Source organism: Pelodiscus sinensis, chromosome 28, assembly GCF_052426305.1.
Source record: "Pelodiscus sinensis isolate ZL-2025 chromosome 28, ASM5242630v1, whole genome shotgun sequence".
In the NCBI taxonomy this organism is placed as follows: Eukaryota; Metazoa; Chordata; order Testudines; family Trionychidae; genus Pelodiscus; species Pelodiscus sinensis.
In genome coordinates this window covers 16,782,644-17,026,436 of record NC_143079.1, presented here as the reverse complement: position 1 = coordinate 17,026,436, position 243,793 = coordinate 16,782,644, and the positions used below count along the sequence as shown (strand labels likewise).

The 243,793-nt window shown below is 47.1% G+C and overlaps 3 protein-coding genes across 5 annotated transcripts; 2 read left to right on the top strand and 1 right to left on the bottom strand.

Annotated features, from left to right (window-relative positions):
• The first annotated feature begins 1,598 nt into the window (after window positions 1-1,598).
• CDS2 (CDP-diacylglycerol synthase 2) lies at window positions 1,599-59,280 on the top strand. Of its 2 annotated transcripts, none has more exons than XM_075911025.2 (13): window positions 1,599-1,787; window positions 33,046-33,188; window positions 34,021-34,117; window positions 36,485-36,582; window positions 38,669-38,808; window positions 41,545-41,603; window positions 45,886-45,968; window positions 46,761-46,848; window positions 47,950-48,018; window positions 49,890-50,042; window positions 50,937-51,056; window positions 51,693-51,796; window positions 52,424-59,280. In XM_075911025.2, exons 1-13 carry the CDS (start codon window positions 1,725-1,727, stop codon window positions 52,551-52,553), a joined length of 1,347 nt encoding a protein of 448 aa, XP_075767140.1. In that variant the 5' UTR covers window positions 1,599-1,724; the 3' UTR covers window positions 52,554-59,280. The 2 variants fall into 2 exon arrangements, with proteins under 2 accessions (XP_075767140.1, XP_075767139.1); XM_075911024.2 differs by lacking the exon at window positions 1,599-1,787 and adding an exon at window positions 1,877-1,998.
• Window positions 59,281-79,368: 20,088 nt separating this feature from the next.
• On the top strand, window positions 79,369-134,170 carry ARHGAP25 (Rho GTPase activating protein 25). 2 transcript variants are annotated; one of them, XM_006110791.5, is made up of 11 exons: window positions 79,369-79,861; window positions 96,603-96,802; window positions 102,813-102,900; window positions 109,535-109,654; window positions 116,153-116,360; window positions 119,056-119,188; window positions 123,289-123,362; window positions 125,413-125,534; window positions 126,336-126,538; window positions 128,535-129,133; window positions 130,199-134,170. In XM_006110791.5, exons 1-11 carry the CDS (start codon window positions 79,561-79,563, stop codon window positions 130,407-130,409), a joined length of 2,259 nt encoding a protein of 752 aa, XP_006110853.2. In that variant the 5' UTR covers window positions 79,369-79,560; the 3' UTR covers window positions 130,410-134,170. The 2 variants fall into 2 exon arrangements, with proteins under 2 accessions (XP_006110853.2, XP_006110854.2); XM_006110792.5 differs by lacking the exon at window positions 109,535-109,654.
• Window positions 134,171-188,012: 53,842 nt separating this feature from the next.
• BMP10 (bone morphogenetic protein 10) lies at window positions 188,013-198,344 on the bottom strand. Its single transcript, XM_006110793.5, has 2 exons — window positions 197,733-198,344; window positions 188,013-193,329 (listed from the first exon to the last, which is right to left on the bottom strand). The coding sequence occupies exons 1-2, from the start codon at window positions 198,064-198,066 to the stop codon at window positions 192,383-192,385; spliced, it is 1,281 nt and encodes a 426-aa protein (XP_006110855.1). The 5' UTR covers window positions 198,067-198,344; the 3' UTR covers window positions 188,013-192,382.
• Between the last annotated feature and the right edge of the window lie 45,449 nt (window positions 198,345-243,793).

Sequence of the window (243,793 nt, the reverse complement as noted above, 5' to 3'; positions counted from 1 at the left end):
AAGCCCCCATCTGGCCACAGCATCATAACACTCCTGCACTCCCCCAAACTCAACATCTGAGCCTGTCATACACTTCTTTTAGTGGAAGAGCAAACATGATCTTTCGGTCACCCCTATATTCTTCTTTCCACAAGGAATAAGGGGGCTTCCAAAAGAAGGAGGTTTTCTGACCTTTGGTCCAGTCTAGACAGGCCAAATGTTGGAAAAACTTCTCCCTACAGAAGAATTGGGGAAAAAAACCAGCAGTATAAGGGTTGAGGATAGCAAGTGATGGAGAGGAGGAGAATAGAGAGGACGGGGCTTCAAGGAAGGGGTGGGGCAGTAGATCTTGGCTTGTTCTGTCATTTAAAAAGTGATCTTGGGTGTAAAAAGGTTGGAGACCACTGTCCTAGGAGTTCTGGGCATAGGTGATTGCTGTCTGTAGGAACAGGGAGAGAGCACGTGGGGCCATGCAATCACCCATGCTCCTGGGAGCATGCACACAAAGGCTTCATCTACACTGGCATGATTTTGCGCAAATACTTTTAACGCAAGAGTTTTTGTGTTAAAGCATTTGCACAAGAGAGCATCTACACTGGCATGTGCTTTTGCGCAAAAGCATCCGTGCCAGTGTAGACGCTCTCTTGTGCAAGAAAGCTCTGATGGCCATTTTAGCCATCGGGCTTTCTTGCGCAAGAAATTAACTTTGCCTGTCTACACTGGCCTCTTGCGCAAGAACAGTAGCGCAAGAGGGCTTATCCCTGAGTGGGAGCATCAGAGTATTTGCGCAAGAAGCACTGATTTTATACATTAGAACGTCAGTGTTCTTGTGCAAATACTCGTGACCAGTGTAGACACAGTGAAATTGTAAACTCTGTGGCTGCATCTAGACTGGCAAGTTTTTCCACAAAAGCGTTTGCTTTTGCGCAAAAACTTGCCAGCTGTCTACACTGGCTGCTTGATTTTGCGCAAAAGCACTGACGCTCTACTGTCCGAAATCAGTGCTTCTTGCGCAAATGCTTTGACGTTCCCATTCAGGCAAAAGCCCTTTTCCGGAAACGTTTTTGCGCAAGAGGGCCAGTGTAGACAGCTAAAAACTGTTTTGCGCAAAAAAGCCCAGATGGTGAAAATGGCGATTGGGGCTTTCTTGCGCAAAACCGTGTCTAGATTGGCACGGATGCTTTTCCGCAGAAAGTGCTTTTGTGGAAAAGCGTCCGTGCCAATCTAGATGCTCTTTTCCACAAATGCTTTTAATGGAAAAACTTTTCCGTGAAAAGCATTTGCAGAAAATCATGCCAGTCTAGACGCAGCCTGTCTGTACTGGGAACCACTTCCAGCCACGGTGCAGCAGCAGCAGCCCTTCCAGCACTGCCCCGCCGCCGGCATGGCCCCTGTGCCCAGGCCTCCGTTGGGCTGTGGTGCGGGAAGCGAGAGCCCGGCTGGGGGCAGCATGGACGCCTCTGCGTACACCCATCATGGCGGCCGATAGCGGCCGCCGCCGGAGAACTGCCCAGGTACAGATGGGCGGGGCGAAAGAGCTAGCGCTTCCGCATTGAGAATGAGGCTGGTGGACAAAGCTCTTTGGTCACGCCCATTTCTGCTCTCCTACGCCTGCTATTGGCTCGGCTTTTCGCCCCCTCCCCCGTGCAAGCCTGGGGCTGCTCGCGCCGCTGCTGCCTGCTCAGAGCTGCTGCCCCGGGAGTCGCTGCAGGTGGGGACGCGGCGCTCAAGGAGCCTGGGGCGAGATGAGCGAGCTGCGGCAGAGGCTCGGCCGGGAGCCCGACGGGGCCCAGGAACCCGAGGAGAAGGTAGCGGGGCGGGGCGGGCGAAGGCTGCCCCGGGTCAAGACGCCTCCTTCTGTGGGATGGTGCTTGCAGACGGGCCCTGGGTGTGTTTGTGTGGGCGGGGTGCACAACGGAAGGTGGGGTGAAGAGCGGGGGGGCCTGCAGCGGGGGTGATCCTGGGGTGCAGCGGGGAAGCGCTTCGCGCAGCGGCCTGCAGAAGAGCGTCATGAGCTCGGTAGGAAATGGGGCGGAGTTAGTACAGAGGGGGTGCAAAACTTGGGGCTGCATAAGGAATTAGGGGTGCAGTGTTGTGCATCGGTTGGGGAGAGTAGAGTGTGCGTGGGTTGCACTCTGGATGGGATCAGCAGCATGAACCGGAACATAGATATTTTCAGCCTTCCCTAAGGAATAGGGTTACAGCGAATGGTTGGCCTGATGCAGTTCCATCCACTTGCAAGAGCTGTGTAGTCTACATGTGTTTTGGTATAAGTAGAAGGGTGGTTTTTGATAGGGGGTGAGTCTTCCATCAGAGGTGTAAGCTTATTTGTCACCTTTCTGAATGGTGCTAGGTCAAAATCTCAGGCAGGCTAAAATCTCTCAAAACAAGTAGCAGAGGTGCACTAGGTTGTTTTTAATCTGTTACAACACATCTCAGTCTCAAGAGGACTTAATATTTATTTGCAACCCAGAGCTGGGCTTTGAGATCTTTGAAGAGAGCCCCAAATAAACAAGACCTACCTGCCATTCTTTATTTCTGTACAATTATGAAAATGTCTACCTCTCCTAATCAGAACATTTTAAACATTTCTAAGAATTGTAATGGGAATGAAAATAGAAGCTTTTTACACCCTGTTTTCTTTATCTCAAACAACACTCGGATATGTAAGGGGGGAAATGGTCAAGTTGTCTTCACTCCTGGTACTAAGCAATTCTAAAAAAGGGATGTGCTGTCAAGATAAAAATCATATTTAAAAAATCTTTTTGGCATTGAGGTTAGTCATGTTAAGGACATTGAAAATAAACCCTGACAAGTTATATTTACTTTTTACCTTCTTGTGCTGTTAGTTTAATTTTTCCATCTTGCTCAACTTGAAGGCTACAGTAGCATGTCAGTTTCCTTTTGGCTCATGTTCATTGGCTCGTTAATTAGAGCAATGTTGTTGGGCATGTGCTTCTGACACTATAGTGTAATGTTTGAACTACCTAAAATAAAGATGTTACAATCATGACAGTATGTTTGTGTGTTCAAGTAAAGATCAAATGGTTATATAAAATCCTTTCTTGATTTGACAGATTACATTTTGTTTCTGCAGTTGCTGCAGTGTCCCTTTAACATGTCACATGACTGTTCACATATTCAGCTCCCCCCCCCCCCACACTTTGGTTCTAATTATCTATACTTTTTATATATAAATATAAAAAAACTATAGAGCTGAAACTGAAGGGAGAAAATTATCCTTTCAAATGGGGTTGCTAAAAGCTTGCCTGGATGTAGGTCCAAGGTTCTGATAACTTTATACAAGTTATGAAGCAATGTGCTCTCAGATGAATGACTACCACTTGTTCAGTGGTGGTAGCATCTTCATTTTCTGAATTCAACAAAAGAGGGTTAAGCCATCGTCTGCTAGGTAACTGCATTTGTTTCAGTTGCAATTTATTTAGCAGCAAGGAAATTTCTCATACGTAAGTGTGCAAGTATTAGATTTTTATTCATAAAAGTTGATAAACATAAATTTCAATCTACAGACTGTACAATCTTATATTAATTGAAATATTTGTAAATAGGCAAAGTAAGAATGCCTCTTGAGAACTTATAACCATTTGTTTCAGGGATATTTACTTTGTATTGACATGTGATGACTGTGATTTAACTGTTCTGAAGCTTCAACTTTTTGACTCTCAGCATGTACTCTTAAATGTCTTTTCCCCAGTGATTGCTGGACTCTCCCATCATTTCCTCTAACTTTGAAATTTTAAACAGGTTACAAATAAAAAAGCTTATGTCCCATAATTTTGCACAACTGTAAAATGTAAATTGATAAAAATAGAAAAAAGATTAAAATAAACTAATTTATTGCAGTAATTGGAAAAGAGTTTTGCCAAGCTTGTTCTACAGTAATACTTGTGTAAGACTTGGAATTCTTCCCTGGAAATTTGGAGATACTGGTGTTGCTTGACTGAGATGAAAACATTCTCTCAGCCAAGCAAGCAGAACTTGTCTTAGCTATTTGGGATCTCTTCTTCTTTAAGAAGGTCAAAGGGCTGTTGTTTAGAATGTAATCTCTTTTATAATCTTACAACAAACAAAGCTTTTTTTACATACAATGAGTTTAATGACTCCTCCACTTAAAAGTCAATAATTAGAGATCCAACCCTTTCGGTAAAGATGTGGGACTTGGAGGTATGCTTATCCTAAAATAACCAAAACCAGAAAACAAAATGCAAAAGACAAGAATTAGTGCAGCCACTTCTTATGGCAGCTGTTCAACAATACAATGCAATTTAAGATGGACAGCACATATTATCTTGTCACTTAAGGGGAGAGATTGAGATTGTCAGAATATGATTACCTAACTTGGGTTTTTGGCTAGATCATCTCTTAATATTTTCCCCAAGGCCTTGTTTGTGCACCACACTCACTGCAAGACCAGGGTCTGAGAGGGTAAATCTGATCAGGACAAAGGTCATCTTCCTCAGTGTTTTGGAAGGTGGTATGTCAGATTAGAAAGAATAGCAATTGAGTGGAGCTTGTGTTCATGCTGTAATATACGTGCAGGTCTTTTTGCTGAATCTTGTGCATCATGTTTGAGCTACGTTGTATGGAAGGGACTATTTTAGGGTTGTTAAATTGCGAGTATTTGACTAATTGACTAGTCAATGCATAGGACTGTTGCTACACTTCGAAGGCGAAAATGCCAGTTGGAGCCTGGGGTCTGGGAGTCCCCAGTTGCTCCTGGAGTCCACCAGGTGCTGCTGCTTTGAAGTACCCTCTCCTCTCCCCCGCTTGCTGCCTCTTCTGATAGAGGGAGGAAGTGATACTGACTAGTCCTTCACATCCCTAGACTATTTATCCAACTTCTTATTGGCAAGACTACAACTAGAATTCAAAAGGGTTCACTATGTTTTATAGAAACAATTTAGCTTTGAAAAGAATAGAAGCCTAGAAGCTTCCTATGATGCTTACAAATTTTCTTCTTTTCATAATTTTTTCAACTTAAAATTCTACATTATCAGCTAGCATTTCAAATTTCTATTCTCCCCCTCCCACAACACCTCTATGGTGTTTTGCACTTCAGTTAGTTTTGATAATGAAAACAAATGGTTAGTTTCACTTTCTCCTCTTCATTCAGGAACATAACACTACAGCTGCTACATTTATCTTTCCATTAGTCCAAGGGAACATTTAAATGTGCAGCCTCTCACTGAAATGAGAACGTATTCCATTAGAAACATTTCTCTGAATGTTGGATTTTACAAGACTTTAGATTCTGAGCCTCAAAGATAGGATCCTTTTAATTCTTCCCAGACCACAGTGAACTGCAACAATTAGGGAAACTTACACCGTTAATTGTTCTGTCCCTGATTTGTGGATTCTTTTTAATCAGTAAAGGATGTGCTTGAAAAATAACTGTCAATGGATGTTTATTAGGTGACTACAACAAGCTGCTACAGTACCATTCAAGGCTCTTGTTCTCCCTTTTCATAAGCGTATTCATTTACTTGCTGAGACAGGTGGACCAGACCCTGGGGGCCCCCTGCTGGAGACCCTGTGGCCTTGCCACATCCCACCCCAGAAAAAAATACAGGACTATGTAGCACTTTAAAGACTAACAAGATGGTTTATTAGGTGATGAGCTTTCGTAAGCCAGACCCACTTCCTCACGAAAAGCTCATCACCTAATAAACCACCTTGTTAGTCTTTAAAGTGCTACATAGTCCTGTATTTTGTTTCAGCTACACCAGACTAACACGGCTACATTTCTATCACTATCCCGGAAAAAAAGGCCATAGACAATTCTCCAGGAAGCTAGAGTGGCGGTGGAGGAGTCGGCCAATCAGGGACCAGAAAGGCCCTGTAAAAGATGCTGCAGGCCCAGAGTCAGCCCCTGAGTGGCTGTCTGGTTAAGGGAGCAGCAGCACCACGGCATAGCTCTGTGTAGGGAGCTGGTGTGCGACTATGATGAACCAAGTTAAAGCGCTGAGCGGGGCCAAGGAGCTGTCTCCAGGAGGAGAGGCCCTGGAGGCACTGCTCTCTCCTGAGTGGGAAAACAGAGAGACTTGCAGAGGGCGCCAGGATGGGTCCCGTTAGATATGTATCCCAGCAGAGGTTTGTGATGCACGGGGTGTGACTTGGCTGGGGGGCTAAGTTGCCAAAGAGGCTTTCGGCAGCAGGCAGTGCAGGAACCCGCACTCGGCCAGAGGCGAGACACTTGTATGCGGTGCCATCCCATTACACTTGCTATTGAATTGCAGATGGGTGTCTTCTCTACAATTGAAATGAGGAATCACTTCAATGTGAGAGAGAGAAAATTCTATCTCCTGTTTACAAGCATCCTGGTGAATTGCATTTCCCTTCCTAAATTGCAATTTTACATTTTGCAATGCACAGATCTCATGTGGTGTTCTTTTCTGTTGCACGTGAGATCCGGGTTTTTCAAGAGTCTCAGGGGCGAGTAATGTGTTCAGCTAGGGCATGTGGAGGAGAGGAAGGAAAGACCGTTCCATTTAGAGCAGGGGGTGGGAAACGAAGGCCCCAGGGCTGGATGTGGTCCCTACCTTGCCTGGATCTGGCCCACCAAGGCTTGGGGCTCCTCCCAGCATTGGGGAACCTGAGCTGGTGCTTTAGCCTCCCTGATCTCATGGTGCTGGAGGACACAAAATCTACTAGCTTGGGTCCACCAAGGCTTTGGTGCGGTGGGGAATATCTTTCTCCTTCTCAATGAGGGGCCACATAGGTGAGCGTTTTTTTTGTTTGCTTTGCTTCTCACTTGAGTGCAGCCCCTGACTAGGGTTGCCAGATGGTTTAACAAAAAATACCGAACCCAATTCGACCAAATTCTATTGAGCGCGCCCCCCCCCCCCCCAAAAAAAAAGTTGTTGAGCAAAAACAAGTCCTATACTACACTTCAAAGGCAGAGGCACTCTTCCATCGGGCGCCCGAGCCAGGCCTCCGGTAAAACAGAAAATACCGGACATTTTAGACGTACAGTATTTTCTGAATTTTTTTTTTACCCAGGGGAAGGCGCCAGGCAAATACCAGAAACCTGGCAACCCTGCCCCTGACTGATTTTGTGGGTGTTTTTTGTTGTTGTTGTGGGTCAGCAGTCCTTGACCCAAAAAAGGTCTCCCACCCATGATTTAGAGACATGATCTTTGAACGAACACACACACACATAAAACCCCTGTTGCGTGACTTACAGCTTTCTTTGCATATCCTTAGTGACTTGCATCCTACATCTTGGTGGACAAAAGTATATCTCTTAACATGCAGGCAGCTGCAGGAGCAAATAGTAGCAGCACACTTAGCAGCTCTGCTGCAAGGCATACTTGTGTAGCGGGCTGTACAGGTGAATTTTTCCATTGCAGTGTCCAGGGCCTTTTACTGAGCATGCACAAACCAAGAACGCTTATTTCTAAAAGGGATGGGATGGAGTTAAAAATGAAATGAAAACAGAGAGAAATGTACAGTAGATGAAAGGGCCAGAATTCTATTCTTGGTTTGAGGATGGGAGTGTGGTAACTTTTGGTGCTTGAGGAGGAGTTCAGTGGGGAGGACTTGTGAGTCTGACTATGGTGTGCTCACTCATTGAGCTTTTTGTCTAGCTATCTGTGTGCTTTATGAAACACCCATCAGAGTAGTGTCTTGATAACCAGTGCTTTCACTTGACATTTTTTGCCTCTATTGTCCACCTGTATAATGAGTGTAATACTTGCCTGCTTCACCGGGGTTTTGAGAGGTGTCACTAATTAGCGTGAAGAGCTTTGGTGGTATCAAGTCCCACCTGTTGTAATGCATGGCAGAGCTTAGCTCTTGAATTCAGTCTTTCTGCTTGGGTGTATATATGCACTTCCTCGGTTGGGCAGCTGGAGGACAGACGATAGAAGCTGAAGACTGACACTGAGGATAGGGGAGAAAAAATGTAAGTTGCGACTTGAACATTGAAGCAATTCTGAGCCCTCAGATTGTCCTTTGGAGGAGCTCCAGACTTGTGTATGGATCACTAAGCCTGAATTATGGAGCGATGACCGCACCTCGAGGGTCTTCTGGTGAGACTGCAACTTGATCAACCACAAACATGGTGCTTCTCTGGTTTGATATAATTCTAGGGGGAAGCAGCATAACTTCCCTTTGTTCAGGTTGTTGCTATGTCTTCATAAAGGGATTTAGAACTGATGAAAAGCGCCAGTTTGTTTGATTTTTGACAAGAGACTGACAAGTCTGGTTTACTTTCTAGAGAGGCAGGATGTAGGTGGCAGCAGCCACACCCCTGGCCCAAGAGGTCTTTTTGGTTCTCTTGCCCATTTCATATTTGGCCTTTCTGAAACTGCCATCAACAGGTGCCAGTTAGTGTGTTACAGTGGAGCCAGTTAGTGTGAAGACAGACTGCAACTAAGAATTGATTTGAGATCACTCTAACATACTCCAAGCTGGTTGGACATCAGATGGTAGCAACTTTTACCACTGCTAATCTGTCCTTCAGCTAGAGCAAATGTCGCCAGCTGGGCCTGGTTTCCATCAGTCACTACATATCACGAAGGATTTGTTTTTACAAGGTAAGGAGTACACTGCAGTCAATGGTAGCTGAGGTCATTCAGCACTTTGGCAAACTGAAATTATGTGTGCAACTGTCCTATTTGCTTCCCTCTTCTTTCCAGATTCATATCAATGCTGAAGTGCGTTTGGAATCTAACTTAAGGATCTAATTCCAGGATTCTTCAGTGACAGTGTTTTGTGTAAATGAAAAGTATTGCAAGGTTCTCAGTTTCTACTAACCCATTTGTTATGGACGTAAAACTGCCGTGAGTTTCCCCATATAATGAAGGCCAGGTATGACACAGCAGGAATTGAAATGCTGAAACTAGTGTTTTCTATTGGTAGCAAATCTCAAACAGGAACGGTGGTGGTGGTGGTGGGGGGCAAACGCTGGTTTGTTGACAAAATCTTCCTGATGGGGATGTTGCCAGTGCTACCTTCACACTAGCCACTTACTTCTGTCTCTTTGGCTCAGTATTTCATTTTCTAAGACAGCTGTGCTAGAAGATCAGCTGTGTTCTTCAGGCAGACACTGGCCAGTTTGGCTGAACTCTAGTCTATTTGCATCTTGCTTCTTAACAGCTGTTTACCTAGGTCCCTCTTGCTGTCTTTGGCCTTGTCTACGTTACCCTCACCATTGTTTTACTTCAGCTAGGCAAGTAGCATGGCTAAAGTCGACATATTCACCGTGGTGTCTTGCAAGGTTGACTCTGGCTACTCCTCTCGTTTTGGTGGGGTACTGGCATCAGCGGGAGCATGCTGGCGATGGTGAATTGATGGCTGGTGGATCGATTGCTGCAGGGTCGATTCTCCGTGTAGTGTAGACAGGGCCTCAAGCTCTGCAGTGCATATATCTATTTACTGTGTATAATCAGGCCATTCTAGCCCATTGTGATGGAGACTGGCATTTCCACTTGCCAAAGTGCTGAGTTCCTTCAACTGCCATTGACTGCTGTGTACTCAGCACCTTGCAAGAATGAACCCTTCTTCGTACATAAATCATATCCTCCTTTCTATTGCTGACGCACATGGTTATGGAAAGACAGCTGAAGCTGAGGTGGAGGGGATGCTGGTCAGAGGCTTTATCTCCTGCTCCCATGTCCATGCTAGCAATTGGGCAGCAAAACTTTTGTTGTTCATAGGTGCTAGAACTCCACTCCCTCAAATGACAAAAGTTTTGCTATGGCAAGTGTTCGTGTAGATAGTGCACTGTGGACCGGAATGGTCTTGTCAACAATGAAAACCCTGCTGGTAGAAGATGGAGATATTTTGTTGACAGTGTTTAAGCTGCCCAACTTTTGGTGACGTTGCTGTGTTTCTAAAAGATGTGTAGTGTAGACAAAGCGTAGCAGTCATAGCTCTGATCTTCTATTTCTACTCTGCCTCTCTCTGTACCCTTCTTAAATCTACATATTAATTACCTGGTCTGTAAACAGCATCTATCTGTGTCTCAGGGGTATTGCCAGGCTTAACAGACTTGCATGAGGGATGAACTTGGCTTTGTTTATGAAGAGACTAGAACTTCTTGGATGAAAAGTGCTAGATGTACAGAGTGCAGATGATAACCACAAATAAAGAAGACAAGTCCATGTATGTACATGCTTTGCCAACCATCACATGTCCTGATTCAGGGATGCAAGGATAGGGTTGGCTGCCTAATTCTTTAACATAACAAAGCTGCAGGAATTTTGAGTAGAAACTTCACAGTGCTTGCTATCATTTGATCCAAAGATCCAGTCTGGTGTAGTATGTGTCCGTCTCACTCTGTCATCTGCTTCACATTGTAAAATTGTCTTGAACTTTTCTTTACATTAAAAAAACCTTGAGTCCGTGAAGGACAGTGAAGAGCAATGGATTTCACATTGGAAATGAACTATAAATCAGTGGTTAGGTTTATAAAGATAGCTGTGGCTTCATGAAATTGGCAACACAAGATCATAAGGATTGTCTGTTTGTCCATAGAAGGGCAAACGCTGCTTGCCTTAATTACATGGGCAGTCCAGTGGAACGGATTGGCAGCGGAAGCTGAGCAAGGTTTTTCAGAGTTCTTAACAGCAAATGAATGTAATTAGCTAGATTTTTCTTATATTAGGACCGAAAATATTTCCCATCAGGGAATAAAGAGCCATAATATAACTTACGGCAAATATAACTTAGATAGGGTCACGATAAGGTGAGTGCATAATTGGCTGGATAACCGTAGTCAGAGGGTTGTTGTTAACGGTGCGAAATCCTGCTGGAAAGGGATAACAAGTGGAGTTCCGCAAGGGTCTGTTTTGGGACCCGTACTGTTCAATATCTTCATCAATGATGTAGACATTGGGATAGAGAGTACGCTTATTAAGTTTGCAGATGATACCAAACTGGGTGGGGTTGCAACTTCTTTGGAGGATAGGGACATAATTCAAAATGACCTTAGCAAGTTAGAGAAATGGTCAGAGGTAAACAGGATGAAGTTTAATAAAGAGAAATGCAAAGTGCTCCATTTAGGAAGGAACAATCAGTTCCATACATACAAGATGGGAAGCGACTGTCTAGGAAGGAGCATGGCGGAAAGGGATCTAGGGGTCATAGTGGACCACAAGTTGATATGAGTCAACAGTGTGATGCTGTTGCAAAAAAAGCAAATATGATTCTAGGTTGTATCAACAGGTGTGTTGTAAGCAAAACTCGTGAAGTCATTCTGTCGCTCTACTCTGCACTAGTTAGGCCTCAGCTGGAGTCCAGTTCTGGGCGCCACATTTCAAGAAAGATGTGGAGAAATTGGAAAGGGTACAGAGAAGAGCGACAAGAATGATTAAAGGTTTAGAGAACATGACCTATGAAGCCAGGTTGCATGAACTGGGCTTGTTTAGTTTGGAAAAAAGAAGATTAAGGGGGGACATGATAGCGGTTTTTAAATATCTAAAAGGGTGTCACAAGGAGGAAGGAGAAAATTTGTTCCTCTTGGTTTCTGAGGACAGGACAAGGAGTAATGGGCTTAAAGTGCAGCAAGGGAGGTTTAGATTGGACATTAGGAAAAATTCCTAACTGTCAGGTTGGTCAAATATTGGAATAAATTTCCAAGGGAGGTGGTGGAATCTCCCTCTCTGGAGATGTCTATCTAACCTGTTCTTAAATATCTGTCAGGGATGGTGTAGACGGAGCTTGGTCCTGCCTTGAGGGCGGGGGGCTGGACTCGATGACCTCTCAAGGTCCCTTCCAGTCCTATGATTCTATGATAATCCATCAGTTGTGATGGTCTCTATTTTGCGATGGCAAAAATAGCTTTCCAGACATGAGTAGAGTGTAAATTGTTGATCTATCCCTTCTTTTTGTCTGCAAAGGACTCCAGAGCTGCCCTGTTGCTTATAGCTTTCCCAGTCAGCAACAGATTAAAATGGCTATTCAGAAATTTGTAGGCAGCAGTGATGCTGTCAGCATTGCTAGCCCACTTTGCTGACGTTTGAACCTCTCTGCAGCACTGGAACTGCTGCCCTTGGACTATGTGGGTAGGTCCTCAAACACTCAGTTATCTGCCTCTAGCTGGCCATCTTAGTTATTTGTAGGGATGTCAATTAATGCACATTAACACCTGCAATTCACGCAGGGCAGAATTAATGAATTAAAAAAATCAACAGGCATTAATTGCAGTTGTTTTGCATGGAGCCCGGAATCAGCTATGTGGTGCTGCCCCTTTGAAAAGCCACCGGAGTAACATGGAGCCCGGGGTCAGCTGATAGAATTCGCATTCCAATACTTCAGTGAGATGAACTGAAGAGGTTTTTTTATAGTGTAACTGTTTTATAATAAAAAATAAAGTGAGCATTATACACTTTGTATTCTGTGTTGTAATTAAAATCAATATATTTGAAGATGTAAAAAACATCCACAAATATTTAGATAGTATTCTTATTGTTTAACAGTGCGACTAATCGCAATTAATTTTTGTAATCACTTGACAGCCCATGTTATTTGGCTAAGAGAGCTTGCTTTCCCCCCCAGCTTTACATACTTCTTCAGCCCTACCTAGCTCTTCTGCCTGGCGATATGAGGTCAAGTTCCACACTTCCTTCTCTGTAACAGCTTGTGACTTGCGTGAAAGGAAAGCTGAAGGAGGGTAGGGAGAGAACAAGGTTGTTCTTAATGCAAGACAACAAGGGCTCTTGACCCAGCAATGATGTGAGATGATCTGGAGGGGTAGACACTAGATGATCCTAGGGAGCAGAGAAGAAAGCAGACCTAGAATGAGACCTGTTGCTTTAAGTGGGAACCAGCCACTCCAGTGAAGGGAGTGGCATTTTACCTATTTTTAAGGATGTTAATAGGTGGGTAATTGGGTAATCGTGTAGTTGATTATAATTTAGTTGATGAGGGAAGGTGCTCAGAAGGAGCTAACCGTGCTGAAGTTTAAATGTAGTAAGTGCTGGGCACGCAGGCAGTCCGGCTCCTACTATATTTAAACAGCAGAGCCGCAGTGGGAGTAGCTCCTGGACTCGGTGCCAGTTGGGCTTGCTCAGTCCTGGCTCTCATGGGGTCCCATCAGGGAATTGGGGACCCTCAGAGGACAGGGTCTGCTGCCGGAGCAGCCTCCCCTGACCCCCCCGACTTTTCTTTTATATCCCTAGCCTTTTTGTGATATTGAGGACTCTGGTGTGAATTTAACTGCTTGCTCTTTGGTGAGGGCACTAGACAAGAAGATGCTGTACAATAGCTTCAGAAGTATCAGGGTTTGTTCCTTGTGTGGCTCTTGAAACTTGTTCGCAATGACGGGTGGGATTTTGGATGGTTAGTTACACAACCTCGGACACGCTGGAAACAATAGTCAAAGGTCTTTAGGATATCAGGTAGCTCAGAGGTCATTGCACATATGTTACTGATAAGATAGTAAGAAAAAAATTTTTGACCTGTAGTTTGGCTTAGCTGACATTTGGCTAAATTTCACATTTTTAAGTGTATTCTATCCTGGATATGACCACTTAGATTTTTAGGGCTCTTTTGCAATAAGAGAATACTTTAATTTTATAGCAGTGATTCCTTACATGTAGATACACGTATTCTGATTGGTTCATGAGTGGACAAGACTGTTTCCCCAAAGCACGGCTGAATACGGATCATCCTTTGAGGTTGGTCTTCTCATAGAACTCTGCAAAAAGACTGACCATCCCCTCTGTGACCATGCACCAAGTAGTCTTTGTAGTGATATTATTATGATCTGATTGTAGCACAAATGTGATGTATTGTGTTGGGCCATTTAAGGTGTCATTGGAACAATTATTTGCTGAATATGATTCAGATTTGCCTGCAGGTATGATTTTTTTGTATCTGAAGTTATGAATATTGACCATATATCTGTTTCACATGTTGTCAGATGTGGATGACTCCAGTAGGCAAGGTGTTTTCAGTCTAAATAGCTGGTTGAGAAGGACCTGTTGATGATAGTGGGCCATAAGGAAGAAGAATAGGTCTTAGGAGAAGCTTAACCTCCACCAGGTGAGCCTTCCTGAGAACACTCCAAACCACCCAGGGGGCTGGATCTGGCCCACCATGATCCTCCTATCCTCAGCATTCATTTAATTGTTTAGCCATCCTATTCTTGGTGGGACACATCAGTGTCCCAAGAAAACGCCCCTTCCTGTTTCACAAAGCTTTATACCCAAGGTGAAAAAAGGCCAAGGTGAAAAAAGACATAATCCTCCTTTCTTTGTTCATTGACCATATACATGAGTGGTTTTCAACCTGTGGTCCTCAGAACCCAGGGGGTTTGCCCACTGTGTCTAAGATTTCTAAAGAAGTCTGCACCAAATCCTGACGTTGCTTTAAGGCATAAGAGGAAACTGCAAACCAACTTTGGTGGTCCTAGCTCTTACTGTTTAAGGCAGGGTGGGCAATAATTTTTGATGGGAGAACACTCCAAGATTCTGGAACATGGTCAAGGGCTGCACCCTTCCATGATATTAATGGAGGCAGCGTGGGGTCTGGGATGGAGGTTGAGTGCAGAAGAAATCTTGGGGTAAGGGATTGGGATGCAGGGGGGCATGTAGCATCTGAGAGGGAGTTCGATTGAAGGAGGCAGTTATGACCTGGGGCACGGGACTATGGTACAGGGGTTTGGGTTGTGACCAGGGGCGTGGGGGATTGAGGTTCAGGATCTGGGACGGGGTGTAGGCTCAGGAGGGGGGCAGAGGGTTTGGGTTTGGGCTGTGAACTAGGGCAGAGATTTGGGGTGCAGGATGTGGGAGGGGGTATGGGTGCAGGAGGGGGGCAGAGGGTTTGCATTATGTGGGGTGGCAGTGGCCTGGGGGAGGGAGGGGCTAAGGTGTCAGAGGCAGGTTCTGATTGGGAGACTGACCTCCCAGCCAGCAGCTCAGTAGGATTCTCAGGCAGGCTCTATGCCTGCCCTGCCCCCCCCCAGACTGCAGGGGCCATGTAGGAGTGTGAATAAGAGCCTGAGGAGAGGGGGGAGTGGTGCTTCATGTGCTGCCAGGTCTTCAAACAGGCAGTTTCCATTAGCCAGAAGTTGGCCAATGGGCTTGTGCTAGGTGTGGGGACAGTGAATGAAGCCCCTCCTTCCCCACAGCTGTGAAACACAAACAGCCCAGCAGCTGCTTTTCTCAGTGATGGGGAAGGGTGCGGCAAGTAGGGAGTCTGCCTGAGGCTCCCTGCTGTGTTCATGGGTCTGATTCTACACAAGAGTAGAATGCTCCAGAGGCAACTAGGATATATGCCATACAACCAACAGTCCATCCACCCCTAGAGCCATTCTACGATGACAGGCAGTTAAAGTTACCTCATGCAAGTATCCTCACCAATCTGGCATCTAATGAAGTCTGTAAGATTATTTCATTTTTGAAACAATTGAAGGATTGTCAGATATTTGACACAGCCATTTCCCCCATGTATTCCAGTTGAATGAGCATCCAGGAATTAGGACTAGGGATGTCAACATGTAGTCAACTATACGATTAACCAATTAGTTTAGGCTTATCGGTTCATCTTGAGGATGACATGCATGTTCCTATTCTCCTCCCCCTTCCCCCCCTGCTGCCTCTGTATTAGAGGCAGCAAGGGGGGGAGCAGGAGCCAGTGCTCTGGGGAGCTGGCTTAAAAGCAGGAGCCCCCCACTTGCAGAGGCTGCTTCACGGCAACAGCCCCTGTCTGCGGGGTGTCCATGCTCCTGCACCTGGGGATTATTGAATAACTTCATGCAGTTACATGACTATTCAGTTACCCAATGTCTAACATCTCTAATCAGGACATGTCTGTAAATGGGGAGCAACTGCATATAACACCACAAAACTGCATTCATTTGCCTACTGACTGAAGCATTACTTTCCCTCTTCTTCCCCGCCCCCCCCATTACTGATCCCTGTAGCTTTGTTTTGAACATGGTCAGATTATCTGACCAGAGATGCGCAGTCTGTTTTCAGCCCAGCAACAGCCAGATAAATGCTTGCTATTGGTGTCAGCAAGTGTGATTCATTCAGAACAACGGACTTTGTGACTCAATTAGTCAGCACAGCATGATGTTTAGTTGGGAAAATGGATGCACTCTCTCCTCCCCTCCTATTCTGAAAAAAGAAAAAAAAATCCAAATTGGAGTTGGCTAATTCTGAGAGGTAAATGTACTGACTTCAGAAGGTTTACCTGGCATTGCTCAGGTCCTTAACTCAGTTTTGCTTTTTGGAAAATAAAATGAAAATGTCCAGGTTTCATTTAAATCATTGCTGTGAAGTGGGTCTGAGGTAGAGGGGTTCAGGATGCAGGCTGCCTCGGCAGGAGAGAGACTACCCTAGCCCTCTCTTACCACAGCAGCGTGGGGCCACGAAGAAGCACCTCTCCGTGGCTGATGCAGTGGGCATAGCTGGGGGAGGGATGCATGTCACCCAGCTGGGGCAGGTCCAGGTAAGTCTGCTCCCTGTGGTTCCGAGCCAGTGTGAGAAATGCAGCAAACTGTGTACTTTCCTCTTCGCCAAGAAGCGAGGGGAGCAGCCAGCAATGTTCCTGTGCGAATCGGGGGGGGGGGGCAGGGGGAGCTTGAGACTGCTCCTCCCCCCCTTTCCCTAAAGTGCACTTGTGGGGTGGGCATCTCGGTACTGGGGCAGTCCCCAGCAAGAGGTGGGATGGAGGGGGAGGATGCGCTCCCAGGCAGCCCCATTCACCTGTCTGGTGATTCTGTGTCTCTTCTGTATGGTTTTGAGAAGCAATCCCATGCCAGGCACATTCCATTGTCCTGGCACAGCCAAACCCTGACCTTGCTTTAAGTTATAAGAAGCTACATACCAAATTTGGTAGTCCTAGCTCTTACATCTACTGTATATTTGAGAGTTTGTTCAAGAGCTCCTCCTAAACGGTATTACAACAGACAATAGCTGAAAGACTCTATCAGCTTAGTATTGGGCTAATGTTTACACTTGTTTGAGAGAACTTTTACTAGGTCTGATTGTGACGACTTCTCACTAGAACCATTTTTCAGAATGGTCCGGGACTAGGTCGACATGGACTGCAAGGAGCATTTTAGAGACATCCGAGACAGGTAGCACCTCTTGGCTATTTAGTGCCAGCATCTGTCTGGCATGCTTTGTCATTGTCACATAGATCATGGAGACACACGCACAGAGGAGATTGAGTATCCTAAGTAGCTATGTACGTTCTTGATCAGAGGGGTTGTCTTGGTGTCTTCCCAATAAGCCTCAGGTGTCATGTGACTGGGATTAATCACTGAATTTGGTCCTCTGGTTAGATCATTAGCGTTCTCCACTTGGGCCAGGTGCTGAGGAAGAGTCTGATGTGAATGTTGATCCATACCCCCTCTCCCTCACTTGGAGGGCGGCGGGGCAGAGAGCAGGCTCCTGTGTCACTCTGGCTCCTGCAGCCACTGTGCGTGTGTGCGTGGGGATGGTCCCTGCTGCTGTTCTGTGCTGGGTTCCTATCCCATGTGATCCACCAGGCAGCCCTGGGACCTGTACATGGGATAATTGAGATAGCTGGCATGAGGCTTGGGGTGGCCACCCAGAGCTGTTCTATGGACAAAACTACTCTCATTAGGGGAATTAGCCGCCTCCTTGTCCAGAGCTGAGCAAGCGCCGCCGCCTCCCTTGTTTCACTGGTCCCACAGACATGTTCAAGTAAATGGGCTGCTTAATGTCCAGGGAGTTGGTCTTTATGCTTTCTCATGAATGCACGTCAGTGAGAAATGCACCCAAGCTCAGGCCCCCAGTGCACGCAGCCAAGAAGTTCGCTTGAAGAGCGCTGTTCTCCTCACCGGGAAACAGACCGTGTTCCTGGAAGTGAAGAGAGCAGTCTGGTTTGTTCCTGACACAAAGGATGCTGCTATACATGTTTGATCTCCATGGTCCTCTAGCTTTGCATAGTCTGCCAGCTTCTGTGGTCTGACCTCTCTGTGGATGCTCCCTCGCCTGGCCCTGCATTGAGCAACACTTCTCCACTCATTTCGCTCAAATAGCTCATTTGCCATGTTCAGGCTCAGGGAGGGTGGGGGGATGTTTGGGGGAAGAGGCAGGATGACTAGAACCGTATGGAGCTTCACTCCTTTGGCCCCCAGCCACAGGGCTTTGCAGCCACCTTGCCCCTTCCCTGAACCCCCCCCCCCCCAAAGGCTCTACACTATCAATGCTGGCCTCTCTGGTACCACTGTTGTGGCAGGTTTCCTGGTTTGGGGCCAGTCGGATCCTGAGGCTGCCAGGGAGGGACAACCTGTACTGCAGACTCTTCCCCACCCTCTACATTTAGTCTCGTCGCCAGGTTCCTAGATTTTCACCCTTGGCTTAATTAGTTGCCTCCGTTTCTGGAAGATGTTGCACACCAGCAGATCAAGCAGCTAGGATAAGCTGTTTCTGAGCTTAGATCTAGCAGAGCGGCTAAGGACTTGGTATCATGACACGCAGTTGACAAACCACAGCGTTTAAATCCTTCCTAAGAACCGTTGAATCTGCAAGACACGCAAAGGGGAGCAAAGCTTTTGTAGTAGCTATAAATTAGGTTACTAAATGAGAGGGAGTGTATATGGCTAACACTGCTCATGAAAAGCACTTTGGGATAATGAATGATCACAGTTGGTCAAGACCCAAGCTTTGTTTTTCATTGGACTAATTCCTTAGGCCTTCCACATGAGATGCTGCTGAAACACTGGGGTCCTGTCACATTTGTATAGTTTGGGACCTTACTGAGTTCCCAGTTCTTTGTCAGTTCTATTGTCCCGAAAGCCCAATTCCTTTCTGAGCAATAATTAGTATTGTTTCTCTCTGCTTCTTTTTAGATTCTTGCTAAAAGAGCAAATGTCTCTTTTCTATTTAGACAAGGTGAGCGCACAGGCAAAAGGACTTCTTGAATTAATACAAATCTAACACTGTTAACTGCATGGGTCAGCTTCCCTATCTGATAGTGAAGTTTTTGGCATAGGAATACTGCCACTTGTTTCCATGACAACAGGGATTTTGTCACAGATTCTCAGGCAAATAGCTGATGCTCAGTGTTCATGTGGGTTTAAAACTGTGCTAAATGGCCACAAGTATGGTCACAAGTATTTACTGATACTCATTCAACAAGAGGAGTCCAAAAAGCTATGAAAGAGAAAGATCATATTGTTTTACACTTAATTGATTTTCTTAATTCCAGGACTCCTTTGTCAAAAATCCTGGTTTATAACATGTTCTAGTACAAATTGTGCTCTTAGGCTGCCAAGAACTAATAGTTCAACCTGGAAAATAGAAGAATAGGGCTGTTCTTTGAAGAGATGATGCTAGAGGATGTACAATTACATGGAATCAGGAAAGATGGTTTTTGTGCTGCTTTGTACCCTTTTTGCTAATGCAGTGCTCAGTGATACGGAGACGAGTGAAAACGAAAAATGCATTTTAAAACTGATGCTAAAGAAGCAGTTGTAAAGCTCTGGTGAGGGCGGTGTTTTTGTTCTGGGTGTGCAGTGCCTAGCACCCTCAGGCCCTGATCCATGACAGATTATACCACAATAAAAAGAAATAGATAATTTTATACAATCCACTTAACCTGTGGAGTTTGCTGCCTATTGACTGTCTCTCACCAGCATAGGATTTGGTTGAAAAATAGGTATTGGTAGATGTTTTAGATGAATACAAGTGTTTATTTCTAAGTTGCTCCAGTAAAGTCCAAGACTCTTATTCTCCTTTGCCGTTTATAAACTCATTCTTTTGCTTGAGACTAGTAGTGATGAGGTTATGAATTTAGTTAGGTTCACACAGGGGTTAGAGATGACCATGTGGCTAAAAGGAACATCCACAGTTGAATGAAATGAGATTAATAGATTCCAGAAGGGACCATTATGATCCCCTAGGCTGACCTATATGTCACAGGCCATAGAATGTCCCCACCTTAGCTTCTTGATATAAAAATATAAGTGGTGTAACCCTTATCCGTCATGCCTGTCTTGTATTATGTGTGCAAGAGATTGCTAAGATTAATGGCTTTGTGTAAAAGAAAATGGGTTTTCACACAACAGGTGGCACTCGTTGCTGGACGAGGTCAGGTGCCTGAAATTTTTTCAAAAGCTTCATAACTTGATCATCCTTATTTGTGGCTCCCTAAGAGAAGGGACACTGGCTAGGACCCCAGAGTCACACAACAAGCTCTGTTGCCATTTGGAGAGCCCAGGGAATGCTGGCTCGCAGCCCGCTCCTTGTGGTCTCTCCTCATCCTCCACAACCCTTGAGAGAGGCTAGTAGGGATGGGCAGAAATTATTTGTCAAAAAGCATCTTCCAGTGGAAAAACTAACTTGTTGTGTCAAACTTTTTGAGGAAATGGATCTATTTTGACAGGTCTCATTGGGTAGGTTTCACAGGCCTAAAATGCTGAGACTCACCCCAGAATAACCAATAGCCCAGAGGTTAAAGCACTCATATGGGACATCCAAAGGCTTGCTCTGAATCAGGTACAGCAGGCACTTGCCTAAGGCTCTCTCAGATGAGTGCCCTAACCTATAGACTATTGGCTCTCCTGGGGTGGGTCTCCTGCTTTATTTCATGAAAAATTTCAAAAGGTTTTTGTTCTAGAGTGGAATGAAAACAAATGATGAAATAGCTAGGGGTTTTTGAGAGAGAATTCTTGTTTTCCTGCCAGCACTCATGGCAGGATATCAGGCTTTTCTTGGATCAATGACCTAATCGTGGTAAATCATGTGTTGCTATACAGATGTAACACTACATGCACACTACCGGAGTCCTGCCCTGAGGGCAGGGGACTGTATTCAATGACGTCTCGAGGTCCCTTACAGTTCTAGTGTTCTATAATTCTACTCTCTAGTAGTCTTGCTAAAACACTGAATGAAGTTAAAGATTGGCATTTTTTTCCTCCCCAACATGAGTGAGAATCAGGCCCATACACTGGAACACCACTTTTATTCCTCTCTGGCCATGGAAACAAAGTTTAAATGTGTAGATTTAACTCCCTTCCATTGTCAGTTATGTAAAGTGGCCTTAATTGGGCTGTAAATAGTTTAGAAATATCAAAATGTGTCTTTTATTTTTCAGATCTTCCTTATCTGACAAACACCTTTCTACTTCCCCTTTTGTATCCCCATAAATATTTTTTAAACTTGCAAAGCTTGACTTGTTTCAAACAGAGCACAATTATATCTTTGCCCTTTATCTTCAACAGACTTGTTCATCCTTTATCTTCCATCTGCAAGGAATTGAGGATTCATTTTGTTATAGGGGCTTGAAATTGTACTCATAAAGATCAGTAAAGTGTGGTAGTGGTCTTGTATAAACTTCAAACAAAACCAGAATGGATGCACTGTTTTAATTACTGTCTTTTCTAGTAAAAACAAAGGGGAGTTGGTGACCGTGTAAACAATGTTCTTAAACAGAGGTGACAAACGTGTGTGTGGGGGGGCGGGGCGGGGAAGCTAGCAATATAGGATATGAATTACAAGCAATTTTCATAGAATCATAGAACACTAGAACTGGAAGGGACCTCGAAGTCATCGAGTCCAGTCCCCTGCCCTCATGGCAGGACCCAGTACTGTCTAGACCATCCCTGATAGATGTCTATCTAACCTGCTCTTAAATATCTCCAGAGATGGAGATTCCATAACCTCCCTAGGCAGCTTATTCTAGTGTTTAGGAAAAACTTTCTAACTGTCAGGGTGGTTAATGTCCAACCTAAACCTCCCTTCCTGCAGTTTAAGCCCACTGCTTCTTGTCCTATCCTCAGAGGCCAAGGAGAACAACTTTTCTCCCTCCTCCTTGTGATACCCTTTTAGATACCTGAAAACCGCTATCATGTCCCTTCTCAGTCTTCTCCTTTCCAAACTAAAGAAGCCCAGTTCTTTCAGTCTTCCTTCATAGGTCATGTTCTCTAGACCTTTAATCATTCTTGTTGCTCTTCTCTGGACCTTCTCCAAATCTTTCTTGAAATGTGGTACCCAAAACTGGACACACTACTCCAGTTGAGGCCTAATCAGCACAGAGTACAGCACAGTAAAAGAATGACTTCTCATGTCTTGCTCACAACACTCCTGTTAACGCATACCAGAATCATGCTTGCTTTTTTTTTTTTTTTTTTTTTTTTTCCCAACAGCATCACACTGTTTACTCATATTTAGTTTGTGGTCCACTATGACTCCAAGATCCCTTTCTGCAGTACTCCTTCCTAGACAGTCACTTCCCATTCTGTAAATGTGAGATTTATTGATTGTTTCTTAAGTGAAGCACTTTGCATTTGTCCTTATTAAATAGGATGAAATTTAACTCAGACCATTTCTCCAGTTTGTCCAGATCATTGAATTATGACCCTGTCCTCCAAAGCAGTTGCAACCCCTCCCAGCTTCGTATCGTCTGAAAACTTAATAAGCATACCCTCTATGCCAATATCTAAATAATCGATGAAGATATTGAACGGAACCGGTCCCAAAACAGACCCCTGTAGATCCCCACTTGTTATGCCCTTCCAGCAGGACTGTGAACCATTAATAACTACTCTCTCAGAAGGGTTATCCAGCCAGTTATGCACCCACCTTATAGTAGCCCCATCTAAGTTGTATTTGCTTAGTTTATTGATAAGAATGTAATGTGAGACAGTATCAAATGCCTTACTAAAGTTTAGGTACGTCCACCACTTTTCTCTTATCCACAAGACTCATTATCCTATCAAAGAAAGCTATCAGATTTGCTTGACATGATTTGTTCTTTACAAATCCATGCTGGCTGTTGCCTATCACCTTATTATCTTCCAAGTGTTTGCAGATGAACTCCTTAATTACTTGCTCCATTATCTTTCCTGGCACAGAATGTAAACTGACTGGTCTGTAGTTTCCTGGGTTGCTCTTATTTCCCTTTTATAGATGTGCACTATATTTGCCCTCTTCCAGTCTTCTGGAAACTCTCCTGTCTCCCATGACTTTTCAAAGATGATAGCTAAAGGATCAGATACCTTCTAGGATTCTAGGATGCATTTCATCAGGTCCTGGTGACTTGCAGACATCTAACTTTTCTAGGTGATTTTTAACTTGTTCTTTTTTACTTTGTTCTAAACCTACCCCCTTCCCACTAGCATTCACTATGTTAGGCATTCCTTCATCATCAGACTTCTTGGTTGAAGACTGAAACAAAGAAGTCATTAAGCACCACTGCCACTTCCAAGTTTCCTGTTACTGTTTCTCCCTTCTCACTGAGCAGTGAGCCTACCCTGTCCTAGGTCTTCCTCTTGCTTCTAATATATTTATAGAAAGTCTTATTTCCCTTTGTAGCTAGTTTGAGCTCCTTTTGTGCCTTTGCCTTTCTAATCTTGCCCCTGTATACCTGTATTATTTGCTTATATAGAAATTTGTCTCTAGTTTCCACTTTTTATGAGACTCCTTTTTTAATTTTAGATCATGTAAGATTTTGTGTGTGTGAGAGAATGAGTCTTTGTAGTACAGGGATTATAAACAGACCTCCTGGTATCTGATTCAGTATGTGCTACTATTTTAGCAGGACTGAGACTTTTCATATAGAAACCCATTGTTTCTGACTTCTCATGTAGAAACCCGGGAAGAATAGGCAGGGAAGAAAAGGAGGAGGAGTTGCACTGTATATAAGAGAGCCGTATGATTGCTCAGAGCTTCAGTATATAGAGGGAGAAAAGCCTGTTGAGAGTCTACGGGTTAAGTTTAGAGGTGGAAGCAACAGGGGTGATGATGTGGTTGGTGTCTGCTAGAGACCTCCAGATCAGGTGGATGGGGTAGACGAGGCTTTCTTCAGACAACTGAGAGATGCTTCCAGATCACAGGCCCTGGTGCTCATGGGGGACTTCAATCACCCTGTCATGTGTTGGGAGACCAATACAGCAGTACACAGACAATGCAGGAAGTTTTTGGAGAATGTTGGGGATAACTTATTGGTACAAGTGCTGAAGGAACTGACTAGGAGCCATGTGCAACTTGACCTGCTGCTCGCAAACAGGGATGAACGAGTAGGGGAAGTAGATGTGGGTGGCAACCTGGGAAGCAGTGATCATGAGATGGTAGATTTCAGGATCCTGACAAAAGGAAGAAGCAAAATGCACACCTTGGACTTGAAAAAAGCAGACTTTGACTACCTCAGAGAACTGATGGGCAGGATTCCCTGGGATGCTAACATGAAGGGGAAAGGAGTCCAGGAGAGCTGGCAGTATTTTAAAGAAGCCTTATTAAAGGCACAGGAAGAAACCATCCCTATGCTCAGTAAGAAAAGCAAATGTGGTAGGCCACCAGATTGGCTTACAGGGGAAATCCTTGGTGAGCTTAACACACAAAAAGGAAGCTTATAAGAAGTAGAAACTTGGACAGATGACTGGGAAGGAGTCTAAATATATTGCTCGAGAATGCAGGGGAGTTATCAGGAAGGCCAAAGCACAGTTGGAATTGCAGCTAGCAAAGGATGTGTAGGGTAAAAGAGGTTTCTACAGGCATGGTAGCAATAAGAGGGTGATCAGAGAGGGAGTGGGGCCCTTGCTGGATGAGGGAGGTTACCTAGTGACAGATGATGTGGGAAGTACTCAATGCTTTCTTTGCCTCTGTCTTCACAGACAAGGTCAGCTCCCAGACAAATGCACTAGGCAAATCCGTATGGGAAGGAGGTGGGCAGCCCTTGGTGGAGAAAGAATAGTTTAAGAACTATAGAGGAAAACTAGATATACATAAATCCATGGATCCGGATTTAATGCATCCGAGGGTGCTGAGGGAGTTGGCAAATATTATTGCAGGTCCTTTGGTCATTCTTTGAAAACTCATGGAGATTGGGAGAGACCCCAGATGATAGGAAAAAGGCAAATGTAATGCCCATCTTTTAAAAAGGGAAGAAGGACAATCTAGGGTACTCTAAACCAGTCAGTCTTACCTCAGTCCCTGGAAAAATCATGGAGGGGATCCTCAAGGAATCCATTTTGAAGCACTTGGAAGAGGGGAAAGCGATCAGGAATAGTCAACATGGATTCATGAAGGGCAAGTCATGCCTGACCAACTTATTAGCTTCTGTGATGAGGTAACTGGCTTTGTGGATATGGGAAAGTCAGTGGATGTGATATACCTTGACTTTAGCAAGGCTTTTGATACGGTCTCCCACAATATTCTTGCCAGCAAGTTATGGAAGTATGGATTGGATAAATGGACTGTAAGATGGATAGAAAGATGGCTAGACTGTCGGGCTCAACTGGCAGTGATCAATGACTCAATGTCAGATTGGTGGTCAGTTTCTAGTTGAGTGCCCCAAGGATCTGTTCTAGGACCGGTTTTGTTCAACATCTTTATTAATGAGCTGGATGAGGGGATGATTGCACCTTCAGCAAGTTTGTGGATTATACTAATCTAGGGGGGAGGTAGATACACTGGAGGGCAGGGGTAGGGTCCAGAGTGACCTAGACAGATTAGTGGATTGTGCTGAAAGAAATCTGATGAGGTTCAGCAAGGACAAGTGTAGAGTCCTGCACTTGGGACGGAAGAATCCCAAGTATTGTTACAGGCTGGGGACCAAATGGCTAAGTAGCAGTTCTGTAGAAAAGGACCTGAGGATTACAGTGGATGAGAAGCTGGATATGAGTCAACAGTGTGCCCTTGTAGCCAAGAGGGCTAATGGAATATTAGGTGGCATTAGGAGGAGCATTGCCAGCAGATCTAGAGAAGTGATTATTCCCCTTTATTTGGCACTGGTGAGGCCACATCTGGACTGTTGCGTCCACTTCTGGGCCCCCCGCTATAGAAAGGATGTGGACGCAAAGGAGAGTGTCCAGCAGAGGGCAACAAAAATGATTAGGAGGCTGGAGCACAAGACCTATGAGGAGAGGCTGAGGGATTTGGGCTTATTTAATCTGCAGAAGAGAAGAGTGAGGGGGGATTTGATAGCAGCCTTCAGCTTCCTGAAGGGAGGTTCCAAAGACGATGGAGAGAGGCTGTTCTGCCATCTGTCACTACTGAGAACAAGGCGCAATGGTCTCAAGTTACAGTGGGAAAGATCTAGCTTGGATATTAGGAAAAACTATTTACCTAGGATGGTGGGGAAGCACTGGGATGGGTTCCCTAAGGAGTTGGTGGAATCTCCATCCCTAGAGTGTTCTTTAAATCTCGGCTTCACAAAGTCCTGGCTGGGATGATTTAGTTGGGATTGGTCCTGGTTTGGGGAGGGGGCTGGACTTGATGACTCCTTAGGTCTCTTCCAACCCTAGGATTCTATGATTGTTATATGAGGTAATATAATTGTGGAACATGGGCCATGATAAGCTGCTAGTGGGAGAGAATCTAGACTTCGAGGCAGTGAGAAGGAACCTGGCAGCTCTTCTGTACTGATACGTTTATGCCAGCTGCTCATGGTCCTATTCCCTCAGAATGACTGGACTTCTAGGATTGGCTTCAAGTTTAGGGTGGCCTGTGCCACCAAGGAGGTAAGTAGGTAGTCAATTCACTGGTAAGTCTAGGCGCTTGCGTTTCAAGGGTAGGGAGAAGCAGGAGCTATGCTGGGCGGCGGTGACTTAAAAGCCAGTTTCCCCCTAGGACCATCTCTGCGGTGCTGCCTACCCCCTTCCTGCACTGCTGCCTCTTAGGTGAATACAAGTTGGGAGGCTGCCATGAAGGAACTCAAAATAGGAAAATGAAGGGAGAAGACATTTTTTGGGGTGGCTTCCCCTGCTACAAGCTCTTTGGTTTTGGGTTTCCATGACCAGCTGTTTGAAGTGCAGGGAAGCGGCATAGTGTATGCTCATATGCAGGAAGGAATTGGTCAGTTGCCGGTAAAGGATCTGACACAGCATCCTGATGCCTATTGTTCCTGACTTACACTCACTGTGTGATATGGGGGCGAGTCTCAGCCTCTCTGAGCTTCAGCATCCACAACCAGAAGGGGATGAGACACATGTGGGGGATATTTTAGAAGCATGAACTCATCTCTGCAGAAGAGCAGAGAGTGATACCCCATTTTATTGATCTTCCACTGCTGAAGAAACCTTTTACACGGAGATGATTGCGGCGGTGAGTGCAACTGGGCAAACTGGTGGAAACCGTGTTAGAGAACTCGGACTGTATGTTACAACAGAGTCTTGTAGAAAAAGTAAATTGGGTTTATTTACTCTATTTAAAAAAGGTTTATTTACCCTTTCCAATAGTACAATAGGTCACCAGGAGAAACAAATAGCAACAAATTTACTATAAACAAGAGGAAACACTTTCACACATGCATAAATAATCTGTAGAACTCCTTGTTGTAGCATGATGTGAAGGCCAAAAGTATAGCTAGGTGTAAAAGATAACTGGGTAAGTTGATGGAAGAAAGCTCTTTGCCAGGATGGTCATCAGAGGTGCAACCCCATGCTCAAGGCAGCCCTAAACCTCTGATGACCAGAAGCTGGGAGGGGAAGACAGGGAAGGATTACTTTATCTGCCCTGGTACTGGCTGGTGTTGGTGATAGGAAATGTGCTAGAGGGGGACTGCTGGTCTGACCCACTATTGCAGTTCTAATGTCCTAAGACAGAGGGTGGTGTTACTCCAGTGGAGTTGAACTAAAAGGATACCACGAGATTCAATAGCCAGAGTGATTCTCAGGGGAGCAGCGGGGGAAGGAGGGATCTGAGAGATGCAGAGACTGTAGCCAGAGTGAGTAGGGTTGCCAGGTGTCCGGTATTCACCCAGACAGTCTGGTATTTTTGGCTCCTGCCTGATTAAAAAATTCAGAGAATACTGGACACCTGAGATGTCTGGTATTCTCTGAATCTTTTTTTTCCCTGGCCCGGAGGAGAAAATGCCGGGTACCTGGCAACCCTACAAACATTCAGCACCCGGCCTCCCTCCCCAACCCTCCTTTGGCCCCCAACACCCTCAGTCCCCCAACCCCAGCCCTCATGCTTACCTGGTTCGCAAGGCTGCTGGCACAAAATGGCTGCTGGCCAAAAGACCTCTGTTAGGGTATGTCTACACTACAACGTTAATTTGAACTAACGCGTCTAGAACTAAAAACTAGTTCGAATTAGCGTTTTGCTTAAGGATGGCCGGAAGCAGTGCCGGCAGGGCATCAGAGGAGGACTTAGAGCGTGGAGATGCTGTCTCAGGCTAGCCGAGGGCTGCGCTTAAAGGGTCCCGACCCCCACCCCGGACAGACAGTTCTAAGGGGTGCCCCACTTGCAAAGCAGTCCTGGCTTGGAGTGCCGGAGTACCCACACTGGGCACATCACACCACTCGGCCATCAGACCAGCTGCACTTGCCGCAGGCTGCCATCTGGGGAGAGGGGGCAATCAGGGGGCTGCAGGAAAGCTTCCACCCCCAGAAGCCCGCAGAGCCAGCCCAGTCCTCCCCATCGGGGGCTCGTACCCCATTCCTCCCTCACCTCCTTCCACTTACCCTTCCTTAGCCCCCCTTCTTATTGATGTACAAAATAAAGATAACGTTTCTTCCAACATTGACTCTGTCTTTATTGAACAAAACTGGGGGAGACTGGGAAAAGGAGGTGGGAGAGGGGAAGAGAAAGGCTGGGAGAGGGGAGGGCAACTAACATGATCAGGGGTTGGGAACAGGTCCCAGATGAAGAGAGGCTACAGAGACTGGGACTGTTCAGCTTAGAAAAGAGGAGATGGAGTGGGGACAGGATAGAGGTCTCTAAAAGCAGGGGTTGGGTGGAGAGGGTGCATTCAGAAAAGTTCTTCATGAGTTCCCATAATAGAAGGACTAGAGGACACCAAAGGAAAGGAATGGGTAGCAGGCTTGAAACTAGTAAGAGAAAGTTGTTGTTGTTGACAAAGCAAATAGTTAACCTGTGGAACTCCTTGCTGCAGGAGGCTGTGAAGGCTACAACTAGAACAGAGTTTAAAGGGAAGTGAGATCAAGTCATGGAGGTTGGGTCCATGGAGTGGTATTAGCCAGGGGGTAGGAGTGGTGTCCCTGCCCAAGGTTTGTGGAAGGCTGGAGAGGGATGGCACGAGACAAATGGCTTGGTCACTGTCTTCGGTCCATCCCCTCCAGGGTCCCTAGGGTTGGCCGCTGTCGGCAGACAGGCTACTGGGCTAGATGGACCTTTGGTCTGATCCAGGACGGCCATTGTAAGCTCAGGGTCGGGGGTCTCAGTGGACCCCCTTGATTTTCATGCACACCTGCTCCTGGGTGGCCAGGCTGGCAGCTCTCCTGCCCTAGACGGCCACTTTCCTGTGCCTAGTGCGGAGATCGTGGACAAGGTCCACGATCTCCGCACTAGCCCAGGAAGGTGCCCGCCTTTTGCGGTCCCGGGCAAGCTCCCAGGAGCCGCCAGCCTGGTCCCGGGAAGAGGGGGAGGGCTGGGGGACATCGGGTGGGTGGCTCAAGCCGTGCCAGGTGCAGGGTCTGCTGGCTGGGTGCTGGCAGGCTTGCACCTGGCACGGGCACCATAGCCAGCCCGTGCCCCTTTAAGGGCTCCGGGGCCGGGAGGGGGGCATAGAGTTTCCCTGGTGTTGGCCAGAGTGGCCACCAGGGAAACCTGGGGAGGGCTAGCCTCCCACTAGTTCGAATTAAGGGGCTACACACCCCTTAATTCGAACTAGTAAGTTCGAACTAGGCTTAATCCTTGTAAAATGAGGTTTTCTTAGTTCGAACTAAGCGCTCCGCTAGTTCGATTCAAATTCGAACTAGCGGAGCGCTAGTGTAGCGGCTATGAATGTTAGTTCGAAATAACGTCCGTTAGTTCGAACTAACATTGTAGTGTAGACATACCCTTAGTGCTTAACTGCTCCCGTTCCTATCCCTGCATTTAAAGGGGCATGCTATTTTAATGCTTTCTCCTCTCCCCCCCCCCCCCGTAACAGAATTCCGCCCCCTCCCAACAGAATTTTTTCTTAGTGGTTTTTTTTTTGGGGGGGGGGGGGAGGTCGGGGTGTTTGGTATTTTTGTCTCAACCATCTGGCAACCCTAAGAGTGAGGAGGTTCAAGAAGTATTTTTAGGCCTCAGACTTGCTATATAGGCCAGATCCTTCAAGCCTCTCTTACAAGCAGCTGCAGTGAAACCAGTGAGGCATGAAATGTTGAAGCCTCTCGCTAAATCCAGAGCCCATTAAACTAGCTTGTATACCATCCACTCGAAAGATGAGACTATGGGTGTGAGAAGAATCATAGAAAAGATAGGACTGGAAGGGACAGGCAAGGAACTTAAGTTACGTGAGATTAAATGACTTGCGCAAGGGCACAGAAGACTGGCTCATCTAGGAAAAGAAGCCAGCACCTCAACTGCAAGAGCAGTGCTAATCTTGCAGGAAGAAGAGCCAGCAAGATTTGGCCCAGGATGTTTTTAAACATAAATACCTGATGGAAAACGATAGGTCCTCAGTGGAACGGTCCCGTGTGCTGTGTTCACCTTTCGAATTGCTTGAGTGTGATACGTGGTAGTCTGTCTTGCAAGCAGAAAACAAAGAGCACAGATAGTAAAAAGGGCATTGGCCACCTTTAAATCTTTTGCGATTCCAAGCTGGAACAGATTGCCTGTATTTATTCCGAAGAAAGTTAAGCCCACACTTTTACAGAATGCCCTCTGAGGGTGCCCAAAATGGGATGCTTTGGGGAACTTTTTTTTTAAAATTTTCTCCAGAGGTGTTGAGCTTATGCTGATGTAAGCAGGAATTGTGCTCGTTTTGTTTTTAACTTGGTCACAAAACCCAACACAATCACAGGCTATTTTTTTTTAAATGTTGATGGCCACATCCTTCTACCTACCGTTTTCCTTTGTATCATTTAACATAATCTGTGCTACTTGTAGATTGTTTTGCCTGCTGAGACCAGCCAGTTTTATGCAAGATGTATTAATATCTGATTAATTAATGTATTAATATCTGATAGACGGTTTGGTAAAGGATGATTAAGGATCTGGCTACTTTTTTCTGCCTGTCAAGAAAGTAACTGTAATGCATGAGGTTGTTACCATGGAAATGCCACAGCTGGATTAAGATCACCAGCTGAACAGCAAGTTATTAAGCACCCTGGTCAGCTGCTTTAAACTAGTGTTTTGCTGAGAGGTGGCTGCAATTTACATAAGGTATAAAAATAGTGGAATATTATTGAGTCTCTAACCACCCCAATCTAGGTTATGAAGCAACATCACAGCCTCTATAATCCAGTTGCATTTCAGAGAGGAATTAGCCTAGGAGCTGGGCTTCATTGACATGGTGGCTTTAAAAAGAAAACCTCACTTCCAATGTCTGTCAACTTGACTGGTGACTTTACCAGCAGGGAAACTTCTTTTCTTCCATTGATTGTTCCATTTGAGTCTAAAAGTCAACACACATTGTAGGAATTGCTCCTAATTTAGCAATGTATTTTCAGTGTCCTTTGAAATTCAGGATTCTGTTGATTGCCTTTTGGGGGGAGAAGGGGGCGCTCTTCTGATAAGATGTTAGAAGCAGAGGTGATCTGTGTCTTGAAAAATGAGGCCTGTGTGGGCCCATAATCAGTCATTGCCTCGGCAAGATTCTCCAGATTGTTTTGTCTGCAGGCAGCAGAACTCCCTCCTCCTCTTGCTACCTTCTCCCCATATCCTGACCCTGACTTGGTGGGAGGGAACACTGCTTGACTGGTGTCAGCTGGAGATTGTGTGGCAAATAGATTGCAAGATCCAGATGGAGAAGTCTGTGGAAAGGTCTCATGCGGAGGATAGGAAAATGCAGAATCGCCACAATCTAATCTCCTGTTTTGAATAACTGTCCAGTAATCTGGGTGAGAGTTAAATCTGTACCCTCGAGACTGAAGATGTTGTGTGAGCCATGCAGTCAGCCCTCGCCCTTTCTCCTAACCCATGCCCAGAAAATAAAGCATAAAAGTGTTACTTTGTGCTTCTGTGGTGCATGTTCTCTGAACCTCAGAGCCCTCTGCAAACATTAAACCTCCCCTCCCCCGCTGGGGAGTTTGCATTTTGGAAAACTGAAGCTCATCAGGGCTAAGTGGCAGAGTTTGGGAATAGTATGCAGACAGAGCCTTGAATCCCAGACTCCTGCGTTAACCACGAAACGTTCAGTCCTACAGAGCACAGCCTGCAGCACAGGCTCTGAGATGGAGCTGGCCGTGTGGAATGCACAATAAATAAGACCATATGGTTAAGGTTTCTGCACGCTAACAGGTTTGTCCTCTGTAGCTTGGTGGTGTTCATGTCAACCTGCTGTGCTTCAGTAGAGCAGATCAGAGTGTCTGGAGTGAAGTAGTAGATTCAAGACTCATGAGTATTGATGTGGAAAGGCCATTTTTCTGGGTTAGTGCATCTGTACTTCCATCACTGGCACAAGAACAAAGTTGCCTATTGCTGTAAGGGGCATAAAGTTTAGTTACCTTGTGAGTCCCCAGATATGACCAGACAGTCGGAAACCAGCACTTTTCCAGAGAATACAGAGTTCTATACTTGAGCTACAGTGAAACTTTTTTTAAAATCTTGTTTGTGCAGCAAAGCTGATTTCTGTCCAGAGACATCTCTCAAATAAAGATAACTTTGATTAGTGGTGGAAGGATTCAATTCAAGTCTAGATTTGGCACCATTTCTCTGTGTGTCCACTCTCCACTTGCACTTTGGCTATTGACATTGTGGTTCTAGAATGATTTGGGATCAATTTTAATGCAGGTGAGTTCAGCCATTGCATAGAAACATACAAAGAACAATCTCCAAAAAGTACAAGTCTTTCCCATTTGTCTGGAGACCTTTCACTTGAATTCTGTGCATTATTGTGTACTCTCGGGATTCCTCAACACCTTAGGGACAGCCCTATGTCTTGACAACCCTGTGTTCCCATGACCTTTGGTGCACCTTACAGGCCTTTAACAACTTCAGAGCACCTCTGGTGAGTCTGTAGTAAAACCTCCATTGGTGTTAGTGGCAGGAGAGTCTGCCCGCCCCAGAGGTCGTATCACTTAAATGTTTGGCTCTCAAACTAGAACTGGGTCACTGAAGGAATCCAGTCAGTGCCCAGAATATCGGGCCCTCTTTTCTTTATTGCTACCAGCTGTGTTGGGAGGGGGTAAGAGTCGATTGACTTGATCTAGTGAATTTTTAAATTCAGCTCAAAAGAGCCATCACTGGTATCTAATACACCTGCTTATCTGTGTTTGTCATGCAGGAGTCCGAGTCAGAAAACAAGCTGGACGGAGAGACAGCGTCAGACAGTGAAAGCAAGTCAGAGTTTGGAGGGGCCCCTCCTGCACCCACCTCAGATGACACCCCCGAGGTCCTAAACAGGGCCCTCTCCAACTTGTCTTCAAGGTAGCATTGAATAAAACTCCGCTGCTTCCGGGGCTCCCAGCAAATTGGTAGCACTTCCCCCTCTTTACTGACCCAACCAAGGCTGGGTGGGTGTTCTGTCCTGTCAGTAGATGGTGAGAGCAGCAACAGATTCATGGGTAACTGGTCGGGCTGCTGTTGGTGTGTCCTTCTCTCTGCCTCTGGAGAGAGGTTTGGGCAGCAGGCTGAGGTAGTGTGCTGTTGAGCTTGCTTTCTTTTGGCAGGATTTTCATGTGGTCCTGTTTCAGCAGATTGAGGGAGCACTGGTTGACAGATTTTTTTGGTGTGGGTGGGTGGGTGGGGAAAGGGGGGGCATGGCCTAGTAGACTGAGGGAGTTTGAACCCCAGCTTTGCCATTCCTGTGAGATCTGGGGCTACCTACATTTGTGTCTATAAAATGGGCATCGTACTCATACATGGGCTTGCCTGGTCTGAGCTCGTTTTATAGCACTGTGTATTCCTGCTTGCTATCTGCCACCTTCATCTAGCGCTTCCTCGCGCAAACAAATCTTCAGCGCTTTCCGATTTGTCCCCCGGCATGGAACTCCCTTCCTGAGCTTACCCACGTGGCCCTAGCTAACCCTGTCTGCATTCGAGTCTGCATTCTTCTCCGCACCAGATCGGGGTTAATGGAAGGGCATGAAATTCTCCCCCAGCCCTTCCCCCCCAGGATAAACTGCAGTTTCCTGCCTCCGCCTCTCACCAGCAGGCTGTGCAGAAGAGATAAGTGCATCTCTCCTGGCTTTCCTGATAGCCCCCTTGTTTTCATTGCCTTGTCTGACACTGCCTTTTTTTCCCTCCCCCTGTGATCTAGATGGAAGAACTGGTGGGTGAGAGGCATCCTCACACTGGCCATGATTGCATTCTTCTTCATCATCATCTACTTGGGACCCATGGTTTTAATGATGATTGTAAGTGCTGTTTTAAACCACTTCATTCAAGGGCCGTTATGGGTGAATGGTCGTCAGAAACCTAGACAGCTGAGAGAGTTAATGGGCAGAGTTCCCTCTAAGATTTTCCATCCATGAGCAAAGTGACTTTTGTCTTGTGCACCAGTATAGAGGTCATGTGTGCTTGTTTGGACGTGCCACCAGGCACTCAAGTTATTAACAAATATCTTATAAACCTCTCTTTTCCCTTTGCTGCCATGTCTCCCACCCTCCCCTCGCCCAACCTGCTCCTCTGGTGCCTGCTGCCCCCCGCCCTTCCCCCTCCTCTGCTGTCCTGGCTCCTGCCCTTCTCACTCCCCTCAGCCCTTTGGGACCTGCCCCTCCCTGTCCTCTCTGACCCCTGCACCCACCCTTCTCTTCCCCTGTGCCTACCCCTTCTCTAGCCCCTTCCCCATCTCCTCTCCTATTGTCTGCCTCTACTCACCTGCCCTGCCGCTCTCCTCTGCCCTCTGGTGCCCGTCCCTCCCTCCAGTCCCTTCCCCGTGTCTGCCCGTCTGCTTCGCCCCCACAATCCCGCCTTCCTGGTGCCCACCCCTCTTTCCCTGACACCCACTCCTCCCCTTCCTTCTCAGCAACAGCTTGTCCCCTTCCTTCTCTCACCTCCACTGTGCCTTCCCCCTCCTCTCCCCCTTTCCCCTTACTTTCTCCTCTTGGCCCCCTGGCATTTGTCTCTTTTTTTCCAACCTGCCCCTTGGTGCCTTCCTCTTTCTTCTTCTGCCCTGACTCCCTCCTCTCCCCTTCCTTTCCTCTCTCCCACCTTCCTCTTAGTTTTCCCCCTGCCCCTTCCCTCACTTTCTGCCTTCCTGACACCTGCACTCTCTCTAGCCCCCTGGTGCCAGGGCCAGAAGCCACCATGCAGCCCTGGCTCCAGCTGCTCCCGGGCAGGACCGCGTAGCAGGCAGCTATTCCATGTGCTGGAGCCGGGGCTGCAGTGCTATTTTTAGTGCCCAGGCCCTGGCCCAGGAGCAGCTGCACTGTGGCCCGGCTCCCATCCTGGCACACAGGGCAGCTGCCCACCCCATGGCCCTATCCCGGGAGCAGTATGAAAAACAGCATTGCGGCCCCAGCTCCTGTCCCAGCACGTGGGATGCGGCTGCATGGTGGGCGGCTGCCCCATGTGCCAGGACTGGAGCCGGGACCGCAGTACAGCTGCTCCTGGGCTGGGGCCGTGATGCTATTTTTAGTATCGTGGCCCAGGTTCCAGTTCCGGCAGCCACCATGTGGTCCACCCTGGCCATAGGTCCAACGCTGGCACAGGGTTGAAGCTGTTCCTGGGGTGAGGCAGCTGCCCCCCATGCAGCCCCTCCCTGGAGTAGCTGAGCAGCCACTGCATGGCTCTGTTAAGGAGGTGGGTGGGACTCAGATTGCTGGTGCGTTCCCGCACTGGTGAGCACTGTAGAGGGAACTATGTTAGTGGGTGATGGAGCCTTTTGCCTCTTGGCTCCCAGTGCTCATCTAGCCCTGCTCAGCCATAGCCGAAAGCTGCCAGATTGCTCAATGGACCTACTGGGAATAAGGTTCCTTGTCACAATTACTATTTAATTGGTGCCTTCTTGGAGGAATCCTTCCGTTTCCTTTGCTGCTGTTACAGCTCAGGCGTGTGGGTGGAGACCGAATCTACCTGAGTGATTGTCTGCCATTGAGCACCCACACTGTGTGTCATGCAGGTTGGCTCTGCCTCAGGAATCACTCTGTTTAGAGCCAGTATGTGTCCAGGATTTTCAGCTCATGCTATAGAGGTGCATGCTTCTAGATCCAGAGGTTCCAGGTCCAGTCCCTGCTGTGGGCAGCCCTCCCGTCAGCCTCATTGTGTTTGGAAAGCCTGTACCAACTACAGTGTAGCTGCGCCCTGCTGTGCATGTTCCCTACCACGGGTGGTGAAGGGCCAGTTCTCTAGAACACGTGGGATTGACAGGGACTGTTGTTACTCAGTGCCAGGGAGGAGGGGGTTGTCTCTCCAGAACAAACCTGAACTCTTGATAGAAAACCCAGTTTCTTGAAGTGTTTGTCCACTTTTGAGGAGTCCAACCCCGGGCGGTGCAGGGAGTAGAGCTAGAAATGTGCTTTGCCTGGCCGGGAAATCTGCTAGTTCTGGTTGTAAGCAGGTTGAATGAGTGAACAACTTCTCAGCTGAAGAGAGATCCCCTAATGTGAGCGTTGAGCAGGGTGAGGTCATTTGCAAGACAGGAGAAGTTTTCTCCTGGGGCTCCTTTAAGGGTCATTCGAGGGCTCCCACTCTTGATATGCACTTAGCATCTCACTGCAGATTATCTGGTCCAGGTTTAGTTTGTTTATGAATGACACTGCTGCTTCATGTGTGTTTTGCAGGTGATGTGTGTCCAGATCAAGTGTTTCCATGAGATTATCGATATTGGCTACAAAGTCTATCACTCCTATGAACTGCCCTGGTTCAGGACACTCAGTTGGTAAGCAGAACAGCTGCTGCATTCTTCATTGTTCTCCTTAACACTAATGTGATCCTTCACAATGCGCAAGCTGCCTTTCAGTGAGTGCTTCTGAATCACTGGGCGCCTTGCTGATGGGCTGCCTGCTGACAATGGGCGTGTTTTGCAATAATTCGAAATGTTCCATTGCTTCCCTGTTGCGAGCCAGGTCTGACTTGCAGTGTGCAGGCCGGGTGGTGGTGTAGGCTGTTTCCGATTGACACTGCGAATAAACATTTGATGTGTGGTTCCAGTCACATTGCTCATGCTAAGGGTGTAAGGAGCCACTTGGCTATCTACCCCTGAAATGTATTTGTGCATGGGGATAAAACTGAATTGGCGGCACCCATCATCTTTTGATGTAAGATCTGGCCTGCCACAGTGAAGAGTGGGGGGGGGGGGGGGGTTGCTCTCTCCAGTAGCTAGGAACTGGAGTAAACTGTTAAGCAGTGCCCCCTAAAGGCAAGAGTTCCTAAGCACCATAATACTAACCAAAACTGCACAGGGCTAATACCACAGCATAGGCACTTGCAGAGTGGAGCAATGGTTTCTACTAGGGCAGTCAGGCGATTCAAAAATTTAACCGTGATTAATCGCATGCAACTCCCCTTTGAATTGCTGCTACGGTGTTTCAAAGGGGAAGCACTTCATGGACCCCGGGATCAGCTGGGAACTCCAGCTGATCCTGGACTTCATGCAGTGCTGCCCCTTGGAAGCACCAGGACAGCATTTCCAAGGGGCAGTGCAAGGTGGAGCCTGGGGTCAGCTGGAGTTCCCGGCTGACCCCGGGCTCAATGCAGAGCTGCCCCTTTAAGGCACTGGAGCAGCACTTCAAAGAAGCTCCTCCTTGCAAAGCTTTGCAACAGGGGAGCCAGGGATCAGCTGGAGTCTCCAGCTGATCCCTGGCTCCGCTTGTGCTGCCCCTTTGAAGTGTCGTTTTGGTGCTTTAAAGGGTCATAGAATCATTGAGCTGGAAGAGACCTCAGGAGGTCATCGAGTCCAGCCTCCTGCCCAAGGCAGGACCAATCCCAACTAAATCAACCCAGCCAGGGCTTTGTCAAGCCGAGACTTAAAAACCTCTAGGGATGGAGACTCCACCCTGTCCCTAGGGAACCCATCCCAGTGCTTCACCGCCCTTCTAATATCCACCCTAGACCTCCCCCACTGCAACTTGAGACCTTTGCTCCTTGTTCTGCCATCCGTCACTACTGTGAACAGCCTTTCTCCATCCTCTTTGGAACCCCCCTTCAGGAAGCTGAAGGCTGCTATCAAATCCCCCCTCACTTCTCTTGTGCAGACTAAACAAACCAAAATCCCTCATTCTCTCCTCATAGGTCATGTGCTCCAGCCCCCTAATCATTTTGGTTGCCCTCAGCTGAACCCTCTCCAGTACGTCCACATCCTTTCTATAGTGGGGGGCCCAGAACTGGGCGCAATACTCCAGATGTGGCCTCACCAGAGCCAAATAAAGGGGAGTAATCACGTCTCTAGATCTGCTGGCCATGCTCCTCCAAATGCACCCTAACATGCCATTAGTCATCTTGGCTACAAGGGCACCCTGTTGACTCATATCCAGCTCGTTAGGAGCCAGGAATCGGCTGGAAACTCCAGCTGATCCCCGGCTCTGTGTTGCAAAGCCCCTTTGAAGTGCCAGAGCAGCATTAATGCCTGCGGTTAATGCATTAATTTTTTTAACCGTGAATCCTGTCCTGTGTTAATCGCAAGCGTTAACGCAGGTCAGTTGACAGTCCTAGTATCTACATAAAGTTGTAGTGGTTTGATCCAAAGAGATGTGAATACTTGATTTATCTTCCCCACTTGCAGTAAGGTTCCTTCACTCTGCCTGTGCCATCTTAGTGTAGATCTGAAGCAGGCCCTCCCCCTCTCCTTGTGTTGTGAATGGGGGTGAATTGTCTGCAGATTTGAGTAGAAATCATCATTCTATAGCCCAGTATGTGAACCCCAGCACACAGTGTAGCTATTGCGATCTGATAATTACTCTTACAGGCTTCTCTACCGTCACAGTGTCTGTAGATTCCTATTAAAGGGAATGTGCCTCTGTTCGCAGGTACTTTCTGCTGTGCGTAAACTACTTTTTCTATGGCGAGACAGTAACGGATTACTTTTTCACCCTGGTTCAGAGAGAGGAGCCCTTGAGAATTCTCAGCAAATACCATCGCTTCATTTCCTTCGCCCTCTACTTAACAGGTAACTTTACTTTGGTTCCACCCATTAACACTTCTGCTGTTGCAGGATTTTAGCATGGGATATGTCATCAGCCTCTTGATATAGAACTTTTTTCCCCTGCAGGCACATAGGGATCCAATATATGAAATGTTCAGTGTTCCCTGTATGCTGAGCACTTGGGTGGCCACCCAGGAGAGATTCAGATGCTGCCCAGCTGCTTAGCGGAGTGCCCACAGCTGGCAACGTGTGTCTACTGGTGGTGCATGTCTGCACGTGCCTTGGTGCACATAAGACAATTTATTTTGCACATGGATGGGGGAAAAAAAATTGAACATTGGAAGTGTGTCCTTAGTGGATTCAGAGTACAAATGAGGGACTGCTTGATCTTGGGCCTCTTAGTGCCTCTGCTCCTCGCCAGTAGAAGGGCGATACTAGCAATTTGCCCTCTCATAGCTTGTGAGCTGCTTGGTTCTATAGGGGTGGGGAGCCTTGTATCTAAGGTGGAAGTGGCTATAGCCTGGCCATGAAAGACAGCCTACAAAATAGGGAGTAAGTGGTTTGAGAGCAGCAGTGTTGTTGCCAGCTGTGGGCGCTCTGCTAATCAGCTGGGTGGCATTTGAATCTCTCCTGGATGGCCGCCCAGGCACTTAGTGTTTTTTGTTTTCTCATCTGATTTACTGAGGGAAAGTCATATCCTCCTTTCTTTTGCTGAAGATTGACTGAGGGTCCCTCCATTCCAGCAAATAGGATCTGGTGTAGGTCAGGTGTTAGTTTAAATAACTGACACACTCCGGAGATTCAGTTTACATTAACATGATGCTTGCTTTTGAGCTTTCCTCTCCTCCTTTCCTTTTGCCTCCCCTAGAGTCCTCTTTCCCCTCCCCCCCCAGTCCTAGCATTCCCATGCTTCATGAATGTGGTGGTGATAGGGCAAGAGACTCTGTCCTGAAGCAATATTCCTCTTTCTGTCGGCGTGGGATAGTTGTTAGTCAATATCTTCATGAACAACAAGGAATTCTGTAGCACCCTGTTACTCCTCATTTGCCTACCTAGCTCGAATTAATGAGCCAGTGGAGACATACCCTAACAGAAAGCATAAGCTTTCATGGGCAAAACCCACTAATGCATCTGATGAAGTAGGTTTTTGCCCTTGAAAGCTTATACCTAAATAAACCTGTTAGGGTATGTCTACACTAGCTCGTTAATTCGAGCTAGGTAGGCAAATGAGCAGTAACAGTTAATTTGAATTAAGGACTTAGTTCGAATTAACATTTCACTGCTGTGTGTAGCCACGCAACAGTGAGTTCGGGCTAGTGAAATTTCAAAAAGGCGATCGGATGGGAACATGCAAATAAAGCCTGGGATATTTAAATCCCGGGCTTCATTTGCCACTCGGGTCGCCTCATTTGCCTACCTAGCTTGAATTAACGAGCTAGTGTAAACATACCCTTCGTCTTTAAGGTGCCACAGGGCTCCTTGTTGCTATTCCCCTTTCTGTTGACCTGCTACATGCAGCCTTAACCCAGGCTTCCTTCATAGTTCTAGGCCAGATGTGACACTCACCTGCCTTGAAACAAGTCAAAAGTGAAGCAGCAGAGCTCTCGTTGGCTTTCAGTTTTTTCAGTGGTTGCTGCAGTGATTCCTTTTGAGGTTCAGACATGTCTGTTGTGAACTGGATCAACACCTGCCTAATTGTGTGGTCGCTTCAGAGGGTAGCCGAGTTAGTCTGTACAGGATAAACTTAAGAAACAACAAATGGTCTGGTAGCACTTTATAAACTAACAACACATGGAGATGGTATCATGAGCCTCTGATGCAAAGCTACAGTCCTCTTTGATGCTACTTTCTTTGGCCAGTGACTGGCAGAATAATTGAAACTTCCACCCTTTCCCCTCTGTACTAGCCTTGCAAAGTTGTATTTGACCAGTTATTATATTTAGATGTGTGTACATATGATCCTTTGTCTTTCATTCTGGCGAGGGTGAGTAAACTTGTCTTCGCTAGTACATTTTCATGGAAATTCTGCAACACTGCTCCAAACCTAGGGTAACTCTGCTGTCAGTGTAAACTATGCAGTGGCAAATTCTGAATAAACTGAAGATCTATTTTTAACTGCTCCTTTCTGATGATTAAATGGAGGTGTTCTCTCCCTGCTAGCTAGCTCACTGAGTCATGAATCCTTAGGATGGCATTCCAGCTAGAAATGGAGAGGCATGTGTTAAGTGTGGTGCTCTGGTTTCTAGTGGTCTTTGCCACATGGTATCTCCAGTGGGTATCATTTTGTGATGTCTGGAGGCTGGTGAAAATGGGGAAAGGGAGGGTAGGAGCTAAGCAGGGTTATCCAGAGACCATAAAACACTTACAAATTTAACCGGCAAACAAACTATCTAAAGAGCTCTCCTCTCACTGTAGAAATGCAGCCAGCTCTGGGTGGAGGGGGAACGCAGCAGCTAATTAAGAGTTCAGTGCCATTGAAGAGGTAAGTGCAGAATCCTCTGTAGTTGATACTACATTGGAAGGAGCTAAACAGTCTAACTTTCCTAGGGGGGAATCATGGTTAGTTGGGTACAAGACCCTGGTTCTGTTCTGTTTTAGAATTTCCCTTGTGCATGTGCCGTGCACATCACCCTCATGTTGCTGCCTCTTCTGTAGCAGAAACGATAAGGAGATGCTGCAGTGATATGGCAGACGTAATGGAAAATTGGGGCATTTCCTACTAGTGCAAGATCTGATCATCTTCTCTTCTCTTCCCACAAGGCTTCTGCATGTTTGTCCTGAGTCTGGTGAAGAAGCATTACCGTCTTCAGTTCTACATGGTAAGTGTCAATACACGCCTCTGCTGCTCCAGAGCTATTCGCACTGGGAGACAGAGGGCATTTGCATACGTGGGTTAGAAGAACACAAGCCTGTAAATGCGCCTGTGCCCCCTGGGCATTGCAATGCTGCTTAATGGGAAAGCTATTCCTGGCCGCTTACAGCATTTGGCATAAGGCTCTCAAATGGACTCACTTCCTTAGACGTGTGAATTCCATTGTCTGCATTTGCAGTGTGTTTCATAGTAACCCTTTCAGGTGTGGGAGCGAAAATGATTGTACAAGGCTGTTCAGACTTTGCCTTGAGAGTGTTGATAGACTAACTCCTCCAGGCAATCTGCCCAACTACAATACAGCAATGCATGGACTGGCCACGTGTGTCCTTTAAGGGGATGTTTTTGCTTCCTCGTGGATGCAGGTTCTGAGATAGATCGGGGGTTCTCAAGTGGAGGGTCATGACCAGTATTCCCTCTCAGATTTTTCCATCCTTGGGTGGGTTGAAATTTCTTATGTGCACCACCAATACTGAGGTAGTGTGTGGATGTGCACCCACCAGTACAAACAGAAACCACAGATCTAAAGATATATTTAAATAGTCAATAGGTGTGTGTTACGGGGTCCACAGGCCCACCCCGCCCAGGGCAGCCACACTACCACGGTTGCCGCCCCGGAAGGTCCCAGTCTCCGTGACGCTGCGCCGGGTCGACCCTCCCGGCGGTTGCCCAGAAGGTCCCACGAGCGAGGAGGTGAGGGGGGTCCGGGCCCTCCCTCTCTCCAGACCCCAGCCCAGGGCCCTAAGGCGGGGGAGATGCTCTTCTCTCCCCCGACCTGGCTGATGGGGCACAGAGCCGCAACGCATCAACCCTCGGGCTCCAGTACACCCGCCCTGGGCTGCTTCCTCACGCCCTCGCTCGTCCGCTCACCAGCCGGCTTGTCCCGCTGCCTCCTCGTGTCTCTCAATCTCTTCCTCCAGCGTCGTCCTCCTCGTCCTCCCCTCTGCTTCTGCTCCTACTGACTTTATACCTGGGGAAGGTGCCGCCCCCGCCCCTCCAGAGCACCCACACCTGTGTTCGTCCACGCTCCAGCTTCTCCTCCCCAGCTGTTTCCCCTCACCCCCAGCGTCCTCCCTGTCTCCCGCAGCTGTGGGGCATAGGGCTGGCTGGGGGCGTCCGCGGGGCTGCCCGCCCCGAGGCTGGTGGGGTGTCGTTCCTTCCCTGTTGTCCCTGCTAACCTTGCCGTGGGGGGTCCTTCCCCCGCGATGTCCCGGGCTGCGTCCCTGGAGCCGCCAGCCAGGCGGCGTGTCCCGGCTGTCCCACTGCCTGCGTCCCCGGCGGCGGTGGGTCCAGCCGCGGCGCTTCCTTCTGCCCCGCTGGGGGGGGCACCCTCGGTGCAGGGTTGCCTCACCCCGTCACCACCCTCCCCCATGCTGCTCGGGGTCCCGCCAGCTCAACCGCCTGCCGAGCGGCGCGTCCCGGTTACCCCACCGGACGCGTCCTCGGCAGCGGCGAGACAAGCCGCGCCGCTTTCCCCTGCCTCGCTGGGGGGGGCCCCTTTAGTGCGGGGTTGCCTCACTCCGTCACAGTGTGGAAGTAAATATATTATAACAAAGGATAATTTAAAAAGGAGCGATGCTTATGATTTTTTAATGGGAAATCAAATAAAGAAAATTTACGCTACCCTTGTCTGAAGAAGTGGGTTGTGCCCACAAGAACTCATGATACAGTTCGGCAGAAAAGGACCCGGGGATTACAGTGGCTGAGAAGCTGGATACGAGTCAACATGTGGACACATTGGAGAGGGTCCAGCGGAGGGCAACCAAAATAAGGGGGCTGGAGCACATGACCTCTGAGTAGAAGCTGAAGGATTTGGGCTTATGTAGTCTGCAGAAGAGAAGGCCGAGGGGGGATTTGAGAGCAGCCTTCAACTACCTGAAGGGAGGTTCCAAAGAGGATGGAGAGAGGCTGTTCTCAGTAGTGGCAGATGGCAGAACAAGGAGCAATGGGCTCAAGTTACAGTGGGGGAGGTCTAGGTCGGATATTAGGAAAAACTATTTCCCTAGGAGGGTGGGGAAGCACTGGAATGGGTCACCGAGGGAGGTGGTGGAATCTCCATCCCTAGAGGTTTTTAAGTCCCCACTTTCAAAGCCCTGGCTGGGATGATTTAGTTGGGATTGGTCCTGTTTTGGGCAGGGGGCTGGACTTGATGACTCATGAGGTCTCTTCCAGCCCTGGGATTCTAGGATTCTCTGTTCTTGTTCGTCTAAGATGCTATAGGACCATTGTTGTTTTTGAAGATTTTGTTTGTTTGGGTTTTTTTAAGTTACCAACTAACATGGCTTCCCCTCTGAGATCTTGGAAAACAAGTATCCTCAACCTTTCTAACAGACAGATGCGTGTTTCAAAGATCTTGCAAATAAGGTTTCATCCTATAAAACAGCTAGTGTCACACCTAGTCCTTGCTGCTTCTGACTCATAAGAGCTAGAACTCTACCAGATAGCAAAAAACTGGCCTTAATGCAATACAGATTACCACGTATTAATTAATAACACGGGATTTAAAAAAATCTTTAAGATCTGAGTTTGATACCTGCAACACTAAAAAAAAATTCTGTTAAAAGAATCTCTCTCTTTCTTACCTTAAACCATTAACACCAGGATGGGCAATAATTTTTGATGGGGGGGCCACTCCAAGAATTTGGTAAGCAGTCGAGGGCTGCACTCTTTCATGATATTAATGGAGGAAGTGCGGGTAAGGGATTGGGGTGTGGAATCTGGGAGGGAGTTTGGGTGAAGTAGGGGATTGTAACCTGGGGCAACAGAGTGGGGTGCACGGTCTGGGAGGGGGGGTTGTGATCTAGCGCAGGAGGGGGTGCAGGGATTTGGGCTGTGACCAGGAATAGTGGATTGGGGTGCAAGGTCTGGGAGGGGGTTGTGACCTGAGGTGGGATATAGGAGGGGATCCAGTATCTGGGAGCTGGAGCAGGGGTACAGAAGGTTTGGGTTACATAGGATAGGGGGGCAGATGGGCTGGGGTGTCAGAGGCAGGCTCTAGCTGGGAGACTTTACCAGGGTGACGTGCCTCTGACGAAGTGGGTCTTTGCCCATGAAAGCTTATGCTCCAACACTTCAGTTAGTCTGTAAGGTGCCACAGGACTCCTCGCTGCTTTCGCAGATTCAGACTAACACGGCTACCCCTCTGATACTTTACCAGGCTGACAGCTAGCAACCCAGCAGGCTCCTTAGCCAGGATCCCTGCCTTCTAGCCCCTGGCTCATGGGAGCTGCAGGAGCCATGTTTATTGTTCTAAAAACTGAATGCTGAGAGCCCAGGGGATGAGGGAGGAGGGGCACTTCACATGCTTCCATTGGCCGGTTTCAGGCAGCTACTGGGGGTAGGGGCAGCATGAGAAGCCTGTCTCCCCTCCCGCCAGGCTCTCAGCATTCAGAAACACACAGGAGGCCCTGCACCCAGCTTTCTTGAGTGCTGAGCTGGTGCGGGGCAGGCAGGGAGCCAGCTGAGGCTCTCATGTCTGGATCCGGCCCACAGATCAGCTTTTGCCCAGCCCTAGAGTAGAGGCTGGAGTCAGCTTCTCCAATTATAGCAGGCAGCAGCTACTGCTGCTGCTCCTCTGAGAGGGTGAAGTGCTCCGCCCCCCCTTCTCACCCGATCAGCTGAGCTCCCTGCCTGCATGGGGACACTGAACCTCTGCGCGGGGCTCAGAAAGGGCTGTGCGCCCATACAGGCATGCAGCTTACAGGGACCTCAGTCATGATCCCCCAGGGGTTGGAAAGTTATTACATGGGGAAGTTGCAAGCTGTTGGCCCAACCCCAGGCCTTGCTTTGCCTCAAGCATTTCTAGTAGTGTTAGATATTTAAAAAGTGTTTTTCACTGTATAAGGTGGAGGGGTCGCCCTCCTAGGCTTGCTGTTCTAAACCGAGCATCACTGGACTAGATGGTCCATCATCCAATTGGGCATTTTTTAGTTCCCTTTCTTTAGTCAATGCAGACTAAGACCTGGCATAGGCATGGGCTAAAGGACGGCCGTGGATGTTGCACATCCTCCCACTCAGATTCCAAACTGTAATGAAGATGTTGCTCTACTTATTCCCAAGTGAAGGTGCACGCTGCCTTCCAGCTTTGTGTTTACATGCTCTTCCCATGCGGGATCGGGGTGCATGAGTTGCAACCTGCCCTAAGCAGTATTTGTCGCTGTCGGGTTTCTGTCGCGGGCTGGGATGAGAAATGACTCTTGGCAAACTGGGCTGCACGCTGTTTTCTCTTCCAGTTCGGCTGGACCCACGTGACCTTGCTCATTGTTGTTACCCAGTCGCACCTCATCATTCACAACTTGTTTGAAGGAATGATCTGGTGAGTGGGTGCCTGTTCTGCGTTATGCTGATTCGTGTTGCATAGTACGTGCTGTGGCTATCTCCCTGCTATGGTGGTTTCAACTAAAACTTTTAACCAGCTAGGTTAAGATGTGCTGCCCAGAAGCGACTACCTCGTGCCTTGCATAAGAGAGCCAAACCATGGGGCCCTTTTTATATTTGCGCCGCTCCGTGCAGGTAGAGCCGCCAGGAAGCTGTTCTAAAGGGACAGCTGGCCAGGCCTCTGGCACTGAGGCATCAAGCAAGTGTAGCTGCCTTTGTCATCCTCACTCAGAGGGGGTGAGTGTGGAGAGTTGGAGGGGATCCCTGTGAGGCAGCTGCAGTCAGTGTAACTTAAAGCAGCCACCAGTTAGAAAGGGGAGAGATGGGGAAGGGTAAAAAGATGACTTCATAACCAGCCACTCCTTGGCTTCTTTGTTTCTCACAGCAGCAATAATGAAAGTACTTTACAGTGCTGATAAAACACTGTAGAGTGTGCATTCTGAGGCATTCTCACTTGCTTATCACTGAAATGCAGCTACTTCTGGGGTGGATCGCGGTGACTGTTCTAACAGCCCGCTGTGTGTTAGAGTGAGCATGGAACACCACAAAGTAGAGCTCTGAGAGGGCCGTGGGGTGTGTACGTTAGCATAGTGAGTGTCTGATTCAGTGTAGCCATATCAAACTTTCTGCTGGTCAGGTGGTGTCCAGTTCTGTCACATATTGCGGTTAAGGTTGAAATGACTGCTGTGGGTGTGCTACTTGTGAATGGTTTCTCCCTCCTTCCTTCCAGGTTCATTGTCCCGATTTCATGTGTGATCTGCAATGACATCATGGCCTATATGTTTGGGTTTTTCTTTGGCCGCACGCCACTCATCAAGGTTTGTCAAATGTACAAAGCCCTGCCATCAAGCTCTGTTGTTGTGGAGACTTGACCCAAGACTGGGCCAGCCTGAGATAGTGGTGTTAACTGCTATGAGTTAAGGATGAGATTTTTCAAAAGGAACTTGAGGGAATTAGGAGCCCTTTGCATTTGGATCCCAGCCTGACAGCTTGCCACCCATCAGCCACAGTTTGCAAAGACTACTGGTGGAAACTCTGAAGGAAACTTCAGGGCTTGCGTGTCATTTGGGCTGTAATGCTCTCCTTGCAGTCCTGATCCAACATCTGTTGATCCAGCCCTTGTTTAAGTTCTGTCCCCATCCCCAGCGCTGCATGCTAGTGTCAAAATACACTGTTTCCTACAAAGGTTGAGGTTAGTTGTCTGGTGAGGTTCTCTGGGAGTGTGGCCCTGTCCAGTGCAGTGTGCGCTGGCTGACTACATAAATAGAGGATGAGATTTGGAAGTGGCTCTTCTGTATCACAACAGATGCAAGCTGGAAGACTTTTTTCCTTGAAAAAGTAGGTAGAATAATTATGCTCAGTCTGCATTGAGAACAGCTTTGCATTGTGATGAGAAAATGTCAAACTAATGGTACTGAATATTGTATTATAGAAAAACATCCTTTGTATTTCTTGCACTCTGGGCTAAGCCATAAAATGCTTAGGCAAATCTTTTCCAGGAATACTCTTAAGTGGGTTGAGTATCTCGCAGGCTACCAGACATTTCCTTTCTGGGCGGAGGGCGTGTATAGTTCTGTATCTGACAGCCCAAAGTTGTAATATTTCAAATACGTGCCTTGCCAAGATTCTGTTCAAGGTAGTTCTGTTGCAGTGCCTGGCCTCTGCACTTCCTGGTGGCTGCGAGGCAGGTGATGTGCCTGCCCTCCCTTTCCCGGTCAGCAAGAGTGTCAGGGTCAGAGGGAGGGAGTGAGGCTGTGCCCCGCCATCTGTATGTACTGGCTTAGCCTGGGCTGGAAGTCACGGTCTGGGGGTATTGACTGATGTGTGAGTTCTGTGGTGGAGGTGGGCATTGGATTTGCGGAGCTTTTGGGGTGGGTTTTTAGGATAGCTTTGAATATATTTTCTTTTTGTATCTGCAGCTTTCCCCAAAGAAGACCTGGGAGGGTTTTATTGGCGGCTTCTTTGCCACTGTTCTGTTCGGACTGCTGGTAAGTAGATTGCAATGGCATTTAATTGGCTTTCTCTACAGAATAAAGACAGACAGTGCTGTCTGTTTGCTGAGCCTAAGGGGAGAGCGTTGTGCTCTCTTCGTCCCAGTTTGTCCTGTGAAGTTTTTACAGGGGGCTTTAAACCAACTTCTTCTGCCTTCCAGGGATGAAGACTCAAACCCACTGCTGAGAAATCGCTTTGTAGCTTGCAGCCGTTGATGTTCATAGACCTATAACACCCAGACTCCATAGGATCCCCCAGTGCCACCCTGTGTGTCTATACAACACTGTGGAAATGCAGCTACCTCTGGGGTGGCAGCACACAGGCTACATGATAAGCAAGGCCACAAGCAGATGGGCAGTCATGGCAGTTGGTGCAAGAGACGCTTCAGTCTCTGTGTGGAGCAGATGAGACCTGTGTTTTCAGGGTCTCCTCTGGAAGAACTACAGTGGGAGCTCCATTGCATGCCATGTTTCCTGTCTAATGTTGATGGGAGGAGTGTGGGTCTGTCAGGATCTGAACACACTCTAAGGGGGATAGGCTGAGTTCTGTGAACTTTACCCTGTCTGAAGGGGGAGGGGGATTTGTAGCTAGACGCCACGGTGGCTCTGCTTGGACACTAGTGATGCACCAGGTCGCTTTGACACACAGTAGTTTGGCCCTTGTCTAGGCTGAGGCTTTGTCTTTTCATGTGGCTGCTGGTCATGCAGGAGGCCACAGTGTTTTGGTGGGTGCTGAGGTGTCAGCAGAAATGTTTGGGCTCCTCTACAATGATGGCTTTGCAGGCATCTGATGGGGGAGGCAGAGGGAGCAATTTCCCTGGGGCCCGGCAATTCAAAGAGGCCCGGGGCTCTGACCATTCCACAGTTAGTGGTGGCTGCCAGAGCCCAGACCCTTGAAATTGCTGCTGCTGCTGCACTGTGCGTTCCAGAACCCCGTGCTGTACACTCCAGGCAACGTTGCGGGGGGAGGGGAGCACACTCCAGGCAACGCTGCGGGGGGGGAAGGGGGGGAGAGCATGCTCCAGGCAGTGCGAAGGGCCAGCTGCTCTTGGCCTTTCCCCTTTCAGGACCACAGAGGTGCACCCCCTTTGCTCAGGGCTTGCTGAGGCTGTTGACTCTGCTACTGTTCTGTAGTACCTGCCTCAAGGTTGCATGGGGAACTCAGTGCTCTGTCCCCCAGGAGGGCACGTTCAATAGCTGTGCAGTTGCTCAGAGGCCTGAGGGAGCTGAAGACAAGTTCCAGGATTGTCCCAGTTTGCTAGGGTGTGTTAAAGGATTCTCTGCCTTGATCATGTAATGATTCTGATCGCTGCCTTCTGAGCTGATGTATATGAAGAGAAGCTGCTTATCATGCCGCCAGCTAATTTAGTGCTTTGCAAGAGTAAGCTTCTTAATGAACCAAGGATGTGCTGACTCACAGCCCTGAAATCTCAGCTATCTCACTTACGGGGTGTCTTGTATCTGAACCATCCTGATGAGGCTCAGATGCCCCAATCTGTATTTTCTGTTATAGTGTGCTGCAGGATTTTAGCACATTGCAACACACACAAATATATTCTAGATTGTTACTTTTCTTCCCCAAGAGATTCAGAAATGATGGGAAGGAGAAAAACAAGGATGCTTAGGAAGGGAGCAATCCAAGATGAGAGGCAGGGACATCAATAAACATGGGGCCACAGGAAAAACCCTTTTGGTAGCTGGGTGCATAAGGAAAAATTACCAGAGCTGGTAAGGGAGTCCCACAGCTAATTCCCATCATCCCTGTAGCCAGCCAAGCTATGCTGTGAATTTTAAGTTGTCTGAATCCATTGAGGTTTTCTTTTACTTGCCTTTTCTGCTTCCCACCCTCTTCCCCTCTCACAATCAAGCTGTCGTATGTGATGTCTGGATACCGGTGCTTCATCTGTCCAGTGGAATTCAATAACGACTCCAACAGCTTCACTGTGGATTGCGAGCCATCTGAGCTGTTCCAGCTGCAAGAATATAACATCCCCCTGGTGATGCAGCCTGTCACCGGCTGGGTAGGACTCTGAATGGGTGTTCTCAATTATGGATCGCTTTGCAATAGCCACTAAAAAGGGACAGGTTAACTGGCAATGCCCAGGAAAGAGGAGATTAACATAAGGTTCTACAAAGGAATGCAGCAGGGGGTAACTGGATGAAACTGAACAAGGAAAATGTAGGCTTCCGATCCAGAGATGTTCCCCTAACAGTGAGAGTAGGTGAAAGCTAGATTTCTTAAGTTAGGTAAGACTAAGTTGGACAGAGCCCAGGAGAACATATTGCAGGGAGCAGTCTTAAGCTGAGAGAGGTGGGCAGGCTGACTTGAAAGAAACCTTTCAGCTGTGTATTTGTGAACCAAGAAGGTGCCCAGCAGAATAGACAATTACAGGAGTACCTGGGACCTTCAGTCATAGAACAGGACCCTGTTGCGTAAGGTGCTGTACAAACACAGAACAAATGCAATCCATGACACCAAGAAGCTTACAACCTCAGCACGAGACCAGAGGCAACAGATAGACAGACAGGAGGGGGAATATAAGGAAATGGTGACAAAATTGGCCAGATATATTCTTGGCTTTGCTCTGATGTCAAGCAGGGATGAATTGAGGTACAGTAGAAGTGAGAGATTTGTCTTCATAGGTTTGTGTTTCAATAGAGAGAAATCAACACCGAGGTCAAGTTTTCTAAAAGCAACTACAGACTTTGTGTGCCTGACTTTAAGGGTCTGAGTTTGAGGGTAGATGCACGGCATGTTCTGAAAATCTGACACCTCAACCTTTGGTCTTCCAAAGTCACTAGTTATGCCAAAATCTTGAAGTTGGATCTTAGAAAGGCAGGATAAAGCTAGATTGCAAATGAAGCACAATGCCTTTCTCTGATCCTTCTCCCACTTTAACCCTCCTTGTCTGCAGAAAACAGTCCGGATGTATCCCTTCCAGATCCACAGCATTGCTCTCTCCACGTTTGCTTCCCTCATTGGGCCCTTTGGAGGATTCTTCGCTAGTGGGTTTAAGAGAGCCTTCAAAATCAAGGTAGGCTATGGGTAGCCCCCTCCTGGAAAGTCAGGTATCGCACAAGAGCTAACATGCTTGATTGTCACCCCCATAAACTGTATTGCAGGTAAGAGGGTGGTGAGTTTGGAGGGGGTTTCCTGACCCTGTTGTGGGGAAAGAGGAGGGCAGTTCTCGTGGGGTCATAAAACACAATAGTGAAAGCATTAGCATTGATGCAACGTCCAGGCAGAGAAACTGAGTTTCTGGACTTGCAGATACGCCACGAGCTGAAGCTTTCTCCAGCATATTGTGCACCCCTAGGGTTTTTTATATGTAAATATTAACTGCTTATGCCATAACATACAGGCTGCTCAGGGTGTGGATCTATTTTAGCTGATAGAATATTAACCCCTTTGGAATTTCCTGCTCTCTAGGTGCTTGGCTCCCCTCACCCCGATGTTGCTCTAATGCTACTTTGCAAGCAGCATTGCTGGGTGAAAAAGTACCACGGGGGAGGGGAATGCACAGCATCCTTAGTCCGGCTGGTTTAGTGCTATCAGCAGATGCTCTGGAAAGAGCACAGTCACGCCATGCAGGGTGTACATGCTGCATTGGGCAGTAAATGTAGATAATAAGCATTTGGCCCAGCTCAGTGCCACTTTTACAATTGCACAGGACTTCGCCAACACAATCCCGGGGCATGGCGGAATCATGGATCGCTTTGACTGTCAGTATCTGATGGCGACTTTCGTCAACGTGTACATTGCGAGTTTTATCAGGTATTCTTTGTTGCTTCATGCCAAGACTTAGCAGTCCCAAAGAGCATAACGTCTAAATACACAAGGACAAAAGGTGGGTGGGGAAAGAGACTGTCTTGCCCAAGCTCATGTGGCAGAGCCAGCAGTAGCATCTGTTTCCTGCACTCCTATCCTGTGTCCAACCCCCTGACCCATGCTGCCGCCTTGCCTCCTCAGAGCAGGTACTGAGGAATAACTCTTGCCCATTAGTCGGCTGATGCTGAGTGTAGGAGCATTGGGCCTTGGCAGGCAGCTTTATAATGCACTGGAAAGGAAAACCATTGGCACGGAGGGAGGGTTTGCTGTTTTATTTGAATTGATATATATTTTTTTGGATTTTAGGGGACCTTCTAATGGGATGGAGGGAGAGGGAGGGATAGTTTCTTCCAGTGACTTGAAACTGAAGACTCTATACATGTCCCTTCTTTGGGTGTCTCTTTCCTCACCTGGAAAATGGAGTCCAGAGAATGAGGCTTGCCTTTTTTTTAAAATGCCGAGGGATGGGGATTGTGTTTAAGGATGTTTAAAGCCAGGCATTTGCTAGACAACCAGATTCTTAGGGCCTAGAATTAAGACGTGTTGCAAACGTTCTTTCTTTGGTTGTTGCAGGGGTCCTAACCCAAGCAAACTGATCCAGCAGCTTTTAACTCTGCGGCCCGACCAGCAGGTCTACATTTTCAACACATTAAAGGCGCACCTTGTTGATAAGGGTATGTTGGCCAGTTCCGAGGATGCATAGGCATCCAGGCAGTTGGAACAGGACTGAAAAAAAGGGCAAGTCTCCCAAGGAAATCCCAGCTCACCTGACTTAAGACAATAATAAGGCCTCATTTCACTGTTGGCTTTTTTTCCTTGTAAATGTTTGCATTTGTGGGGTCCTGGGTATTTTTATAATATGTATTTATATGGCTTTGGTTAAAATAAGCAAATGGGGGTTTGTAGCTAGAAAGGAATCAAGAACTGAAGGGATCGTAGTGCAAAGATGTCGTCTTGGATCTGCATTTCAGCTCTTGTCTTCACGTTCCAAGAGATGTGTCTACACTGGGATATGTGTGTGTTTGTCTGCCTAGGTGCGGCTTCGTGAGTGTAAACTCTAGTGAAGATGACACAGGCACTTGTGCATCAGTATCTCTGACCCTGCCAGGCTGTGACTATACTAAGAAAATTGGAAGCCATGCAGCTGTCAGTGTTATCGATGTAGAATAGAGAGTGGACTGTTTTTTATAATGTTGTGTATCACTGACTGTAGGCTAGAGGAATGGGGGACCTGTAATTATCCACTGGTGGTAGCTGTACTGGGAATGAATTTGAGTCTTCTTTTCCCTAGTATAGTCATATCCTAGGTATGCACAGACCTTCTTGGAGATTTCTCTGCAGAAAGCTCAACAAATCTGAAGAAGATATTTGCTCTTAACCTGCTATATCAGATCCACACAAGGAGAGATATGCATCCACTTTGACTTGCCATATTTGTAGTACCTCACACATTTCCCCCACTCCAGCAAATATTTAAATAAAGTAGATTTTAAACCTTTTTTTTTTTTTTTTTTTACTGTGCCATTTAAGCAAAAATAGATCCAACTAATTTCTAACATCAGGGACAAGAATACAGAAAGGGGAATACGTGAGGTACAAGTTGTGTCAAAGTTGAATCAAATAACTTGAATGCTTTTTAAAAACAAATTTTATTTAAGAAATCCTGCTGAGGAAGAACAATTTTTTTTAAAGTGTTCACTTTTTCATAGCTTCTTTTTCACCCAGAGCAAAATATATAGAGATGTTTTAAAGCATGGAAGCATGAAAATGTCTCTTGAGAGTAGGAAACACCTCACCCTGATATTTTAGCCGTTTGAAGAGTTATCGCTGAATTTTATTTTCCTATTTGGAAGTCCAGTGTGGCATAGCAACCAGCTGGCTCCGCTGTTTTTTGAGGAGGGGGCGGGTTTCTGGTTGGGCGAGGGTTGTTTGGATTCTTTTGTTTGTTTTTTTTGTTTTCAGGGATCATGTCTGCCAATGACGTATTACTTGAGTTCTAGACATCATGCTGCTGAGGTTGCATATTAGTCTAGGGTTTTCAGCTTCTAGGTTTTTCTCCCTTCTCTGTTACTGACTGTCTTGTTTTTTGTATGTTGCACTTGCTGTTTGGAAACATGAAATGTTTTCCTGGTATTGCCCTCTATTTCTTGACTTCAAACATACCATATTTTTTAAAATAAATAAATGGAAACTCCCATCGGAGGTTTCCAAGCTTCAGGAATGATAACTTGTGACCTAATAGCACAAAATTTCATTTTAGTAGTGGGTTGTATCAACATTGTCATGTACTAGGGACTCTTTATTTTACTGTGACTTCTCTCTGTTGTTTGAGTGCGATCCAGGCTGTTATGAGAAATACATTTTTACATACTTGTTGAATCTGGGGAACAATTGACAGGGCAAGACAGATGATGCTGTTGGTGTCTTGAAAGCAAGTCACTATCCTAAATCTTCAGCACAGATCTATATTTGAAGCTACCAAACATAGCAACTGAAAATAAAGTACCCCGTATGCTTTATTTCCTAGTCTACTGCTTCCACTTACCTCTAGTGTCTTTTTATCTTGATAGCAGCACTTCCACCTCTCCCTGGGCTGGAGTTGTGGAGGGCAGAGATTTGCCTCCCCAGTGCTACACAAACTAATATTTGATCAAACTCAAAATCCCCAGTGAAATGCAATTTAAGGGTCTGATTCTGCACTGTGTAAGGCATCCTCAGCTAAAATCAAAGATGCTCCGCAAATTGCAAGACTTGGCACTTTTGCTCTGGTCCCAATTCAGGGTAATATTGAATCATTTTTGGTTAATTTTTAAGCTTATGCTTTCCCGAGCTCGAAGCTTAGAACCCAGTACCATGTCCACTGAAATCCATGGGAGTCTTGGTTTTTGACATAAGGGGCATTGAGTTCAGGCCCTCTGGTTTCAGAGGAGATTTAGGAGGTTGTCAAACCTTTCTTCCCGTAGCTGATTCAGTTTCCTTCTTTGGGGGTTTCATCTGGCATAACAAAAGTTTCTTCTCTTTTGGGTACTTCTTGTCTGATACCAATATCTGCCCAAATTCTTGCCTATTAACATCTGCTCCGACAGGTCCATTATCAAGTGGACCTACAATACCATCTATTAAATATGATTACAATGTATTGCTGTATAGAAAAAACATTTTCACCTGTTTTCATGTGAGAATTTGGTCTCCTGCCTTCATCTGTTCTACATCTTCACACTTTTTTTTAACACTTATTAAGTGTAAATGTTGTTTTTGAGGATGTGTATGACTTTCAACTATAGGATTTGGGTTTTCTTGTGGCTTTTTTTAAAATGCTTATTGTGAACACTGGAGGGCATAATGTGTTCATGAGAGTCTCCAAACTCATATGAGATGGATGTAGCCATCCCCATATCTAATTAAACCTTGCTTAACTAGAGGTTTTTTTCATACATTTCCTCTACTTATGTCATCGCCTCAGCCGTGCAGTGAAGTTGATACTAACCTTCAAACCCATAAGGAATCCTGATGAATTAATTCTATCCGTCAAGGCACTAATAAGCACTGTTACCTGGTAACTTGCTGTGATGAAGACCGCTTTTACTAATTCTCATGGGGCAGGAAGTGTGCAGCATGAGTGTACAAGAACTACAGTGGTTAACATCCAAGGGACTATGGGCAAACACCCTGTGTATGCTAAACAGAAGTTGAGAAATACCTGAAGGTAGAATTTGCCTCCCTTTTGCATAGCTCTGTGGTGAAGCCTTTCCTCATTACACAAATCCCATTGCTTTATTAAAAGTCCTATATTTCTTCCCCAACCCCCATACACAGCAGAGTTTGGATCATAGTGGAAATTGGCTCTGAAACAGGTTTACAAACCAGATAATTTCAGCCTGTGCATAGTCACTGCATGGCGACACAGTGAGTGCAGGTAATCCCATTGTCTAGCTTCTGAGCAATAACATTCTTAACCCCCTATGTGCTGGTAGTTTGCCCTAAGGGGCTTCAATTAGTCATTCCAAAATCAGGCCACTCTTGGAAACTTGCGGACTAAGTGACTTACCTGAGGCCACAGAGGAGATGGTAGTTAGTGTGGGCCAGAGATTAAAAACCTTGGAGTTGTACGGTTTGGGTTCTGGCCTGCACAAGAAGGATTTGAGCCAAAAACTTTTTGTTGACATGAGGCAAAATTAGTCAGGGTGGAAATCGGAATATTAAGAGTGTGCTTTGGAGTCCAGCAACTTTAACATATGTATCTTTGTATATTGTGCAGATAACTAGGTTGTCGGTCTTAATACAGCTCTTGTGAGGCCTTAGATTTAGTAACCCTGAACAATTAGTGTGTAGTCGTGTGCTCATGAGCCACACTGCTAACAGCAGAGCTGCCTTGGCAAGATTTTCATAGAGGAGTTTTTCATCACAGCTGAAATGTACAAAATCAAGACCCTCTGCAGGTTACCTGAATGGTAGCTGCTTTGTGAGCACAATTAGGTTAAAGGAAAGGCTTGCTGTACAGTGAGAGAAACTGCAAAAGCAAGTTCTGATGCATAAGAACAATTGGTTGAAGGGCGGATTCCACAGATCTGGGGCTGTCTGAGCTAGGAGGAAGGAGATGTTCCTCCTTGCCAGTCTCGGAATTAACCCAAAAGCGTAGAGCTTCCTTACTTTCTGTTTAGGGCTCTACACGTGAGCTGGCTCTGAAACCACCTGCTAGCAAGGCTGGCAGAGTAGAAAGGGGCAGGAAATGTTTGAAGGGATTTTTTCGACTGCTCTACTAAGTGAGGAGACTGCTGGAATCTGAAGCCCTTATGTGGGAACTGGTCACATCCATAAGCAGAACAAGGGGTCCTAAAACATTCTGCTTGGAGAGAGGTGTCTCCAGAGCCGGTGGTGATGGTAGGTAGATCATATGGCCGTGCTAGAAGCTAAGGATGTGAATGGTTAACTGGTAAGCATCACCCTTACTGCCTTACCAGTTATGGTTAACCGGCAGCCTGGCTGGGCTGGAGCAGCATCCCTGCTTGCCCGTGGTGTGACCTGTTGGCCTAGCCAGAGAAGCTCGCCATCCACTCCTGTTTAAGTGGCTAATCAGTTAAAAATAAGGTTTAACTGATTAAATGGGATTCTGCACCCCTACTAGAAGCGGCTAAGTGATGTGAAGGTTAGAAGGTGCCTTGAGAGCAGCGATGGTGAGTAGGGGATGAGAAGGCAGGCAGGGACTGGAGCTGAAATGGGCTGGTAACAGGGGATGGCGAGTCATTCTGAAGGCAGACTGTGCTTTTACAAATCCCTTGAGATGCTTTCTGAGCTAAGTGGACATGTAAGCAAGCAGTGGATGGGCACAGCAGCTGGAACTTGTGGGAATCCAGTGTCTTCAGGTGTCTTGATCCACCCAGTGTCCAGTCATCTGTCCTGCTTAAATCCATTTAATTCCCAATAAGTGCCCTTTGCTAGGGTGATATGTGAAAGGCTGTTAGTGTGTTTGGTGACTCTGTGTGTCAGGACAATTGCTCTTTCCTTTGAGACTTCATCGTTAGCAAACCTCCGTCCTTCACAGAAGCTAGAATCCCACTGCTGCCTGTGTATGTGCTGAGTTCTCCTCACACCTGAGGTGAAAACCGGACTGCAGGAGTGAGGGAATGGCATGTGTTGTCTACTCAGAATAAAGCCAGGGAGCTGGACTTCAGTTTGCAGTCAGGAGATGTGATTGGCTGAATACTGAATGGTGGTTTCTCTCCTTGCCTGCGAAATGAAGAATAAGGCAGTTCAGGGGTCTGCATGGGCCAGCTGGAAAAACAGACAAGCTGAGGCTTTTCAAACGGCCAGCCCTTTCCAAGAAGGCCCTTGTTTTCAAATGCAGGCAGCCTGCTTGCAGTGTGTATCTTCTTACAGCTGCACTTCTAGAGGAGATGTGGCCTAGCAATGGTTCCAGAGATGCTCTGTCAGGCCCTTCAGAGCCCACCCCTCCTGCCATTCTGTGGCTGTCTCCTGCATCTCTTAGAATCACTCAGCTGGGCCCTACCAGAGCCATTCCAAATCTGCACCTCCTCATGCATGCACAAGATACGAGAGACAGGGTGGGTGAGGTTGGTCCAATAAAAGAGATCAACGCATCCACTTTTCTTATCTTATTCTTACATCAAATGGCAGCTTAGACCCAGCGCTCGGGAAAGCAGTAGCAGACTGAAGGCTTGTCATGTACTGTGGGTGGAATGGAACAGTAGCCTTTCAGTTAGGGGTTTGAAGAGAAAACAAGGCAAGTTTGATAAATGTGAGCAATGTTTAAAATGCCGGAATGCCAATTGGAGCACTGCCTACAGGCAGGAGCAGTCTGAGGCCGGCTGCAGCAGCTGGCGCCCCAGGCAGGTGGTGTAATTGGCGCCTCCGCCTGTACGGCCGTCAGTGACCATGATGTCATCATCGGGCACCTGGGCCAGTGGCGCTCTAGGCAACTGCCTAGTTCGCCTAGGCTCACGGGCTGCCCTTGCCTACAGGCAGGCTGGTTTTGGTTCTAAGCAGCTACACGCCGGTCGCCAATTGCTTCTGAAGCTTGGAGCAATTTAGCTGGTGTTTCCAACTTGACACTGGCTTCTCCAGCCTCAGCTGCTTCCCAAGTCATGCTGTGGATTAGACACAGCTTGAATAGCGGTGGCCCAGAATGCACAGCACAATCTCATTACGGCCCAGGTTCTGCTAGGGTTACTCCGGTTGAGTGGTTTCTTAGTCCACAGTGGTATCTTCCCTGTGTGCACTCCCATGGTCCTAATGAGGCCTACTCAGCGAGAGTATAAATCTGCAGAACCTAGCCTGCAGAATCTGCTCCCATTGGATTGAACAGGGGATTTTGCTACTGACTTCAGTGGGAAATCCTACAATACCACAGAAGCTCCAGTAAGTGCACTGCAGAGATTTTTGAGAACTGTTGATTTCACATGGATAAGGGTGGGTCTCCTAGTTTGCTGCATTCATCGGACTCCTGCAATATCAAATGCCAAGGCAGTCACTGCGTGTGATGAGGGGAGAACTCTCCACCTGCTTGCAAAAATCTTTTCCTGCTCGTTCTGTACATTTGGAAAGTAGATGTAACCATGAAACACCCATCCGTGGTGGTCATCAACACCTATTGGGGGAGACAACTTTTAAAATTGGAGTCAGCATGCATCTGCCATCATAAGCTGTAGTGTACCTCTTGACACAGTAGTTAACCCCCGAGTTACATTTTTGTACTACAGTAATTTTCACCCGAGTTACTGTATCTCAGCTCTGACGTGTCCTCTGCCATCCATTTACTTCTCCGTGCATTGTTTTTGATCAATGTTTTAGCAAAACATGTAGACTTGCCTTTATTTGGTTGAATGTCAGAATGTGATATATTGTATATTTTAAAGCATTTACCATATTTATATACTGTATGTTACTGTTAAATAAATATGTAAGTTCCATTATTTGTGGCAAAGTTATTGATGCTGGTGGGGAAGGAGCTGTTTGATGTTGCCTAAATTGGCATTGGTCTCTCACTTTTTTCTTTGACTGCTAATAGCGACGCCTTGGAGGGGTTGGATAACCTCTTCTTTGTTCTGGTAACTAAGATTCCACCTGTTTCAAACCTTCTGTCATTTTTAAGAGGGAACCAAGTTTCTCATCCCGAAATGTCCTCAGTTATTGGAAACTTAAATGGCTAAGAGCATTTTTGGAAGGACTATTAAGCCTCTTACAACGGGATCTCCAAGGATTAGAGACCTGCATTGAGGTTCTTGCACCTGCCTCTTGAGACAGCTCGTACTGGCAACTGTGATGCTCCATCCATGGACCGTGGGTTTGGTCAGTTTGCTGAGCTGTTTCTGACCCCAGACTCCTGACGTTGGTTTTCCTTTCCAGAAGCACTGAGCTCCTGCCCCGCCCCCTGCCCTCCCCCCTCCAACTTCAATGACTGAGAATGGGTGACGGGGGATGTATCACTTGATTCCCTGCTCTGTTCCTTGCCTCTGGGGCACCTGGCTGCTGTCAGAAGACAGGATACTGGGCTAGATGGACCTTTGGTACAAGCCATTCTTATGTTGCAAAGGATTTGGAGAATGAGTCATCACTAGCTTCCCTGACAGGGCTTGTATTTTCCCACTCGGCTGTGGCTTGCGTTGCTCCGCAGCCTGACTCATTGCTTAACTTAAGGTTTTTTCAGGGGTTTCATGCAAGCCCATTGCAAACTCTCCCCTAAAACGAGTGGGCAATAATTTTTTGCCTGGGGACACTTCAAAAATTTCTGAAGTGGCCCTGGGCGGCTCCGAAAGGGGCGGGGCCTCTAGCCGAAGGGATGGGGGCGGGATACTTCCGAGTTTCCCTACCTTCAGACCATCTGGGGTTAGAGGAGCACCTTTGCTGGCCTGCCCCTCCTTTCCCCTAGGTGCCCATGCCCCTGGCTGGGGAGGAGACTTCATGCTCCCCTGCCCCCAGACCAATCAGGGCCTGGGGGCAGGGGAGCACACAGCACCTCTAAGTGCCGCATGCTCCTCACAGAGCGGGACTAGGGCGGAGGAAACTTTGTTCGCTCCTCTGCCCTCAGGCCCTGATTGGCCAGGGGGTGGGGGAATGCGTGAAGCCTTCTCCAGCCCTGTTAGGAGTGCCTGGCGCTTCCAAGAGCCACATGCTCCTGGTAGGGCAGAGGAAACTTCACACCCTCCCCCTGACCCTAATTGGCCTGGAGGCAGGGGAGTGGCAGGGCCTTGGCGGGCCGGTTGTGGCCCACAGAGGCCCTTTTGCCCACTCCTGCCCTAAAAGCAACCTATTGTGGCAGGAGCTGCCGGGGGTCAAAGGCAGAAAACCAGCACTTTCCACTTGGGGAATGTTGGTTTCCCTCAAGCGCACTATTAGAGAAGCCTAAAGTCTTTTCCTGCTTCCTATCCATTCATGCCAACCATGGGTAGCCGTGTTTGGTGCTGGAAGGCTCCTGCAGGGGCTGGTATTAGATTTTTCCTTGTATTCCAGGGGCATCAACTAAGGTCTGGGAGTCCCTACCCAGATTGCGGAGGCACATCTAGATCTCCAAATGTACCTAACGCTTGTTGAAAACTATGGCAGTTAGGAGCCTAAATAGCATTTGAGACTGTTTTAACTCCGCAATAAGCAGCCTAGGCTAGTGAGTGGGTGGCACGAGGGGCCCTCCTTCATCTCAGTGAGCAGCAAGATTGTAACCAAGCCGGTCTCCTGGGATAGGATAGTTTTGCTAACTCTGCTTGAGTCCCTAACACTTGTGGGGGGTGCTGATTGACCCACAGCAGTGCTTTGACTGGCTGCAGAGGGAGCACACAGCTCTGACAATGCTGTGTGCACTCAGCACACACTTGGCTTCATGTGCCCTTGCTGTACATGTGTCACTTTAGTAACACTGGTAGGAACAAAACCACAGATGGAAACCAGTGGAATCTGGCAACCCTGTGCTATGCAAAACACTTTGTAGGCTGCTCATAGAACTAGGGATGCAAAATCCCATTCAGTTACTTTATGGGTGGGCCACATACAGCCTGCAGGCTACAGGGTGCCCACCCCTGGTTTAACTACATCAGACAAATGAACAGAGATCTCCACCCCCACTACATAGAGTAGGGGTTCGCAAACTTTTTGGCATCATGCCCCCTTTTTGATTTGTGAGACCCTCACACCCTCCCCCCAGTAGCAGCAAAACTTGAGGGGAAAAAAAAATTGACCAGGGCTGAAACAAAAACAGCAGCAAAACTTAAAGGGGGGGTGGGAGGGAAGAGTGCTGGGTTGTCTTGGGGGGGGGGGCCCAGGAATTGCTTCATGCCCCCCAGTTTGGGAACCCATGACATAGAGGAACTGAGCACAGAGATTATCATAGAGCTGGGAACAACTCCTGTCTCTTGAAAGCCAGTATCTTAACCACAGAACTATTAGGGTTGCTAGATGGTTTAACCAAAAATACCAAACATGCCCCTCCTCCCCCCCCCCAAAAAAACCCAGTGGGGGGGAGAAATATTTTTTGGGGGGGAAGGGGGAGACCAAAGTTGTTTGTGGGGGAAGGGACCCCTGACAGTTATTAAGCAAAAAAAAAAAAAGAAAACCCCCAAAAAACAGCATGGCCCCTTTAAGAAATGCCTTTGAGGTTTTTTGGCCCTAACAGGCTGCAGGCAGCTGTCTACCATCTTGTCTAGCTGCTCTAGCCCGGACAGCTCACCTGTGGAACCAGGTAAACACCTGGGATTTTTGCTTCCTGGCCGGGAAAGAATCAGAAAATACCGGACATTTTAGGTGTCTGGTATTTTCTGAATTTTTTACCAGACCGGAGGTGAAACTACCGGACTGTCTGGGTCAATACCGGACACCTGGCAGCCCTAGCAACCACCCTCCCTGAAAGCAATTCTATTGCCCCAGCTCCCAGCTCTCCCTGTCTCAGCTGTAACAGCCCGTCCCCTGGCCTGCTGCACAAAGTGCTTCTTGCTGAGCGTGGATTTGGCTCTCTGGACCCAGGCTCCAGGTTTGTGGGCTGCTGCACGGTGCAGGAGACAGGTCATGTCCCTTTTTTCCTATCTTTGTACTCCTCCCAAAAAATGGCAGGTTTTTTATAAAAACAATGCTTTTTTTAACCAGTTTCCACCTGAATTTTGTACCATTCCTGTATGTGAAAAGAGTGATTGTGGCAAAATTCATTAGGTAGCTGTTTACTAAGTACCTGTAACTGGCAGGCTGGGTCCTCCCCCCTTTAACTACTGTACCCCTTTCCCCCAAGATGCTATCAAAGTGTCATGGCCCACCTAGGCCGCAAGAACTGTCTTTTTGCAGATCTAGTAGACTAAAAGCCACTGACGTTCGGGGTAGCTGGCAGGGCAAAGGTTCCTTTTGAAAACAGGATGCTGGGAGCCATGAGAAGTTAAGTTGCTTTGGGCTTCTGCTTCAGGTAATGGGGCTCAGGTTTTGATTTTCTGACCTGGAACCCAGCAAGTCTACGGCTAAACCCTCTCTGGTTTAGTCTGGTTTCTGAAACCTGCTAATGACCTCCCAGGGGACCTGGACCCCTGGCTGAGAACCATGGTAGTGGAAGACATTTCATGAATGTATGCTGACAGGCTAAATCCCAGCATTAAGCAGCTTTTATTGTCTGGATGTTCATTTCTTTTGCCCTTTCCGTCCTCCCATCTCCCTCTGATCTTTATTCAGAAATCTGTGCATTTTTTTGCACAATTTTCTTCCATTTGTAATATTTGAAATAAACTGTGACATACCTGGGAACCAGTAAAATAAAACCAAAAAGGATGGACTTTGAGTATTCTGCAGGCCATGCATCTCAGGTGGGAAAGCAAATATCTGCATAGCCAGTAAATAAACAGACCTCATAGAGGGTCTGAGTTACCTTATCTGATTTCACAAGCTGTCACCACTTCCCTCTTTTTTGGGATGAGGGAAGTTAACGCCAGCCCTCTCCCTACCAATTAACACATTTTAGAAATCTTTTGCCTAGTAAAAAGAGGCTTCATGCTAGGGATGTAATAGTGTAGTAAAAGCTTATAGGTTAATGCTATAGATTACAGGCATTTCCCCCACCCCTTTTCCAGTAACTTTTTTAGCAGGATGACCAGCAGTCCAGCTCAGTCCTGATTCGGGGGGGGGGGGGGTCTAGGGCCTACCCCCATAGTGGCTGTGTGCTTAAAGTGTATTGGGAGCCAGGCATGCAGGCAGCCCTGCTCAGTTCCAGTATCAGAGGCAGCAGTGTGGGGCGACAGGCAGCCAGTCTGCGAGGGGAACTGGTTTTTAAACAGGCTCCCCTCATGGATCAGCTCCCACCTAGGGTTGCCAGGTGGTTTAACAAAAAATACCCCCCCCCCCCCCCAAAAAAAAAACATTGGGGAAAAAATGTCAAGGGGGGGGGAAGGGGGAGACCAAAGTTGTTTTAAAAAAAAAGTGGGGGGAGCCGAAGTTAAGCAAAAGTTGCACCACTCCCTCCAGTTTGGGACCACACACTAAGCACCAATGCACCCACCTCTTGCCCTGAGCTGCCCCCCCCCCCCCAGTCTCCCCATCCCAATGCACTCACCCTTCTCAGACCCAGGACTCCCTAGTGCGCCCCCCCCCCCAATCCCAATGCATTCATAGAATCATAGAACCATAGAGCTGGAAGAGACCTCAGAAGGTCATCAAGTCCGGCCCCCTGCTCTAGGCAGGACCAATCCCAACTAAATCAACCCGGCCAGGGCTTTGTCAAGCCGAGACTTAAACACCTCTAGGGGTGGAGACTCCACTATTTCCCTAGGTAACCCATTCCAGTGCTTCACCACTCTCCTAGGGAAATAGTTTTTCCTAATATCCAAGCTGGACCTCTCCCACTACAACTTGAGACCATTGCTCCTTGTTCTGCCATCTGTCACTACTGAGAACAGCCTCTCTCCAGCCTCTTTGGAACCTCCCTTCAGGAAGCTGAAGGCTGCTATCAAATCCCCTCTCATTCAGCTCTTCTGCAGACTAAACAGACCCAACTCCCTCAGCCTTTCCTCATAAGTCATATGCTCCAGCTCCCTAATCATTTTGGTTGCCGTCCGCTGGACCCTCTCCAATGCGTCCACATCCTTTTTGTAGTGGGGGGCCCAGAACTGGACACAATACTCCAGATGTGAACTCACCAGAACCGAATAAAGGGGGATAATGACATCTCTGGATCTGCTGGCAATGCTCCTCTTAATGCAACCTAATATGCCATTAGCCTTTTTGGCTACAAGGGCACACTGTTGACTAATATCCAGCTTCTCATCCTCTGTAACCCCCAGGTCCTTTTCTGCAGAAATACTGCATAACTGGTTGGTCCCCAGCCTGTAACTATGCTTGGGATTCTTTTGTCCCAAGTGCAGGACTCTGCACTTGTCCTTGTTGAACCTCATCAGATTTCTTGTGGTCCAATCCTCCAATTTGTCTAAGTCACTCTGGACCCTATCTCTGCCCTCCAGCGTATCTACCTCTCCCCCCAGCTTAGTGTCATCCTCAAACTTGCTGAGGGTGCAATCCATCCCCTCATCCAGGTCATTAATAAAGATATTGAACTAAACCGGTCCTAGACCCGAACCTTGGGGCACTCTGCTAGAAACTGACCCCCATCCTGACATCGAGCCGTTGATCACTACCCGCTGGGCCCGGCCTTCTAGCCAGCTTTCTATCCATCTTACCGTCCATTTATCCAATCCACATTCCCTTAACTTGCTGGCAAGAATATTGTGGGAGACCATATCAAAAACCTTGCTAAAGTCAAGACTGACCGGCCTATAGTTCCCTGGATTGTCCTTCTTCCCTTTTTTGAAGATGGTCACTGCATTTGCCTTTTTCCAATCATCCGGGATTTCTCCCGATCTCCACAACTTTTCAAAGATAATGGCCAAAGGCTCCTCAATGACATTTGCCAACTCCCTCAGTACCCTCGGATGCACTAAGTCCGGACCTATGGATTTATGTACGTTTAGCTTTTCTAAATAGTTCCCTGCCTCGGACCTAGGCCTCCCTAGTGCGCCCCCCCCCCCAAAGCACTCACCCCTGCCTTGGACTCAGGCCCCCCTAATGCTCCCCATCCCAATGCACTCACCCCTGCCTCAGAGCCAGGCTCCCCTAACGTTCCCCCATCCCAGTGCACTCCCCCCTCTCCCTGAGGCAGGCATCCCTAGTGTCGGGAACCCCCACTCCAATCAAATCCCCCCCTTCCCCCCTGCAGAGCCAGGCACAGAAGAACAATCTGACTTTTAAAGTGGCTGCTCCGGGCCCAGCTGTCTCTGCTCGCATTGTAGAGAGAGGGAGGTAGCACGTGGCCAGCTCCCAGTCTCTGCTGGTCACATGGGCCAGAGCAGCATGCACGCCGCTCCCCTAACGTGGCGCCTGGCAACTGCTCCCTCCTGCCCCCCTTCACTAGACTCTGCTGTGCTCTCGCTCCCCCACTCCCGCCAGACATGGCAGGGGAAAATTGTCCCCACTGGGCTTCCATCCCATGGAAACAGGGCTCGTGAGCATAGGCAGACTTGGCGGTCACCTAGGGTGCCGCTGGCCCATGGCGCCAAAGAGCCCGATGATTACGTCATGGCCATTGACGGCCGTGCAGGCGGGGGCGCCGATTGCGCCTTCCGCCTGGGGTGCCAGCTGCTGCAGCCGGCCTCAAGCCGCTCCTGCAGGGAAACGGGAAATACCAGACATTGCACATGTCTGGTGGATTTCCTGGGTTTTTTACCGGACTGAGCCCGCAAATAACGGACTATCTGGGTGAAAACCGGAAACCTGGCAACCCTACTCCCACCTGGCACTCTGCAGATACAGAGGCAGCAGTGTGGAGTGGCGGGGGAGAGGGGGCCCTCGTTGGTAGGCTGGCTCCTCATTGGCTGTTGGCCCCACCTGGTTACTCGACTAATCAATTAAATGATATTTAACATCCCTACTTCATACAGGCCTTGGCCTGTCTCAGAGGTTGGGGATTTATCTACAGGGAAAATTATTGACTTAGCATAATTAACACTGGTCTTTCAATTTAAAATATGGAGAGATATATATCGCAGCTTTTGCTGTTATATATGTCCTGGATTCTGTGATTTCCACTCCAACACATCTGATGAAGGGGGTTTTAGCCACGAAAACTCATGATCTAATGTATTTTTTAGTATCTCAGGTACCACAGGACTCCTTGTTATTTTTCAATAAGTATGTTGACACAGGCAGTTAGTCTGGAAAAGTTGTAGCTCTTCAAATGCACCTCCTACCTTTATTCCAGGTTATCTCCTGCACACAAGTCCTATTGGTTTGTCAGTGCTTTCAGTACAGTGTCATCCTCCAGGTGTAGGTGGCCAACCTAAAGCCCTTAAGCCATAGCTGAACCCAGCTCATCTCCCGCTGGTCCCTTATCCTGTCTCCAGGCTCTTTCTGGGTGAGTAGGGCTCAAACCCACCACACAGCACTCTCCTGGCAAATATTCTGGCCCCTAAGCCATGCCAGAACTCACTCCCCTACTGTGTCTCCAGCAGCTCCCAAATCCCGCCTTCCTAATGCATGAGTTGGCTCCATCCTTGGGGCAGCCTGTGTGGGCTGGCATTACCATAGTAACATAGCCCCAGCCTGAGGTATTTTATAAACTTCAGAGGCGTAGTGGAGTTAGTTTGTAACAGGAAAAACTTAAAAAACAACAAATAGACTAGTAGCACCTTAAAGACTAACTACACATGTAGATGGAATCATGAGCTTTCATGGGTGCAACCCACTTCTTCAGGTGACTGGAGTATTAGAAGTCCAGATACAAGAATAAATGGGGGGAGGGGGAAAGAGAGGAAAAAAAGGGGGGAAAGGAGGGGGCAAGAAAAAAGAGAGAGACAGTGAGTAGATGGTTCAAGTAGTTACAAGAGTTTTATAAGAACAATTAGCACCTCCATTCTCCAGTTGGTTGGTTAAGTCCTTTAGGATGTGGAAGGTAGTATGCGATTAATCTTTAAAGTGTCTTTAATCTGCCTGGACACTCTTTAATGGATCTCCAAGTCACCATATCGTTTCAAACCAGTTCCACAAGCCAAATACATAGAGAAGGGTTGGAACTTAACTTCATTTACAAGTTTAATTCTTATGCAAATGGTATGAACAGGGATATCAGCTGGCTTGCACACTACCTTCTACCTCCTAATGACTTAGCACCTCCATTGTTGGGTTGGTTGGTTGGTTAATTGTTCTTATCAGCCTCTTGTAAGTATTTGAACCATCTATTCATTGTGTCTCTCTTTTTTCTTTTTCCCTTCCCCCCCACCGCTCTTTTTCCCCCTCTTCCCCTCCCTTCCCTTATTTAGTCTTAGATCTGGACTTTTAATACTCCTGTCATCCTGAAGAAGTGGGTTGTACCCACGAAAGCTCATTATACCATCTACGGCTGCGTCTAGACTGACATGATTTTGCGGAAATACTTTTCACGGAAAAATTTTTCCGTGAAAAGTATTTCCGAAAAAGAGCATCTAGATTGGCACGGATGCTTTTGTGCAAAAAGTGCTTTGCGCAAGAAAGCTCCGATGGCCATTTAAGGTGCCTGTCTACACTGGCCCTCTTGCGCAAGTATTCTTGTGCAAGAGGGCTTAGCCCTGAGCAGGAGCATCAAAGTATTTGCGCAAGAAGCACTGATTTCCTACATTAGAATGTCAGTGCTCTTGCGCAAATTCAAGTGGCCAGTGTAGACAGGTGGAAAGTTTTTACGCAAAAGCACCCGCTTTTGTGCAAAATCTTGCCAGTCTAGACGCAGCCTACATGTTTTGTTAGTCTTTAACGTGTTACTAGTCTATTTGGTATTTTTATAAAGGTAGCTTTATTAGGTTGGGTATCTCCATGTTAGGTTGGGGGAAACCTGAGGCACAGGGCAAGAAAGCAACTTGTCCAGGGCTCATAGCAGGCCAGTGGCAGAGAGAGGACTAGAACCTAATATTTTAGCCCAGTTCTGTACCACAACTGCTTCTAGGCCAGTGTGAGTGCTGGGGTTTAACCACTATAAATGGACTCTCACAAAAAAGTCTCTGATTTTGCCGTACTTACCCAAGGGTGTTGCTCCTGCTTTGCCCCAGTTGTAAGCAAGCAGAATTGGCCTCACTATTAAGTCCTAAATTATTTAGTTCATACCAAGAAAGGCAATTTGCACCCTCAAACCCCCTCATCTGCTCCCCCTGACCCCCTGTATGTTGTTTATGGGCCATTCAACTTGCCTCATTAAATTAGACTGGACTGTCTCATAGGATTTTTGTGCTATTGTCCATCACTGTACTGTCTGTGACCCTTCCTAATGTGCTAACAGTTTTGTCACCCTCAGGTTGCATGTTCAAATCATGGTGGAATCCCTCCCTTTGCACAGTGAAATTAATGACCAATTAATGACTCCTTTCACCAGGGTGATTTTGCAAGATGGATTAGAAACAAACGTCTGGCCCATGCTTTTGTGATAGCTCTTCCCCAAAAAAGGGAAGTTGGTTCATCTGCTAAAAATGGTTGTGTTGTGTAATACAATATTTATCAGTTCTCTGAAGTTATTGCATTTCATTAACTCTGAAATTTACAAAACAAGTTCATGATAATTGGCTGCACTTGGCATAAAGAATTTTCTCTCTCACACAGTGCAGCTATTCAATTGTACTGATTTAGAACAGGTTAATTAACCACTAAACTAAATCTTATACATGGGCCTTGATTTATGATGTATGAAGCCATTCTGTCTGAAATACCTTTAAAGCTGTGCTCACATAATATCCCATACTGTAATGTGTTTAACCTTACCCTGTGAGGTTAAATATACCCCCTGGGCAGTAGTGTAGTGCTATGATCCCTATATATGTGGAAATGTAGACACAGAGAGACTTAAGGGGTATGCCCAGGGTCACACAGGAAGTCTGTGGCAGAAGAAGGAATTGAATGTAGGTCTATTGAATCCTATCCTAACGTTCCCTGTCTCCTCCCCCTCCCCCACTTTTTTCTGCTGTCAAATGAATAATAACACTGAATGAGGGACTTTTTCTTTTCCTCTAAATAAGTCTTTAATAAAGCAAGTACAAGTTAATGTCTGTGTACTTGTCTGGTTACTCATAACATCGTAAGAACAGCAATACTGGGTCAGACCAAAGGTCTATCTAGTCAGTGTCCTGTCTTCCAAAAGTGACCAATGCCAGATGCCCCAGAGGGAATGAACAGAACAGGCAATCAGCAAGTGATCACCCATTCCTAGCTTCTGACAAACAGGCTAGATGGACCTAACCTCCATGAATTTATCTAGTTCTTTTTTGAACGCTGTTATAGTCTTGGACTTCACAACATCCTCTGGCAAGGAGTTCCACAGGCTGACTGTGCATTGTGAGATGAAGTATTTCCTTTTGTTTGCTTTTAAACCCGCTGCCTATTAATTTCATATGGTGACCCTCAATTCTTGTGTTACGAGAAGGAGTAACACTTCCTTAACTACTTTCTCTATTCTAGTCATGATTTCATAGACCTCCATCATATCCCCCCTTAGTCATCTTTTTTCCAAGCTGAAAAGTCCCAGTCTTATTAATCTCTCCTCAAATGGAAGCTGTTCCACATCCCTAATAATTTTTGTTGCTCTTTTTCAATTTCAGTATGTCATTTTTGAGATAGGGCAACCACATCTGCATGCAGTTTTCAAGATGTGAGTGTACCATGGATTTATAAAGAGGCAATATGATATTTTTTGTCTCATCTACCCCTTCCATAATAATTCTGTTTGCTTATTTGACTGCTGCTGCTGCTGCACATAGAGTGGCTGTTTTGAGAGAACTATCCACAATGACTCCAAGATCTTTTTCTTGTGTGGTAACTCTCATCATTTTATATGGATAGTTGGAATAATGTTTTCCAATGTGCATTTTACTTTGCATTTTTCAACTTTGAATTTCATCTGCCATTTTGATGCCCTATCACCTAGTTTTGTGGGATCCTTTTGAAGCTTTTTGCAGTCTGCTTTGGTAGTCTTGTATCAGCTGTGGGTGTCACAGTTCCTTTTGAAAACAGGACCTGGTCTTCAGTGATGCCTGATCTTGACAGCTGGAGCAATATGCCTCCCTGGCCAGCACCTTGGGAGTTAGGGGTTACCAGGTTCAGACTCGCACATTGACTGTTGGAGCCCTGGGACTTTGAGACACCAGTAATGAGCCAGAGTTGAGAGTTAGTCAGCGCTGGGCCAGGCTGATGTGGCAACTCATGGTGTTAGACACCACTAGCGGGTGGAGGGACATCTGCCTAGAATGCATTGCTAGACATTGGCAATACCACGAGAGACTAGAAAGGAATTGAAATACTTCTCTGGGTTATATCTCTGAAGGAACAACTTACCCTAAAGACTCAATTGCTGAGGGACAATCTACACTTGTTCCTATTTTTATTTTCTACAACCAGTTGTTACTCTTAATTTGTACAGCGTGCTTTTCATCTTTGAGGAGTGGTGCCAATTAAACCTGCCAGCCAGGAAGTGGGTGCATGGGAGCACCACAATGAGTCAGTGGTGGCAGACGTGCTATCGGAAAGGCCTGATCTCAGCTGTCGTAAATCAGCATAACTTCCTAGCTTTCAAGGTAACTGAGCTGCAGCTAGCAAGCTCTGGCATGTTTGAGAGCAGTGAGTGCTAGGAGCAGGCATAGTTTGACTTCTGTATGTACTGGGACAGCTGCAATCAGGCCAAAGAGGCCACACATATGGGCAAAATCCCATACCGTCCAAAATATGCTGGCTTTGTCTAGACTGGCCACTTTTTCTGGAAAAGCAGCCGCTTTTTTAGAAAAACTTAGCAGCTGTCTACACTGGCCGCTGAATTTCCGCAAAAGCACTGACGATCTCATGTAAGATTGTCAGTGTTTTTGCAGAAATACTATGCTGCTCTCGTTCGAGCAAAAGTCTTTTTTCGAAAAACTTTTGTGCAAAAGGGCCAGTGTAGACAGCAGAGTAGACAGTTTTCCGCAAAAAAGCCCCGATTGCGAAAATGGCGATCGGGGCCTTTTTGCGGAAAAGCGCATCTAGATTGGCCACGGACGCTTTTCCGCAAAAAGTGCTTTTGCAGAAAAGCGTCCTGCCAATCTAGACGCGCTTTTCCGAAAATGCTTTTAACGGAAAACTTTTCCGTTAAAAGCATTTCCGGAAAATCATGCCAGTGTAGACATAGTCGCTGTGTGTGTGTGTGTGTGTGTGTGTGTGTGTGTGTGTGTGTGTGCATGTGCGCGCGAGTGGGGGGGAGAAGTGGGGGGAGGAAGAAGGCAACAACTCTGAGTCCCAAACTGTGCCCATGGTTAGGAGCTGGGACTACAACTCAACTTTGGCTCTTGTTTCAGGGCTGCACGTAAAGAACGCTCTCCCAGTACAGTTTTAATGGAGACAGTCACTGTCATTCTCACTTCATTGTAGTTGTAGGTTGGTTTGGGGCAGCCGCCCCAGGCCCCGCACTTTGGGAGATCCTGTGGCAGCTGCCTCAACCTTCCTATTGATAGGGCCCAGGGCAGCCTAGAGCATTGCCGGGGGGCCTGGCGTGAGGCGGCAGCAGGGGTCACTCCTCTCCTGCATTCAATGCGGGAACGGGAGCTGGAGTGACCTGGTAGCTTGCTGTGCTCTGCCCTGCCCCGCTGATCTCTCCTAGCCCACTGCAGTCTGGGGGTTCTGCTTCCCACTGCCATGGAGACGCAGAGCGTGGAAGGCTACGAGCGGGCAGCAGGGAGAGCAGAGCAAGCTGCTGGGTCACTGTGGCTTCTGCCGCTGCAGTGATTGCAGGGGAAGGCCCAGTCCTGCTGCCACCCTCTGCTAGGCCCCTCAGTAATCCCCCAGCTCACGGTGCTGGGGCTTTGGGCAAGGGAGTAGATCTGGGATGGGACGGGGACGGGGCCTGCCGCAAGGAAGTTGGAAAAGGGAAGATTAAGGAAGGATTAATTAATTAATTAGGAAGATTAATAGAGGTCTATAATATCTGACTGGTATGGAAAAAGTGAATAAAGAAGATGTATATACTTCTCCCCATAACACAAGAAGTAGGGGTATCCAAATGAAATTATTAGGTAGCAGGTTTAAAAACAAACAAAAGGAAATACTTCATCTCACAATGCATGGTCAACCTGTGGAACTCCTTGCCAGAAGATGTTGTGAAGTCCAAGACAATAACAGGGTTCAAAAAAGAACTAGAGAAATTCATGGAATTAGGTTCATCAATGGCTATTAGCCATGTTGGGTAGGAATGATGTCCCTAGCCTCTGTTTGTCAGAGGTGGGAAATGGGCAATGGGAGATGGATTACTTGATTGCCTATTCTGTTCTTTCCATCTGGGGCCCCTGTGACATTGGCCTCTGTGGGCAGACAGGATTCTGGGCTAGGTGGGTCTTTGGTCTGACCCAGTATGGTTGCTCTTATGCACCATTGTAACGCTTTGGTGACGATGCTCTACGCCAACGGGAGAGAACTCTCCCATGGGCTTAGTTATTCCACCTCTGAAAGAGGTGGTACCTATGTCACCAGGGTACTCCCACAGTGCTGTCCACATGAGCAGTATAACTAAGGTCCATATAACTCTGTTGCTCAGTGTCATGGCTCCTTCCCCACTCTGGCATGATAAATGCAGAAGTGGGGCCCGCTTAAGTACCCCAAAACCTTATCTTCCCAGGCTTTGGTATAAAACTTCCCCTCCCAAAATCTTAAAAACCTAGGTTTTGTGGATAAAATCCGCTGCCACCACCCAAGTAATGATAAGAAAATCAGGGGAGAGATCACTTGGGAAATCTCACCCCCTAAAGTAAAAACCAGGGGACACAAATTAACCAATACCAGGTTAATAAAAGAAAAGAGAGAGAACTTTTATTATCACAACAATATTCCTGTTGCAAGCATGACTAGATGGAAAAGTCATAAAGTAATATTCTCATGGGGGAACCCCACCATGGGCCTAGAACTTAGTTACAAAGGAGAGCAAAAAGACATTTTTAAATGCACAGACATCAGATCCCATTTCCCAAACCATAAAACAATAAAACCTAACAGATTTATCTAAACTTTACCCTACTTACATTTAGTGAAGAAAGAGTCTTTTCTTGGAGGGAGACATAGGCTGTGTCTAGACTGGCATGATTTTGTGCAAAAGCGATTGCCGCCTGTCTACACTGGCCGTGAGTATTTGCGCAAGAACACTGACTTTGTAATGTACAAAATCAGTGGTTCTTGTGCAAATACTCTGACGCTCCCGCTCAGGGATAAGCCCTCTTGCGCAAGTATTCTTTGCAAGAGGGCCAGTGTAGACAGCCACGTTAATTTCTTGTGCAAGAAAGCCCGGTGGCTAAAATGGCCATTGGAGCTTTCTCGCGCAAGAGAGCGTCTACACTGGCACGGATGCTTTTGCGCAAAAGCACATCTTTTGCACAAAGGCACATGCCAGTATAGATGCTCTCTTGCGCAAATACTTTTAATGGAAAAACTTTTCCGTTAAAAGTATTTGCGCAAAATCATGCCAGTCTAAATGCAGCCATGCCAGTCTAAATGCAGCCAATAGCTGGAGAGAAAACTAGCCAGGACAAAGGAGAGGGAAGAAAATACCAAAAATTCCTTTGTCCCAGTTTGAAATTCCTACCTAAATTCCTATTGGCTGAATCTACCTGACTTAGGTAAGGTTAACCCCTTAGTTCCCAGGCTGCTGGCTAACCCTCATGATCATGACACTCAGGGATGTGGCTTTTGCACACTCCTGCGTCACACAGTTATCCCGCAGTAAGTGTGTTGCATAGGCCTGGCCTATGTTAGAGTAGGGAATTGAACTAGATCTCCTAGACTAGTGCCCTAAGCACTTCCCCATTCTTCTCATTGAGTGAGCTAATTCAGTGCAAGAAACCCCTGATTGTTGCAGCAGTGACACACCAGTGCTTTCCAGGCCCCTGCTCTGGCAGCTGTGTAAATGAACAAATCACCAGCCAGCTGTTCGAACATTTGCAATGGAACCCCAGGGGTGCCTGCACTGCTTGGCCCTTGTAGGTCCATGTGGGATTTGCACATTGGCGGCGAATGAGACACATTGCTCAAGAAGATCTCGCTTTTTAGCCTCTTGAAAGCAGTTTTCTAATGCAGGCCTATTTGCCACCATTCTCACATCCTTCTGCAGTGACAAGCTGAAAGCAAGATGGCTGCTACTTTTGTGTTTACTGGATTATTCTCTGCAGTTCTGAGGTGTCTCTAGGATTAGTCTATTGGCCTGGAAGCCACAATGGAAGCAGACCGTACCCCATAGCTGTGCCAGTTCTTCAGAATAAGTCTTGCTGGGTAACCTGCTTGGCTATCTCTGTGACATCAGTTTTAGTGGTTGTCAGTGCTGTTTCGTCAGGAGCTGGAATGCTGTACCGTCTGTCTTGAAAAATACAGGCCTCTGACGCTTGACCTAATAAGAGCCACTGGTTTAGTGTCTCTCTTACGTGGGATTGCCTACCCTGATTGGCTTCACTATGGCTACGTCTAGACTGGCATGATTTTCCGCAAATGCTTTTAACGGAAAATTTTTTGCGGAAAAGAGTCCGTGCCAATCTAGACGCGCTTTTCTGCAAAAAAAAGCCCCGATCGCCATTTTCGCGATCAGGGCTTTTTTGTGCAAAACAAATCTGAGCTGTCTACACTGGCCCTTTTGCGCAAAAGCTCTGCGCAAAAGGACTTTTGCCCGAACGGAAGCCGCATAGTATTTCTGCAAGAAGCACTGATTTCAGACAGTACGAAGTCAGTGTTCTTGCAGAAATTCAAGCGGCCAGTGTAGACAGCTGGCAAGTTTTTCCGCAAAAGCAGCTGCTTTTGTGGAAAAACTTCCCAGTCTAGACACAGCCTATGACTGTATCAGCAAGCCTGAACCTCTTGCAAGGAAAACACCACTGCTGCCCGCCTTTGTAAAACAGCCCTCTCAAATGTTATGCTGAAGGAGAGCCTTACTATTCCGTGTTTAAATCAGCCTTTAGAATCCTATGGTTGAGATCCAAGTCCATATTAATTGCCACAGGGTGGTTTAAATATTTCTATAGGAAGGAACTCATATCCTATTAAACTTTTTTATAGAGCAATTTCTTCAAAACAAAACAAAAACAAAAAAACCACACACCCTACAGGAGGATTTAACACCTACTGCACAACAAGCAGTAATATTATAAAGACTTTATGCAACCATGGCATTCTATGAGTTGGTATTTTCAGATTTCCCTTGCTGAAATGCTCTTTTGCAATTGTTGTGGTGAATCTAATTAAGCTGTAACAAGTACATGGACTCTGCCAAAAGCCCCAGGATAGTTGTTTTGTTTGAATTTTCAGCAGAATACATGAAAATGCACATTTCAATTTCCTTTCTTTAAACAAAATAATTGTTCACCGTGACAGACTGTCCACACAAGAAGCTGATGCAAGAGCTCCAGAGCTGCAGTGACAGAACAAAATGAGTTTTCCATGAGGAAAGAAACTTGTGAAAATAAAAAGCTATTAACATGGTATCTGAGATGTGACCCAGAGCTCTTTTCCTTTCCATTGAGTTTTATATAAATGTCAGAAAATGATGCTAGATTCTAAGATTGGTACTGTTGGTACTCTGGTTTGGGACACAGGCTTACAAAATCTTGACGTTCATAAACTCTGCAAAACTGTAAAGCATGTCCACAATCCCGTCGGCCACATACCCCTTTCTCCGAACACGCTTTGCAAACTGAATCAAAGAGCCTAACTCAGGGCCGCTGCTGAGGGTAGGGGGCAATTTCTCTGGGGCCTGCTGATTGCCTCTGGGGTGCTGTGTGGCTGGCTGCCCCAGGCCGGCTTTTTCGGGGAGCACCGAGCCATTCACCCCTTACTTTGCCAGGGCCCCAGGGAGGTTGTCAGTCCTACTAGCCAAACTCCAGAGAGGGGTCCGTTCTCTCCTCCACTGAAATGCAGTTACCTCTGGGGTGGGCCTGGGGAAGCAATAAGAGCGCTAGGCCGGCCTGCCCCCGAGTTCCGGATCGGACGCTATCCTATCTGTCTGCAGCCTAAGGGGGAATTTGCACCATCTGAATGCAAAGCTGGAGTTTGGCCAAGACTCCAGCGTTAATGAAGACTCAGTAACTAAGGCTGAGCTGCTGCGATTGCTGCTTTGGAGTGGTGACTGAACTTTCCATAACTGCCTCATGTTGTCATTTATTAGAAGTTTTGACAATGGAATAGTTGAGACTGGGGAGCACTTGTCTCTCTGGCTACATCCTGGGGCGTCGATGGCCTGTCCATAGAAAAGGGCTTGCCCTTTATAGAATTCCATTTATTTTTAATATAACCTTTCTTGTACATGCTGAGTGCATTTAAATGACAGGAAAACTAAACACCCAGCAGCAGCCAGCGTTTATCTGGCTTTATTGTTTTGGTGAAGCATGTAGATCCCTTAGAAGGGAAGTGGATGCAGAGGGGGTTGCTGATGAGTAATAAGCCATGCTGCTTTCACCTCTACATTATCTTTTACATCCCCACACCCAGTTCAGCTGTGATGCTTGCTAGTACGATGGCCTGTGGGGCTTACAGAGAGTTATTCTGCAGCAGCTATTCCTGACTGGGTGATTAACTCCATATCTGGATGCTCTTATTCCAGATTATTTTAATCCACTTCCTGTTCTGAATGATCATAATCTGCTTTGGAAGTGGATTAAGGTAACTCGGAGTGTGTCCGCATGCGGAGTTAATTGGGAATAGTTAATCCACTTTCAATTCACATTTTACCTTATTCCTGATTGTCTTTCATGTGTAACAAACCCTCAGAATCTTCAGGTCAAGGAGAGCAAGATTTACATCACAAAACCCAGCAACTGTGGCACCTTCCTTGGATTTCCCCAAGGACTGCAAATAAACGTCTTTTCTCACAGATGCCTGCTCTGTCCACCACCTCGCTCTGTACTTTTTGTATAGTTCATTTGATAGCCTGTACGTGGGGTTCTCAGTGAGACAGTCCCTTATGGGCCTGCCCTACACAGAGTAGTCAGAGCAGAACCACTCCTGGTAGATAGATGCTGGTATTTCCTTGCTGTGATGCCTGAAGTTATGGTAACGTACTGCAATGTCACCTACCACATGCTCGCTGCACCCCAGTGAGTGTGGTACATGCTTCTGAAATGCATTGCACTTGAACAATAAGTTAGGTTGTAACAGGAAACACAGACCATGCCTGCTTTCACTGCATTGCACTCATCGCCTGGTTGTTCCTTCCATTCAAGCTTATCTGGAGAAGTGGGTTTTGCCTATGAAAACTCATGACACTATCTATGTATTTGTTAGTCTCTAATGTGCCACATGACTATTCGTTGTTCCTTCTGTCAAAGACAGCTTCCCTCTGCCCCGCCCAGGAAAGTCCCACTAAGTTCACTGTTCTTTGTCCATGAACTGATCTATCTAGTCTATATTATCATGTTTGACAAGCTGTGGCTTAATTTACAGGACTAGAGAATGGTGAATTTGCAATGGATCTCTTTTCACGGAGGTGATGCACACTGCTTAAGGGAGGCTGGGTGAGTCTTGCAAAATGAACAGTCTCCTACTCCCCATGCAAAGAATAATGCTTTGCTTTGCAGTTAAGTACTGATATGAATTTGCTAATGCACATCACTGCCCTCTGCTGGATGGAATTAGATTGGCACAGCTGTGTGTCAGAGACCCTGCAGTTTAGATTTAACTGATTACGCAGGATCCTCCTACCCCAGTGTGAGGGCAGTTAGACCCATATAAAAGGTGCTTATATCTCAACAGGAAGAGGAATAAGCTATATAAGTACAAGGCACCTTCATACCCATATAATTGCACCCCCTGCTAGCAGTAACATAAGAATAGAAGAGCGGCCATTGAGCCCAGTATCTTGTCTTCCACCAGTGGCCAATGCCAGATTCCCCAGAGGGAATGAACAGAACAGGGAATCATCAAGTGATCCCTCTACTGTCATCCATTCCCACCCTCTGACAAATAGAGGCCAGGGACACCATTCCTATCCATCCTGGCTAAGAAGTATTGATGGACCTCACCTCCATGAATGTATCTACATCTTTTTTTAACTCTGTTAAAATCCTGGTCTTCACAACATCCTCTGGCAAGGAGTTCCACAGGTGTGAAACAATGTCCACTGTGTGAAAAAATACTTCCTTTTGTTTGTTTTAAACATGCTACCTATTAAGTAAAATCACATCCTTAACCATACCAAAATGGCATAGCAGACAGTGCTTAATTTGTAACAAATGAGATACCAGGGCTCAAGCCATTTTTTTACACTACTAACTACTGAAGCAGGTGCCAGGGCTGTGAATTGACAAACCTAGAGGTTCCAGGGATCAAAAGTTAAGCTCCGGGAGCAGGCCTTAGGCTGTGTCCAGACTCAGGGGTTTTTTCGAAAAAAGTAGCCTTTTTTCGAAAAAACTTCACCTGCGTCTAGACTGCAGCCGCGTTCTTTCGAAATTAAATCGAAAGAATGCAGCTTTTCTTTCGACGGTGGTAAACCTAATTCCACGAGGAAGAACGCCTTCTTTCGAAAGTGCTCTTTCGAAAGAAGGCGTTCTTGAAAGCAAACAGGCTTTTTAGAAAGAGAGCATCCAGACTCACTGGGTGCTTTCTTTCGAAAAAGCGGCTTGCTTTTTCGAAATTCCGCGTGCAGTCTAGATATAGCCTTAGTGTGCTGCAGAATGCATGAGAGCTGGGTGAGTTTGCCCAGATTTACCAGTGCCCTACACCTTGTGCATTGGTTTGCACTAGTGCAAAGTGTATGCAAGCACTGCTGTTCTGACCTGGCACCATTCTTGCATGTAGGTCTAGGATGACACCAGGTGCCAAACAACAGTAAATTGACTCTCGTGTCTTTGGGGGAAAAAAAGCAGTTTTCTGTGTCAGGCACAGATATTACCTGCATACTTGCCTAGCCACGCAGGCCTGCCTGTGTGTTCCTTTTTAGTGGTTTAATTGATAAAGCTGCAGCAGCTCACCAAAGCAAGTAGTTGAACATTTCCCGAAACTGAATGCTGGGCTATACCCCTCAGCCACGCAGCAAACACTCAGTCTTTTTGAGCACATCAACTGCACAGAAAGGACACCCACTTCCTCAAACGCAAAGAAAACAAACCCAGAAGCAGTGCTTGTTATCAGTGCTTTTCAGTGAAGCAGAGGCTGGGATAAAACGTGGCCGTTACTTCAGTGTCTCTGTATTGGAGTGTGACTAAGGCATTATCAAACGGGGACCGGCAAAAGGGCCAACTAAGAAGTCTATGGTACATCTGGAAAACAAAAGAGAAAGCTTAGCAGAAAAGAAGAAAGGTGGAAAAGGACTTGTATGGGGTTGCTTACAGACAAGCGCAAGAGGAAGTGCATTGGCAAATCAACCTCATTTTTCAAGTGAGCCCAGGAGGGAGTCAAAACAGGTCCCAGGGTTAGAAGACAAGTGTCACAGTTCAGACACGCTTGGAAAAATACCCCTGTTAAAAAGCAGAACAAAACCCTGGTGCAAAATGTCCCTCAAGTTGCCGCGGAATTGGGATTTCAACCTGAAGATGGATGCTGGAAAAATAGGTACTGTTATCATTTCTTTACCCCCTTAAATTCCTGCCCGAGTCAGTGTCCTGTCTGGCCAATAGATCTGGTGAAGTCACTTCAGCCTCTGGGCCTCCAGTAGGCCCAATCCTCAGGTAGAGCATATCAGCATAGCTCGGTGGATGTTAATTCACACTGATTCACACTAGCTGGGATCTGGAGGCCTAAGCGATGCAGTAGCATGGGATCTGAGAAGCTTGAGAGTGTTTCTCAAAGTTGCCTTTGCTTGGGTTCAGAGAGGCTGACAACACAGCGTTGTGCTGTCATTCTCTAAAGCCTGGTGCTGTCTAGACTGCTGAAAAAATGAAGGCTTACAATGATGATCTGGTTATTACAGGAATGTGAATGAGGAAATCTGACCTCTGACACTGACTCAATTGATTGGTGACCTTGGGCAAGTCACTTAGACCAACCTTTTCAGGTGGGTCCCACATTCAATGCTAAACACTCAAAAATCTGTCCTTGAGTTCTTTTAAAAATCTAGCTCTTTATTTCTGTGGCTTATCTCCCTGTCTATAAAATGGGGTTAATGATATCTTTGGAAAACACATTGAGAGCCTTGGATGTTGTGAATCTCTGAGGTCTGCCAGTGAAATAAGATTTGGGTATTGTATTAGTTTTATTCTGCCCTAAATGTGGGTGCTCTGTATAGTCATGTGCAGCTATGAAAAGTAGAAGGTTAGGTCCCAAGGTCGGGGCAGAGCCTACACTGGGATTTGAAACCTTCAAAAAATTGGGGTGTGGTTAGCTCACAGTATTCCGTTTGGCCTCTGAAAGTACAGAGGTTGCTACAAATTCTGTCTGGCTCAGATTCTGGTTTGGATACAGCTGCTCAGATGCCACAGTTTGGGCACGGTGGTATAAAGCCTTAGAATAGGGAACATCTCCTGCTGCTAGAGCTAAAGCCTGAGTTGTCTGGATTCTGGGGTTAGGGTCAGCCCCTTCCCTATATTGTTGGCGAGGTCATTTCTCCTTGATCTGCAATAAAATCATTTGATCACTGAGTTTGAGGCTGTGATATCTTAGACACCCTTTATACATGCAAACCTGAAAAGAAACCAGCGTGACACATTTCATGTTCTTTTCACTGATTGCAAAGCTGAGTGCTCTATTGGAAGGCAGAGCTGGCTAGTGGGGCCAAATAGCATTGTCTTGTGGCATTGGCCCTCTCCAGTTAGGGGGATCTCCTTGGGGATGCTCTGCCTTGTGGAAGGGGCTTTTGGGGGCGTATCCCCTCAGCTGTCTGTACAAGGCAGAGTGAGAACGAAAGCAAGAGAGAAAAAAGGGCCCCACGCCCAGAGGAAACAGTGACTCTGAGTCAGGTCTGCTGACCCACTTGCTTACATCGCCAGCCGCCTCCGATCAATGATCAAAGATTTCCTTTGTACCGAGAGGCTGTGCAATCGGCCACCTTTATTAGGCAAGATCCTGTCTTAAGGGACCTCCCCAAATCTCACATCTGTAAGCACAGTTTGGCGTCCCCTACATGAGGAGGCCCCTCCCTTAAGGAGCCAGTTTTCCCAGTCCCACTGAGAGTTTGTACTAAGGGACTCACCTGCCATGGGCTCTGATGCTAGGAGTCTGACTAATAAGATGGGTGAACTAGAGTACCTCGTATTAAATGAGGAGATTGACATAATAGGCATCACTGAAACCTGGTGGAATGAGGAAAATCTGTGGGACACAATCATACCGGGATATAAAATATATAGAAAGGATAGAGCAGGCCGGGTGGGTGGCGGAGTGGCACTGTATGTGAAAGATAATGTAGAATCAAATGAAATAAAAATATTAAGTGAATCAACATGTTCCATAGAATCGCTATGGATAGAAATTCCATGCTCCAATAATAAGAAATTAGCAGTAGGGATATATTACCGACCACCTGACCAGGACAGCGATACTGACATAGAAATGCTGAGGGAAATTAATGGGTAGCAGGTTTAAAACTAATAAAAGGAAGTTCTTCTTCACACAGCGTGTTGTCAACCTGTGGAACTCCTTGCCAGAGGAGGCTGTGAAGGCTAGGACTATAATAGAGTTTAAAGAGAAGCTGGATAAATTCATGGAGGTTAGGTCCATAAAAGGCTATTAGCCAGGGGATAAAATGGTGTCCTTGGCCTCTGTTTGTCAGAGGCTGGAGAGGTATGGCAGGAGACAAATCACTTGATCATGGTCTTCGGTCCACCCTCTCTGGGGCACCTGGTGCTGGCCACTGTCGGCAGACAGGCTACTGGGCTAGATGGACCTTTGGTCTGACCCAGTACGGCCGTTCTTATGTTCTTATGATAACTGCCACCAGGCTGTGGCAGTGACAGCCACACTGGCTCTTTAGCAGGGTCACGGTGTGCAGCTACTGCTGTGAACGAACCGACACAGCTGTGCTCTCCTGACTCCACTAGGGATCTGGGAACATAAGACTGGAAGGGACCTCCTGGGTATTTGAATTGCAACAGGGTCCTATATAGCCCACAAACTTATGCTCCTTCTTGAAACTGACCCCCGCTGCTCCTCTTCGAAGGCTTGGGCCTGGGCCCTCTGAAAGGGAGGATTGTTATTTATTGTTGGCACCGCCACAGCACCTTGGAGCAAACCCAGAACAAGAGACATGAATTGCTGTTGGACTCTGCCAGGGATAAAAATCTACTTTGCCCTAACCTGGCAGCCCCAAGGAGAGGCAGCATGTTGATGGAACAGGCTTTTTGGAGAGCCAGCTGATCCAGCGTGTTGACAGCTCCTGTTTCATTACACTATTTACCTGCTCTGGTCAGTATACACAGCAGCGCTGGTTGAGCCATAGTGGCACGTAGTACATATGGTATCGTGATTTCAGCACAAGACTCAGATGCCTGTTACTCCTGAAGTCCATTCCCAGCTCTGACACTGACTCCATTTGTGAACTTGGTCTCAGTCACGCTGCCTTTTGGTGCCTCAGTTTCCCTGTCTGCAAAGTGATAAACTCCTTTTCTCCTGGGATGGAGTGAGGGGAAATGCCATGTAGAGTTCTTTGAGCAATGGGTGTGCACAAGATCATGTGGTAGGTGCACAGGTGGGGTACTGGCTCCCTGACAAAGGGGTAAATTCCACACAGTGGTTGTTACATTACTCCCTTGATTTCCCCTGAGCTGATGGAACCTCATAAATGATGATCTGGTCTCTGCCGTTCTAGGCTTGAATCTGAAAGCTTCTCCACCCTGCTCCCACCTGGGTCTCTTGCACATTCGGTGGGGTCTGTGTCTGCTGCACAGGCTCCTCTGCCCTCTTACTCTTTCATCTGAGTTTAGTAGCGATGGCTGGTACAGGCTAGAACCCTGGTGCCTTATTCATTTGGGCTGGAACTTGCCACTTTGCAGTGAGGACACTGCCTAATCCATGGAAATGCTCATAGTTCCCTACTGGCTCTCAGCCTTTCTGGAGTACTTCCCCTTTGAGGAGTTGAATTTGTCTTTCCGCGGGGATCAATTTAATGGGTCTAGTAAAGACCTGCTAAATCAAATGCTGATGGCATCCCCATGGACTCCGGTACTCCAAAACTATTTGTTTACAAAATCAGACATTAAAATACAAAATGTCATAGCAAATTGTTATTGAAAAATTGCTTCCTTTCTTATTTTTACCATATAATTACAAAATTACTCTATTGGAAGATAGTGTATTTACATAACAGTGAATAATATAAACTAGTCACTGTATGAAATTGTAGTTTGTACTGACTTTGCTGTGTAGCCTGTTGTAAAACTAGGCAAATATCTAGATGAGTTGATGTAGTAGTTGGAAGGCCTCTGTCTACCCCCTAGAGTACATGTACTACAGTTGAGAACCACTGTCCTAAGCCTTCCCAAAATTCTCCCCATGTGGCCAGAAGGACAGACAAGTTTTTCTACAATTCACTGGGAAAGAGCCACTGAGCGACTCAGCTCACTGCAGTGCAAAGACCCATGTGATATGGCCCCCAAAGTCCTTAGTGACACTCACAGAGGATTGCAACAGCAGGGAAGGTGCAATGACTTAGGCCTTGGCTACACTTATGCTGAGATCCATACTCCAGAGATCGCTCTTCGGGGGTTGATTTAGCACAGGGGTCTCCAGTCTTTTTAACCACAAGATGACTTTTTCAATATAAGTGCAATGTAAGATCTACCCCCAACCCAAATACCCTTACCCCAATTCTACTGGCCACGGTTCCCCATTACTAATCAATGGGAGCCACAGGAGCAGTGTCCGCAAGCAAAGGCACATGTGGAGATCCCCTGCTCTGCCTTTCTCGGGCTGCAGGGCCATGCCAGCCAGTTCCAGTAACTGTATCCATGGGGATAATGACTTCAACCACACCAGGTTAGGCATGTTAAAACTCACTGCTCGAAGAATTAAATGTAAGCATTAGAGACAAATGAAAGGATGAAATGCACAGACCAGTCACAAACGAAACATAACACACTTTGCAATCAGTAAAAGAAGTAGCAACAACCCCCCATGTACGTGTGGGGTCAGGGGATGAGAGGGAAGGACAGTGTGTGTTTGTGAGAGTGACAGAGATTTGCATTGCCAAGCTCCCTCCATCCCCCCCTCTCTGTGTGGCTAGAAGGTACAGAAGTGGGGGGAGGAGGGCACCCTGACATCAGCACCCTTCCTTTTCTCCCTCCCACACTCTGCACAGCAAGCAGGAGGCTCCCAAGGGGCAGTCCAAGGCAGAGGGCAGGAGCAGCATGACAGTGGGGGGAAGGGCAACTGAAGTGCCAGCACTTGGTAGTTTCCCAGCCAAACCCGTCAGGATCCCCTGTCTGCGGCTCCAAGATCTACTGGTAGATCCCGATCTACTGGCTGGTGACCCCTGATCTAGTGGGTCTAGTAAAGACGCACTAAATCAAATACTGATGGCATCCCCATTAACTCTGGTACTCCACAGGGTTGCAACGAATAAGGGAAGTCAATGGGAGAGTTTCTACAGTGGGGGATGATGGAGAAATTCGATTTAAGTTACTTTGAATCCAGCTACACAATTCTCATAGCTGGAGTTGTGGATCTTAAATTGAATTTCTGGCTAGTATAGACCTGGCCTCAGCCAATGCTTTGCAGTGCAGCTGCACACATCCTGGCTGGACTGATCTGAGCCCTGAGGACTCATCACCTGGGCTAACTCTGCAGTGCAGATGCACTCTCCTGAGGGCTGGGTCGCATACTTGCTGTGTGCATCTGAAGCAACAGGAAATGATTTCATAACTTGTAGCTGTTTCTCTGCCCACAGCATGAGCCGATGGAGGGATGGTACAGAAAGTATAGTTAGGACAGTATGGGTTAGTTAGTTGGGGTTGGTCCTGCTTTGGACAGGGGCTGGACTCAATGACTCCTGAGGTTTCTGCCAGCCCTGGGATTCTAGGATTCTAAGCCTTGTGAAACTGGCTTCTAGCAGAGTTAGCTGCTGGTGGTGCAACTCTGCTTCTGTTCTCCAGTGTTATTCCTTCAGTATCCCTACCTCCCACCTCAGCCAATTGCTGCACTCGCCTTCAGGAACAACTGACACCTTCTGGGGTAGAAACTGGGGGCTGATATTTACAAATGCATTTCCTTCAGCAAGACAAAGCCCCATAGACTGCAGTGGGATCAGGGTTTGGCTCTATTTCTGGTTATCAGTGACCATCAAAATAGAAGGTCTGGGCAGATTGACCTGGTGGCCCTCGGGTTCTTAATTATGTTTTTTTTTGGAAAATGAAAGGCAAATGTACATGCTTTATTTAAATGATTGTATTTTTCCCAAATACAGTATTATTTTTATGAAGCTAATTTTTATTTCAGATTTCTTTAAAAAGAGATGGTTAAAATTCCTTTGTTTAATATTTCTTAGTACATTTTTAACATGGGAATTTCATCCAGTATATTTTCTTCTTCATCCCTATAAACTCTTATCATTCCCTATTGTAACTCACACACCCATGGGTGTGGGTCACTGTCCCATGTAGTGGCACTGAGACCACTTATAGGGAGGGTCAAACTTTAGACAAGTAGGACTGTTCAGTTTAAAGTTGGACAGATGACTTGCTAATGATTTACCTGCCCATTGGTGTAAAAGTAGCAAACAGAAGTGGGTAAATATCTGAAACTAAACTCCATTATTTTGCAAATGAGAGATGGACAAACTCCACTTACCCCCAAAACCCACAAGCAGTCTCATGGCACCAACTTAGAGACTAACGCGTTTATTAGGTCACCAGCTTTTGTGGGTAAAACCCACTTTGTCAGATGCGTTGGAATAGAAATGACAGAATCCAGGGTATATATAACAGCAAAGGAAGTTACCTGTCAATGGTAGGGCCTGTGTTAATGAAGCTAATTAAGATGGATGTGTCTCATTCCCACATTTATCCTATTGGTCCTGCCAGTCCCTAGCACTGGCTCCCAGCCCTGCTGTACTGTGCCTGACTCTAAGCACAGAGCACAACTATTGGGGCTATTTCCATGTGACTAACTCCTCCTGCCTTTGTGTTCGATACAGAGCAACCCCCAGAAACATCAAACAAATAGCAGGGGGTTCTTGTTTGCCCATGCCAGAGTCCCAGTAAGAGCAGGGATCCTGCGTTTGTACAAGGACAGCACTCCAGTCCATAAAGTTGTCTATTACATGTGACTGCCGATTGGAAAATAATTACAACAGGCTATTTACTCACAGATGTATCAGCCATCCTTACCGGTCTCCTACCCATTTCTTAATTTCAGCTCATTTCTCTTTTAACTTCAAACAGGTTGTTGTCCAATAGCTGGCGGAGAAAGATGGATTTTCTCTGCTAAGCCTCAAGTGGGAAATACCCAGATTCCAGGCCTGACACCTTGGCAGGTTCCATTTAGCTCATACTCAGCCTTATGGATGGGGTTACAAATATATAAAAGGGTTTTATAATGAGAAAAGTGAACACCTGTTCTCCTTTTTCAGCAAGGGCAAGGTAAGGAGTAATCAACTTAGTTTTGCAGCAAGGGAGTGTTAAGTTAGCTATTAGGGAAAGCTTTCTACCCTAAGGATAGGTAAGCACTGGCATAGCTTATCCAGGGAGGTTGTGGAATCCCCTTCATTAGGAGTTTTTAAGAACAGGTTAGACAAACATCTGCAAGATGGTTTAGGTTCACTTGATTCTGCTCAGTATGGGTACATCTACACAGCAGTGTTGTTTCGGAATAACATAGTCTGCGTCTACACTACATAATGTCAAAATAATGTTGAACTGGAGGATTTACTCCAACCTCTGTAACCCTCATTGTATGACAAGTAAGGGAAGTTGGAGGAAGAGTGCTCTTCCTTGGACTTCCTGCTGTGTAGACAGCACCAAAAGCCGAAATAAGCTATTTCAACTTAAGCGATGCCATTGACATAGCTGAAGTTGCATAGCTTTGGGTATGTCTACACTACCCCCCTAGTTCGAACTAGGGGGGTAATGTATGCATACCGAACTTGCTAATGAAGCCCGGGATTTGAATTTCCCGGGCTTCATTAGCATAAAGCCGGCGCCGCCATTTTTAAAAGCCGGCTAGTGCGAACCCCGTGCCGCGTGGAACGAGGTGTACAGATAGTTCGGATTAGGAAGCCTAATCCGAACTATCTAGTCCGTGTCGCGTGTAGCCGCACGGCACGGGGTTCGCACTAGCCGGCTTTTAAAAATGGCGGCGCCGGCTTTATGCTAATGAAGCCCGGGAAATTCAAATCCCGGGCTTCATTAGTAAGTTCGGTATGCATACATTACCCCCCTAGTTCGAACTAGGGGGGTAGTGTAGACATACCCTTATTTTGGCTTTAGCCTTGCTGTGTAGATGTGCCCTATGGGAGTATGGACTAGATGACTTAGACTACCTCGGCTATCCTGCAAAGCTTCTATATTTCTATTATTCCATGGAGTTCAGGTCTCTTGATGGTTTGACACCAAAGCAATTTTAGGCCAGGCATTAATAAATGAGCAGAATTATAACAAAATCTGGTTGGGGAAAGCAAACTTTTCCCCCAAAAGAATTTCAATTAAAGCTTTGTGTGTCTTCATTGAAATATCCTGAGTTTTTGTTTGAAAACTCCAAAATTTGAAACATCTTTTTTTTTAATGAAAAACGTCAAGAAAAATGTACATTTTCAGAAGAAGATGTACATTTCCCCCAAAAAGTCATTTTTCATTGAAAAAATTGATGGAATGAAACACTTCTGCCAGCTTTAATTATGCTCCCAGCTTGCCCCTTGCACCAGACAGGGCAGTGACCTTTAGGACTCACTGAGAATTCCCCTCCGTCAGGGGGGTTTCTAGCTCTGTTGTAAACCCAACTGGCACAAAGGAGAATTTGGTTCTAAGTCGCTTCTCAGGCAGCCCAAAAGGAGGCTGTAAGTTGTGTTGCTGAAGCTCTGTGCAGCAGCTATTGCCCTGGCACAGCTGCGACATGCCAGGAACTTTTGTTTCTTGCCCAGATATGTTAAAATAAAACATTGTGCTATGGTGCCAGTAACTGATGGGGCTTTGTTGCACCCTGAGGCCTTCCCAACACAGAAAGCTGTACTGCATTAACTGTGCAGTAGAGTTAAAGTGCTTTGTTTACTGGAAGGCTGGAAGCTTTTAATTTTATCCAAAGAATAAAGGTGTCCACACTGGAATGGTAAAAATTCACACCCATAATCACCATATTTTAGGGTTGCCCATGTTGTATTTCATATAAAAGGGGACTGTTTTCTTAGCATCCCGGCCACCCCCCTCTTCCTGATAATAATAATAATAATAATAATAATAATAATTAATAATATTAAACAGTATTCATCCACATTCCCCAGGAGTATTCTTTGCTGCTTTTGCAGCACTCAGCAGCTCCCAAACTTGTTGTGCAGAGATGAAAAAAGGGATGTCCCTTGTAATAAGGGACTATTGGCAACCCTCGTAGATTTTATAGAAAATCAAAAGATCAGATTTACAACCATACAAAAATCTGGCAGCTTCCCCAACAGCCAGCAGAGGGCACTGTGTAGTTGTAGGTGTGCATGGGCTGTCTGCACAAAGCATGGCATTACATGGGCACTTGTAATAGGGAGCTGTATGGCCAGTTGGCAGGCTTGTCACTGGAGGCCAGGGATGCACGGAGGGGCAGGGACATGCAGCAGTTGCTTATGAGTGCACAGCCGCAGCTCTGCAGAGGAGCTGAACTCAGAGGCACTGACTCATTACAACCAGGCCGGTGGAATTTTAGGCAGCCGAGAGGATCAGGGCCGTGGGTTTAACTCCTCTCTCTGTGCAGAGCACCTTTACGTTTTACAGGAACCACGGCAGCTCATTCACCTCCCAACACTCTGCTGGGTTCGGGGGTTTGCATGGCCCTCTCCTGCAGCACGTCTGTGGAAGTACAGCCCTGCTTTGTGTGAGAGCACCCCGGTCTGGGGGACGATGGGTGTTGAGTGAATAGGCTGCCCTGATTCTTCCTGGCAGGGCACAGCACGGGTGGGTGCCCAGGGACAGGCCCATCCCTTCTTAGCTGAAAAGGCAGCGAGGATGTTTCGAGGGAAACAGTCAGAGGCATTTAACAAAAGGAAGCAGCTCAGAATGTGCCAAGCTCATAATTGCTATCAGCTTCCTTTTCACAGCTGTGGTGAGAAGTGGGCCGGGCCGCCCGCTGGAACCCTCCAGAGACAGAAGCAGAGGCAATGGTGCCAGGTTAGGCTTCTGGCTGGCAATTCAAAGCACAGGGCTCTCCACTGGAGGGAAGGAGATTAAAGGGGAAAGCTTTAACCAGGCCCTGTTTGCAGACCAGGGCCCTTGTGCACACTGGGGCCAGGGTCAGAGCTTGTGAAAGTGGGAACCTAGAGAACTGCTGGAGTTTCTGGTCTGAAATCTGCTAAGGGAGCCAGACCTCTGCATGGCTCTACATATGGAGTCCTGGCCTGAAAGGGGATGGAAACAGGGCGGAGAAATGCTCCCAGCCAAGGAACTCCCTACCCTAGCTCTACTCCCAGACCCCAGGGCTGGGGGCATGTCAGGAGGTGGCTGGTGGTGTGGGGTGAGACGGTTGGGGTGTGGTCGGAGTATACTGCTATTTGCTTCCTAAAGCCCCCAGGGGACTAAGTAAGCTAGAGTAGCCCTGACAGTCCAGCTGAGAATCAGCACCCAGCCCTTATGTGGGAGATCATCAGCCCTGCCTCCTTGACAATTGCAAATGTGCTCTCAGCCCAGTTGAGACACACTCTTCTGACCTGCCTGAAGGGCCGTGTCCACCTGCCTGCTTTCCCCGCAGCACTGCCACAGGCCAGCCACACCCCACTGGCTACCCAGGCTGTGTTCATAATCAGTGAGGGCTAGGTAAGCTAGTCCGCAGTGCCTCCGCTCGGGACAGACGACCTGCAGGACAGGTACAGGTAACAGTGCAGGATGTCCCTCACACAAGCAAAATAAAATCATAACTGGTGTGGAGAAAAGGAAAAAGTTATTGACTTGTTCCCATAATGTAAGAACTAGGGGGTCACTAATGAAATTAATAGGTAGCAGGTTTAAAACAAATAAAAATAAGAATTTCTTCTCACAGCACACAGTCAACCCGTGGAACTCCTTGCCAGAGGATGTTGTGAAGACAGGACTTTAACAGAATTCAAAAAAGAGCTAGATAAGTTCATGGAGGACAGGACCATCAATGGCTATTAGTCAGGATGGGCAGGAATGTGACCTTAGCCTCTGTTTGTCAGAGGCTGGAAATGGACAACAGGGGTGGGAGGACTTGATAATTTTCTGTTCTGTTCATTCCCTTTATTCCCTCTAGGGCACCTGGCATTGGCCACTGTCGGCAGACAGGAGACTGGGCTAGATGGACCTTTGGTCTGGTGCACTACGGCCGTTCTTATGCTCTTATGCTCAAACAATTATATCACAGCCCAGACCACTGATATGGCCACATGGCCCACTATAGTTTCTGTAGATTATAGGAATTGGGTGGAATGCCTTTAAATAGTTTGGGAGCCCTCTACTTTGGGGCTTCTGGTCTCTGTCTTCTAGAAGCCACCAAAACTGAACAGAGGTGCAGTTGGTGTGTGTACCTCTAAGCCTTGTATCTGTTATATATTTGAGAGAGAGAGAGAGAGTGTGTGTGTGTGTGGGGGGGGGGGGGGGTTGTTTGTTCAAGAACTTCTCCTAGGACCACCAAATTTGGTATTCAGCTTCCTCTTATCATAACTTAAAACAGGGCTACTCAAGTGCGGAAGCCCTGGGGTCCACAATGATACTCACAGCACATGCAGAGGGCCGCAACTTAAGTGTGGTTGCAAACGTATGTGCAAATATATGCAAATATGTGCAAATAACTTTTCACACTGACAGGCATGAATACAAAGATTAAGGCAAGACTACACAACACGCAGGCCCCATTGAAGTCAGTTCTGCTGATATTAATAAAAGGCAATATTTACTCGATTTCCACCCACATGACAGCACTTTTAATGAACACTGACCGTCCAGGAATTTAACTACTAAAATGCATATCGACAGAAGGCCTTTGTGCAGGATGTCCCCAGTGGAAGCCATGTTCAAAGGATCCACCCGTGGGTCGTGTGTTGAGCCCCGTGTAAACCCAGATCACACTGCGGGCCACAAACAAATGAGTTGCGGGCCGCATGCACCCCACGGGCCGCTTGTTGTGTAGCCCTGACTTAAAACAAGGTCAGGGTTTGGTTGTGCCAGGACAATGGAATGCGCCTGGAAAGGGATCACGTCTCAGAAGACCATACAGAAAAGAGACAGAATCACCAAGCAGGTAAAAGGGGATGGTGCGGGGCACTCTTGGACTGCCCCAGCCTTGAGTAAACCACCCTCATAGGTGCCCTGTAGGAAGGGTGGGGAAGGCTGAAGCTCCCTCTGCTCCTATTCATACAGGAGTACTGCTGGCTTTTCCTCTTCCTGAAGGAGCCAGGGGAAAGTGCACAGTTTGCTGCATTCCTCACTCTGGCTGGGGAGTGCAGGGGGAGGACAAATGGACCTGGCTTAGCCAAGAGACATGCACCCTTCCCCAGCTTAGTGCCCCAGCAGCCATGGACTGGTGTTTCTCACCTGGCCTCGCTCCCCAGGGCAGCCTGTACACTGAACCCCCTCCCCAGCTCCTTTCCACCCAATGATTTCAATGAAGCCTGGACATTTTCATTTTATATTCCAAAAAACAAAAATTAATTGAGTTAAGGACCCAAACAAACACCTGGAAAATTTTCAGGGCTGCATCTAGACTGGCAAGGTTTTCTGCAAAAGTGGCTGCTTTTGCGGGCAAACTTGCCAGCTGTCTACACTGGCTGCTTGAATTTGCGCAAGAGCACTGTCAATCTAATGTAAGACTGTCAGTGTTCTTGTGCAAATACTATGATGCTTCCACTCAGAGAGAAGCCCTCTTGCACAAACACTTTTGCGCAAGAGGGCCAGTATAGACAGGTAAAAACTGTTTTGCGCAAAAAAGCCCCGATGGCAAAAATGGCGATCGGGGCTTTCTTGCGCAAAGCCACGTCTAGATTGGCATGGACGCTTTTCCTCAAAAAGTGCTTTTGCACAAAAGCGTCCGTGCCAATCTAGATGCTCTTTTCCGCAAATGCTTTTAACGGAAAAACTTTTCTGTTAAAACTATTTCCGGAAAATCATGCCAGTCTAGACGCAGCCCAGGTGCTTATATATAGTCAGTGAACACAGTTATCTGTGACCCAAATTAACTGTGGCTTCATCATCGTAGTGCAGGGCAGGAGGCAAAAGCATAACGGTTACTGACCAGGTACTCAGCATGGTGCAAGTGGGGTGCGAAGCGGGTTTGCAGCCAGTCATGTCACTGGCTGGCTACTCGTTCAGAAAATGTGTAGCATAGACAGGGCCTAAAGCTTCCCTGTTCAGAGATGTTAGGATATGTCTACAGTACCACCCTAGTTCGAACTAGCGGGGTAATGTAGGCAACCAGAGTTGCAAATGAAGCCCGGGACTGCTGGCCAAAACCCTTCGAATTTGTTTAGATCCAGCACAGCACAGCAATGCCTATTAGTAGATGGTAGATTAGCTGGCTGTGGAGATAGGGCTGCTGTTATCACTGGGCTATCTCTGCTGTTTCTACTGCAGTAGCTGCCTCTGCCTCTGAAATAAGACAGGGGAAACGCAGTGACTAGCATTCTAGAGACATGTGAGGGGTGTAAAGAAGTCATTAGTCAAAGCAGCCAGAGCTCATGGTCCAGTAATAGTCTTACTCTACAGCAAGGAAAATTCCAGTTAAATATTAAAGAGCTGCTGCAGAGCAAGAGAGTGGACCCATTTGCAGAGGGAGGTTTGAGGAATCACCATTCCTAGAGATCTGACAACTACATATGGGCTTGGAAAAGAACAATGAAAATGATGGGCCCATGCCTCCTGCTGGTCTTTGTGGCCGTGCACAGTGAGTGTCATGTTCATTAACATGTGTGGTTCAGTGGGAGCTAGAGAGGCCAGGGCTCCAGAGCTGTCTGTACACAGCGTGTCAGGCAGATCCTAGGTTATATTCCACATGGACAAGACCAACAGCGGGTAGGAGAAAGCAAGTAGCATTATCCCCACGGTAGAGGTGAGGAGCTGAGGAACAGTGAGGAGATGAGCTAATACACTGCAGATGAATTCACAGAGTGACTCCCTTGCATGCAGTACTAGAAACCATGGGCTCTCTTGCTAGAAATCCAGCTGGTCACATGGGCCAGTGCAGAACTATTGTCGATTCACACGGGTCTGCCTTGAGTAGATGTTTGTAGTGGGGCCCCTCCACTCCTGCTAAACGAGTCCAGGCTATTTGGGCATGGACAGCATCTTCCAGCTCTCTCATTTACTGCGTTATGTTAGCTCCTGGATGACGCCTATGATCGGGACTGAGCCATTGGCCCAGGGCTCATACTCGTCCCAGTGCTGTGCGTGGGAGCACAGTTCATTGAACAACAGAGACCGAGCGGTTTGAAGGTGGCCCAGTCCTGGTTTAACACATTAGAAGCAGTTTGTGGTTTTTCAAAACAAACATTTGCAAAACGGAATCTGCACTAGCAGGGGCTGCGCTCTCCAGACAGCAACATTCGGTTTAGTGGAGTCCGATTTTCACTGTGTCCAGCCCTCAGCCTCTAAAAATCCAACCCGCTGAGCACTTAGCATCCTCTGTGGGGCATGAAGCCACGTGCCCAGGGAGTGGGGATGCTGCTGTTAATGCGCAGGGTTTTGTTCGCAGGCTAGGAGCAGTGCTCCTGGGGCTTTGAGGCTGTAGTTTTCAAAGCGGGTCTCAAGGTGCAGCTACACTACAAAGGAAAACCCATGTTCTGCATCGCAATTGACTCAGGATCCTCAGCTCAGGCTGCAGGGCTAATAGTGGAGGTGCAGACCTTTGGGCTCCGGGACCCTATTTTTAGCTCCGTCCCACAAGATCTAGTCAATTGACCCAGGCTCTGAAACTTGGCACTGTGGGCCTTTCTTTGCAGAAGACATACACTGTAGAGGAGTCTGGCATTCAAATCCCATTGAAAGACTAACTCAAATCCCCTCCAAATCCATATATTGGGGAACTTCCCATAGCAACATATGCCTGCTGCAGGAACACAAGCCCCGGTTCTCTACTGCATCCCACCTTGAGGAGTCCTTTACACTTGTGCAAAGTGAGTGAGAAACAACAGAAATCAGACTGAGAGTGGTGTGCATCCACTCCACACAGTGCATGTGACTAGATAAGCTAAAAGACTTGCAATAGGCTGGTGTCTGTCTTGCAAGGACATAGCGGGTTCTGCTTCTGGAGGTGTGTTAACAGCCATGCGGGAGCCAGGCTGTATTCAGCCTTCACTGTCAGTCCCCTAAACTGCAACTCCCGTATAGGGGCTGGAACTAGGGGCGCTGGGGATGCGGTTGCACCCCTTGGCTTGAAGTGATTTCCATCAAGTACAGGATTTATAGTTTGGGACAATGGCTTTTAGCAAATTGTTCCAGCCCCCCGACACTCCGTGACCACAGAAATAACCACAAAGCACTTTCAGAAGCCAGGACACAGCTCAGTTCTTTGGCTCAACCTTCCCTCAGTGATTTCTGCCCCCAAAGATGCACAGTCACAAGTCCACAAGGGCAGGCACACACTCACATGTGCACCACACACGAACATGCCCGTTTCATGCCTGCACATACAGACATAGGATGTGCCTGCTCACAATGTGCACAAATGGAAACAAGCAGACAGACAGAAAACAAATCAAGTTGGTTTTGCTCCAGCTGGGGAAGTGAGAGAGACAGAGAGCGAAAGAGAGAGACAGAGAGAGAGAGAGAGAGAGAGAGAGTCATTTCTAAATGTTAAATGGGAAGCACTCAGATGGTAAAGGGGGCCACATCAGTAGATGGGCAACCAGAGCAACCGAGTGGCTCTGAAAGGCTGTGGAAGTCTTTAACCTTGTGGCAGCCTGCTTTGGTCTTGGCCAGAGTATGGGCTGGGCTTCAGTAGACCAAGGTGCTGTTCCTGGCTCTGCCCCATGTGCCTCAGTTTCCCCATCTCTGAAATAGGGATAACGATCCTGATCCTTCTTGATAAACACTAGATAGGAGCTAGATTTTATTATTTATGTTGCACTAATCAGTTTAAGGGAACGGCAAGAATGGTCCTGCCAACAGGAAATGGCTTTCGAAATGTGACTTATGATTCAGTGGGTTCAAGGCCTGTGTCACTCATAGCAGCTTTACTCTGCTGACCACAGTGGCCTTCTTCCCAATTTACATGGGGGTAGTGGGAAGAGACTCACGCTGAGAGAGTTAAATGCCCAGGCTTCCAGTCCGGTCCCCCAGTCTGACCTGCGGTGCTGAATGTGACACAGCTGGTGCGGTGCCGGATGACTGGCCCACCGGTGAAAATAACAGGAGCAGCAATAGTTTTCCTCTTTAGGAACCCATCACCCCAGACTGGCATTCAACAGCACTCCAAGGGGAACCTCTCAACATCAGGGCGGCATTGTGCCACACAGCTCTCTACCGTGCATTAGTGCCATCCCGAATAAACACTTTAAACCAGTGGCTCTCGACCTTTGCAGCCTCCTATCAGCAGTTGGATTTGTCTTGCATGCCCCCAAGTCTCATCTTACTTCAAAAGTACTTGCTCCCCAAGTCAGACATAAAAATACTAACGTATCCCACACACTGTCACTGAAACATGGCTGACAAGGTCTATAATATACTTCCAGTTCCGTGTTAACCAGGCAGTGTATGAAACCGTAGTTGGTACTGACTGCTTGTGTTTTTATGCAGCCTATTGTAAAGCTATGCAAATATCTAGATGCGTTGGTGTTCCCCTGGTGTACCCTTGGCTGAGAACCAGTATTTTAAAACACTTTTTGAAATGTCCCCCTCTTGGCTGAGTCTTTGTTTTTGGATGGGTTTAAACGAAACAGTCCCTTACAGGAGCTAATTATTTTCTCCTCTCTCTCTCGCTCTCTCTCTCTCTCTCTCTTGTGAGACAATAACTCCCACGCAGGAAAAAGGAAGCATATTTTGACAGATACTGCAGCCACTTCCTTTAAAAGCCTGTAGCCCATTGGCTTTACGCAGGCAGAGGGGACAGATAGCTGCCTCTGATCCGTGCAGTTGATTTTAGGTTTTACTTAACTCCATTTGAAGGGACCCATGTTCCATGCTACAGCTGGTTTTCCCCTAATGAGACAACCTTGAGAATCTCTGCCTGAGGGCTCCTTTGAATCCCATGTCCCTCTGCCAGTATGTGTCTGTCTTCCTTTCTCCAGCTCGTTCCAGGAGCATGATGACTGGGGATCCCATGGCGGCTTGTAACTGGATGGCTTCCCACAACCAGCTGGAGCGGCCCTTGAAGATCGGCTGGCTGAAGAAGCAGCGCTCCATTGTCAAGAACTGGCAGCAACGGTACTTCGTTCTTAAGGGCCAGCAGCTGTTTTACTACAAAGATGAGGAGGATGCCAAACCCCAGGTACAGTCAGCGCAGACCTCCTTGTTGCCTTGTAGCCATCCTCTACTTGTGGTTTGACCTGAAAGAAACTGGCTAAGGATGAGGTCCTGCAGGGATGACAGAGGGGAGATGTTTTTTGGCAGGAAGGATGTAGCCTTGGACAGCCTGGCCCCTGCCCTACTGATATTATTATTGTCTTTCCATAGCACTGTGGAGTCCTAGTCCTGGACCAAGACCCCATTGTACTAGGCTCTGTACGAATGCTGACCAAAGAGTGGGCCTCTGCCCCATGCTGTTTACAAGCTACGTCTCAGAGATTGGATACATATCAGTGGTGGTACAGACACACCAGTGATGGTGTACAAGGAAACAGTGAGACGGTACTGGCTGGTAGGACAGGCAGTGGTCTCAGCACACCAGGGCCCTAACTACTGTCAGGTTTTTTGTGGACACTGTGGCAAAAGAGAGTTTTAAGGCAGGTTTGGAAAGAGCATACTGACTTCATTTGCAGATGTCTCAGGGGAGCGTGTGCCAAGAAGGAAAGGGGCAGGATGCAAGAAAGCACAAAGCTGCCTGTTGGAAAATGTAACAAGTAGGGGATGGAGGCTGGCATGCTGGGCTGATCCGAGGTGGGGTTGATATTTTGATAGTGAATGAGAGGTGATAGGAAGGGTGGGGATGGGCCGTGAGGGACCTGGAAAGGCGGCTTGTTGTGATAAAGAAGAGAGAGGCGGTGATGGCTGGTATTGTCCAAACAACAGGCCAGGAGAATGAACTTAGCAGCTGCATCCTGCATGGACAGGAGAGAGGCCAGACTGTATTTCTCAAGGCCAGAGAGAAGGAAAGAGCAGAGCTTGAACGAGAGGCTCAGTGATACGAATGGGCAGGAAAGGCGTGATGCAGGCAGAATTGGAAAGATTTAGACACAGCCTGGATGGAAGGCTCTAGACGGGGGTTGGAGTCCAAGCTGATGCCCCCATTCTGGCCCTGAGTAATGGGTAGGCTGGTGGTGTTGCTCGCAGGGACTGAGGAAGATTACGAAGACAGGTTTGGCCATGCTGCAGCTGAGTTGACAGCTGTGAGGAGAAAGCCACTTTAGCATCTGGCTCCAGCTCCTGCCTTCGGGTGGCTCAGCTCTGGGATTTAAGTTTAGGCCGAGCCTTGATGGCGAATTCTGTTCTTTCTGGCTATGAATGTGGGAGCGGGGGTGGGGGCAGGACCTTATTGGCTGTGCAGTGAGGCAGAATGATTTATACAGCAGTGTTTCCAAAAACACACCCTGGGCTTTGTAGGAAACGTATGGCCCAATGTCCAGTGCTACTAGAACCCTGGCACCGGGGGCTGTCACCAAAGCCATAGGAGACCTGACCATTCAAGATGGCTGTGGGGAATAAGGTGAAGAAGAAAGGGGCAAGAAAGAAAGCTTCCAAAAAATTCAGGGTGAAATTCAGTCTGATTATTGCACTGCAGGGGTGACCCTTTAGGAAGGAAATCCCTTGTGATAACGCCTAGCAATCTGGTGCATTTCAAGGCCAGGATATTTGCTGCTCAGAAATATATTAGCTCCCAAAGGGTTTATTGTCATAGCCAGAAAATAGGGGGGAAAGCTCAGAATTTGCATGTTTATGCCCTGCGGATGTTTATCCCCTGTCACTAGCATCCCTGCCCCCCACCACATCCTTTGAGTGCACAGGAGGTGTTAACAACAGCTAATATTTCAAACAGCCTTTGAAAAGCCATGGCTGCACTGGGACAGCTCACAATTCATTTGCATGGCCACATGCGGGGGTGGGGAGATTTCCTGCTGGTCCATTGAGGCTCAGCTCCCTTGGCTTCAAAGGTTTCATCTGCTACTGCTGCTGGCTAAAGGGGAACAGCTCCAGTGACTCGCTGGCATTTCACCCACTGGCTGCAGGATCTTTCCGTTAAAGGAGCTGCCTGATGCCTGGTCATGGAACCTGCTTAAATCCCCTGTGAGTGACACAGGAATGGAACGTCACAGACCCCAGGGAAGTAAAACAGCTACATGACTCTGCCCCTTTGTATTGCTCCACATCTCCTCTGGGGAGGGCAGATGGAGCCGACTGCTGCCTGAAGACAGCTGGGCTACTGATCTCCATCACCTAGAGCTGTGGTGCCCTCCCTTATTGCTACCAACCCCTAAGCCCAAGCTTGTATGAGCCAAAGGGATTCTACATGTTGTAAATGCAATTTAAAATCGCCTGCATTGCTTTCCATTTTAAGTGCAGCTTGTTTTGTGTGTATTTAGATAGAAACGGCCTATGTACAGCAGTGTCTGTTTTCCCACTTGTGTAAGCTAAAGTGATGCAACTGTGATGACACAGTGCTAATGTGTTGGCTGTTGGTATAGTGTGTTGAAGCAGGCAGCAGGCCTTATGAAATGTTCTGGTGGGCTGTGTCCAGCCTCCGGGTCATAGGGTGAGGAATATCCCCACCCGGCATGGTGCCCTGTCTTCTATCCCGATGGATACACAAGCTGGATACATCCATCAGCTTCTAACATCGACCTGTAACTCAGGTGCTGTCTCCAAACCATAAGCCAAATCCCTGGTTCAGTAAATTACACATAATAATGGCTGATCCCTGGTACAAGCAGAACTGTTAAAAAATATCAATTACTTTGTGGAAGAAATTTTAAAAAACATTTTTTTTCAATTTTCTCAAAATGTCCTGCAATTTTTCTTGTTGCTTTATCAACAGACATATTTTAGGTTTCTGAAAACCCATTTTCACTCAACTAAAAGTTCATCATTTTTAACCAAGACTGATTTTTTCCTGTTGTTTCCCCCCAAGCAAAACAAAAAAATGTTGCCTTTTTTGGTGAGAAATGTAAATGAAAATTAAAACGTCCACAATTTTTGTGACCCCCCCCGTTTTTTGGTTGAAACTCCTTTATGATGACAAAATTCCTGTCAGCACCAGAGAGGAGTCTTCAACTGCTTCCAGGCTGAGCACTGAAACGGGCAGAGCTACCCAGGGGACATAGAGATATTACTCCCAGTCATTTCATAAGAACAGAAGAGCAGCCAGACTGGGTCAGACCAAAGGTCCATCTAGCCCAGGGTCCTGTCTGCCCACAGTGGCCAATGCCAGGTGCCCTAGAGGGAGTGAACAGAACAGGGAATCATCAGGCAGTCCCTCTCCCATCACCCATTCCCAGCCTCTGACAGAGGCTACCCGTCCGGGCTAATAGCCATTGGTGGACCTAACCTCCATGAACTTATCTAACTCTTTCTTGAACCCTTGAACTATGCGTCCGTATTTCTGTGGAGAACCTCAGCCTGCCGCAGGAGAGGTTCATTATTAACATAGCACCTCCTGGGTTTATTCCTTTCCCACTGCCAAGCTGCTGGATGCACTCTCCATTAGGTCTGTAAATCACCATTACAATAGCTATCCGGTTAAATGATTCAAATTATACCATTTAACGGGTTAATCAATGGTGGGCCAGTACACGGCAGGCAGGGCCAGTTCTCACCTGCCCCCCTTGGCTGAGTTAGAGTGGCTGCCAGCTGCTGCCCCAGTATGTCTGGGGTCCTGCCTGGCTGATAACTCCACATGGCTGGTCCAGCCAGTTACCAGGTAAACATTCCAGTAAGCCTAAGGCTTAGTGGGTAACCGGGTAATCGGCTAACCTTTTACACCCCTAATCTCCATGTGGCCTGAAAACGTGGGCTCCATAATTAGCTCCCTTTGCAGACATGGGACCATCTCCTAAACCCGCCCCTCCCTGCCCCCACAGCCCAGTGAGGCACGGCTTCTGCTGACTCATGCAGTTATTGAAACATCCGGGTCTCATGTCTGCCAGCCTGGATCCACATCCTTTTTTAGGCTGGACATGTGATCTGATGAAGTGGGCGCAAGAGTCATGAGGCTGATGAGCTAGGTGATACCGAGTGACACAGCTCCTGCAGTCTCCTGCCCAATCAGTTTGAAACTGCAGCTTCCCTAAAACTGGCAGTGAGAGAATCCAGGCTAAAGGAGCCGTTTCTCAGACTGTCTCACCTAGTGCTCAGCCAAAGAGACGTGGCTCTAAATATCCAGCAAGCTGGAGGTACTGCCGAGAAGGGTCTGCCAGTCACGGTGGCTCACAAATTGAACGAGAGTCAACGACGTGGTTCTGTTGCCAAAACGGGCTCTGGTCAGTCTGGGATGTGTTAACACGAGTCTCGTATGTAAGACACGGATGGTAATTGGCACACTCTCCTAGGGCAGGCACTGGTGAGGCCTCCGCTGTGTCTAGTCCTGGGCATGATGCTTTAAGGAAGATTTGGACAAATTAAACGGAGGCAGCAAACATGCTGAAAGCTTAGAAAACCTGACCTGCGAGGAAAAATTAAAAAACTGGGCCTATGTTTAGTCTTGGGAAATAGAACAAGGAGGGTCTTGTTAACAGTCTCCAGACATGTTTTCAGTTGTTATAAAGAAATGGTGATCAAATGTTCTCCATGTCCACTGGAAGAAGTAATGGGCTTGATTGGTAGCAAGAGAGTCACCCAGGGTATGTCTACACTACCCTCCTAATTCGAAATAGGAGGGTAATGTAGTCATACCGCAATTGCAAATGAAGCCCGGGATTTGAATTTCCCGAGCTTCATTTGCATAAAGCTGGCCGGCGCCATTTTTAAATGCCGGCAGTTCAAACCCCGTGCCGCGCGGCTACACGCGGCACGGAGTAGCTAGTTCGGATTAGGCTTCCTAATCCGAACTAGCTGTACTACTCATTCCACGAGGAGTACAGCTAGTTAGGATTAGGAAGCCTAATCCGAGCTAGCTACTCCGTGCCGCGTGTAGCCGCGCGGCACGGGGTTCGAACTGCCGGCATTTTAAAATGGCGCCGGCCGGCTTTATGCAAATGAAGCCCAGGAAATTCAAATCCCAGGCTTCATTTGCAATTGCAGTATGACTACATTACCCTCCTATTTCGAATTAGGAGGGTAGTGTAGACATACCCCCAGGTACTAGGGCAGTGGTCGCCAACCTTTTTAAGCACTCTTTGAATTTAAATGCAATCCAGGATCTACCTCAGATCCAAACACCCTTGCCCTGCCTCCTTCCTGCCCCTTCTCCAAGGCCCCACCCTGCTCACTCCATCCCCCCCTCCGCCATCCTCATTCACTTTTATCAGCTGGGGGCAGAGGGTTGGGGTGCAGGGGAGGGGGTGCAGATGCTGATCTTGGGCTAAAGGATTTGGAGTGTGGGAGGGGTTCTGAGCTGAGCCTGGGGAAGAGAGTTGAGGTGCAGGAGGGGGTTCAGGGTGCAGGCTCTGGGAAGGAGTTTCCATACACAGGGACTCAGTGCCAGCAGGGGTTTGGGATGCGGGAGGGGGTTGGGGTTCAGAATGCAGGGTCCAGCTGGGCACTGCTTACCACAGGTGGCTTCTGGGTGGTGGTGCAGGGTGCTAAGGCAGGCTCACCCCTACTCTGGCCCTGCACCACTCCCAAAAGCAGCCAGCAAACTCTCTCCCTCCCTGCCCCCCGTGCTCTGTGGAGATGGGGTACAGGGTGTGAGGAGGGGCATCCTGACATCAGCCCCCCATCTTCCTGTGCCCTGCACAGCAACAAGGAGACTCCCAAGGGTGGGGGGCAGCTCCAAGGCCAAGGGCAGGAGCATCACGGCAGTGCTGCAAGGGGCAGATGAGGTGTTGGACCTCCTGGCCAACCCAGGCAGGGTCACCTGTCAAAAGTTCCAAGACCTGCCAGTACACTGGTTGGTGACCATTGGACTAGGGAGAACTTTTTATCTCTAAGGGGAGTTAAACTCTGGGACAGGCTCCCAAAGGAGTGTGTGAACCCCCGGCCATGGAGTGAGGTTTTAAGAACAGGTTGGACAAACGCCTGTCAGGGACAGCCCAGGTTCACTGGGCTCTGCCTGAGCACCAGGGGCTGGATTTAATGATGGCTGGAGCTCCCTTCCAGCCCAACGGGCCCATGAGCGTTACATCCGTCACTGCCAAGGGCTCTTTATTTTGAAATGGCTGACTCCAGGCTGTTGCTGGCTTTGTTTCCAGGGCTGCCTGTTTCTGCAGGGAAGCACTATCAAGGAGGCAGCTGGCAACCCAGAGGAAGCAGGGAAGTTTATCTTTGAAATCATCCCAGGTGAGCACCGTGACAGCACAGAGATCTCCTGTGTGCTTCTTGTTTCGCATGCTTATAGCTCGATCTGCTGCCCTGGCAGGGGGGTGGCTCACGGAGAGTCTGCTGAACATTCTGGAGGAACGGTTTTCAGTGAGAAAATGCAGTTTTATCAACATCTGCATATTTTGTGGGAATGATCCATTTTGGGTGAAAATGTTGATGGAAAAAGTGTCAAAATGAAGAGTTTTGACTTTCCCATCTCAGTTCAGTGTATCTAAAATAGAATGTCCCATTTCATTGGATTTCCTGTTAACTCCTGGGCTCTTAATACACAGCTGTTCTGTGTACAGGCCTGGTGGCAGGGAAGGGGGCAACTGCCCCAGGCCCCGGCGATTCAGAGGGGCTCAGGGCTCCTGGCTGCAGAATCTGGAGCTCTGGGTTCTTTACGTCTCCTCAGGACGGTGCTTGAGATGTTCTATGTGGCGCTGAGGGCTGGGGCGGGGACTCAGCACCGAGCTCTGGGTGGCATTGAGGACTGGCTGCACCAGGAGCACGGAGCGGGACCCCACACACCCTGTCCAAGGGCCCGCGAGGCTGCCGGCCCCCGGCCGTGTGTATCACACTGAAGCCCAAAGAGTTTCTTGAGTCGGTGCGAAATGATGAAAACTGCTGCAAGCACGGGCAAGTGCCCTTTGGTTCAGACCCTCACCAGCTTCAGCCATCACTGGGATCTGCAATTTGCTGCCTCCCAGTGATTACTGTCTTAGCCATTTGATGTTACAAATTACCCTCAGGCAGTAGCATGGGCGTTCAGCTGCTATCGTTGTAATGTTATTTTCAATCTTCTATTTTATTGACATGTTATATGTAATAGTCTATATTATATTATGTTTCAACATTACTGAAATGACATGTTGCCAAATTTAAATTTTTCAGAATTTTCATTTTGCAAGAAATTTCACAGTTTTCATTTCAACTCTGATTTAGAACAAAAACCAAATTTGAAATATCAGGATTTCCAGTGGGACAGAAATTCCATTTTCCAGCCAGCACTGCTCCCTGGGAGATGAACTCCAGGTTCTTGACTGGGGCTTAATTTGGGTCTAATTAAAAATGACTAGTTTCAATCGGCCATGTGTTCTTCACTTGTAGTTCTAAACTGATAAAGAGCTGCCTTGCAAAAGCTGGCTGCTTTTCACTGGTGCTAAAGGGAGTCTGGACCGTATGCATAGGGCCTGATTGTTGTCGTATGAACACCAGGGTAAGCCAGGAAAATCTGGAGCAACACTGGTGTTGGGAAGAGAGTCAGGCCCAAGCTTTGTAAGTCACATTGGGAGAAGATACCAGGTAAATGCACGGAGGGAAGACAGGGTTAATCTTCTGTTAATACACTTCCTTGGTGGAATGCTGTAGTGATGGAGAGTTGATACAAACAGCACATCTCCCTAAGCTCATTTTACATCCCATAGAGCAGTGTTTCCCAACTGGTGCTCCGGGGAACCCTGGAGTTCCCAAAGCAAAACTAGGGGTTCTGCGAGGAGCCGGCACGCCCCCGCCCTCTCTGAAAGAGAGAGAGAACCAGCCAGCCAGCAGAGGCATGGGCGGCGAGTTGTATGGGTTCATGGTGCCCATGCTTCACCAATATTTGGAGCTGGAGCAGGCCCCAGCCCTCCCGCACGTCCTCCCACCCCGGCCCCAGAGCATCTCTTCCCCAGCCCCATCCCTGGCCCGTCCCTGCCGTGTACAACCTTCACTGAGCTCCCCCTTGCTGGCTGCTGCTGCCCTGCGCGGCATGCTCAAACCGGTGGGCAGGGAGATGCCTGGGCATGACGTAACGTCACGGCCCGGGATTTTAAAAGTGCTGGGTGCTGTGTTGCGCCGCACGGCTGAGTTGCGGGTTCGGAGTCCGGGGACATAGCGCAGACTTCAGCCCCACAAAGTGGAAGGCAAAAGGTAGGGGAAGGGGAAGGGCTGGGAGAGGAAGGGGCTTGTGCGGAAGGGGAAGGGAGAGGAGGAAGAGAGGGGAAGGCACCAAAGGGACAGAGTAGAGGAGAGACTCTACCGGGGGCCAGGTGCAGACAATGAGGAAAAAGGCAGGAGGGGAGGTGTCAGTTGGAGGGGAACAGGGTGATGCTGGGACGGGAGAGGGCAAGGGCATTGGGGACTACAGGAGGGAGAGGGAGATGCTGGGAGAAGGCTTGAAAGAAGGGGGGGGCATGAGGAAGGCCGGGATGGAGCAAGTCATGTGTGAGGGGCATGAGGGTGGTGAGGGGGTGGGCATCAGGGAAAAAGAGGGCAAAGGAGGAAGAGGCAGTGAGGGAAGGGGGAGGCACCAGGAGGGTGCAGGAGTAAGAGAAGGTACAAGTGCCAGGGGATTCTGGGGTGAAGCAGAAGGGCAGACACCTGCAGGGGAGGGACCAGCACCAGAGGAGAGACGCAGGGCAGGTTTGTACAAGGAGGTGTTAGAAGAGGAGATGAGGAGGGATAGCTCACATGATCAGAGTGGGGCTACTGGAGGAGTGGGCACAGGGAGGAGAGAAGGGCTGGAGGAGTGGGGCAGGTCACAGGAGGTCTGAGGGCAGGAGTCCGGACAGCAGAGGAGGGTGAGGAGTTGGGGGGCAGCAGGCACCAGGGGAGGTGATGGAATAAGGGAAGAAGACATGGCAGCAGAGAGAAAAGGTAAAGGTTTAAAAATATTTATTAATAACTTGGGTGCCTCAGTGGTACATCCAAACAAGCCACATGAACTCAGTACTTGCGAGCTGTGCTTTTGCACAAGAGCATCTATAGCAGTGTGGACGCTCTCTTGCCCAAGAAAGCTCTGATGACCATTTTAACCATAGGGCTTTCTTGCACAAGAAATTCATGTTGCCTGTCTACACTGGCCTCTTGTGCAAGAACAGTTGCGCAAAAGGGCTTATTCCTGAGCGGGAGCATCATAGTTCTTGCTCAAGAAGCCCTGATTTCATACATGAGAACGTCAGTTTACTTGCGCAAGAACACGTGGCCAGTGTAGACAGGAAGCAAGTTTTTGCACAAGAGCGGCTGCTTTGGTGCAAGATCGCACCAGTGTAGACACAGCCAAGGGGAGAGTGGGAGGGAGGCAGGTGCAGGGAATCAGCACTGGCTCAGCATGTCTGCATGGTTTGGGGGAAGGTGCAGGGAAATTGAGCTCAGCTGGGTTGTAGAGTGGGCAGGTCCGGGGAGCTGGGCTGGACTGGGCTGCGGGGTGTGTGTGTGTGTGGAGCTCAGTTTGGCTGCAGGAGGAGGAAGGTGCCGGGAACCGGGGCTAGACTCAAGGGGAAGGAGGGGCAGGGAATCGGCGCTTGGCTCAGCAGTTTTGCGGGGCTTGGGAAAGGTGCAGGGAAACAGGCTCAGCTGGGCTGTGAGGGGCTGCAGGGAACTGGTGCTGCACTCCCTTGGATTGTGGGGGATGGTTTTGGGGGAGCTACAGGGAACCAGCAGGGGTGGGCAGCTCAGTTGGGTTGCAGGGGATAGAGGTGCAAAGAAGCCTAATGGGGGGGATGAGCCCAGGAGCCCAGAAATGTCCTCCCCTGGTCCAAAAATCCCTCATCTGGGACCAGGCAGGTCCAGAGGGTGTCAGAGCATGGAGGTCCAACTCCTACCCAAGTCCCCTCCCTGTCCCTGTCCCCAGCACCCTGCCTCACACCCCAGGACTCAGCACCACCCTGGCCTGGCCCCAGCACCCTGCCAGTCCCCCTAGTGACCATGTCTCTGACCCCAGCACCCTGCCACCTGAGCCAGCATCCTTCCACCCAGCAGCACCCTCTCCCCAGCCCCAGCTCCCACTTTCACTCTGTCCCCTGCCCCCACCAGCACATTTGGGACCACATTAGTGAGGCTTGGGGGGTTTTGGAGGGTTGTTGGGTTTTTTTTGCATCTCACTTGTGTGGCCCAACTGACTTTTCTGTGAGTCAGTGACCCCTGACTCAAACAGGTTCCTCACCCCTCTATAAATAAAGACAATGCTAAAACCTTTTGAGTTTGACATAATATTTTATTTAAAAATGAAGCCTGGCCAACAAGCCCCCAGTTGGGTCCAAACCCCCATCTCACTGCAGCATCATAACACTCCTACACCACCTGACCCCAAACCTGAGCCTATCATACACTGGAATCCCCTGTCCTGAGCCTCTTACATCCCCAAACTCCTGCATCCCCACATCCTCAGTCTTCTGTCACAACACTCTTGCACCATCCACACATCACAAATCTGTGTCCTGAGCCCCTCATATGCACAACCTTCTTGCCCCGAGTCCCTCACATATCCAGCCCAAACTCCTGCACCCTCACATCCACAAGCCCATGGCTTGCTCAGCACCCCAACCTTCCACCTGAGGCCAACACTCCCGAGCCTGGAGCCCCCTTCCTGAGCCAACAGCCCCTTCGCCTGCATCCAGATTCCTTCCCAGAGCTTGTACGTCTCACCCCTTCCCACACCCAAATCCCTCATTCCCACCCCACACCCCCTGTCTCAACCTAGTGAGGGTATGTCTACACTACAAAGTTAATACGAACTAACGGACGTTAGTTCGAATTAACTTTCATAGGCGCTACATTAGCGCTCCGCTAGTTCGAACTTAATTAGAACTAGCAGAGCGCTTAGTTCGAACTAGGTAAACCTCATTGCACGAGGACTAAGCCTAGTTCGAACTTACTAGTTCAAATTAAGGGCTGTGTAGCCCCTTAATTCGAACTAGTGGGAGGCTAGCCCTTCCCAGGTTTCCCTGGTGGCCACTCTGGCCAACACCAGGGAAACTCATATGCCCCCCTCCTGGCCCTGGACCCCTTAAAGGGGCATGGGCTGGCTATGGTGCCCGTGCCAGGGCCAAGCCTGCCAGCACCCAGCCAGCAGACCCTGCACCTGGCACGCCATGAGCCAGCCACCCAATGCCCCCCAGCCCTCCGCTTCTTCCCGGGACCAGGCTGGCGGCTCTCGGGAGCCTGGCCAGGACCGCAAGAGGCGGGTGCCCGCCTGGTCTAGTGCAGACATCGTGGACCTCGTCCACGAACTCCGCACTAGGCACAGGAAAGTGGCCGTCTTGGGCAGGAGAGCTGCCAGCCTGGCCACCCAGGAGCAGGTGTGCATGAAAATCAGGGTGGTCCACTGATACCCCCGACCCTGAGCCCTGAGCTTAGAATGGCCGTACTGTGTCAGACCAAAGGTCCATCTAGTCCAGTAGCCTGTCTGCCGACAGCAGCCAACCCTAGGTACCCTGGAGGGGATGGACCAAAGACAGTGACCAAGCCATTTGTCTCGTGCCATCCCTCTCCAGCCTTCCACAAACCTTGGGCAGGGACACCACTCCTACCCCCTGGCTAATACCACTCCATGGACCCAACCTCCATGACTTTATCTCACTTCCCTTTAAACTCTGTTCTAGTTGTAGCCTTCAGAGCCTCCTGCAGCAAGGAATTCAACAGGTTGACTCTTTGCTTTGTGAAGAACAGCTTTCTGTTACTAGTTTGAAGCCTGCTACCCATTCCTTTCCTTGGGTGTCCTCTAGTCCTTCTATTATGGGAACTAATGGAGAACTTTTCTTTATGCACCATCTCCACCCCACTCATGATCTTATAGACCTCTATCATATCCCCCCTCCGTCTCCTCTTTTCTAAGCTGAGAAGTCCCAGTCTCTTTAGCCTCTCTTCACATGGGACCTGTTCCAAACCCTTGATCATTTTAGTTGCCCTCCCCTCTCCCAGCCTCTCTCTTCCCCTCTCCCACCTCTTTTTCCCAGTCTCCCCCAGTTTTGTTCAATAAAGAAAGATTCTATTTTTGAACACACGTTTTCTTTATTTTGTACATCAGGAAGGGGGGCTAGGGAAGGGTAAGTGGAAGGAGGTGAGGGAGGAATGGGGTACGAGCCCCCGATGGGGAGGACTGGGCTGGCTCTGCGGGCTTCTGGGGGTGGAAGCTCTCCTGCAGCCCCCCGATTGTCCCCTCCTCCCGGATGGCAGCCTGTGGCAAGTGCAGCCGGGCTGATGGCCGAGTGCTGTGATGTGCCGCGAGTGGGCACTCACGGCACTCCAAGCCAGGACTGATTTGCAAGCGGGGAACCCTGAGAACTGTCTGTCCGGGGTTGGGGTCGGGTCCCTTTAAGCGCAGCCCTCGGCTAGCCTGAGACAGCAGCTCCACGCTCTAAGTCCTCATCTGATGCCCTGCCGGCACTGCTTCTGGCCATCCTTAACTTCTGTTCAGGGTCCACTCAGTGTGGACATGCTAGTTCGAATGAGCAAAATGCTAATTCGAACTAGTTTTTAAGTCTAGCTGCGCTAATTCGAATTAGCTTAGTTCGAATGAACTAATTCGAATTAAGTTAGTTTGAATTAGCGCTGTAGTGTAGACAGACCCAGAGTGAATGAGGCCTCAAGGAAGGGGGGTGGAAGGGTCTTGGAGAAGGAATGTGGTTTTCATGCATTGGTGGGGATTCCCCCCCCCCTTTTTTTGTTGAAAAACCTAGGGGTTCCTTGAAATTCTGAAAAGCTGAAAAGGGTTCCTCGGCCAAATAAAATAGGGAAACACTGCCATAGAGGATAAAGGGTTTTGGGGCCCATAGCATTTAGCTAAGAAATGAATAAGGGCACACATCTTTGTTCCACTCCCAACTGCCTTTACAAGTAATTATTTTCCCAGGGGTCTCGGGAGACCAGAATCGGACAGGACAAGACTCCTATGTACTGATGGCCAACTCCCAGTCTGAGATGGATGAGTGGGTTAAATCTATCCGAAGAGTGGTGGGATCTCCGTCAGGAGGTAAAGGGCAGCTGCAATAGAATTGGGGTGAGGTGGGGTGGGGGCTTTTCACGAACATCTTGTGCTTCTATAGCAGTGGTCACCAACCAGTAACTCAGGATCCACCAGTAGATCTTAGAGCCTCCGACAGGGGATCATGACGGGTTTGGCCGGGAAGCTCTCAAGTGCTGGCACTTCAGTTGCCCCTCCACCTGCTGTCATGCTGCGCCTGCCCTCTGCCTTGGAGCTGCCCTTTGGGAGCATCCTGCTTGCTGTGCAGGGTGTGGGAGGGAGAAGAAGGGGGGCTGATGTCGGGGTGTCCTTCCTCCCCCCACTTCTGTACACTATCTTCACAGAGAGAAGGGGATGGAGGGTGCTTGTCACTCTCACACACTGTGTGTGTCTCTGTCACTCACAAACACACACACATAGGTGGGGGGGTCGTTCCTTCTTTTACAGCTGGCAAAGTGGGTTATTTTTGGGTTTTGACTGGACTGTGCATTTCATAACTTTCATTTCTCTTTTATCTTTACATTTAATTGTTTGAGTCATGTCTGGAGTAATTCTCCCTGTGGTGAATTGTGCTGCTAGAGGCGGCTGGCATGTCCCTGCCAGGGCCAGCTCTAGGATTTTTGCCGCCCCAAGCAAACTATGTTTTGCGCCCCTCCCCCGCCCCACTTTTTTGTTGTCTTTTACATGTTTGCACTTTGCAATTTTGTTTTGTTTTGTTTTCGTCCCGGCATTTTAGCATTTTAGCCCTATAAATAGCAAATATAATTTTAATTATTTTTTTTCCCCCTAAAGGCAAAGGCACTTCAAGTAAACTCCCCATCTCCTTTCACCCCCTGCTGGATCACAACAGCCTTTTCCCTGCCCCTCCATATGGACAAGCACCCCTCACTCCTGACCCACAGGGGGGTGCGGGTGCAGGTGCAGGGACAGCACAGAGCCAGAGGGGCATGGGGAGCAGAGCCATTGCTCACCAGTGAAGAGGGCTGGACTCAGCAGCCAACTCCCAGCATCCAGAGCCAAGCTTTCGTGGCCCCTTTAAAATCAGCAGGGCCAGGCACTTACCTGGAAATGCCACCACTAGAAATGTGCTGCCCCAAGCACATGCTTGATTTGCTGGTGCCTAGAGCCAGCTCTGCTCCCTGCAGCCCCTGAGGGAGGCCAAGCAAGGGGTCTCCACATGCTGTTCTTGCCTGTGGGCCACTCCTGCAGCTCCCCTTGATCAACAATGGAGATTTGTAGCCAGGGGAGGGTGGTGCTTGTGAATGAGGGGCAGCACATGGAGCCATTGTTCTACATGCCAGCTGCATTTAGGGGTGGTGTGGGGCTAGGACAGGCCCTGCTGCTCCATCCCTGGGGTAGCTGTCTAGGTGCTTGGGACATGAACTCATGACCCAACCCTCTCTAGGCAAGTGCCCTATCCCCTAGTCCACTCTAGAATCCACCCTATTGCTTTACCTTCAGAGGGTCCCTTATCCTGCATCTGGTCGCTCCCACTGTGAGCTTGAAGGTAGGGAGGTGGAGTGGGATCCCCAGTGAACTTGGGGATGGGGCATCAGCCTCTGGAGCACAGGCTGGTGGACTTGATCCCACCCACCTCTGCCCACTCAGGCAGCAGCTGGGCAGCCAACCCCAGCTGCCCCAGGGATGGAGCTGGCTCCTGTATTAGGAAGGCAGGCAGGCAGGCTAAGAGAGGGCAGTGGGGTGGATTCTAGAATGGCTTAAGGGCTGGGGCATTCAGCTGGGGAGTACAGGATGGTGGGTTTGAGTCTTGTTCCCTCCTAGTAGCCTACCACCCACCCTGGGAGTGACCAGGCAAGGGACCCTCTGAAGTCATGGAAGGTGGGGTGGGTCCTTGAGTGGACTAGAACTGCATCTACACTGGCATTATTTTGCACAAATACTTTTAACAGAAAAGTTTTTCCGTTAAAAGTATTTGCGCAAGAGAGCGTCTCTATACTGGCATGTGCCTTTGCACAAAAGATTTGCTTTTGTGCAAAAGCATCCATGCCCAGTGTAGACGCTCTCTTGCGCGAGAAATCTCCGATGGCCATTTTAGCCATCAGGCTTTCTTGCACAAGAAATTAACTTGTCTGTCTACACTGGCCCTCTTGCGCAAGAACACTTTTAATGGAATACTTGCACAAGAGGGCTTATCCCTGAGCGGGAGCGTCAGAGTATTTGCACAAGAACCACTGATTTTGTACAGTACAACGTCAGTGTTCTTGTGCAAATACTCGCGGCCAGTGTAGACAGGTGGCAAGATTTTGCCAGTGTAGATGCAGCCTAGGGATATACAGCACTTGCCTAAGGAGGGCAGGACTGTGGGTTGGAGTCTCACCCCCTCAGGAGATCAAGCCCTGCCCACCCTGGGAGTGACCAGGCAGCCAACACAGGATAAGGGACCCACTGGAGGTGGTGGGATGGGCTCAGGAGTGGCCCGGGGCGAGGCACCTACCACACTCTAAACCCCTTGGAGCCTGCACCTCCACCCCAGCCTGGTGTAAGTGAATGAGATTGGAGGAGGAAGGGGGATGGAGTGAGGAGGGTCAGGCGTTGGAGAAGGAGCACGGCCCCAGAGAGGGGGGAAGGAAGCTGGGCAAGACTGTTTGGGTTGGGGGTAGATCTTACATTGCACTTAAATTGAAGAAGTGACCTTGTGGTTAAAAAGGCTGGAGACCCCTGTGCTATAGGAACTGTCACCCACGGAATTCAAAGCACTTCTTATATGCTAATTAAACCTTGCAGCACAGCTGCCCTGTCACTGTAACGGCGCATGGAAGAGTGGAGTGCTGTTTATTTATATATTATTCATTTGTATTGTGGAAATGCTGAGAAGCCCCAGCCAGGACCCCCAAGCAAAAAACTGACCCTACCCCAGAGCGCTTACATTTTAAGTAAATAGCATCCCAAAAACAAGTGGCGCATTAAGGACCTAACTCAGTATCCTTTGGAAAGACTCCCATGGACATCAGCAGGCATCCAGACCTACAGCCACTTCCAGCCAGAGCTGACAGTGGAAGAGCCAAGAATAGCCCCCAGGAAATCCCTTGCTCTAACTTCTAGACCATGCTGCATCCCTTTCTCCCATGGCCATCTGGCCCATTCACAGCAGAGTCATGTGGTTTGGCTTTGCAGCGTGAGCAACGTGTTTGTCTCCCCAGCCCCTGCTGGGTGCAGGAAGAGTTACAGCATCTGGTTCCCCACTGCCCAGCACAATGTCCAGTTTTTTATGCCTGTGCCAAGAGGGATGCCTAGCCAATTAGAAAGGCAGCATGATGTAAACGAGTCAGTGTTGTAGATACACCAAGAGTGATGGGAGCATCCATCTGTCTTAGGGATTTCCAGGAGTGCCCCCATCATTGTGGCGTGTGGCCACTCCAATGCTTTATAAAATATGCACTTTTAAAAAGGTTAATATTTTGCTCAGTATCTTATGACTTTATTGACACTCTCTGCAAAAGACATTGTAACAGCTGAGGGGTAGGCTCCACAACAGAGGGACTGTCGGTGGTGGGCTCAGATTTCTGGACTGACATACTCTGCAATCAAGAGAATTAGTAGTATTCTATAGAGGAGTGAACTGAACATGAGAGCGTGAGAGCAAGAGAGAGAGAGAGAGATTGGGGCAGCATGGACCAGTGGATAGAGCACAGAACTAGAAATCAGGAGAGCTGTGTGGTTCTGATGGACCTGCACAAGTCTCTTCTCCTGTTTCCCCATCCGTCCTATTGTCCATCTTGCCTATTTAAACCATAAGCAATTTGGGCAGGGGCAGTCTCTCCACAGCACTACAAAGCCCTGATTTCAGGCGGGGCCTTTCAGTGCTATTGTGATTCAAACAACAACAATACAAGGCAAAGATCTGAGGTTAGTGGATGGCATTAGAGCATTATTCTATCCAAGCAGTAGGGCTGCTGTAGTTAAGGTTAATGTTTAACAGCCAGTTTTTCTAAGTGCTCTGAAGCCCCCTCTGATTGTCTTGAAAGTTGCTGTACCGCCAGTGGTACAAAACGGGTCATTTGAGCAAGGTCCCCCCCAAAGCCAGCCCCCCTAAAAACTCCCATGATTGCAAAGAAAGACTCTAGCTTTGACGCTCATTTACACCAAGGAATTGTGCTGGCAGGGTAAAGTGGCCTTAAAGCCCATGTAAATGCAAGCCCCAGAGTGGTGTAAAGGGGCTTCATTGTAAATGAGGATTCAGGCCACTTTTCAGTGACGTTGATCCATGTTACACATTAACGTGGGGTTAATGGGTTCCCAAGCAGCAGGCTACGGTCTGGATACGATCTGTCTTGTACATCTCTATGCCCTATGGCTTGGTTGCATCCTCCTTGAAAAATGTCCCATGTGACTCATGCAGACACAACAGCTGTTTGTTAATTTGCTCCAGGATACAAAGTGGAGGAGGAGAGTAGAGTGAAACAAGCCTTTAGGAGGCCTCTGAGCCCAGGGCAGTAGCTCTGGCCTGGCTGGCATGCTAAGTGGAAGTCTCTGTGTCAATGGAATGACTGATACACAGAGCAGTGTTGGAAGAGGGTTGATATTTATGATCCTCCTGGGTGAAAATGGAATGGCAGATAATAATGAACTAAGAAAAAGGAGCCATTTACTTGTAGCGAGCACAGTGACATGTTTATGTGTGTTATTTAAAAGCAAAGGGGAGTCTTGTGTCAATGAAAAAATCACATAGGGCAGGTGCTGACAAGTCTTGTGGTACTAGATGGGAGAAGTTACGAGCACAATGCTGCTCTGCCAGAGACACGCAGGGATTATTTCAGCCTTCAGACCAGAAGGCAAAGACGTTATGGGGCAGAATCCAGTAGGAGGCCGTGGGGCCCTTTGCCGTTAATATTCGGGAGCCACTGGGGCCTGGAACGTCTCTGCTGTCATCATGCCTAAAGCCCTGAGGATGAAGAGCTGGGATGTGGGCGGCTGCCTTCCAGCCTTGGGGCTGCTTTTTTGCTGGGAGTTCAGGAGGAAAAAGCCGTTGCTCCGGAGGAAAGGTACTGATCCTTTAAAAAAGCAGCACTTGTGTAGCTTAGTGATGGCGGAGGACACATGGGGATCAGGCTAGGGAAAGGCTGCCTGCCCAAACCCCCTGGAGCTGCAATGGTGAGGCTGTTATTCCTTTGCCACCTTAGCTTTAAGATCTCTGTTTATTAGCAATGGCTCTGACTACAAGGGAGGCAGTGAGAGCTAAGGAACCCAGGAGGGGACCAGAAACCAAGATCTCTGAGCTACAGCTCTGGCATTTGACTTGATATTAGAGGTTTGCTCCACCTGGAAAAGCCGGGTTTGTAGAAGTGCTGAGCTGTTGGCTCCGCTGGGAGCTGCTCATGCTCAGTGCCTCTGAAACTGGCTCTTAACTCATAATCCCCCTGCCCTCCTCCCCTCCCCCCCCCCCGAGTGTGTGGAGGAATTAAGAGACAGGGCCCCACGTAACCCATGGAATCTGGCTCTGGATTCCCAGGCACTTCTACCCTGCATGTGTGTCAGGAGCCAGGCAGTGATGTGACATAGCCGTTGCAGATCTGCTATTCCCTGAAGATTTTCTAACCCTCTGCACTTCTGGAATCCTATTGGCATTTTTCATATTCTCCCTGGACTCCCCCGGCATTTTTATTATGTCCCTATGTTGGCTCTATTTCAGACTCATCATCTGTAAACAGACAATCCTCCTTAAAACAAGGCCATTACGTGAACATTTGCATGGCACTTTGAAAATTTAAAGTATTAACACCATTTGAGGGAAAGGGCTTAATACAGGTTAATTTAATTCCACTGAAGATGTTTTATTTTCTGTTATTTAATCAATAGCTTCTATGAATTATCCCCTTCAATTTTCTCCTGATCTGTCTCCCATCAAACATTCAGGAGGAATATTTGTAAGAAAGTGTTTGTCACTGGATATTGTAAAACAAAGCAAACTTCTGTCTGGGGTACCCCGATTTCCTATCTATGGCATGTTAACTTTACCAGCTGTTTGTTGTGCAGTGCTGAGAGAGCTTATAAACAGAAATGTGCAGAGTGGCCTCAAATCGGGAACTTTGGGGAAGTTTTGAGCTGAATTTTTCAGCTTATCTCAGGGTAGGGGTTTCCTTTAAGGAAGTTTCAGCAGAAGTTTACAACAAGCAGGCAGATAGAGAATAAGCTGAGCTACACAAAAACATCATTTACACCTTTGGTGTAAATTGCCTGAAGCATCTTGCAGTGGCCACTGATCCCAAGCTAGATGGACCATAGTTCCAGTTTGGTCGGGGAGTTTCTAAGTTTTTATGATTGTGCAGGCCAGATGTAAACGACTGGTGTAAATTGGCATTGCTTCATGAACATCAGGGGAGATTGAGCTGAGGATCTGGTTGTATATTTCATCTAGCAACCAAACCTGTGTTCAGTTTTGAAAGTAGCTCCATGCACTGTCAGTATTGCAGGGGACTAGGATAAATCCCACAGGCTGCCTCTGGGCCCACCTCTAGCCTATATTCACAAAACCCTTCTGTTCTCCAGTGGTCTTTGGCCAGCGCCTGGCCGAGACGGTGGCATATGAACAGAAATTCGGAAAGCACCCGGTCCCCATCTTGATGGAGAAGTGCGCAGAGTTCATACGTGAGCACGGCATGAATGAGGAGGGCATCTTCCGACTTCCTGGCCAAGACAACCTGGTGAAGCACCTACGGGATGCGTTTGATGCTGGGGAAAGGCCATCTTTTGACCGGTAACATTTGCATTTCCTGATTCCACCCAACTAAGACCTTCAGGGTCAGGTCTATCTATTCCCTGTTAGCAACTGAGAGCTCGTGGAAGTCCCTGGCCCAGTTGATTTCAGTGGAGGAGCAGACAAGTCCCTGCCCATTGTGCAAGGAAGGTCATTCCTCCAATTAGAACAGAGGATTCCAAGAAGATAGGGGTGAAGAGAAAGTCAAAGCCTGGACTGTGACCGCAGGGATGGAGGGATAACTGGTAACACTGGCAGACAACATCACTCACAGTTTAGGAAGAGGATTTGGAAGATTATAGGGGAAAGGTGCTGGACAGATTGAAATTGAAGTTTCCTCTTTACTTACCGAACATGCTCAGCAAACAGACGCAGTGCAGCTCTTCCCCACAAACTCTGCCTTGAGAATATGTCCCAGGGTATGTCTACACTACCCCGCTAGTTCGAACTAGCGGGGTAATGTAGGCATACCGCACTTGCAAATGAAGCCCGGGATTTGAATTTCCCGGGCTTCATTTGCATAAGCGGGGAGCCGCCATTTTTAAAACCCCGCTGGTTCGAACCCCGTGCAGCGCGGCTACACGGGGCTCGAACTAGGTAGTTCGAACTAGGCTTCCTAGTTCGAACTACCGTTACTCCTCGTGAAATGAGGAGTAACGGTAGTTTGAACTAGGAAGCCTAGTTCGAACTACCTAGTTCGTGCCCCGTGTAGCCGCGCTGCACGGGGTTTGAACCAGCGGGGTTTTAAAAATGGCGGCTCCCCGCTTATGCAAATGAAGCCTGGGAAATTCAAATCCCGGGCTTCATTTGCAAGTGCGGTATGCCTACATTACTCTCCTAGTTCGAACTAGGAGGGTAGTGTAGACATACCCTACGTCCTGCCTGGCGAACCTACTGTGAGGCCAGAGTTTAGTCCTCATTCCCCATTCAGCTCTTGGTCCATCTACTGAAATAGCCAGTTACTAGCACAGATTGGAGTACCAGGGGCAATGGGAGCTTGATCAGCAGTTGATTTAGTGGGTCTTTCCTAGACCTGTTAAATCTATACCCGGGAGATCGATTCCCGCAGTGAAGATCTTCTGGTAAGTGTAGATAAGGCCTTAAAGTGAGCATCCAGAAATGGAGGGACCTCAAATTAGAGACCACGGAAAGTTTTGTTTTGATTAATTTCCCCAAGGTGTATAGGGTAGGGTTGGGAAGTGAACCACTATTTTTAGAGCCCTAGTCCACCACATTAACCACAATATCACCCTTCCTTTTTATTATTTTCCTTTATATAGAAAGGAAAGTTCACTGCAAGGCAGTTAAGTAAACCACAGTCCATAATAATCCCTGTGCTGAGCTGATATCTGAAAGCCCCCATGTCTGTTGTGTTTTAAAACTGGCCTCCCTGGCTGTTGCTTTCTGGAGTTGAACAGTTCTTGCTTTCTGAGTTTCTGCATTACAACATCCGGTGCGGATCCTGTTGCAACCTGTGCTGGGTGTGCAGGAAAGGAAAGCCTCTGGCAGAACAATGCTTTGGATGGGCTATTGTTTTTTCAGTGCCCAGTGATGTCACTTTTGCATTACAGGATTTGGAATAAATGGCGTAATGACTCCCTAAGGTCGGAGTCTCAAACGCCCGGTCTGCGGGCCAGCTCCAGCTGGAATGATTGTGCAATCCGGCCCAGGACACTCAGTGGGCAGGGAGGAGGAGGGTGTCTGTTACTGGCCCACAAGCCCCATCCCTTCCTCACTCTCTCTCCCCCATGGTATCCCATCCCCAAGGAAGTGGCTTCAGAAAGAAGCCTGCAGTCTAGACATAGCCTTGGACTGGGGAAGATCCGTTATTGGCTCTTTTTATGTAAAAACAACAGTAAGAATTTGATAACTTCAGTCTTCCTTTGAAGATCTTTTCCCCCCACTGTCTCCTCTGCCATATATGGCATGGTGCTTGTGATAGAAATTCTGATGCAGAGCAGGCAGGTGAAACAATATTTTGTTTCGGTTGGGTCTACAAAAATGGTGGCTTTTAAAGAATTTTAAAGAATTTTTCAGTGATCGAGTGGCAGGCTTTAAAAAAAATCCCAACAACTTAAAAAATAAATGTCCTAGTGGATTTTTGCCAGTAGATTTTAACAGTTTAACAACTTCAAGGTAAGTCAAAACAGAGGCTAATCTTGACAGTGTCCTTTATGACATAATATAAACTACATGGTAGGCAAAGCTGCAAACATCTGTCCTAGCAGACCATGTTCAGTAATTGCTGTTAACCTTCAAAACCTAGGCAAGCTCTGAGTGGAAAAGGCCTGCCAACTATGTGAGTGCTAGAAAATATTTGCCTGTTAAGTCAATGCAGGAAAACATTACTTGCTTATGAATGATGGGACACCACTAACCCTGTGGTAGAGCAGGAAGCTCTGATAAACGTTCACTTCCCTTCCTCTGTCTCCTTTAGTCTCGTCTCAGAGCAGTGGGTGCTCCCTGGGCTCTCTTCCTGGTGTCCCCCGCTGGTGGCCTGCTCATCCAGTTTTGATTTGTGTCCTCAGTCCCTTCGTAGCCCCACCACTTTCCTGAGGGGGAGGCCAGGGTTGCTCAAAGCAGGTTTCCCAAATGCTAAATTCACACAACAAAGATGAGCAAAACTGACCCATGGTTCCCTCACCCACAGCATCTGAATCGCTCTTTGATTCCAATCTCACCTTTTGTTCTACAGTGACACCGATGTACATACGGTGGCTTCTTTGTTCAAACTCTACCTGAGGGAACTCCCCGAGCCGGTTGTGCCCTGGTTGCAGTATGAGGATTTTCTCCTGTGTGGAATGCTCCTGAATGCTGATGAAATGAAGGTACCAATGACTAAAGAGGGGCTGGAACAATTTGTATAGTGGGCATACTGAAAGCCATTGAACCAAACTGTAAACCCGGAGGCTACGTCTAAGACTGGCACGATTTTCCGGAAATGCTTTTAACGGAAAAGTTTTCCATTAAAAGCATTTTCGGAAAAGAGCGTCTAGATTGGCACGGACGCTTTTCTGCAAAAGCACTTTTTGCGGAAAAGCATCCGTGGCCAATCTAGACGCGCTTTTGCACAAAAAAGCCTCGATCGCCATTTTCGTGATCGGGGCTTTTTTGCGCAAAACAAATCTGAGCTGTCTACACTGGCCCTTTTGCGCAAAAGTTTTGCGCAAACAGGATTTTTGCCCAAACGGGAGCAGCATAGTATTTCCACAAAAAGCACTGATTTCAGACAGTAGGAAGTCAGTGCTTTTGTGGAAATTCAAGCGGCCAGTGTAGACAGCTGGCAAGTTTTTCCGGAAAAGCGGCTGATTTTCCAGAAAAACTGGCCTGTGTAGACACAGCCAGTATGTAATGGAAACCACTTCAAGCAGGAGGGAAGGGGGCTATGCCCCCCCCTTAAACACTTCTCGGAAATCGAAGAATTGAAGTGCTACATGAATCTACAATTCAGTGCGTAAATACAAATGTTGATGGATGTGATAGATAGATAGATAGATAGATAGATAGATAGATAGATAGATAGATAGATTTGTATGGCAGTAGGTAGAAAAGAAGAGACACAATTTGGGGCAGGGTCTATCTCCTACTCTGTGTTTGTGCAGTGCATTGCACAATAGTGCCATATTTTTGGTTGGCCCTCAGATCACAACTGTAGTGAATATAATAACACTGTAACAGGCTGCGATCACAGAAGACCCTTTGGGGCTGCTTCCCGAAGGGCTGACAAAGCCCCTGACACTCACCTCCTTGCTCTCTGGGGCTTCTCACCACCCTGTCCTGCTGGGTCAGCTCACCTGGTCTCCCCCAGCCAAGGCACAGAGCTGAGATCCACCCTCCTCCTCCCCCCAAAAAAGAGCAATGCAGACACTGAATTACTTTAGTTCTGAGGCGAATGCAGTTTCAGGCACAGCACTCAGAGGCAGAGCTCAACAAACTGCGGTGAAAACCACTCACCAGCCCCACACTGCGCATGCGCCAACCGCCGGTGAATGGGGTGACCGGCTGAAATTTACTCACCACGGGTGAGTAGATAAGCGGATTTGTCAAGCCCTGCCCATGGGTACCACTCCCCAAATGGGATCAGATCCCCAAAGGAATTCTTTAGCCCCCTTTAACAATGAAAGGAGGATGTACACACTGACTGCTCCCCCAGGTGACATTTACACTAGGGTTGATAGTAAATAAAAGTGATTGTATTAAGTACAATCAGTAAGATTTAAGTGGTTATAAGTGAAAACAGGCAAAGCATAGTAGATTACAAATGTAAAATAAGAAAAAATGTTTAGATAATTCTAACATACACTCAAGCTTATTACAAACGGGGGGAGGGATAGTTCAGTGGTTTGAGCATTAGGCTGCTAAACCCAGGATTGTAAATTCAATCCTTGCAGAGACTGTTTGGGGCAAAAATTGTCAGGGATAGTACTTGGTCCTGCTGCAAAGGCAGCAGACTAGACTCAATGACTTCAAGGTCCCTTCCAGTTCTCAGAGATAGGCAATCTCCATGGCTACGTCTACACTGGCCCCTTTTCCGGAAGGGGCATGTAAATTTCACCAGTCGTCGTAGGGAAATCCGCGGGGGATTTAAATATCCCCCGCGGCATTTAAATAAAAATGTCCGCCGCTTTTTTCCGGAGGATCGGGGCCTTTTCAAAGTAGGAATAAGAGCCTCCAGAAAAGGGCGCTTTTTCCAGAGGATCGGGGCCAGTCTAGACGCTCTTTTCCGGCTTTTTTAAAAGCCGGAAAAAAGCGGCGGACATTTTTATTTAAATGCCGCGGGGGATATTTAAATCCCCCGCGGATTTCCCTACGACGACTGGTGAAATTTACATGCCCCTTCCGGAAAAGGGGCCAGTGTAGACGTAGCCCATTATTATTATTATTACATTCACCCTAAAATTATTCTTGTTCCAGCTAAGCCTCCAAACTAGGGAAATCTCCTTTTCCCCGGGGTCTTTAGTTACCTCTGGTGTGCCACACCAGCCAAAGACAAAGGGACAGCCAGCTTCCCATTGTTTTATAGATTCCACTTTGGTAGGAAATTCTGTTTCTACATTCCACCCTTCCAGTTGGGGAGGTCACATGACTTCCAAGAACCAATTGCTGCTATGACTTAAAGGACAAAAGGGGCTGTTTATAGCTAATCACCCCGACATTGAGGGACACACCCTGGATGGCTTGCATTTGAATACTGAAAACCATAAACCATATATCTAACTTTACATAGAGGAGTGATACAGACACCAAAATAAGATGTATAGATCATGTATAGATTATGACATGAAGATTGATAGATTACATGAGATATTTTGTCCCAAAGCATCTTTGAGCAATGCCTATTTGTATCCACAAGACAATTTAATCAAGCATGGGGGAGGAGGGGTCCGTTACAAACTCCTCTAGTGCCATTCGGCGAGGTTTGGCTTTCACTGACTGCCTTGGAGTTACATGAGGGATGAATTTGCTGCTTTACAATTTCAAAAGTAGCTGCCAAGATACACTGGAATCCTGGCTAGTATTGGTGCCGCAGGCAAAGATGCTATTTGCATTCTCCCCTTCACGTCTTGACTCCCCTCAGACCTCACACTAGTGTAGCCACTTCCAGTAGGAGAGTGCTTGCATGTGGGCTCAGTCGCACATTAGAGGGATTAGTGCATGACTTATGTGTCTTCCTGTCTGAACTGCTGTTCAAAGAAGTAAACTTAGCTCCCCAGTCTGGCCGTGTAGGCTTACCTACCCTACGGTGTAGCAGTCAGGGTGTGTGAATGTGGCCCAGTCTCTCATATTTCCTTTTTTAGTTGAGTGTCCCTGCAGTAAATGAAAAGTGCAAAAAATTATCAGAGGAAGGAAGTGCAACATCCTGCATGCCGATGGGGTGAGCAAGAAAGGAGATGGGGCGAATGACGAGGCTGAGAGAAGCACAGACCAGACTGGATCAATGGTTTGGGGAAACACGAGCAGTGGCTGGGATCAGAACTTTCCTAGCAGATGGCCCTGCAGCAAGGAGCTCATGCCAGGAACAGAGCAGAATGACTGTGGGGACATGTTTTCACTCTCGCTTTCTCACAGAAGCCACAAATCCAACCAACCAGCCATTGTGTGGCACTAGCTGGGGAGGACGAGGGTTGATCTATATAAAAAGAAGCTGAGAGTCTCTGGGTTTTAACATTTCAGTCACTCAGACAGGGACATAGGAATTGGATGAGCATAATTAGTATTGTCTGTCACACTATGACAGCGTGTGTGGTGAAAATCTGTCTTTAGAGCTAGTCAGAAAAAAGCAGATTGACATTTCCTGAGTTTCAATTTGTTGATGGAAGTTTTTAGTTTGTTGGGGAAGAGGAGAGCCCATCCTTTTGCTCTGTGTTTGTACAGTGCCGAGCACAAGAGGGCCAGGGTTCCTGGCTGGGAATCCGAGTCCCTGTGTTTGGAACAGTTCTACACAGGAGTAGCGTACTTCTGTTGCTCAGTAGAGTGCTCCCAAAGAGCAGCAGTGGTTCACTTCATTGGCAGCTGCTTTTCCATGATGGATGGCTCCTGCAGGTAGTTTCATGTTGGGATTCAACATGCCATGTGATAAAAAATTTGACACCGTAAATATAAGAACATGAGATCAGATTCTGAAAAGAGCTCAGCCCGCACCAGAGTGGAGTACTTCTGGATATCTAGCCACTAATCTTGCTGCTTGAATGGGAGGTGAAAATAGGTCCCGAATGATGATTCAGCAGCCAAGAAAATCTTGGCCATGTTATGTACTGGGACTGCTAAAGAAACTCAGCATGTGGATTCCATTCCAAAGGTGAGCAAGCACTGAGAGGAGATACCGCACCAGGAGAGGACTGGAGAAATGGGGCAAATTCACAGATGCTTTGGAGTTGAGATATGGTTTTGATGAGCCTTTACAAAGCAATTTTAAAATTCTGTTTAGGGTCAGCAGGAGCTAGTGAAGCAGCTGTCCCTGCTTCCCCGAGTCAATTACAACCTTCTCAGTTACATCTGCAGGTATGTGCCCTTTCATCATGGCGTGGGAAAACTTAGGCCCAGATCTGGGGATCTTGAGGAGGTAGAACCTTAGTCTCTAAGGGCATGTCTACACCGATGAGTTATTTTGAAATAACAAGGCGAGCGTCCACACGACCAAGCCCGTTATTTCAAAATAATAACTCCTGCTTGTGAAGAGGAATAAACTTATTTCAAAATAGTTATTTCAGGAGTCATTATTTCGAAATAAGTTAGTAGTGTAGACATAGCCTACGGGTGAAACTGACACTTGCAGAAGGCAAACATGAGGCTGCCTTACGCTTAGGGTGGCCGTTTGTCCTCTTTTTTTTTTTGCTACTCAGTCCTCTTGCCTCTGTTGAGATGAAACAGGACACCTTTCCAGCCTCCATTTCTCTCTTGAGAGCGGAGGTGAAAGGAGCTGATGTGCCCGGTGTGGTGCTCTGGCAAGAAGCAGCTGGCTGGCTGGACGCTTGGCTGCAGCTGCTCCCAGCCAGGCTGGGCTCCTGGAGCTTTCCTGTAGTCTGCCTTGCTAAGCAACAAGAGGCCAGGCAGGTGAAAGGGACGAGGTGGGGCGGGGGGTGGGGGTGCGCTGCTCCCTGGTCTGAGGCTGCCCCCAGCCCCTTCCCTGGCACCCTTTTGGGACAGCAAGGGGCTGCAGCTGCACATGCCAGGTCTTCTTCCTCTTCCCCAACCATCAGGGAGCTCAGCTTGAGCCTTCCTCTTGCTCCTGGCTGCAGAGGAAGATGCAGCTGGCTGTGAACTTTCCCCTCACTCCCTGAGAGTCAGAGAAAGAAGAAGAGCAGCAGCGACATTATATGTGCGGCTGAGCCCCCCACTATCCCAAAATGGTGCCTTTTTCTCCCCTACTCACTCCTATAGCCCTGATTCCTAAACCCCCCACATCCCTCTGCCCTGGGCTCCATATGCACTTAATGCAACTGTCCTCTATTCTTGAGGTACCTTGATGGCCACCCTACTTACACTCCAATCAGGTCCCCTTTAAAACCTTCAGGGACTGAATTCTTTTGAGTCCCCTACACAGGTTTCATTTTGCCAGATCTGAGCAAAATGGTATCCCAGTAAATTCCAAATCATGCAAAGCTCGCCCGCTTTGGGCTTTTTCTTTCCAAATGTGCAACTCAGCTCAGGTGCCCCAAGGTGGGCTCTCCCCAACCTCCTGGTCTGAAATGTGAACCTGAATCTCATTGTCTTTACAAAGACCTGAACCAGACTCTCAGATCTGAACTCTTCCAGACATGGGGTGGTTTGTCACATGTGTCTAGATTTTGTGGCTAGACACCCACAAACCTTTTTTGTGCTTTCTGTAAATGTGAGCTCATTTATAAATTGTCATAAAAAAACATGGTTTCAATTGGTTTTAATGAGATATCTATTACATATTCAGGGGTTCTAACACATTTTGCTTGGCCCAGAACTGAGAGGGAAACTGTGGGTTAAATTTAGCCCCAGTGAACAGAGATGTAATTTTATGCTGGGTGCAGTAATTTGTGGATGAAATTCTCTGGCCACTGTTCAGGGAGGTCAGAATAGATGAGCCACGAATTGATGATCAGAATTCCCCTTCCTGATCTTAAAACCCATGAATTTAATGACCTCAGTGAGATTAACTATGCCTTGCATGTGCAATTCTATGTGTAGTGCATTGAACCCAGCAGAGTTAGAATCAAGGACTGTATGTAGCCAAACCCTTGCATGGTGAAACTGTTTAGTTTCGCCCCACCCCACCCCTGTTTGGTGTCTCATTTTTCTTTGGCAATATCATTAAGGATTGAACCAATCTTTGTTTCTTTTTGCTTTGGGGGGGGATGCAATTATTTTACCACTTGACAAATTTGGCTTCTGTAGAGATGCCAAAAAGACAAAGGCTCAGCCTGCTTTGTAATAATAAGGGGTCTGTATCTATGATTTTGTCCCTGGGGCCTGAAGCAAGTGCTGGATGGATTGTTTGGGGTTTATAAAATCTTTTAAAAGATTTATCTTCCGACTGTTTGTTTTCCAACATGGAACGTTGGCTCTTGGATTCTGGCAGGTTCCTACATGAAATACAGCTGAATTCCAGCATTAACAAGATGAGTGTGGATAACCTGGCAACAGTGATTGGAGTGAATCTCATCAGGCCAAAGATAGAAGACCCTGCAGCTATAATGAGAGGTACAGTGGAAGCCTGTAACACCATTGACTTAGGCAACCCAAGCACTATTTGAATGATTACTGTATCCAAAGGATTAAAACAATGAGCTTCCTAAGTCTGGCACAGTATAGAAGCCACAACACCATTTTACCTGGATAGAAAACATTCTGCCTGAAGCATGGCAGGTCAATCAGGCAACGCATGTGTCTGAAATAATAATGCCTCACCCTTGTATTGTGCATCCCATCTATACAAGGGTGGATACGCAACATGCTGGGCCTCAGAAAGGTGTGAAATTCTTTCATACCTTTGCAGCCCCATGTGGAACTCCAGAAAATAGCCATTCAAGGTAATTGGTAGATTTTTGACCTCTCCACCGAACTTTGTGGTCAAAGGGCAAATGCTTCAAAACTAATTAAGGAAATGTGTCAGGTGTGTAAGATTTGCTCACTTCACAGAGCTACCAAATGGTGAATGTGACCACTGATGGTGAGGCCTGTGAGTTGCTTAAGTCCCACTATTTCTACAGAGAAAACTTTCACACAAACCCCAAATTCTGCTCTGCTTTGAAGAATGTGCAGTGAATGCCAGGAAGGAAAGTATTTAGGGTTGTGTGCCTGATTTAAAAGAATGGTTTGCATTTCTTCCCACATGTCTTATTCCCTTGCGCCTGGTATTTGATTAACCGTGGTGCATTTTTCATGTTACTGAGCCATAGAAGCAGACTGTTTCTTCGGCTGGTTCAGCTGACTGCATTCCTAGCTTGATGGCTCAGGGAGTTCTCCCTTGGTGCTGAAAGATGCAGCTCTTTTCTATTGCAGGCACTCCCCAGATCCAGAGAGTGATGACAGTGATGATAAGTGACCATGCCAAGCTCTTCCCTATCTCAAAAGATGAGAGCTCTTCGCCACCCTCCCAAAGGAGCAATTCCAAGAAAATCCAAGTGCCCCGCAGTTCTGTGGGCTGGGATGCTGCAGAAGAACCGCCAGCGTCTAAGGCAAACATTTTAACCCAAGGCCAAACGGTAAGAATCAAGCTTGTGAGATAATAATTCCAAGCTCTTATTGAGCATGTATCAACCATGGGATCTCAAATTGCTTTATGAAGGAGGTCAGCATTACTATTCCTATTGCTTAGGTGGGGAAATTATGGGACCGGTAGGTGAAGTGACTTGCCAAAGCTCCTAAAGTAGAACAGTGGCCACGGAAAGACCCAGGTTTCTGAGTCACAGTCCAGCGCTCTAGCCACTAAGAACGCTGCCTCCATGGATTGGAAAGATTTACTAAGTAGTGCTGGTTAAAAAAGAGAGGGAAAGAAAAAAATCAAGAAAATTACCACATTACCCCCATTTTTTAATTCAAAATACAGGACTATGTAGCACTTTAAAGACTAACAAGATGGTTTATTAGATGATGAGCTTTCATGGGCCAGACCCACTTCCTCAGATCTTCCTCACTGCTACATAGTCCTGTATTTTGTTTCAGCTACACCAGACTAACACGGCTACATCTCTATCACCATTTTTTAATTCAGATTCTGATGACAAATACTTGATACATTTCAAAACATTTGAAATATTTTATCCATCTAGAGCTGTGTGTTTTAAAACAAGGTAACAGGGGGGAGAATTAATCTGGATTTTTTTCCTCTGGTTTTCTTTGCCATCAAAATGTGAAAGGCTGACAACTCAAAAATGTTCATGAAACTCATGTATCCCAGCAGGGTTGTTTCATGCAACATCTGTATTGTTAATAATACAAGGGACGACATTTTTCATAGATGAATTTCTGATCACTCTTTGTATTAAGGTACAAATGATAACTAGTCAATACATGGTAAGTAAATGATTAGTGGGCATTTCAATAAATGGGTCATCTACAGGTCAAGAGATTACTAATAACCATCTATAATCCTGTCATACAGATGTGCTTAGAGAAAATACTGTTTGTCCCTGTAAAATGATTATAACAACATCTGGTGGGAAAACAGGTTTCTTTTCAATGAAAATTTACATTTTTATTTGGAAATCTTAAAACCAAAAAGTTTCCAGTGAAAAATAAAGAGTTAAATTTTCAGACAATTTTATTTTTGAGTTTTGGTTGAAACCTCAAAACTTTTTTTTTACCAAGCAGTCAAAATTTCCCCCACAAAGAAGATACTTTCCACAGAAATATTAAATTAGTTGAAAATTCAGTTTTCCCGAGAAAAAGTTTTGACAGAATTTTCCTTTACTAGGTCTACTCACACTGTTGCAAAAAGAGCAAACATGACTCTGAGATGCATTAACAGGTGTGTTACGAGCAAGACACGAGAAGTCATTCTTCCGCTCTGCTCTGTGCTGATTAGGCCCCAGTTGGAGTATTGTGTCCAATTCTGGGCACCACATTTCAAGAAAGATGTGGAGAAATTGGAGAAGGTCCAGAGACGAGCAACAAGAATGATTAAAGGTCTAGAGAATATGAGACTGAAAGAATGGGGCTTGTGTAGTTTGGAAAGGAGAAGACTGAGAGGGGACATGATAGCGGTTTTCCAGTATCTGAAAGGGTGTCACAAGGAGGAGGGAGAAAAATTGTTCTCCTTGGCCTCTGAAGATAGGACAAGAAGCAATGGGCTTAAACTGCAGCAAGGGGGGTTTAGGTTGGACATTAGGAAAAAGTTCCTAACTGTCAGGGTGGTGAAACACTGGAATAAGTTGCCTAGGGAGGGTATGGAATCTCCATCTCTGGAGATATTTAAGAGCAGGTTAGATAGACATCTACCAGGGATGGTCTAGAATATGTTTGGTTCTGCCATGAGGGCAGGGGACTGGACTTGATGACCTCTCAAAGTCCCTCCCAGTTCTAGTGTTCTATGATTCTACTCATTATTTTTTGCCATTCATTTTACCAGGCCACTCATCATTTATTAACGAGTGCTTTGTGAACTTTAATATAAAATGTGTTTTTTGTCCCCAGTGTTCATCCACACTGTGTATGAGTGAAAATGAAATTACTTTCGAATGTCCTTGGCTCTATTTTCAGAGAGACGACCTAGATGCCAGCAGCCCCACGTCCTCTGGAGCAGCAGCCCAGCTGGGTGCTCTGGTTGAAGATAATGACACAAATCAACCCAAAGATGCATTGGGAATGTGGAAAACACAGTCCAGGAAAAGAACTCAGACTCTTCCCAACAGGAAATCTTTCCTAACTGATTCCTCGCAGGGAGAGAAAGCCAACAGTGATAAAAATGACATATTCTGCAATGACTTTTGGACATCTTCAGGAAGTCAGGTTTCACCTACCTTCCCAACTGATGGACACAAAAGAACATTGTCTCAGGATCTTTGTAAGCTGCTCGACCTTCACCGGACTTCGACCTATGACAATGTCCCTACCTGCCAAGCTGAGGGCAGGGAGAACACTTGCACTAGGCCTCTCAGGACGGCAAGCTGCAACTCCAAGAAAGATTTGTTAGCAAGCCAAAGCCCAAGCCTGGTGCCAAAGGAACTAGTGGGTCCAAACCACGATGCCGAGGACTGTGGCTCTGGTCAGGAGAACCAGGAGTCCCTTCAAAAGATGATCCTGGAGCTGAAAAAAGAAATGGAGATGCAGAAAAAGGACTATGAAGAGCAAATGAAAAGGTAAGAGTGTTGTTGCAGCTGTGTTGGCATTTTCTAGCCAAAAATATTTCATTGCAAAAATACCTGGCCAGCTGCAAACTTGCAGGAACAGAGGAGGGTGCATGTATCTTTGCCCCTCCCTTCCCTTCTGCCCATGGTGTAAGGACCAAACATGACTGCATACCCTTCTAACAACTCAGAGACACCCCACACTCACAGCTCCATGCATTCCCGCTGCTGCCTATGAGAGAGAATGCATTCTAGGCCACTGGCTTTCAACCTGTGGTCCAGGGTCCACAGCTATGGGCTTGTCTTCACTTACCCCAAGATCAGTGCTCTGGAGATTGATCTCCGAGGGTTTGATTTAACAGGTCTGGTGAGGACCTGCTAAATGGACCGCTGATGGCACCAATGGACCCTGGTACTCCTCCTGGTCATGAGGAGTAACTTAGTAAGGGAGAGTTTCTCCCATTGACCTCCTGCAGTGGGGCCACTGGAAAAATTTGATTTAAGGTACATGGATTACAGATACACTGTTCTCATAGCTGGAGTTGAAAATCTTAGGTTGACCTTCTCTGGTAGTGTAGACATGGCCTATGTCTAAAGGGTCCATAAAACTGACCGAACAGAATTCAGCTATATATAATGACAAGAGATTTCCAAAGCACTTCCTTTGGAAATTTCGAAAGGGCTCTGCAAATGAAAAAAGGTTGAAGACCACTATTTAAACCCTTCTATAGTGCTGCAAAGCTCCTTCTAGATCACTGGAGCTCTGTCCCACCTCCAGTACAGAACTGTAGCCAATAGACACAATCTGGCATAATATTATCTGTGCTCCATCCCCACTTGGAGTGGGGAGGGGGTATTTGTACTTCCCATGGTCCCGCCCTCACATATGGAATGCCACAGCCTAAGTCCTTCAGGGCAGCATGGCCTAATCGTCAGTCAATCATCATGGCTATGTCTAGAGTACGCTCTATTTTCGAAAGAGGATATGCAAATTCAGGGCATCAGCATCAAGTGATGTATTGCACAATAACACAGCCACACGATGACCTTCCTATCCCCTTGTCCTTCTCACTGCAGCCTCCACAAGGAGAACTACGAAGTCTGGGCCAAAGTGGTGCGGCTGAATGAGGAGATTGAGAAAGAGAAGAAGAAGTTTGTGGAGCTGGAACTGAAGCTTCAGAACGTGGAGCGTGCGCGGGAGGATGTCGAGAAGAGGAACAAGGTGCTGGAGAAGGAGGTCCAGGACTTAGTTAAATCCAGGAGTGATCCCAGGGACAAAAGAAAATAAGAGAAGGACCCTGATGTGCACACACAGGGGGCACAGCTGGGACAAAGATAAAAATTGCCAGACTGGATTGAATGAGGGGTCTCTCTCGTGTCCAGCATTCTGTTGCTATGAATGACCAGCACTAGCAGCTTCGGTGGAAACCGCCAGGAGCTCTACAGGCTAATCATCCTCGTGGGAAAGTTCCTTCCTGACTGCCAGTAGGAGATGTTGGATTGTGCCCTGAAGCGGGAGGGTTAACTTCCTTTTCAAAACTCTCTTTTCTTTTTTTCTTTTTATCTGTTATCTGTGTAAATGGTCAATACTTTTCGGAATTCTGCTAAACACTTGGACTGAATAATACCATGTGGCAGGGAGTTCCACATATCAATTCAGAGACGTTCTGAAGGAATCTCTGTCCCACAGTAGTTCTCTGGCCTGGAGGGTGATAACACCTGTGGGAGAAAGGATTGGTGATTTTTCAGTTTCTCAGAGAGGACCAAAAGTAACATTGAAAAACTGGAAGAGCCTTATCATGACATAGGCTATTGGCTGGCCATTGTACTGCACTCTAAGGCTGCATCTAGACTGCCATGATTTTGTGCAAAAGTGGCTGCTTTTGTGCAAAATCTTGCCGCCTGTCTACATTGGCTGCGAGTATTTGCGCAAGAACACTGACTTGGTACTGTACAAAATCAGTGGTTCTTGCGCAAATACTCTGACGCTCCTGCTCAGGAATAAGCCCTCTTGTGAAAGTATTCTTGCGCCAGTGTAGACAGAGGGCCAGTGTAGACAGCAACATTAATTTCTTGTGCAAGAAAGCTCGATGGCTAAAATGGCCATCGGAGCTTTCTTGCGCAAGAGAGCTACACTAGCATGGATGCTTTTGCGCAAAAGCAAATCTTTTGCGCAAAGGCACATGCCAGTATAGACACTCTCTTGCACAAATACTTTTAACGGAAAAACTTTTCTGTTAAAAGTATTTGCACAAAATCATGCCAGTCTAGACGCAGCCAATGGCTACGTCTACACTGCAGGCTTCTTGCGCAAGAACTGGTTTGCGCAAGAACTTCTGCGCAAAAAATCTTGCACAAGAGCGCATCCACACTGCCATGTGCTTTTGCACAAGAGCGTCCATGGCAGTGCAGATGCTCTCTTGTGCGAGAAATCCCTGTTGCCCGTCCACACTGCCTTCTTGCACAAGAGCTTTTGCACAAGAGGGCTTATTCTTCCTGGGGAGCGGAATAACTCTTGTGCAAGAAGCCCTCTGTTCTGATGCCTTACTGTAAATGTACTTACACAAGAACATGTGTGCAGTGTAGATGCTCCGCAAGTTTTTGCCCAAGAACGACCATTCTTGTGCAAGAAGCCTGCAGTGTAGACATAGCCTAAGGTTAAATCCTTTCCCTCCAGCCTTTGCTCCTAGGCTGAGTGAAATTACCGTTTTGAGAATAAAGTCTACATTTTAGTATAGCTGTCATAGCGATGGAGAGAAGCATCTAGATCATCTTATGCACTCCTGCCCCTGGAAGTCTAGTGTGGGATATATTCCCCAGAGTATATTGTACCTGTCACACTTTATATTAAGGTTCCATTTATAAATAGCCCATAAGAGATTATTAAACCAGAACTGATGTTTGAATAAATGGTCAGTCAATCATTTTAGATTGCTGAGGACTCCAATAGATTGCTTATAACCATGTCCTATAAACATAACAGGCTAATGATGTGCTTGTGACCATCCATAACACATGCTACTGGTATCTTAAAACATTATTTATTAACCCTGCATAAACCATTTATTGAGCTCATAGACATTTAAGCCTGGAAGGGATCTTGATACGTCATCTAGTCCAGCTCCCTGCACTGAGAAAGGACCAAATATTATCTGGACCATCCCTGATAGCTGTTTGTCTAACCCGTCTGTAAAACCTCCCATGATGGAAATTCCTTAACCCTCTTAGGGTATGTCTAGACTACCGCGTTTTGTTGACGGAAGTTTTGTCGACAGATACTGTCGACAAAACTTCCGTCGACAAAGAGCGTCCAGACACATTGAGTTCTGTCGACAAAGCAAGCTGCTTTGTCGACAGAACTCCGTAGTCTGGACGCAATGTTACAGGCAATAACACCTTCTGTCGACAGAGTTCTGTCGACAGAAGGTGTTATGCCTCGTAAAATGAGGTATACCAGCATCGACAAAACTGCTGTGTGTAGACGCTGGTATAGTTTTGTCGACAAAAGTCCACTTTTGTCGACAAAACTAGGTAGTCTAGACACACCCTATGGCAATTTATTCCAGTGCTTAACCACCTTCACAGCTAGGAAGTTTCCCTAATGTCCAACCTAAACCTCCCTTGGTGCAATTTAAGTCCATTGCTTCTTGTCCTATCCTAAATGAATAAGGAGAACAATGTATCGCTCTCCTCTCTTTAACAACCTTTGATGTACTTGAATGGAACTTTAATACAAAGAGTGCACCTGACCTAGTTTAGCCAGTGAGGCCTGCACCATTTCCCTTGAGAGACTTCTCTGCAACTTAACAGTTGCAAACTTATAAATGGTTTCACTTTAGGTTTTACCCTGCCGGCAAGCTAGGGTGGGGAAAACGCACTGCAAGGGCTGGAGCCATCTCTCATTTTCACTGGTGCAACAAGAACTAGACCTTCAGGGATGTCTTCTGCAGGCACTGAGCTCACTGACAGCAAGTTAAGGACTGAACGATTCAGCCCTAAGGCCCTGTGGAATTGGTTTGGCTGCCAGTTGCTTTGACTACTTCTTTTTTGGCTAGCCACCAGAGGGTCCCTCCCAGCATCCCAGCACCTCCTAGCTAGGAGCTCTCAGGACGCTGCTTTCTGCTTAGGAAACAAGCCAATACGGTTGCAAGAAAATCTGTTCTTTCACTGGACTTTTTATTCATGGGAATGATGCTTACATAGCCCTATACATTAAAAGGCCAGAAAGGACCCTGTGGTCCTCTTGTTTGATCTCCTACATAACACGGGCCACAGAACTTACTCTCGGTACAAAAGTGCCTTTATGGACATGAAAAGAGATGAGGTGGGGCATTACAAGGTGCCGCTCTGTTGCACTCGACGGGGTGCCCAGTATATAGAATATTTAATAACGCTGCATGGATCTGAGCTCATAGGCTCAAAAGTTTGTCTCAAGTTCTGCCTGGGAGAGACCATGAAAAAAAAAGCACAGAAATATGGTATGAGAGGGAGTGTGAAGTGGGAGGAGTTGAGAAAACGCTAATGCAAAATACTGAGGTCTCCTCTGTATCCATTTGCGTCACTCCAGCTGCTGTCTGGCTCTTCTGTCCCTACCAATGAGCCCAAGTGTCTTCAGCTGGAAATCTCAATGGCATTTCTCTAAAATAAAACATCCCTGTCATAAATATGAGTTTCAAGTACGGGGAGCAGAAAGTTGAACTATTTTGGGGAACCCTCTCCCCAACAAATCATTAATGGGGTTTAAACAAACTTCAAACTTCATCAGGGTCACCCATCGCTAGCGCTCATGGAAAATCTGACATGCTCCTTTGCACTGCCCTCCAAAAACCTACATGATGGAAATAACATTAGTCTGCCTTGGGTCACTGCCAGCATGAGCTTGGTCCCATGATGTGATGATTCTACTTGCATTTTATTGGCCTGCTGGGTTGTCACTCAGTGACCTGCCAGAGGAAGCTGTGGATAAGCTAGATGTCCCTGCTCATGCAGTGTGAGTTGAGCACAATTGAATTAAGCTTCTTAATTAAAAGCGGTTATTATTTTTCCTAACTGGGCCTCTAGTGTGTTGAATGCTGTTACTGCAAACATGACAGTCACCTGCCCTCTGGAGGAGAATCAGACTGGGGACAATCCACAGCCACTCAGAGCAAGGAGTAAGTGTGAGTTGTGTCTTATACCCTCTACTGCCCACCCCCAGCCTGGGAGCTTAGCTTGGATCCCCTCACAGTAGTGCAGGGGCGGCCAACCTGTGGCTCTTCTGAAGTTAATATGTGGCTCCTTGCTCAGGCACTGACTCTGGGGCTGCAGCGGCAGGTGCCAACTTTCTAGTGCTCAACTCCTGGCTCCACCTCCTCCTCCAAGCGTAGTGCACCCTCGCTCCTTTCCTCCCCCACTGAGTGCCATGCAAAAGCTGATATAGTGGGCAGGAGGCGTGGGGAAGGAAGAGGAGGCACTGATCGGTGGGCCCATTGGTGGGCAAAAGATACTGGAGACAGGAGCGGAGGCACCTGATGGGGACTGCTGACAAATTACTGTAGCTCTTTGGCAATGTACATTGGTAAACTGTGGCTCTGTCTTTGGCTCAAACTGGCCACACCTGCAGTAGTGCTTTGACTTAGATGAACAGGCCAGAGTCTCCAGTGACGTAAATCAGTGGTTCTCAGCCAGAGTCCAGGGACTACTGGGGGCTGCGAGCAGGTTTCAAGGGGTCTGCCGGGCCTGGCTGGTGTTAGACTCACTAGGGTCCAGGGCAGAAAGCCAAAGTCTCGATTTGTAGGACTGAGCAGCTTGGCTTTGGGGTTCCCCCTGTGGCATGGGGCCCCAGGCAACTGCCCTCCTTCCTAACCCCTAACGCCAGCCCCGACAATTATATGCAGAAAACAGCTGTGGCACAGCTGGGCCAGGGAGTTTTGGTTGCACATTGGGGTGCGGGAAACTACAACAGATGCCCAGCACTAAAGAAATGTGAGTCGGCACTCTTTAGCTAAGGCAACATGTATATAAAGGCAGCCACATCCAGAATAAGACAGGAAGATTGATGCCATTTGAACTGTGGTTTAGTAGCTGGAACACTAACTAACTTAACAAATAAATTGTAAGAACCAAGGCAAATGTGCTAATTTCTAGGGGAAGGGGCCATGTCTTTCTAAGTATTTTTAAAGCACTACTTATACCTTAGACCTTAAATAATAAAAGTAAAAGCACTGTTAGATGAGGTCACTCACAAAGATAAATGCTTCAGTCTCCCTCTCGCTCCCACATTAGAAAAAAGACCCTCTAGGTTATTTTTTTTCTGTCCCCTGCAAGAGTGAGACTTGTGTGCAGGATTGTTTCCTACTCTGGCATCCTGGTCACAACCTTAATTATGAGAAACAACAGTCCCCCATGCCTGACACTAAAGGAATTAGACGAGGCTCTCATGGGCTAATTTCAGCAGTAACCTAAACAACAGGAACTTCAAGGGGTAGCCGAGTTAGTCTGTTACAGAAAAAAACAACAAATGATCTGGTAGCACTTTACAGACTAACGAAACATGTAGATGGTACCATGAGCGATGCCCACGAAAGCTCACGATACCATCTACATGTTTTGTAAGTCTATAAAGTGCTATCAGATCATTTTTTTTTCTGAACAACAGGGGTGAGTTATGTTATGTCGTGGGGAGTTTCAGAGTATAGGAAGCAAAATGCAGGACAATGTAGCACTTTAAAGACTAACAAGATGGTTTATTAGATGATGAGCTTTCGTGGGCCAGATCCACTTCCTCAGATCAAATAGTGGAAGAAAGTAGTCACAACCATATATACCAAAGGATACAATTTAAAAAAATGAACAAATATGAAAAGGACAAATCACATTGCAGAACAGGAGGAGGATGCGGGGGGGGGGGGGAGGAAGGAAGGTAAGTGTCTGTGAATTGATGATATTAGAGGTAGGGAGAGTGGGATGTTTGTGAGTTAATGGTATTAGAGGTGATAATTGGGGAAACTATCTTGGTAATGGGTGAGATAGTTCAAATGTTTGTTGAGTCCTTTTGGAAAGTGTCGAATTTTAACATGAATGACAGTTCAGAGGATTCCCTTTCAAGTGCAGATGTAAAAGGTCTTTGTAGCAGAATGCAGGTGGTTAAGTCATTTAGGGTATGTCTACACTACAAAGTTAGTTCGAACTAACGGACGTTAGTTCGAACTAACTTTAATAGGTGCTACACTAGCGCTCCGCTAGTTCGAATTTGAATCGAACTAGCGGAGCGCTTAGTTCGAACTAGGTAAACCTCATTTTACGAGGACTAACGCCTAGTTCGAACTAGCTAGTTCGAACTAAGGGCTGTGTAGCCCTTTAGTTCGAACTAGTGGGAGGCTAGCCCTCCCCAGGTTTCCCTGGTGGCCACTCTGGCCAACACCAGGGAAACTCTATGCCCCCCTCCCGGCCCCGGACCCCTTAAAGGGGCACGGGCTGGCTACGGTGCCCGTGCCAGGTGCAAGCCTGCCAGCACCCAGCCAGCAGACCCTGCACCTGGCACGGCACAGAGCCACCCACCCGATGCCCCCCAGCCCACCCCCTCTTGCCGGGACCAGGCTGGCGGCTCCCGGGAGTTTGCCCTGGACCGCAAGAGGCGGGCACCTTCCTGGGCTAGTGCGGACATCGTGGACCTCGTCCACGATCTCCGCACTAGGCACAGGAAAGTGGCCGTCTAGGGCAGGAGAGCTGCCAGCCTGGCCACCCAGGAGCAGGTGTGCATGAAAATCAAGGGGGTCCACTGAGACCCCCGACACTGAGCCCTGAGCTTACAATGGCCGTACTGGGTCAGACCAAAGGTCCATCTAGCCCAGTAGCCTGTCTGCCAACAGCGGCCAACCCTAGGGACCCTGGAGGGGATGGACCGAAGACAGTGACCAAGCCATTTGTCTCGTGCCATCCCTCTCCAGCCTTCCACAAACTTTGGGCAGGGACACCACTCCTACCCTCTGGCTAATAGGACTCCATGGACCCAACCTCCATGACTTGATCTCACTTCCCTTTAAACTCTGTTCTAGTTGTAGCCTTCACAGCCTCCTGCAGCAAGGAGTTCCACAGGTTAACTATTTGCTTTGTCAAGAAGAACAACTTTCTCTTACTAGTTTGTAGCCTGCTACCCATTCCTTTCCTTTGGTGTCCTCTAGTCCTTCTTTATGGGAACTCAGGAAGAACTTTTCTGAATGCACCCTCTCCACCCAACCCCTGCTTTTAGAGACCTCTATCCTGTCCCCCTCCGTCTCCTCTTTTCTAAGTTGAACAGTCCCAGTCTCTGTAGCCTCTCTTCATCTGGGACCTGTTCCCAACCCCTGATCATGTTAGTTGCCCTCCCCTCTCCCAGCCTTTCTCTTCCCCTCTCCCACCTCCTTTTCCCAGTCTCCCCCAGTTTTTTTTCAATAAAGACAGAGTCAATGTTGGAAGAAACGTTATCTTTATTTTGTACATCAATAAGAAGGGGGGCTAAGGAAGGGTAAGTGGAAGGAGGTGAGGGAGGAATGGGGTACGAGCCCCCGATGGGGAGGACTGGGCTGGCTCTGCGGGCTTCTGGGGGTGGAAGCTCTCCTGCAGCCCCCCAATTACTCCCTCTCCCCAGATGGCAGCCTGCGGCAAGTGCAGCTGGGCTGATGGCCGAGTGGTGTGATGTGCCCAGTGTGGGCACTCAGGGCACTCCAAGCCAGAACTTCTTTGCAAGCGGGGCACCCCTTAGAACTGTGTGTCCGGGGTGGGGGTCGGGACCCTTTAAGCGCAGCCCTCGGCTAGCCTGAGACAGCATCTCCATGCTCTAAGTCCTCCTTTTATGCCCTGCCGGCACTGCTTCCGGCCATCCTTAAGCCCTGTTCAGAGTCCACTCAATGTGGACTTGCTAGTTCGAACTAGCAAAACGCTAGTTCGAACTAGTTTTTAGTTCTAGATGCGTTAGTTCGAACTAGCTTAGTTCGAATTAACTAATTCGAACTAAGTTAGTTCGAACTAGCGCTGTAGTGTAGACGTACCCTTAGAGAGTGTCCTTTCTGGTTAAAATGGCAAGAAACTGTTTTCTCTTTGTGATCTTGTCTGATATCTGTTTTGTGGGCATTAATCCTTTGGCGAAGTGTCTGAGATGTTTGTCCAATGTACATAGCAGACGGACACTTTCGGCACATGATAGCATAGATTATATTTCTGGATGCGCAGGAATATGTGTTCTTGATCTTATAACTCACTTGGTTAGGTCCAATAATGGTATCAGCAGAACGAATATGTGGACAAAGCTGGCAACGGGGTTTGTTGCAAGGGAAGGTACCAGGGTTGGTATTAGTGTGGTATGTCCTGTGGTGGTTGGTAAGAATCATCTTGAGGTTAGGTGGTTGTCTATAGGAGACTATGGGTCAGAAATCAGTGGAAAGGCAGAGAGCTGGAGTAGGTGCAAGTGTTCATTTTATTGCATAGCACAGAACTCACCAGAACAAGCCCAGACTAGCTGGGCTGACCCCAGTGACCTACTCAGTTACCATAACAACAAGATCTATATCTACAACCCAATATACAACATATTCCTCCCCCCTTAATAAAAACGTCCCTTTAAGAAAACAAAAACTAACTATGAAATGAGGGTAGAACGCCTCAAGTTCCCAGCTAACCCTGGGGATTATTTTGCCCCATCTGTGAGTTAATCCCAACTAAAGGAGGAGGCCTCCTTTCTCTAGGTGGATTACGGTGGACATCCGGCGTTCTCGCACCCGAAGATGTTATGGGTGCAGGCCTGACACTGGGCTGGGAACTTGAAGTGTGAACAGGTGAGGCTGTTGGATCAGCCTGCTCAGGGAGTAGGTTATTGTTCGCCGCTGGTGGTGATGGAGGAAGAGAGTCAGGAGCAGGTGATTCTTGACATGGTAGCTCACCAGCAGTGGGAAGGACAGGCAACTCAAGTGGAGATGTGCCTTGGGGGCAGGAATAACCTGTCAATAACTGATCTACATGCCACCGCCAGATGAGATCTTTCGCAGTCCGGACAGTATAGGAAACAGGTCCTGTTTGAGCAATAATAGTGGCAGGGATCCATTTAGCTCCAGGAACATAGTTCCGAGCCAAAACTGTCTGTCCAGGACTAAAGGTTTGGTCTTTTGCTCTGGATGCACGCCTGATAACTTGACCTTCCTGCTGACGTTGCACAATTTGTCGTGGTTCTGAAGGTTTCAGCAAATCAAAGCACGTGCGTAGCTGATGTCCCATCATTAGAAAAGCCGGGGACACTTTGGTTGTAGCGTGAGGAGTGTTTCTGTAGGATAGTAAGAAGGTGTCCAGACTCTTTTGTACAAGTGAATGTTCTCTAACCGATTTCAAAGCTTGTTTCATTGTCTGGACAAACCTTTCAGCCAATCAATTTGTGGCCGGGTGATACGGTGCTGAAGTGATGTGATGGATCCCGTTTGCTTTCATAAAATTTCCAAACTCCTGAGACACAAACTGTGGACTGCGTTGTCACTCACAAGTTGTTCAGGAATACCCAAATGACAGAAGATTCCCCGTAATTTTTGGATAGTACTCTCAGCAGTAGTGGAAGGCATTATACAGACTTCTGGCCATTTGGAATGAGCATCTACCACCACCAAAAACATGTTACCTTTAAATGGGCCAGCAAAATCAACATGAAAACGTTGCCATAGTTTTTCAGGCCAGTCCCATGGGTGCAGAGGTGCCAATTGAAGTGCATTCCTCACACCCTGGCAAGAAATACAAGCTCTTGCCTTCTTTTCAATGTCACTGTCCAAACCAGGCCACCAAAAATAGCTTCATGCAATTTCTTTCATGCGCACCATTCCACAGTGACCTGAATGCAGTTGCTCTAACATCTGTTGTCTCAGTATTTTTGGAATAATGACATGCATTCCCCACAACAAGCACCCCGAATGGGTTGATAACTCCATTCTCCTGGACATGTAAGGGACAAGATCAGATGAGACCTGAGAGTTCCGTAGAGATGTTCCACGCATCACTAGTTCTATTACTTGGGAGAGTACTTGGTCAACACGAGTTGCTCTCTTAACTTGTGCAGCAGTGATGGGCCTGTTCTCTACCTGCTCAAAGTAAAAGATTTCCTTCTGGCCACTATCTTGATGTTTGACTGGCAAAGGCAGCCTAGAGAGACCATCTGCATTGCCATGTAGAGTGGCTTTCGATATCTGATCTCATATGTGTGTCCTGAAAGCCACAATGCCCATCGTTGCATACGACTAGCAGCCATTGGTGGAATACCTGAGTGTGGACCAAAAATTGCCGTCAGAGGTCGATGGTCAGTGAGAAGTGTAAACTTCCGTCCAAACAGGTACTGGTGAAATTTCCGAATTCCAAAAACGATTCCCAATGCTTCATGTTCAATTTGTGCATAGTTAGTTTCAGCTGTGCTTAAGGTGCGTGAAGCAAAAGCAATTGGTTTCTCCTCTCCTGAGGGCATAACATGTGACAAGACCGCTCCCATTCCATATGGGGAGGCATCACAAGCCAATTGTAAAGGTAAGGATGGATCAAAATGCGTCAGGACCTCTGCATTCAGCAATGCACATTTAGCCTTGTTAAATGCAACATCACAGGCGTCAGTCCACTTCCAGACCTTGTTCTGGCCAAGGAGCTCGTGAAGTGGTTTTAATAGTGTGGCTAGCTATGAAATAAACCTTCCATAATAGTTCAATAGTCCTAGAAATGAGCGAAGTTGACTAACATTTTGAGGGGGTGGAGCTTCCACAATACCCTTAACTTTTGAAGGGGACTTATGAAGACCAGTAGCATCAATGATGTGTCCCAAATATTCAACAGAGGGCTGAAAGAATGCACACTTATCTTTACGGACTCGTAGGCCATACTCTTCCAGTCTTTGTAGGGTAGCCTCTAAGTTCTTAAGGTGATCCTCCTCATTCCCACCCGTGACCAGGATGTCGTCAAGATAGCACTGAACTCCTGGCAAGCCACACAAGATCTGGTCCATAGCTCTCTGGAACAAGGCTGGAGCAGAAGTTATTCCAAAGGGTAAGCGACAGTAACGATAAAGCCCTTTATGAGTCACAATAGTCAACAGCTCTTGGGATTCCTCCTCAACTTGCATCTGTAAATATGCTTGACTCAGATCAATCTTGCTGAACCTTTGTCCCCCAGCCAGGCCCGCAAAGATGTCATCGATGCGAGGAAGGGGGTATTGCTCTGCACATAAAACAGGGTTAACAGTGACCTTAAAATCCCCACAAATCCGAATAGAACCATCTTTCTTCAATATTGGAACTATTGGAGTTGCCCATGGACTATGGGTAACTGGTATTAGGACTCCATTTTTTACTAGGCGCTCCAGGTCTGCTTCAACTTTTGGTCTGATAGCATATGGCACAGTTCTGGCCTTCAGATATTTTGGTTGGCTACCAGGTTTAATGTTCAGTTTCACGGTGATTCCCCTCATACTTCCCAGATCCTCTCCAAAAACAGCAGCATGTCTCTTTAATATATCAGTCAGACATGTTTCTTCTTTAGTCATCCGGTGCACTTCTGCCCAGTCCAGTGGGATCTTCCTAAGCCATGATCTCCCCATTAAGGCTGGGTAATGGCCTTTCACCACAAACAGTGGTAATTCTGCAGTCCGTCCATTTAGTTCCACCTTAACATCAGTAGTGCCCAATAGGGGTACTGCTTCTCCTGTATATGTCTTCAGAATGATCTTTGTTGCCTTAAGTGGAAGATGCTTCAACTTTTCCTTAGACACCGAGTCTGAGACCAATGAAACTGCTGCACCAGTGTCCACTTCCATGCGTACCGGTTTGCCATCCAACAGTGGGGTTACCCAGTATTCATGGGAGCCCCCTTTCAAAGACAAAACATAGCAGGGCACTTCTTCTTCAGACAAGGTGTCACTTTGATCATCAGGCATCTGCTCGATGGGATGCAGATTTTCCTTTTTGTTCCGCCAGGCCACAAGCCTCTTTTTCTTTTGTTTACAGGCACGCTCAATGTGTCCTTTTTTCCCACACTGTCGACACACTAGGTTCTTACACCAGCATTCTGCGGCATGGTGACCTGTCTTACCACAGCGGTAACATTCCTGGCTCCCCACTGTTTTGTGAGTAGGTTCTTGGGACATTTTATGCACCCCCGGGGGTGCACTAAGGTATTGTGCCTCCTGTGTGGCCAGTTCCAGGGAGACCGCAATATCAATGGCCTTCTGTAGGGTGAGCTGAGCTTCTGTTAACAGACGCCTCCGTATAGCTTCACTGTGCAGGCCACACACTAACCTGTCACGTAGGGCATCATTTAACATCTCCTTAAATTCACAGTGTTCAGCAAGCTTTTTCAAATTGGCTACAAATTGTACAATGGTTTCACTTTCTTTTTGGTCTCTGCTATGGAACCTGTACATTTCTGCAATTACCAATGGTTTTGGAGCATAATGTGACCCCAGGATTTCCACAATGTCACTGTAAGATTTGGTCTCTGGCTTAACAGGGAGCAGCAAACTGCGTAGCAGAGAATAGGTCTTAGCCCCTACAACACTTAAAAATATTGGCACCTTCTTCTCTTCTTTAATGTCATTTGCAATAACAAAAAGTTCAAAGCGCTCAGTATATACCTGCCATTGCTCTACAGTCTCCTCAAAAGGTCCCAGTGGCCCTGTAAGTGTAGCCATGGCTGCTGCACTCCCCCCCTTTTTTTTTCTTTTCCAGTCTCTGGGCTCCTTGATCTTAGTTTCAGTTTGCACAGGGTAGCCGTCAGTTCTTACCCCACCTTCCAGAACAGCCAGAAAGAGTTTGTTTTCTTACATTGACTTCTATTTCTTTTGTTGCTGGAGGCAGCACAGGCATCCCACCCTCGTCGCCACTTGTTCTGTCGTGGGGAGTTTCACAGTATAGGAAGAAATCAGTGGAAAGGCAGAGAGCTTGAGTAGGTGCAAGTGTCCATTTTATTGCATAGCATAGAACTCACCAGAACAAGCCCAGACTAGCTGGGCTGACCCCAGTGACCTACTCAGTTACCATAACAACAAGATCTATATCTACAACCCAATATACAACAAGTTATATGGCAGGTGCCCAGTAGTTTATGATATTGCTATGGCCCCAGTACTGTAGTATGTGTGCACTTCACTATCTTTAGGGGCTAGCATCACCATTGTATACATGGGAAACCGAGGCACAGAGGATAAGTGATTTGCCCAAGGGCACTCAGGAAGTCAGTAACAGATCAGGAGACAGGCCTTGCTCCTGCAGTCAGACTTTGTCAGTTAGGGTACATCTAAACTACATGCCTCTGTCGACGGAGGCATGTAGATTTGTGTATTCAAAAAAGGGAAATGAAGCCACGATTAAAATAATCGCGGCTTCATTTAAATTTACATGGCTGCCGCGCTGAGCCGACAAACAGCTGATCAGCTGTTTGTCGGCTCCGGGCGCTAGTCTGGACGCTCCCCTGTCGAAATGAAAGCCTTTTATTGACACCCCCTGTAAACCTCATCCTACAAGGCATAAGGGGGATGTCGATAAAATGCTTTCAGGTCAGCGCGGCGCGTCCAGACTAGCGCGCGGAGCCGACAAACAGCTGATCAGCTGTTTGTCGGCTCAGCTCGGCAGCCATGTAAATTTAAATGAAGCCGCGATTATTTAAATCGCGGCTTCATTTCCCTTTGCCTATCTGTCTAATCTACATGCCTCCATCGACGGAGGCATGTAACCTAGACACACCCTTATATGCAACATCCATTCTAAGAGCACAGCACAAAACGCTCAGACACGGGGCCTGCAGCAGCTCCCAGCATAACTATTGTTGTATTGCAATCAGAGGTGTGTGAGTGAGCACAAGTGAGCTGATTTAGCGCCAGTAACTACAGCAGTGAGCTGAGGCAGGGCAGGCTACACAAGCGTACCAGGGACCCTGTGCGTGTCCTCGAGTGTAACTGCTGTTACTGGAGTGCACTAGACCGGAACTGGTTTGGGTACATCTGCACCTGCTGCCATCATACCTCTGATTGCAGGGTGGCAGACACTAAGGCAGCCCTGTGAACTGGGCTCCAGAGAGCTACTCAAAAGCATCTCAGTACTGGGCGCTGCACTTTCAACTCCTCCCACCCAGGCACTCCCGTGCTTGGGAAGTCTCGTCTGCCCAGCCCAGGCAGGGGTCAGCAACCTTTCAAAGGAGAAGAGACCTTTTTTTGTTTTTGTCTGTGACCATAATATTTCAAGTGCCACATCACACACAAAGCCACGTGCACATATACACAAAGACAGGCTTTAGGAGGGGGGCAGGCAGAGGGCAGGGTGCTGGCTCTAAGAGGGAGCTCAGGACTGGGGCTTGGGGTGCAGAAAGGGGCTTGGGGTGCTGGCTCTAGCAGGAGACTGAGGGTTGGCATGAGGCCTCCCACAAGGTGGTATGTACCAGCAAGGCGAAGGCAGGCTTCCTGGCTGCCTCAGCCCCAGCCCAATCCCAGAATGCACCCCTGTGGTCCTGGAGGCAGAGGGCACATGGCTGTCTGCTGGCACCAACCACTCAGTTCCCATTGGCCACAATTCCTCATTCCCGGCCAATGGGAGCTGCCAGGATGGTGCTTAGCAGGAACCCTGCACAGAGACCCTTACTGGCGCCCCCTGCAGGCTCCGTTGGCTGCTTAGCAGCAACCCACTCCACCACTGGAGCGCTTGAGTGACTGTGGGTACGTCTATACTAAAGAGTACCCTGGAAAAACTCTACTGCGTAGCGTCTACTTTTCTAAAAAAAAGTCGGAAAATCAGACGTGTTTTTTCAGCATCCCTGTAAACCTCGTTTTACGAGGAAGAAGGGATGTTCTGAAAGAGGGTTTTTCCCCAACATTTGGCTCCATGTAGATGGGCCAAATGTCAGAAAAGCCACTTTCAGACGAAAAGCAGAAAAAAATATGCAAATTACTCAGAGAGCAGTTTTCTATACATGGAGATGCCAATTGTTTGAGTGCACATCTGCTGCCACCTAGAGGTCTCCATCTAGCATTGTAATATGACCCCACTAATACAAGACCATGGTAGTTCTCTAGGGGTATGTCTACACTACAGTGCTAATTCGAACTAACGCGTCTAGAACTAAAAACTAGTTTGAATTAGCGTTTTGCTAATTCGAACTAGCATGTCCACATTAAGTGGACCCTGAACAGAGCTTAAGGATGGCCGGAAGCAGTGCCAGCAGGGCATCAGAGGAGGACTTAGAGCGTGGAGATGCTGTCTCAGGCTAGCCGAGGGCTGTGCTTAAAGGGTCCCGACCCCCACCCCGGACAGACAGTTCTCAGGGGTGCCCCGCTTGAAAACCAGTCCTGGCTTGGAGTGCCCAGAGTGCCCACACTGGGCACATCACACCACTTGGCCATCAGCCCGGCTGCACTTGCCGCAGGCTGCCATCTGGGGAGAAGGGGCAATTGGGGGGCTGCAGGAGAGCTTCCACCCCAAGAAGCCCACAGAGCCAGCCCAGTCCTCCCCATCGGGGGCTCGTGCCCCATTCCTCCCTCACCTCCTTCCACTTACCCTTCCCTAGCCCCTTTTCTTGATGTACAAAATAAAGGACAATTGTGTTAAAAAATGGAATCTGTCTTTATTGAACAAAACTGGGGGAGACTGGGAAAAGGAAGTGGGAGAGGGGAAGAGAGAGACCGGGAGAGGGGAGGGCAACTAAAATGATCAGGGGTTGGGAACAGGTCCCATATGAAGAGAGGCTAAAGAGACTGGGACTTCTCAGCTTAGAAAAGAGGAGACGGAGGAGGGACAGGATAGAGGTCTCTAAAAGCAGGAGTTGGGTGGAGAGGGTACATCCAGAAAAGTTCTTCATTAGTTCCCATAAAGAAGGACTAGAGGACACCAAAGGAAAGGAATGGGTAGCAGGCTTCAAACTAGTAACAGAAAGTTGTTCTTCACAAAGCAAAGAGTCAACCTGTGGAACTCCTTGCTGCAGGAGGCTGTGAAGGCTAGTACTAGAACAGAGTTTAAAGGGAAGTGAGATCAAGTGATGGAGGTTGGGTCCGTGGAGTGGTATTAGCCAGGGGATAGGAGTGGTGTCCCTGCCCAAAGTTTGTGGAAGGCTGGAGAGGGATGGCACAAGACAAATGGCTTGGTCACTGTCTCCGGTCCATCCCCTCCAGGGTCCCTAGGGTTGGCCGCTATCGGCAGACAGGCTACTGGGCTAGATGGACCTTTGGTCTGACCCAGGACGGCCATTGTAAGCTCAGGGCTCAGGGTCGGGGGTCTCAGTGGACCCCCTTGATTTTCATGCACACCTGCTCCTGGGTGGCCAGGCTGGCAGCTCTCCTGCCCTAGATGGCCACCTTCCTGTGCCTAGTGCGGAGATCGTGGACAAGGTCCACGATGTCCGCACTAGCCTAGGCGGGTGCCCGCCTCTTGCGGTCCCGGGCAAGCTCCCGGGAACCGCCAGCCTGGTCCCGGGAAGAGGGGGAGGGCTGGGGAGCATCGGGTGGCTGGCTCGATCCGTGCCAGGTGCAGGGTCTGCTGGCTGGGTGCTGGCAGGCTTGCACCTGGCACGGGCACCGTAGCCAGCCCGTGCCCCTTTAAGGGGTCCGGGGCCGGGAGGGAGGCATAGAGTTTCCCTGGTGTTGGCCAGAGTGGCCACCAGGGAAACCTGGGAAGCCTTAGCCTCCCACTAGTTCGAATTAAGGGTCTACACAGCCCTTAATTCGAACTAGCTAGTTCGAACTAGGCTTAATCCTCGTAAAATGAGGTTTACCTAGTTCGAACTATGTGCTCCGCTAGTTTGAATTAAATTCGAACTAGCGGAGCGCTAGTGTAGCGCCTATTAAAGTTAGTTCGAACTAACGTCTGTTAGTTCGAACTAACTCTGTAGTGTAGACATACCCTCGCTGCCTTGGCCAACATTTTTTATTTTTGCATTGTTGAAGAATTTTTTAGGGCCCAGTTTACATACATTCATTTTTCTAGCATGTCTGATTTCACATAAATATTTCCACTTCAACCAACCAACCAACAAACCAACAAACCAATCAAACAAAAGTTTTAAAGCGAACCTGCTACTGATGAAAATTGTCAGATCAGCAGCCACCCTTACGGTGTGCAGAACTTCTCCATGCCAAACAATGGCCCAGTCTACATGAGAGAGAAGTTGTGTTAGCCAGACCTATCTTACACTTCGCCCTCCCACCCCAAAAGACGCTAACTTGCTATCCCTGACTAGGCCTCACAGTTACAAGGGTCCTGTATAAAGGTTGGCGCATAGTTTACAGTGCATATCCAACTAGCTAATATAACCACAAAAACATGTAGCGTCGCTCGTAAGCTGGTAGGTTCAATGTTATGCATTGTGAATGGCTTTTGGAATCCAGTTCTGAACCCTTGCAGTGTTCTGCTGGTACTGACAAACACAGCTTCCCTTCGCTGTAAAGGGGGCCCCTGAAACTTTTGGACTCAGCTGTTTCACCACTCAGCAGAAAAGTTGTTACTACCTACCAGCTGTTTTCTGGCCCTTTCTCCTCCTCCTAGCTACAATATCCAGCTCTTTGTTCGAACATGTGCTATAAAAACTTGACTCCCTTTAAAACTGCATCTTAAAAATGCCCTTTCTGCTACTTTCCCACCATCCAAACTATTAGGCAGCAGCAACATTTATCTCTCTCTGAAAGGTGGGTGGATCTAGAGGCAGATGTTCACATCACAAAATTCAGCCTCACAACTGACTAATTTCTCCCCCTCTTTTTGGCAGTTTCATCAGAGAGATCAAGAACTAAATGGGTCATGGAGGCAGAACTTGCTCTTTTTTGTGGCTCTGAAGACCAGAAGAAGGCATGGGAAGTAGGGGTGCAGGGGTGCTGCAGCACCTTCAGGTTTGCACTGGCTTCCTCACAACTGGGGACTGGCTAAGCTGCCAACTCCTCCAGCTCCAGGTCCCAATTTCCAGGCATCCCCCCTGGGGTTCCACTGACCCTGATGTGTGCTGTGTCACCCCCCTCACCCCTAGGTCCCAATGGCCCTGCCGTGGGCTCTGCCAGCCCCCCAGAGTCCCACCAGCAAATACCCTGCCATGGACTCTGCTGGTCCCCCCAGATCCCACCACCTGCCTGGCCTGCCACAGGCTCCACTGGTCTCTGATCTTGTGAGCCCTGGGGTCCTGCTGCTGGCCAAGGCCTCTACAGCCACCCTCAGCTGTGATACCAGCCTGGGGTGGCAAGGGTTGCCAATTCTCATGTAGCAGCAATGGAGTTTGGTCCTGATCACAACAGGTCTAAACGGGGGAGGGGGGGGGGATACAGTTCAGTACCCAAAAATAGTTCCAGAAGAGACCATCTTGATCACCTCCTGCATAACACAGAACCTCACCCATTAAGTGCTGCCTGGGATCCATAACTTTTGGTTGAGCTATGGCATCGCTTTTAGAAAATTTTGTCTTAAAAACCAAGCCACTAGGCAAGTTGTCCAAGGTTACTTACCTTTGCAATTAAAAATTTGCACCTTATTTCTAGGCAGTGTTTGTCTAATTTCAGTTTCCAACCACTGGACCTCATTATGACTTTTTCTTAGAGATGCTCTTCCCTCGTTCAGAGTCAAGGCATGCTAGTTGGTTGTGCAGTACCTTGTGCTATCATTTGGCGGCCAACTAGTGGGACTTAGTTTCATTAACATGAAATAGGTCTATGGGAAATATTGACATCTGTGCTGGAAATGTCACAAGCTCCTTTCTGTTGAGCTCAAGCATATGAAGAGGCAGCTAATTCCTTAATAGACCAACAGCAGATCTTAGTGACGTGAGAAAGCTTGGCTGGGCCTCAAAGGTCTCTGAGATCAGGACAAGTGCACATTAATTTTGTATAAACTGCAAATTCCACCACTTCCTTTGCAGATAGGCCAGAATGAAGGACCTCTGTCCAAACACATCTGTTTCCGAAGATTCAGCAAAGCCTCCTGAAAGATTTTCTGACTGTATAAATGTGCAGCGTTTGCAGCGATGCTGCTAAAAGAGGCATGTTCTAAGCAGGCGGTCAGGCTAGCTAGAAACCACTAAGGAAGCAATATGGGCATCCTGTCAAATGGGTGCTAGTGTAGGTGTGTGTATGCTGGTGTGTGACTTGACTGTGCATTAGGAATCTGGCTCCACTCTGCCTGAGACATGGGCCAAACCCACACTCTATCTCTGATGACACCAGAATCCAGATGAGGTTTACGTCAGGTGTTGAACCAAAGGCAGATCTGAGTCTGAACTGTGTGCAATGGCACACACAAGGCAGATCCCACCCTTGCCCGGATGCCTTTCATACCTTTAGCCACATTTTTTGGCTCAAGCCTTCCAGATGGAACCCTGGCTAAACTCAGCTTATCTGTGGTTTCCCAATATGGGTAAAAATCAGGCCTATCAGGCCTATCAGGGCACATCTACACAACCGGACTAAACTTGAAATAAGCTACGCAACTTGAGCCATGCTAATTGAGCAGCTTAAGTCGAAATAATTTATTTTGACCTTGAGCTCTGTCTACACAGTAGTTATTTCGAGATAGAGCACTCTTCCCCTGACTTCCCTTACTCCTTGTAAAATGAGGGCTATGGGAGATGGAGTAAGAAGTCCTCCAAGTCGACATGATTTTGATGTTATGTCGAAATAACTGCTTGTTCTGTAAATACGGACTATGTTATTTTGGAATAATGTCAGCTATTCCGAAATAGCACTGCTGTGTAGACATAGCCTCTGTGAAGTCTCAGTGGGCCAGATCTACTGCTGGGGTCAGTGCAGTGACTTCAGTGGAGCGATCTCAGTAGAGAATTTGGTCTTGCGTTTTTTTAAAGTGCTGATTAAAGTTGCTGGACTGCCAGTTCTTTGAAGTGCAGTTCTTTCTCCATAGGAGAGTTATGGGAGTTAGGGGCAGTGCACACTTGCCATAATGTGCTGTCAATACACCTTTGCTCTAGCCCAGGGATGGGCAACCTAGGTTAGTGAGTGGACCACATGAGTGGCCTCCTTCAGCTCAGGGGGCCACAAGATTGTCATAGCCAAGATGGTCCCCTGGGAGAGGGTATTTTTGCCAAGTGCACTTGTGTCCCTAGACTCTGCGGGCTGTGCCGACTGCACCATAGCAGTGCTTTGATTGGATGCAGAGGGAGAGCACTAATAGGAAAAAAACGTATATGGACGGAAGCTAGCGGAGTCTGGCAAACCTTTTGAGAAGGGAGAAGACCCTATTTGGACACAGACTGGCTAACCTAGTGAGAAGGCTTTAAACTAGGTTCAACGGGGACAGGTGAGCAAAGCCCACAGGTAAGTGGAGAACATGGAGACCTGGGAGATGGATCGGAAATGAGAGGGAGAGTGGGCTATAATGGCAGAGAGAAAGGAGGATCAGGGCAAAACTAGGCGGCAAGGTCAACTCAGTATCTTAGATGCCTATATACAAATGTGAGAAGTATGGGTAATAAGCAGGAAGAACTGGAAGTGCTAAGAAATAAGTACAATTATGACAATGTTGGCATCACAGAAACTTGGTGGGATAATACACATGATTGGAATGTTTGTATGGAAGGGTACAGTTTACTCAGGAAGGATAGACAGGGAAAAAGGGAGGAGGTGTTCCCTTATATATTAAAAATGAACCCACTTGGAGTGAGGTGGAGATGGACATAGGAGACTGAAGAGTTGAGCGTATCTGGGTTAGGCTAAAAGGAATTAAACAAGGGTGATTCATGGTAGGAGTCTACTACAGGCCACCTACCCAGGTGGATGAAGTGGATGAGGCTTTTTTTAAACAACTAACAATATCATCCAAAGCCCAAGATTTGATGGTGATGGGGGACTTCAACTATCCAGATATATGTTGGGAAAATAACACAGCGGGGCACAGACTATCCAATAAGTTCTTGGACTGCATTGGAGACAACTTTTATTTCAGAAGGTTGAAAAAGCTACTGGGGGGAAGCTGTTCTAGATTTGATCCTAACAAATAGGGAGGAACTGGTTGAGAATTTGAAAGTGGAAGGCAGCTTGGGTGAAAGTGATCATGAAATCATAGAGTTCACAATTCTAAGGAAGGGTAGAAGGGAGAACAGCAAAATAGAGACAATGGATTTCGGGAAGGTGGATTTTGGTAAGCTCAAAGAGCTGATAGGTAAGGTCCCACGGGAATCAAGACTGAGGGGAAAAACAGCTGAGAAGAGTTGGCAGTTTTTCAAAGGGACATTATTAAGGGCCCAAAAGCAAGCTATTCCGCTGTGTCGGAAAGATAGAAAATATGGCAAAAGACTGCCTTGGCTTAACCACGAGATCTTGCATGATCTAAAAATAAAAAAGGAGTCATATAAAAAAATGGAAAGTAGGACAAATTACAAAGGATGAATATAGGCAAACAACACAGGAATGCAGGGGCAAGATTAGAAAGGCAAAGGCACAAAATGAGCTCAAAGTAGCTACAACAATAAAGGGAAACAAGAAGACTTTTTATAAATACATTAGAAGCAAGAGGAAGACCAAGGACAGGGTAGGCCCGCTGGTCAGTGAGGAGGGAGAAACAGTAACAGGAAACTTGGAAATGGCAGAGATGCTTAATGACTTCTTTGTTTCGGTCTTCACCGAGAAGTCTGAAGGAATGCCTAACATAGTGAATGCTAGTGGGAAGGGGATAAGCTAAGAAGATAAAATAAAAAAGAACAAGTTAAAAATCACCTAGAAAAGTTAGATGCCTGCAAGTCACCAGGGCCTGATGAAATGCATCCTAGAATACTCAAGGAGCTGATAGAGGAGGTATCTGAGCCTCTAGCTATCATCTTTGGAAAATCATGGGAGACAGGAGAGATTCCAGAAGACTGGAAAAAGGCAAATATAGTGCCCATTTATAAAAAGGGACATAAGAACAACCCAGGAAACTACAGACCAGTTAGTTAAACTTTTGTGCCAGGGAAGATAATGGAGCAGGTAATTAAGGAAATCATCTGTAAACACTTGGAAGGTGGCAAGGTGATAGGGAACAGCTAGCATGGATTTGTAAAGAAAAAATCACATCAAACCAATCTGATAGCTTTCTTTGATAGGATAACGAGTTATGATAACGAGTCTTGTGGATAAGGGAGAAGTGGTGGATGTGATATACCTAGACTTTAGTAAGGCGTTTGATATGGTCTCGCATGATAGTCTTATCAATAAACTACGCAAATACAACTTAGATGGGACTACTATAAGGTGGGTGCATAACTGGCTGGATAACCGTACTCAGAGAATAGTTATTAATGGTTCACAATCCTGCTGGAAAGGTATAACAAGTGGGATTCTGCAGGGGTCTGTTTTGGGACTGGCTCTCTTCAATATCTTCATCAACGATTTAGATATTGGTATAGAAAATACGCTTATTAAGTTTGCAGATGATACCAAGCTGGGAGGGGTTGCAACTGCTCTGAAGGATAAGATCATAATTCAAAATGATCTGGACAAATTGGAGAAATGGTCTGAGGTAAACAGGATGAAGTTTATTAAAGAAAAATGCAAAGTGCTCCACTTAGGGAGGAACAATCAGTTTCACATACAGAATGGGAAGCAACTGTCTAGGAAGGAATATGGCAGAAAGGGATCTAGGGGTTATAGTGAATATGAGTCAGCAGTGTGATGCTGTTACAAAAAAAGCAAACATGATTCTGGGCTGCATTAACAGGTGTGTTGTGAGCAAGACAGGAGAAGTCATTCTTCCGCTCTACTCTGCACTAGTTAGGCCTCAGCTGGAGTATTGTACCCAGTTCCGGGCACCGCATTTCAAGAAGGATGTGGAGAAATTGGAGAGGGTCCAGAGAAGAGTAACAAAAATGATTAAAGGTCTAGAGAACATGACCTATGAAGGAAGGCTGAAGGAATTGGGTTTGTTTAGTTTAAAAAAGAGAATCTAAAAGGGTGTCATAAGGAGGAGGGAGAAAACTTGTTCATCTTGTTCTCTGAGGATAGAAGAAGAAGCAATGGGCTTAAACTGTAGCAAGGGAGGTTTAGGTTGGATATTAAGAAAAAGTTCCTAACTGTCAGGGAAGTAAAACACTGGAATAAATTTCCCAGGGAGGTTGTGGAATCTTCATCTCTGGAGATATTTAAGAGCAGTTTAGTTAAATGTCTATCAGGGATGGTCTAGACAGTATTTGGTCCGGCCATGAGGGCCTCTTGAGATCCCTTCCACTCCTAGAAATCTATGATTCTATCTATGATTAACCCTGCGTATGGACAATGGTAACAACATATCCTGTGGGCCACACACAGAACCCCAGTGGGCCGCATGTAGACCCCAGGCTGCAGGCTTCCCACCACAGCTCTAACCTGTCAGGTCTCAGATGTTTGTTGCAGGTATAAGGCAGGAATGCTGGGGCCTACAAAACCAATGCAGGGTCTCAGAATTCCCTTGGGCTTATAAAGTCACTGCCAGGGAATGATGGGGCCAAGAGAGGAAGCCATGGCTGTGCTTTCTCCTTCGTTGGACATGACTCTTTCCCCCCGCCCCCCGCAGAAGTGCTGAGTGTTAGTCGCTTCTCTGTGCTTACAGCCACATTTTGTCTCTCTCCTGTGGAGATGTGTTAGGGGAGGAATATACACTTTGCCTTTCAGGGCATTGGCCCTCTTGATTTCCAAAGGGATGAAATCAGTAGTTTCTAGAGGAATGTAATAGGATGATGTAGAAATTACTCTATAAGTCTAAGGGGTCTGATTTGCCACTGCATAGCACAGCTTTGCACAGGTCACTCCATTGCTCTGTGCCTCAGTTTCCCCACCTGTAAAATGGGGCTAACGATCCCAGCCTCCATTGTAAAGTGATTTTATGACCTAATAATTAAAAGTGCTTGATAAGAATTTAGACCTGTGCGAAGCAAGAGGAAAATGCTGTGACATCAGAATGTCGGCAGTTTACATCCACTGGACCCTCCCCTTGCACAAGGTTCAGAGCCATGGGGAACCAGGCCCATGGAGTTTAACAAAGAGCAGGCTCTTTCTAAAGATGTTTTCATCCTAGGGAATCCTATGGCAGGGACAGAATTCTGTCCTCAGCATACTTTGAAAAAACAAAGAAAGTTCTCATCCTCTGTAGGCAGGGGGTCTTGAACTCACAACCCACAGTCTATTTATAGGTTGGAGCATATGCATGATTCATTCCAGGGGGGAGGGGGGAGATGTCTGTACCCAGTTGCCAAGCCCCACCCAGCACCACCCTCCCCGTGTAGGATGGCCACAGCGGTTGGCACGCCACACTCTGCATGGTGGTGGGAGCCATGGGGAAGTGGCGCACACTTGGCACGCACACTCACGTCTCTTGGCTCCACTTCCCAGCCATTCTCACTGTGGGAAGTGCAGGGCTCCAATGATGCTTTCTCCCCATGCCAGGCTCCCCTAGTACTCGCTGATGTCCCTTGGGGCCAGGATACAATGGGGTAGGAAGGGCAGGGCAGTTGTGGGGGCAAGAGGTGTCGTTTGGGGGACAGGGATGGGTAACACCCACTGGGCTGCCAGGTCTCTGGCTTGTGAATATGCTCCAGCCCATAGATGGCCCGTGGGCAGACTGAGACCTCTGCTGCAGGAGTTCTATACACTTGGAGCAATTAGAACTTGATGCATATGCTTGAACAGCTCTCTGCTCTTTTAACCACGTGTGAATGAGCAGAAGGACGTTACATCTAGCAGCCAGATATTCAGAGCACAGGTCTGCTCACTCTACCTGACCTTGCCAGTTCAATGGAGACAATCTGGTTTCCATTCTTCCTGTATATTTACATCCTAGTAGCCAGGGAGATGTTTCTATTTGGCACAGCTAGAAAGCCCTCACTCTCACGTGAGTCTCTGGATCTAAGAGCAGGCACATTTAGGCTGCCTCTTCCTCTCCATTTTATCAATGTTGCATTTTTGGCATGATGGTAATGGTTCTTTTTTTAGCTTGGCTGCTGCATAAAATAGAAAGTCTTTCTTTCTTTGTGTGTATGTGTGTGTATGTGTGTGTGCGCGCATGCATGCGCAAGAAAGGTTATATGGACATGTGGGAAAGCTATCCAGACATTAACCAGGGCTTGCCTGTAAGAGAGTGGGTGTGTTTTTCGCCACAAGAATTACTCAAAATGGGCTCACTTTAAATTAGAAAAAAAATAGTGCCAGGTTGAGCTATGAGTAAGAGTAACTGCCCAGCAACAAATAATGCATTCACAAACCAGCCTTCACTAGGGCCCCTGATGCCCAATTGGAAATGGGTAGCTATCTCCCATCATTTGAAAATACACTCCATCCTTACTCTGAGTAATTCCTTAACCCTGGACTACACTAGGAAGTTATTTCAAAATAAGGGGAGTTATTTCAAAATAGCAAGTGGAGTGTCCACATCACTACACCTGTTATTTTGAAATCAGGGGCTGATTATTTAGAAATATTAACTCCTGCTTTCCATGAGGCATAACACTTATTTCAAAATAGTTGTTTCAAAATAGCGGTAGTAGGGATGCTCCACTGCTGCTATTTTGAAATCAGTACTTCCCAGAGTCATTCAAAGTAATTACTCCCCAGTGCTTTCTGGGGCTCTAAGTCAAGGTAGTGTGTCCACACTAAGCGAGCTGGCCTCAGACTAATTTTGAGGCTTCCCTGTAGTGGGGACACACTATTTTGAAATAGTCATTTTGGGAGTTATTATTTCGAAATAAGTTATTTCACAATAATTTCCTAGTGTAGCTATGTCCTTAAGGTACAGCTACAACGCAGTGCTATTTCAGGATACTTCTAGCTATTCCATGTCTTGAAAGCATGCCCATTATTTCGAAATAGCTTTTGAAATAACGGGTGCACTATTCTGATGTTGCTGTAAACCTCATTCCACTAGGATTATGGGATGCTTCGGAATAGCAGTTTATTTCAAAATTTGGCGCTGTGTAGCTAGCCCCAAATTACAAAATAAACTATTTCGAAATTAACTTGAAATAGCTACACAATTTGTGTAGTTCAAATTGCATATCTTATTTTGAGCTACGGCTGCAGTGTAGACGTACCCTTAGTAACCTGTTTTCAAGGTACTATTCAATGATATTAAAGGCTGATGCAATATGGCCCCCTACAGTCCCTCAAGGATATTGCCTGTACAAGCACAACATAACTGACTAGGTTCTTCCATGACCATGTCACTGTAGTATCTGAACTGGGCACAACTGTTAATTAATTTATCCTGACAGGCAGAGAATTATCACAATCTTCCCTTACAGATGGGAAGCTGAGTCATAAACAAGACTGAGGGCCAGACCTTGAACCTTTTAGCTAGTCACACAAACAACCCTAATAGGATTGTGTGCAGGTAATTGCCAAGCAGTGGTGATTTGCAGTGTGAAGAGTTTACACACTGGGTAATGACAGTGCACCTAGTTTACACTGCAGTGATATTAGAGCAGGGGTCTCCAGCCTTTTTAACCACAAGGTCACTTTTTCAATTTAAGTGCAATGTAAGATCTACCTCAAACCCAAATACTTTTGCCTGGCTTCCTTCCCCCCTTCTCTGGGGTCCTGCCCCTGCTCCACCCCTTCTCCGAGGCCTCACCCTGTTTGCTCTGTTGCCCTTCCTCCCCGAATCTCATTCACTTTCACCAGGCTGGGGTAGAGGTGCAGGCTCTAGTCTTCAATGTGTGGCAAATGCCCTATCTCCTAGGACAGTATTTCTTAACCTTTTTTTATAAAGTACCCCTGTTTAAAAAAAATAAATTTATAAGTACCCCCAATACATACAGTTTTCACACACACAATTTATTTTTTTACCATTGCAACATATTTGTTTAAACAACTTAATTGTAGCTGGGAGGGTGATGAAATATTTGGGTGTAAAAAGTACAAAAATAATAAAATCCTGTAAAACAAACAAAAATCCAGTTTTCTTTACATTTCAGTTGGGTTGATGTACCCCCAGACTTCTCTTGAGTACCCCTAAGGGTACTTGTACCACTAGCTGGGTTGAGAAGCACTGCCCTAGGCCAGTCCCCCTGCCTACTGGTGGTCCCTTATCCTGCACCTGTCTAATGCAGGAGACTGGGTTGAGCCCTGATACAGCCTGTGTTGGCTGTCTCATTTCTCCCTGGGCAGCTAATACTTGAACCGACCTCCCTTTGCTCTGCAGGTGAGTGCTCTATCCACTAGGCCACTCTGGGCCTACACTGAGTGTGCTTCCCTTTGGTGGGTTCTGTAGCCTGTGTGGCTGTCTGGTTGCTCCCACTCTGTCCGCTGCTATTTTGGCTCTTCGTCTCTAACAGGTTGACCACCCCTGAGTTAGGCATTGTAGTACTCAAAGAATTAAATGTAAGCGTAAGAGAGAAATGAAAGTTACGAAATGCACAGTCCAGTCAAACACTAAACAGAACCCACTTTGCCAGCAGCAAAAGTAGCAACAACCCCCCATGTACGTGTGGGGTCAGGAGATGAGAGGGAAGGACAGTGTGTGTTTGTGAGAGTGACAGAGACACACACAGTATGTGAGAGTGACAAAGATTTGCCTTGCCAAGCTCCCTCCATCCCCCCCTCTCTGTGGATAAAGGGTACAGGAGTGGGGGGAGGAGGGACACCCTGACATCAGCAACCCCATTCTCCCTCCCACACCCTGCACAGTAAGCAGGAGGCTTCCAAGGGGCAGCTCCAAGGCAGAGGGCAGGAGAAGCATGACAGTGGGGGAGGGGCAACCGAAGTGCCAGCACTTGAGAGCTTCCCGGCCAAACCCGTCAGGATCCCCTGTCAGAGGCTCCAAGATCTACTGGTAGATCCCGATCGACTGGTTGGTGACCACTGCCTTAGAGTCTAGGGAACTGTGCAGATATCTTACATCAGGGATAGCTTTCACTGGGTACATCTACACAGCAGGGCTACAGTCAAATTAAACTTTGCAACTTCAGCTTCGTCAATTGTGTAGCTTACGTTGAAAGAGCTTAACTCGGCTTTTGGTTCTGTCTACACACACTTCCTTCAGCTTCTCTTACGCCTCATGAAATGAGGGTTACAGAAGTCGGCGTGAGAAGTCTCATAGACTCATAGACTTTAAGGTCAGAAGGGACCATTATGATCATCTAGTCTGACCCCCTGCACAGTGCAGGCCACAGAATCTCGCCCACCCCTCTTAGAATAATCCTCTCACCTATGTCTCAGATATTGAAGCCTTCCAATACTTTGAAGGCCCCAACATGCAGAGAGTCCTTCAGCTGTGATCTGTGCCCAATGCTACAGAGGAAGGCGAAAAACCTCCAGGGCCTCTGCCAATCTACCCTGGAGGAAAATTCCTTCCTGACCCCAAATATGGCGATCAGCTAAACCCTGAGCATGTCGGCAAGACTCACCAGCCAGACACCCAGAAAGTTCCCTATAGCAACTCCTATCATCCCTCCATTGACCTATAACTGGAAATGAATGGTCAATTAGTTACCAAGATCATGTTATTTCATCCAACCATCCCCTTATCATAGAATCAGAACTGGAAGAGACCTCAGAAGGTCGTCAAGTCCAGCCCTCCGCTCTAGGCAGGACCAATCCCATCTAAATCAACCCGGCCAGGGCTTTGTCAAGCCGAGACTTAAACACCTCTAGGGATGGAGACTCCACTACTTCCCTAGGTAACCCATTCCAATGCTTCACTACCCTCCTAGTAAAATAGTTTTTCCTAATATCCAATCTGGACCTCTCCCACCACAACTTGAGACCATTGCTCCTTGTTCTGCCATCTGTCACTACTGAGAACAGCCTCTCTCCATCCTCTTTGGAACCTCCCTTCAGGAAGTTGAAGGCTGCTATCAAGTCCCCCCTCACTCTTCGCTTCTGCAGACTAAACAGACCCAAGTCCCTCAGCCTCTCCTCGTAGGTCATATGCTCCAGACCCCTAATCATTTTGGTTGCCCTCCGCTGGACCCTCTCCAATGCGTCCGCATCCTTTTTGTAGTGGGGGGCCCAGAACTGGACACAGTACTCCAGATGTGGCCTCACCAAAGCCGAATAAAGGGGAATAATGACATCTCTGGATCTGCTGGCAATGCTCCTCTTAATGCATCCTAATATGCCATTAGCTTTCTTGGCTACAAGGGCACACTGTTGACTCATATCTAGCTTCTCATCCACTGTAACCCCCAGGTCCTTTTCTGCAGAACTACTACTTAACTGGTTGGTCCCCAGCCTGTAACTATGCTTGGGATTCTTCCGTCCCAAGTGCAGGACTCTACACTTGTCTTTGTTGAATCTCATGAGATTTCTAGTGGCCCAATCCTCCAATTTGTCCAAGTCACTCTGGACCCTATCTCTGCCCTTAAGCGTATCTACCTCTCCCCCTAGCTTAGTGTCATCTGCAAACTTGCTGAGGGTGCAATCTATCCCCTCATCCAGGTCATTAATAAAGATATTGAACAAAACCGGTCCTAGAACCGAACCTTGGGGCACTCCACTAGAAACCGACCTCCATCCTGACATCGAACCGTTGATCACTACCCGCTGGGCCCGGCCTTCTAGCCATCTTTCTATCCATCTTACCGTCCATTTATCCAATCCGCATTCCCTTAACTTGCTGGCAAGAATATTGTGGGAGACCGTATCAAAAGCCTTGCTAAAGTCAAGGTATATAACATCCACTGACTTTCCCATGTCCACTGAGCCAGTTACCTCATCATAGAAGCTAATCAGATTGGTCAAGCACGACTTGCCCTTTGTGAATCCATGCTGACTATTCCTGATCACTTTCCTCTCATTCAAGTGTCTCAAAATGGACTCCTTTATGATCCCTTCCATGATTTTTCCAGGAACCGAGGTAAGACTGACCGGCCTATAGTTCCCTGGATCGTCCTTCTTCCCTTTTTTGAAGATGGGCACTACATTTGCCTTTTTCCAATCATCCGGGATTTCGCCCGATCTCCACGACTTTTCAAAGATAATGGCCAAAGGCTCCTCAATGACATTTGCCAACTCCTTCAGTACCCTTGGGTGCATTAAGTCTGGACCCATGGATTTGTGTACGTTTAGTTTTTCTAAATAGTTCCTAACCTGTTCTTTACCCACCAAGGGCTGTCCATCTTCTTCCCATCTTGCGTCGCTTAGCACAGAAGTCCAGGAGCCGACCTTGTCCGTGAATACAGAGGCAAAGAAAGCATTGAGTACTTCAGCTTTCCCCACATCCTCTGTCACTAGGTTACCTCCTTCATCCATTAGGGACTGCACACCCTCTCTGATCACCTTCTTAATAAGTCCTCCCGCTCGACGTTATTTTGCAATAAAGGCATGTAGTGTGGATGCATTAGTTACTCCGAAATAACGCTGCTGTGTAGACATGCCCACCAGAAGAACTTGCCTGGTTGATCGTTTACACAGCATAGGTAATTCATACCATGAATGGTTTCCACTTCAGATAGTTTAACTGTAAAAGAGTTGACACTGCTGGTCTGCCAGCAATTCACCCCAGGAATGCAGGGTTGGCCTCCTGTGGAGGAAATGCAGTGGAGGGGATTTTTCAGTACTGGAGACCAAGCACAGGCAATCACGGTTCATATACTGCCCTGTCGGAGACTGTCTCACTATTTTGTCCCCACCCAGCATATCTTCGTGACCCTCTGCCAGAAGCAGTGGAGTACGCTCTTACGTACAGTAATACCATCTGCAGCTGCTGGTGCGGCTTGTGCAAATTTGCCTTATCACGCGTAAAAACATGATGTGATATTTAGACCCTCTTAACACAATGTTCTGATAACAGGAACTGGGAACAGGGGCATGTTCCTTTAATCTCTTCAGCTGCCTGGGCTGCTGTTGCCGCATCCAGGGAGCTATTTTCAAATCAGTGCATTTAAGCATGGGTAAATCAGCTGCTGTGGGGATGAGACGAATGGGGCAGCGAGTTAGTCACATCTTAAATCAATTAGCAAGGGTATAACAGTGTTTGACCTCTGCTTTCTGAGCACAGGAGTGGCTGATTCTTCCTTTCCCCATCTATGTTTCCTTGCTTCCCTTCTGTTCTAATCCCATGATAGCAATTGGCAGAGCATCTGATCCAAGACTTCCAGTGACTCCAGGGAGCTTTGGCTGAGGCTCCTATCAATAGCTATGCAGCAAAAGTTTAATTTTGTTACCATTCTTTTCCGAGACTCACTTGTCCAGCCACCATTACTGACGTGAGTGAATCCCTTTGTCATTCAAGGCCAGATTTCAATATCCACATCTTCAGCCAGATTTTCCAAAGTGCTCAGCTCCCAATGTATGCCCAGGGTGCTGAGGTCTGCTGAAAACCTGGCCCCATTTGTGTGCACTGAGTTTTATTGAAATTCTAGCCTAAAGGTGGGATTATTCGCAAGTGACAACAGCCAGATTGGACCCTAAATTTGTTTGATCATTATTTAGTCTCATAGTTAACTTTGGCTGGCAGACGAGTCTATGTGGAGGTTTTTAATGGTGTTAGTCAGGGACCTCAGTCAAGTACCTAATAGACAGTTGTCCTGAACACAACATCTAACACCCCTGTTGGCAGGCATAGTGGAGAAGCAAAGGGTTGAATGTCCTGTGGAAACTGAAGTATTTTCACACCCCTAGAGGTGTTCTTTCCAAGGTGTGATGCGGGTTTATTGCTGTGACAAGCAGCACAGAGAAAGTTTGCTCTGCAACTGCTCATGATCCTGTCCAGTGATCTGCAGTTTCCAGGGCTACCAAACTACTACATTCTTTGATCACTATATTTACTGAACAAAGAAAACACACAGGCTGCCTTTCACATACCATAATAAAACTTAGCTCTTGTACATCATTTTTCATCTGTGGCTCCCAAAGTGCTTTACAAAGGAGGTCAGTAGTCCTATCTTCATTTTATAGTTGGGGAGACTGAGGCACAGAGTGCCAAAGGTTATCTAGGGCCAGATTGGAGACTAGCACCCACTCCCAAGTGCTACTAGCACCACTTAGCAACACTGCTTTTTGTTTTTTTGTTTTCCACATAACTTTATTTTAGTTTATTGTGCAAAAAACGTTTGGGTTGCTAAGCCACAAATACTTGTGGTTGTTGGAATAGCCTGTCTAGTACAAATTTTACAGCGCAAAAGGCAACTTTCTGATAGAACTTTGCCTCAGCACAGAATTACACCGATGTAAGTCAGAAGCAACTCCAGGAAAGGGTGGACTTACACCAGCGCAACTTCTTTTTTTTAAATATAAGCTCTTTGCAATTTTAGACACCGAAGTGGCACAGAAATATCAGAACAGAGATAAACAGCCTCTTCCTGCTTTGGCTGTTAGAAGAGTCTCTGGACCCTATGCTTGTCCAGAGCCGCTCCCAATGTCCATTTATTTTGAGATCTAATTCAAAATTTAGCTCTTGATTTTTAAAACCCTCCACAGACTCATTTCAGAGCAGGTCACAGAACATGTGCAGGACTTCTGTTGTTAGGGGTTTATTAATTGCATTTTTCACAGGTTATTTTGAGCAATATTTGAGTTCTATGGAGATGTCCTAAAGTGGGTGTTTCAGGGCATCCTCTGTGTATGTACACAGCACAGACAGTGCAATGCCCAAGTGCACTAGGGAACCTTTAGTGCGCACCAGCAGGGTCAGCATGGACCAATTTTCGTGTGTACCACGTTAATGTGCTTAGAAATCACCCCCAACCATATTCTGCACTATCCCTTATTTCATAGAGGGATAAGGGATCTTTCGGAAAAGGCTTTATTTTCCGCAAGATCCGCGTCTAGACTGGCGCTTTTTTCCAGCAAAGCTCCATGCCGAAAAAAAGCGACAGCCATTTTTATGCTAATGAAGCGGGGGAGAGTTAAATCCCCTCTTCATTAGCAATTGCGATACGTCTAATTTACATCCCTTTTACGAAAAAGGGATGTATTCTAGATGTAGCCCAAGTGATGATCCTTAGCAGCAAGTGGAGGAATGGTTCAGACTCAGCATACGGGGCAGATTTGATTCTCGGAGGTATAAAACCTCAGCTTTTGGGACCTCCCAGTCTTTCCTTCAGTGGACTGAGCTGTTCAAATTTTACTTGTAACTTTGTAACTGTGGACATTTTCTGTGGGTTATGAAATAGCCGTGTTGTAAGAATTCGATAATTTGTTACTTCATAGGATTGTATAAAGATATTTAATTAAATTCATTTCTTTTGGAACTTGAAAGTAAGGAGGCTGACACCGGGCGATTTTCGCTGAAATTCCTTACAGGCTGAACTCCGGGTCTTCAGTACGGCTGTGGGAGTGGAGTGGGTTTTTTTTTTCAACAGTGGAAAAGGGCAGTGAAGTCTGGGCCACCCAAAGTTACACAAACATTTCAGTTTTTGAAGGAGATAGGCTTGTCAACTGAATATTCACTATGTCAACAAAGTTCAGTGCTTGTTCAATGCTTCTGAATACCCAGCTCCAGTATCTTAAATTTGGCCACACCCATGATAAAGTGGACATCCAGCTAACTAACATCATGCCGGACCACAGCTGTTGCTGGACCCAGGGAGCGCTGGACTAGAGAGGTTCAACCTGTATAAGGGCTAAATTGCTTAGACCCACAAGCTCATAGATCCATAGATTCCAAGGCCAAAAGGAGCCCTTGTGGTCAGGGCTGCCAATGGGGGAGCAAAGGCCTGGGCTGTAGCACTGGCAGCAGCTGGCAGCCCAGGCCCTTTAATTGGCTGCCAGAGCCCTGTAGGTTGTGTCCCAGGTGCCCTGGAAAGGCTGGCTGGGGGAGGCTAGGCCCACCCTCAGCCCTTCTGCCTGAGGCCCCCTCCCACTTTGCCCAGGGGCCCTGCAAGTCTCTCCACAGCCCTGATTATGAGAATCTAATCTCACCTCTTGCACAGCACGGGCCATAAAAAGCCCCCAAATCATTTCCATAGCAGGTCGTTCAGAAACAATGCCCAGTCTTGATTTTAAAATTGCCACTGGTGGAGAATCCGCCATGAGTATTGGTCAAGTGGGCCCCTGGTTAATTAGCACCTAATGGTCAGGGGCCTCTCTGATCATTAACACTTTACACTCAGATAGGTGCAGAGTCAACGCAGGTGAACTAAGCACCATTGGGAAGGGGACTCTGAGATGAGACTTCGTTCAGAGGCATTCTGTCTGCTGTGTATCTGTACCTCAGATCCCTTCTCTCGCCCATTGCTACTCAGCATGGTGCCTGCTTCCCACCAACCCCAGAGGGAAGGATGTTCCAGCTGCAATGAATTCTGTATGTGCGGCCTGTGACACACAGCAGGATCCTACTGTCTCAACTATTCTTATGATGCTGCATTGTGAACAAAGTGCAGGGGTTAATGCATCTCTGGGGAGGATGGTGGGTTCTCTGTCTAAATTGTTTGCCTCTTTCGGAGCTCATTAGTGTTGCACGCAGTGCCCTGAGCAATGTCACAGAGGAATGCGTGCGGCAGCCCACGTAGAGAGGGGGGTTATATTTCACAAAACATGGCTCATCCCCTGTGCCTTCCCAGTCCTGCCATTAGCAGGGGTGAGGTCCTTGCTCACAGGGCACTGTTTATCTTTGACATCCTCATTAGGGATGAAAGAAGAAACCAGAAGAGTTTTGAAGCCCAGGAAATATGCATGCGATCAATACTGCTGGGGCAAATTCACCGCTGGTGGAAGCTACACCTCAGGAAGTGACAAGGCATGGTGTAAATTGGTGTAACGTAGCAATGCTGGGGAGACGCAGACACTCTCACGGGTTTAGCTGACACTGTTATTTTAAACCCATTTAATTGAATCAAAGCACCTTTATTCATGGACATACTTCAGTCACTTTACGGTTGTGTCTAGACTGCTTCCCTTTTCCGTAAAAGGGATGCAAATTAGACTTATTGCAATTGCAAATGAAGTGGGGATTTAAATCCCCCCTGCTTCATTAGCATAAAAATGGCTGCCGCTTTTTTCCGCCTCAGAGCTTTGCCGGAAAAAAGCGCCAGTCTAGATGTGGATCTTTCGAAAAATAAAGCCTTTTCCGAAAGATCCCTTATCCCTCTTAAAATAAGAGATAAGGGATCTTTCGGAAAAGGCTGGTGCTTTTTTCCGGCAAAGCTCCGAGCCGGAAAAAAGCGGCAGCCATTTTTAGGCTAATGAAGCAGGGGAGATTTAAAACCCTGCTTCATTTGCAATTGCGATATGTCTAATTTGCATCCCTTTTACAGAAAAGGGATGCGGTCTAGACACAGCCTACATGTGGATTCTGTTAGTCTAGATTGTACCTGTGATGGCTATAACTAAACCACCATCAACCCAATTAAACTGGTACAAATCTGTCCACATTGGGCTTGGCATCATTTTAGCTAAATCTATTTAAAAACCATTTTAAGCAAAACTGCTGCAACTTCTGTTTGTAGAGAAGCCCTCAGAGCGTGGTGCTGGAAGGCGTAAGGGAGCGTCCATCTTTGGGCTTCAGCTGAGGCCGTGGCTGAGCTAGATTTGTAGGTCAGCCCCAGAGATGGGCCCTTCAGAGCTTTGCACTCTGCCGGCATGTCATGCATTTAGTTTATTTCCCATCTGGGCCTGTGTTCCAATTTTCTGATGACATCTGGGCTCACCTCCCATTCCTTACTCTCCTGCTCTCCTGCAGTGTTATTTGGATTTCACAGGGCCGAGGAGGAGCATCTAGTGGTGGGCAGGCCAGGGAGACTGAAGCAGGAAGCAGTGAGCAGGTAGTGAAGGTGCTAATCACGGGCAATCGATAATTACTGTCAATGACACAGGCCCGGTTGCCGTCTGTGAGCCACTGCCTGCAAATGAGAAAGAGACCCATTCATCGCTGGGATATGAAGGCAGCTCTGTTTGCAGCACAAGGGGGCACACACTTTAAGCAGCAAAATGGCCTGTGACTGAGTATTGTGTCTGGTGTCCAGCAAATTGCCTTCACGTAGCAGTGAGGTGAATATCCTCATTGTTTGAGTGTTACCTCTCCATCCTGCAGCCTCATGGCTTGACTTTGCCTGATTAGCCGAGACTGACAGCTCAGAAAGCGAATCACACAACTCCTGATCTAAAATGTTCTAATCTCCGAAACGATAAGGAGTTGCTACAGCAAAGCCAACATAACCCTGAGAGCTATGGACAATGGGGTTGTTGTTTAGCTGTGGTTGCTAGTGAGTTATTGTACTCGCTTTCAGAGCTCACCCTGCTTCTAAACCTTCTCACTTAACTCAACATGCAGCTTTTCAACACCAGCTTACCCTTGCATCCTGGTTAGCCTCATTGGCACACAGCTCACAGACGTTGTTTGGGGGTTCCAAAGAAAGAAGCCAAGTTCCATAGGTCTTTGTTTATGACAACTTGTATAATGCGCTGGAGTTATACATTGCCTGATCCAAATCCAAGGGCAGGAGCTCCCTTGAAAGGACTTATTACTTGCAATTATTTGGCTACGTCTAGACTGGCATGATTTTTCGCAAATGCTTTTAACGGAAAAGTTTTCTGTTAAAAGCATTTTCGGAACAGAGCGTCTAGATTGGCACGGATGCTTTTTTGCTAAAGCACTTTTGTGGAAAAGCATCTGTTGCGGAAAGCCATTTTCGCGATTGGGGCTTTTTTGCGGAAAACAAATCTGGGCTGTCTACACTGGCCCTTTTGCGCAAAAGGACTTTTGCCCGAATGGGAGCAGCATGGTATTTCTGCAAGAAGCACTGACAATCTTACATGACATCGTCAGTGCTTTTGCGGAAATTCAAGCTGCCAGTGTAGACAGCTGGCAAGTTTTTCCGGAAAAGTGGCTGATTTTCCGGAAAAACTGGCCAGTCTAGACACAGCCTTTGTGTTTCAGTAGCATCTAGCAGCTCCCATCATGGATCCCACCAGAGAACAAAAAGACAGCCCTTGACCCACAGAGCATTCACTGAAAGTATCGATGATTTGCTAATCTACTATATATTTTATAGAGTTTGTCTGTGTGTTTGTTTGTTGTCCAAGAACTCCTCCTAAGCCACCGAATTTGGTGTACACCTTCCTCTTAAAGCAAGGTCAGGATTTGGTTGTGCCAGGAAAATGGGATGTACCTGGGATGGGATTGTTTCTCCTAAAACCATATAGAAAAGAGACAGAATCACCAGGCAGGTGAAAAGGGCTGGCTGGGGGTGCACGCCCTCCCCCATTCAGGATTGCCTCAGTCCCGAGCCTCCCAATTCCCAGGCACCCTTTAGGGAGTGTGTGGGGTAGAGCTGAAGCTGCCTGCCCCCAGCTCCCGATTCATATAAGGACATCACTGGCTGTTCCCCTTCACCAGGGAGCAAAGGCAAATTGCACAGTTTGCTGCATTCCTCACTCTGGTGGGGAGTGCACTGACAAGAAGGGGAAGAGCAAGCAGTCTCCCCCCCCAAGTATGAATTTTGGGGCGTAGACTTTGGACCCCCACTCTCACTGCCCACCTCCCTAGAAAAACACAAACGCACACACACACACACACACACACACGCACACACACACACACCTCCCTAGAAACACACACACAGGCTATGTCTACATTGCGCTGGTTTTGTGCTAGAAATATGCAAATGAGGCTAAGCGTGGTATATCGCCAAGCCTCATTTGCATAATTAATGGGTGGCTGCTTTTTGTGCAAGAGGCTTTTATGCAAAAAGGAACCGTCTAACATGACTTCTTCTTGCAAAAAAAAACCCCCCCTCTTGCGCAAGAGCCATTTTTCCAGAAAAAAAGCGGAAAAAAACGGTTCTTGTGCAAGAGGGTGTTTTTGTGCAAAAAGTGGCCGCTCATTAATTATGCAAATAAGGATGGGCAATATTCCATGCTTAGCCTCATTTTCATAGTTCTTGTGCAAAACCGTGCAGTGTAGACACACAAATACACACACACACACACAGAGTCTCCTGAGACTCACACAGAGATACAGAGTCCCTACAGAGCCTCTTCTCACCCCCAACCCTGATTCTTATACCACCCACATCTCTGGCCGCCTGTCCTGAGCCCCTCTGTAGCGAGGTACACGTACCGCCACAGCGCCACCTGCCGTCGGTTCTGGGAATTAGCTTGGCGGGCAGGTGTCGGGATCCTTTTCAGGACACTGCCCTCTGGCAATGCCCACAACAGCCTCTACGCTTCCCCCCCTTCCGGGGGCTGGGTGGTTGTAGGTCGGTAGGCCTTTGGGAGGCGGTCCTTCTGACCCTGGTACAGTGGGTGGCTAGTCCGCCCTACGGCCCTACCGTACCTTAAAATAGTCCGAGTCTGTGAGTCTATTCCCAGCCTTGTTTCAGGTCGGGCAGAGAGGCAATAGTTCAGGGGCCTGGCCTTGCTTCAGGTCCGGGCCACTGGGGAAGAAGTTCTCCGTTTCCTCAAGTCTCTTAACTCAGTTATGGGCAGGGCAATCATTCTAGTCCTGGCCCCTTGTAGCCAGACGCGAACCCCCATTTTAACATCCATCTTTGTCTGCTTGAAACCATGCAGGGCACATAAGAGCAGGAAAACAGCATATTCTTTGAAAACCTTGGAGCAGGAGGTTTAGATACGCTGGCTCAGTGACCGTGACCAACTGTAAGCAGAGATAGGAGGGTGGTCAAACTAATTGTTGACCAAGAGTCTGTACATCATGCCCTTGACTTAACCCATATCGATACGAACACATACCCGTCCACGGGGGAAGGAATCTCCCGCCCAACAAGAACATCCAGCAGTCCTAATTTAGTTATCTTCCTCTCTTACAAGTGTAAATTAACTTGTAACCTGCTTGTAAGAACTGGCACCACAAAACGGACCAGTAAAATTTGGCCTCTTAAGATAAGAAAGAGAATACGGGCCCCCAGGGGTATAAAGATGAGTCCAGCAGCACACTTGCTTTGTGTGTCAATCTACCACCTATCTGCTGGTCGGGTTTAGTGTTTGACCTCCCGAGGTTCCAGAGGGGACGCCCACCTTGTATTCGTCTTTCCGAGGAATTGAGAGACCGGCCCTGGCCTGACACGCTAGAGTCGAGAGGCACAGAAGGGGGTAAAAATTGTACCTGGATTTGGTCCTTTGTTTAAGTATATATATACATAGTGTTAGAGCTCTTTAAAGATTAAGCTGTCACTTGGTACCATTATTTCTATTTTCTATCTTTACCTTTTTCCTGGAACCACTTTTTAAGATCTATCTATATTTTACTAGTATTTAAGAAATAGAGCAATAGCCATTGTAACCATATGATTTATAAGTTCCTTTAATAAACCTGTAACTGTTTAAGTTTTAACCTGACTCCTTCAGTTGCTGTAATAGAACCAAGCACAATTTAAAAGAACTTCAGCCGGTCATAAAGGGACAGACATAGAGAGAGCTTGGGCGTTTGGATCCGTGTCACTCCCAGGTGACAAGATCCGTTGGGGCACCTTTCCAGCCTTTCTCAAGCTGCCCGCTGCGAAGGAACTTTGTGTTCTAGCAGTTAAAATCTAAGGTGTAATAAGCTCTTCCTACACACTGGGGCGTCTGTTAGCCTGTTTGGCTACCCTCTGCGAAGGGACTGTGGTCCTAGCAGTAAAGTCACGGACGTTAAAAACACTCTGGGCTCCTTTCAGCCTTCTGGGCTGCCCGCTGCGACGAGACTTCGTGTCTTAGCAGTTGAAGACTTAGGAGACATACCCACACACACTGCCCTGACCGTCGGCTGACACCCCTTTAAAACGTCTGATCCGCAACTTGCTGGCCTAGGGCTGCTCTCAGCCCGTGCTACCCCCTGGGCCACTCCTCATCTCCCCCTTCGCAGGTACCTGTTTCTTCAGCAGGCTAAGGAGCCGAGGTCAGTGTCATCCCAGCAGGGTCTGGGCGGCCCGATCCAGGCTTCAGTGGGTTGGAACCCTGCAACGTCCAGCAGGTTCGCAAGGCCCCAGGTTCCCGGCCGGCATCAGGGTTCGAGCCGGTCCACCAGCTCTGGCAAGCCCTCAGGGTCCCCATCAGTCCGTAGGTCCTCTAGCTTGGGCAGGACCTTAGGGTTTCTGGGTGTCCACAGGCCTCGGGGCTTAAGCAGGACCTCTGACTCAGGCAGGTCCTCAAGTTCACCAGGCACCAGCAGAGCCCCGGGTCCCTCTGAGTCAGAGGGTAGCTCTGCTGGCTGGCTTGGCCAGGCCTCAGCAGCCCGGGCAGGGAAGTCTTCCCTGGCTACGTGGAAGGCAACTGGGGGCAGCCCCAGCCAGGCCTCAGCCTCCAGGTCAGGGAGCTCAGGACAGGCCTCTGTCTCCCTCAGAGGCTGGGCCCTGACTGAGCTCTCAGCCAGGCTTTTTATAGTCCTAGCCCCGCCCCTTGCCTTCTGGTCAGGTGACTGGGCGGGGCCATAATGCACCCATGATGGCTTCCGGAGGGGTATTTTCTCCCTTCCGGTAGTGGGGGAGGTCTCCACCCCACTACACCCTCCTTAAGGACTAGAGCAACTCTGGATAAATGTGCTAGTTGATAATTGTGTGCTTGTGTGTATGCAGGCTCATGCATAAAATGGACCAGGTCTCTATATATCACGTAATCCTGAAAACCTGTGGCAGATGCAAATGCTTTAACTTGAGTGCAAGTTTCTCTGCACCTGGACTGCTGACTAGATCCCTAGGCTACGTCTACATTGGCATGATCTTGCACAAATACTCTTTAACGCAAGAGAGCTTCTACACTGGCATGTGCCTTTGCGCAAGAGCATCCATGCCAGTGTAGACGCTCTCTTGCGCAAGAAAGCTCCGATGGCCATTTTAACCATAGGGCTTTCTAGTGCAAGAAATTCATGTTGCCTATCTACACTGGCCTCTTGCACAAGAACAGTTGCACAAGAGGGCTTATTCCTGAGCGGGAGCATCATAGTTCTTGCGCAAGAAGCACTGATTTCACACATTAGAACGTTAGTGTTCTTGCACAAGAACTCCCCACCAGTGTAGACAGGCAGCATGTTTTTGCGCAAAAGCAGCCGCTTTGGCGCAAGATCGCGCCAGTGTAGACACAGCCCTAGTGTGTGTGTTTGTGAGTGCTCCCTATGGCAGCAGTGCTGGATAAAGCAGAGAGCTGGCTAAGCGGTGGGATTTTAGAAGTGAATGTATTGCTTGTGAAATATGCCAGTTCTGATTGATGCTGGAGACTGAGATTTCCCTCAGCTGTGCACAGAACAGATCCCAGACCAAGGGCAAGAACAGCCTTTTGCTAATGTAGTTCATGCAGCTGGAGGGACAAACTCCCAACAGTGAGGAGTTAATTCAGTTTCTATGCCCTTGAACTCCTGGGCCTTTTCTACTGAGATACTTCCACTTGTGGAGGGAGGCAGCTGTCCAATAAGAACTGGACTGACATGACCAGTTCCCAGGCTACTGGCCAGTCAGTTGTCAGATGGAAATAATTTTTAGGCACCACCAACTGAAGCAGGTCATGTCCTGGGAGGCATTCAGTCAACTGATTTGAAGGGTCATTTTGGTCAAACTTCTGCCTCTGTCTGTTCAGCACTGAGCATGCTGCCTCAAGTTAAAAAAAAGAGATCAAGAAAGAAGGTTGGTTATGATGACACTTACCTGGTCCATGTTGTATTAATCTCAGAACATAGCTGGCATTTTATGGCTACACAGCTTTGGATAGCTAACTTGATCATCTTAAACGTAATCTCTTAGCTAACCTAAGACTCCAAGTCCAATATTTGCAGCACTTTGCAAGTATAGTTTGAAAGACCATGCACAAATTTGGAGGTGTTCACAAATCAATGGATTCCAAGGCCAGAAGGAACTGCTATGGTTATCTGGTCTGACTTCCTGCATCTCACAGCCTCTATCACTTACTTAAATATCCAAGCTCCCTTTTTGTTTTCATTAGGGAAATGGTACCCACGTTCTAGCTTCCACTTCTTTTATAAAACAAAATTTTAAACCAAAGAAATAATCTAAGATTGCCACAATACTTCTTTTATCTGATAGTGACTTTTGTGCCTGGCACTCACACTTCTAACTAACTCCAACATATTCAAAGAACTCAGAGAGAACAATAGAGCTGGCAGTCCTGGAAAGATATTTGTAGGTTACATTTGGTTCGAGTTGCAGTGGGGAGATCTAGGCTGGATATTAGGAAAAACTATTTCCCGAGGAGGGTGGGGAAGCACTGGGATGGGTTCCCTAGGGATGAGATAGAATCTCCATTCCTAGAGGTTAAGTCCCAGCTTAACAGAGTCCTGGCTAGCAGGGAGTGTGGGGCCCAATTCGAACTGTTTTGGTGGTGCCCCCAGCCCTTCCCACCCAGGATTTTTGAGCAAAAACCAAACCAAAACCACACACACACAACCACGACCACACACAAATATCACACCAGGATCAAGTAGATGTGATCAAAATGTAGATCTATATAACTGAACATTTTAAAAAAAAATGCCATCCTTTATTATGCAAAATTTCACACAAAATTAAATCAGTTGCCTTAAGTGTAGGTCAAATATTTTCAATTGCAAACTATCCAATTTTTTCGATAAAGTTTAAAGTTTGATTTTTAAAAAGTTACCAGAGAGCGTTGCAGTTTTCTGTTACATTGATTTACTTTTTAAATAGCAAAAACGGAGTCTTTGTTAAGTGTCAGTTCTGTGGTCAAATTCCAGTGCTTAGTGATTTCAGCACCAATGATTTCACTAGGTAATACGGTACCTCCCCACCATTGCCTCCTTTGCACGGCCCTTCAACACACTGCCTGCATGTTGAATCCAAGGTCAGTTTACACAAGATTTTATCAATGATTTTTGCTCAAGTGATCACTGAGACAAGACAAGGACTCAATTGATTCTAGTCAGTTCTGCCATTAAACACTGGGGCTGCATCTAGACTGGCAAGGTTTTCCGCAAAAGCAGCTGCTTTTCTGGAAAAACTTGCCAGCTGTCTACACTGGCCGCTTGAATTTCCACAAGAACACTGACTTCGTACTGTCGGAAATCAGTGCTTCTTGCGGAAATACTATGCTGCTCCCGTTCGGGCAAAAGTCCCTTTCTTTGCGCAAAAGGGCCAGTGTAGACAGCTCAGATTTGTTTTGCGCAAAAAAGCCCCGATTGCGAAAATGGCGATTGGGGCTTTTTTGCGGAAAAGCGCGTCTAGATTGGCACAGACGCTTTTCCGCAGAAAGTGCTTTTGCGGAAAAGCGTCCGTGCCAATCTAGACACTCTTTTCCGCAAATGCTTTTAACAGAAAACTTTTCCGTTAAAAGCATTTGCGGAAAATCATGCCAGTCTAGATGTAGCCTGGATGTAAAGTGTCAGATATAATTGAGGACTCCCAAATAGACTCTACACCACCAGAAATAAAACCTGTTTCCATCTTCTGTGACTTTCACTATCCTCTGCTTAGTGTTCAAGTTATGGTAGACCCTAAGCCAGGTCATATTAAGTTCAGGTCTTTTACTCCTACAATATGGATAACAACATTTCATTCTCCCAGCTCCAAGTCTTAAATGAATTTCAACCCAAAAGAGCCAAAATTGATCATCTTGACACAGCAAGTGTGTCTACTGATCTCTGTGGCAAAGTAAGTTGTCTAAATAAATAAGGTTTGCTCCTGAAGCCTTTTCCTACAGTTGATTAGCAGATGGCAGTAGATAGCTCATTCAGACCACTGTCTGATAATAGTTAGTCACCCTGACCAGTCATTAACCATAGTCATGGACTCACCCTACTCTCCATTGTCTCTATGATTCTCTGATGACCTGTGACAAAAACGGAGGGTGGAAAGGGAAACTGAAGGGAGAGACCTCTCTAAATTCACCAATCAAAGAGCAATATTGCCAACCCAAAAATCACCAGGAATGCCTACACAGGACTGGTCTACAAATCATAAGATTTTTTAAAAACTAAAACATGTTGGATTTTTATCGGCCTTTTGTTTCTTGAGTATTTAGGGTTCATGTTTTAAAGCTTTCCTCCTTAGCTGTAAGGCCCAGAAGTAGAGAGCACTTTTTTTTAAATGAAAGCTGAGATTCCTACATAATCAATTGACTCCAGGCCTTTAGAAAAACACCAAGGCTGTGTCTACATTGGCACCCTTTTCCGGAAAAGGGATGCTAATGAGACACTTTGGATGCTAATGAGACACTTCCTACTTGAAAGTAGGAATAAGGGATCTTCCGGAAAAGGGTTTATTTTCCGCAAGATCCCGTCTAGACTGGCGCTTTTCTCCGGCAAAACTCCGAGCCGGAAAAAAGCGGCAGCTATGTTAATGCAAATGCCGCAAGGGATATTTAAATCCCCTGCGGCATTTGCAATTCCGAAGTGTCTCATTAGCATCCCTTTTATGGAAAAGGGTGCCAATGTAGACACAGCCCAAATGTTTTGAAAATCATGGTAAAACAATGGAGGAATTCTTGTGAGCCCATGCTTTGCCCACAGTATAAATAAAAAACAAAACAAAACAATATCTTCTCCACTAAACATCATAATGAGATACTGCAAATGGTGAACTGAATTCAACAGCTCCTGATATGAGCCTAGTTTTTCATATTTGAGATGGGTTACCAGGAATCATACATGACAACAGGAAATCTTTCCACTCTCAAGTCAGCATATTCACAAAGCACCTATAATTTTGATCCATGCATTTATTGGATAGTGAAAGAGAAAGGAGGGGAATAGTGTAGATAAATGTTCAAATTAAAAAAAAAAAGTCTGAAGGAATTAGGACTGGGCTACTACATCTCACGTTCAGAACTGACTAGGACACTTATGACCAGATTTTCAAAGGTGTGTAAAGATCAGATAGATATCTTTGAAGATCGGAGCTGGCAACTGTCTCTTTAGGAGCTTAATTACCTTTGAAAATCTGAGCTTAGATTTCCAAGTCCAATTTTCAAAAATGACTTTAGTCACTCAAGTGCTTTTGAAAATTTTAACTGGGATCCTAAAGAGACAAAAATAGACAAAAGGCAGGAGATACGGTATTCCTTTTAAAAACGTGACATCTATTTTTAACTAAATTTTATATTATTTTTCTCCCAAGGGCAACTGACCCCTCTAGCATCCTAACTACGCCACTGCCTCCCCTCCTGCAGATCTATCATCTTATGCATGTGCAAGATCTGAGAGAGCCGTCTCATGACTCTGCAGTTAGTGTCTGTGGTGCCTGCTTCTGGGTGGTGTCTCAATGCTGCCACATTCACCTCCAAAGAGGGGGCTTCCCAAAGCAGGCCCTTGTTGCAGACCCCCAAGGCATCCACAGGTCTGCTCATTGATCTTGGATCTGGCTTCCATCCCCTCTCCAGCCCCCATCAGAACTACTGTGCCCTCCTAACTTAGGACAAGAATAAACAGGAGGATTGGAAATTAACCCACCCAATCTCACGTCCCCTAGGCAGGGAATGAGCCATCTACATTAGGCCCCAGCTGGAGTATCATGTCCAGTCTGGGCATCACATTTCAGGAAATGAGGAGAAACTGGAGAAAGTCCAGAGAAGATCAACACAAATGATGAAAGGTCTAGAGAACATGAGATATGAGGCAAGGCTGAAGGAATTGGCCTTTACCTTGGAAAAGAGAAGACCGAAAAGGGACATGAGAGCAGCTTTCAAGTATCTAAAAGAGTATCATAAGGAGGAGGAATAAAAATCATTCTGCTTGGCCTCTGAGGTTAGGATGAGAAGCAATGGGCTTAAATTACAGATATTTAAGACCAGGTTAGCCAGACGCCTGTCAGGGATGAGCTAGGGCAACTCAACTTTGGAAGCCCCGGGGACCACAGTGACACTTACAGAACATGCTGAGGGCCTCAACTTAAGAGTGGTTGCATATGCAAGCAAATCTATACAAATAGCTTCTCTCACACTGACAGGCATGAATACAAAGATTAATGCAAGACTATACAACACATAGGCCACTTTTTCATTTGCAATGTAAGATCTACCTCAAACCCAAATATGCTTGCCTGGCTTCCTTCCGCTCTGCTCCATCCCTTTCTCAGAGGCCTCCCCCTGCTCATTCTGATGCCCTTCCTCCCCGAATCTCATTCACTTTTACCGGGCTGAGGTAGGGGTGCAGGCTCTAGTCTTGGGTGTGTGGCAAATGCCCTATCCCCTAGGCCAGTGTTTCTCAACCTTTTTTTATAAAGTACCCCTTTCCAAAAAAATAAAAATAAAAAAATGTATAAGTACCCCCAGTACCTACGGTTTTCAGACACAAATTATTTTTTTTACCGTTGAAACACATTTGTTTAAACAACTTAATTGTAGCTGGGAGGGTGATGAAATATTTGGGTGTAAAAAGTACAAAAATAATAAACCGCTGTAAAACTTAAAACAAAAATTCAGTTTTCTTCAAATTTCAGTTGTGTTGACGTACCCCCCGACTTCTCTTGAGTGCCCCTGGCAGTTGAGGGGCACTGCCCTAGGCCACTCCAGAGTCCACTCCCCTACCTTCAGGGGGTCCTTTGTTCTACCTTCCTAATGTAGGATCCTGGTCCATCCCTGGGGCAGTTTGTGTTGGCTGTACAGCTGCTCCCAGGGCAGCTAAGACTTGAACCCACCACCCTGTGTTCTCCAGGTGAATGCGCTATCCCCTAGCCCACTCAAGGGCTGGGCTGAGCCCACCTACCTTTGGTGGGTTCTGTATCCTGTGGTGGCTGTCTCATTGCTCCCAGGGTAGGCAGAGCTCTGACTTGGGCTGCTGGGTGGAGACTCCAACCCACAACCCTGTCCTCCTCAGGCAAGTGCTGTTGCTCCTGGTCCACTCAAAAGCCCAGCCCAACCCAACCCACCTGCCTGCAGGGAGTCCCTTGTCTTGTATCTGGTTGCTCCCAGGGTGAGCAGGGGGGCTTGGACTATCTAGAGAGGGGTGGGGGGGGGGGGCTTGAGCCCACCACCTTGTGTTTCCCAGGTAAATGCCCTAATCTTCTAAGCCACTCCAGAGCCCCCTCCCCTTACCTTCAGCAGGTCTCTTATCCTGCCTTCCTAATGCAGGAGCCAGGTCCATCCCTCAGGCAGCCTGAGTTGCTGGCCCAGCTGTTGCCTGAGTGAGTGGAGGGGGGGCTGGATTGAGCCCACCATCCTGTGCTCCAGAGGCTAATGCCCATCCCCAAGTTCACTGGAGATCCCACTCCACCTCCCTACCTTCAAGCCATCGCCTCCGCCCACCCTGGAATGACCAGACACAGGATAAGGGACCCTCTGAAGGTAGGGAGGTGGGGTGGGCCAGTCTCCTGGGGCACACAGAGTGGAGGGTTTAAGTCCTGCCCACCCTGGGAGCAGCTGGACAGCTGCCCCAGGGATGGAGCAGCAGAGCCAAGGCAGCCCCAACCCCAAACACCTGGCACGTACAGCAATGGCTCCATGTTCTGCCCCTCATCTACAGGCACTGACTCCACAGCTTCAACTGGCCACAGTTCCCCATTGTTGATCAATGGGAGCTGCAGGAGTGGTGTCTGCTGGCAAGGACAGTATGTGGAGAACTTCTGCTCTGACCTAGGAAGCCTAGTCTGAACTACCTAGTTCGAGCCCCGTGTAGCCGCGCTGCACGGGGTTCGAACCAGCGGGGTTTTAAAAATGGCGGCTCCCCGCTTATGCAAATGAAGCCCGGGAAATTCAAATCCCGGGCTTCATTTGCAAGTGCGGTATGCCTACATTACCCCGCTACTTCGAACTAGGAGGGTAGTGTAGACATACCCAGAGAGACTGGGGATCCCACAGTGGCCAAAGTGACCATTTGGACTGCTGTGAGCACATATTAGACAGGGTGGGTGTTTCTATGCAAATTGGGATCAGCCCCTGAAGTGTCTTTGCATCACTTGCCACAGTTCACCACCAGATGTCAGGGTAGAGTTTACCCTGACCCAGCTTACACTTAAAAGAGGAAACCAGGCTATTTACAGGTCATTAAGCTGATTACCCAGACATTGAGGTGTCCCAGCATTGGAAATACTCTTGATGGCTTTCATTTGCACATTTAAAACCTAAAACCATTCCATACCCCATATTTCTAACTTTACATACAAAAATGATATATCCATCAAAATCAGATCCAACAGACAGTGGCATTAAAATTGATAGGTTACATGAGTTATTTTGTCTAAAGCATCTTCAAGTTATGCATATTTGTATCCACAAGACAATTTCATACAGTATGGGAAGGGGTGTGTCTGTCACACTTTCATCTCTACTAATGAGCTTGCAATGGGGAGCTGTGAGAAACTGAGTTCACTAAGTAGAAAAATTTACAGGAGATCATCTGCATGCAGAGCAGAATGAGTTGCAAGTAATGAAGGTTCTTTCTCTCTGTCTAAACAGAGACCTACGCTGTAGTTCTCCTCTGGCTGAATTCAGGGGTGCCATGAGCATTCAAAATGGGTGTATGCAATGTCAAAATCAAACTTAATTCTGCTTTAAAACCTATAAGAGCTGGGTCTTTGATCTCTGACAATAGAGCATGATATTCAAGAAAGAGACAGGATTCACAAGTAAGATCTCTGTTGCTGATGGTATGGCCAAAGACACAAATAACATTATTGTGAACATGCCACCTGCTGTGGATTTTTATTTTCTAGGTATATTTGACCCTTTGGCAGCAGGGGGATGGATGAGATGACCTCCTGTGGGTCCTTCCAGCCCTAAATTTTCAGAAATCTAGGATTATCTACATTCTTTTGTTGCCTAAAAATTGAGCAAAACTCACCAAAGTCAAAGGGAAATAGGGATACAGGGTTTTGTGTGCCGGTTGTGGGCACAATGCAAGTAGGACCCCATGCTTTCTGGCCAACCAGCAAGATAAATACTGTCAATGAAACCATTGCTCCACCTGGAGCCATAAAAAACTTGTTAACCCAACTATTTCCCCCAGTAGAACACTTGCAACTAGATATCCATGAGTTGGTAGGCAGAAATAAGGAAGCTTTGATACCCATTACTAAATTGATACAACAACAGAGTGAGGAAATAGATGAGGTACAAAAAGAACTGGAAACACCTTGGTGGGCAATACCAGAGGAGGTGACTCTCCATCCAATAGTTAGAACATTAAGCCTACTATTAATGGTAACCCAGGCCGTAACAGTTGTAGTTCTATTGGGAATGTGCTGTTATATGTGTAATCGGGTTAAAGATATGAAATAACAAAGAAGAGTCAAAAGAGGAATGGAAGTTGCTATGAATAATGCCATACAACGACATCTGGCAGAGTAAGGATGGTATCATTGAAGGTGTGGCCATAGTAACAAAGTAATAGTAGAATTAAGGTGAAGGGATTAGAAAATATAGTATATTTTAAATGTTTAATTATAATCACATATAGTAGTATGTAGGGAGAATAATTGTACACATATATATGTTATCTATGTAACCAGTAAATCATTAAAAGGTTAATTAGCTGAACCCTCATATAAAAGACCCTACCAATTATTGTCCTGGGCCTAACATTCCCAGGCCCACCATAGGGGACCTAACAGAATTGGAAAATAAAATCTGTCCATCAGTCGTACGAGGGAATGTGCAGACTAAGGGACAGATGGGGTAGGAGTGTGTGAACAGTACAACAAAGGTGTCCACATGACAGTGTTTAGCCCACTGGGTCACCTTCAGTTCATGCATTCTCCTTTTCTGGGACGATGGGTAAACATCTTCCCCATAAAAGGACAAAAAGTGGGGGAATGTAGTAAGTTGAGGGTCAGTAACATGGAGTCAGCAGGCCTAAGGCCTGTAACATGAAAACAGCAACAGGCCTTGCAATCTAGTGAGCAAGACTTTGGTTCAGTAACAGGAGCCAAGAAAGAAGCCCTACTGATAATTGTGTGATTGTGTAAGTTAGGTCGAGCATGGAAGGACACAGGGAGGCTCTGGGTACAGACTGTAAGCCAAAGGGGAGTAATGGAACATCTTAATAAGAAACGTCTTGGTACAAAAACTCCCTAAAAACTAATGCACATACCGACCTAGGTTCAGGACTGGGTTGAAATTGACAGCATGAAGGATAGTAAGTAAGCCCTCCCTTCCATAAGGTGAGGGGTGGTAACTAGGCAACAGAGGGTGGTAACCTGGTACGTAAAGAAATGATGTAAGTTGTTTGTACCTGTCTATAAAAGGACACCACAGAGGGTGCTCTCCGGCCGACCTTGGGGGGGGGGGGGTGCACTAGGTGCCTGAACAGCAGGTGTCATTGCCTGAACTTACAGAGTGCACAGTAGCTTAACTTTGACTAACTGCTGTTAATATCTGTTCTATGGCAATAGGCCTGCCCGGTGTTGGTACCTTGTCAACGCGGGCCATAGTGCCCAGTGGGTAACACTGGACTGATCTCTGTTACCAACTGGTAGAGCTTCGCATTTGACAATAAACCTGCTCGATTTATTTCAAACCTTGCCTGCATCTGTCGTTTCCGGGGCCTCTCAGAGATCTCTTGTGTTGACCCAAGTGCACGGGGTCTAACACTCTAGATAAAGGGAGTACCGATTGTTATGCACGCAGCCGAAAGTTTATCACCACTAATGGAGTAGAGGTCCTGTCAGGAGCGCGCCAGGACGACCTTGACCAGACAACGCTGACACTGACAGTCCAGACCACCAAAGGTACCAAGGTACGAAAACACCGAGGTACGACAGCTGCATCTTGGACTTTGCCTTATCCTAGTGCTGAGAAACCCCAGCTCTTCTGGGAGCTAAAGAGAAAGAACCATTTTTTTTCAGGAAGCATTGTTTTGTGCCAAGAAAACCCATTCCTTTCCTATCATTTCCTTTATTGTGGCTGTGTTAATTACTGGTTTAACCTTCAGATTTCCTTTGTTTACTAGAAAGAAAAGACGATCAAAAGAGCTGCAAAGCCTCCAAAACAGTGCAAAGGAGGCTGATCAAAATGACTCATGAATGAAGTAGGAACAGAGAGGTATCCTCTACCTTTTTAGACATCAGACATGGAAGCATTTTCTAGCCTATAGTGAAATTCCTAGGATAACATAGAACATAAGAACATAAGAACGGCCGTACTGGGTCAGACCAAAGGTCCATCTAGCCCAGTAGCCTGTCTACCGACAGTGGCCATTACCAGGTGCCCCAGAGAGGGTGGACAGAAGACCATGATCAAGCGATTTGTCTCCTGCCATCCCTCTCCAGCCTCTGACAAACAGAGGCCAAGGACACCATTTTATCCCCTGGCTAATAGCCTTTTATGGACCTAACCTCCATGAAATTATCTAGCTTCTCTTTAAACTCTATTATAGTCCTAGCCTTCACAGCCTCCTCTGGCAAGGAGTTCCACAGGTTGACTACACGCTGTGTGAAGAAGAACTTTCTTTTACTAGTTTTAAACCTGCTCCTCATTAGGAGATAATATCCTAATCATTAAGCCTTCCTTCCTTCCTTCCTCTGTTTGTCAGGGGCACAATGAGGGGAAGCTGCTCTTGACCAGATGATAAAGATGTGGCTGAGCCAAAGTTACGTATCTGATGGTGTAATCCTGTGAGCCAAGTCACAGGATTACACCATGCACTCAAATTGGGCCTCCTACTGCACCCAGCATCATGATGGAGGAGCAGGAAGATTAAGTTTCAGTTACTGGCTTTGTGACTTGTGTGGATTCTTGTGTCACTCATGCTTGGAGAGGCCAGCCAGGTAACTTTTTCCCCCTCCTTAGCAAACTTCTGGTTGAGCTCGCTACTGAAGTCTGATCGAAGGTAGATTTACTGGGCAGTGTGTGAATAGTTTTCTTTTCACTACAGGTGCACTGTACCCTTAGCTTGAAATAAGCTACACAATTTGAGCTACGCAAATTGCATAGCTTATTTCAAAATTTGGTGCTGTCTACACAGTGCCAAATTTTGAAACAAACAGCTATTCCGAAATGTCCCGTAATTCTCGGGAACAAAGTTTAAAGGGATGTCAGATTAGCAAGCCTGTTATATTTCTGTTTCAAAGATGCAGAATGGCTATTTCGGGACACCAGAAGTATCCTGAAATAGCGCCGCAATGTAGACATATCCTAAGTGACCAGGGCCGGGGCTGCTGCAGCACAGTTAAGTCAGACAGGCACCTGGCGCCAACTAAGAGGATGCCTGAGGGAAGTGAGAGAGACAGGCTCATCAAAACACCTGCAGCGTATTGAGGACATGCTGGGGCTGGTTTAAAAGGCTTCCTTTCAGCCAGGGCAGGGGAGCTAAGGACCAGGAGTGAGGAAGTGTGTTGTGGAGAAGCAGGAAGGGCTTGCTCAGGTACCAGGAAGAAGGTACTGGGAGGGGTTGCTTGGGGAAGTGGCCCAGGAAAAGCTGCAGCACTAGGGGTATGTCTAGACTGTATCCCTCTGTCGGCAGAGGGATGCAGATTAGGCAGGTCAACATTGAAAATGAGGCAGGGATTTAAATATCCCATGCCTAATTTGCATAAAAATGTCCGCCGCGTTTTGCCGACAACACTTTGTCAGGAAAAAGCAGCAGTCTAGAGGGGGATCTGTCGAGAAAGAAAGCCTTTTTCGACAGATCCTGTAAACCTCCTGGCAGGAGGCATAAGGGATCTGTCGAAAAAGGCTTTCTTTCTTGACAGATCTCCCTCTAGACTGCCTCTTTTTGCCGACAAAGTGCTGAGTGGGCAAAACACGGTGGCCATTTTTATGCAAATCAGGCATGGGATATTTAAATCCCTGCCTCATTTGCAATGTCGACCTGTCTAATCTGCATCCCTCTGCCAACAGAGGGATACAGTCTAGACATACCCTAAGGCTGTGTCTACATTGGCACCCTTTTCCAGAAAAGGGATGCTAATGAGACCAGTCGGAATTGCAAATGCCGCGGGGGATTTAAATATCCCCTGCGGCATTTGCATGAACATGGCTGCCGCTTTTTTCTGGCTCGGGGTTTTGCCGGAGAAAAGCGCCAGTCTAGACGGGATCTTGAGGAAAATAAGCCCTTTTCCGGAAGATCCCTTATTCCTACTTTCATGGCGGCAGCCATGTTCATGCAAATGCCGTGGGGGATATTTAAATCCCCCGCGGCATTTGCAATTCCGAAGTGTCTCATTAGCATCCCTTTTCCGGAAAAGGGTGCCAATGTAGACACAGCCTCTGAGTGGAGGAAACACTGCCTATGCCACAGTCTTAGGGTCTCTGGGCTGGAACCCAGAGTAGTAGGTGGACCTGGGTTCTCCCCAACCCTCCCCACACCACGGTAGAGTGTGCCCCTGAAGCGGAGGCTGGGACTACAGAGGGGTTCCACCCCAATGCACTGACTGGCCTGTGATGTAGGTAGCTCAGTAGGCTGTGGCCCTGGCCTCTAGTGAAGGGCGAGAGGCTATGTTGAAGGCCACAGCGAGCCTCTGAATCTAACACTAACTGCCTAGAAATGCAGGCCCCCTGAGGCAAGGCTGAAGCTTTGCCACAATATATTTGCTGGTTAAATGTGAAGGCTTGGTGAAGGTTATATGTGAAGGTAAGAATCTGGCGTTTGCTAAGATATGGTAACTAACCTGAGGTAAATCCTCGTGAAGACAAGGCAGTTTGTAGTCCTAACACAAGTTAGTATGTCAGTGGTGAAGATTATGGGGCAGCTGAAGATTCACCTCAACCTGTTAATTGTGAGAAAACTACACTAGGCGCTTACCTCATATTAGTTACACAGGACTGGGTGGGACCCTGTGGGTCAACAAGCTCAGTCCCCCATGACTGCAGACAACCCTGCCATAGAACCGTGACAACTGACATGAGTTGTATTTCGCTCAATGGGGCAAAGCCAGGCTTAGCGCCTGCATTCAAGGCTCACTGCTGCTTTTATTTCACTGCCAGAGATTGGCTGGGTGTGCCTGTTGACAGCGTGGGGCAAAGGGGGCAATTACCCCAGGCCCAGAGATTCAAAGGGTCCCAGACCCTTTGAATTGCCACCTGAGCGCTGGAACACCGCTCCACGTGACTCTGGCTGACTGCCCTCGGCCCCGTCCCTTCTACCCAAGGCCCTGCCCTCTTTGGGGATGCTGAGCTCCAGGGCCTGTGATGGCTGTTGGCCTTGCTGCAGGCCCAAAGGTGCCAGAGCTTAGACCTGGCAAGCCCTGGCACAAATTGAGCCCTGCCCCTCAGAAGTACTCAGGTACTTAACTCCTGTTAATTTCAATAGCACTAGGCACCTAAATACCTTTAATGATCTGTTCTTCTGTGCCTAGAAATGAACAAGTCCTGGTTGAAATGGTTGAGCCCAACTCTAGTCAACAACAATAATAAAATTCCTATAATAAACATCTTCTTCCCAGTGGATATGATAAGCATTTCCATTTTTAGTTTGGGGGCAAACAAACCCTTTTGTCTCTGTTGCTGTTGCAGCTAAAGATGGAGTGGAGGCTGATTTTTTTTTTTTTTTACTTTTCCTGTAAATAGCGCTAATCAAGACAGATGGGTCAGCAATGTAAACAAAGCTTCTAGCTCAGGCTGGTTTTTGTTCCGGCTTTGTTTCCCAACAGAGTAAGCAACCCAGCATCAACATAGTTCCCATCCTATTAACTGTGCTTGCTCCTCAAATGTTGAACTGGGTCCTAAGGAAGTTTAAATTAACATTGGGCTGCAGTTTTTCAAACCCTTGGAACAAATGTCAAAAGTGCCAAAAAATAATTTTTATGAAGGGTGTAGCAAGGATTTAACTTAGCTGTTTTGTGCAGAAAATGCTTCATTGTAGCTTTCTTTTTATTGGTAGCCAAGGCTGGATTTGTCAAAGGAGCACGGGAAAATTAACACCCAAACTTCACTGATTTTCCTAACTTCTTCGCTCCTATGAAAATTCCAGCCTAAATCCTTTCTTTTATATAGGCAGAGTGCTTGTGTGGATTGTGTGCACCCTAAGAATAGTTAGCTAGTAGTGGGAGCAGAAGTCAGGGTTCCTGGGTCTTCCTTTGCCTTCCAAGTACCCCAGACTAACACAGCTACATTTCTATCACTATTCAACTTGAAGCAAATCACTTAAGAACAGATTTTTTAAAATTGCCTCTTTTTTGGGGCAGCCTGTTGAAGAAATCTAAGGCTTGATTGTCAGACATTCTGAATACCCACAGGTGCCGTAGGCATCAGAGGAGCTGCAAGTGGCTCCAGTGATTTTAATTGGGCACTCAGAATTAGAAGCCAGGTTTGAAATGTTTGTGCCTTAATGTCTCTGTGCTTCATTTTGTGCACTTGTAAACCAGAGGTAATGATGTTAGTTGTTAGCCAAGATTGTAGTAAGGGCCAGCGAGTCCCTGTTTGTAAAGTGCTACCAAGGAGGCTATAAAAGTGCAATGTGTTCTTACCTGAAGTCATCTTGGCTGTGTCTAGACTGGCCAGTTTTTCTGGAACATCAGCCACTTTTCCGGAAAAACTTGCCAGCTGTCTACACTTGAATTCCGCAAAAGCACTGACAATCTCATGTTCCGGAAGTGCGCTTGCTGCTCCCCTCCCACAGCTCTGTGGCAAGCTGGGTGCGCTGTGGGAGGGGGCATTGGCCCCGGAGGAGGAGTGCGGCGGCTTCCCTGTGACGCAGGAGGGGTGAGTCGAGCGCAGGGGTTTCCCTGTGCCGCGGGAGCGAGGGTCAGCCCCGGGGTTTGGCTCCGTGTCAGGCACCCGTGGGGGTTTCGCTGCGCTGCAGTAGACACGCGCCAGCCACGGAGGACGCACGCGCCGGCTTCCGGGGGGGGGGGGCCAAGGGAGAATCCTGGGAGGAGGCAGGTGCAGGGGACTCTCTGCCCCCACTCCCCTGTTCCCTCTCCCCACTCCCCAGCCTCAAAAACCTGTCCCCACTGGCACCCTGTTCCCTGCCCTCCTGGCACCCTGTTCCCTCTCCCCACTCCCCTGTTCCCTTTCCCCACTGCCCCCCTGTTCCCTCTCCCCAGCCCCCTCTCCCCACTCCCCTGCCCCCTCTCCCCACTCCCCAGCCGCAGAACTCTGTCCCCACTGGCACCCTGTCCCCTGCCGAAGCACCCACTAGCACCCTTCCCCAGTACTATGTCCCCTGCTCCCACCAACACAGTTGGAGCCACATTAGTGGAGCTTGGGGGAGAGGGGGAGGGGAGTTGGAGAAGGGTTTTTTTTGCATCTCTCTTGTGTGGCCCCAACTGACTTTTCTGTGGGTCAGTGACCCCTGACTCAAAACAGGTTCCCTGCCCTTCTCAGAAATAAAGGCAATGCAGACATTTTTTGTGTTTGAGACAGTATTTTATTTGAAAATGAAGCCTGGCCAACAAACCCCCAATTGGGGCCAAGCCCCCATCTGGCCACAGCATCATAACACTCCTGCGCTCTCCTTTTCCCCAGACTGTACCTCTGAGCCTATCATACACTGGACCCCCCTGCCCTGAGCCTGTCACATACCCCAACCCAAATTCCTGAACCCTCACATCCAGAAGTCTGTGGCTTGCTTAGTACCCCAACCCTACTTCCAACCCCAACACTGCCCGGCCTGGGGCCCCCTCCCTGAGCCAGCATTCCCTTATCCACCTCCTCCTGCATCCAGATTTCCTCCCAGAGCTTCCACCTCTCACCCCTTCCCACACCCAAATCCCTCATTCCCACCCCAGAGCCTACAAATCCTGTCTCAACCCAGCGAGGGTACAGCTAGACTGCAGGGCTGCGTCTAGACTGGCAAGGTTTTCCGCAAAAGCAGCTGCTTTTGTGGAAAAACTTGCCAGCTGTCTACACTGGCCGCTTGAATTTCCGCAAGAACACTGACTTCCTACTGTCTGAAATCAGTGCTTCTTGCGGAAAGGCTATGCTGCTCCCATTTGGGCAAAAGCCCTCTTGCGCAAATGCTTTTGCGCAAGAGGGCCAGTGTAGACAACGTGGTATTGATTTGCGCAAAAAGCCCCTATCGTGAAAATGGCGATCGGGGCTTTCTTGCGCAAAACCGCGTCTAGATTGGCACGGACGCTTTTCCGCAAAAAGTGCTTTTGCGGAAAAGTGTCTGTGCCAATCTAGACGCTCTTTTCTGCAAATGCTTTTAATGGAAAACTTTTCCGTTAAAAGCATTTGCGGAAAATCATGCCAGTCTAGACGTAGTCCTCAGGAGTTTTTCAGGATTCCGGAGATATCCCAGAAAAACTCTTCTGCAACCAGAGATGCGTTTGTTCTTCCACTTCTTTTAGTGGAAGAGCAAACATGATCTTTCGGTCACCCCTATATTCCTCTTTCCACGAGGAATAATGGGGCTTCCAAAATGGTTTTTCTGATATTTGGTCCAATCTAGACAGGCCAAATGTTGGAAAAACTTCTTCTGACAGAAGAATTGGGAAAAAAAGCAGCAGTATAAGGGTTGGGGATAGCAAGTGATGGAGAGGAGGAGAATAGAGAGGGCATGGCTTCAAAGAAGGGGCCGGGTGGTAGATCTTGGCTTGTTCTGTCATTTAAAAAGTGATCTTGGGTATAAAATGATTGGAGACCACTGTTGTAGGGTAAGTGCATCTTAGAGCAGTGATGGGTAGAGCCCTGTACAGATACAAAATTTGTATGAACATCTGCCTCTGTATCCACAATAATGAGCCAAGGATATCTGCATTGACATCCATGGATTCAGATACCTGTTGATATAAAGTGGATATCCATGGATTTGCAGGATTCTTGATATAAAATTTGCATCTGCATCCATAGCCGCAAAAATGAGCTGTGCATATCCGCATGCATATCTGTGGTTGCAGATGCCTGAGGATATAAAGCAGATATTCACAGATTTGGAGGGCTCTAGTGCTGGGCAACTTAGGCCAGTGAGTGGGCTGCATGAGTGGCCTCCTTCATCTCAGTGGGCTGAAATATTGTCGTAACCAAGATGGCTTTTGGGTAGGCTAGTTTTGCTAACTGCACACGAGTACCTAGAATTTGCAGGTGTGCTGATTGATCTGTAGCAGCACTTTGATTGGACACTCACGTCTCTCATAGTCAGTGTCATATGCAATCAGCCTCACTTTATGCGTATCTAACCTCACTTTATGCGTGTTCTCCTACTTTGTGTGTGTGTCTCTTTAGTAATACTGGTAGGAAATAAACTACCAGCTGGAAACCAGGGGAATCTGGCAACCTTGTGTGTAGGCAACAGTAAACAAAATGTGTCACAGGACACTCATAAAACCCCAATGGACCTCACACAGTTTATGGGCCTCAGATTGCCCACCATTGTCCTGGAATGATAGAATGGAAGGGAAGTTTCTGTTGCCGTAGGAACACTACTTCCCTGAGTGATGGAATCTGGGCTGTGTTTAGACTACGAAGTTCTACTGGAAAAAGATATGCATATTGAGAATTACAATTTGTGTATCTTTTTCCGCTTTTCTTCCAAAAGAGGCTTTTCTGACAATTGGCCCGTCTACACTGTGACAAATGTTGGAAAAAAGTCTCTTTTGGAACAACCCTTCTTCCTTGTAGAATGAGGTTTACAGGGATGCCGAAAAAAGCATCTTTCCCAATTTTTTTTTTTGAAAAACAGATGCATTCCTTGGACGTGGCAGAGCTTTTCTGGGATACTCTGGTATCCTGGAAAATCTCTGCAGTCTAGACATACCCTAGTGATGTTAACCTTGCTGCATCTATACCAGAGATTAGATTAGCACCACCTAGCTATGGTGCTCAGAGGTGTGAATTATTCCCACTAATGAGAGCAGTAGCTATCGCAATTTAAATTTTAAGTGTAGACCAGACTGCACATGCTAATCTTATATAAATAATAAACAGACAGAAGTAGAATCCCATTAAATTTCATGGTTTATGCAAGCAAGGGTTTTTGTGATAGGCAGTTTACAAACAAAATATATTTTTGTTATGTGCTACATTTTAGATATATTTTGCAAAATTTATTAAAAGACCCCCTCCAAAACTGAAGCTATTTCCTTTGTTTTATTTTTTATTTGGCTTTAAAAAAAATAAGAGTAAAAAATCCATTAACATTGGCATCAAGCAGGTCAGGAGAGGAAAGAAAATCAATTTAGGCTACTAATTAAGTGAAAAATGAGTGTGTAAAAGAAGTAAAACAGAAATAATAAATTATTTTTTTTCATTAATATAATTCAGCCAGTCCTAGAAAATGCTTCCAGAGATATATCATTGATTTACTGTTAACAGAATGTGAAACATGATGTTTTATATTGTATTGTTTTTAGCAACCAAGGCCCCGAACCTCCAAAGTCATTGCTAAATGGTTCAATAGAGAGCATGAATTTAGTGGGACACTGTACATTTTACATTAAACATATATATGTTTGCAGGATCAGGCTTAGTTTATTAATTTTAAAATGGCACAAAGAAAAACTCTTATTTTATTTTAACATAAATTAGACCACATGCTCCCACTCCATCGTGCATGTTGATAATATAAACAATATTGTAGTCTGAATCCATGGAAAAGCCACCAAATTGCAGTTACCCAGTTATCTTTTGCACTGGGTTGAAGCCATTCCATTAAAGCAAATGTCCTTTTTTAAAATAGAAAACTTACAATGCGCTGGAATAATCTGATTAGTTTAAATCTAAGGGTCTGAACAATATAGAGCATGCACAAATGCATTCTTTATGAGAGATTAAAATTGTGGTTTAACAATGTTTTCCCAAAGAACATCATAATAAGGTGTTTTTTATTTTCTTACTATTTGCCATTAGGGGGTTTCTTGCACATTCCTCTGACACTTAGATACTGGCTGCAATCAGAGACAACTACTAGCCAGGGCTAGTGTCTACAAAGTCTACCGGCCAAAGAGCTTTCAAAATTTGCATCTGGATCATGGGTAGCTTGGCACTCTACTGGTACCTTAATGGTTTGGTGTACTGCAGTAAAAAGATTAATTAATTAGACTTCATGAACCATTGTGCTAATTTGGCTTGGTTCCTATGTATTGATCCTGTAAATGCTTATACATGGAACTTTGCTCAAAGATCAAATTACTCCTGTGCATTAATGTTTGCAAAATTGAACCCTATGTTCTACTTTTTTTTGTCTCACACTATGGACCTTATCCTGCATGTATAGCATAAGCAATGAGGGCTATTCTTAGCCTTTTTGCAGTAATGTAACAAATCTATGTCTGTTTGGGACATTTCATATGTTTTATGGTGAGTGTGTGGGAACGGAACACATGTCCTTTTGCAATCTCCTACCACTGGAATTCAAGCAAAAGGAGATTCTTCACTGGCTGTAAATAGTATAGGTTGTATGATATATAGTTGAGCATTTTTGGTGCTATCCAGTAGAGAAAAAAGGGTACAAATATACATAAGCCTGTTGCAGAAAAAAGATGATAAAATAAATAATGGATAATTGCAAACTATAATTGTTATAACAATGACATGGTGAATGTTTTGTATTAATTACACATGAAATGCAGATAGTTTGAGCATGACATAAAAAAGGAATTTCAGTTGGGAGGTCTCACTTAAAATGATTCATGCTAGTGGATTAAGATTTCACACTGATTACATGTTTTTTAACCTGCCATTTATCCAAGGTTAAGATTATGAAGTTGCAAAGTCATTCATGAATCAATGACAGTCATTCCCTCACTTGGAAGGGCCAGCTTCTCAGCTAGTCTAATTCAATATAGCGCCATTGATCAAGCTCTGTAGTTGGAAACACATTACCTACTCTGCACTATTTTACAATAGATTATGGAATCAGAGAATTTAAAGCAAGGATGTCCTTAAAAGAGCTTATTTTTATCAGACAACACTGCATTCTTCGAGGTGCTTTCTTAAGTCCCTGTGGTTGATAGTCTGAAGGCAGGAAAGATAATAACAATATATTATATTTACAAAGATCTATAAGCAAAAACCACTTTGGAGCAATGTTCAACAGAAGGCCTCAGAATATAAATTGTTCAGTACAAGGTTTTATCGGTGTGGAATACATAGGAGCACAAAAATAAAACATTTTGTATTCTACATTATATTACAAAGGCAGACAGTCAATAAATAGATCAATAAATAATGGGAAGCACAGAAGGGTTTGCATGGATGGAGGTGAAACTGGTTTCCGTTGGTGCTTGATAAAGTCTTTTGTGTTCATTCCCATGAAGTGTCAGAGTCAGTTCTTTCAAAGACAAGTCTCTTATCATTTCCACTGAAGATAACTTTGCCTTAAAAGTGTAGGACAGATGCAGGACAGTACAGTAGGCTCTGGCGGTGGCTAGGAGATTCAACGTCACTTACACTTTCCCAAGAATCTGACAAATTTGCAGCTTAATATAAATAAAGTGACGGGCCTATTGTTTCTCAGCTCTGACACCTTCTTATCACCATGATTTGTTGCAGAAGAGTGGCGGAAACATGGCATGTGATTCCATCATATATAGTTCAAGTGTGTGTGTGTGCAAGAGCAACGTCTTTATGAATTGACAACTTCAACACGTACAGAAAGGAAAGATCCTCCCTGGGTAGCTGGGGTGGAGGGATTTCCTTTTCTGCCTAGCTTTACATGGATTAAGAATGGTGTTACTTTGCCATTTCAGTTGCAGTATATAGTTTTATTAAACATATTAGACACATTGGGGCAGGCTCCTAGTTGAAATAAATTGCTGAATCTTTGAGGATTTCAACAGAGCTATTATGCAGATTTCTCCCAGTTAAAGTCCTTGCTATTGATATGCAACATGCATCAAATGTGGAGATTTACATCTCAAGTCAGCATCACTACTATATGCAAGGGATTTGATAATAAACAAAATGGTAGAAGCATTTCTTGCTTTGTGGAGTATCCAAGGGGGCAGTGAGCCAGAGCACAGTCGCAGCCTGACATTGTGGATGTCAGATGTTTTTCACTGGGTAATTTTACAGAAGATTTTCTCTCCTGATCTCAGACAATTTTTCAACCTAAGTTGGGTTTCACCAGGTTCACAGTTTGGTTCACTGCAAATTTTAATATGAACACAGTAACTTCAAAACTGTTTTAATTTACTCCAAACACACCAGCAAGGAATTGTTTTCTATTGAAATGTAATGAAAAGTTAGGGCATAAATACACAGGATCTTTCCTGAGACTAAAATGCTAACATGGAGTGGTAGGGGGAATGGAGGGATGGAAACCTATCAAAACACTTCATAATATTAAGTATGTAACATATCACATCATTATGTTCATTCAGTCCATGTTTTAACCCCTGCAGTGGGGCGTGCATTTCAAACCATGTCCTTGACTGCAACACCTAAACATATTTTTTAAGAAATAAAATCCATGAATGTTATTCCATGGCATGAAGGTTGTCTATTTTGGGGCCAAAACCCCTAACAACCCAATGATTTGGTTTTCCTTCTTTTGTTTATGAAGGAAGCCTCTCTGATAAGAAGCGAAACAGCAAGAAGCAAGTGCAAAATAAAATATACATTCCTTACAATCATATGATCTACCTGTTCCCTATCACATGAAACATATAATTGTCTGTACACACCTCATTAAATAACCTTATTAAATAGGAAATGCGAAATGTACACATTTACAGGTTGAATTATTAAATACTCCCTTAGCGCACGCGTGGTGCATGCATTCCTTTCCACTATCGGCAACCACACTCTGCAACTGCCATCCCCTCATATTTGAACTTGTAAGTTACCACCCCTGCGTCTAAATAGAGGATGGAGATGGGATCAAGCTTGGTAGGCACACAGCAGGCTTTGGAAGCTTTCTGGGAATTCTTCAGATGAACCAAAGTCTGGACAATGGCGTGTTTAGTTGGTGTGACGTGTTCAGTTAATGGGTAGGAACACACTCCACGGCACTCGTAGGCTTCATATCCCTTTGGGGCGATGATCCAGGAATCCCAGCCAATCTCTGTGAAGTCGATATAGAGAGGAGTCCTTTTGCAGTAGTTGCCCTTGGCGTTCCTTCGGATCCGGGCTGTGGAGTCATAAATGATGTTGGAGCGCATCTGGAGCAGAGCTTCTTCACCTGGCCCGTTGTGGACGCTGCTCATACCCAGGTTCTCCAAATCCAGCAGCTGCTCATGGTCTATCATTTCGTCCAGTTCTTGCTTCTCCTCTTTTTTGTCATTGCTCAGGTCATCTGAGAACACAATCAACAGAGGCACATGTTTGGCCTCGGGACTGATGTCAATATCAAGTTTCCCCTCTCTGTTTGGCTCCTCCCCTTCTTCACTCTCTATCTGCACCTCTAGCCTGTGGGTGGTCGACTCTGATCTGTGCCACCGCCTCATGGCATCTGTGATATCAAAGGTCTCCCATTCACTGTTGGTGCCGTAGATCTGCCTGGATGCAAGTGCCACCATTTTTCTCTCCTCTCCTTCTCTCCTTGCATGGTTGTTCTCCAGGATTTCAAAAATGGTGACTTTCCTATCCATCCCATCATAGAGTATTCTGTCCCGCTCCACTAGTGTGTAGAGTCTCAGCTCTGCCGTGGTGATTTCTTCATGGTGAGGGATGGAGACATTGAAGAGAAGAGGGTATTTCCGGATTGCTGTAACACTAATAGGGTGGGTAGTCAGATCTGGAAATGACAAAGATCAGTATAAATAAACACTTAAGAACTGCAAATATTTCCAACAGAAATGTGCATGCATGGACCCTAGCCTTGCATGCCTGATATTCCTTGCTTTCCAGGAACAGGAAAATGAGGATAAATAGGAATAATTGATTGTCAGTGAGGTAGAAGGTTTATATTGGATCTTGAAGGAAAACTAGGTCAGATTATGGTAATGGCAATGAAGGGGGATTTATAGCTCTCTTTAATGTGGTTATCAAAGTGCTTTATACAACATCCTTTCTGATCGTACACATTATGTTTATTGTGTAGAGGAACTGCTTTGCCCAGCACCGAAATGAAGCCATCTCTGGAGTGCAAATACAGCAGCTGTTTAACATGTGACTATTGACATTACAGAAAGTTTAGGGCAGGAAGGGAAGAGGAATTCTATTCCAACCGAAGGGACATAGGGGATTGGAGATGGGGCAGAGGGGGACACAAACTGTTCCTGCAGTGAAGGAAGGCTGCATTCGGATCTGTTTATCTTTTTATCTATTAAGAGGGGACCTAACTTTCTATAGAGTATCCAATAGATTCCCCTCATAAATAGTATGATCTCCTTTTCCCTCAGTTCATCCCCAGTGCACAGTCCCATACTCCTCAGGTGAATTTGTATCTTCACTGGTGAGTTGATACAACACATTAAAATCCCTAGTGCTGATCTGCTGTCTTGGATGCAGAGTGCACAGATCTCCCAGTGGCAACAAATGCTACCATAAACTTCCACCAGTGACTGAAGAGTGTGACCCTCAAGGAAAGAGACAAATTGTTTAGGGTGATGCAAAGGCTTGTAACTAGGAGGAATGGGAACTCGGGTCTTGGGCCAAGACCCAATAAAGCCATGGAAATATTCCCATTGACATCAGTGGTGTTTGGATCTGTCTTGAAAAGAGCAAAAGAAAACTACTGTACATACTTAGCTTTTGAGAGTATTAATGAATCAGATGTATAACAAACAAATGATCATCTATCTATTTATCCATCATGTTTATACATGCCCCATCTGCATTTCTTCATACATATGGGCAATTTAACAAAATGCTTTGTATTTATTGCTACATTTCATTCAATAATGACTCTGAAACCAGGTTGGGAAATAGAGACTTAGCGGACATGCTGACAGGAGCTGAGGGGATGGACTGCATGGATCCTGTACATTTTCCCATCTCAGATTTCTATGACTCTGGGATTGATACATTTATGGAAACATTTGGTTGACGAAGCTACAAATATTGGCCCTGAGCTAGCGAAGCACATCAGCACATGAATAATTGACTTTAATCGGTCTTTGGAATTTGTTGATGTTTGTAAATCCATAGGCTGTCTGTCTAGTGAATGTGTCCCACTTCACAACTGGAAGTGGCACCAGAACTCAGTGATCTACAGCCCCTCAGCCCTATCGCCCACCTCCACCCCCAGGCTGCTGGAGAACAAGTCCACTGTTATGATGATACATATGGTCTTGGGGTGGGGAAAAGTCACAGAAAATGGACATGAATCAATCATTGGAAGGGATAGAGACACACTCTTGTGGGAAACTGGGTGTCTCGCTTCCTGATTAGGGAGAAAAATAAATCAGAACTGGCAACTGCCCACAAGACAGACTGAGCAAGAAAACTCAAAGGGTCAAATACTCTTCACTATTTCCTGTACATCCTCATTGGTGTCAATGAGGACACACTGGTGTCTGAAGGAGGACAAATTAGCCCAGAAAGCTTTATTTCAGTTTTTAAGCAACGACCACATTACAATCCAAGCTGCAACAGAGCCAGACAACTCCATGAGCTAAAACCGCTAATGAACAACTGTCATCAAGTTCTACTGCTTTCAACCATGCAATTTCCATTATCATCATCTACTACCACAAGCTGATGAGTATAAACATTGCACGGTGTGATCTGTTCCATCTCTTTTATCAGTAATAAATGCAAGCACTTTAGTTTACTCATGTGCCATATAATCCAGGTTCCCTAATTGTTAATGACTTTTTAGACATACAAAGCAGAGACAATTGAAATAGACCCTCTGTGGTATACATGTGCCTATGGAGAGCATTTGCATTAGAATACAAGTATCTGAATTTATTTCTGAAGTTGTGGACTAGAAGAAAGGACAGGAACCTTCTGAGAAGGTAGTAAGTTACTCTGCATTTGACATTGCCATTGCAGACTTTGTGGTGATGAACACGCTGCTTGGAAACTGTTGTGTTTATGAAAATTAATGGATCTTTGCATTGTTCCATTTACTAAAAATGAAGGATGGATTCTGATGTCATCAATCTACTATATATTTGAGAGAGTTTGTGTGTCTGTGTTTCTCTGTCCATCTGTGAGTCTGTTTGTTCAAGAACTCCTCCTAAACAGTAAGAGCTAGGAACACCAAATTTGGTAGGCAGCTTCCTCTTATCAAAACTTAAAGCAAGGTCAGGGTTTGGTTGTGCCAAGACAATGGGATGTGCCTGGAATGTGAGTGTTTCCCACAAAACAGAAAGGGAGGGGTCTGCTAAGAGGGACAGTTATAGTGTATAATGACCACAGGGGGACAGCAAGGGGCCAGAGATGGGGAATGGGACAGTTATAATCCTATTGGGGCAGCAGTGCACGGGGTGGAGAAAAGGATAGTATCTATTATATATTTGAGAGAGTTTGTGTGTGTGTCTGTCTGTCTGTGTGTTGCCCAGCTGGGAGATATGCACCCCTCCCCCAGCAGTTTCCATGAACAGGCACTTCTCCCTGGCCCCAAGCTGCTGTGGTGACAGAGGGCTGGGGTTATCCTCTCTCCCCAGGGCAGCCTGCACACTGACCCCCCCCCCCTCCCGAGAGCAATGAATCAAATGAAGAAAAATTAGTTCATCTGATGACGTGGGTTTTACCCACAAAAGCTCATAATATTCTATATTTGTTAGTCTCTAAGGTGCCATAGGACTGCTTGTTGTTTTTAAAATTATTTCAGTTAAGGACTTGAGCAACAGTGGGCAAATCCTCTAAGTAGCAATATAAATCTGGAATGATTCTATTGTAACTAATGGAATTACTGCATATGTACACTAGTAAAACACATAGCATTCTCCACTCAGTATACTCTGCTTTCCCAATTACAGTCCATTAGTTTTCCTATTACTTTTCATCTTAAAATTGTAAGTGTCAGAATCATTATTCCATATTCCTTCAGGGCCAGATTGTGAATCCCTTCTCTACACACAAATTGCCCTGAGGTCTTCAGTATGCATAAGTCACTTTCAGTGCAGCCCTCAATGAATTAAATGCTGTCTATATGTAGAAGAAATGCAAAGTTAAAGTGGATTTGAACTGTAAAGCGGAGCCTTTTAAAACCAGAAACATGTAGCTTGATAAGAATGCATGCGTCTGAGCAAGGTATAGATTAGCCCACAAGCAGTTATAGAATCTAAAACTGAGTTGTCAAATTTAGGTTACATAGGCTCAGTCTTTGCTCTGTTATCTTGTAGTTGTGAACTTCATCAGTAAAATTGAGACTGCTACTTTGGGACATAATGATTTTCTGAAAAGCCTTTTCAACCCATATTCCATATTGGTACTCATGCATGAAGAATCAGTAATAGCATGAGAGCTTTTTATTCCCCGAATTGTGTAGAAATTTCAGGAAAATGTTGAATTGCGCAATATTCGTAACAGTCTAAACTCATAATTCTATAAAATTTTAGTTACCTTTTTTGAAAAAAGGCATGCATCCCTGTCTAATCACTACAAATTTTATTCTCTCAAAAATAAATGGTGAGGCAAAAGTTGTTATAGAGAGATGCTAGCCGCACACATTTCTATATATTCTACTGACCTTATTTTACACAATAATTGAGGAACTAAATTGGGAAAATATTTCCAGAAAGCCATTTGTTGTTTGGTTGGGAATCCATGAAGAAATTTGGCTTTCCAAATGAGAATTTGTACTATTGCATGGGTGGTGAAAGAGGCCTTTTCTCATTAATCAAATAAGGAAGATAAGTTGCCATCTCCATTTAAAAATCGGACGCGTATGAAGGTAACATATAAATGATGCATATGCTTCCTGGAACTATGACAATTTATTTATAAATAAATACACCCACAATACACAAACACAAAGGAAGACATTGCTCCTGCCCCAGAACGCTCACTGGCTCAAGGATATAAAATAAGGAGGGCGAGATTACATCAGACAAGCAATGTGAGCTGTTCATTATAGACACAGGCCATGCTAGTTCCCTAGCTCCAGTTGCATCTCTATCTAATCACTGTCAACTCCTTTTCTCCCCAATTAAGTCGTCTTGCTCCACACATTGGGAAGAAGTGCCTTGTCGGTTCTGAGCAATGCCCAGTTATTCTTCGTTCACAGAGGAGCATGGATCTTACCTTCATTTTTGAAGCTTCTAACAATATTTGCCGATGGCATTGAGGTCCTGTCAGTGGCAAACCTGTTGTACAGCTCTAACATGTACTCTGGGGGCTCCACCTTAGACTTTTCATGCAGGGGAATGTCAGAAAGGTTCAGCGTCTTCAGGAACTCATTTTTCATGTTCTGAAGCAGCGTGTTGAAATCGACACCTTCCTGCTCTGAAAGGAGTTCATCAAAGAGGGGCACATCTTCTTCCAGGGACGACTGCTCCAGGCTCATGATGGGGCTGCAAGCAGCAAGGTGCACCAGCAGAGAGAGGGTTGCCCACAACTGAATGGCAACAGTATCCATTCCTTCGCGTTAGCGTCCAGCCGCACTCACCAAGGTTTAGCTCTTGTGTGCGCTAAGTGGCTATTTTATCCCCTGGTTTGTGCGCAGCTTGTGTCACAGACTTGACAAGTTTGGAAGCCCTTGCCTGAAACTTGTGATCAGTCCTCACTCTCTCTCCCGCCTCCCCACACACCCTCCAAAACCAGGTCTCAGTAATTGGATATAACACACGCTCGCCTATGGTAGCCTTGCCTCTCTTATCTCTTGCAGTGTAAGCTGTCCACCAGATTTTCTGTTGCTATCTCACAAACCCCCTTTCCCTTAATGAGCATTTTGTAAACATTCTGCACTTGGACATATTGAGATACGACAATTTTCTCCTTGGACAGGATCTGCCCTTTCTTTCTCCCTTGGAGCTGACTTTCTTTGGCATGTATGGCCAAGTTTTATCCATGCAACTTTGTTATGCTTTCAGGCAAACATGCAAATGACACAGAGCCTACGTCTAGGATTTTGTATTCTGTACCAACAGTAAACAAAAGCCTCCTTCAATATTAAGAGTTAGTAAACTCTCCAGCCCAAGGAAAGTCTTTACTTGGCTGAAAAGCGCTTTGAGGCAGGGCCCATCCTTTTGTTCTGTTTGTACGCACCTGCACAATGGGAGTCATGCCTGTGGCTCCTAGGCACCCTGATAATATAAATAACAAACAATCTAAACACCACGGGAGGTGCTAAATGCAGTGAAACTGGTGTGATTCTATCAAGCAGTAGGAAGCAGAGAGTTTGCGCTCCTTGCATCTGGGCTGGTGTGTCATGCAGGGCTTCCTTGTGGAAAGGGGCTTTGGGAACAGGAGAAACGCAGGCAGGGATGAGGTTGGGCATGGCCAACAGAGCTGTTCCTGGTTCTCCATTTTGCCCCTGGGCTGCCACCACCAGCTTGTCCTGTACAAATAGAAGGCAATTAGCAAATGTTTTTAGTGGTGTTTATTTTAGCTAAGTATCAGAGGGGTAGCCGTGTTAGTCTGAATCTGCAAAAGCGACGAGGAGTCCTGTGGCACCTTATAGACTAACTGAAGTGTAGGAGCATAAGCTTTCGTGGGCAAAGACCCACTTCATCAGATGCATGTAGTGGAAATTTCCAGAGGCAGGAATAAATATGCAGGCCAGGATCAGGCTGGAGATGACCAGGTGGATCCAATCAAGGAGGATGAGGCCCACTTCTAGCAGCTGATCTGGAGGTGTGAATTCCAAGAGAGCAGAAGCTGCTTTTGTAGTTAGCGAGCCATTCACAGTCTTTGTTTAATCCAGAGTTGATTGTGTCAAACTTAAAGATGAACTGTAGCTCAGCAGTTTTTCTCTTTGAAGTCTAGTCCTGAAGTTTTTTTGCTGCAGGATGGCTACTTTTAGATCTGCAATTGTGTGTCCAGAAAGATTGAAGTGTTCCCCTACAGGTTTTTGTATGTTGCCATTCCTAATATCAGATTTGTGATAATTTTGTATATTGCCATTTCTAATATCAGATTTCCTAATATCAGATATTTTAGCTAGTTATTCTCTCTAGAAACCACAGGTTCCCATTGAACACCTGCTGTTCTGGGGACGGGCTCCACAGAAATGTGTAGAAACAAACTCAGCAGGGAGCACTGAAACAATTGCAACTGGCTCCTAAAATGCCGCCTTTCTCCCACGCCTCTTATGTGTCTGGCATGGCAGGTTACATTCACTCAAGCTCTGTTCCATATGCTGCCATCATACCATCCCCCGCCAGAGAGCTTTGCTGTAACTGGCATGAAACTAAACTTCAAGGGACCTCTAGTCTGCTGCAGAGACACCAGCATTACTTCTGGCCACATCAACGCGCCGTGGCTCAGGGGCAGGATGTTATGAGCAGATCGGGTTGAAAACCACAGCACAGTTTTCATGGAAAATGTTCAGTGTGTTTCCGGAAAAAACAAATTCTGGACTGGGGTGTGGGGATGGTCAGATTTTTGAAATTTCCAAAAAGTTTGAGGACTGCAGACAAATGAGTAAAACCAAAGCAACCATGTAAGTTGAAAATTGTGACCATATCTGTCTCTGTTCTGGCCCAGTGTTCACAGGGAACTTCCCTGTGACAGGAAAATTAGAACGCATGCCTTTTGAGCCAAACACCCAGCCTTCCACCCTTTGATGCAAAGGAGAATCTCTTTGTTAGTAGCAGAAGGTGTCTGACTTCATTGTGAGGTATATCTGCAAGAACTAAAGAGCGCATGGTTTGACTGAAATAGCAAAGCTCTGTTGGGGCACGTCTACACAGCAGGGCAAAAGTCAAATTAAGATACGTAACTTCAGCTATGTCAATTGTGTAGCTGAAACCAAAATAGCTTAATTCGGCTTTACGCACTGTCTATAAAGCAGGAAGTCGAAGGAAGAGCACTCTTCCTTCCGCTTCCCTTACTCCTCGTGAAATGAGAGTTACAGGAGTTGTAGTAAGAAGCCCTCCAGCTTGACATTATTTCGAAATAACGGCTTGCTGTATAGACACTCATTTTCTTATTTCGAAATAACATCAGTTATTCAGAAATAATGCTTCTGTGTAGACATGCCTTGGACAATTCCACTCCTCAGTTAGGACTGAGCACATCCTGTCCATTTGGTACATCTATTTATTGTGACTGTCCAGATGCTGTTTCTTCTCAAATAGGTCAACTGCCATCTTGGCACAAGGGAAACAACTCTAGCTCACTTCACGATGCAATTTTGAACAAGGATAATTGTATTTATTCAGATTATATTCACAGAGAGCACTGTTCATTAAGAGCACCGAGCCATATATTTGTGTGTCCCTTTGCTATTTTGCTTCATTCAGAAACTCTCCTCTCAAACAGCTTGCCTTTTTACCACGGCAGTTTAACACAGTAAGGGCTTGTCTACACTACAGAGAAGACTGTGGCTGCCTCAGTCGATCTTCCGGGGTTTGAATTAGCGAGTGTAGTGAAGATCTGCTAATTCGAACTGAGAGGGCACTCCCATCGGTGCCGGTAGTCCTGCTCCTACGAGGAGTAAGGGAAGTCGAAGGGAGCATGTGCTGCTGTTGACCTCCTGCGTGTGAATGGTGCCAAAATGCAATTTAAGATATTTTGATTCCTGCTACATAATTAACATAGCTGGAGTTGCATATCTGAAGTTGACTTTCTCCTTTAATGTAGACCAGGCCTAAATGACCAACCTAAGGCTGTGTCTAGACTACATGGCTCCATCGATGGAGCCATGTAGATTAGGGTTGTAGGCAAAGGCAAATGAAGCCTTGATTTAAATGATCGCGGCTTCATTTAAATTTACATGGCTGCCGCGCTGAGCCGACAAACAGCTAATCAGCTGTTTGTCCGCTCAGTGCGCTAGTCTGGACGCTGCCCTGCCGACATCAAAGCCCTTTGTCGGCAGCCCCGTTATTCCTCGTGGGATGAGGTTTACCGGGGCTGCCGACAAAGGGCTTTGATGTCGGCAGGGGAGCGTCCAGACTAGCGCGCTGAGCGGACAAACAGCTGATCAGCTGTTTGTCGTCTCAGCGCGGCAGCCATGTAAATTTAAATGAAGCCACGATTATTTAAATCGCGGCTTCATTTGCCTTTGCCAAAAAAACAAATCTACATGGCTCCGTCAACGGAGCCATGTAGTCTAGACATACCCTAATTGACATCCAATGCTCTGGTCATCTGAAGGAATGGGACATGACCACAAAAGCTCATGATACCATCTACATATTTTGTTAGTCTTTAAAGTGCTACCAGACTATTTGTTGTTTTTTAAGTTTTTCCTCATTTTTATTGTTACACATAGGTCCACTCAGAAGCAGCTGATCCTGAACCTTGAAGGAGCATTCAGAGCAGGATCTGAATTGCATGGCTATCTATGAGTCTATGAGCTTGTGGTTTTGTGACGCTGAACAGCCAAAAACTTTGTGAGATTTTGGATCTGAATCCCACTGATTGCTATTTATTCAAAAAAGTGGACTCGCAACCTTCCTTTTTTGAATGATTCATCTCTTGGCCATGCAGCACTGGGGAGGTGACCTTACATCCATAATGAAACGGAGATTAAGAAAGTTACAAATTAGTGCTGTCGTGCCCCTCCCAAACTTAATGAATATTGGCTTATGAATATGAATATGCATATTATGAAGATGCTTTAGACATATATATATGCCTCATATAATCTATCAGTTTTAATAGACAGTCTGCTGAATGTTTATATACTATTTTTGTGCATTTATCATAAGAACATGAGAATGGCTGTACTGGGTCAGACCAAAGGTCCATCTAGCCCAGTAGCCTGTCTGCCGACAGTGGCCAGCACCAGGTGCCCCAGAGAGGGTGGACCGAAGACAATGATCAAGCGATTTGTCTCCTGCCATCCCTCTCCAGCCTCTGACAGACAGAGACCAGGGACACGTTTCTATCATTCTTGCATGTGAAGTTGGAGAACAGGCCCCCTGGAGGCAGATGGGAGAGCCTTGGCAGGGAGAGAACAGCCCCTGGTAGGCTAGGGCAGACTGGGGGGAAGGAACAACCCTCACTATTGCCCCCCTCTGTCTACTGCATCCTGCACACCCTCCCCTCCACATCACCAAAGCCCTACCTTCAAGGGCCTGGGCGACACTGGGTAAGTCTGCTAGTTTGGCTATATGTAGCCCTTCTGCCGGATAGGCCTGGCAGGAACCAGGGCTGGGTTCAATATCTTGGGGTCAATCTCACAAAGAACCGGCTCGAGCCCCCACCCAGTGATCTGGGAAATTCACGCACCCCTGGGCGCCTCTGAGAGGCAATGCTTCCCCACTCGCAAGCACTGAGTCTGAGTGTAGGAAAAGAACATTTAATGAAACAGAGGAAGAATTGATACGGCATTAGCTTGGGGGAAAACACCACAAACAGAGTTCATAACCCAAACATGAGCCCCCACCCCGGCCAAGATTCGCTCGAAGTCCACCGACTCCCCAAAAGTCTCTGTCCCCACAAGTCTCTGTGCCACCCAGAGTCCCAAAGTTCACCCACAGGGTTTCACCTCCCAACCTGGGTAGAAATGGGGGTGGGGAGATAGGTAGGGGGCACCTTATACGAAACTCCGCTACGCTTCACCAGCTGTCTCGTCCCACACCTCTGGACGCTCCGCTGGGCACCTGTCGCCGCTTCTCGCCTGCTGCCGCTCCACGCCACGCCACTGGTCGCCACTCCTCGCCTGCCACCGCTCCATGCCACACCGCTAATGGCCGCTCCTCGCCTGCCGCCGCTCCACGCCACGTTGCTAATGGCCCTCCTCGCCTGCCGCCGCTCCACGCCACGCCGCTGATGGCCGCTCCTCACCTGCCGCCGCTCCACGCCATGCCGCTAGTCGCCGCTCCTTGCCTGCTGCCACTCTACTGGCTGCAGTAGGTCTGGCTGTCAGCCAAACCAGTGATTTCAGCTTAGTGATTTCAACTCTCAGCCAAACCAGTGATTTCAGCTCTCAAATGAATCCAGCTTTCACTGGACTAGCAAACAAAAAGACTCCTCAGGGAGTCTGCTTTAGGTCTGTCCTTAAAACAAAGGGGGAAAGGTGCAGGCTGGGCCAGTCTTATAGCTCACACCTGGTAGGTGTGAAGCAGGCTGACTCAAGTCCTTTAACCCTTTCCCCCAGCTCTGTTCACTCAACTCTGGAAGGGGGGAGGCTTGTTCTTCCGAGACCTCTTACCATGATGGTGGTGTCTCTCCTGCAAGCACTGGTGGCATGTTTGACAGTTCCCACATTTAGGGGTAGCATGATTAGTGACCCCCACAACAGTCCCAAATTATATACAATTCTCCACATTCCATTCCAACACTGACCCTCCATCAGCCCTGGCTGAATGGGATTTACATAGCCACACCTTGGATTCTCTCCTGAGCAGTATTTACATGTCAACAGTTAACAGTTAACAACCTTGTAGAGCTAAACAACTGTAGTGGGCACACCCACCCCTCCTTTCAGCTGGCTGACAGCAAGCAGCAGTTCAGCCCCTGCTTACATCTAAAATCACAAAGCTTTACAATGACTGGCACATTCTGCAGCCAGCAGACACCGTTGCCTAAGTAAAGGCTGGAGCACATGTGGGAATCTGACACATGTCTCTGAAAGCTACAAATGTGCCAGTACCTTGTTACAAGCAGAATTACAGCTCAACCATTGTAAATTTCTTCGTGTTTCCTTTCTTGTTTGAGAACTTGTTGAACACCTCATGTAAGCAACACAGCCTACTGCTGAATGTCTTAGCTCACATGGCTTAGCCTCTGTACAGCTGTTGGTGGCTTGCCAGATGTACAGTACCACTAGATGACATCTGGTGTAAAAGCAGTTTCCTGTTTCCTTTGCTTTGGAGGATGAAGAATTTAAACCATGCAGCCTTCTTGCCGAATTAAAAGGCTGAATTGTAGACCTAGAAATGTTAGTTAATTTTTCCTCTAAAATTCATTTACAAGAATGACATGGTTTTTTTCCTTTGAACAAAACGCAGAAACCTATGCTAGCTGGAGAGGCAATATTCCTGATCCTTCCTATTGTTATTAGAACAGAAGAACAGCCATATAGGGCCAGACCAAAGGTCCATCAAGCCCAGTAACCTGTCCAGTTTAAAAGAAAAACAAAAAACCAAACCCAACCAAACCTCAGTGATGTGGCCCCCGGCTGAGGAGAAAGACGCTCCCTACGTTCCCCGCACATACCAGAGCCTAGGGGGAGCAGCCCAGTAGACTTTGTGTGCTCCAGCCCTGCAGGGAGACAGCAGAGGACTGGAGCCACAGCGAGGTCTCCCCAATGCTGGGGGGGGGGAGCCCTGAGTTGCAGCAGCCAGATCTAGACAAACCGGGGGCCTCATTCAGCCCCCAGGCCTTAAGTTCCCCATCCCTAGAATAAACAGAAAAAGTGATCCACCCACTGTCACCCATTCTCTGCTTCTGGCAAACAGAGGCTAGAGACACCATTCCTGTCCATTCCGGCTAATGGCCATTGATGGATCTGTCCTTCATTAATTTATCTAGCTTTTTTTTTAACCCTGTTATAGCCTTGGACTTCACAACCTCTGGCAAGGAGTTCCATGGGTTGACGATGTGTTGTGTGAAGAATTTTATTAACTTTATTGCATAAACAGTGTGCTTGTTGGAGCAATAAGTGATGTGGCAGGTAGGCAGTTTTGCAGGAAAGAACTCTTTACTGGGCATGCCAGTCTTAGATGCAGACAAACCTGGGATGGACTGGTAGCAGCCTGGCCCAGTGGCTGGTGGTACCTTTTTTATTATTGGTAGCTAACCTGATAACCTGCCCAAAACACAGTAAGGCCCCTTAGGCAGATTCAGGTGAGGGAGTAGCATAAAAACAGAAAGATCATTTCAATTAGCACTCAAGAGCACTCAAAAAAGCACCGCTCTTCGGCCATGTTTATTTAACAGGTAGTTATTTCGGGATTAAAGCAAATCAGCTGTGAACATAGGGCCTTACCCCACTCCCACTGAAATCCACAGAAAGAAACCCATTGGCCTCAAGGGGACTTGCATCAGAGCCATGGGGTTGCTTACAATGTTCCTTCTAATCTTTTCCGTCCATGTATGGATTTTGTCCATCTCTGTGTGTAATACATTTTATGTGCACTGAGGCATGTGTGGATGTGCATCACCAGCAGGCACAAAAACCTATCTGTGGGGGCTCTGCTAATTGGCTGGGTGGCATTTGAATCTATCCTGAGTGGCTGTAAAAATGCCATGTAATGTATAGTGCAAACGAAATTTTTTATTATTAATGATACTGTAAATTCCCTTCCAGAGTGCTTGCCAGAGATGTGTTATGTGACAAGCCAAAAAGCACAGAATTATAGCGATGCGTAGTAAAGTAGAGCTAATGACAGCTCAAGCGTCTTTCTAGGCTTAAGATCACAACGGGAACAGGGAACAATGTCTCCTCAGCATATGTTGCCCGGCTCATTGAACAGTATTTAAATGATAATTCTGACCTTCCCTTGGGAATATTGACCTTTGCCGGAGGTGGGATGAGCCCCAGTCCAATCTGACATCACAGTTCCAATGTGCCTATGAGAATCCATAGACCACAGAAAGGAAATACTGAGCACCCTTAACTGCTGTTGACATCAGTGGGAATGGAAGGTGCCTGGCTCCCAGGAGCAGCTCTGCTTTTTCAGAGGATCATTCCCTCATGGAAGTGGCTCTGAAATGGAATCTGATCCCTGGTTGCCCACACCTTCTGCCCCCTGGGTTTCCCCTCCCAAGAGGCAGTGCAATTGCAGTGGTCTCTGAAGGAATGTGTGAAGCATGCGTGGTGCTGAAAGGCTAGAAAAAGCAGCAGGGCTTTTAGGAAGTGTCAAGATCAATGATACGCTATGATGGAAAAGGTGGGATCCTTATTTGTGCAAGAGGAACTGGGCAAGAAGAATGTGGTTTTTAATGGGGTCTCACCTTTCTTTAGTACGATTATTTTCTAAGCAACTATCACCTGTTCTCATTACCCTGTCTAGAATGGAACCTCCCCCGGAGAAAATGTGTGATACTGTATGTGTGCTGTTGACTTTTGGATTTGAACTAGTAGGGGATTCTTGTTAAAGTCTGGTGTTGTCTGAAGAAGTGGATTGTACCCACGAAAGCTCATGATGCCATCTGCATGTTTTGTTAGTCTTTAAGGTGCTGCTGGACTATTCATTGTTTTTTAAGATTTTACAAGTTTGGTAGTTAGGCAAAATAATATCTTGTGTATGTCTCATCATAAGAATCCAATAAGGTAGATTATAGATATAAAGTACTTATATCCTTTAGAGAATCCTAATAAATGTTTGCACCTATATGCAGAATTGGTTGGAAAATTTTTATTTTCTTTAAAAGATTTTTTTAAAATTTTTTGTTGTTGAAATCTTTCTTTTTTGGTTATCATCAAAACACTGAAAACCAGAAAACCAGAAGTTATTTGGTTTTCAGCAACTGAAAATGGAATTGCTTTGGTTCAAAACCAAAATAGTTACTGAAAAGTAAAATTTTCAGTTTTCTGACAACAGTATGAAATATTTCAAAAAATGCAAAATTTTCAATTTAATCAAAATGGCATTTATTGGAAAAAATAATAACAACTCCCCACCCCCAAAACCAACATCAAAATAACATTTCAATGGAACATTTCAGATCACCTCTAATATATCCCATAGCACCTTTCATCCCAGCTAAGGATGAGATATGTTTACACCCAATCCAGCTCTAAACTTCCCCAGAGTAGGACAGGGATTGGCTCCACTGTGTTCTTTTTAGAACCTTTCTTGTTGTAGAGGTAAAGATGCACATTCTAGTTCCAAATCCCAAACTTCCTCCAAATCCAAGAAGTATGTGGTGCAGCCCCATCTCTAATCCAAAGATCTCACAGAACTGTCTACATATCAGTTAATTAACCCTCATATTTTTCTATGTAATTGTTACAGCCACTCAATTTTTTCATTGCAAATAATATTCATCATGCATAGAATTAATTTGAAAGCGCCTCCTTTTGTTCTGCTTGAATTTGAGCAGGAGATACTAGTGTATCTATTATTTGTAAGCATTCACCACGTGAACAAATATTTTATATTAGACTATTTATAGGATAGTAGTTCTCAGGGTCCCCATTTGAAAGCACTACATTGTGCTAGGTGCTGTACACAGTCCTTGCCCTGAAGGAGTTATGATCTAAATAAACATGATAAAGGACAAGAGAAAGGAAATAATACTCCCCCCATTGTACAAGTGGGGAACTGTGGCATAGAGAGATTAAATGACTTGCCTGGTTTAATCACTAGCAGATATGCCCTCTGGTCCCAGTTTTGCAGTTTATGTGCTTGCAAGTTTTGGTTGTGCATTAGGATGTCACAGCTCTTTAACCCCCCTCCCTCTCGTTTCTCTCCTTTCAGGAATGAGTGGCTTTTCAGCCAGACACACTGGGCCTTTTCCACTCAAGCCATGTAAGATTCATGAAGGTGAAAAGTGAATATTTTCCTGGGATAGCCCCTTGCAATATTTCAAAGCTCTGGGTGCCACACATTGCTTGTGCTTAGAACCCACTGATAAATCTCTTTGTGAAAATGACCCACATTTCATCCACAGTGGGATAAAAGTCAATAGAAACTGCTACAATAACATTCTATAAGTGTTTGGGTCAGATTGCAAAATCCCGTTCCAATATCCTGGGGTCCAGCTAATATCAAGATAAGGGCCATAACAAAAATTCAGAGATCTGGCAGATTTTGCCCATTTCCATAAATCGGAGGGTGCTCAAATGCAAGGATTTTGGTTCCAGATCTCTCTCTAATCGGAATGACAACGCTCGTTCACGTGCCATTCGGGGAAGCAATGGAGCAATGTGACCCATGCTAGTCTAGTGACCGCAGTGATACGTGGTAGGACATTTTCCAAAACATGGGCAGGAAATTATTAGGAAAATTCCCTACAATGGTCTCCATCGGAAGATGGCTGCGGCATGAGGTAACTGTTGGATGTGATAGGGGAGATAAAAGAGAGTGTGACACTGACAGTGTGATGAGCTTGCAATGGAATAACTAAAATTAGTTTCCAATCCCACATTTCACTAAGTCCTTATTCCCACCTGTCATGGTTCATGGCTGCTCGTGGGTCTCTTTCCGTAAATGGACCGATCTCAGCTGCGCTCTGTTCTGATTGCTGAGGTCACTGGAAATGTGTCAGATGGTATTAAAAGAAAAGAAGTCCAGAGGAAGAGAATATGACAATGTCTTTGACATTAAAGATATGCATTAGCCATATGCCAGTCCTTGGGGTCAGTGCAGAGTGACTAGGTGAAATTCTATGGTCTGTGTTATGCAGGATTTCGGACAAGATGATCTGATGGCTCTTTAAACTCTGTGACTCTATGAAAGAGAAAGGAAGGCCATCTTGCAACCCAGCGGGAAGTGGGAAAGCTGCTGTGTGGCCGTATTGGCAGAGAGATTCATGCAGCGTGCTGTATAACCTGGTCTTGTGTCCCTCTGGAGAGAACAGTGACATGTCCATCGCTAGCTTGATGTGGGAAGGCTCTGGCCCGGCCTTATTTCCGCTGGGTTCTTTTCCATCCCCTCCCACTTGGCTGCATGACCGTGGCCAACCCATCCCATGTCCCTGTGCAGACTAAGAAGGGAATGTCGCTCACTGCGGGAGTGTCTAGACTACATGGCTCCGTCAATGGAGACATGTAGATTAGGCAGGATGGCAAAGGGAAATGAAGCGGCGATTTAAATAATTGCCGCTTCATTTAAATCAAAATGGCCGCCACGCTTTGCCGATCAGCTGATTGTCGGCACAGCACAGCAGTCTAGACGGGGATCTGCCTACCCCAGAACCTTTCGTCAGCAGATCCTTTATGCCTTGTGAAACGAGGTTTACCGGAGCAGTCGACAAAAGCTTCCCTTGTCAATCGCGCCGTGTCTAGACTGCCGCACTGTGCCAGATCAGCTGATCGTCAGCACAGCGTGGCGGCCATTTTTATTTTAATGAAGCGGGGATTATTTAAATTATTATTTTTAAATCCCTGCTTCTTTGACTATGCCAAGTAAACTATTTTACATGGCTCCATTGACGGAGCCATGTAGTCTAGACATACCCTAGTTTAACACTTGCTTTAAAAATATAGTTCATTTCCGTATTGATGAAGATTATGAAACCACATCTCTAAAACATTGCCCCCCCTCCTCCCAGTTGCCACCGGGCATAGAGACATCAAAGTAACAGTATTGCATAAGGCACCATAAATCCTAAGGATGGCCCTAGACATATGGTCTGGTGGGCAGTGTACCAGTATCCCTTCTCAATCTAGTTCCTTTCCCAAGGACAGAGTTAGTTTCACATCAGGTTGCAATGGCTCTGCCCTCTTCTTATCACAGGCAACAGGGCTGACAGCCACCACAGGCCCTGGGGCAAGGTGCGGGAGCCTTGGGCCATGAGTGGAGGAGGCAGGGCTGCTGGCAGTCAGCCCTTGGTGCTGCCCGTACTGCAGTGCACCACCCCCAGTGCTTCACAGAGAAGCACAGAGCAGCACTCCAGCACTCCAGCAGCAATTCAAAAGGGACCCCAGGCTCCAACTGCTTCCACTTCCACAGTAGCAATGATCGTAGAGAGTCATCTAAGGGTCTGTACACAAACGCAAATAGCATGGGAAACAAGCAGGAAGAATGAGAAGTCCAGGCACAGTCACAGAACTGCGATTAGACTGGAATATTGGAGACTTGGTGGAACGGCTCATGACTGGAGCGCTGTCAGGGAAGGGTATAAGCTGTTCAGGAAGGGCGGGGGTGGGGGGAGAAAAGGAGGAGGAGTTGCACTGTATGTAAGAGAGCAGTAGGATTGCTCAGAGCTCCAGTATATAGAGGGAGAAAAGCCTGTTGAGAGTCTTTGGGTTAAGGTTAGAGGTGGGAGCAACTGGGGTGATGTCGTGATCGGTGTCTGCTAGAGACTAGATCAGGTGGATGAGGCAGACGAGGCTTTCTTCAGACAACTAACAGAAGCTTCCAGATCACAGGCCCTGGTTCTCCTGGGGGACTTGAATCACCTGACGTCTGCTGGGAGACCAATACAGCAATGCACAGTAGGGATGTAACAGTGTAGTCAATTAACAGTTAAGCAAAAGCGTATAGGTTAATGCTATAGACTCCACGCATCTCCCACCCCCTGCCAGGACTTTTTTTAGCAGTCTGGCCAGTAGCCCAGCTCATCCCAGCTTGTGCGGGGTCTGGGACCTACCCCTGCTGCGGCTCTGCATCTAAAGTGCATTAGGAGCCGGGCGGGTAGGCACCCAGCCTAGTTCCAGCTCGTGCCAGGTCTGGGAGCTCAGCCCCTTCCCCCAGACAGGGGCTGCTACCCCCACCTCCCCCGCTGCCTCTGTATCTGAGGCAGCAATAGGGGGCAGCAGGCAGCGCGCTAAAGGCAGTTTTTAAACTAGTTACTCACAGGGACCAGCTCCCTCCTGGCATCCTGCACTGCTGCCGTCTCTGATACGGAGGCAGCAACATGGAGTGGCAGAGGGCTTCTCAGCAGTGGGGCCAGAATGAACGGGCTGCCAGCCCCACCCTGGGGACTATAGAATAGTCAAGTAACTGATAAGAATTCATGAGATTAATCGACTATTCAATTAACCAATATTAAACATCCCTAGTACACAGACACTCCAGGAAGTTTTTGGAGAATGTTGGGGATAACTTCCGGGTACCAGTGCTAAAGGAACTGACTAGGGGCCATGCACAGCAGTGATCATGAGATGGTCGAGTTCAGGATCCTGACCAAAGGAAGAAAGGAGAGCAGCAAAATATACACCCTGGACTTCAGAAAAGCAGACTTTGACTCCCTTAGAGAACGGATGGGAAGGATCCCCTGGGATGCTAACATGAAGGGGAAAGGAGTCCAGGAGAGCTAGCAGTATTTTAAAGCAGCCTTATTGAAGGTGCAGGAACAAACCATCCTGATGCGCAGTAAGCAAAGCAAATATTGCAGGCAATCAGGTTGGCTTACCAGGGAAATCCTTGGTGAGCTTAAACACAAAAAGGATGATGACAAGAAGTGGAAACTTGAACAGATGACCAGGGAGAGTATAAATATATTGCTCGAGCATTCAGGGGAGTAATCAGGAAGGCGAAAGCACAATTGGAATTGCAGCTAGCAAGGGGCTTGAAGGGTGACAAGAAAGATTTCTATAGGCATGTTAGCAATGGGAGGGTGTGGGACTCTTACTGGATGAGGGAGGAAACCTAGTGACAGATGATGTGGGAATAGCTGAAGAACTCAGGGTATGTCTACACTACCCCGCTCGTTCGAACTAGCGGGGTAATGTAGGCATACCGCACTTGCAAATGAAGCCCGGGATTTGAATTTCCCGGGCTTCATTTGCATAAACCGGGTGCCGCCATTTTTTAATCCCAGCTAGTTCGAACCCCGTGCCGCGCGGCTACATGCGGCACGGAGTAGCTAGTTCGGATTAGGCTTGAGGAGTACAGCTAGTTCGGATTAGAAGCCTAATCCAAACTAGCTACTCCGTGCTGTGTGTAGCCGCGTGGCACGGGGTTCGAACTAGCCGGGATTTAAAAATGGCGGCGCCCGGCTTATGCAAATGAAGCCCGGGAAATTCAAATCCCGGGCTTCATTTGCAAGTGCGGTATGCCTACATTACCCTCCTAGTTCGAACTAGCGGGGTAGTGTAGACATACCCTCAATGCTTTTGTTGCCTCTCTCTGTACAGACAAAGTCAGCTCCCAGACTACTGCACTAGGCAACACAGCATGGGAAGGAGATGGGCAGCCCTCGGTGGAGAAAGAGAACTATTTAGAAAACTTTGTCACTGGTACATTCTCCTGCACATCCACCAACGTAATATATGCCATCATGTGCCAACAATGCCCCACTGCTATATACATCGGCCAAACAGGACAGTCCCTACGTAAAAGAATCAATGGACACAAATCTGATATTAGGAATGGCAACATACAAAAACCTGTAGGGGAACACTTCAATCTTCCTGGACACACAATTGCAGATCTAAAAGTAGCCATCCTGCAGCAAAAAAACTTCAGGACCAGACTTCAAAGAGAAACTGCTGAGCTACAGTTCATCTTTAAGTTTGACACAATCAACTCTGGATTAAACAAAGACTGTGAATGGCTTGCTAACTACAAAAGCAGCTTCTATTCTCTTGGAATTCACACCTCCAGATCAGCTGCTAGAAGTGGGCCTCATCCTCCTTGATTGGATCCACCTGGTCATCTCCAGCCTGATCCTGGCCTGCATATTTATTCCTGCCTCTGGAAATTTCCACTACATGCATCTGACGAAGTGGGTCTTTGCCCACGAAAGCTTATGCTCCTACACTTCAGTTAGTCTATAAGGTGCCACAGGACTCCTCGTCGCTTTTTTAGAAAACTTTGACATACACAAATGCATGGGGCCAGATCTAATGCATCCAATGGTGCTGAGGGATTGGCAGGTGTCATTGCAGAGCCTTTGGCCTTTATCTTTGAAACTCGCAGCAATCAGGGTAGGTCCCAGACAACTAGAAAAAGACAAGGGAAGAAGGACAATCCAGGGAACTACAGACTGGTCAGCCTCACCTCAGTCCCCGGAAAATCATGGAAGGGATCCTCAAGGAATCCATTTTGAAACACGTGGAAGAGGGAAAAGTGATCAGGAACAGTAAATATGGATTCACCAAAGGCAAGTCATGCCTGAGCAACCTGACTGCCTTCTATGACAAGGTAACTGGCTCTATGGACATGGGAAAGTCAGTGGATGTGACTTTAGCAAAGCTTTTGATACGGTCTCCCACAGTATTCTTGCCAGCAAGTTAAGGAAGTATGGGTTGGATACATGGATTGTAAGATGGATAGAAAGCTGGCTAGATTGTCAGGTCAAATGGGTAGTGATCAATGGCTCAATGTCTGGTTGGGAGTCCATTCCTAGCGGAGTGCCCCAAGGTTCGGTTCTAGGACCGGTTTTGTTCAATATCTTTATTAATGACCTGGATGCGGGGATGGATTGCACCCTCAGCAAGTTTGCGGATGACACTTAGCTAGGAGGAGAGGTAGATATGTTGGAGGCTAGGGACAGGGTCCAGTGTGACCTAGACAGATGGGAGGATTGGGCCAAAAGAAATCTGATGAGGTTCAACAAAGACAATTGCAGAGTTTTGCACTTGGGAAGGAAGAATCGCAAGCATTGTTGTAGGCTCTGGACCAACTGGCTAAGCAGCAGTTCAGCAGAAAAGAACCTGGGGATTAGAAGGTGGATATGAGTCAACAGTGTACCCTTATAGCCAAGAAGGCTAATGGTATATTGGGGTATACTAGCAGGAGCATTTCCAGCAGATCTAGAGAAGTGATTATTCCCCTTTATTAGGCTCTGGTGAGACCACATCTGGAGTATTGGTATGATTTGGGGGCTGTGGATGTACTGGAGAGGGTCCAGAAGAAGCAATGAAAATGATTAGGGGACTGAAGCACATGACCTACGAGGAGAGGCTGAGGGATTTGGGCTTGTTTAGTCTGCAGAAGAGAAGACTCAGGGGGGATTTGATAGCAGCCTTCAACTACCTAAAGGGGGACTTCAAAGAGGATGTAGAGAAGTTGTTCTCAGTGGTGACAGACCATAGAATAAGGCGCAATGGTCTCAAGTTGTAGGATCAACTTGAGGGGAAGGTCTATGTTGAATATTAGAAAAAATTATTTCACTAGAAGGCTAGTGAAGCACTGGGATGGGTTCCCTAGGGAGGGGGTGGAATCTCCATCCCGAGAGGTTTTTAAGTCCTGGATTTTACAAAGCCCTGGCTGGGATGATTTAGTTGGAATTGGTCCTGCTTTGGGCAGGGGGCTGGACTCATTGAACTCCTGAGGTCTCTGCCAGCCCTGGGATTCTATGATTCTCTGAAATTATTTAATTGATGACTTTGATAATAACCCTGAGTGTGATCGTGCTCCCTCTGAAATCAATCAGTGGTCCTGGATTTGGCCATAAAACAGTAACTTTAAATGTAACACTTCACAAACAACTCAATTCAACTACAATTAGCAAAAGGAGACAAATATGTCTAATATTTCTTACGAGCTGATTTACCCGGTGTTGCACAACCAAACCATTACTTTGCTTTAATTTATGATAAGAGGAAGCTGAATACCGAATTTGGTGCCTAACTCTTACTGTTTAGGAGGCACAATGAGTAGTCCTGTGGCACCTTAGAGACTAATAAAAACATATATATATAGTATCAGGAGTTTCCGTGGGTAAAACCCACTTCATCAGATGATGAGTTGAAGTGGAGTTTTCTAGCTCATCATCTGATGAAATGGGATTACCTACTGAAGCTCATGATATTTTTCTCTCAGGGAATGAGTTATTCTCTCAAATAACTCAATTTGAAATAATAACTCTTGAAATAACAATCGAAATTGCATGTCCCCACTATAGGGGAACCTCAAAATTTGTCAAAGGCAGGCTCCCTTAATGGGAATGCATTACCTTGACTTAGAGCCCCAGGAAGCACTGGGGAGTAATTACTTTGAATGACTCTGGGGAGTAATTATTTTGAAATAGCAGCCGTGGAGCATCCACACTATTGTTATTTCAAAATAGTTGTTTTTAAATAAGCATTACTCCCCGAGGAAAGCAGGAGTACAGATTTCAAAATAACCAGGCCGTTACTTTGAAATAACGGGTGTGGTGGTGCGGAGGCTCCACTTATTATTTTGAAATAATGGGGTTATTTCAAAGTAACTTCCTAGTATAGACCAGGGTCAGACGGAGGCATGGGTGAGCCCGGCAGCTGCCCAGGGCGCCAACCGATGAGGGGCTCCAGATGGCAGCTGTAAGGGGCGCGCGGCGTCCCTTACAGCTGCCATCAGGCGCCGCGTGCCCAGCTCCCACAGCGCCGGCCCCACAGCACCGGCCAGCAGCGCCCTTCCCTCCACGGCTGCAGGGCCCTGCCTGGCCTGGCGCACGTGCCAGCAGTGCTGGCCAGGCCAGACTGGGCAGCGCATGCACCTTGTACCCTGGGGGTGGGCCTGCGCATGCGCCCTGCACCCGGAAGCAGCACCGCACGCCCAGGCTCAGGGCACCAAAAGGGCTTAGGCCGGCCCTGGTATAGACCAGGGCTCAGGTGCCACAGGACTGCTCGTTGTTTTTAAAGTTACTAACATGACTACCTCTCTGAAACTGTGGAGTTCTTAAACAAAGAGACAGACAAACTCTCTCAAATATAAAGTAGATATTTATTTGATGTTATAGTGGGGTAGAGTGGTCCCCCACTGAGCCAGAGGTGGAGGAACCCCTCCGGGAGCCATTTTGGGCCCAGCCTAGCCCTCCCCCCTCACCTGACCAGAAGTTAAAGGGCGGGGCTAGGACTATAAGAAGGCTGCCAGGGAGCTCAGTCAGGGCCCAGCCTCTGAAGGAGAGGCAGGCACGTCTCTCCCTGTGCTGGAGGTGGAGGAGCCGCCTCCTGAAGGCCTTGCGGCCTATCACAAACATCCCCCGGAAGGGGGGGAAGCTCAGGCTGTTGTGGATATTGCCGGAGGGCAGTGTCCTGAAAGGGATCCGGCCACCGGCCAGCAGGGCTAATTCCCCAACTCGACGGCAGGTGGCGCTGTGGCGAGCGGGAAGCCGCTACAAGATGGTGGAGAATGTGGGCACCTCGACCCCGCCCCTGATGTAAGGGGCTGGGCATGTGCCTCAGTGGTTCAAACAAAAAAATAATTTAGGTTTTTTTTTTGGTTGTTAGGGTTTTTTGGGCGTGGGTAGTTTTCTTGTTCTGTTCCCCAAAGCCAGGATGGAACTGGACAGCATGGTGAGAGCGGTGGTGGAGCGCCAGAACCAACATCTGCAACAACTGGTGGCCCGACACTGGCAGATGGCTCAGCAATTGGTCACCCAACACGGGCAGGTGGTACAGCAGCTAGGACTTCAGTTCCAGCACCTCCAGGCACTTCAACACCAGCACCTCCAGCAATGGCTCAGCCCCTGGCCCCAGCCCCACAGGTCAGTGCTGGGGCTGGCCCCTGGGCCCGCCTACCCGGCTGGAGGGATTCAGGCCCCGAGGGGTGAGACTGAAAGTCCCCCCGAAACTTGCATGGGGCAAATGGACGAGCTTGGGCCTAAGGACGCTACTAGGCTAAGGGCTTGTTCCCCAACACCCCCACCCAGGACGCTCAGTCACACACCTACTCCCCTGTCACAAGCCCAGGCAGCTCCCTATATGGGACTGTTACCCACGAAAGGCTGGGACCAGTGGATGATGGAACCTCCCAAGGGGTGGCAAGGGAGCTGTCTGGAAGTGGGGTGCGACTGCGGTCCGATGGGACCCGAGCAGATCTACATCCTGCCGGTCAACCAGGTGGAATTTGTGCTCCAAGCACCGACAGATGCGGACAAGGTAGCCGTCCTTCTGGACTCAGGCTGTGCGCAGACTCTTGTTCGACAGGACATCCTTCCTGAGGGCCTGAAGCCAGAAGGGGAGCTATACCTGCGGTGTGTACATGGCGACGTGAAGGCCTATCCCCGCGCAAAGGTCAGACTCACCATCCAAGGGAGGTCAGCAGAAATGGTCATCGGGGTAGCGGCGATACTCCCCTACCCGATTGTTCTAGGCCAAGACTGGCCCGGATTTGCAGATCTGATGCGTGAGGCCACTTGCAGGGCTCCGGCCGGTCACGGAAAAGTGGAGGGAACCCTTCTGGGGGAAACGCCACCCGAGGACCAGCCCGAGGAGTCAAATGAGGATGGGGAGCACCAGGGGGCAAAGGCAGGTGAATTGCCCGACAATGCCCAGGCACCGGCGGAGGCCAGTGCCCAGGCCCTTGTCCTGACAGACTTTCCCCGGGACCAGAGGAAGGATCCCACCCTGAGGGCAGCATATGAGCAGGTAGCCGCGATCGATGGCACCGTGGTAGACCCCCAGAGGCCATCCCACTGGCCCCACTTCGAAATGAAAGGCGACCGCCTCTATCGGGTGGGGCAAGACCCCCGGTCTCAAGAGGTCAAGACCCAGATCCTGGTTCCCCGGGTTCATCGCCGGGCAGTACTGAAATTGGCCCATGATATTCCTGCCGCTGGCCACCTGGGGACTGAAAAAACGTTGGTGAGAGTACTGTCCTGGTTCTTTTGGCCCGGGGTGCACCGGGAAGTACGAGACTATTGCCAATCTTGCCCAAACTGCCAGCTAGCCTCCGACCTGGGAGTGCCACGGGCCCCGTTAGTCCCCCTGCTGGTAGTGGGGACTCCTTTTGAAAGGGTGGCCATCGACCTGGTGGGCCCACTGCCAAAAAGTAAAGCAGGGTTCCGCCACATTTTGGTTTTAATGGACTATGCCACCAGATTTCCCAAAGCCATACCGCTGAGGAACACCTACGCCCGAACCATCGCCTCGGAGCTGGTAAAAATTTTTGCTCGGGTCGGGCTTCCCCGAGAGCTCCTCACGGACCAAGGGACTAATTTTACGTCACAATTACTCCGACAGGTGTGTGCCATACTGGGGATACGTAAATTACAAACCTCAGTATACCATCCCCAAACCGACGGGTTGGTGGAACGCTTTAACCGGACTCTAAAGGGGATGCTACGGCGGTTTCCCCCAGCAGAGTTGCAACAGTGGGACCTGCTGCTGCCTCCCCTGCTGCTGGTGGTCCGGGAGGTGCCCCATCATCGACCCAATTTTCCCCCTTCGAACTTCTATATGGGTATCGTCCCCAGGGAATCCTGGATCTCATGAGGGAAACGTGGGAGCAGACCCCTTCGACCTCACAGGGCCTCTTGCAGTATGTTTTTCAGCTCCAGGAGCGACTAAGACAAGCCGGAGCCCTGGCACAGGAAAATCTACAAGCGGCTAAGGCCAGCCAAGAGCGGAACTACAACCGACGAGCCCAGGAAAGAAGTTTTAAACCGGGGGATCAGGTACTCCTCCTCCTCCCCACGGAGCAATCAAAAATTTCTAGCTCGTTGGAAAGGGCCTTATGAGATCACCCGGCAGGTCGGGTCAGTAAACTATGAAATCTATCAGCCTGACCGGAAAAAGAAAACCCAGATATTCCACATAAACTTCCTGAAGCATTGGCAAGAATGGGAGGCCCTGATGATTACCCCCTACCCGGCAGAACCTGCCCTAGGGCCTGAAACCCCCGAACTGGCAGAGGAAAGGGAACCACAGCTTGGAGTCACCCTCTCTGCGACCCAGGTGAAACAGGCACGCTGTCTCATCGATACATTCCAGAAAACTTTTACAACCCGACCTAGACGTACCATGGTGATAACGCATAACATTCGGACCCCTCCAGGCCAAGTCATACGAGAAGGGACTCGTCCTCTCCCTCGCCGGATGCGGGAGGTAGTCGAGAAGGAGGTACGGGCTATGCTTCAACTCGGAGTGATAGAACGCTCCAAGAGCGAATGGCGGAGTCCAATTGTTCTCGTACCAAAGCCAGATGGTAGTATCCGCTTTTGCATTGATTTTAGACGGGTAAACGCCATTTCAAAATTTGATGCCTACCCCATGCCACGAACAAATGAACTGCTAGACCGCCTAGGGACTGCCAAGTTTATATCCACCCTTGATCTGACAAAGGGATATTGGCAGATCCCCTTGGATCCAGAATTAAGAGAAAAAACTGCTTTTTCAACCCCCTCTGGACTGTTCCAATTTACAAGAATGCCCTTTGGACTTCATGGCGCACCGGCAACCTTTCAGAGAATGATGGATCACTTGCTAGCCCCACATACAGCCCCACATACCACATCTAGATGATGTGGTAATTTATAGCCAAGATTGGGAGGAACATCTCGAGAGGGTAGCAGCCATCATGCGGACCCTTTGAAATGCAGGCCTGACAGCCAATCCGACAAAATGTAAAATCGGCTGGCAGGAAACAACTTAACTGGGGTACCAACTGAGAAGGGGCCTAATCCGGCCGCTAATAGGGAAGGTGGAGGCAATCCAAAACTACCCAGCGCCTACCACTAAGAAAAAAGTAAGGCAATTTTTGGGATTGGCAGGGTATTATCGCCGCTTTGTGCCACAGTTTGCGACCTTAGTGGCGCCCCTCACAGCGCTCCTCACGAAAGACCGGCCCCAAAGGGTCACGTGGACGGCTGAGTGCGAAGCCGCATTTAAGAATCTAAAAGCGTCTCTTTGTAGTGAGCCAGTGCTGTTTAGCCCCGACTTCTCCCGACCATTCATTGTCCAGACAGATGCATCGGACTACGGACTCGGAGCAGTGCTGTCCCAGGAAGTTGAGGGAGAAGAACACCCAGTGCTGTATATTAGCCAGAAATTGTTTCCTCGAGAGCGCAGTTATGCAGTAATCGAGAAGGAGGCCCTAGCGATAAAATGGGCCATCGAGGCACTGCGGTACTACCTCCTTGGAGACTCTTTTATCCTTTTTACAGATCATGCACTCCTACAATGGCTCCATCAAATGCGGAACACCAACAGCCGGATCATGAGATGGTACCTGTCCCTCCAACCGTATGTATTTACAGTAAAACACCGAGCGGGGAGGGACAACGCAAATGCAGATGCCCTGTCCCGCATGGAGAAAGAACAGAAGCCCAGTCCCGGAAGCCGGGAACTGGACTTATGGGGGGAAGAGTGTAGTGGGGTAGAGTGGTCCCCCACTGAACCGGAGGCGGAGGAACCCCTCCGGGAGCCATTTTGGGCCCAGCCTAGCCCCGCCCCCTCACCTGACTGGAAGTCAAAGGGCGGGGCTAGGACTATAAGAAGGCTGCCAGGGAGCTCAGTCAGGGCCCAGCCTCTGACGGAGATGGAGGCCTGTCCAGAGCTCCTGCCTGGGGAGACTAGGACCGGGGCTAGGCCGCCCTCAGCGGCCTCCCCGGAGGCTAGCCAAGGCGTCCCTGCCAGGGCTACGGAGGCCGGGCCAAACCAGCCAGCAGAAACTCCCAGGGACCCAGAGGACTGGCCCAAGCTGGGGGACTGGCTGGACCCCCGATGGGGACTGGAACGCCGGGGCCGGACGAGCCCGCGGGACGCTGCAGAGCTCCAACCTCTTGACCCCTGGATTGGGCCACCCGGACCCTGATGGGACGACACTGACCTCGACTCCCCGACGAACCTGCTGGAGCTACAGGTACCTGGGAAGGGGGAGACGAGAAGTGGCCCAGGGGGTAGTCCGGGCGGAGAGCTGCCCGTGGCCAGCAAGTTACGGGCTGGAGCCCTGCTGAGCCAGTCGCAGCTGCACTGCTGCCATCAGGGTCACTGGGCTGGGGCGCAGTGAGGTGGGTGGGCCTGCCCCCACCCCCTGCCCCCCCCACTGGGTGGCAGTCTCCCCCTCACCGCTGCTGCTGCCGGTGCCCTCCCGGGCCTGCTCCTGAAGGAGGAGCTTCTACAACCTGGGGTTTGGGTGCGGCCACGCCTGGCGTCAGGGCCTGGCCGCCATTTGCCGCCCGCCCGGAGTTAGGGCCTGGGTGTGGCCGGCGGTATTTGTGGGCCGCCCTGCTCGAGGGCCGAACCTAATAGACGGACAGGTGGTGGGCTTATTCCTGAAGGAAGGCCGGGAAGAGACTCGCCCGCCCGGACTAGTTTAAGGCGCGGTAACGCAGGGAGGCAGGCATGTCTCTCCCTGTGCTGGAGGTGGAGGAGCCGCCTCCTGAAGGCCTTGCGGCCTATCACAAACATCCCCCGGAAGAGGGGGAAGCTCAGGCTGTTGTGGATATTGCCGGAGGGCAGTGTCCTGAAAGGGATCCGGCCACCGGCCAGCAGGGCTAATTCCCCAACTTGACGGCAGGTGGCGCTGTGGCGAGCGGGAAGCCGCTACAGATGTTGAAGTTGGGAAGAAAAAACACAGGGCAAGTAAATTATATGGAGCTGGTATAATATTCTGATTAAACATACACAGTAGCCATGCATGTTCAGCTACAAGAAGCTCTAAGATCTGCAAATATAAAGCTTATCACACCTAAGGCTTGTCTGTATTGATATTTACTTCACAATAAGCTGGGGTGTAAATCTTCCATGCACTAGCCTGCACACACTAAGGCTACATCTACACTATAGCCTTCTTGTGAATAAACTTATGCAAATGAAGCTTGGTGTGGAATGCGCTTCATTTGTATAATTAATGAGCAGACATTTTTGTGCAAGAGGCTTTTGTGCAAAAAAGAGCTGTATAGATGGCTCCTTTCTGTGCAAAAACCACCTCTTGTGCAACCACCTCTTCCCCATTTTTTGAGCAAGAACGGCTCTTGCACAAGAGGGTTTTTTGTGCAAAAAGGGGCCGTCTATACTGCTCTTTTTTGTGCAAAAGCTTCTTGCACCAAAATGTCTGCTCATTAATTATGCAAATGAATCATGGTGATATTCCATGCCGAGCTTCATTTGCATAAGCTTTTCCGCAAGAAGGTTACAGTATAGATGTACCCTTCATGTCTGTGTGGACTGCAGTGCCACACACTAACAATTCTGTCATGCACTTTGATCTGTCCCAGTTTGAAATGGGGGAGATTGAAGCCACTAGGAAATTTGCATAGTACAAATTGCATATCTTATTTTGAGCTAAAGGTGCAGTATAGACGCACCCATAGACAAGCCCTGAGATTCTGGAAACTGCTACGTAAGGTTCTATAAGTAACAAAAATTAGGTTATAAACTGCCAATTCACAGTTACCCTTCTCTCATGCAGGCTAATTTCAAAATTTCCCCTTTCTTGTCTTAGACAGAAAAGTTTTAGAAAATTTTCTTATCTCTGACTTTAATCACAGAAGTTGATTCAGATGTTACTTTGAACTTTCCCTCATTATCTTTATTAGCATTTTGTGAAAAATTGTATAGATCTTTAAAAGCAAAGTGTTGGTTCAGTCAGTTTCTATTGAAAAATGACTGTAAAAATTACAGCCTTAAAAACCAAAGCTGATTGAAACTGAGGCTTTCTTAGCAATAACTGTAAGGTAACATGTAGTAGTATCCTTCCCATTCCTCACTGCTGCACAGTGTTCACCATTTGACTGATTGTCAGCTCAATCTGAGAGGCAGCCACATCTTAGCAGTGCTTCATGTACTTGGTCAAAGACCTTTTTCTGTTTGAGCTCTCTATCTATCTACCCATCCCTTGCCTATCACTGTAGTGTCCTATCACCTAGGGTATGTCTAGACTGTATCCCTCTGTCGGCAGAGGGATGCAGATTAGGCAGGTCAACATTGCAAATGAGGTAGGGATTTAAATATCCCATGCCTGATTCGCATAAAAATGGCCACCGCGTTTTGCCGACTCAGCACTTTGTCCGGAAAAAGCAGCAGTCTAGAGGGGGATCTGTCAAGAAAGAAAGCCTTTTTCGACAGATCCTGTAAACCTCCTGGCAGGAGGCATAAGGGATCTGTCGAAAAAGGCTTTCTTTCTTGACAGATCCCCCTCTAGACTGCTGCTTTTTGTCGACAAAGTGCTGAGTCAGCAAAATGCAGTGGCCACTTTTATGCAAATTAAGTGCAGGATATTTAAATCCCTGCCTCATTTGCAATGTCGACCTGCCTAATCTGCATCCCTCTGCTGACAGAGGGATGCAGTCTAGACATACCCCTAGAGAATTGTAGGTATTCTATACACCTATTATTACTTTTTAATAAATCCACATTTTCAAATGTCAACTAATGCCATTTCTAAACATGAATTACTGACATTAAAAAAATCAGGAATAACATAAATTGAAATGTTGATAATTCCCCAGCTCCCCAATCTATTTTTGACCAGTCACTTGAATTTCAGAATTTCGATTTTAAAAAAAATCTGGGGGAATTTTAAATTATTTTTTGTGTGACTTGTTCCCCCTTTCAACCAACATGTATTAGCAATGATAGAATACACCTGATGAAACCTGGATTTGAAGGCCTTTCCCTGCTTTACCTCTTTTAATAAGTGACACCGGCGGAGTCTAGAGGCTGGGTGAATCTGTAACATGCTTTACATCAGGCTGCACATCTCCCCATTTTTCTCAGAGTTGCTTGGCCAATAGGAGTGTCTTATGAGGCGTGGATGGCAGCTTATCTTACTGAGAGCATGGAACAAGCCCCTCGCAGTCTGTGGTGTTAAAGGGCTTTACTTATCTGCAACTAGTGGCAGACTGCCCTGGCTTAGCTCTTAATGTAATGCCCCCAGGGACCTCACTTAATGTGTTACTGTCAAACACCTCAAAACAGGATCTGAGCGACTTTCTGAAGCAAGGATGTTTCTTTTAGGGAAAGCTGCACCTGTTTCACACAGCACATCTCTAAAAACTTTGCCAAATAGGGATGGACTTAAGGGTGCATCTGGACAGCACCCTTCTGTCACAATAAGCTATGCAATTTGTGCTACTCAAATTACGTAGCTTATTCTAAGTCTAGGTCGAAAGAGTTTATTTTGAAATTTGGCACTGAGTAGACAGCACCCAATTTCATAGAATCATAGAACCATAGAGCTGGAAGAGACCTGAAGAGGTCATCAAGTCCAGCCCCCCTACCCTAGGCAGGACCAATCCCAATTAAATCAACCCGGCCAGGGCTTTGTCAAGCCGAGACTTAAACACCTTGGGTGTGTCTAGACTACATGCCTCCTTCGACGGAGGCATGTAGATTAGCCAGATCGGAAGAGGGAAATGAAGCCGCGATTAAAATAATCGCGGCTTCATTTAAATTTAAATGGCTGCCCCGATCTGCCGATCAGCTGTTTGTCGGCAGATCGGGGCAGTCTGGACGCGATGCGCCGACAAAGAAACCTTTCTTCATCGGCACAGGTAAACCTGGTTTCACGAGGCTTACCTGTGCCGATGAAGAAAGGCTTCTTTGTCGGCGCGTTGCGTCCAGACTGCCCCGATCTGCCGACAAACAGCTGATCGGCAGATCGGGGCAGCCATTTAAATTTAAATGAAGCCGCGATTATTTTAATCGCGGCTTCATTTCCCTCTTCCGATCTGGCTAATCTACATGCCTCCATCGAAGGAGGCATGTAGTCTAGACACACCCCTTTAGGGATGGAGACCCCACTACTTCCCTAGGTAACCCATTCCAAAGCTTCACCACTCTCCTAGTGAAATAGTTTTTCCTAAAATCCAACATGGACCTCTCCCACCACAACTTGAGACCATTGCTCCTTGTTCTGCCATCTGTCACTACTGAGAACAGCCTCTCTCCATCCTCTTTGGAACCTCCCTTCAGGAAGTTGAAGGCTGCTATCAAATCCCCTCTCACTCTTCGCTTCTGCAGACTAAACAGACCCAACTCCCTCAGCCTCTCCTCATAGGTCATATGCTCCAGCCCCCTAATCATTCTGGTTGCCCTCCGCTGGACCCTCTCCAATGCGTCCACATCCTTTTTGTAGTGGGGGCCCCAGAACTGGACACAATACTCCAGATGTGGCCTCAACAGAGCAGAAAACAAAGCATTTTTGCAACATATCCCTTAAACCTCATGGTATGAGGGTTACAAGGTTGCCGGAATAGCGTGCCTGCTATTTTGGGAAATATCTGGAGCGTTTAAAGACATGGCGTTCCTATTTTGGGATACTTCTGGAATCCTGAAATAGCGCCACGTTCTAGACGTATCCAGGACCAGACTAAGGGGTGGGCTAGCCGGGCAGCTGCCCAGGGCGCCTACCTATGGCGGGCGTCGGCTCCCGGCGGGCTGCAGCTGCCACCCAGGGAGGGGGCCGTGTTAACCCCTGCAGCACCGGCCAGCAGCACCCTTCCCCACGCAGCCGCAGGGCCCTGCATGGCCAGGCGCCGCCCGCCCTGGGCGGCCCTGGGTTGCACGCCATCGGCGGTGGCTGGGCCGACTGGGCAGCACATGCATTGTGCGTCCACCCATGCGCCCCAGGGGCGGGCTCACGCATGCGTCGTGTGCCCAGAGGCGGGGCCACGCATCCTGGGGGCAGCACCACGCGCCTGCGGCCCAGGGTACCAAAATGGCTTGGGCTGGTCCTGGACGTAACCTAAAATGCAGGGCTGAAATGATGTGCAGAGTAAAGGAGTCAATGCAGGAATTAGTGGGTGAGAGTCACTGACCTGTGAGCATAATAGTAGCCACCAAGGATACGTGATGACAAAGTCCCTGGCTGTGATATAGCAGCTTATGCTTTCAGCTCTGGAGAGTCCTGCTTCAGTCCTTGTGCGTTGGTTCTCTGGGGACCTGTAACACTTGCCAGTGGATTACAGTAGTCAAACAGAACTTGTAGTCGTGGATATGTGTGTGTCCTATTATGGTTTTAACCTGGAATTTCCACAGCGCTACATCCTTACCCCCAACATAGCCCTCCTGGCTCAGTCTCACTCCTGCACACCTTTGCTAGTGCCTCTTAGGCGTGTCTCTGCGGTGCCTGGCTGGTAGGGTTGCCAGATGGTTTCAACAAAAATATGGAAAACACACCCCCAAAAAATGGGGAAAAAATTCTGTTGAGGGGGAAAAAAAAGTTGTTGAGCAAAAAAAAAAAAAAAACCAACACCAGCATTAAAACAGTATGGCCCCTTCTTTAAATGTGTGCAGAATCAGAACAGGCCAGGGATAGGAAACGAACATAAGAACATAAGAACGGCCGTACTGGGTCAGACCAAAGGTCCATCTAGCCCCCAGTATCCTGTCTACCGACAGTGGCCAGCACCAGATGCCCCAGAGAGGGTGGACCGAAGACAATGATCAAGTGATTTGTCTCCTGCCATCCCTTTCCAGCCTCTGACAAACAGAGGCCAAGGACACCATTTTATCCCCTGGCTAATAGCCTTTTATGGACCTAACCTCCATGAAATTATCTAGCTTCTCTTTAAACTCTATTATAGTCCTAGCCTTCACAGCCTCCTCTGGCAAGGAGTTCCACAGGTTGACTACACGCTGTGTGAAGAACCTTCTTTTATTAGTTTTAAACCTGCTACCCATTAATTTCATTTGGTGTCCTCTAGTTCTTCCATTTAGGGAACTAATAAATAACTTTTCTTTCTCGGCCCTCTCCTCACCACTTATGATTTTATATACCTCTATCATATCCCCCCTCAACGAGATGGTTGAGCACTAAGACCCAGTGAAGGCATTGCTTCCCTTTGATCAGGTCTTGAGGTTTTTTGCCTGTGGCCATCTTGGTTTTTTGGTCCAGCAGGAAGGGAGCTTCCCTGCGAAACCAGGTAAGCAAGGGCGCCCAGGCCCAGGCCCGAGGTGGGGGGAAGGCCAGGGGCTGGGCCCAGTTGCCGAGTGTATAGGGTTGCCAGGTGTCTGGTATTTTTGCCTCCTGGCTGAGAAAAAACAGAAAATACCGGACATTTCAGGTGTCCGGTATTTTCTGAATTTTTTACCGGACAGGAGTCAAACACCGGACTGTGCAGGTCAATACCAGACACCTGGAACAGGGGGAATCCTCTGGCCACAAGCAGGACTTTTGGCATTTATGCCATTTTTAGACCATTTTGCCCAACATAAAGTGACTGGAGCAGAGGTGAGATTTCACCGTACAGATCTACAAATCCTAAGCACTTCTCTTCTATTGCGAGTGCAAACTATAGTATGGAAACAAAGTTTTCCACTGAAATTGTAGTTGCTGAGTCGCTTGAAGGCTGGCAGCCATTTTACTAGAAGTGTGGCAGTCGGAGCTGCAAGAAAGGCGGAGGAAAGAAACTGCAGGTTTGGAAGAAAGGAGGGGGGTGGAGATGAACGAGGGTCGGACACAAAGAATCCTAAGGCATGATGTGCTTTTCTGCCCAGGATAAAGAATCAGATCGTGTGCAGGAGGGCGAGCAGGGAGTGTAATGCAAATGGGTTTATTTGTCTAGTTTATTTTTCCTCTACATGCCAGTGGTTAGAGGATAACTGATTTGAAGCCCTATGTGCAAAGCAAATGCCTGGAACATCGGTTTCATCTGTTTTATTTTCATCTCTGCTATGGCAAGGTGTTTCACTTGGTGAAAATCACTTAATTCCTCTTTGCCTCACCCTTTTATAAAATGGAAATTTTACTTCACAGGGATGTTATTTTAATTAGTTATATTTGTGAAGCACTGTGTCTGAGTAATAAGCCCTGTGTAAGTGCAAAGCTTTACTGCAGGACAATTATTATGTATGACTTATTACAACAAAGAAGTAGAAATTGTCTAGAGGTTGAAAAAGTTTGGGGAATTTACTGAACTGTACACGTTCCACTTTAAAAACATCTGTACTGTATGGAAAAATATAAAAAAATGATATCCTGCATCCTGACCAATGTTCCCTGTAGCTTTTTTTCCATCCATGTGAGGAATAAATTTTGGCATGTGCAGATATGCACCACTAGTGGAAACACATTCCTTGGGCTGTGGGCACTGTAGGAGCTCTACTAATCAGCTGGGCAACAGCTGAATCTCTCCTGGGTGGTCACCCAAGTGCTCAGCTTACAGGGAACACTGATTCCTGACCTGTGTTTTAGTTCTTGATTACTGTGTCCCAAATTTTTCACCTAACCCAATAAGAGCAACACATTAGTGCTGAATTATAACAGCAACACTGAACATGGAAGTAGCAGTGAGGAGCATAACTGCTTTGATTACTGTAATCATTTGCCATCTAGTGGCCGATAAAAATACACCAGTAGTTCTTATTCAGACTATGTGCTGTGCAAAGTTTGAGGGCGGATGTTTCAGTAAACATGTAACCTAGCAAAGCCCTAACTCAGCTTCCTCTGAGGCAGATATATTCAAACTTTGGGTGCCTAAATGAGGAATATAGCAAACTTTGCACTTTCCCCTTGCTCCCTGACAAAGGGTTGTGTCAGTGCCGCATGGGTGGGGGCATGTCTCCAGCCAGCCCTTTCACCTGCCTGGTGATTCTTTTCTGTTTGGTTTAATGAGAAGCAATCCCATTCCTGGAACATCTCATTTTCCTGGCAGAACCTTGCTTTAAGTTATGATAAGAAGAAGCTGTACACCAAATTTGGTGGTCCTAGCTCTTACCAGTTAGGAGGAGTTCTTGAACAAACAGACAGACACACCATGCAGCAATCCACCTTTTTAGTATTCATTCCATCCCTTCCATAACTCCACTCTCCATTTAACTCTCATGCATTATGTGAAATTCAATGTATTTCTCCTATGTTTATAAAAAATATATGGGAAACACGGTGTTATATGTACTATATATTCAAGAGATCTTGTAATGGTGGAGAGGCTTGAGTGCTCCAGTGACCCCCGAGATAAATACTTGGGCTTGGCAGTGGATGGCTGTGGGCCTTCACTGCCCCACTGATGAGCATGGGGATTGACAAAGGTGAAATGTAGCAGAGGTTAAGAGATGAGACTGGTATTTGTGCTAGTTCCCACCATGGAATGCTTGGCATATTTTAACTGCTCGTCAGTGTGCACTGAATGTTACCAGCTCTGGGAGCCCAGACAAGCTCTTAATCACCATTCTGGTTTTAACAAGGCAGAAATCCATTCTCAGTATTATTCTGATATCTTGGCCTGGGATTAACACCCTCACTAATTAGACTCATAGAGTTGTTTGAAAACACTTCTGATGGGCGAGTTCACATACGTACTCTCTCTCTCCTCTACTATAAAATACATTTCCAAAGCTTCAATGTAGTATACGACTGAGTCAGAGCCAAACCAAATTCAGTTCCCTATAGCACTTTGATGGGAGTCAGCAGCCAGCAGGATCAAGTGGGTTCTTTAAGATAACTCACAAAGAGTAAGAGCTCTGCTATCTTCTTATCCTTGCTTTTCCTCTCAGATGCCTTCCCCAAATACCTCTGAGCGTTTCCACCTACATGCATTTGGGCTTCTGCCGTTTTCAGTCTGACAGGTTCAAATACTGGTGGGACAGACTCAAACCTTGATCCCTTCTGATGTAGATACATGGACTTTCATGCAGTTTGCACTGGGGGGAGGGTCTTCTCATTGTGACTGACAAACCTTCGTGTCCTGTGTGCTCTGCCCATTGTTTACATTGAAAATCCTTTGGAAATTTGGGTATGAGCGTGGGATCTCCTGTGTCAAATCTGACCAAAACATCCCTCGCTCTCCACTGCGCAGGCTGCTGTTTGCTGGCTGCCAGCTGTTCTCTACCCAAAAGGGAGCTGTACAGTGGTGATTGTCTTGGGATTCAAACCATCTGCCACTGAAGTCAACGAGTCTCTTTCTGTTGACTTTAGAGGAGCTGGTGAAGGTTCTACATATAACTGGCAAAATGGTGGGATCCTGCAATGTGAAGGGTTCTATAGATCATTGATATTATTGGTACATAATAAGATATGCAACATCAAATGCTTTCTGTATTTCATGATATCAAGGGATATGTCTAAGTTAAGTAATATGTCAAAGGAGAGGGAGAAATTTCACCTTATTAACATCACTGCTATTAGGCTGCGGCCTATTGTTCTCTTGATTTCTCTCCCAAGTGTTTCCCTTTAGACTAACAACAGGACTGAGAGGAATTTACATATTTTAGAGGCTGTTCCTACGCAGGAAATGTCAATAATCAACAATATCAACTTGATACACTCCCAAAACGGTCTCACTGAGTGAAGGTTGTTTCATAGTTTTCAGGTCTGCTTTTGTTTCACACTGCAGCTGGCTCGGCACTTGTGTTGTCTTAGCTATTGTGACTATTTTAGTCTAATTGGAAATCATTTCTCCCCAGCTTTGCTCTGCAGCCATTTTGGGCCTTACTTCCCTTTGATGCCAATGGGTATTTTGCTATAGGCAACAGGATTGGGCCCAAAGTTTGTATGTAGGGTGGGGTTGCCTATTAACAGGGAGTTCTTAGGAAGACATGGTAGGGGATCATGGCCAGTCTATTCTGCTTGTATTACTAGCTGTGGTCCTATCTCTATGGCAGAGGGATTTGAGGGAACCTGCATGAGAAAATTTCGGAACCTCCTGCCATTGAGGATATTTGCTGATGAAATGGATTCAGAGTCATTCTTTGTCTCCAATAATGCCTAACAGGCTTAACTGTACCTGGGGAGATGCATGCATTTGATCTCCATGCCCTCAAGAGGTCAAATGTCTCACTAGTAATAAGTGAGCTTTGATGCCCCAGTCACAATTCAGCAACAGGAGAGCGAGCCTCATCCTGTTCTGGCTCATGCATCATAAGCAAATTGTCAAGTAAGTTCTGCTTCCAGAATCTCTCTGACTGTCACTCGAGTAAGAGACAGAAACAGCCCAGCTGGAGTTTCAAGGCCAGAATCTTAAATGGGTATAAATCTGTGTTACTCCACTGACTTCAACAGACCCACACTGGTTTTCACCCCTGCCCGTACCACACCACTCCAGAGGACCTGACTCTCAGCTTTCTGGTGAAATTTGCAGCACTGGTTTGACTCACAATCCCAGCAAATTCAATTGGGAAGAGGCGGTCAGAGATAAATATTACTCTGCAATTCACTTTTCAGACAATAACCACACTTAAGTGCAAACCCAACTACCTTTCCAACTGGCGTAATGGACGTTATTGAAGCTTAAAATAAGAGATGAAGAAAAGTTAGATCAAATTCCTTCTGGGTTTGAGAACATAAAGGGCAGAAACAGCTAACAGGAACAGCTAACAGGAGAGTTTGGAGAGGGAGTTCTCCAGGTAAAAGAGGAGTAAAAACGGGACCCTTGTGGTAAGTGGCTGTCTGGAGTGTGTGTTTGTGTGGGGGGGAGTTATTTGCAGTGTGCTGAGCTTGTGTTTGTCTGTTTGGTTTGGTCTGTTTGTTTGTTTGAAGGAGCTTCTAAAAGGTTTGAAATCTAGAAGCCTCTGTTAATTGGCTGAGCCTCAGTCAGGGGGAGGGGCTACCAGAGCTATATAAAACTGTGACTCAGCGACCAGGAACAGCTAACAGGAGAGTTTGGAGAGGGAGTTTAGAGGGCACTAGTGACTTCTGACCTTCTTTAAAACATAACTCTTAGAATAATCTATATTCCAGAGGTTTAAAAAGAATCCCAGTTTATACTTAAACTTATTCATTAGAAAAATGGAGACAGAAGCCCAGCAGCAGAGTAGGAGCTATCCTGTTTATTGCGTCGAGTGTAACAAGTATGATTACCTGCCCTGTGGGCGGGTGGCGTATGTGTGCACCCGTTGCAAGGAGCTCCTGACCCTCAGAGACCGAGTTCGGGCTTTGGAGGCCAGGGTGGCTGAACTGGAGGAGCTAAGGGAGGTAGAGAGCTATATTGATGAGACTTTCCGGGACACTGTAGTACTGTCCCACCTCCAGTCTGAGAGCCCCAGTGCTCTTAAGGAGGATGAAAGTCTCAAGGGAACAGAGCATTCAATGGGAGCAGAGGGAAACCATCCCGTAGTTGGGACCCTCCTCCCAGAGGATGTTGCGGTATCCTTTCGCACTGAGGATACCTCTGATGGGGAGGGAATGCCAGTTAGGAAGAGGCAGGTGTTAGTAGTGGGTGATTCGATCATTAGAAACTTTGGGTATGTCTACACTACAGCACTAATTCGAACTAACTTAGTTCAAATAAGTTAATTCGAACTAAGCTAATTCGAACTAACGCATCCAGACTAAAAAACTAGTTCGAATTAGTGTTTTGCTAATTCGAACTAGCTTGTCCACATAAAGTGGACCCTGAACCGGGGTTAAGGATGGCCGGAAGCAGTGCCGGCAGGGCATCAGATGAGGACTTAGAGCGTGGAGCTGCTGCCTCAGGCTAGCTGAAGGCTGTGCTTAAAGGGTCCCGACCCCCACCCCGGACAGACAGTTCTTAGGGGTGCCCCGCTTGCAAAGCAGTCCTGTCTTGGAGTGCTCTGAGTGCCCACACTGGGCACATCACAGCACTCGGCCATCAGACCGGCTGCACTTGCCGCAGGCTGCCATCTGGGGAGAGAGGGCAATTGGGGGGCTGCAGGAGAGCTTCCACCCCCAGAAGCCCACAGAGCCAGCCCAGTCCTCCCCATCGGGGGCTCGTACCCCATTCCTCCCTCACCTCCTTCCACTTACCCTTCCCTAGCCCCCCTTCCTGATGTACAAAACAAAGAAAACGTGGTCAAAAATTGAATCTCTCTTTATTGAACAAAACTCGGGGAGACTGGGAAAAGGAGGTGGGAGAGGGGAAGAGAGAGGGTGGGATAGGGGAGGGCAACTACAATGATCAGAGGTTTGGAACAGGTCCCATATGAAGAGAGGCTAAAGAGACTGGGACTTTTCAGTTTAGAAATGAGGAGACTGAGGGGGGATCGGATAGAGGTCTATAAAAGCATGAGTGGGGTGGAGAGGGTGCATCAAGAAAAGTTCTTCATTAGTTCCCATAATAGACACCAAAGGAAAGGAATATGTAGCAAGCTTCAAACTGGTAACAGAAAGTTGTTCTTCACAAAGCAAAGAGTCAACCTGTGGAACTCCTTGCTGCAGGAGGCTGAACTAGAACAGAGTTTAAAGAGAAGTGAGATAAAGTCATGGAGGTTGGGTCCATGGAGTGGTATTAGCCAGGGGATAGGAGTGGTGTCCCTGCCCAAAGTTTGTAGAAGGCTGGAGAGGGATGGCATGAGACAAATGGCTTGGTCACTGTCTTCAGTCCATCCCCTCCAGGGTCCCTAGGGTTGGCCGCTGTTGGCAGACAGGCTACTGGGCTAGATGGACCTTTGGTCTGACCCAGTATGGCCATTGTAAGCTCAGGGGTCAGGGTCGGGGGTCTCAGTGGACCCCCTTGATTTTCATGCACACCTGCTCCTGGGTGGCCAGGCTGGCAGCTCTCCTGCCCTAAACGGCCACTTTCCTGTGCCTAATGCGGAGGTCGTCGACGAGGTCCACGTTGTCTGCACTAGACCAGGCGGGTGCCTGCCTCTTGTGGTCCCGGGCAAGCTCCCGGGAGCCGCCAGCCTGGTCCTGGGAAGAGGGGGAGGGCTGGGGGGCATCGGATGGCTGGCTCGAGCCATGCCAGGTGCAGGGTCTGCTAGCTGGGTGCTGGCAGGCTTGCACCTGGCACAGGCATCGTAGCCAGCCCGTGCCCCTTTAAGGGCTCCGGGGCCGAGAGGGGGGCAGACGAGTTTCCCTGGTGTTGGCCAGAGTGGCCACCAGGGAAAGCTGGGGAAGGCTAGCCTCCCACTAGTTCGAATTAAGGGGCTACACACCCCTTAATTTGAACTAATAAGTTCGAACTAGGCTTAGTCCTTGTAGAATGAGGCTTACCTAGTTCGAACTAAGCGCTCCGCTAGTTCGAATTAAGTTCGAACTAGCGGAGCGCTAGTGTAGCGCCTATCAAAGTTAATTCGAACTAACGGCTGTTAGTTCGAATTAACTTTGTAGTGTAGATATACCCATAGATAGTTGGGTTTGTGATGACCGGGAGAACAGTATGGTCACTTGCCTGCCTGGTACGAAGGTTGCGGATCTCTCGAGGCATCTAGACATACTTATGTGTAGTGCTGGGGAGGAGCCGGTGGTCGTGGTACATGTAGGTACCAATGACATAGGGAAGGGAAGGAGAGATCAGGACAGGTCAGGAATCAGTGTTCCCTGTAAGCTGAGCACTTGGGTGACCACCCAGGAGAGATTCAGCTGTTGCCCAGCTGATTAGTAGAGCTCCTACAGTGCCCACAGCCCAAGGAATGTGTTTCCACTGGTGGTGCACATCTGCACATGCCAAAATTTATTCCTCACACGGATGGAAAAAAAGCTACAGGGAACATTGGTCAGGATGCAGGATATCATTTTTTTATATTTTTCCATACAGTACAGATGTTTTTAAAGTGGAACGTGTACAGTTCAGTAAATTCCCCAAACTTTTTCAACCTCTAGACAATTTCTACTTCTTTGTTGTAATAAGTCATACATAATAATTGTCCTGCAGTAAAGCTTTGCACTTACACAGGGCTTATTACTCAGATATCGCACAGTGCTTTACAAATATAACTAATTAAAATAACATCCCTGTGAAGTAAAATTTCCATTTTATAAAAGGGTGAGGCAAAGAGGAATTAAGTGATTTTCACCAAGTGAAACACCTTGCCATAGCAGAGATGAAAATAAAACAGATGAAACCGATGTTCCAGGCATTTGCTTTGCACATAGGGCTTCAAATCAGTTATCCTCTAACCACTGGCATGTAGAGGAAAAATAAACTAGACAAATAAACCCATTTGCATTACACTCCCTGCTCGCCCTCCTGCACACGATCTGATTCTTTATCCTGGGCAGAAAAGCACATCATGCCTTAGGATTCTTTGTGTCCGACCCTCGTTCATCTCCACCCCCCTCCTTTCTTCCAAACTTGCAGTATATAAAATCATAAGTGGTGAGGAGAGGGCCGATAAAGAAAAGTTATTTATTAGTTCCCTGAATGGAAGAACTAGAGGACACCAAATGAAATTAATGGGTAGCAGGTTTAAAACTAATAAAAGAAAGTTCTTCACACAGCGTGTAGTCAACCTGTGGAACTCCTTGCCAGAGGAGGCTGTGAAGGCTAGGACTATAATAGAGTTTAAAGAGAAGCTAGATAATTTCATGGAGGTTAGGTCCATAAAAAGCTATTAGCCAGGGGATAAAATGGTGTCCTTGGCCTCTGTCTGTCAGAGGCTGGAAAGGGATGGCAGGAGACAAATCGCTTGATCATTGTCTTCGGTCCACCCTCTCTGGGGCACCTGGTGCTGGCCACTGTCGGTAGACAGGATACTGGGCTAGATGGACCTTTGGTCTGACCCAGTACGGCCGTTCTTATGTTCGTAACACTTTATCCTCCCGCTAAAGCCAAACCAAACAGTTGCATGATAATATATCTGGGAGCTTTGCACTGCAGCTCTTTGTTTCACCATTTGTAAGAGTTCCAGTCACAAAGCTCCTGCACACACAGCACTGCCTTCTAAGCTAATAGACAAAGTGCTCTTAAGGTTTGCTAATATTTAATATTGAGGACAACCCAGCCTCTACTTTTGAGTTGGCCATTTGTATGAAGAAAAGTACATTTAATTATACAGGTTGGACCTCTCTGGTCCATCACTCTCTGGTCTGGCAGCATGATCTGGTCCAGCATGATCTTAGTTAGCTGGATGTCCACTTATCATGGACGTGGCCAAGTTTCGTGCAGTCTGTAAAGTTTGTTTATAGCTGCCAGTCCTGCTTCTCACTGTTCTGTGCTGTTATTTAGCTCTAATATACCCCTAAATATCTTCAAAGAGCCTGGTAAGCATGGAAGTGCTGGTAATGCTGCTAAGCACAAGTATGGATCCTGTGCTTTATCTACTTATTGCCTTGTGTTGATACAATACAATTGTGTGTAACTGCGCTAACACTTTGTTGTGCAGAGAGGTGATCAGACTTGTCTAGGCATAGGCTAATATAGGGTGTATCAGTACAGTCAGGCAGTAATTACTGAGCAGCATTGCAAGAGTTGTTCCGTTTATTCACCTCAGTGAAATAAAATAAAAAAAGACTCACTCACCACAATATTGATCTCTCGTGGCTTAGTAAATTCTCTACTTCGGCACCCATCAAGTCCCCAGGGTGCTGGACTAGAGAGGTTCAGCCTGTAGGAAGGTGAAGGCACTGGATGAGGGCTCAGCAGATCTAGGTTTAGTTCTTGGCTCTGTCACAGACTCACCATCAGTTACTGGCAAGTTGCTCCATTTCCATGGCTTTCATCCTCAAAGGATCTTAACTACTTTTGAGAATCGGTGGCAATGTTCCCCATCTGTAATATTGGGGATAGTGTTTGCTTCTGTTTACTTTAGTTCCTAGGACCAGAGGAGTGCAAGGGTGAATCTGATGTGATCTAAGTCATGTAAAATCATGACTGGTGTGGGAAAAGCGAATAAGGAAAATTATTTATTTATTCCCACAAAATAAGAACCAAATGAAATTAATAGGCAGCAGGTTTAAAACAAACAAAAGGAAGCTTTTCTTCACTCAGAGCACAGTCAACCTGTGGAACTCCTTGCCAGAGGATATGGTGAAGTCTAGGACTTAAGAGAGTTCCAAAAAGAGCTAGATAGATTCATGGAGGTTAGGTCCATCAGTGGCTATTAGCCAGGATGAGTAGGAATGGTGTCTCTAACCTCTGTTTGTCTAGAGATGGATGACGAGAAGGATCATGTGAGGATTAATTGTTATGTTCCCTCCCTCTGGGGCATCTAGCATTGGCCACTGCCAACAGACCGGACACTGGGCTAGATGGACCTTTGGTCTGACCCAGTCTGGCCGCTCTTATGTTCTTATGGAATCTCTGCATCCTTGCTCTGCAGCTTCTCTGTTCGTTGGTTGTACCAGAAGGCCTGGTCCTCTGTCAGTGCCATGGGCTGATTTAGACCCTGCTTCTGAACTTCTTGTACAGGCATTAAGAGGAGACAGGAAAGCAGGGTCAAGCCCTTAGGAGATGTATCTGCTCTCTGGTGACTTGCAACGTAGCGTTATAGCCCGGTACTCAGATGTGCAATGTGATTGTGCGTTCAATACAAGCTGTGCTGTAAAGCCATTTTATTAAACACGTTACAATTGTAACAACAGATTTGCACTGGCTCGGTGTCTTGCTCTGTGCCTCAGAATCCCACAGTTACTTGGGATGTCTCCTTCAAGATGCCGGACAGAGAGCTGCTGTCAGCTGCAGTGAGATTAGCACAGGTCTTATTGTCTTGAACCCTGACCCTGCACCAGAGATCCAAAGGCAGAGATGCCGCCTTTAGAAGCGTCCTGGTTCAAGTCTTGGCTGACACAACATATAGAACATGAAGAAATTTCCACTATTCCGTGAAAGACCCTGCTAGGCATTTAGATGGTGCAGAAGTGGATGCACTTTTAAAACACAAACACAGCCAGTCTCTAGTGTCTGACCAGTAATTAACAGCTGTGGTGGGGCAAATGCACTCATAGGATAACCAGCTACAGCTCAATTGAACCAAATTCAGCCCTGGTTCAGGAGGAACAAGCTTTACAGGCAAGCGAGGAGCCTAAATACTTTTCTGGGTCTGTGCCTCTTACTAAATTTGGATCCTCTTCATTCATCAGAGCTGTGGCTGCCTAGGCCAGCAGTGATTCAAGCCCAACTCGCTTCAGTCATGCTGCGAGCCCTGTAGCCAGTGGCGAATTTGGCTCTGCACCTTTAAAAGCAACACCAAAAAGAGAAATCTAAAGTGTAATGAACAAAGCCACACTTGGAGGGGGCAGGGTAATTGACATAAGCAAGATAGCTGGGGAGCAGAGGTCAGGCTTTTCTCTCCTTGTAGCGCTCCGGCACTGGTTAACAATCTCCCCACCTTGTTCCTTCACTTCTCTTCTGATCCAGCAGAGATACGCAGAAGGGAAACACTCTACCAGTCATTCCATTTCCACCCTGACATTCCCCAGGTCAGCTCAGGGCTCTCAGGGCTTTCAGCACCATGCAGCCTCTAGACATTCTTTCTGGGCACTATAGAAATCTTCCCCCCGTCTCTGCAAACAAAAAAGTGCATTGCACAGCTCAGAGCAGATCCATCCCGCAAAGCATCTCAGGACGCAGTACATACGAACGATGCTGCCTTGCACCACCGGCATGTCTTTGCACAGCACTGCATTGGTTTACTGGAAGCTATTAGGTTTCAGAGGTAGCCATATTAGTCTGGTTCAGCAAAAACAAGAAGTGGCACCTTAAAGACTAACAAATTCATTATTGTGAGGGCTGCGGGGCTGTCTCCCTCCCACCAGGAATGTGTCCCTTTTCTTAGGAGTAGACAGGGGTGGATATAGGGCAGGGTGAATGGGGCGGTCACCCCGGGCCCCGCGCTTCAGAAAGCATGCGCTGTGGCAAAGGGGGGGCCCCGCGGAATTTATGCTGCCCGGGGCCCCGCAAAACGGTCATCTGCCCCTGGGAGTAGATGAGGCATTTAAGCCAGAGAGAGAGAGAAAGAGACTGAAAATAGAACTAGGAATGCCTGAGTTTTAATCCCAGCTCTAACACCAACTTCCTCTGAAGACTTGGTGAAATCACTTCAGCTCCCTGCCTCAGTTTCCTCATTGCACTTTCTTGCATCCCCTATATGCAGTGAGGGCTGAGTTTAAGCCTGGCCTCACTCCCCACAAACCTTAGAAGTCACATGAGATTTGCTGCCACCACCCTGTTCACTCCCATTGTTATCTCACTTTGGCCATTTGTCTGTTTACATTGTAATCTCTCTGGGGCATGGACCAGGTGTGCAAGGCCTTACCCAATGGGCCTTGACTGGTGCTTCAGTACTGCTGCTGTAATCAATTATAATCACCATCAACCCTGTTTGGGAAGCTTTTTGAAGATAAAAAGCGAAGTCCTGACTATCTTATGCAAAGTACTTCAAGATTTGGCCCAGTGGGAATCAAGAGTGCTGCAAAAGCTTCCTTCACGTATGTGAATTGCAACCAAAATGAGAGTAATTTTGGCACCATCATATTCCCAGAGTTTTTTGTGTTTTGAGGAGATTCACGGTAGCTATCTCAGGGCATGTCTACACTAGGAAATTATTTTGAAATAACTCCCAATGTAATAATTTTGAGGTAGTGTCCACATTAAAGAGAAGCCTCGAAATGAGTCAGAGGCAGGCTCCCTTAATGTGGATGTGCAACCTTGACTTACAGGCTCAGGAAGCACAGGGGAGTAATTACTTTGAATGACTGGGGAGTAGATATTTTGAGAAAGCAGCAGTGGAGCATCCACACTACCGCTATTTCGAAATAACTAATTTGAAATAAGTGTTATTCTTCATGGAAAGCAGGAGTTATTATTTTGAAATAATGGGTTTGGTAGTGTAGATGCTCCACTTGTTCTTTCTAAATAAGGGCTTAGAGTACTGCCCCATGTGCAAATAGTACTCAGTATATTAAGCTGAGTCTTTTTTTTTTTGAGCTAGAGATGAAGAAGGCCGACTTAGATTGTTCATGGGGAATTCTCAGTGAGATAAGGAAAGAACTTTAATCACTCTAGGGTGCTGAAGATTTCCTATCTCCATGAGCCTCCTGGTTACTGATAGGAGAAATGTATATTTACGTTTATATGCAGGGAACTTGAGGCATTTTCTAGCTATTTCTTTGATTATCACCCAGAGGACAAAATAAAAACTCTAGTACGTATATTTTCTAGCCTTAGTATGATGGAAATTAGGTTATTCCTGGGTACTTTCTATCTTCGCTATGATGGTTTTTATACAGCATTACAATGCTGCTCATCTTCCTGAAATCAGCCAGGGGGATTGCAAGTCTGTTTTATTAAAATATATTTGTAACACATTTTAAAGATGTAGCCATGAGAGCACTAGCAGAGACCTAAGTCATCTGGTTATCTCCTGAGCAGTTCAGAAGTAATGCAAGCTTCCCCTCCATTGTCCTCCCAATTGGGCCTTCCTGTATTTAGGAATGCTCATCTGAGAAGGGTAGCTAGTGTCTCTGAATCAGTCCTCTTGACCACTCCTTAGGTCAGTGTTTCTTAAACTGTGTTCTGTGGCACACCGGTGTGCTGCGGAGAACAACAGAGTTCAAAATGGCCGCCCTTAAAGGGGCAGGTGACCTTTTTTTTTTGCTCAATAACTTTCCCCCGATCCCTTTCCTCCCAACTTTTTTTTTTTTTTTTGCTCAACAAAAAAATCCTTGGTGTTCCTCATAAAAAGTTTGGTGTTCCTTGGTCTTAAAAAGTTTAAGAAATACTGCCATAGGTGCTATGTGGACACTTCCAAAAAGGATGCCTGTAGTAGCAGCTGTGGTGGTGATCCATGCAATATGGATGCCTGTCCTTACCCCCTAAGGCTCAGCGTGTCTGATTTTATTTGCGCAGAGCTTGTCACTGATGACCTCATGGGTTCATTGATCATCGATTCCCAAGTCAGAAGGGAGCATTGTGATCATCTAGTCCAGTGACGGGCAGCCTAGGCTAGTGAGTGGGCTGTGTGAGTAGCCTCCTTCATCTCAGGGGGCTGCAAAATTGTCAGAACTGAGACGGTCTCCCGGGATAGGGTAGTTTTGCTGGCTGCGCTCATGTACCTAGAATTTGCAGGGTGCCGACTGATCCAGAGCAGCACTTCGACTGGATGCAGAAGGAACACAGGGCTCTCTCAATCGTGTGTGTAATCAGCACACACTCACTTCATGTGCCTTTGCTTTATGTACATGTCACCTTAGTAATACTGGTCGGGAAAAATTATGCTGAGAGAAAGCAGCGGAATCTGGCAACCCTGCACGTGGGCAATGGTAACAAAATGTCCTGTGGGCCACACACAGAGCTTGTGGCCCTCAGGAAACAGGTTGCCCACCACTGATGTAATCTGAGCTTCTCCATACCATGAGTCATAGCACTTCCCCAAAACCACTCATCAACAAGGGTTCAGACTCATACAGCTGTGTACATTGGGGTAACTGCACCTGAAGGCAGTGGAATTATATCAGCATTAATCCAGTGTCAGATCAGAGTCAGGTTTTAGATGCATGCTGATGCTGACAGTGTGCAGAGTTGGTAGGTGATACACCTGGCTCAGGAGGCAGTTCATGGTTCCCAATGTCATCAGATGGTCCAGAGATGTATATACAGAGCACATCACAGGATACTGACAATACCAGGGTGTGTGAATGAGACCTCTGACAAGGGGCACAGTCAGGGAAATAACCCAATTTCTTCCCTGACAGACTGTAGCTTTCTATAGAAGACCCATCAAACACCTACAGATCTAGGGACAGACTCCACTCATGTACATATCTGCTTTACTGCCACTGACTCTGACTCTGTACACTCTGTGGGTGGTGGTGCACTCAAGAACACTCATCTTCTACTACTTAAAAATGTACACACCTTAATCTGGGACAATGCTTGTTATTTGCTCTAAGTAGCTTGTGAACGTTGTAACTAATACTTGTAGTTTTTCATAATGCAAGCTTGACCCCTGAGGTACAGTGCCTTTTCTTTAAACCCGTGTACTGTGAACTTGATTTCAAACATTAGCGTTAGTGTGAGGGAGTGAGAGGAGGGCCTGGCAGTGCAGGCGCTAAGCAAGGCCTTTTTGCCCAATTAGCCCCGCCCCGTTTTACCTGCAGCCAAGGCCAGGCCTGGAGGGAGAATAAAAGGAGGGAACATAGCTCAGTTAGGGGCTGACCAGAAAAGAGGCAGGAGAAGGTTCTGCCATCTGCCAGAGCTATTTGCTGGGTCGTACGCAGGAGGACGCAACCTTCCAGGCCCTCCTCCTGGCGCAAAGGGGGAGAACCAGAAAGAAATCCCCACTGAGGAGAGGGACATTGGACTCTTGGGGCCAGGCCCCAAGTTGAAGGAATAGATTCTGGTAAGCGTCTAGAAGTCCTACACCCCGGGCCCCCAGCTAACACCGGGACCTAACCACTAGGCCATCCCACTGCCCAGGAGAGCCGGCCACAGTTAGTAAGATTATTGCACTGAATAATCCCTGGATGGGATTGAGAATGGGCTAGAGAAACTTCTGCTTCTAGGGCATTGTCCAGCCCTGCTGGAAGCCATTTTCTCACGTAGCGGGGTAATGATCTGATCTCTGACGTATCTCGTTATGTTGGCTTCTTTTTTTCTAGCCATCTTTACTTTTTCCCTTGAAGGAGGAGACCCGTGTTTTGAATCGCAAGGTTGTGCTGATACTGGAATCCTGGGCCCGTCTGGCATTTACCTGTGTGGCAACAGCTCAGGTTGCTAAGCTTAGCCATTGGCTGGGCAGGAGCCCTGTTGCTTTGGGTTTTTAATTCACTGTTCTCTTTATCAGTCTGTTTACTTTTGTTTTTAGAAATGCATCATTTCATGCTTTCCCTGGTTTGATTTCTCCTCCGGCCTCCAACTGTTAAATAAAGGGATTGTGCCTGACTCCTCCCCATCCCCCATCAGAGCTTGGTAAAAAAGAATATTGGATGAAAGTTAAAACACTGAGCTTGTGTCATGACCCCACGGCTGCCGTATTCTGCTCTTCATTCTCAGCCTCGCTGCAGAAATAATGAAAGAGGACCTATGTATTGATATAGACCTAAATCCAAGGACAGCTGGAGACCCAGGTTTGATTTTGCTTTATTAGAACTGCAGCAGCCTACATAACAGCACGAGAGCTTTAAGGAAGTGCAAGGGCAGTAAAAGTACAAACTCAGGTATACAGTCAGTTCAGATTAAGATGACCATATACATGCGGATTAATTATTTTAAAACACTTTTGTCACACACACACACACACACACACACACACACACACACACACACGCTTTTTTCTGTTTTAGCATCCGAAATTAACATTGCATAACAGATTGCAAGCCAGCATGCCATGAGCAACATAACCAGGAATGTCTAAATCAAAGATCCAGTGTAATAATGTCTGAATTAATAGAGGCAACCGGTTTTTATGTCTTTAGGTGTTTGAGTGGCCCAAGGAATTGGAAATATGTAGGCAGACTTCCATATCTACATTTTCAGGTCAGTGACAATGTGTGTCAGTGGTGATAACTACATATAATTAACATTTGGAGGCTGTTCCATGCCAGGTGTAAAACAAGCAACAGGTCTCAGTTAGAGACGGTTGAGAATTTTCCACTGAAACATTTTTTAATAAAAATTTCCAATTTGTCAATAATAAAACTGTTTGTAAAACAGGGACAGTTTCAATGAATTTCCCAATTTGAGTTTTTGGGGGGCAAAAAAAAGTTTCAAAATAGTTAAAATGAAAAGTTTGAGTTGAAATGACTTTTTGGTTACAAATGTTGTAAATGTAGTCCAAATCGGGTTTAAAAAGTTCAAAGTGAAAAAAACCCCCACTTAAGCTGTGTCTAGACTGGCAAGTTTTTCTGCTTTTGCGGAAAACTTACCAGCTGTCTACACTGGCTGCTTGAATTTCCACAAGAACACTGACTTCCTACTGTCTGAAATCAGTGCTTCTTGAGGAAATACTGTGCTACTCCCGTTCGGGCAAAAGTCCTTTTGCGCAAAGCTTTTGCACAAAAGGGCCAGTGTAGACAGCTCAGATTTGTTTCGCGCAAAAAAGCCCTGATTGTGAAAATGGTGATCGGGGCTTTTTTGCGCAAAAGCGCGTCTAGATTGTCACAGACGCTTTTCCGCAAAAAGTGCTTTTGCGGAATAGCATCCGTGCCAATCTAGATGCTCTTTTCCGCAAATGCTTTTAACGGAAAACTTTTCCGTTAAAAGCATTTGCGGAAAATCATGCCAGTCTAGACGTAGCCTTAGAATTTATCTACGCAAAATGTTTCAATTGACCTGAACTGTATTTTTTGGTTTGTCAATTCATGGTAATTTTCAAGATTTTGAAACAAAAAACAGGACTATATAGCACTTTAAAGACTAACAAGATATTAGTCTTTAAAGTGCTACATAGTCTTGTTTTTTGTTTCAGCTAGACTAGACTAACATGG

Coding starts and splice junctions, on each gene's coding strand:
- CDS2 (XM_075911025.2), top strand. CDS start 1,725: ATGAGCGAGCTGCGGCAGAGGCTCGGCCGGGAGCCCGACGGGGCCCAG. Junction 38,809..41,544: donor CTTCGCCCTCTACTTAACAG/GTAACTTTACTT, acceptor TCTTCCCACAAG/GCTTCTGCATGTTTGTCCTG. Junction 41,604..45,885: donor ACCGTCTTCAGTTCTACATG/GTAAGTGTCAAT, acceptor TTTCTCTTCCAG/TTCGGCTGGACCCACGTGAC.
- ARHGAP25 (XM_006110791.5), top strand. CDS start 79,561: ATGGTACATCTGGAAAACAAAAGAGAAAGCTTAGCAGAAAAGAAGAAA. Junction 123,363..125,412: donor CTTCTCAGTTACATCTGCAG/GTATGTGCCCTT, acceptor GGATTCTGGCAG/GTTCCTACATGAAATACAGC. Junction 126,539..128,534: donor TTTTAACCCAAGGCCAAACG/GTAAGAATCAAG, acceptor CTCTATTTTCAG/AGAGACGACCTAGATGCCAG.
- BMP10 (XM_006110793.5), bottom strand. CDS start 198,066: ATGGATACTGTTGCCATTCAGTTGTGGGCAACCCTCTCTCTGCTGGTG. Junction 193,330..197,732: donor TAGAAGCTTCAAAAATGAAG/GTAAGATCCATG, acceptor TGTCATTTCCAG/ATCTGACTACCCACCCTATT.